Consider the following 288,358-nt stretch of genomic DNA (forward strand, 5'->3'; position numbering starts at 1 on the left):
CACAAGCTATTTGCCCCTGAGGTATTTTTACATGAAATCTTAAACTAAAAGTAGAAGTGTTGCTAGCTGGTTTTAAAAGAAATCGGTATAAACATATGTATCTTAATTGGGACCTTCCAGATTTTATGCTGAGCAAGAAATACTTCATACTCAGATTCAGCCAAAGGAATTTTTTTTTTTTTAATGGAGCAGTATGTAAATGGCAGCTCTGATTCCCTGACTTTGTTCAGTCAGTGCAATTACTCTCCAAGTCTCAGGATGGTCTCAATCCTTTTCGCCTCCAGAAATGTGTTAGACTTCACATGGCCCATTTTTCTGGACTAGCAATCTGCATTTTTTAACCTCTTTAGCTCTTGCCTATGAACTGCAAGAAAGAAGTGGGGAGGCAAAAGAGAAATAGTCCAGGGCTTAGGAACCTCTCAGACCCTTTCTGCCTTCCCCTCAGCAGCTCTACTGCTGGTTGATGTGTTGAGGGAGACAATGGCAGAGGAGCAGCTGTTAGGGAGGGAGAAGAGCTCTTGAGGTAGAGCAGAGGGGCTGAGTATTTTATTTGCCAGGGAACTCAAACAGGCTGTCAGCTGCCCTGACAGCCTGTCAGCTTCTCTTTCTCCTCTCCACCACAGAAGATGATAATTCCTGTACAAAGTGCCACAATGGCCCCTTCTTCAGTTCAGTTCTTTCTGGGAGTATTTATACTTTGTTTGAAGACTCTTAAAGGTTCCATTACTCTTCCAATTATGAAATGAAGAAGACAAGGGGCAAAGGACTTAAACCTTTTAAGCAATTACTTCCACATTGTGATATTATCCATAACTGAAATGAAAATTGAAGCCAGAGATTAAGATCCCAGCAATTGGTTTGATATGAAAAAGGGGAAAAAGCCTGTAAGATTTCATTGCTGCTTTTGTACTAATCCTTGCCAGAATGCACACCTCCCCAAAATCTGCAAGAATGAAAGGATTTAGACATGTTCGAATGGTTACAACAGCAAGTAGGTTTTTCACAGAAACTGGAAGTGCAATATAAACTGAAGAAGAGTAAGAACAATGACCCACTTTAGCTTAAATGCACAAATTATAGGAGTGAGAAATACAGACAGTGCTTAATATCAAAGCTTTCCTAATTTTTGACCGCTGCACTGGGCAAGTGTGGCTTTTGTCCTCTGCCACTCTGTCTCTCTTGGGCTGAGCTCATCCCCTGAGTTCAGTGGAGTTTGAATTCCCTTTGTGGGTTTCACACCCCTATTGGTATGCTTCCTCTCTTAGGTGGTTATTCTTCTCGATGTTATATACTCAAGGTAGTAAAGTAAGTCCAATACTTGATTCTTTGATGCAGAGGGTAGCAGTGAAAGAGCTAGCAATGTTGGTATTAAAAGAAATAAGAAGAAATAACGTCTAATTTTATTAATGGGATACATTCAAAATAATTAAAAGAAATGGTTTAGTTTCTGCAAAGTTAGATGGAATCTGCATTTGGCTTCTTTTCTTTGCAACCTCAAAGTACAGAAACCTTATTTCCAGTTATAGAAGTCCAGAGGGTGGGTCTCTGTAAGTCCCAGATGCTGCCCTGGAGAAACTTAGATTCGTAGAGGAGTCCTGCAGGCTCTGTGGTGTGCAACTATCACCTCTGTGCACAGTGGGGAGTATTGTTGGGGCCTGTGTTGAATATAAACAGGCTTGAGTGTGACAGAGGAGGAACAAGGGCAGTGAGGGTGAAAAATAGTGTCTCGGACACAATAAAATTGAAGGTGTTTGGAGAGCTGATCTTTGCCTTTACTGGGCAGAATGCACCTTCCTTCTCTGTAAAAGGCAACAGAGTTTCGGTGTGGCCAATGTCTGTGTGGGAGACCACCTGAAAAGTCCAGTAAATCACACTCACTCATCAAAGTGAGTTTCAGAATGAGTCAGCTTGCAAATCTGCATTTGCTGTTGATTTAACAGGAGGAGGATATTGTATCTAGAGAATTAATCTGTGTATTCTTAGTTGTCATGTTTGCGTGCATGTTTTATAAGAAGGGAGTTAAAACTGAAAGTAATCTCAGGAGACTCCCTTCAAAGGGGGTCAGGGAAGACAAAAATCTAGCTTTCCCTTTGCTGAGGAATATTCTACACCTTCAGAAGAGGGAATATAAATGTCTTAAAACAGCAGGGAAAGAGTTCAGCCAGTTCCTCAGAGTTATAAAATCCTTCATCACTCACTACTGTCCCACTTGATTTACAGTGACTAAGGTGGGCCAGCCACACTCAAGCACTACGATAGCCAAATACATAACAATAAAAAGCTAAAAAAGTCATAAAAGTTTTACACAGAGGATGTGACCAGCATAAACAGCTCACAACATGTGTCTAACTCACAGAATAGGTGTCTGGGGCTGAGTGATCAGCATCTGTGGAGCAAGAAAATAGCTATTGTTTAAAAAAAATAAATCATATGCTACACTACACAATCTAAATGCATAATAGTTCTGACCCTGGTGCCCCCCTCCGGTTTTGTGCTGGGTTCCAGCAGCAGAGAATTTTGCACCAAAAACTTTGGAGCGTTTCCATTTTGGCAAAAGATGCTGTTTGGGGGAGACAAGCTGCGTTGCTACAGTACTGGGATGTGGGAGAGACTGGCTTAAGTCTCTGCTCCTCTGCTTCACGACACGTTTTTTCTTGCAGGCTTCTCAAAGCTCATCAGAGCAGGGACTGGACTCGGCTCGTCTACACTGCAGGTCAGTACTGGGAGATGTTTTCTTCTGCTGTAGCAGAGAGGAAACCCAACAACATTAAATTGAAAATATCAATTTAAGCTTTGCTGAGTGAAGTGGTATGAGAATTGCCCTTTTGTGCACATTCCCACTGAAATATATCTCTAGCAAGCCTTCACCCCTTGGACACCCCTTGTTATGAAATAACTGTCAGTATGTTTGGGGAGCAGATAGACCTTTATGAGGGGATTAACATATAATGTTGGAGTAGTGGGGTTTACTTGGCTGAGCAAAGCCTGCTGGCTGGAGGATCTGCTGCTATTGTCTAGGCAGAAAATTTTGGTATAAGTGTTTTTGTGAGCAAGTGGACTTTGCCTAGGCATGTGGTCTGAGGTACTTGGCACCTTGCTGAGGACTGCAGTGATCAAGGAAATGCACCTGAGGCACAGCACTTCCTACATCTTTGTCTACAGTGCTGTGTTATTGCTGTCCTTGGTCTGGTTTGGGCTGAAAGGATCTCTCAGGTGTTTGCTGTATCCAGAGAGAGCCTGAAACAGAGAAGAAGCAGAAGTATACAATTTTAAGGGGTTTAGGTAAAGGCTCTGCACCTCTGGTGAAAGAGACAGAGTAGTTTAATAGTGATGAAGTCAGGAATGAAATATTTTAATGAGTAGAGCTCAAGTGTTTCAAAAAGGAGAGGATCTGGAAGTTGTCTGGTTTGATTTATTCCAATTGTATATGAGGTATAAAATATGCTATATTTGTCAGCATTTTCTTGTATCTACTGGCGACCCTATACAACGCCACACTATTGCTAGTTAGCTCTCATTAATTGAACTACAGCCTTAATGGACCTCCTCCATTGATGAGGATGCACATATAGCTGTTATACTGAGCTTCAGCAGCCCATTGACCTTTAAACTTGTTGGTCCTGGGTGTGATGTTCAGTTTAGTCGGGTCATGTGTGTGCATGGCCTTTCAGCAAGTTTTTGGGTTTCAGGATCTGTGGCTCCCTTCTGGGAAGCTATGGCTCTGTGTAGTTTCCTCAGATTTTGTACAATCTCATATTTATTCTTTTTGCAATCTCTGTATCTCTACTTTTGATCTTTCTTTTGGACTATCATTTGTCCTGGGGGGACTTCATGATGAATGGTGAAAGCAAGAAACATGGGTATTTTGCAAAGAAGCTTTCAAACCTCACGCATGCTGTATTCAGGGTCACAACTCTCAAGGGAAGCAGAAAATAGCAAGCACTGCTTTTCAAGCTTAGGTTCATTTTTCCTCCCATTGCTTGACTGTTTCCTGCAGAGAATCTGGGCTCCTTCTTTTCCTCCCTCTCCATCCTGATTTCTGATAGATTCTGCTCTTTCATGTAGTGGTTTCTCTTCCAACAGCTATTATAAGACTTTTTTTTTTTTTTTCCCTCGTCTCCCCTGGGGATTTATCATGCTTAGCCTGCACCTCTTCCTTTGGAGCTTTGCCGTTACTGAGTCAAGGGCCAGCAGATTCCTTGGGGTTGAAACAGAAGGACAACAGCTCTTGACAGCAGTGGTTGCTCTATCAAGACCTAATGACTGAGCCATCTACACCCATCATCTACCCTTGAATAAGTCCCAATGTGCACATTAACTCCTGTGCTTGTGCTGCATGCATGAGAGTAATATGACGGACAGAAGATCATTTAGTATCAGTGAGCTAGATGTCTTCCATAGCTGTAGCGGATTTTGTGAATATCTTTTTCATCCATGGACCGTCTGGTCATCTTATACGCAAATTTAATATCCCTGGCTACCATACTAGCTAAACAAAGATTAGGAATGTTTCCTGTTGGTGGGAACCCTGATGCTTCTGTCTCCATAGGATGGTTGTTTGGGAATATTTACAGGCTATAAAGCCAGGGAAGGTAACAAAGAAGGATGAATGCTAACTCAGTCTAGAGAGTATATCTCTGGGTGTGCAGATGCATACAACCATGGTGTTAAGTTTGGGCAAGTTTTTTCCAAGAAACAAGTGAACCAAAACCAATTCCTGTGATGTTTTCTGGAAAGCAGTACTGTACATTAATTCCCACCGTTGTTTAGAAATAAGGAATGGGTAAATCTGCACATTATAACAGATGCGGGTAAGGCATTGCTGCGGTCATGTACCAAAGTCATTACTGAGTCAAAATACCATCTCATTCCTTGGCTATATACCAGGCCTGCCAGCTGTGTCCATACATAAGGGCTGCCCAGAGTTTGGATCTGAGTTTGTAGCAGTGAGGCAGAAAAGGGTGCTTAAAAAAGGTGCCCGGCTTTAAACTGGGAGGACTTGATGAAGCTGAGTGGAAGCCAAACAGCATTGGAAATCGGAGTGGTTATTATTAGGGAACATTGTGAGAAAGTACTGTTTTTCAATACTTTTTTGATACTAATTTTAGTCAGAGGGAATAAAATATAGTGAAAAGGAACAGTCCTATAACAGCATAAAAACCAATGTAACAAGCCCAAGAAAATCTAATGATGCCAGGAAATACAGAGATGGATGACTGAACTGTTCAAGTACCTGGATGAGCCTAAGAAACTATTTTTTGCCCTTATACATTCCTGCATTTAATATTCATGCATCATAGTTAAACAGAAGAAAGAAGCAGAAATCTTATGAGTTTCTTTGAGATTTCCTATAGGTTTCACATAGAAAATTTTAAGAGGAGAACATTATTTTTGATAAAAGTAGAATTAATGTAAAGACCATGGAAGGTGGACATTCTTAAAATATCTGTTATTAAAATGATTTTTTTTCTATTCAGGAAAAGGCCTCTCTGGCTTTGCCTTGTAACTGAGGGAAGCACAGCCATCTGGGTTGTTTTTGTTTTGTTTGTCTGTTTTCACCAGTCTCTCATATGATATATTCTGAAAGCTGCCAAACCCTCTCAAATCTTGGGTGGCCTGCGCCTGAAACAATAAGCTGTCCAATTTCCCATACTGTTGAACTATGTAGCCACCAATATATTTTTTCTCCCGATTGAATTTGGACAAAGATTATAAAAGTCTTCTCTCCCTTGGAAAAAATGATTCAAAACGTCTTTTGCTAATCTTTCTGAGTATACAAAGCCCATGTCCATAAGCCAGAACTAGTACCACGTGACTCTTACAATCAATCATAACGAAGCTGGAAGATGAGTTGAAAAAGCAATTGAGAAATTGGTCACTGTACCAAAAATCTTAAGCTAAACATTTTTTTCTGGAAATTAGTACTTGCTTCTTCACATATCTTTTGTGATTTCAAAAAGAGGCTGTATTAGTAAATAATGAATGATTAATATTATTACAGAAGTTAAGATTTTTTTTTAATTTCAGTAACTTTTTTTTTTACGTATTTCTTAAATTTCATGGGAAAGTATTTCACAGGAATCAATTTTGTCATTTTGACTAAACATTATTGAAGAGATTTTGAAAGCAAGTGAAACACATTCTGGTATTTATTATTTAACTTTAAGAAGAAGTTCTTGGATGAATTTAGAAAGGATGTCATTGTCAAGCAAAGGTACTTCCAAAATTTCACATAATTGGAAATTTTCTTACTTCCAATTAAATAATGAACTCAAGTATATTCCTGAAATGGTGGAGTTTCCCATGAAACAGATGTCTGGGACTTTGACCAGCCCAGAGAAATGTTGGAATAGCATTTTGTCCTTTCATAGCATTGTGCAAGGATAATTTAATGCTCAGTGTGCCTCTTTGGTGTAGGTAGGGGCTGGAACAGCTCACCTCTGGTGAGAGGGAGAGTATGGCTTTTTTACTTGCATTTTCACTAGCTGGTATTTCACAACAGCTCTTCATGGTTTCAGACTGATGCTGAACACAACGAATGCCTGTGCGATTCTGCAGCTGAGTGCAGTGCAAACTGAGGAGTAAGCCCTGGTTATATGGGCTGAGGAGAATAAGCAAATCTTCTCACTGTGATTTTAAGAGTTCCTGACATATACCGGAGTTCAGGGTGACAATATTTTGAAAGATAGAGCTATACATTCCGCTGTGTATAGCTATCAAATATGGAGTATTTTGAGACTTGCTCTGAACCCTAAAAATGGCAACCAAATGCGTAAACATTTCTAATCCATGATTTCTTGAAAGTCTCTTTAAAATCTAAGGTGACCTTAAACCAATCAACTGATACTTTTTTGCTTGTGGTGTGATAGCGTGTTAAGTTCTGGAAAAAGTCAAAGGCATGTGATACTTCTAATGAATGCAAACAATAGCTATTAGTTAGGAATGCACGCACTCATTCTGATGCTGAGAAGCAGCTCTGTCTCATGATGCGTGGATGTTTATCTCAATGGTTATAATATCATATGTGGTAGATCCTGGCAAGGAGGTCCCTTTTCTTTACCCTAAAGCATTTAACAGCAATGAAAAGACTTTTGTAACAGAAAGCGTAATTCTTTCCATATTTGTGCTTAAAGTTCACTGATTATTTTTTGTTTATGGAAGTTTTCTTTGTGGCTGAAAATAATAAAGATATTAACCATAAGCTGCTGGTGACTGGTTTACGTCATCGGGGCCTCAACTTGCAGCACTGGGAATCGCTCTTAATAGCGTGTGAGACTGAGCATTAGCAATGAGAAGAATGCGGTAATGGTGCTAGCTTAGTAAAGGTAGCGCATGATAATCCAGTTTCATGGAAGAATAAGTTATTTTCTTTATGAGAACTTAATGCTCAGCCAAAAATTCTTAAAGATGCTTTTCAGTCTTTCATAAGAAAAAGAGTGTTTTTTCAAAACTGTGTTTTTTGAGCTTTGTAGGGGTCCTAAGACCTCTATTTTGGTGAGTGAAGCTGCACTGAGATACTATGAACATGTATATCACACGGGCATCCCTGTGCTGATCTTTCGTGGTAGAACAAAAAACAGTGCTACAGAGCATGCATGATGACAAAGAACATGCTTTATGCCTATAGAAGTCCTGTGACTTGCTTGCATTGCTATGTTCCTGTTGCTGTTGTTAAAGAAGATAAACAGTGCTTTCCTTACAGGAGTTATTCAGGGTATCTGGAAATAATCTTTGTCTACTGTTACTGCTGCAAAAAGACATAGGAGCATTGCAGTGTTCCCTGACATTATATGGCTTGTCAGAGGAAGTGGTATCTGATGAGATACCATGACCTACAAAAGAAGAATTCCAGAAACCTGGTAGGAACATTACGTTAGTATCACATTTCCATTCCTCCTTATGCAGAACTGGAGGAAGGTCACTATAAGCATTTAAAGAAGGGCTTGAAACATAAATTCAAAGGACTGAGTGGGAATTATTCTCCTAGCATAAGGTATTTTTAATCGATATCAATGCACTCCCATTATAGCTGATAGTGCTCACTTGCTGTGAATTAGTCTCAAAAGAACAATTAAGGGAAAAATTAGCTTGTTGTGATTTTCCTCTTTAAGAATAGGAAGAAAATATAGGACATTTGCACTGAGCGTGTGTATGTCAGTGTGTTGGGACTTGCCTAAAACTCCAGGAGTTCAGAGTGTGCCACAGAAGGTGAACCTGGGAAGAAAAGGGCCAAAGGGAAATTGAAGCCATTCAGGAGGTCAAATATTTTAATAAGTACTTGATGAATGCCGATTACAGAAGAGCCATAAGGTCACAAAGTAATTTTTCAGGTAAGCGTGACCCTTCCCTAGAGAATTAAACCTAGTACTTTCAATTTCACCATCTGACCAAGGGGCAGGCCAAAGTAGATTTGATACAAAGTGCTCAGAGCAAGCTACATTCTGCATCAACCCCAGTTTTAGGATAAACAGCGTCTGTATGACTTGCATAGCAAAACATAGAGATTTAATCTCTTGGAAGCAAAGTCATTTTGAAGCCCAGAGAAACTGGAAACTAGAGCTGTGAGAAACATATGAGCTGTTGCTCCTCTTTCCTGTGTACTTCTGTAGTTACCTCATCATGTGTTGTGCCAGTGACTTAGCTTATATAGACAAATAGCATAGCTGTCTGCAGTTCAAAGCCCCAGCTGCCCTCCGATAGCTTCACCCTGAGAAATTCTGTCATGCTACTATGTCGATAGAGATGATTGAGACATAGTGGGAAAATTAGGGGGATAAGAATTGTAAAATGAAATGTAATTTCAAAATATACAGCAGGGAAGCTTCTGTATGGGTCCTATCTTTTTAAATTTCATATTTAATTTTAATTTAAATGAAGCTGCTACAGGAAATTGCCTGTCAGAGGACATTACCCAGCACTCTAAAGAGGAAGTTGGGTGTGTCTAAATTTGGAGAAGAGCAACTGCTGTGCTGGATAGTTAGCAAAAAAGCCACAATCCCTCCATTCCACAGAAGGGGGCAGGGAAAGACGTTGCACTATTCCACTAAATGCTACCTCCTTGTCAGAAGCTCATGGTAAGTCTTGGACTTCCCAAGGATTTCATGTGTGGAGTCCTGCCTGTGCAAGAACATCTGTCTACCTGGGGGTCCCAGTGCACCAGTGCCCCCCACAGCTGTGTGCTGCGATGTAAACAGAGGGACTGCTTCATGGGAACCTGACTGAGATTATCAGGCAATGTTGCAACAGGAGTCATTATTTTTGTGAGCCCTTTCACAGCTTTGGGACGAGATGGCTTGGCACTGTGTGTTGCTAGGTGAGTGTTAGGGACTCCTATATCCAATTTTCAAATTTGATCCCTGGTACTACATAAGCCATATATCTAATGTTTCTTGATTTTTTTCCTCTTCTCTTCTGCCCCCAATTCTTTCATTTCTTTTGAGGCAGATGTTGCAGTTCCTCTTCCCTCCACTGGATAACCCAAGGGCAGGCAGAGGTTTTGGCTTAGCAAAATGCCTGGGACTGCTGTTGAAGCTGTCTGCTGTGCCTGCTCCTCTTTCCTATAGATTTCTTGTCAGCGGTGATGACAGAAAGTTGGCTTTCCCAAGGAAGTGGCAAAGGCTTGTTCAGTCCAGAGGGATTGTGTGGCTGGAAGATTGAGGGAGGGCTGTATTCTGGCTGACACGCGTAGCTCCTTCTACAGAACCGCTGTGTTACTTTGGCACAGCTACGGTCGGCTCTACTTGGCTTCTAATTATGGCTCTGCCGTTGCATTGCACAGGCTAACACGGTGTGATGTGGGGCACTAGAGATCTCACTTTAAACAAATTTGTTGGTTTTTATTTGTTCACTGGAGCTATTGCACATCTGTGCTCAGAGCATGGCACAAAGCCGCAACTGGTCACTTCTGAGCTGGGACAGTGCAGCGCTACCACTCTGTATGAAATAGCAACTGGAGTGTTAAAATGGGGGCTTGGTGCTCTTGTACACCCTAGTCATCACGCTTTCATCCTGCTTAGTTCTGGGCCTGCTGCAGTATCTGACCAGTCTTCTGCTATTTTGCCATACACTTTGCTATGTTTTCTCCATGTCCTATACAGTGCCAGAGCTTCTTCCTGCCTAATGCATGCAGCCCTGCCTTGCACTCTTTCAGCTAGCTTGCTCTGCTGCTTGGAGTGAAGCTGCTAGCTGGCAGCCTCATGTGAGCTGCCTGGCACAGCAAACCTTTCACTACGAGGTCTCTTGACTCTTGACTCTGGACTGAGAAGAACTTCTGGTCTCCGTGGCTCTGCCAGACACTGCCTGTGTGATGGTATTGCATGTCGCTGAGACCCAGATCCATGGTGGACTGAAGTGCTCAAATGAGAGGGAACTTATGAATTGCATAAATAAGAGCTGAATGTCTGCATACCTGCATGGACCTAAGCTGGATTTACATGGATCCCTTCTGTACCTTGGTTCCTATCTATAAAAAGGGAGCAATATTCCTTCCTTGCTATTGTTCTTGTTTCTACCAGCTTGCAACCGAAGCCTGCTACAGTAGAGAAGCAGAGGTCTTTGTTCAGTAAGCGCTGCCTACGGCTGCCTGAGGTGCCTTGCTCTCTACCCTGGCTTGCCATCCCTAGGCACGTGGCTGTGGAGAAGTAGCTGAAAGTGCTGAACTCTGTTATAGCATCCAGAGCTGCACAGGAGACATGGGAGAAGATCAGTAGCACTGTTTGCAAACATGGGCATGTGTAGAACTGAAATGAAGCTTGCACACTAACGTTGTTTTTCATTTGAGTCCAAGTTAATGACCGAGACCTAACCTTTGCTCATTGCCTGAACTAAACTGCTGAAGCTGAATAGTTTATTAGCATCAGAGCACAAAGGGCCTGGTTCTCACATTGCTGTAACAATGGGATACGTCAGAGAATATTGATTTTATTAGGCTGACACTTGGTTTACCCTAGTCTAGGCGAGAGGAGAACCAAGGCCAAGGAATATGCCTCACCCTCAAAAAGCCTGTACCAGCAGCTGTGCAATTTGTAGCTTGGTTGCAAAAGTAAATGATGGCACCATCTTTTCTGCCTGGAAAACAATACTCAAAATAAAGCCAATTTTACAAAGGAGGAGTGTATACAGTGCAATTGTTTTTGAGCAGATGCACTGATTTTTCTCAAATCAAGATAGTTTGAGAATGCTCACAATTTTTCTGAATGCTGCTAATTCAATTGCACATAATTTTTCATTTCTGCCAATGGAAAACAGGGGTGTTTGGGGAAAAAGATACACATCTGTTGTTCATAGTTTGTGTGAGAGAAGTGGGCATGCCCTTCAGGAAAGGAGGTGTCCCTGAGGGCAGAGTTCTCTTACCATATGTTATACTGCAGAAAAAGTGTATAAATGTCCTACTTCCCAAAGCAATCCAGAAAAGCTCTCTCTTTTTTTTTTTTTTTTTTCCCTTTCTACTCATACGTAAAGGTGCTGTGAAGTGTCTGTTCTTTGGGGGGCACTGTGTACTTGTAGCTAGGCTTATTTTCTTATTGGAAATGTGTAGATATTCAATTTTCTTTGGAACATGGTCTACTATGCTGCTTATTTTGTTTTTTAATAAGGTAAAGTCACCGAGTCCATGATTAATTCTTCTTACTGTGGGTAAAACATTGCTTTCCAGAAGGTTTGGGATGCCTTTTTTGTTTTAATTATTCTTTTTTAGTATAAAAATATGCTATGCTTGGCTAAACCAAGAGAAATAGAGTATGACACCGAGCACAAATGGGCAGATACACCACATCAAAATGGATGGGAATGAAACACAATTATATGCTTACTATTTTTTTTTTTTATCCCAGGGAGAAGGAGTGCTCTGGAAACTTTAGACTGATCCCTACTCTCAGGGTGCTGTGGGGGGGGGGGGGGAGGGGATCTGCTGGGATATGGGGGGGATCTGCTAACATCCATGATGTGAATAGCCCTTTGGAGGGATCTGTCTCTTCCAATGGATACAAAAGACCACTACAGAGACTGAGGCTGGCATCTGTATTAAGAAAGACACACATGCCTCTTTTATCTACATACACTACAGACCTTGCTACTGTGTCTGAACAGCACTAGATTTTATTTCTGGCTGACTGACGTTGTATTGCACATAGCCCTGCATTTGAAGAGACACTCATATTCCTCTGCTCTCTTTTGTGGTAGCTTTTACACCCACTTTGAATGCACTTATGGCTTTGAACTGCTATGGATTGTGCTGTTCCAGGCCAAAAGATATCGCCTGAATCAGCATGTGTAACATTTTCCCTAAAAAGTTACCTCTGCCTCTCTAACATAGAAGAAGCTTGTCTGTGCCCAGGAGGTAATCATAAGGATGACCAAATCCGCTCATGGTGTGTGGGCTTCTCCCTCACACACTTTGAAGCAGTCCCCCAGACAGACCTGCCAGCTGGGTGGCTTGCTCACAAATCTAAGCTTACTCACCTTCATGTCAGACACAGCTGTGAGCACTGCCATCTGGGCTCTATCCTCTGTATATAAGATTAGGCTGATTTCAGATGAGCTGTGGAAACAGCACAGCCACAACCTTGTTTTGAATTCATCTGCTGGGGCCAGGGGGACCCACACTATTCTCTATGTTATAAGGGGCTGTAAGAAAAAGGGCAAAGAGCCGAGCCCTGCTCTCCACCCTAGCCTAGAGTAAGAAAAGGGTTGTGAACTGGCCCAGGATGCACGGCACGTTTCCTGACCACTGCTCTCTTGTACCAGGGGAGGGAAAGAAAGCAAGGTCTGCTGGAGAGGGTGCCCCTGCCTATTGTACTGCGTTGACCAGGGCACAGACAGCGGCAACTGTCGTGTCCATCTCAACTGCTCCTAGTGCTGACCGAACCTGTAGGCCATTTGTGCCCTTCTGGGGGCCAGAGGAGCCTGCCTATTTGTGTCCATCTGTGCTAGGAAATAGGGTCAGTTACTCCTAGCACAGATCTCGTTACTGCCTTCCTCCTAAAGAGAGCCCTGGTCTCCCAACCTAAACACTGAGCATCTGGGATAGTTACAGCATGGAAGCTCCTTCCTAAGAATTTCTGTCTTTGTGCTGTGAGCATGAGATCAGTTTGATCCACTGTTATCTGTGGTGACCATCAAAACTAGATTTTAGGGATATGAGATAAGGCGCAAGCGGGCTGGGAACAGACTGAAGAATGGTCTTCTCCATGGCACGTTTGATGCTCCATTATGCATCTTGCTGTATTGTGGGAATGTGCAGGGGTGGGAATGTATTTCCTTTTCATTTCTGGAGTTTAAAAAGGAAGCTGAGGATACTGCCAGTGATAGGGGCGGTTTGAGTCTCATTGCTACTCAGTAATGGTCATGTGTGCCAAGTCAAATGAAAAAATAAAAATAAAAAATATCAGGAAACTCCAAACCAAAAAGTGACTTCATGTTGAAAAGCAAAAAATTATCCCTCCCCAAATACCCCAAACACACTTCCCAGGCAGGGAGCACATCTCTCTCCTCACGGCTGCTTTGGGAAGAGGGCACTCGGAGGACTGGAGCAGCAATAATCCAAGTGACCCCCTTGGCCACTGCTGTCTGCAGAGCCCTGAGGGACGTTGCAGCACCAAAGCACAAGTTCTTCAGCGTGGCTGCATGCAGCAACAAGACCTGCCTCCCAGGGGATGATTTATAGTGCACTTTCTAGACCACAGACTTACCTCAGCTTTGGACTGTAAATTTCATAGGAAAAATTGATAAACCTTAGCTACAGTCTCAACAGAGATTTCCAGGTATTTCTAACGTGGTTCTTCTGAGAGAGTGACCGCACACTTGGCCTCCAGGAATGCTCTGACAGCCTGGCGCACACAAATGCTTTGGCTCTTATCACAAGCAGTCCCACCCTTGCCCCAAGTTATCGAGCTCCAGAGCTTAGCAATGAGCATTGCATGGCCCTTACTTACGGTTATAAGGTATTGATATTAAAATTGTGTCTGTTTTGAGGCCTAATTTCTGCATGTACGATTTTTTTTTCCTGCGTCTTATATCTGCAATCATAAATCAGGAATTGGGTTATTCAGCCCCAAAAAGGTTTTCAGCCTTGTGCTATGACACAGAGCTTGATTGCCAGGATCAAAGCAGAGGGGATAGGAAGCTGCGGCTAGAGTGGCAGTCTTGGTGATGAGGGCAAGGACTGCCATGGTAGTTCCCCAATTTCCTTCTACTAGGGGCTTAAGCATATTATAGCTATGTATTGGCAGCAGGCATCTGCAGGTTGCTCCTGGTCATAGGATGCAAAGGGACATCCACTAGAAATTTAACTCAGCATTCTTGGTGGCTTGGGTTTTCAGAAATATCTCCAGGAGAACTATGGTATCTGTGTGAGTTCACTGACTTGGAAGTTTTAAGTCTCTCTAGGTGACATTCAGCTCATCAAGAAGGATGCAAACTTTACTTTCCGTGATATAACTTCCCCAAAGCAAAATTGGTCTTTTTGCAGAATTTTAATGGAAAAGTGACCTAGAATACAAAGTTTGGGATGCTTTGACAAGGGAGCATCAAAACTCATGCCAAGTCCCTTTCAAAACACATTTTGTAATGGCTTTCAGCCATACGTGGCTTTTCAGCCGTACACTTACTAACTCCCTATTGTAGTGGGCACGGAGACTGCAGTAAGTGATGGACTGCAGGAACGAGAACTTTGGGGTACTTCTAGCATTCAGTTTTCTGTCCTGCCCATCAGCATTCCCAATAGCTCTCTACTCTTTGGCCTGGATTTTTGAATGTGTTGCATTTTGAATACCTGGGAAACAGCAGGATCTAGTGTGGATTTGTTATTTCTTTCTAGACAATACCACTACCTCTTCTGATTTGGTCATTGATACATAAGCTAATAACTTCTGTAGTTAATAGCATGACAGAGACCAAAGATTTGGGTTGTTTAGTAAATAAACCAGTAAATCCTGCAAATTAAACTATATATGTTGTATATATTAGTGTTAATATTTAAAACCATCACAGTCACATCATGGGAGATATCTAGGATTCAACAGTTTCCAAAGTGTTTTTTTTTTTTTTTTTAAAGTGCTTTCTGAAAACATACAATTATTATTATTTATTTATTTTTTGCTTCATCTAATAAGGTTGTAAAATTTAAAATGGCACTAGAAAATTGGGATTGCTTGGTGTAATTCTGCATAGCTTTAGCTCTTTAAAGATATATTTTTTTCATGTTGTAAAGATTAGTTTACTGTCTGTGGACTAAATCTTTCTTGCATTACACATGTGACTAAATCCATGGGGCCCAGTGACCAGAAAAAAAGACCCAGAAAGGCATTAAAATAGTTTAGACCACTCAGCTGCAAAGTCATCTTATACATATTTTCCCCCAACTGGTTTTGTGTATATTATTGTCAAATATGAATCTGCAGAATATCCCTGGTCTGTAATCCTGATCCTGTCCTCTGGAGCAGTCAGCAGTTCTCTTTCAGCTTTACTTAGTGGCTGGTACATGTGTTAGGGTCTGTGCGCAGCAATAATTTTCATATTTCTTTTTGCACTCTCTTAATTTATGTAGCTCATTTGTTTCCAGGTTCAGACTATGTCTGTTCTTTCATTTCAAGCTGTCTGCATAATTTGGAAAGTTATCAATACTGTGTGATCCCTAAAGAAAAGAAAAGATAAAAAAGAATCTAAGCTTACTCTATCCATACTAGTGAAAGACAGTGAAAAGAATTGGCAGAATATGTAGAGGTATGGCTGTATTCTTGCAGTAAATGAACCTGTTTTAATGTATAGATAAATATAACTGTACGCCTAGAAAAGAAACCTCTTCATCTGACTGCCCTGACTTGCTAAGGGGCGCTGTCAAAGTTTTGAATCCCTTTTAAAGTTACTTTTCAGAACATGGATATTCTATATGTGACTTCTGACTTATGTTGCTCTATTTGAAATGGAAACAGGCTGCGGAGCCTGCCAACTCATCTTTCGTGTGCCTTTCCCACTGGTGTCGCTCTTTCTGCAGAATCAAGCTTGCACAGTGGAGCATTTCTGTGTTCCCCTTTACATGTGGTGCTCGTTATAAAAATACAATGAAGTTTGGCTGTAGTGAAATTATTTATTTGATTTTTTTTCTTCTGGTGCAAAAAGTAAATATGTTTACGGTGTCCCTTTACATTCAGTGTATTTCCTTTTTTAAGCTCTGTTTGTGTTCAACAAGACAGCCTCTTTCTCCAAGATTAACATTTCTTATGATTGTTCCTGACAGAGGATTTACTTTCAGAGGCCCTGCTAAGGATAACCAAAAAAGGGCATGTAGCAAGACAGTTTTGGCAGCTTGCAAGAATTTTCGGAGCTTTTTAGGTCTTGGTTTTCTGATGAGTGGCTTCCTGAGCATGCCTAGGGAATGACAGGCATCTCTGCAGGCAGGCTGAACCCACCTTGGCTTGTGCGTAGTCATTGGCTGCCTATTAGAATAAATTGAGGACAATGCATACTGCTGCCTGCCAATTGTAAACATAAGGGATATGTATTCACTTAGCATTGACTTTTGGGAGGGGCCAAGGAAAGGCTGCAGTTTTATTGAATAGGGCTGTGTGTGAGGCTGCTGGTGTGCCTTTCTTGCTGCGCTCCTGCTCAAGCAGCCAGTTATTCATTTCCTTCCTACTAGCTGAAAACTTTGCACCTCAGAGGTAAGGGCTTACGATACGTGTTTGTTTGGGAGCGAGCCGGTCTGACTGCATTTGCATCGTGTCTAGAGATTAAGCAGCATGCGAAATATAACGAGTCGTGGAAATGGTCCGACGGTGTCGGATGCTCTTTTTCCTCTCCCCGTTGCCCCCCCTTTCCTGCTGTCCTTGGAGGGCCGGGGTGGGCAGAGGGCTGCGAGCTTGCCCACCCCAGTGGACCCACCCGTACGTGGAGCTGTGGGGGCAAGGCTCTGGCTGCGGGGCAGGTTGGTGCCGGCTCCGTGTGCTGGTCCCACTGCGCATGGGGCAATAACCGGTCTGCCCTTCCTTTAACTTTTCTTTGTATATATATATACATATAAATATATAAAAGCATTGCAATAAAAAGATCTTTGGCGTGGTAATAGCTGAGTTGCTTTTTATTTTGCAACTTAATACCTGGGCTTTGGGGGCAGCACGGCTGCAAAGGCAGTCTCGTGGTGTAACTGATACAGATACAGCAAAGCTCTGGTTAATGTAACTGATCTGATGCTTGCTGCTGCAGATGTCTGCCATGGCAGCCTTTCATAGAAATTTTGTTGACAATAGACAGCATCCGTTTTTGTTTTCAGCCTTCAACATGCACAGCCGCGTATTGCCAGAAAGTTTCTTGTGAAGTTGTCTTTCCTGTTAAAAGGGGGAGAAAAAATGTGCTTGGGTGGGACCGGAGCTCTCAAAAGTATTGCTCTGCGCTCGTGTCAGTCAGAGCGCTGCTCCGGAGGGCCGGCGCGCAGGCTCTTGTTTCCAGCTCCTTTGACATGCTCAGACAGCTTGAAAGTGTTGTGCAAGGCTGGCTGCTGCTAGCACGATATTCTGTGTAGCGGGGAATTTCTTGGGGAAAGAGCTGGGAAAATGAAAGAAGGGATGAAGTTAGCTGCAGAGGGAGACTTGGGAGAGACACACGTTGACTGAACAAACAACCTCTGACCAGACCTGCAGTGCTAGAATTGATTATTCTCATATGTCATATTATGTGTTGTTTGGAAAAATGGGCAAGATAACTCTTTTAAAAGACTTCTTGTGGAATATTTATTTTCAGTGTGCAGTATTTATGCAATTTTGCCTAGCTGAAAGCTCTTTTCTTGCTAATAGGCATATAGCAGAACAATTTGTGAAAATAACCCATTCTCTCCTTGGCAGCAGCTCAAAGAAAATAAGGAGGCAGTATTTCTGTTGTGAAAACTGTGTATTTATTATAATTTGTCTATTTTAGATACCATACTGTGAGTGATTGTGCTTGTATGATTTGCCATCAAAGAACCCTGAGACCCTGCATGCATTCTTTCTCGGTCTCTTTAAACGTAGCACTAGGTTGCTATGCAAGGGTACACATCTGCAGACAAATTTCATACTTTTTCCTCCTGCCGTTGAGAGATGGGATGGGATCCTAAAACTACATACAACAAAACAGATGGACTGTTTTGACCTAAATTACAAAGGGGGTGATGTTTCAAGGAAGTAAGTAGTCCATTTGCTTAATTAAGTTGCCTTTAAGGTGAAGTGTTTCAAGATACTCAAAGAAGGTAACAGGTCTGCCTTTTTTGGGAGGCTTTCTTATAGGCTGGTATCCTTGCTGATAAAAAAAACAAACAAAAAACCCCACAACCAACAACTGCACGTTAACATATTATCTAAATCATGAACAGGAGAAAAAAATTGCAATAATTTGTATTTCCTGAAAACTCCTCTTTGTTGCAGCATGCAATGGCAAGGGGATCAAATCCACGGCCTTCATTCACAGGATTAGTCTTGGTGAAATCAATACCATCACTAACAGATGCAGGAGCTGATGCGAGGAGAGCCTTGTGTAGTCTGAATACACTATGACAATGAGCAATGTAAGTGTGTATTAGGAGAACAAGGGATTTTCTGCAATTGCTACTTCAGATGCCCACAGCAGTATTCTGACACAGAGCAGCCTGAGAACGGGGTAACTTCCCTTCTGCTTTTGTTTCTTGTGCAGCACTGATAGACAACGCAATAGTGTCACTGGAAAATAAGTAATTTGAAAGGTCAGAGGGCCTCTGATTTCCTCTGGCTACCAGTAGAGGGAAAATTAAAGTGTATTAAGATGGGAAGATGTCTTATTCCTTGAAGTCTCATTTGCAGGGCCATGCATGGCAGGGAGGCACAGTGGTCATCATCCATCCATACTGATGCAGGGTTAGGGATCTGCGCTGCCAATTCCAGGTGGTGAAACTAGAAAGGTATGGCAAAGCTCTTTTTGCTGGCTGCCTTCTGGGAGGTTGCTTCTGTCATATGAAGAGAGATGCTGTGAGGGTCTATGAAGAGCCTGGCTGCAAGTCCTCTGGGGTTCGCCCTTCCATGTGTGCAACCAGAGTGGCACAGCCTATGGGGCTGATCCCTGCAAAGCCAGGCACTGCAATGCAGGAGCAGGGTGGAGGGTCCTGGGTTTGATGTGTTTGAACAAAAACCAAAATCAAACTCTGGGCAAAATAACTCCCACCACAAATGATGAACATCTATTGTCTGATGTGACTGGTTTTCCTGACTTTGGGTTGCTTGCACAGGTGGGAGGGAGCAATACAACTCATATTCTTCTGGTAATGCTGACACTGGTTCAGCTTTTTGTGTCCAACTGGGGTGAGTGTTAATCTGTGTTGTCACAGGTAAAAAACCAAAGTAATAATAATAAACAAAACCAAAAACTCCTCCTTGCGCTCATGGAGGCTTGAAATGCCGCATGCCCTGGAGGGCTTTTGCTTCCCAAGGGGATCTGTTCCATTGCACAGAAGCGAGCCTCTGCTCCCTTCCTTCCTTCCTGCAGGACAAATAGGATTTGAATGCCCTGGAGCTGTCTAAAATACTCTGATTTCTCGGTAGCTGCTTACGTGAAACTGTTCCATTGGCCCTCGAGTTCTAATTTCTATCAGAGATCAGTGGACTTGGTAACTCCTATCCGCTAAGGGGACAGCTTGGTACATTGATCACTGCATGTGAACCAAGAGGGACAGGAAACCATATATGCATAAGAAAGAGAGGGCCAGACAGCAGCATTAGCTGTCCATCTGCAGGGCTTGCCTGGACTCTCCTGGGTGTCCAAGAAAGCACCAAAAAAGGTAACCAGCAGGACGTGAAGTGCAATCCTGCGAACCTTTCATTGCCTTTGAGGGGAGCATTATGGGGTGTTTGCGGGACTGGGCTCCAGGTGTACAAAGCCTGAGGCAGACAGGCCTGTGACTGTGAAGAGTGGGAGTCTATCTTCAAAGCAGGTTTTCATTCTTTAAAAATTGTCTCCTGTTAGTAACTACCCCTTGGCAGCTTGTAACAGGAAAACTGCTTCCTTACTCGAGTGTGCACCTTCAGAAATACTCAGGTGCAAAGGCCAGCTTGTTGCTTCAGTTCATAATTCCTGCATGGCCTAAAGCCTCAGGACCTGGTGAGAATGGATTTCGGGCACAGCTGTACTGGGAACAAGTCACCCGCATGCCAGTGCTTTCTGGCGCTGGTGCCTTCTGGGAAGCTGTAGCTGTTGCATGCCTCCAAATGGTTCGTCAAGGATTTTGCTGGAGCTGAAATTTGACTCAAAGGCATTTGAAGATCAGATTAGGTTTAACCTTTTGGGATGAAACACTGAGGTCATAGGACAGTTGAACTATGTAAGAATTTCTCTTTACTTTTCCTAAAGCTCTTGCACAGTTTAGCTAGCCCTGTGGGGAAGGACACTCTGTACATTATAATTTGGGATCCCTCCCACTCCCAGGGGAGCTTGCTCCTACTTTTCTTGAAATGGATTAGATTAACTAGACACATTAGGGCATGTAACACTGTCAATTAGCTGCTAGCCCTGGTATGTTAGCTGTATGGTTTACATCCAATTAGGAAACTGCTGCTTATGTGGTTTTTTTCCCCCTTTGGAACTGTGCTTAGTGCTGATAAATGGTGTGGGGCTGGCAGCTTGGCTGCCAAGCAGATACCAGCAATAGCAGTGCAGGCTCTACGACATCCCCTCCATCCAGGCATCACCAGTTGGCACCTCCTGATCAGAAAATCCTGCCTATAGGAGCGGTTATGGGGTTTGTGTTGAAGCCAGGGTAAAGTGCTCACAGGGTCTGTTCTTCTGACTCGTAGTAGCAAATAACTGAGGAAGTGGGGGGAAGAGAGAAAGGGAAAAGAAGGCCAGATCTTAAACTGCTGCAGTCATTTCTCCTTTGATTTTTTTTTCCTGTGGTCATAAATACCTGGTGAGTCATTTAATGGCTGTGTCTGTTTCTGTGTCTTCAAGTGCAGAATAATCCATGCCATTTTGTATTTAGCCCATGTGGCTACTGAGGCTTAATTCATTAGTGCTCCTAAAGAGTTTGTAATCTTGAAATGCCAAGTTTAAGCACTGGCCTTATTTTTGATTGATTTCTGTTTTGATTGATTGAGAAACCTTATTTTTGATTTATTTTCTGGCAAGAACGTACAACTTTTGGTTTGTTTGCACAGTTATATATTCCACTAGAATTTAACTGTTTTTCTAGATTGTGGATGTAAAAACCCAGAAGCGCAGCGAATGAGGTAGAAAACAGGGCAGGCTCAGCACGGTGACTGAGCTGAAACGCCTGGATGGGATTTCTCGGGTGCTCGCAGATTTAACTGCACTTGCTGCACCTAAGGGAGCATCCTGTGAAGCTGTTGTGTGGGTACCAAAACTGCAGGATGACAGCTTTTACCTCCAGCCCTGCCACAGTGTCACAAGAGTGGAAGAGAAACTACTGACCAAGCTGGTGAAGCTTATCTGCTTGTCTGGTTTCTTGCTGATGGGAACATTTCAAGTTGTAACTCCTGGGGCCAGGCCAGGCTGCAGTGGGGAAAATATTAGGGAAAGATTTCAGGCAATGGAAACATCATTACATGTTTTCCACACCCTCTTGTGTACAGAATACAAATAACGAGCATTTCCCTTGGGACTTGCTGTGGAGGGTGTGAAGCAAAGTGGAACCCACCCGTTTGCACATTTTCTGGTTTATGTCCTTAAATGGGAAAAAAAATCTTTGGAATTTAGCTCATAGAAGGGTTATAAATAGATTAGTGGAGATAAAGTTTTGCTGTAAATGCACTGGTTTTGGGTGTATTCAGAAGAGTAACTCTGTAGGCCAGCTGATAAGAAAAAGGCAGCTATTGCTAGCCACAGCAGGACGCCGTGCGGGCACCCTCCACACTTCTTCCTCCAAGTGCGCGGAGACCCAAGGGGCACAGCAATCTCTGGGTGCACTTCCAGAAGCTGAGTAACTCGGGATGAGGGAGAACTGTCATTGCAAGGCGCATGGTGTGTCGGAAGCTTGCTTCACCTCCCGCTGTGGGGCCAGGCGGCCACTGGCTGTGGTGCTGCTGCAGGGGCCAAACCCCGGGACTGGCGCAAGTCAGCTTCAAAGGGAGCTTTGCCCATGTGGAGGAGCCTGTGATCAGGCCCTTGTTTGTTTCTTATTTGCAGGGCTTTGATGTTCCCTTGTCTGTCTGTGACTGCCACAGGGCATGTTACTAGCCTTTTCCCACTTCATTCTTTTCTTTGACAGCGAGCTCTCTACTGGTGAAATGGTCCTCCTCCTGTCCCTGTTTTCTTCCTGAGCCACGGTGTTCACCCTGGTAAAATCTCTCTCTGATCCCAGAAGCTCAGGCAGGACCTCGTTTAATTCCTCACTGTTCCAGAAGACCTAGCAGTGCTTGTCTGATAGCCTGGGTCATCACCATCTAATACAAGCACTTGTGTCAAGAACAATTTTGCTTGGTCTTGTGGGATCAGCTGCAGATGGAGTAAAAGCTAAGGATTTTCTGTCTGCGTCTTCTTTTTGCACTAAAGTAATGACCTGGTGATAACCTGCTTTCTCTCAGCAGTTTCAAAAGCCAGGGGGAGAATTTGGCTTCATTCCTGTCTAGTTAAAGACTCATAGGTTTGGGAAAGAATTTCCTCGGGCTTGGATGCAAGCTGTGGAAATGGGAGCAAGCTGGGTTAGCTTGGAGACGTGGGGAAGTTTGGTCAGCTCCTGTTTACCTGCAGAGCTGATCCCCTCTGTTGCGGGTGCTGTAGGATGCCTCTGGCAGAGGTCAGCATCCTGCACGGAGGGCTGTGGTGCGCTGCACCTCTGCGGCCTGAGGGCAGGAGAGGGTTTGCTGCTTGGCAGGGCTTTGGGAACAGCACGGCCCTATATGCACAGCCACACCCTGCTATGGAAACAGGGGGCTTCATCATTCGGATGTCTGATAAGCCGCAGCTGTTACTTTGCCACTTCAAACAAAACTGGATTATAAAGACTGAAGTGCAGCATTTTAATTGCTGTAAATACGAATAAGAGTGTTTAGGCAATCCAGATGACAGAGCTAAGCATTTCTGCGGCTAATGTATATTACACTGACAAAAGCAGGCCTGCTGAAGATTTCCCTCCCACTACCGCCACTAACTTACCACACGAATTGAATCGTCTGAGGTCTGCTGTCACTGTGCTGGTGAAAATGAGGGAGAAGTTTTAACCTGGGCATTGGTTGGCCTGAATCTGACAGTGCTGTCAGCAGCTGTATGGTGAGGTAAACCATACAGTTAGTTTTAAATATATATATATATATATATGTACCGGGACTGATCTCAGTTATTGTAGTGTAAATCTGTTTGATTTCCTAGAGTTTCTCAGAATTCAGAGGGCTGCTTGGTATCAGAAACCAGCCCTTTTTGTTTTGCTTTCTATGCATCCCCTGAAGGCCGCTAGCAGCAGGAAATTAGGTCAGGATTGCAGTAACAAGCATTCATTGGGAATTGATATTTCATACAAGAGAGGGCACTGCAAAACCAGCAAGCCAGTAAAATTCCACTTCTCGTTTGCTCCCTGGTGATTAAAAGGCCTTTCCGTAAATGGGGAAGGCCAGAGCTTCATTCACTTCAGCCACAATAGTAAATGGCTTATTCACTGGACACAGTATGCAAGCAAATAGAAAGGGTTTGGGACAATAAAAGGGAAAAGCAGCAACTTTTGCTTGCAGTTTGTTTTCAGTTTTCTCCACTGTGGGTTATTAAAATGCTCTGTGACTATTTTTTTGTTCCTTTATTTAGATCTATGTAAATGGCAGTCAGTTTGTTTTGCTACTTAACCCTCACTCCATAAAACCAGACACACCAGCCTATTTCCTCTCCTTCCCCCTAAACAACCCAAACAAGAAAAAGACATTTCCTCTACCAGTATAAATAAATGTAGCTCCTCTGTCTTCAGCATATCTGTTGTTGGTTTATATGACTGCAGCCTGGGGTTAGCAGACAAAATTTTATTCTCACCCCAGGTATAAAACACTAACTTTAACAAAAGCAATGATTAAATGCTGGTATTTCCGAAACAGTAATGGGACCATGGGAGTGAAGCAAATAGGAAACGTGTGTGCATGAATAGGGATGAGTTTTGGGGGAGGGCAGGACCAGCGTGCTTTGGATGGGAAAGAGCACAGGGGAGCAAGGCTGTGCACACCCGTCAGGGATTTTCCTTCCACCGCATCAGTTCCTGCAGTGAAACCCTGTGCAGATGACATTAAGATGTGAAGTCATTACAACACAGTTGTGTTTACATTCTTGCTTTTCAGTTTATTTCTTTGGGGTTCGGTACTTTCTCTGCCATCAAAATCACAGGGAGAAAATCATCAGTCTATTTGCATTTTATTTCCTAAGGAGAAAAACAGTTAAGTGACTGCAGCAATGGAGCTATGTAGGGTTCCCTCCCTGCTGGACATTTTCCTGAGGCTTTTATTTGTCACGTGCCTTAGAAATATTATGTCATATTGGTAGGTTTAGAGGTTATAGATGGGGTCCTTTAAGCTGCTGTCATTTTGATGTAAGCCCAGAAGGGCTGATTGATTAGTCTGATCTCCCAGACCCCATGCATCATTACACATCATCCAGTTACTTGTTTTGTGGCCACTTAAGCTGATGTGGTTAAAATCATAATTGGCTCCTCGGATGATTTTAGTTGATCCCCGGACAGGTGGCTGGATTTGAATCCAGTCTTCCGCTCCTCCAAAAAGTTATCGTGCCTCCCAGGATGGACAACAGCCCTGTGACAGGCGTGTGGTTCAGCTTCTTGTTTTGACACACATCTGGACCTCTGCAATTTCCAACAGGAGTAACTGGTAATATGGATTTTTGTCAGTGTCAATAAAGCAGACCTTCTTGCAAGTGACCAGCTATTGGGTGATACTGGGTTTACCCCTGTAGTTTAGGTTAGGTATTGACTGGCAGCTTTCCAGTGGTTTGGCTTCTCATTGCCAGTGGCTTTTTGACACATCACTGCTTCTGTTTCCTAGTGTTAAGGAGAATTGACCTTTCTTTTTGGTGGTCCCTTATGACAGTTGCTGATACCTTCATTTACTGAGAAGAGTTTTTTTTTTTTATTATTCTTTTTGGTTTGGTTTGGTTTCATTTATTACTTTAATGGTGAAACCAGCACCCTCAGCTTCACCTGAAGGCACAAGATCTTTTGCATCAAAAAGCAGTAGGGTGTAAATTAGGCCCACTTTGAAATGGTGTTACTTTTCCTCTCTGGATGGCAGTACTTCTGAGGTGACATCATCTGACCACTGTCATGAAGCTGGGCTAAGACTGATGCCCATGGAGGAACTGTAATGTGACCAAGACAAGTGCTTTCAGGTTCTGACAGCCCACTAAAGTGACAGTGATGCATGTGGCTGCTTCTGTTTTCTGGCTATTGAAAGGATCAGGAAGAGCCAATTTGGAGACCAAAATAGCTAGATATTTAGCCTCCTCACTGTTTAAATCCTGGATGGAGAAAAATGTAGAAGCTTTGTATCTTCTCCTTAAATGCTGTCTGGAACCTTTGGAAAAAGCTCCTGAATAATAAGCAAATTGAGAGCAATAAGTATTCTTGCATGGTTGAAGAAACTTTTTGTTTCTTCTAGTTTTAGTATCCTCAGTCTTCCTGAGCCCAAATGTAAGATGCTTTGATTTCCTTTTTCCTCTTAGAAGAGTCCTCCTTAGATTCAGTATACAGAAAACCTAATATTAACAAGGGGGGAGGGAATAATGGTACTTTTATCTTCTGTATCAGATATCTGATAAAGATCAGTTTATCTTAGTAAGAAATGAAAGGAGTTTACTATCTGTGTAAGAAATATGTTTAGTTATAACGAACAGATTGAAGTGGTGGCAGACAGTGAATCTGACTTATATGACAAAATACAGCTATACAGTCCTGAAAGTCTGGAGACTGGCTTGATGAACTGGAAAAAACATTATAATCTGAACACTTTATTTCTGTCTCTCCTGTGACCCTTCAAAGCAATGGAAAGGCACTGATGGAAAGACTGTTGGCATTAGCAGGCATAGAAATGGTTTCATTGATTTTGGTTCAGTGCTTAAAGGTCGCTGAGGTTGAATTTAAATCTTTACGTTCGAGGTTTTTCCCCCATTTTAGAATTAAATACCAGAGGCTATAGGCATAGCCTGAAAACCTGGGAAAGACATATTAGATCATCTTGTCCCTTCCCTCTAGGCAGTGCAGGATGACTCCCTAAAGCATATTCACACGTGTTTTGTCCATAAACACCTCTGTTTATTAACAAAATACAATAAGCTGTAGTTTTTCAGTGAGGATTGGGATATTTTGCTGCACTTTCTAGTTTTTAGCAGGGGGAAATAGCTATCATTCTAAAATGTGTTTCTTGGCCTATGGATATTGCTTATGTGAATTCAAGCAAAAAAATGTCTAATGAATGGAAACTTGTAGAAGAGTTAACGGCAGCTGGTTTTATTATGGACCATGGCTCTGACATGATCTCACGCTAGTTTAATACAAGTGTTACCTCACTGACTTCAATGGAACAGTTTTTCATTTGCAAGGGAGTAAATGAGGCCCAAATCAGTCAGACACCTAGGGAGACTCTCTGGGAGAGGGTTTTAGTTTGGGGAATGTACTTTACGTACATATAAAATATATGGGCATATCTGGACATCTCAGTAAATGCATCAGGCCACCTGGGAGAAAAGGGCCAAATTCTGCTTTGAATAGCACCTGTGTAAATCCAAAAAGAAACTAATGGATCGTTTGCCAGGGAGAGCCAGAGAAGTATCTAATTTTTCTGAGTGCTGGGCCGAGTTTCCTTCTGAGTGTATTTCTGGTGTTTCCTCGATGAGATGGGTGGGACATATGGCAGAGTAAGACTGTTCTGCAGCTTCAGTATTTTTGCTTCTTAATTTCAACCATATCAAATTAAAAGAGAAGCTGTGTTGACTATTGTGAAGCAAGCTCAGACAAAAGCACCACATGTGCAGCTATTCTGCCTTGAAACTATCAAAGCAAGCAGGGACATAAGAACCATGTATTTTAGTCAAACCTCTCTTCTGAGTTGCACAATAATACGTCTTCCTTGCTCTGCCTTCAGCTTAGCTGAATCTTGCAAAACTCTAGGAAGGCTGTTGTGCGCTGTTGGAAGTGCAGCTCTGGGCTCAAAAAGGGAGAAGAGCTTCAAAACTTCCTAAAGTCCACCAGAGTTGTTACTTTACAAGCTGCAGCAGCAGTCTGCAACTGTGAGATGAGCTTTGCATTTACACCGTGTATGAGGAAACTGAGATGGAGAAGTGACAGGCATTGATTAAGAATAGAGAAAGGCCAGGGAAAGAGGCTGTGTGTTCATGGCTTCTTGCTGCTTGTGTCTTGGTGGTCCTGCTCCTTTCTCTCCAGCACAGCAGCACCTGAGTTACAGGCTTGTGTGGAACCAAGGTCTGCAGCCTCTTTGGTGCAAGCTTTGAAATGTGTTTTAGGGTTTGACTTTAACACAGCTCCCTGGATTTTAGTAGGATTTCCCAGCAGTATAAACACTGGTTTCGGATGCTTTTTGCTTTGCTCAGCCTTTGAAATGGTGAAGTTTACAGGTGTGCAACAGAAATATTCATTGTAATGTGGTTTGCAGTTTGACTTGGGGCACTCCTGCTGACGGGGGGAAAACACTTTAAGACTATGGAGTTATATAGTGTTAATTCATTTTTATTTTACTGAAGACCTCGAAGGAAAGCAGAATAATGATAACTAAGCTTGATCTATTGGCCAAAACTGAGAGGGAGAAAGCAGTAAAGTATGTGCAATGTTTTAAATGGTCCTATCCATCCGCTTGTTTAAAAGGGAACTCTTATGGAGAGTGGTTACAAGTTTTTTCTCAGTCTGTTACAGGGTTCTTGCTGTTCACTGTCTGAGCCAAAGCTAATTATATTGTCCACAAAAAAGCACAGCAGAAGCTAGCATCCCTGTGGTTTATACACAGGCTAATTATTCCCAGTGGTGATGCAGAAGCGTGCCCCCACGGAATTGGTCTCAGGGTGCCAGTTTATTTCCTGTATGATACCGTTGTGCCATGAGACAGAAGTGACTTCTAGCTGCAAGGCTCTGCCAGATTCATCATGGTAAGTGTAAAGTAGAGGCCCAGTTACTTAGAAGATTTCTGATGAGCTTTTTAGTCCTCTCTGGACCTTTCTCCTGAGCAAATTAGATGCTGTTAAGATAAATTTGTCTGGTAATAGCACATACAGGTTTTCTCCTGCTTGCTTTGTATGTTTCTGTCCTTGAAAAACCCAAAACAAACAGAATCACAGAATATCCTGAATTTGAAGGGATCCACAAGAATCATAGTCTAGCTCCTGGGTCTGCACAGGATCACTCAAAAATCAGACCATATTCTATCAGAGCATATGCTAAACGCCATATTCTATTGCTATTTCAATACTGTCTTTAGCTGAACAGAGCTTGCCAAGTCCAGCCTGACCTGTATACACAGAATAATACTGTGCACACTGTAGGTACCTTCAAGTAAAAATGGCCCAGGTTATGTGGAACATCAATGGTCAGAGGCACAGACCAGGACTTCTGACACCTACATCAAGATGCACAGGTCTAAACTATACTCTCATCTGAAGGCATACTCATAAGCCTACTATTTACCTACTTTTTTTTTTTTCTCTTAGCTCCTGGGACTATTTAATGGGACTGGCATATGACTGAAAAGGAAGAGAGAAGTAAATAGGCAAATTTTTCTGTGAAGCATGATTAGAATTTAAGAACACCTTAGACAAACTTTAGAGACATTAAAGTGAAAGAAAGAAAAAACAATAAAGCTCAAGGTATTGAATACAGGTTTATCTGCCGAACATTCTCCTGTGTGAAGGTTTTTATTGGCAAAAGACCTAGCTAGATGTGGTCTAGTGACTTGGATGTTATGAGGTGATGCCTTTTATTAGAAGCTGAATTCCCTCTTTGCTACTTAAATACAAGGTTAGTATGCAGTGTTATGGTATTCCGCCCAAAGTAGTCTGGCCACCCTTGATCAGTTTTGTTTTTGATCAGTAAAAATGCATGGCAAGAGATGTTGAACCACGTGGTATTTGCTGCTGCCAGGGATACTAAGATGGTCAACATCTGTGGAGTTCTATTACTACTACACTTTTTGTATTGGACTACTTTTACCATTTTTTTAACATAATATCATGGAGGTATTCTTAGAAAATGGGCAATAGTCTGAATGGACTGTGTGTATCTGTTGTGCTGGTTTCAGAAAGCAAAGGTGGTGTAAAGTCTTAAAACAGGACTTCAGCAAAGAAATAACTGTGGGAGGGGAGAGAGCAGAAGCTCTGACAGATGGTGTTACATCCATTTGTGCCATATCTAAAAGTGTCGCTTTAGCTGAAGTGGGTGTCAGGAACGAACAATTATGATTCCATGTTGAAACATGTCTGCAGCAGGGAAGGACAGTAGGGTACATGGAAGCAGCTGTGTTCCTCATACAGCATTGGTGCTGCTTGCTCTACTGGGAGTATAAACATATCTCTGAAATATCAGAAAGAAAAGCTTTATGTGCAACATGTGACTGCATTTATACAGGTGCAACTGGCCTCAGCTGAAGGGCTGTTTTGATGAGAGACGAAATGTCTCATTTATATCATTGATATAAATTACTTCTTGACATTTACATGAGTGGTAGAAAACAAACACACTCCACTTCTGTTGGCATTCTTGTTGTGTGCATAAAAGAAGACCTGTCCTCCTTACCCATATGCATTTTCTGTAAGGATATAATGCCCCTATTCAGTATTCATAAAGAAGGTAGCGGCTACCCAGCTTGGCTGCTTGATGAAGAGGCAGTTGCAGAATTCCACCCAGCTGAAATCACTGATTTTTGCGAATGGAAATTGTTTATACATTTTTCTTCATTAAAAAGAAATGCAATTAGTGGTTTACAATGTTTATGTGGATAGCATCAGCTGAATCTTGTTCCAATCCATTGCATGCTCTTTTAACATGACCTACAATACACATCATGCAAAAATCTGTCTGGGATGTCCAAAGTTAAGTGCAAATTCCCAATGCAAATATAAAGTTTTGCCAAGCCGAATTATGCTCCTTAGGTGGTATCAGGAAGGGCTTTGTTGGATTGTTTATTTTTTTCAGGGGGCAGGGATGGGAGAGACTATAAATAGAAATAAGATGCTATTTTGCAACTCTGAAGGATTCAGTCTTGAATTAGACTGTTATATTAAATCTAAAGACTGAAATTAAATCCCTGCCCAACATTCACTTTTTTGATTTAGTGATCTCTAGAAAGGGAACCAGCTGCACTCTCAACAAATTGTAAGGAGAAGGCAAGGGTGTCAAGACAAAACTTTGGGGTGTACAGCAGCACTAAGAGCATCAGGTCTCAAGCAGATCAGTTTGTACAACACCGAGTCCAACTGTTACACCAAATTGCTTGCTGTGTTACCCGATTGCTTTATTTTGTATGTGTTTTGTTTCATGTCAGCTTTAGTGATCAAATATTACTTCTGGTTTAATAATATCACAGCAGTATAAAGCTTCTGGACAATTTATTTAAATAGGTGTTATTGGGCAATTGTACTGTAGCGTTTTACTGCTGATTGCATTTGAAACCTTAGCAGTCTCAGGCAAGGTTTATCATGGCTGAAGCTTATTTCCCTCCAGTATCTCTGATACTACAGAATACATCTTTGGAAGTGACACAAAATAAGCAATTGTTTCCCCTATTCATCAAGATTAAAACAAGCTCTTGTGTTTAGTAGAGTATTAAAGTAAGAGTTTAATAGGAAAAAATAAAAAATAAAGGCAGTTCTGAAAATTCCCAGCAAATTGTTCAGGGGCAATGCATACAGTCAGTTAAATGCCTTCTTGGAGGTATTGCACATCAGAAGTGGTAGCTCCTGTCCTATTTATACTCAGAAACATGGTATTTCCAACAGCCTTTGGAAGAAACCATTCCAATATTGGGGTGTCCCGTGACACATGCACAATAAAATCTGAGTTGCCCCGATATGATGTTTTCAGGAACTTTCAAGTGTCAGAGTTTTGATTGTAAGTTACTCGCTCTCCCAGAGGAACAGTTGTTTGCTGGCTCTTGTGGACATTTTCATCAATGTCAGTTTAATTCTATTTCAGTATTTCTTCTACTGACATCTGATGCAGACTGACCAAAGAAACATGTGCCTGGCTTTGATTTTTACCCATTTGCATGTGCCCAGTTGCTTAGGGTGCCTGGTTTGTAGTTGTGCTCACCTCTGGTGACTGAGGGGAAGAGGACCTGAAATTTCACTTTAAATGCTTTTTAGCCATCAAGCAGTTCAGCAACTGCTGTATTACCGAAAGTACCAGATTTTGTTAGGAACCTCAGGTGTTGACTCAGAATAATGTTGCTGCTTCCACATAAAATTATGTATTGAAAAAAGCTTTCTTTAAAGGATCGTACAGATTTATACACTTAGGTAATTGCTATCTAATTATCATAGCCTTGTTAATGTGGTGAGGAAAGAGAGAAAAAAAATAAGGAACTTTAAGTTAGCAGGTCAGAATTATGGATCCCGTAGCACATGGTGACTACAGTATTATTTTTTTAAAGTGCGTATGGTTAGCAGCTTTAAGCACTAGATGCTGTCTTTGATTATAACAGTGCTGAACTTTATCTGCAAAATTGAAACCTCTGATTCTCTAGTACATCAGTAAGTGAAACCTAAGCACATGTAATCTGTAAAAATAAATGTAATTACTTTAGCAAATGTATTACAGCTGGCCAGGTTTAATGTTAAGATACCTGTTTCTTATAGCTGACTAGTGTCAGAAGACAGAGGTGATGGCTTGAGCTGTGCTATGCAGACAGAATGGAGGAGAAAATATTGCCTTGCATTCTTCTGAGTGTACATTAAAGTGAATTAAAGTGAGTTGTGGTTCTGGCCTTTGACATTTCTTCCCACTGTTTTCTTCTGTTTAAAGCATCTTCGTGAGGGAAGCTTTTTTTTTTTTTTTTTTTTTTTTTTTAATTTCAAAAGCTCTGGTAAAATTGTAGCTAAGTGGGCTGCTTCAAAATTGAACACTTGATAAAATCTTCAGGAACACCTAAGGCATCCAAAAGCCTTCACTGACCTACTTTAATGCAGCAGTGTTGCTAGTGCAGGAGCAGTGGGTAGGACTCTGCACTCCATTTCTGGTGCTTCTTTAGTTTTGCTGTATGATTTTAGCAGACTTTTTGGCCTTGTCGTGTTTACTTATCTTTGAAAGGCATATTTTGGATTTCCATAGTAGTACAGGGGTAACAGGCTGACTGCAGCAAATGAATTCAGTGTGGGTCAGTAATTCATATGGAGACAACAATAAGTTCATGATAGGCTGTGGGAGATCTTTGTCTGGTTGGACCGCTGGCACAAAGCATGGCTTACATGGGTGTAGCTGTCCATTATTCTGCAGCTTCACCCCAACAAATGTCAGTGTCATTTCCTATAGAGGGTAGGGCCTTACTTATCTGCTACAACAATAAGCAAAAGTATCCTTGTTCCCTGATCTTTGGAAATTTCAGCAGGTAGAGATCCTGTTTCTCACAGGAGTGTGGTGAATTGAGCAGTAATTAGTGTCTACAAAGTGGTTAGAGGTCCTTTAATGAAATGTGCCCTGGAAGTGGTAAGTGCATTGTGGTATTGTTGACTAAAGCAATGGGCACAAGAACCAGTGGCCAGAGAAAGCTATCATCAACTGCTAAGCTTTTTTGTTCCTGCTCTTTGATCCTGCAGGTTTCCAATTCTTCCTTTTCATCATACTTTTAAATCCCTCTTTGTGCATTGCTGAGCTGATGGGGGCCAACTGATTTGGGGTGACTAATCCAAACAATTGGAGTAAATTATTAGGTTTACAATTTCAGTCCTAACTTAGAGCACCATCTTCTTTTAGAAGTCAGGGAGGACTAACAACATTTTAGAAATTACTGCTTTGAGTAGCCAGTGTAGGTTACAGAACAAGACTCCTGATAAACTAACAAGTATTTTTAGCCCATCAATCAATTAAAGTACTTTCCTCCTCTTAGAAAAGCAACGCCAGATTTAGAACAGTCAAGGATTTTGGTATTACAAGTCAGCCCAGCTGAGGTGTAACTTCTACAGGAAGAATAGGCTAAGAGAGACTTCCTATGCATTTCAGACCATGGCAAGAAGCATCCGTAACCTTAGCATTTGTACTCCTGCGGATAGATGTGTAATTATCCCTCAGCATTGCACCAGGAGAAGCAAGCGTCTTTCCCGGTGTGCGGTCTGTACTGAGGATGGGTGCAAGGAGTTGCAGCCAGTTCATCTCCTATCCCTGTGGTACTTCTGTTCCCCGAGAAGGCTTTTGTGGTAGTAGCGCAAGCAATAACCGCCCTACGTGGTGCCCTAGCCTGTGTTGGGGCCATGCTGACTCCTGTGTCTCTGCTTCAGGGGTGTGTAAGTGGGGTGTGCAAGGGTTGAGACGTGGCTTGTCCCTCTTTTGGCTACAGAGGCAGCAGAGGGAGAGCAGCACGGGACCTTTCTTGAGACACTGCCTCATTCTTGTATTGACGTAACACGTGCTCTCTAAGAGGCATTTTCCTCCTGTGAAATGCTGCTCTGAGTCTTTTGTGGAGTTAATAGCAACTCTGTGGACTGCTTTTAATCCCTCTGCCTCTCTAGCAGTGTCTGGATAGAAAAGCTACAGTGGAGGCCCAAACTCTGTGGTGTTTTGTTTTGTATTGCCTTTTTTTTTTTTTTTAAAGAAGGAAAATGCAGTTTTTGAGTGATCTACAGACATTATGTAGGCAAAATTCCTGCTTTGAATGGTTCCCAGGGCACTCTGCATCATATATGGCCCCTAAGCCCAAGCAACTTGTAGCTGAGATTTGTTTATTTTTGCTTGCAAAAGAAAATTAATATATCACGATGGGCAATGCATGGCACATAAGTCAAACTACACAAACAACTGCAAATTTTTGTGTTCTTCTATCTGTCCGTGGGTAATATTTAGAAAACAAAGTCCTTTGAAAACCTTAAGGAATTTTGGCTGCCTTTCAGAAATGGTAGAGTTAAGTCAATAAAATGCTCAGTAGAGATTGTATGTCCCCAAACATATTTTATCTTGACATGTTATATACTATTGAGAGCTGCAGCCATGACTCGAAGCCAAGTTAGGAAAAGAACACTTCTGTTGCGGGGCTGCGTTTGATGGGAATCCGAGGAGGAAAAGGGAGAGAATAGCGTGTGCTCTGAGAATGCCAAATGCAGAAAGCTTCTCTGAGTTGGATTCCTGGGTTGTATAAATTGTTGTAACTGTTGCTGGCATCAGTAGGACTTTACTGATTTCCATCCTTTGGACATCTGGTGGCTTTTGTTTTTACACAAAAATAATTGTTCTGGATGCATAAAAGCATGGGTTTTAATAGTGGTTATACTGATGGGTAGTAGCTTGGAGTCTAAGTATTAAAGTTTCTAATCTGTATCATTTGCCTTTAAAAAAACATGGGCAAATGGGGTAATGACTAGCCTCTGAGACTTCTGCCTGAACCATACCCATATACTTTGTTTCTCTGTACTGATGTGGCTTTTGTTGAAGTCTGCTCATCAAAGAGCTTGCTTTTATGCAGAAGTATGACTGGGAGGAATAGGCTTTTTCTGAGTAGGAGTCGCTAGAATTGTGTGACATTAGAAAAGATATTTTATTACCCTTTCCATCCTTCCATTTGAAAGGAACACACAGAGGTAATTCTAACATGGGGGAGGATAAAAATCTGCCTCTGTGATACCTGTTGATTGAATCTCTATATATCCAGGCACACCATTACATGATTATAATAGCTCTGGGTGGAGGGGGAGAAAAAATTGTGTAGCAATGAATTACCTAATCTGTGTTTTCTTATATCCAGTCCACACCTTAGTAATGTGAAGGCCAGCTGCTCTTTCCCAATGAGACTGAATAAGAAAGGAATAGCTTGCCGGTGGGAATCGTGTCTGTTGATGGAAGGTGTTTACTGACCTCTTCTTTAGGAAGAGGGTATTCACTTTGCAGGCACTATAGGAAAACCGTATGCAAACAGCACATTTGGGCTACAACAGCTTACTGTTGAGGGTATGGAAGATAACTTTGAAGTGAATTTGGAGGCTGCCTTTGACCCACTTAATTAGCAGAGGATGGAATGGTTTGGGGATTGAAGTAGTGAAAGAATTCCAGGGAATTTAAATTCTCTCCTCAGCCATCCTATATGAGTATTGGCAAGACTTTTGAGAAGGCAATATAAAAAGTTTGATTTTAAGAGACTGTGCTTATAAAATCCTTTGGTGCTTTGGGAAATTCTTTAGTATTTTAGGTTGTTTAAGAAGACAGGGTGGACCACTGGTAGTTGGTGACTTATGTTTTTGATTGTCCCTTCAGAAACCTGACTTCTAAAAGGTCCTGAGCACTTTTAATGTATGGAGGGGCTACACTGTCAATATTTATCATGCAGCGTCTTAAATAGGAGTATGTCCATAAGCCACACAACAGTATGTACTCTCCCAAAGCCTTATAGGGTTATATGGAAAAGTTTGGATTCTAAAATGAGTCAAATGGTCTTTGCATATGTAGTAGACCCAATTAGTGTTTTTTCATAGAAATACCTTGAAAAGATATAATTTTGTGTTTCCACTGTAAAATAAAATAACTTTGACTGTTATACTTTTTTCTTTAAAAATAAATAAATTGGAGAGATTTTTTTTTTCTCCTTAGAATTTCTGTCCTTGAGGCAAAAAACAGTGGCTTGAATTTGGTAAGAGATGCAGCTGAAAATGCAGCTGGTTGGCTGTTTCATGGAGGCAACTGTTCAGAATTAAAACCTTTAAGGTCTGGCACTTCAGCTGGCATAAGAAAGCATTATATTTTGGTGGCTTTGTAGTGTAAGCCCAGGGCTCAGGAGAAATCCCTTTATTTTCACTTCTCTCACGTTTTCATTTGAAGTTGTCTTACAATTTATATATTTGGAGAATATGAGTCTCTTCGGAAATCCTGTCTGTTGCAAGTTTCTCAAAAAATGACAAATGATGAAATGTCAAAATGCATGTCTTTCTACCTCACCCTTCCCCACCATGACTGTGCATGTTCAGCTGACAGAAGGTTTCATCTATCCCTAGAAGCCTTCCTTTATCCACTTAGGTTCAGTCAGATAAATTACATTTGGTGAGAGGATGTGCATGTCTATGTGGAGAAGAATTTGCACATAAAATGAGGTTGACTGCTGTTAAATTATTTCTCCCCTATCCAAAAGCAGAAAGGAACATATGACTTTGAAATGTCTGAATCAAATACAATGTTTCTGCATTCATTACATTCAGTGTGCGTCCAAATAAAGTGCTGAGTTAATTATAGGGAGATTTTAATAGGATGCAAAGGCAATAACTTCCTTCACCATCCCTAAACTCAGCAAGTGCTGCTTCTTGTGGTGCATGCTTTGTATTATGCAGGCAGTGTCAGACAATTTGCTCGTCTTCCTTTTAAGCATGTCTATGCAATGGGGGCAAAACTGGACTCTGTTGAAGCCATTTGATTAGGGTTGAGGTATTTGTCTTAGCATATGAAGCATATTAAGACCTGCTGCTGTTTACACGATTGTATTGACTTCAGCTAAAGCAGGATCAATGCCTTACCATCCAGGAGTGCCAATTAACATAGCATGATCAGTAAAGGGGAAGCTATTCACTTTTTCATGGAGAGGTCCTAAATTTGAATTAAGAGCTCTCACTAGCCAAAGCTTTTATTGAATCTCCATTTTTCTTTTTTGGTGACTTGAGATTTTGAAAAATTTTTCATTGAATTGGGTAACTAAAAAACATTAACACATACCAGGAGCTTGTAATTACAGACTCTCTTTGAAATGCGTTCCTGACTTCCTCTTGGATGGCTCATTTTTAGAGACAGTTGCTGAATGAGACTGCATGATCTGAAGTTCTGGAGACTGTATGGCATGGAGCATGATGCAGAATTGTAAGGTCAGATCCAGCTGATGTCAGAGGAGTTACCAAATGCTGTTGCTGTCTGACGGCTCTGCTGTGACTTAAGCCATGCACAACAGTATATTCAAGTAATGTTGAGGAAATATTTTTCAATTGAGTTTTTAGGACATATTCTTCCCATACACCCTTTTATAGTCATGCTAATCACAAGTAGATTATAGCTCAGGATTTAGTTACATCTTTAGGGAAGTATAATGAAATCCGTAATGCTTAGCCTCTACTATAAATTCTTCTAAATAGAGGACTTCACCTTCAGGTCTGCCTGTCCAGCATTTTTCATAAGTACCAAATTCACTCAGCTTGTCATCCTGCAGTAACCTCTGAAGCATGTGTGTTCAATGAGGTTGTTTTCAATGTTGTGCTGAAAGAATGAAACCTGTGGTGCTATGAAACAGTGATATAAAGTCAGGCAGGCAGGTCCCACAGAGAGAAAAGAGTTTATATTAATGCATATACTTAAAGAGATGTGGCTATGGTTACATAGGATATGACTGGCTTCTGTTCTTTTGAAGCAACTTGCTGATTTTTGTTTTCACAGTATCATTTGGATTAATTCCTCTAAATGAAGAAACTTCTATTGTTGGACCAATTTTTGCCCTCTGCTAAAAGTGTCCAAATAGTGCATGAGGCTTTAATTCCTTCACTGTTACTCTTTTCCTTAAATCTTTAGGAATTATCCTATGGTGACTAGCAGGTTAAAGAAAATCCAAAGCAAAAAGGCTTAATTGAATGACTGATATAAGTTCAGTGCAGATTTTTAAATGTGAAAACTGCCACTGTTACCAGTTGAATGTAGTGCTGATAATTCTGTAAGTACCGCTAAAATCATGAACCAATTCAACTGAAGTGACAATTTGGGTGTGGAATCAGGGTTTTTCAGGAGCCACACCTCACCAAAAGCAGACATTCTTTTCTTGCTTTCACTGGTACAAATCCAGATGCGTGCTTTAAAATTAAGTTTACCCTGGATCCTTACTCACATAAGCAAAGATAGAATATTGGTTCAGATGGGGATGTTTAAATCACCAGCCTATACCTTAACTCCTCTTCTTTTCCTCCAGTTTGTCCTCCTTTTGAAATCCTGGCCACTCGAGAAAGTTTCTGAATGCTGTGGTCTCTTAAAACAATGTCTGCAAAGTTATTTTTAGACTGTTGATTTGTTGCCATTCTTCCTAGGGTTTTTAGTTTTTGATCCTTTCTACAAGGATTCTTGAGGTTGGCAAGCCCAAGGCAGTAATAAAATGAAGCAGTGAGACTTTCACTCGCTACTTGGTTGTCCAGTCAGAGGTTAGTCTCTGATTTTCCTCATGGCAGAACACATTACTGGTAAGGTGCCCTAGTGCTTGGTATCATTGTCACTCATGTTATTTCTTTAAAAATGCAATTTCATGGGAGCGTGGTTAGGAGGACTGCTGGATGAGCTGTGTTGAAATTGAATTAATTTTATTTCTGGAAGAAGATAGGCTAAACAGAAGCTTTTATCAGACTTCCCCCCTGCCCTGAAAGAGCCCAGCTGTTAGGAAGAAGGAAGGGCTGTGTGCAGACTCCATGCTCATGCAACTGTTGGCTTTTTCTAGGGAGATCTCAAGCCGGGCTGCTCGTTTATAACAACTACAACTGTTTATTTTTGCCAAGTAAAAAACTGTCAGGGTCTTGTCTAAGGAAATTGTGTTCCATTGGCACAAAGCATCATCAGGTGTCATGAGGTAGATCAGAAAAAAATAAATTTGCAAACATTTCCAGCCATTTAGCCCTTGACTGTTATTGTAAAAAGACTAAAAATACTCAAAATACACATTCTGTTAGATTTTCTTTCCAAATCTGAAAAAACAAATAGTCTATCTAAAACCTCTTTAATGGAAAATGATTCCCAAGGGAATGGAGACCTTCTGGTTCTTTTCCAGTAACTAAAAAGTTAGCACTGAAACAGGAAGTGCATATAAATATCTATTCAGCAAATATGCTACACATTTATATAGTTAAGAGTGTAGAGGTTAAGAGAGTACAGTTGGCACTGGGAATGCTCCAGGTTGTCCAGGTTTACAGTTTCATTATTGTCTTTGAAACCTTAGGGAAAAATATAAGTATTTATCAAATATTTGCATTTTTCCACCTACTTGCAAATTATTTGCTAGAATGATGCTTTAAAGATTTTCTTGGGCTTACTTAATGGTTCTGGAAGCTCTGTGCTCTGCCTTGTCCCATACCTACAAGTTTTTGGTTTTGCTTAGTCGTTACTTATCAATTTCCAAAATAATGCATTTGATAAATAAAGGAAAGAGTTTACACATTGGAACTAAGGACAGGAATGATGTCCTTACCCCGTGCCCTACTGAAAAAGGTTTGGAAGGTTTTTACAGACTGTGGGGAGAAGTAGGCCTTGGAAGCTTTGTACATTAAATCAATGGTGGGATATATTCCAAGGTCAACAAAATATACTGTGGATCTACTTCTGTAACCCGTAACTCCCATAAACACTCCTTTCTGATATGAAAAGTACCACAGCTCCATCGGGATTATTCAAGTGGAATGGGTTAGCAACGGAGGCCTGGCTCTTACTGACAGTAGTTCTGTTTGGTAACCTTAAAGCAGATGGTCCCTCTAGAATTCAGATGTGATTTTGGGAAACATGCATCAGACATACTAGTCTCTCTTGAACAGTATTTACGATAACACACCAGAACTGAAAACCTCAGGAAAAAGTGAAACAAGGAGCAAAAGTTAAGGAGAACTTCTACTGGGAGTTACTGCAGCTGCTGCTACTTATGATTCAGATAAAAGGCACAGATGATACAAAGATCAGGATGGTGGGGGGATAGTGAGCAGTGAAGATAAGGCAGCTGTACAGCACAATCTGTATCACTCAATAAAGGGAGTCTATTCAGATAAATTGCTGTCATGCAGCCAAAAGCAAAATCGTATATCCAGGAACAAGAAAAATAGAATGAGGAATTGTATCTTCTGTGTATGAACCATGTAGAAGACTAATAAAAATCAAAACTTGGTACCTCCTCAGGGAGAAATATTGGCTACTAAAAGGCTCTATGATTCTACCAGAGAAAATCCTATCTAATAGCTGGAACCTGAAGCCAGACAAGTAAATTAGACACACATTTTTACATTCAGGGTGATGAACTACTGCAAGAATAAAGTTTTGGTGATTCTTCATCTCTTGATGCTGTTAATAAAATGTGACATCCGCTTCATGTCACAGTGCCCTGCAGTTTCTTTCCTTCTTTCTCTCAGCTCATAAGTCCCCTCAGGTGTGCTACATAAAAACCGACTCAGGGGCTACATGTGCACTAGGCTCATGAGTCCTGCTAGACATGCTAGAATATTTCTGATCACACCTGAAGCTTGAGTCTGTTGTAAAAGGCACTGAACTTGTTTAATTAAAACCCTAATAGGAATATTTTCTTACAGTGATTCATAAACTGTGTGATAGTCTCTGTCTGGAAGAGTTCTTACAGAAAAATAGTCTAGAGATGTATGGAAAGACAAGAAACACAAGATAGAGCATAAGAAAATAATGAGTTCTTACATGAGGAACATGAAGCTGATACTGGCCTACTGAAAAGTGGCTTGGCGGTCCTATGCATTAGGGAACCGGAGGCTGGGAGTGACGAGCAAGGTATGCACTGGAGGCTTTTCTGAATGGGTGCTTTCATGGAAATTCTTAGGCTGGAATTCAGTGTCTATTTAACTGTCACATTAATGACTCACTAATATAATTTGGAGAAAGATAACATCAAATGAGAGATGTGCTGCTCTGCTGCATCTCCCAAAGAAGATCAAGCTGTTTTAATAACCACTAATGATATAAACTCTAATTACAAAATGTTTCAGGAGACACTAGGTACCTCAGTGACATAATAGAACAAGAAAATGTTATTTAATACCCACTTTAATCTACAGTTTATGCAGTGAGCTCTGTGCATTTCATATTAATTTTGCCTTTAGAGTTTTAGGAATAAAGTATTACAATCTAGCACTACATATTTGTCACTAGACATAATTAGTGGCTGCTGATTAACTGTTCTATAGCCACATGCAGGCATGACTTAAACCCTGTTCTTTTTAGTTGCTTCATGTATATGTTCTAACTTTTCTCTAGAAATCAGGGCAGATGTATTTTAGTATATTTTTCTAGTGACTTTAAACACCATCTTACCTGTCTTGAGATGTTGCCTCCTCAGCTAGTCACCTTGAGGCTCCTTTTATGGAATCTGAAGAGACCCTGTACTTCACATCCTAGTCATAGCTACTAGAGCTTTTCGTTTTTATCTATAGAGTCTGGAGAGGGAGGCATGCAAGAAATCTGTATTTGATCAGAGATGCCCCTCTTGAATATTGAGGCCTTGCTTTTGCTGAATTTCAAAGTCTTTGGCACTGTCCAAACAAACAGTTTCTGTAGAAACAAAACTACCTGATGTACTTTTAAAACTTGATCTTGGTGTTAATCTGTAGTGTGGTACAAAAGTCTGAGAAGGGTTGAAATTAGCCTTTTCAGCACGCGATGGTGCAGACATGGTTACACACTGAAAAAATTTAGGAGGAAATTGACAACAAATTATCATTTAAATTATGCTCAGGTCAGAGGAATTTAAGTGGTGTTTCCTCAGGCTGTTCTGTGTGCAGACTCAATGCCATGGCAGAAGGCATCCAACATTGGGAAGCCCTGACCTGTCCCTTGCAGCCCCTCTCCTTCCTGGGTAGAAGCTCCCCAGGGTGGAAGAGATAACTCCACGGTTACCTGTCCCTGAACTTCTGGCCATTTGTTTTGCAGCCGATGGGCTTGCAGCCTTGTTGGAGCTATGAATCAGTCTAAGGGAATTGCTGCATTGCTTTGTTTCCCTCTTTACAGAACTGGGTGAGGGGGCTTGGTTGGCTGAGGAGATTGTACGTTGACGAGAAGACTGGGATGGAGCATAGGGGACTGAAAGAGATGAAAAAAATGAGGAAGAAAAGCTTTAATTCTGTCAATGCAAGATGGATAGCCTGTGAAAGGATTAAAGAAGTGTATGTGACATGAAAAAAGGGCAGGGGAAGAAACACTTTTTGCAGTGGCATTTATAATCCCAGGTAATATGGAAAGTTGCAAAGAAAAGCAGCTACAAAGGTGAATCAGCAAAGTTTTTCTTTTTTCTTTTCAAGTTTACATTTATACTCCTGAGGACTAAGAGAACAGATATGTGAGAAATGCCAGTGGAAATTCATGAGAGAGTGTTGAATTTGAGAGCAAAGGTGAGAAAAGATGAAGATAGCATTGGATCCCCAAGTTTGGGACACAATAAGGTGGAGCTGTCAGGAGTGATAGAGAAGAGAGAAACAAGAAAGATGGGTGCAGTTTTTTAAAGAACCAGTCTGAAACAAAGCTGTGGCAGAGTAGGAAGGAGCAAACAGAAGATGAGCTGGTGGTTGGGATGATAGTTATGAAACTGAGATCAGAAATATCAGCTCTTGGCACTACTGGAGGTGACAAATTGTAACAGATTTTGAAGGCTGTCGTATTTGTTTGGATGTGATAATATTTAGTAGCCTTATAGCAGCAATTCTGTTAGCTGTGGCACACTTCCACTTGGTGGAAAACATATTTTTCATTTTTAGCATGAACATTTCACATATCTGATGGTAAAGAGTGGATTGAGTGTGTGTGTGTGTGTGGGGAACATAGTGTATTTTAATGGACCAAAAGCCAGTAATAATGAATGCATTCCAGTGGTGGAAAAAAAAAAAGCAGTATATTTAAATGAAGTTAGACGTGTTTTTTAAATGTAAATTTCCTGCCCTGTTCTCCAAAATAGGACAAAGTAACAGATGGTGGATCTGCCATCACTTGCAGCTTCAGAAGTAAGCTTTCATTAGTAGATGTTGGTTAGCTCAAAGGAGATGGACCCACACGTAAAGTAGAAATTTGTTATCTTGACCGTATCTTCAGAATTTCTGCTTCTGTTCTTTGTGCAAGAATTGGGTGAGGCTTGACTTCCTGATGGGACTCTGTGACATATTTTTAAATTACTCTCAATTGACTTAAAGCTATATTTTAAAACAAGTGCTTGTCTAGGCTTCTCCATTGCATCTTTCATCACTTTTTCCTGATGTCTCCCCATAAATGTCAAGCACTTCATCAGTTCTATGACTTCATGCACCTTCATGCAGGGCTGGTGACCTTGGGACGTTCCACAAGTCTCTGTACATCTCCTCAACACCAGCTGTGCTTTGGACCAGAATTGCTCCTAAGTCACGCAGACAGATGTCTGGGACTGATTTCAACAGGGCCCTTGTTGTTTGCCATCCCACTGCCTAAAGTGGCCTTGTTTGTTTTCTGTGCTGTGCTGTTGGACCTGGCAGTGCCAGTGTCTGGGGAACAAGGACGAACGGAATACCAGCACTCTGTGACTGTTATTTGGATAATGTTTCCAAAGATGTTTCTGGCAGCTGCAAATATGGTGTCATCTTGACATCTTTGCAAGACCTGTCATTTTGTAGAAGTTTAAAATGTGTTCAGTTCTCTGGCCTTCTTGCTGTAAGATGTGTGTTTAGGGTGAACTTTATCAAGATGATACATCTTGAGTTCTTTGTGTGTGTCCTCCTGCATGTGGTTTCAGGAGGCCATAGCAGAATGATTGGCAGGACTACCTGTGCAGCAAGCATGTGATAAGATGCATCCGATCAGCACTCCTTGGGTTTATGTGGTCACTATTAGTATTTCAAGCAAAGTTTTGTGTGCTCTTTTTGAATCTTCGGTAGCTGCGTGACTTTAACCAGTTACTACTCAGTTGCATTCAGTCAAATTCTTCTTTTCATGTATTGCCATGTACTTTTGTTGTCATCTTCCAGTTTATGTAATGTCTGCTTCTATGTATTATATTGTATTCTAGTATATGTTACAAACATAACATGTTATATACCTTTCCCAGCTTTGTAGGCTGGCAGAAAAACCATGATTCTGATTGATTTTGGTGGCTTGCTGGACTGGGTGTAATGAATGGAGATTGATTATGTAAGGTGGTCTTCCCTATGTATTGTCATCCAGGTTTGGCAGTGTAGTCTCAAGTTGAAGTGGTGGACAAATGTTTGCTAGACTTGGTGTGCCTGACACCAGTATCTTCTAATTTTAATGAACGTTTAATGCTAAGGGGTGAAATGCAGACAGCAATAAGTGTAAAAGGTGATTTCCTTCTACTGTGGTGGTTTTCAGTTCATGTAGGAACTGTACTTGATGCTGACTAGAATTAAACCTGGATTAAAACTTGGATACTAACTGCAGTCTGCACACATGGAAATAAAGAAATGAATTCTTTCTTGATAGCTGATTTTTGCAGAAATGCCTTTTGGTTGAAGTACTACATGCATTTTGCAAAGTTCACGTACCTCTGCAGTTTATTTTAAGAGACCTGAATTTATTTGGTGTAGATTTATTTCAATTATCTAATCAGAAGCAGACACATAACTTCTTAGACTGTCAAAGGTATTCAGGAATGTATGACAAACTTCAAAGGAATGCATAAGATCTTGCTACACATCTTACCATACACTTTTATAGAAAAGAGTTAATTAAATTTTCTTTCTGCCCAGAAATTATTTTTAGGCTAAAATTAAGTACATGGGGTTGTAAGGCTTTGGAGTGTTCTCTTTTTCTGCTTTAGCTTTGCAGCTGATTAAACAGCCAAATGCTTATCTGGATCAAAGAAGTAATAAGCAAAGGGGCATCCTTAGGCCAGTTATCAGTTGAAAACAATCTTAACTGTCATGTACCCAAGTTTCAAAGCACAAACTCAACTAAATGGATTGAGCAATGTGCAATACTGTTCACTGGTGATGAAGAAACTTCCAGGGGGAAGGAAGTGCTGTTTCCTAGTGCACATTTCTGCAGGCATGGATGTGCTGGGGAACTAAAAGACCTTACTGTCCTTGTGAGCCCTGCCTGGTGCGGCATGTGGACCCAGTCAGATGAGGCAGGAGTTTCCTTCTTACAGTACATCCTTCTTCCCTGCCTCCAAACTGGGACTGCAGCTTATTGGGTTAATTCCTGTCGAGACTTAATTTATGTTCGCTCACTGGGAGGGGAGGAAAAAAAGAGTGTTAGTTATCTGAATATACAGCATTCAAGTATGTTTTGCAGGGACAATATTTCAAGTTATTAGTCTCAGCAATTTAGATAAGAACATGTACTTTCCTATGAAAGACGAGGCACAGTGTCTTAATATTAATACATGACACAGAGTAACCTTATGTGATAAATGCCTAGATAGCTCGACAAAGGGTAAGTTAGAAATGCGTGGGAAGATATATGATGCCATTAGTAAAACATACAGATTTATGTGACATTAACTTCTCTAGGGCAGCAGAAGCAGAATTGTTCTACCAAAGCTGCATAAATGTTTTGCTTCCCCCCCAGATGCAACAACAAAGCACTGTGAGATCTGTGTAATCCAATGGATAAAGTGCTGCCTACAGTTCGACACACTACCTTTAAGTTTTCTTCTGAACCCTTTGGCATATGGCTAGGTTTCATATTTTTGAAAACTATGGCTGATGCCTGTGGTGGTAGTGACAGTTTGGGTGTGACTGAATAGAAAGGTTGGATGTTCTTCCCTGACATACAGTATATCAGTACCTGAGGGGAATGCCTATATACAGCCTGGGCAGAGTTAAGCAGAAAGGGTGACCCTGGAAGAACAGTTCTGGCCAACAGCAAGCACTAAGCATACAGGTATATGAAGTACACCTCTTCTTGTACACACACCAGGGAAATAGAGGCATTGTTGCTGTCTCCAGATTCAGAACCTGGGATCCCTCTTGCAGGAGGCACCTATTCATCTGCTGAAAGGGCCTTTGCCTTTCATTCGAAAGGTGAATTGTTTTTATCAGTGGCTAGCACATTTGGGAAATGGGCTGGGTCTCTCCTCAGGGTGATGGTACTCAGCTTGCAGGACAGTGGCTGCTCTGGGAAACTATAGACTTGTAGAGAGGGGCTTGCAATTGCACACAAGAAATCAGAGGTTCACAGATGTAAGCGTACAAAAGAAGGAAAGGCCTGTTAGCTAGACAGAGGCTAACCAGGGAGTGCAATTAGGGGCAAAAAGGCATGTGAATGATAAGGAGCTTGCTAGACAGCTTTGCAGCACATTTAATCTGTAATGGCTGCAGGATCAGAGGATGGTAGAGTGGCTGTCCTCTCTGGGAGAGCCCTTTGCTGTTTCACATTGACTACTGCTGCTGTGAATTATTCGTGTTCTTTTTGTCATGTCCAGTCAGGCTCTCTTTTGCATGCATATAAACTGAGGATTGGGTCAGCAGTGTTGCTGCTCATTCAGCCATGGGGCAATCCTGTACCTCCTGCCAAGAGGGAGGTTTTGTTGTCTCATATTCATTATTATGTAGAGAGATGTAGCTGCAATTATAATCCTCCCATCGCCCTGGAGTATGAAAATGTTTTCTTTTTCATTGGGAGTTCCTTGCTGGGCAGAGTGAACTCAGTTGAGCAACAACTTCATTTAAAAAGATATATTTTCTACAGTGCAGGGAAAGACTTCATGGTCTAGGAAGATACTTCCTACTTGCTTCAAGCTAGTGTGAAAGTTGAAGGTCAATCTGTATTGTCTTAAAAGCAGAAAAGTAAGAGAAGCTGTCAGGGTCGCTTGAATATGAAAAATTTGAGGAATAGCTCAGCTTCCAAGAGAAGAAAACATTTTCCTTGAACAGATAATCAGTGTCTAGTAAGCTGAGGCTTATTTATCTATTGAAATTACTCTTTTTTTTTTTCTTTGAATCAACTGTGAGTGTGCATGTATATTCATATAAACTGTTTTAGAGGTAAGGGTTTAGTTTTGATACAAAGTATTGGTAGGTGTTATGGAAGGTGTGTGGCATATCGAGGAATTTTTGTTGGAATAGTAAATGTCCCCAGAAATTTTAGAATCTGAAGTTAAAGCTGACAACATGCTCTCAGGAAGACTGTTAGTTTGCTGAAGGTTAAATGTGAATTAAAAAGCTGCTTATAATAAGAATTATCTTGTCATTCAAATTTTGAGTCTCTTTACATTTGGTAAAATGTCACTAATAATCCGTTACATGTAAAAATACTTTTGATATAAAAGGTCCCAAGGATCTTCGCAAATCTGAGTTTTGTGCCAAACCTCACTGAAAGTATTGTTCAGATTCCACAGAAGAGACTGAGGCATAGTAAGCCTGAGGATTTTATCATAATTTACACAGGAATTGGGAACGGGAACACCAGAAACATGATTCAAGGTTAGTAGACTAGTTACGTGTGAACATATGATGATCTTGACAGGCATTATTTTTTGTCAGCTGGAAAAAAACTAATATGTCTGCTGAATAAAGAAAGGGTATAGGGAAGCTGACAAGTATCAGAAATGCTGACTTTGTGCATTTCAGATGAATTTTTCATTTTTTATGAGGAAAGTTGACCAGAAACAGCTCCATGGTGCATAACCCGTTATTGGTTAGGGGTTTGTACGTTCCATTTTATTGTTCATGGCATATTTTTTTTAATCTTGTAGTCTAAAATGGAACAAGACCTCACTTTTATGATGTGTAAGCGTATATTTTACCTTTATTTTCATAACTTCCAATGTAAAGGATTCCTCCAAGGAGCTGTAGTTGGATTAATAGAGCTGGAGTCTGGGGCTCCGTGGAGCAGGGAAGTCCTTTACATCCATTCCATAGCATGGATGGTCCTGGCTGCTTTACAGAAACAAAGATGTAAGGGTGTTATTTGGCAGCACTGATCGTCGGTAGTCACAAGATGAAGGGTCTGATGAAAGGTCTTCAGGGAGTTTTCAAACATCATGAAATAGTTTGTCTATGAAACATCAAGGAATTTAGACTTTTTTAGATTTTATTCAAAACCAAGTTCTTTGTTTAAAAAAAAAAAACTTCAAAAATATGGTCGTAGTAATTGTTCACAATTCCTTTAAACTCAAGAAATTAAACTATTCCGGTGATTTCTAAGAAAAGTGAAAGTTAACTTGTAAGAAACTGATGCTGAGTTTCTGGCCCCGTTGAAGTTGATGATGAAGGTTCTCGCCTATCCAGTTGTCCATTCTCAGATTTGGCAGCCACACCGTTTTTGGCTGTTGACTGCTTTTAGCAATAATCTCCGGTTGTGATGCACCATTTTTTGGATGTCTAGTACCCTAGGCTACTAGATGTCTGTAAACCCAGTACAAACATTTAGTCTGTACATGCAGAGTGTTTCCATTGCACGTTCTAGTGTGCCTGATGCTTTAGATTGATTCCAATTGAACACAACGATAAGTGGTGCAGTAGAGTGTAATTCTAATATAGAAATATTTCAGACCTACTTATTTCAGCTTGTAGTTGTTGGCAGATTTAAGAACTCTGCACAGAAATTATGATGGTTTAATCAATTCACCATTCCTCTAAAGTAAAATGGAGCAGTTGAACAACAACAAAACACAAAAAATCTTGACCCTGCCAGAATGAGTGTGTGCATAATTGAAAGCTCCCAAACAGTCTTGCTAAATTCACATTTTATACTGTCACAGACAGTCATGCAATGTAAAACAATAGTCTGGCTCTTGTGATAGGTCAAAGTTCTGTTTGTGCTTTCATATTTCTCCTTACTTAATTTGGCAAATGGACACTCTTTCTGTCAAGGAAAAGAGGCCAAAACAAAGGGCATTTTTTTTCCCAAGTTATTTTTGAAATGCCTTGATTCTTGGATGTCCAATTAGGATATTTTAGACCTGGCTGTCATTACCCTGGAAATCAAATGCCATTGCAGTAACTTAACACAGGCAGCCAAAATCATTGAGATCTTTTGAAAAACTTCATTTAAACATACTTTTAGTTTGACTGCACAAACCAGCAAGGCACTAATTAAAAGCTTAACAGAAGATTCAGATGTTAACTCTTATGTATCAGTTTTAGCTAAAATGAAAGTGTGACCTTCAAAGAACTGAAGATGGGATCCACTGTGTTTTTCTTTCTGCTGTCCTCCATACAACTTTTTCTATATCAGAAGCCGGTTTCAGTGCTCAGGTTAGTTCCTCTTTTATGTCTATATACAATAAACCAACTTGTGAAGAGCTGTGTGCGATATTCAAGTGCAACAGGAGTTGAATTCTATGGGAGCTTGAGCTGTGGGATTTGGACCAATATGTCAGGCTGGGTTGTGTGCTTCCCCCAACTCAGTGACAATGAGAATTTCTCTGAGTGGAAGGACCTTATTTTGTGAAAATCTAGTTAGCATTGTCAGGACCCTATGTGCTGGAAATGCCTGTGAGGACAGGTCTGTCTGATGCTTCCAACATCACTGCAAGATGGAGTGTTGGTGACCCAAAAGAAACATTATTGTATTCAAAGGATGAGACTTTCAGCAACTCATTCAATCATTATTATTATTTTTAATGCTGGTCCTCAAATGTCAGCCTGGTCTTATTCATGATTTATCACAGATCTGACAACATAGACCCATCCTGCATTTTAAAGTAAAGGTTGTTCTTTTAATTTATTGTTCCATTGACATTCTTTTCAGTATTTCTGTAATGTTTTGCTTTCTTTTCCTGCCCTTAACATAGTAGTATTAAAGTGAACAACTATTTCCAACAGCAGTATTGGTGGGGATCTGAAAAAGCAATGATTTGAGATGCTATACCAAACTCTCTTTTAGTCCCAAATTGAGTGTTGTTACAGTGAATGTCTTTAGGTTTAGAAAAGTTCCTATCTGCTGAAGACAGTTTATCTCACTTTGGGCTTTGATAGGTCATCTTCCCCAGACTTGAGTTATCCACCTGCAAAGAATGGACAGGTAGTCTCAGTATCTTTTGGTCCTACGTAGCTGTAAGATGATACTTCCTTTCTAATTATTTTTTAAGCAATCTTTAAAAAGAGACCTTCATTCTATAAGGTAAAATAGCATAAAGATCTAGCTGTTAGGCATTGCTCTTCATGTGTTGATCTCAAAGTTCTTTACAAAGGAGCTTGGTATTGTTTTCCCATTTGTCAATCTGAGAAACCGAAGTACAAAAAGGAAAAATGACTTGAGCTTCAACACCAAAGTGGAGCTGATGCCAGCCAACTGCTTTGTCCACTCTGCCACGCTGAGCTTGGAAGGGCAACAATCTGACAGTCCAAGTAGTATCAAGCATGCTGATAAAACCATTGAAATATTATTCATCGTGGAGATGGATGGGATGTGAATATGGGAAAAATAGTTTTTACAGTAGTAAATGATAAATAGAGTTGTACTAAATGACAAATGTTTTGAAAAATCCAGTAAAGGGCAGAATTAGATTAACTTTTAAAAAGATTCAAGTAATAGCATAACTTGTGCTCTGTCACATGACATTTTAGCACACGCAAGTGAGCCAGACAACTATGTTATTTTAACCTACATTCAACATTCCTATCAGTAAATCTGCACAAAGGGCCCCATATCCATATCTTGTGCGGTTCTATCACAAAATCTCTTTTTTGCTACTGCCTGGAATTTCATTATGAACCATTATTGATGTAATACTAAACCTATGGAATCTTAAACATGTCTTAAAATCTGTGGAATAAAGTAGACTCCTACCAAATAATAATAAAAAAAAAAAGCAAAAAAAAGCAGTACCAACAGAAAACACTGCATCTTTTTCAGATGGTTCATTAATTTTTCCCAAACATGCTTTAACTACAGTGTCTCAAAACAAACTTGCTTCAGCAGATCTGTTTTCCGGTAAATGTTATTTTTCTTTTCTTCCCTCCCCTATTCCCAAGACACTATTTGCTGGTTCATCTAAGTCCAGAATATCTGTTATATGCTGCCCTCTTTTGCATGAACAGTGTCTGAGTTGCTTCTGGTTGCTCTAGGTGCCTGCCTTTAGATTTTCCCTGGAACTGTGGGATTCTGTGAGAGAGACTTTCTCATCTTTATACTCTGAGATCTTCCAATGTTTCATTTATATGTTATGTGAACTGTACCAGTCTGAAGAAAACAGTGAAATTTGTCTTTGAGAAGCACCTCAGTTCACAAAGGAGGGTATGATTTACACTGTAGCCACTGGTATGACTTAAATAACATTGAGCTATAAAAATTTGCATTTATGGGCAGTGATTGAGGTATGTGCTGGCTCTCTGTGAAATGTTTAGCTAATGCAGAATTGTGCTGCTTTCAGAAATAGGAGTAAAAATTAAAGGGGGTGCTTTAAAAGCAGCAGATCTTCAGCAGCCAAACAAGGAAAGAAGTGCCTACTTCTGGTTTGTAGTCTATAGAAAGGCATGTGCATGCATTTTCTGGAAGTGCTACAGAAGCTGTCCTGCTGGAGTTGGTGTTTAGCACAGAACCAAAGCTGGCCAAAGGTAGAAAAGCAGGATGTGGGGTACTGGCACAGGGGGTGTCACGGTCCTGCTGGCCATGAGGAGATGCTGCCCCATGGGCTTTCCTTGCACTGGGCACCGATGTGAAAAAGGATGGATTAGAGGGCAAGGGAGCATGTCCTGCATGCTCATGTATATGCTTGGCTGCTAGGATCGATCAGGAGCTATGCTTAGGAAAAATGACTCACTGCTGGCTGCCTCACCACAGTGCGTGGGAATGAGCTGAGGCCAGAGCGGTCTCAGCCAGAGAGTGTGAACGTCCATTAATACATGCTCGTCACTGCACTTGCTGTCATGGCTGCTTGTCTAGCTGTCCTCTTCTGCTCACTCTTGAGCAACAAGTTGTAAGGCTTTGCCATCAGTTTGCTGCCTTATCTTGGGATGTGCTTTTATTCCTAGATGCATGGCTTTTACAGCTTTGTTATGTGTTATACCTCCGTATTGCCGACGTCCTTCAGTCCCACCCAGCTCTCAGCCTGCAGGTGATGTCCTGATGCTATGCTGGGTGCCTGCTGTCAACACAGCATTTGCTAGCATTGAGTATCTGATGCTCAGTGCATTCCCCACTTGCAGGACTGTAATTGTCCTCCTGATGCCTGTTAGACGACCCCTGCTTTAGAAACCCAGTGTCTTTTTGAGCAAAGGCTAGATTTCAGCACTGTAGCAAAGTCTGTCTAGGCAAAAAGTTGTTTGGTGTGTATTTTATTCTAACAACAGCACAGACTGAAACTCTCGAGAATTAAGTTAAACAAATTAGGAGTGAAGTAAAAATTATGTATATTTAATAATGTAGATTGCCAATGGTCAGTTTAAATGTGCAGAGGGCACTGATTAAATCTGAAACTATGTACCAAGGTAGGAATACCTATAGAGACAGAAGTGATAGTATGGGTGAGGGGCTCAGCAAGGTGTGACTGGGTGCTAGAGCAGATGATGCTTTAAATTCCACTTTTCCTTTATAAGCCTGATGACAAACTTGTCAAAAACAGCTTTGCAGATTTAAACAACAAAACCAAACAAAACCTCCCTCCCACAAAACCCTGTCTCTTCAGAATTTTCTTTCCTTTGAGCTATAAATTCACTGCTGATACGGGCTTAGGAATTGGCTGGCTGCCAAATACAGTTGTCCCACAAAAATGTACAGAATCTCTATCTTTGTCTCCTACAAATAAAAACATGAAACAAAAATGTCAGGGGAAAAAATGTGTAAAATAGGACATGACCTTCTGTGGAGTGAGACTTAAAGATTCCTTCAAAAAAGCGATCCTTTTTTTTTTTTAAATGCAGATATTTGTTGATGATTGATACTATAATTGATAAAGGCAGTTGGGTTGGGGGGTGGTGGGCGTTCTAACAAAAATGTCTGATCAGAGATTATTACACAGGTTTCTACCTATACATGCAGTGTCAATGCACATATGGTATTTTGTAGATTGACAAGGAAACAACACAACACATACTGCTTTTTCGCCCATTACATAATTGGATATGGCATACTATTATCATTATTGTCCTGTTAACTCAAATTGTCAGAAATTCAGCTTAATTTATGAGCTATGAAAGGGACTAAGAGCTGTACTTCAGGCTAGGTTATGGCTAATTGTGCCTTTTCACATCAGTGATGAAAAATACAGGAGAAGAAAAAATGCTACTTTTCTTGAGGTAACAGGCAAACGTGCTTCAGGTCTCTTTAAATGCTGTTGGAGCAGAAATTAAAGGACTTATTTTAATAGGTAAGATAAAAGTGTTAAAGCAAATACATTGTTGTTGCAGGCAGAATTGCTGTTTTGCTATTTTAACGGTGCTCCTTCAAACAGTCATAATATAAATATTGTGAAAAATGACATCTTGAGGAGGATCTTCAAAAGCACATGAGAAAGTGCATAAGCTGCAGCATATTTCACCTTTCTGTCATCATCTGTTTCCAAGCTGGTGATATGAAAGAGTTGGGGATTTGCATCCAAGGATGACTACCCTATTGAGCATTTCAATTTGGTGTTGGAAGATATTTTTTTCATTTGCCTCATTTAAAATGTCTACAGCCTAGGTCCACTTGGGTTATCAGGTCTTTTGACCACAGAAGCTGGATAAAACCAGGCCAGGGAATTCTCAGGGAATGCCTGCAGCTGGAATTGCTTTAAAATAGAGTGATTTAGCACATATATTGCTTTCCTCTGAATCAATGCCATACCTGATGTGGTTTTGATGACTTGCTTGGCTGCTGTTCATGCTGCCTGCCTCTGTAGCCCTGGACAAGGGTTCCAAGGATATTCAGAAATTCAAGTTTGTTTTCTACATTCAAATGCTTATGCCATAATGGGGGAGTTGTCTTCAGCGTTTTGGCCAAACAAAAATTCAAATTTTTCCTTATCTGGGTTATGGAAAAGAAGACTAATCCCCTCCTAAGAGAGAGAAACTAGGTAGTTCTTGGTGCCATCGTTTTTGTTTGCTATTGCAGGATCTATCATTTAAGTTTTCCTTCCCATGTTTAAAACCACAGAACAGGCCCAGTAGGATTCCCCTGCTTAGAGAGACTCCAGTGCCTCAGCCTACTTTCCAATCAACACGTAGTATCTTAATCCTATTATGTACCAACGTGGGAAGGGGCCAGTCCCTAGGCCGCAGTATTTGTGAAATGGGATGTGTGTGAAGCCCTGCAGCTCTTCTTCTTAAGATCTCGGGCCTGATTTTGCATGTCCTGTACTCATGCAAGTTGGGTTGTGCTGATATAAAATAAGAATCAGTGTAACAGTAAATGAGATCTCATGTTCATTCATGTCACCCAAATGGCCTAAAAATCATTAAAATGTCATGCTCTAAGTTAATCTGAACAATTTACAGGCACCCTAGGGTTTTAAGGACTAGCTCAGAAGACTATTTATTTTTTTAATTATTATTTTATAGTGTACCATTTATTTATTTGTGAGGAAGGGAGACTATGCTGGAGAAGCCAGCTTGCATATCATAGTAGTCAAATAAAATTGAAATGGAATGAACTTCTCAAAAATATTAGACTGTGATAGATTGATGCTCTGTGATCTAAGCTGTAATGGCTTTATTTTCTGGAAAATGACCATTTCCTCCTTCCTAGGAAGAACGTAATTTAATCTTGGAAAAGAACAATGGAAAAACAAAGATATAGTTTGCTTATAAAAATATAAATGGTCTGCTTCTGTGTTTGGAATTAGCTATCTCTAACTGTAAAATTATGGAAGAAAGGTAGTACTCATCACATGAAGAGGAAGAGAAAGTTTATATTCTTCTGCTGTTTGGGTTTTGTACCCATTCCTCTATTTCTCCAGCCTGGTAATTTTAGTTTTGTTCATAGTTGGTCAGTATGTAAGTATGTATACTGGTGAGATGGACTATAGGAAAGACTGAAGAAATAGATAGGGAAATCCATTTGTCTCATAGTTTAGCCTTATTTAGGAAAGAAATGCAAGATAATTCTTTGAAGCCCTCTCAGCTTTTCAGTAGGTATGGCATCCAGAGATTGTGTAAATCTAATCAATTTTGTTCATCCTCCAGCAAACTAACTTGTTGATGATGTATCTTGCATTTAATATTTTAGAGGCTATATGGTATGAAGCAGTAAAAGTACATTTACAAGTGGTTAAACTGTTCTTCTGCTTCATATCCTGCCTAGTCATTGGTGGTCACTAATTTGCAAGGTCTTTCAGAGAGATGTTTCATTATTGTTGCTTTTTAGAAGAGAATTCACGTTTTGGTATCTTTGAGGGCATAAATACAGATGTTATGCACTGCAAATTCCATCGTAACTAGAAACTAAATTATGTAAAATATGTTAACTTTGTCACTGAGTTTTACTGAGGAATTCTTGAAGATGTGGCATAATGCAACTTTATTTTATATATATATATATATATTTGCTACTGCATTTTGGACTACAGAATAAAAACCGCCTATGGAAGAAAAATATATACGTGGTCAGGTATATGTATGTGCATGTATATTTTGGCTCTGCCTCAACAAATGTGTGCCTGACTTTAAGTAGGTGAGTAATCTTGTTTGGTTGGTTAGGAGCATGCTTAAGCACCTTGTGAATCTGCGCACTTGAGAATGAGGTGCTGACGTTAACATATCACAGGAAACAAGCCTAAATGAAAGCAATGGAAATTAGATGTTCTTCTGATTAAGACTAATGTCCACCTTTGGAGCTTTATCTCTGAAATATCTCAGCAACCAGGAAGTTCCAGAAGTTAATGCTGCTTAGCTCTGCTATATTGCACCTTCAGATTTCATTTTCCTCATCATATGTAAATGATAGTGCATTTTTGTATTTCATGGCTAGAGTGAACTATGTAAAGCAGGTAATGCAAAAGCTGAATTACTCTTGAAAGAACTGGATCACTTAGGGAAGTTGCATGACTCTTGAGAGCCATGTCAGTCCTTGGATTTTATAAATGACCAGAGTATTTTTGTATTTTATTGGTGCAAAGATGGCTCTAGATTTTTCTCCAGATTAGCAGATTCAACTGCTATTGCTTTTAATAGAAGCTTTACTGAAGCTGAGATAATCCAGAAACCTGGACCTCTGTGATGCTCAGAGAATCTGTATTCCTTTACCTAGCTATGCAGGATTTGGTGCACCTCTGAAAGCATGGGGTGCTTCAGCACTTACTGCAATGCTGTCTTAGGAAGGTCCAGAGTAGTTTATTGCAGGAACTGCTGCCTCAGCTGGACATGGCTGTTATTTTCTGTCTTGGCAGTTCTTGGACCAACAGAAGTGTTTCATTTTTTCTTGGTAAAACAATAAGGGTACAAGTTGTGTTCAGTCATGGTGGAGCACAGTACTGTATTTTTGAGATTTTGATTCCCCCATCCTTCCATCACATGCTATCTTAATAAAACCTCATTTGACAGGCAGTATAGGATTATAAGCAAAGCCCCCCAAGTCCTCTAAGATAAGTACAACCCCACAAACCCCCTGTTTATGGATTAAGAAGAACAGTGCAAAAATACGCACCATCACTGAAAGAAGCATCATATAATTTTCAAGGTGGTCTTGCAGAGCTTAGTCAAATCTCCTGCTCAAGCTGGTTAATCTAATACTCTTGAACACATATGCTGATTGTGTTGATTAAGTGGAGAAGAAAGGTAAACTCTGTATTTGTCTAATTAAAGGTTGCTTGTGAAGCCAGCTCATTTTTAAGATATCTTTCTTCACTAGAAAAATAAAGGTGCTTTGGACCTTAAGATACCAGCCTTTTGTCTTTTGGGTGTACAGACATTTGAAGTTTGTCTTTTTGCCACTATTATGGATGAAAGAGAACAGGAGCCCCTAGCGCCCCTGAGCAGTTTTCCAGCTGGTTTGCCTCATTCCACGTGGGATTTCCAAGTCTATTCCCCAAGCAACTCCCTCCAGTCCTCCTGCTGAGGCATCTCTCAGAGGCAATTTCCAGTCTTAACCGCACACAGCCCAAACTGTTATCATTTATCCTGGCTATTAATTGGAAGTGGTTGTTCTATTGCTTTAACAGTCACAAGGTGGCTAAGTACCTGTAAAGACAAACAAGCTGCCACTGAAAACTTTGTAAATGCACTGCAGTGGCTATGCGGAAAAAGCCAAACATTTTTGCATCTTTGACTGGAGGCAGCCAGCAATCAAGGAACCATGCTGATCTACAGCCAAAACAAACAGGGAATTCCCTCAGATATTTTTAATAAAATGAATCATGAGGGAATAATCAGGTTTGGATCCATATTAATCGCTGCAGTTCAGCTATTAAAATTCTCAGGTTTGATACTGATGCTTCCCAAGGTGTTCTCAGGGTTGCATTCCATTGCGATTGGGTTACAGTCATGGGAGCATGGATCAGGTGCATGGAGTAGCTTTCCCTGCAGGTGGAAGCCACTCATTTCCCTTAATTGGACTTCAGATATGCATAATGTGGAATTTGCCAGAACTACCCCTTCTCAGTTGGAATTTCCTTGTTCCACACGGAGGAGTTGCTGGAGAAAATTAAGGAGCTGCAAGCCAGTTTAGTCAGTGGTACAACAGTACCTAGCAACCACAGCAAGGATTAAGATCTGATTTTCTGCTTTCTAAATCAACCTTACTGTAAAACTCTTCTGTCTTTTGTGCACTCTTCATTCCCATCCATAAACACTTCTGTCTTTCCAGTGCCTGTGGTAATCCTTTGGTTACTCAAAGAATCCCTTGTGAGCTGAAGAGGCAGCATCTTCCAGGCTCAGGGACATCGTAACTGGTGAGATATACTATTAATGTTTATATTGTGTGTTTTTCTTTATTTAGAAAGGTATTTACTGTTCATTTGAGAATTATTATTGTGAGGAGCACTTTGGTTTTAGCTTAGTTTTCATCAAAACTCAAGGTCTGGTGTGGAAATAGACTGTTCTGGGCTCGTTAGTGTACTGCTTAATTTAACACACTGGGAAGATACTTTCTGCTAGTCCTTGGTTGAACTGAATGCCAGAAGCTGGGTATGTGGGAGTCTTCCACCTGACATTTCCTTTTGATGGTGTTTTGTATGTCAAGGATTGTAGGTATGTGCTTGATAATCTAGACCAGAGAAATTCTTCCACGCTGTGGCTCTTGTGGTCCCTGGACACTACGTGAATTTGGAGAGGAACATTTCTTCCTTTGGCAAGACTAACTCTCATTTGTCTTTGTCATTAAATATATGCATGACCATCTTTTTATGCTCACATCAGTTGTGTACACAGGTAATTATTTCAGCTCAGCAGCTATAATTGTCTTTCTCCTATTGAAAAATTATTAATATGGAGACTATTATGTCATTAAGGTAATATTGCTGAATATGTTAGTAAAGCCAATGACTACATTCTCTGTGTGTCCTGGTTTTAGTTTGATAGGTACATGTAAAATATTTCTGCTTGCCAGGTGGGAGGAGATTTGCCTTTCAAAAGATTGTTGCTTCAATGCTTGATAGGAGTCTTGCTAATAATAAATGTTCTCAGGCTATACTTGTTTTAAAATTGCAGTTTAGTGCAAATTGCTCCAAGTGAGGGAACTCCACTGTTCTGACTACACAGGTGGAAGTTATGTCATGTAGCAAATTTTATTACCACACTGATCCGAAAGGATGGGACATTTCTATAAAATAGTAATACAGTGCAGACTTACAGTAGTGATCACTAAGGAAAACAATTAAACAGGATTTAAAACTGAAGTGACGAAGCCAACTTTGATGAAGAATGGACTTGCTTTGAATGGCTGATCTGCCTTATGGTGGAGTTTGCTGAAGACCTCTCTGAAGTGTCAGGACCACTGTCAAGGGCTTGGACGAGGAGTATCACAGGCTTGATCTTGATTTTTTTTTTTTGTGAGCATCCTAAGAAGTCACAGTGCTGTACATGGCAGAGCTGATGGCTGTGTCTGCATTTGCTTCTAGTGAGTGAGGAGCAGACAAAGCCTTGCGTTCAAATCATATTGCCCGTCAGTGCCACTTAGTTTTCTAGTCAGCCTTTCGTGATAACTAGAGTTCACCACAGCCCTCTCCCACTGTCTCTCTTTGTCAGAGCCCTGACAGCACACTGAGTTTATGTGGTCAGCCGTAATGTGCCTGCTCTTCTGAGCTCTGGCTATTGCAGCCTGGGGTGGGAGATGAGGGCAAGGGGAGACAGAGCTAAAACCAGGAGAAACCTATTAATGATAGTTGGACAGTATTGGATCCCACACATATTTGATTTGCAGGTAGAAGCGTAGAGGCTTCAGTTCCAGGCCTCAGGAATAATTTATCCTTAAGCAGTGGAAAACAACGTATTACGCAGTCGGTGAGCTGCCCCAGTGAAGGCATATAAGCAGAATTATTTTTTGAGGTCGTTCACTATGCTGGCTAACAGAGAGCTGGTTAGTTCTGTAAGGATAATGTTTTGGGCAGATTCCCAGCCTCCAAATGCTTGTAGGCAGACTTGTCCGTATTTGTGGTATATTTGAGGTCTAGTGTTCCTCCTTTGGGCCGTATATTTTAAGAGGAAATGTTAATGGAAGGAAACATTGTTGCAGAGTAACAGTCTTCTCTGAAGCACTTTCCAAAGAAATGTTAAGGTCTTGTTTTTCAGGACAAAAGATGTGGATCCTTCTAACACTTATTTAGTTACAGATAATGATGGACAAGGCTCTAAGGATGGATTCCTGGGAGACTGCATCAAGGGTTATTATTCCCTAAGCTGAGCAAAGGTGATGGCTGTCTTTAAAACTGTTGCATCCTATTTGGCACAGAGTTATCATTAAGCAGATAGCAAATAATCGTATTTGATGTATTGTGAATTTTTCATTCCTTTGCTCAGGTGTCTCCTTTTTCTCTTCTTTCCAAAGAAGAACAAAGATGTCTTATTTCAGACAATAAATGGCAGTATGTCCCAAGGGAAATAATTATTCTAAGTGTTTTGATTCTGCAGCCACAGCAGCAATCATGTAGACTATATCCACGTTTGACCTATGCAGGTGGTAGGAGAAAGGACAACCTGGTGGAGAGAAGCGCTTAACTGGGGTGCAGGAGGCTCTGCTGTTGAACGACTGACTGGGTATGGGCAAATAACTGCCTTTATCCATTTCTCTCTTCTACTGTCTACAGATAGAAGGGAAGACTATTACTTTTCTTTGTGATCCACTGCTTGAAAAAAAAAAAGTTGCATTACTTACAACTGAGAATGAAATCTGGTAATATCAATGCTACAAAGGAGGTGATTGTTAGCTAGTTTAATTAACAGATTAACTTGCCTCCCATAGTGAAATTCAGCATCTTGCAGTCACAGGCCTTAGAGAGCTCAGCACACACTTTACGCATCACTGAAGAATTAAGGTGAAACTGAAGGGATGAATAAGCCTTGCATTGCCTCACTAAAGAGGCTGAAGGGCAGAGTCTTTGTAATGCCTTGACACTTCCAGTCAGTGTCTTAGAGGTGTGCTTACGGACTCATGGGTCTGCTTGGAACCACAGGGCAGTCCTGGTATATGAGGCATCTGCCTTATTCATACACATTGCCAGGGCAATGATAGATAAATGTGAAATTCAGAAAATTAGAAAATGCACAGCATTAATTCTTAGAGGAGTGCAGTCACTGATTTTCTTTCTAACTTTCTGTATTGGGGAAGAATGGTAATTAAACTGACTGAAAAATGTGTTTGATAGTAAATCCATTAGCTAAGATCTCAAATAGCACAAATAAGTTCTTTTTCAAACACGGATGTGGTTTCGTATAGACATTTTTCTATTACTTACTGTAGAGGAAAAGTCAAAATGAGCCTCTAATAGTTAATTGAATATCATTCCAAAATCTTGTAGTGTAGCATTTTTTCTGCCTATGTAAGACAGTTATCTAGCTTTTTACAAAGTTGTGGCTAACCTCTATAGGATGCTTTAAAGCTTAGGGAACCTAACAAATATCTCATTGTAAACTAGTCAAAACTAACAGTCATTTACTAATTTCAACATTTTTTCTTGAATTTTATTATTTTACATATTGTTTAATCTACATTTTTTTTAACTGAATGCTGTCCACACCTAGAAAAATATAACTAGTACCCCTTCCTTTCAAAAATAATAATAATAAAAAACCAAATCACAGGGATTGAATGACAGAGTTGCTGCTTCTCTGGTGTTTATTAGCACTATCATATACGCTAAAGTCATTCCAACCAAGGGCATGTGGCAGTACTGGAATTTGATGTACAATCACTTTTTGGGAACAGCCTGTGCCTTGTTAATATAATCCATAAAAGGCTTCCAAACTTCCTGAAACCAGTCCCCTCTGTTTCCAAGTCTGTGTATGATCTCATAGGAAATGATCTGGGAGAGGCTGTCTAACCCTTTTGCATAATCAAGGTGGCATTGTTCTTCTAATGCCTGAAGTGACTCGTTTTGCTGATATAAGCTCAGTGATCCATTTTCCCTTTGTCACCAAATCCCTGTTATCATTCTTCACAATGCTTTCAGAGGTGTTAGATTTGAGAGTGAGAGGACTGAAGTGTGGCTTAATGACATGATCAAAGTCAGTCTTTCATTTGTGTTGTCACCCTTTTTTGTCTCATCTATTAAAAAAAAATCCTAAACCTTGCTGCTAAATGAAATTTGACAAAGGGAAATGCAAGAAACACAAGTGGACAAGGTTTATTTTGTGGTGGGCTCAGATGGAAGCAAGTAAGCAATCTGCACCTTGCCAAGTTTCATAAACAGCAGCAGTAGCCAGAAAGAGTTCATATAGAATTGGCTGTTGGTAAAGCTCTAATGTGTACATTAGCTGTAAATATAGAAAGTGTATTCTTGCACTGGAGCAAGAATATGTAAACATCCTCTTTCTGGGATGTTTACATAAATACCAGAGTGCCTCATACAGTGCATGTTCTTTTATATCCTTGGGAAACCCAGGATTTCCTTAATATATCTAGCCCGAAAGGGAAGCACTCCAAGGAGCTTCTATCTCCAAAATCCTTGTACGGCAGCTAGCGTTAATCTCCGTTGGCAGGGGACAGAGAGTGAAAGTGTCTGTGTTTTGTTAACTGCGTAGAAGTACAATTATGGTCTAGTTCATGTGAATAGGTAGTAACTGCACCAAAGTGAAATTACAGTGAGGATAAGCAGAGGGCTCTGTGGCACTCTGCTTACTGCAGAGTTGTTAAGTTTGGCACTCGGCTCTGGGATCCAGTCAAACGTTTTCTTAACCATATTAGGTTATATGGAAATTGGCCAGCAGGCAATAGGCTTTTGATGTACTTATTGTTTGTGCACATATTTCATGGAGTAGAAAGCCACTGTTTTTCTTAAGGATTGCAGGTTTAATAAAGTAAGACAAATTGAACCCTTTAAAATTTGACATTAAATTTTGATAGCAAAAAAAAAAAAAGGGTGTTTCCTAAGACAAAGGAATCACAAGTTCACAAGTTGACATTATTATAAAAGAAATGTGTGGCTCCCTTGTGCTTTTCATCCATTGATCTTGACCTCAATAAAAGTCTAATAGTTAAATATTATGCAGTTATTCAGGTGAAAAACAGGAGTGCAGTGAACCTGACTGGCTAAGGCACAAGCATACCCATTCTTGCTGGCAGACTCGTTAAGGCAGGACAAACAAGTGGATGAGAGACTCTTTAAACTGTTACAAGGTGGTTTGCTCAGGTTTGGCAGACGGAAAATTTCCATCCTGATGGACTGTCAACAAGGTCCCCTTCTGCACTGTGTCCTGGAGAAAACGAGGAGAAGCAGAAAACACTAAATGCAGAGTTGTTTAGTTCTCTTATCATTGCAAATCATCCAAATAAATGCTGGAATAGGATCCAGCATTTATTTTTGTGATTTTTCTTCAGGATGGTTAGATGAGACAGGATCCACTGGTGAATGCCTTGCTGTGGGACACACTCATGGGCTGGTCCACTTGTGTCTGGGAGAATCCAATCAAAATTGAAGCTTATACCTGGGGCAGCACAAATGCAATGACCCAGACGTATCTGTAATGCCTCAGGGTTAAGGATGTCTGAAATCCCTCCAACTGGGGTTAGCGATTTTATTTGGGAAATTTCAAAACTTGTTTTCAACTAAAAATTTCAAAATAGATTTTTTTTTTTCAAGAGTTAGCTGTCAAGTTTTGTGTTCTTAAAAGACCAGAGTTTGAGAAGTGGGAGTGTTAGTTAAGGTATTATTAGGTCTACCTCGCAGTCTAGTAGATTTTGCTATTAAAATTATCTTTTGACGAATGTTTTCATGATTTTTAATTTAATACTACTGCATGTAGTTGTTCACTTTTGCTTCACTATAAAATCATTCTCTGCACTTGCTAATGCTCTTCTAATATGTGTAGACAGTTGTCACGTCTACTTCTCAGGATTTAGTTGGGCAATGCATCCTTAGCTCTTTTTAATTCTTTTCTGTAGGTCAGGCTTACCTAACGTTCTTTATGGCTCTCTTGTCATCTTCCTCTGGATTGTTATCATTCAGGAAATGAGTTCTCCACAGCTGAGTGAGGTATTCTAGGTGTGATCACCACAGAGCTGTTAGGGATATTACCTTTTTGCCCTGTGCAGTTGCCTTTATATTTCCTTTAATATTGCTTGAACTCGTTTTGCTACCACATCATGCTCCAATGTGATGTATACTCTTAAGAACCTGGAACAAACATGTCCAGCTTTAAACCCTTTGAGCTGTTTGCTTTCAAATTTTGATGACACCTTTCAAAGATGCAAAAAGGGCTGGAACGTGCCCTGAGTTTGTAGCTAAAGACAGGCCTATGTTGTCGGGATGCTGGAATCATCCTGTGAGTTCTGACCCTGCTTTCTGCTGATGGTGCGTGATCTTATCAGAGTCATTTAACCTCTTGGCCCCTGTGTCCATATATGTTGGAAGATAACATTATAGTAGCTGTATTTTGTAAGGCTGCTGTGAGGGTCAGCGTAAGTTGTACATGATCTGGAAAATATATAGAAGTGGAAAAGTAACATACATGGGTGAGAGGCTGCAGCAAACCACATTGTATGACCTGTAAGCTTATGTTGTCCAGGCTTGAGGAAACTGAGGAGCACTATCATTAAAAATTGTTTGTGTATAACCATTTTTCACCTTCTTTGCTAAACAAAGAGGGGAACTAAATCAAATGAAGTGGATGAACTTTGTCAAGTGTAGCCCCTGCAAAGTTCAATAGATGACCACTGAGAACACATCTTAACGTGTCCAAATTTGCTTTGTTTTGCCCAGCTGTTGATTTTTATTTTAAGAGACCTGAAGAAGCAAGCATGCAATCAGCTGAAAATCTGAAAATCTTGAAAAAAGAAGCAAGCCTGTCTTTTGTCTAGATGTGTTTGTATCAGTGCAGTATAAATGCAATATTATAAAAAAAAAAAAGAATAAAAATACAGCAGAGCTAGGAGTGGAGCATGGAGAGAATAAAACATTAGTTTTACATATACTTCGAACTCATGTAAATGGTGACACGTGACAAATGCTTCTTCTGAACCCAGGCTGGTAATCCACTTCCTGGCACAGCATATGGATTTACTAGATTAAAGAAAACTGTGTCAGACCCCGCTGCATGAAGCTGATGCAGCCAGAAGCAGATTTATCCAACTCTCCTCCGCCCATCGTCTCTGTGAAATACAAAGCTGGTGAAGTTTTAACTGCAGAAATATCCAGTTGATGTTAACTTGTGAGTAGTTGGTGTTATTGGTGGTATATACCTTGTGAAGAGCTCTTTGAGTGTTGTAACATACCTGCAAGCCAGGCTGATTCATGGGAAGTCTTTTTAATCAGGAGTGGTAATGTTTATGAGAGTTGGGAAATCTGCAGTAATGGTCCCTGAGGCGTAAAAATACATCAGTGATTTACAGTTTTACTAAGCCAAATTTATATTTGGAAGTAAATGTTGTGAGGTGGCTGATGGTAAATTTAATAGGGAAAAAGAGTTTTCTTAGGGATGCTTCAAGTGTATATAGCTGGTTATAATCTGGCAGTTCAAAAATTACAAAACCAGTAGTGTTGAAGTTACTGCCCAGGTGAAGGCTTTTGCTATAGACCACAGCTATAGTTTAGGAGTGAAAGGTGTATGAAAGTTTAGAAAAATGCAAGGAAGGTGTGCTAAGGTGCATCTGCTCTTGGGGGACGGAGGAGGTTACAGGTGACTATTCTGCATTGCCCACCACACATCAGATTAGGACAAAAAAGATGGAAATGCACCCCTGGAGCTGAATCCACTCAAAAGAAATAGGGAAGGGATGGAGTCAGAAACACTTTCATTCCCCTTTTCCAATGTTATATCTTGCACATAAAGGAGCTCTGGTTTAGGGCTGCAGTTCAATTCTTGCACAAAACACTTCTATTGGATTTTGGCCTAAGGTGAACTTCCCAAGAAAAGCTACTATCTAGAAGATATTCCAGCTAAAATCTTCTGAGGGCTATTTGAAAATGTTGGCATTGTTTCATCTGAACTGTGATCCAGCTTTAAATATAAGAGGAACATACAAGGTTCTGACTCAGATGTAAATGCCTTCTCTCTACACTGTCCAGCTTGCAAGTAAAGTGAACAAACAGAAAAACATCCTAATCAAGCAACCCCCTAAATGACCACTTATGAAAATAAAAAAGTTGTATAAAATTTGCGTTTGACTAGACTAATGACATAACCATAGATAGTTATGAGCAGAAGACAGTGTTTCCTCAGCAGGGACAGGAGATTGTGCCTGCATAACAACACAGAAAGTAGAGATGCACATTGCACTTGCTGAAAGTGTAGCCTGTATTTGGCTGGGTCTGAACAGCATTTGCAGAAATCCTTCCTGCCATAGTAGTGTTGTTGTCAGTCTCACAACTAGCTCAATTGTTTAGAAGAGATCTGGGTTTGGAGCCTGGTCACCACAAAGGTCTTCCAGTGCTGACTTAGTAAACCCCACGGTCGCCTAAGTATTAAGTTGAGCTACCCAGTTATAGGCAAAAGACAGTTTTGCTTTAAACTAAGAGGGTCTTGGACCCTTACATCCAGCTCTTTTTAATGTCAGGTGATTTATGCTAAGGGATTCACCTGTATGAAGTGAAAATGCCTGTGACAGCAGTAAGGTGAGGTGGATGGGCCCACACGGAATTCAGGTCTGTTCTAAGCCCGCACACAAGTCTAGATGAGCTGGCCACAGCATGGACCCAAACTTCAAAGGCTTCAATGAATTTCAAAATAAAACAGCAGGAGATTTTGGGGTTTTGTTTTGCTAGAGGTGAGCCAGCACTATGAAGCTGAGATCTGAGCATGTTCTGGATCCAACCTGCAATTCTATGTGTATGAAGGCAGCTATTTTGAAGCACTGATCGATTCTGGCTCACCTATGTTCTTCTTGGGACAGAACTGGGGTGTTGTTTTGGATGTTTTTTTTTTTCTGTAAACCTCCTTTCATATGCCTCACTCTGTTATGTAACAGAGTGGACTGAAGAGTTACTACTACTTTGTGTTTTGGGGAAAAGTCTTTCTACTGCTGCATTTTTTCCCCTTTATCTGTTCCAGAATTTTAGTTAATCAAATTCTTGGCAAGATGATTAAGTAGCTTGGATATAAAAGAAGATTTTGTTTTATGACTTAATAAAAAGTGTGGATGTGCCTGTGAAGTTAAGGGTAAGCAGATCTCATGCTCCAGAGTGGAAGCTGAATGCTGAGGGATTTGGAAAAGAATTCACCTGTCTTATCCTGCTTGTTATTGCACAATCTGATCATTGAATCATGGGTTTACCTTCTTCTGAATACCTCATAGCCACTGTTGGAGTCAGGATAGTGAAGTTGGTAGGACAGCAGCCACAATGGTTATCGCTGATGTTATTCTCATGATCCAAATAAAAATAACAGAGCAGAGCTCAATAATAAAAGGAATAGTATAAGTAAATTAAATATGCAGAGAATTTTCAGTGAAAATAGTAGTAGTTAGGGGGAGATTTTCATGGGCAGGAAATAGTCACTCAGTAAATGTCAAAGCTAGTAACTGGCCGTTGTATCTCTTTAAAGTCTCTCTGAATTTTCAGGTTAGGATATTTTTGCTTTAAGGAAAAGAAATGGAGTTAATGGACTTTAAAACTGTACTCTTGGCAAAAATAAATTAAAAAAAAAAAAGTCTGCATCTTGAGTTCATTATACTTCTATAGCTATTCCAATCTGGCATTAGGTTGGGGTTTTGTACATTGATTTGATTGTTATCTATGGTTAACATGGTGTCCATAGTCAGTATTTTGGGTTCTGGTTTTGTTACATGTCATTGATTTTTGATACCTTTTGGCTATGAGGACATACTGACTTGCCAGATGAATCTTTAGGAATCTTTCTCTGCAAGTGCTTCTGTGGATAAGGTAATAACTGTGCACTTCCTTTCCCTTCCTGTGGTCTTTTGATGAGCTCCAGCTTACTGCTGTTCTTGTTCAAGACACACGTATAGCACTTATACTGAAATTCTGGCAGGTGGTATTGCAAAATACAAATTCTAGGCTAGAGAAAATGTTGGTAAGTAATCCAGTCTATCCTATTAGCCCAAACGAGAGGTTCCTACTTAAATGATTTTTGAGTGGTGTACTCTGTTCTGAAAGTGTCCCATGCAGAGCTTTACGGTTTTCCTCAGTTGACCTGGAATGGTGTTTAATTATCCTTCTCCTCACATAGTTTCTCCTAGTGTCTTAAGTGACAGGGAAACTCCTAGTTTCAAGGTTTAGATTACCCATCTAATTTATGTTATGTTTTGTCCTTCCCTCAGTGGATATGAAGACTTTGTCATTCTCTTCTCCCTTAACATACATGAGGACACTTACCATGTCTTTTAGGCTCAGCACACCCAACCTTTCCAACCTCTCCATGGGGGCTGTGTCACCTAGACCTCTGATAACATTTGTTGTCCTCTTCTGGACCCTCTTCCAATTCCCCAGCTTTCCCAAAGCGATGTACTTGCAGATGGACTCAGGACTCTAGCTGGGAACTGATCAGTCAGTACGCGTTAAAAAGGGAGCATTATTTGTAATTGCTGTGTTTAGAGCCATATGACATTATTTCTCCAGTGAAATACGCTATCAGCCCTGTGTGTTGGGTTTTATTTATCTATTATAAGAACTGAGAACTACTGCCTCGTTTAGTAGTTCATTATCTAGTGTTTGTGAAACCAATTACTAAACTAATACGACTTTTGGAGAGATCTGGCCTGTACATTTAGAATTCTCTAAGCTGAACATTGCCTGTTTTTGCATGTTTTGACACTATTCGATAGTGCCTTTACTCACAGTTCCTATCTTTTATAGGATTTTTTAAAGCAATTAATAGCAAAATATATATCAATGAAGAATCTTGTTCTTCTTAATAAAATGACTTAGGTTGCAAATATATTCAGGCACATTATGACCAAGTGGCTTCATGGGAGATGTCAAACTGAAAAACAAAATAGGCTGAAATAGGGAGGCAAGCCCTAGAGCAATGAGGGAAATGCATATGAAATGCTTCAATGAGTTTTTGAAAGTCATTAGGAGAACAGCAATTAGAAAAACACTTCAGGAGAGCAGGATGGATCTGGAGCCAAGTTTCTTTAGCACCTATGGGTGTGCTTCATATTCATTTTTAATATCTGGTTTTATAAATCTTGAGAAGAACGTGGCAACGCTATGACAGAAGAGCAAACATGTTTTGTTGAAAGTGGAGCAAGTCCCGTGGAACGTAACATGTTATTAGAGTAGAAGCCACACTCCTTCCACAGAAGAGGAACAGCTTAAGGCAAGGTACTTGCTCCTCTAATCCTCTGTTACTTCACAACTGAAAGACCTTTGGAGTCTTTGAAGTGAATTTAACATAGCAGTGAGGGAATCATCCAGATCTCCTTACACTTGGACTCCTGCAAGCTTCCTAGACACTCAGATGAATGCTAATGGGGAGGACAACCTGTACCTCCCCCACCCAAGTATTAATTTAACATCGTGTACATTGGTAGCAAAGCAATTGTCAGTTCCTAACATCCACTTGTCACAGTTTGAATATGCTGAATTCAGTATAGCAACCTTGTAGTGAAAGGTTCATATACGTTCTTTCACCTTCATTTTGAGCCGACTTCTACTTTGTAAAGGAAAGAGGAAATGAAAAAGTGTGTCTGTTATAACTCTGCAGTAGAGCAAAATCTCTGGAAATGAAAGGCTAAATAAATACAGAACTGAACTTTGTATTGTAATGAAAGATAACGGTGAGAGTTCAAAAAATATCTCTTACTCTAATTAAGTCTCTAATCTTTTGAAGAATATGAGTTTTTTACATTATTTTCCCAGGTGTGAGTGTCCAGCCAGAGTATCCATGGTGAACTCTGTCATAGACAGGGAGCTCTGTGTGGATCAAGCTGAATGTGAATGTGGTCAATGTGCTGAGAATAAAAGACTTGCTAAAGGAATAAGCTTTCTTGCATTGGTGGCTGGCTAGCTACAGTATTCATCTTTACAAATATCAAAGTTCACCTCTTAGGGTAATAACTGATACCCTGCAGACTTTCAGTGTGCTAGGAATAGGAAGTAACTGCTGTTTCAAACTTTCCCATGCACCGAATGAGTAAAGACATATGTTTTTAAGCTTACCACCTTGTCTTTCTTTTTGAAAGTGTGCTGAAAGTTTTCTGTCTGACCCCAGAAATACCTTGTGCACATTACTGTGGTAGATACATAGACCATTTATGTAGTATGAGCTTTTACAAACTGTTAACTGACGTCCACAGAAACCTGAAATAGGCTTTCAAGTAGGTTTTGGGTCAAGATCTGAATTACAATAAACATATTGGAAACTGTCAGGTATGCAAAGGTGAACACTTGTTTTCCTCTTCACAGTGTAACAGAAGTGTAAACACATTTAATATTTGCTTAGTAATGTAATATCTTATTTATATAGACTTATGAAAAAAAATCAAGTGTTTTCCTTTTCCCTTCCCACCCTTTCCTCTGGGGCATTGTTAGTGTGTGTGCATATTTGATCTGATCCAAACCCAGGGAACTGAAACTTTTTTTTTCCACTGGCTGGATAAATTTTGATCATTTTCCCAAGTCTCAAACATGTCCGTCCTGTCATTTTTCTTTCCTCAGATATGTCTTTGAGTTCTTGTCTCTGTTACAAAGGCCATATTGGATATTCAAGAAACATTTAAACAGCACTGTGGATGTTGAAGTCCCCTTCTTACTATTAGGTCATGGTTCAGTGATAACATAAATTGTGCATTAGGGCTCCTAATAATTAGCAAGAAACATTGTAATTTAGACATGTAATGCAACTCTGGTATGAATTCTCTCTGCTAATTCATATCACTAGCAAGGAAACTGACAGGTTAACTATGCTGGCAGGATTTTTGGTGGATTAGATGTTGCCTATGTTTGCAAAGCTGTCACAGGGCTGGTATAAATGTGTAATGCTCTGTAAAAAAATAGGACAATAATGTGATCACAGATGGTTGGATTTGCAGTTTTTGGTGATGTGTATGCACAAACCTACTGACTGTGAAACCTCAACCTGTCTCAGGTAACTAGTCAACCACAGTTAAGAATTCAAACTACTAACTACTTTTTTTTTTTTTTTTTTTTAAATTGTAGTTGAATTAGTACACTTACAGGAAAGAGTATGTGAATGAAAGGAACAACTCAGTTACCATCTTTTATGAAGCCTGGTGTTATTTATGCCCTTCAAGCTCCGTAAACACCCATTAAAACCTCGGTGTATGTCATCAAATTTTTAATGCTGTTTTAATTATATAGCATCTGTCTACTCTTGAAATCTGGTTCAGATGACTAAAATACATGTGGAAAGAGGGAGAATAATTTTGGATATTTTATGAATGACAACAATGAGACCTTAGATATTAGTGTCCCTATTTTTTAGTTTGTGGTCTTGACGTTTCTAGGTATACCTGACAGACTAGGACATCACAGTGTTAACAGCAGTTATTGCTTTTATCATACTGGAGGTGTTGCCTGTGCTTGCAATAACAACAATGGTGGTAGGAAAAATAAAATGAGTTTTTTAATGGTATTTAGATAAAGTTGACCTTAGAGTTGAATGCCGTAGCTCCAGTGATGTGCCTTGGCCACAGGTCTTTCCTGTCTCTCTAAATAAAAATAAAGCGAAGCCAGCTAAAACACATTGCCAGTTAAAAAGACTCTTTGATGGGGTACAGCTTGGCAAATAGAGAGCTTGTTTGCATCTTAAGAGGACCAAGGTTATCTTGGACAAGTCATTTCCTCTCACTGTTTCAGACCTTTTCTCTCTCTCATGTGGAATGACTTGAATAGCTTGTGCTAATTCCCTGGGATCTGATCCTCTAACACCTTACTGAGGCTAAACGTGCAGCAGCTTGAAGCTGGTTTCAGCACTTTGTTATTGACCTCTTCGTTTCTAGGTGGATTGCACGGTGCTGGCTTGATTCATTCTGAAGCCTATGTCGCGGTGAGGCAACCTTTCAGTTAGTATGTTGGATGCTGCATATTCCATGGTTGATTTAGCTAGGTTCGTGCAGCTTTCCATACAACTTGCAGCTCTAGAAAGAAATTTATGGGTTTGAATGAGTAACCAGTTACACGGGGCAAATGGCACTGTCTCAGATTACTGTATGAAAGGAAGTTTGGGTTTACCACTAATTGCAGATAAAAATTAATATTTGCAAAGGAGACATGTATGATTTATTTGTAAGTGTTTTCTGTTTCCATAATGAAATTTCCTTTGGGTTTAAGTACAGTCATTTGGAGGAACAAGCGGAGGTCTGTGGCTCATTAGTTTCTGGTGGTTGTCAGAAACCATTAATCAATTGCCCCTTTTACCAACATAGGTCCTAATTCAGCAAAGCATTTAGGCACATGCTTAACTGTAAGCATGTGTTTCAGACCATTTTGCTAAATCAGGGCTTTAATGTGGCTCAAGCTTGCCACATTTCTTTTCAAGTCTAAGGTTACCCCGAAATGACAGCAATAGCTAATACATCAGCTAAGATGCCATGTACCTCCCTCACCTGTCTTTCTAGAAAGTGACAACCAAGGGGAAAAAATGGGTAAATTTTCGCTCTACCCCTTTTCTCCCATACCCATCAAATTTTACCTCGAACAGAGGCTTCTGTACTGAATAGTATGGCATATGAAATGGTAGCAAGCCAGGATCAGACTTGGTAGCCTGATAAGTCTAGGTAGGGTACAAGTACATCTTGAGAGCTGTCAGAAATTACAGCAGTCACTAGACCAGTATGACTTTTACATATCAGCAGGACGTTGGATGACTTGAAAGTATAGGGAGCCAGTCTTACAGTCCCTTCAGGATTTGGTTGTCTGGGCAGACGGTATGGTCCTTGTACACTTCCCCCCCCCCTCTTATGAAAGCCCAAACTCCCAGCAACGACAGCTGTGCATCACACAGACTGGTTCATTACTGATTTTGCAGTAGGGATGCTGCCTGTTGAATCATCAGCACCACTTTTTGATGGACGTGAGTTTCCTTTGGATTTCCTCCTCTGAAATGTTGGTGCCACTCAAACTTGTTTTTCTTGTGAATTCTGACATCATTTCAGCTTGAGGTAGTATGTGGGAAGGAAAATGACTTCAGATTCATGTTTCCATTTTCTTCCCTTTCTGTATTTGACAGCATCAAGAACACATGATGGAACACTGCATGCAAGCCTTTGCCACACACATTACACAGATGGAAATGTCAAATGAGCTTTGCCTTTCAGACTGAAACAAAGCTTTCATTGCTCATAATGGGCCCTTTTCTTGATTCTAACATGCAGCCACTAGTTTAGTGTGGAAAATTTTTGCATGCCTCCTTTGACTTTCTATCAGTATTTTCTCTAACTCTATCCTGAAGAAAAGAAACTGAAACACTCCACTATCTGCACTTGGTTAATAGTTTGGTACTACACTTGTGGGGAACTTGAGAACTGTTATTAATGAAAAACATCCCAAGACCTCAAAGATATATCATCTGTGCACATGAGAATGAGGGGGCAACAGGGGAAGAAGCACAGATGCAACCTTCCTCCACTGCTCCTACCCCAAACCCTTTCCCCAAATCACATAGCAGAGCTGGGCAGATAGGTCCTGTCTTGAGTCTCAGGTCAGCTTTCTTTTGGTGGTAACAGGGTATCTTTCAAAGGCCCAAGCTGTCTTCTGTAGCTTGAGTCATAATGGTGGCAGTGGCTCCTTAACATGCTTTTCCTCTGGGACCCTAAATAAAAATGTCAGCCTGCCAGTGGTGGAATTATTTTGATAAAGGACTCTTTTGCTCCTCTAGCATAAATTCCTGAGACAGGTAAAAACAAAGAATTTCTGTGATGGTTTCTTAATTTGGAATAAGTTCCTTTGATTTTGGTTTTGGAAAGTCAGAGCAATAAGTCAGAGCAATAAAATGGAATTTTTAAGATAGTTCACGTTTTTTCTTCATATCTTGGTCATGTTGTTGTTTTGAATTCCTAGTTGTTTTGTTCTTTTTTAACGTGCAAGAGGGGGCTTCACATATATCTCTGTTCTGTGGTTTGCTGAGCACCATGTATTGGGTGTATCACAGTTCTGTCAGGAGCTGAAGCTGGAGACTTTGGGCAAGACTGTGGGCAAAGGAAAAGTCAGTCATTACCACTCTGAAACAGTCATGTTGCTACTTAAAGACTGTTGCTTTAGAGGAAACGGCACCTCTGAGGAAAGGGATTATTGATAGTACACGGATTACTTATTTGTTAAGATGAACCATCCAGTCCTGCCAGGTCCTGAGCAACTATACGTGGCCCTGGAAACAGTGAATCCTTGGGCATCCATAGAAGTCACTCAGCAACAGCAGAGATTTGATCATGAGTAATTAAATAAATTCCCTGTATTTGTTTTTAGACCTTGAAGTTTAACAAAAAAGAAAAGGGAAAGCATGTTCAGGGAACAAAAGGAGAAATAGTGGGCTATGTGTGATTAATACAGCTTTAACTTTGCTGTCTATGATGACGGTATGCAGTGATGAAGGGGATGTGTTCTGTGATTTATTTTCTTCTACTTTAAAGTAGTGGAGCTCTAAAAATGACTAATGAATCTCCTTTCAAGGTTCATATCTATGACCTAATTCATATGCGCAGAAATCTTGTCTTTCCCCTTAACTACAGCAGAAAGTTGAGGGTTGCTCATCTAAAGAGTGTTAGAGGCCAAAGCAGAGACCCTGGACAAGATCCAGCACAAATAGCTGCATTCCAGTGAAAACAGGAATCAGATGTACAGGGCACATGATAGTCTAATTGGCCGATGCTATTTACCATATGTTAATTGCAAGTGTTATTGTAAGTTATGATGTTGATTATAGCAATAATTACAGCAGTTTCTTGTAAGACGCTGAGTTGTTAAAAAGTCTGGTAAAAGCAGTTGTTATTATCTGGGTACCACTGAAATTTGTTCTTTACAACAAAGCCTTTTTTAATGTGTATTGTTCATATCTTCAACTGTTGCAAATTGTAATATATAGGACTAGCTTACACTAGATAGGTGATTACCTAAGCAGCTGGCCTGTTTTACTTTTATATTATGAAAGATAGTATGTTTTGTATGTTTGCATACTGTATTTTGTGCAACATTTATTGCAAGATATATGTGTACAGTTATCACAGAACAATTGCAACTGGAAGGGAACTCTGGAGATTTTGTAGTCCAATGCCCCTGCTCAAAGCAGGGTGAGCTAAAGGAGGTTGCCCAGGCTTGTGTCGAGTTGGGTGCTGAATATCTCCAAAGATGAGGACTCTACAACCTCTTTGTTAAAATTCATACAGTTCTTTCTTGGCCCATTTCTTTCTCAAGGTCCTTCTGACAGCAGCACAGTCATCTGGTGTACCAGCCACTGCTTCCAGCTTTATATTGTCTGCAAACTTGCTGAGGGTGTGCTCAGTGCCATCAGCCAGCCCATTAAAACAGATGTTATGCAGTATGGGCCCCAGTGTTGACCTCCGGGGTACACCATTAGTGACCAGCTTCCAGCTGGACTTTGTGACCCTGGTCACTACCTTCTGGGCCTGGCAGTTTTTCCAGTTTTCAATCCACCTCTTTGTCAAAGAGATGTTATACCCTATGAGACACGCGTCAAAAGCCTTACTAAAACTGAGATAAATGACATTCACTGCTCTCCCAATCTCAAACAGACTGGAAAAAAAAGACTAATTTGTCCATGCATGGAAAGGTACATCATCTTTAAATGTAAGTGAATGTAACAAGAAGTAAAAATAAGGTTATCTAGACCAAGGATAAATTTTTTTGCAATCTGAAGGTGATAGAATTTTTCCAGAAGAATTTTCTAAGATACAAGGTACATGTATCCCAGTAAAACTTATGAGGCTTGGACACTGAACTGTCATTCTCCCTAGAAACCTGCACATTGGCCAAGCCAAGTCCCTGTCTATCATAACTTACTTTTGAGCTTGAGAGCAAGGCATGGGTGGCATACTTAATGAGCCTCTTCCAGAGTTCTATGATCAAGGCTTCTAAATTTAGTACTTTTTTTCCAAGTTTACTTTATAAGGGGCTGGTAAGTGATCACAAGAATTTACAGTGAAGTTACTGGTGTGAATGATGTATCTTACAGATACCAGTGGAAAATGACTGCTCATTAGGAATAATTAGCAACCCACTAACATGCTCATTTCTATTTAAGAATATATTCTAGCCCATTATAAACAATTATTACTAGAACCCTGATAATTCTTAGCAGCTTTGTTTATTAACGTTTAATATCAGTGTTATCTGTGTTTTGCTTTCTGTTACCCTACCTCCAGAAAGAAACTCTTCATATCAAGAGTTTGCATTTGCTCCAGTGAAGTAGAAGGGTTGCCCTGGTTTTAGTCACCTTTTAAATGTCTAGCTACTTGATGCAGCCATCTGTAGACATAAGCAGGCATCATTCTCTTAGTTGCAAGGAGCGAATAGTTCAATGCATAGAGCATTGTACCCTAAGTAGTGATGCCATGATGTTAATGGAGCTCAGGTTGCATCTTGTAGACAAATTTCACTTGGCAGCTGAAAATCAGTCTTTTGACTGTACAAAGCATGTAACAAGGACTGAGCCTCTTATCTTGTACTGTCTGTATGTTGTTGAGTTATCTTATAGTACAAGAAAGAGTAAGAAAATGATCAAAACAATGGGCTCATCCTTCAGACAAATCTGGCAGGTACACTGCTGTAGTTCCTTTCTAGTACAGAGAGGTCCCAGGATTTATCCTGCCGGGAGACCAGCTGCAGCTGTGGTCATGGTAGTAGTGTGGATCATTAAGACTGAGCGATGTGTCTGCTGTTCTCCACTGCTCACATTCTGGAAATGATCTCTTTGGAAGTAGTTGTGCTGGCCACTTTCACATGGAACACACAAAGATACCCCAAAGAGAACAGAGCCAATCATCTGATTGCACTAATGAACATGGTGGGGAGGGAGCAGCAAGCACAGGGACAGTCCTGTGACTTTTTTTTTAACATGGTCTTATTCTCAAAAATGTATGGAAAACCTTACTGTTGGTGCATGCTTGCGGACACAAGAGTTCTTGTCATGTGTCACCATGCTTCCCTTAAAACACAGTGCTGAGGTTTCCCTTTGCATTTACGTTGGAAAGAAGATGACATTCTGTCCATGTTCCACAATCAAGTAGTCACCCGGCACCATGCCATTATAACAAGCTTTTAAGATGTACCAGAAGACAAGAGAAAAAAGCTTTTCTCCTTTAAAAAAAATAAGAGGACAGTATTTCACACAATCTAGTGGACAGTGTGTATTGCTTTGAGAGATTGATTTTTTTCTCCATTCTCTCAAAGTGGAAGGAACTCAAAACAGGGGAAATTGCTGTGTTGAAGGAGAGGCTACTTTGATTTATGTCATCTTCAAAGTGTTCAGACTTCCAGTCACACTCTAAGCTCTCACACTGAAATAACTATGTCTACCCAGGGATTTGTAAGGGCTTAGCTGCATCTGTTCAGAATTGTACCTCTCATTGAAGTAGTGCAGTGTTCCCTTCCTAGCAGAGGTGGTTTGCATACCAGGCAAAGACTGCAGATGTAAGAGCAAACTTGAACTGGTTATACTTTCCATGATTGTTTTTTGTGTCTGTGTGCGTTTCTGCTCTAGCAAGAAAGCTTACTTAGATGGTGCAGTCCACAGTTACTTGGCTGTGGACATGGTACCAGGAAGATGAAGCAGAGGGTACCCAAAGAGAGCAAAAACCATCATGACTGCAAAGTATGACTAACCAGTCTGTGCATTAGGGCCGGTATTTGAAAATAGTGACAAATCAATCTCCAGGGAAATGTGCACCTCTGGGAATGGGACTAAGTCATTTTCATGAGTGTTTGTCCTAAAACTAGGAGAAGTTGGTTTGCAGCTGCTTGGTCTGCTCCCGAGTCTTAGGCCACAGATACCTCATGGAACAAGTGCAAATAATTGAGGAAGATTTGAGACTTCATGTCAGAGTGTAAATATACATACCATATACCACTTCTGGATGCATGCAGGGAATATCTTCCTCTTTAAAGGAAAGGAGGAAAATAAGGGGATACCTTTCAGCTTTGTGACCCGTTTTCAAAAACTACAGTGCAGCAAGAGCCTTTAAAACCATGGTACATATGCAGAAAAGTTCTATGATAAACAATTTCCAGCTTTCTCGCAGATGCTTGTCTGTAATTTTATTAGATCTGTCATGAAATGAGGATGTTGCACAGTTTGGGAGGCTGAGAAATCTCAATAGTGAATAGAGATTTTTAACCATGTATGATCCTCACAGATGTTTGGTCAAATTCCAAGTACAGGTGATCCTACTTGCAGTTCCAATAGGGAACTAATGATACTGCAGCTGCTTTTATATGCTTAGAACAAGACAATACTTGGGGCTTGTCTGAAGCTTCCACTCTTTTCTCCTTCCTTCTCTTCCCTCCTTATGGTTTAGATGTCTTTTATGGCTAGATAAAGAAACTCTTTACAGAGTGTGCTTTGCTTTTGGCTCAAACAAGAAAGTTGACAGCAACAGAATTGTTATTTCTAGCAGAGACAGCAGTTTATCATCTTGTATCACATTTGTCGCTGCCCTCTCTCCCTTTTCAGAGCATACCACTGAAATAATTTGACAGAAACCAGTTTTATGTTTCTAGGAAGTGAAGCATTTGTTTCTTTTTTTTCTTTTTTTCTTTTTTTTTTTTCTGTAAAGAAAACCAAATGAAACAAAAGCTGGTTCACTATTTAACACACTAGGAGGCCTCCATGTAAGGTCTTCATTCACAGGATGTCTGTGACTGTGTACAAGTTATTTATTCTTTCTTTGTTACAATCAGCCTATTGCAAAATGAGAATAGAAACTACTCTGTTCTTCATAAGGTTACTGTGAGATTGAAAGCTGTGAATCACTCAGTATTGCAATGAAAATAATATGGATACTGTAGAAACAAAATTTTTTACTTTGGTTGAATGTTGACTGAAAGTGATAAAAGAGATATTTGTGAGTCTGTGTTGCAAGAAACCACACAAAGTTAGCCAGGGGAAGACAGAATATATTACCTGAAGCCTTCCCTGTGTGGAATTTCAACCATGTTCCTCTCAAACTGGGATTCAGCTCTTTTGATTTCCTATAGACGTACAGAAGGCAGGTAACGCTGGGTGGTTTACTGCTAGAAGGATCAATAAAGCTGCTGCCCTACTCTGGCTCCCTGGATGGAAAATGCAGCCAAACATTAAGTGGGAGTTAAAATTGGTTCAGTCTGTCCCTAACTGGGCTGGCACAGCTGCCACTGCCATCTCTGGTACTCCATCAGCTTTGCAGATCAGTGAAAGACTTTGTTCTATGAGACTATTAATCCAACATCAACACTTAGAAAGACTCATAATTACTTGTTTGGTTGCCCCCCACCCCTTCCTCTCCAAATGCATCATAGAAAAAGATTACCACTCAGAAACAGAAGTGGGACCATATTACTAATTTTCAGTCTTGCTGTTAAATAATGAATTTGTAATATCACATAGAAGGATAATTTCTGCAGCACAGAACCAGCATGCTAGGCATTTCACTGCAATACCAAAGTCCACGGGAAAAAGTCATGGAGTACTGCCTGGAGGAATTATGTTGGCCATTCCAAATTCCAGCTAAGGAATCCCTAGATGGCAATTATTCAGGCGTTTTCTGCTCTCTGGTGGGTAAAAGTCAAAATCAGAAAAATATCTGAGATGATGAATAGCTTGGAGGAGAACAATCTAATTGTTTTGACGAAAGCTGTTTTGTCAATTAAACTCAGAGCTACAATACCAGCCATCTAACTTCTCAAACGTTCATTCTTTTTTTTTTTTTCCTTCTTTGATTATCTCTCTTTAATCTTCTGTTTTTGAAAAGATAGGTAGAATGAGCCCTGCTCTGTGAAATATTTGTTGTTATAAGGCTTTTTAGCAGTTCATCTATCTGACAGTAAATCAACACAGATTCCTTCTCTGTTGGTGTGTGGGCCTCTTTTATAGATGCAAAATCAAGCAGTGCAGATCATCTGCCTTTGTTGCCAGTAGTGGGGACAAGCAGAAATGAGAATGCTACAAATACAAAAGAATAATATGATAATATCTTCAATGTGACACTATGCAGCTTCAACCAGAGTCAGCCTTAAACTGGAGGAGCTGTAAGAGTTGCTTTGAGTTTCCAGTATGATGGCCCCAGCTCTAGTTTATTGTCAAACTTTTACATGCTATTCTGTTCTTAGGCTGGTCTCATTCCCTCTGTGCCAATTGTTCATAGAATCATAGAATATCCTGAGTTGGAAGGGACCCATAAGGATCATCGAGTCCAACTCCTGGCACCACACAGTTCTACCCAAAAATTCAGACCATATGACTAATACCACAGTCCAAACGCTTCTTAAACTCTGACAGGCTTGGTGCAGTGACTAATTCCCTGGGGAGCCTGTTCCAGTGCGTGACAACCCTCTCAGTGAAGAACCTCTTCCTGATATCCAGCCTGAACCTCCCCTGCCTCAGCTTGACACCATTCCCACGGGTCGTATCACTGGTCACTAAAGAGAATAGATTGGTGCCTGCCCCTCCGCTCCCCCTCGTGAGGAAGCTGTAGGCTGCGATGAGGTCTCCCCTCAGTCTCTTTTCCAGGCTGAACAGGCCAAGTGACCTCAACTGTTCCTCATACGTCTTCCCTTCTAGACCCTTCACCATCTTTGTAGCCCTCCTCTGGACACTCTCCAACAGTTTCACGTCCTTTTTGTACTGTGGTGCCCAGAACTGCATGCAGTACTCGAGGTGAGGCCACACCAGCACAGAGCAGAGTGGGACAATCACTTCCCTCGACCGACTAGCAATGCCGTGCCTGATACACCCCAGGGTACGGTTGGCCCTCCTGGCTGCCAGGGCACACTGCTGGCTCATATTCAGCTTGCTGGCTCATATTCTGTTCTTCCCATCTTTTTAATCTTTGATGCTTCTGTATCCCTGACAGTCTTCCTCTGCTTTTTACATCCTCTTTCCCCACAGCTTTAATTTTCCACATATATTACATTGTGTGTTTTGAGTGTTTTCCGCAAGTATAGGGTAGATTTCTCCGTATAGCTACTCATTCTGTCAGCTTTTTTCACTCAGCCGCCACTGGGAATGTTATCCTAGTCTGCATAGATATATGGTCTTATAGGTAAAGCACTGGGACTACAGACACCAAATTTCCTTTCTCTGACTTGTATCAAAACAAAAAAACCTCATCTGGTGGCAACTTCACATCAGTGTCATGATGCAACATTTATTCTGACAGCGTAGGCCTCTTCTGTTTGAGCTAGAGTATTCGCTCTTTCAGCTGGAAGAAGTCATAACTTGGCATCCTTCCAAGGGATGAAGTTAGGAGTTGCTTCATATATGAACTATTTGATTCCCATATTTCCAACTGGACTGGAAAAGGAAGATGGGGCATATTCAAACGGGAATAATATTCTTTGAACTGTGGTTTTGTTATATTATGTGGTAGGAGAAATTAGTGGAGTAGGGGGCTATCGTTTAATTTAGTATATTTCTACAGCATAAATATCAAGGAAATCGTGAGGCTGACAAGAAGGTTATGTTTTAAAATAAGAAATACATAAAACTTAAGCATCAGTCTTATTGAATTCTACTTAGTGAATGAATCATGGTGTCTATATGATACTCGACTGTTTATTGGTCTAATGTGACCCTTATAGAAAGACTGATTTGGGCAAATGGCATCAAGACTTAAGATTAATAAACTCCCTGAGTGTTGTTAACAATGAGAGCTGACAATAGACAACATCAACTAGTTTCCCATGAGAAACAAAGGAATATCAAAGGGCTATAAATAGCATTCCATTTTCTGTTTGCCAGATGAAGATGTGACATGTGGCTGGTTTTAAATGTTTTGCCCATTTTGGCACATGCTCACATTTTCAATAGTCTAGCTTCCTTGTCTGAGTTTTAAAAGACAGAGCAGTAGAGCCTCCCAGACACTTAAATCACATCAGAATCATTGAGTTGTTCTTCACTGATACAACTGCTCTTCTAGATTAAAGGCCAATGGCATTTCTGTGTAACTTTATTGCAAATCTTTCTTCCTGGACAGTTCTCTTACTTTTCATTTGTATTTTTGAGTTTCTCTTTGTCTCTTTGGTTCCTCTGTCCTATTCGGTATTTGTGTGATTTTACCCTCTGGCATTATACAAACAATAGAATGAGCCTCCCAAAGCTGCTTTTTTTTTTTATATATTTTTAAATTATTATTATTATTTTTAGATTGAGCTATTGTGGATCTTGAAGAAAAGCAAAAATGCTGTAAGAAGGAGAGCAGAATCCTCTTTAGTAGTCAGATGGAGGAAGTACCTATTTTGGTAGTCAAATAGTCAACCTATCTGTAAAAGGAAAAGTTTAAATGAGAAGTCTTTCATTCAGATCTCTCTGCTTTCATGTAACCCTTAGACTCAAGCTGCAAGTGACCATCTGAAAGACAAAACTGCCCCTCTGACCATGTTTAATTCAACTAAATTCTATTCTTACATGGAAATTCATGTAAAACTGAAGGAGGCTGAAGCACGGCATGTTTAGGTTCTGCCAGTGCTAAACTATTCTTCCCCTCCTCTCCCTCCCTTCTCTTATTTTCTAATGATGAATCCAATTTTGTGTTGCCATAAAAGAGAATTAATGTTCACAGAATTAGTTTAAGCTCTGTTTCTCTGTTTCAAAACTTAATTACCCAGAAAAAGTCATTCTCTGTTGTATACTGTTGGTCACTAAGCTGTTGAAATATTTACATTTGGTTAGGATGAGGAATAACATTTGAGTTCCAAGGGATTTTTAATGTTTCTTTTTTTTTTTTTTTTAATATGGTTTGGGTAACAATGACTTGAACTCTCACTAGTTGCAGCAACATTTCTTTGTGAGTCAATGTCCTTGAGTCAAAACATATTGCTTCGCCTAATGTGGTTTTCTTTTTCTCTTCCAAAAAATATGCAAAGCATAAAGAAAACTGTTTTGCAACCCAGTATCTTCTTTCTCCTATGCTTACTGTTGCATTGCAAATAATGTGCGTTATGCTAACCTCATCTTCTGTGGTGGACTCCACATTTTTTCTGGAGTCGATGGAAGATTCAGATACTTGGGGAATTTGAATGTGAGTCAGCAGATGACGACCAAAGCTGAATAATAAAAATAAAAATATTTCTATCTTAGTTTTCAGAAATTCACAATCTTTCTGGAAATGCATAAAGACCTTGTGAAGTAGAAAAGCAGAGACACATCTAGCCTAATCCTTTGGCTAGGGCTCTTTTCAAGACTGAAGGTTTAAATATAACTCTGTGCAGCTGGGATGGAGGCAGGGTCTTTCTCTTGTGAAAATGTGGGTGAATCGACAATTCTGTAGCACACTGTTTTTGTTCAGGCCTCTCTTAAGAGTCACTCAGCATGGAATAAGTAATTAAATATTCTATACTCTTCACCAATGGACTTTTTTAAAATGCAAACTAGAGTGACTCCAAATAAATGCAAGCAAGTCCTACTCAAGAACACCACTTAGGGTGGTGATTTGCTATGCATGATGGTACTTATCTGTGGTGCAGGAGGTAGATGCAAATATTTTTCCTTTACCTGAGTTCTATTTTTCTCACCAGCTAGCTGAATGACTAATCATTAGAATAATCTTTGATTCAGCAAGAACCTGATACCTTGGTTCAGTTGAATAACAGAATGGATGAGGTTGGGAGGAACCTCTGAGGGTCATCTGGTCCAACCCCCTGCTCAAGCAGGGCCACTCAGAGCAGATTGCCCAGGACCGTGTCCAGGTGCCTTTGGAATATTTTAAAAGAAGGAAACTCCACAACCCCTCTGGGCCACCTGTGCCAGTGCTCAGTCACCTGCACAGTAAAGTAGATATTGAAGAAGGATGTTTCTACAGAAAATTTCAGTGATCTGTTTGGGGGGTGGAATTGCCCCATCAACTCCTCTCCTACATAATGTTTTATCGGAACAATTGCAACTGGTTCTGGTTAGGTGTTTCATATGAATTATGGTCTAAAACAAAAACAAAATGAAAATAACTAGTAAAGCAGATGAGGATAAGTAGAAGTTGATTAGACAAAATAAGATTCTGAAGTGTGTTGTGGAAGCAGTGTGGTGAAATGGTTGTGGTAAGGCTGGTCTGTGGCTAAGACTTTGGTAGGAGAAAGCTGTTCTGAGGATAGGCATGAAGAAGGCACACAAGAAAGGTATAAGACAGATGAATGAACAGCAAAGAGGAGGCAGCGTAATGAGGTAGTCAACCTTTCAAAGTAGTTAACCTTTAAGTCCTTGGAATGTATGAAAAGCTCGAACAAAGTCTTTGGATCCTTCAGTTTTTCGCTGCTAATGGGCAAACTCCTGCCTGTGTAGTAAGGACTGCAGAGAAACAGTGTAAGATCTTTAGTGGCCAATTTTCTTCTGCTCTTAGACACAAGAAAATTCCATAAAAAATAGGACAAACTCCAGTCCAGGCATGAATAAGTAGTGTGTTAATATTTGATTGAAGAGAAGCAAGACTGACCTTGGAAGGATTAATGTGGGTCTGTTGAAACCTTCGTTAAAAGGGCTGCCCAAAGAGGGCCTCTATCAGTTGCATGCCTGCAGTCTCAGGCAGTGCAGTCATGTGTACTTGTGTAGCTAGCAAGGTCAGCAGTGAAGATGAAATAATTAACAAAGAATTAAAAATGATAGTCTCTGACTAGTTTTAATCAAGGACGCATTCATGTGAGAGAATGAGAATGCCTTAAAAATTAGGCGGCTCTTTGTGGTGATGCAGACTGACCTAAATTTTATGACCATGGGTTTTCTGCAAAATCTATAAATACTTTGGAAAAGAAGAGGGAGGGGAAGTAGAGGGACGGAGGTAAGGAGGGGGAATGAGAATGAAGTAAAACAAAATTCTTTTTTTTTTTAATGGAATGCTAACCAATCCCTTGGCAACAAAGCCCATGTTTATTTTTAATTAAAAAAATAACATAGCTGGGTTGACTTCAGTTTTCCCAGCTGCTATTCTTCCATCACAACGGCTCTCTGGCCTGTTTTCCCTTGCTGATTTCTTTCATCATTTGCACTTAGCTTATATGTGTTACATAGATTTTATGTAATATTTCCTACTATTGAAAGTAAAGTTAACAGTCTAAACAAGTAGCTGGGGCTCAGTCATCTAGATTCTCATCTACAGTACCTGAGCATGCCCTTCCTTTTGGAAAAGTAACAGGTGTGACCAGGATAGCCTTTTTTTATGTGCACATTCCATGCTGTTTTATATGGCTGCCAAGTGAGGAAAGATTTAAACTGTATATTGAATTTATGAGTTGTAGTTCATTAAAATAAATGGACTGGGTTTGGCAAGGTTCAGGTATCACTGAGCACTGAGGTAGTGTTTGAAGGCTGACGAGCAGCCTTAGTGGTTTTTCTTTAGGTGATCGATTGCAAACTGCTAGTTTTTGTGTTTGCGCATTAGGTGAAAAGGCAGAAAATAGACACGCATAACAGGCCTTTTCCAACAACTTAATTTCCTCGTCCTGTGGGGCAGAACAGGAAGAAGTTGGGGCGATTATGATCCATTCCTCCACATGTCATGACAGAGCTGATGACTTGTATAGCGAAGATGGTGTCCGCCCCTAAAAGTTGATTCTTGAGTGACTAAAATTTAAGATTTCTGTGGACATTTAGAGGTCCCTGAATATTCAGGAGTATCTGGCGCTTTCTGTGGGTGTTCATAAGCTAATTAAAGTTGAGTTGTTAATGCTGTAGCCTTAAAGGTTCATATACTAGTGCCAGCAGCAATGGGAGCTGACAGCATCAAACTTACAATTATTCCCAAAGAGAAATGTAGTTGCTGGGGAAAACAAAAACAAAAAACAACCAAAGAACAGTGGTTTGTTGGGTCACTGGAACCAGACAATGGAAGAAGATATAACTATATGTATTAATTGCCAAACAATGTTGCCACTGGGACTGTCTTTGCAATGCATGATTTGCATTCTTTCCATATACAATATAGCCATGAAAAAAAAAAGTTATTTGCACTGTTTATTCCTGAATAAGTGGCAGCATTTTGGTGTACTATATTTTTTCCTGTGGAAATTTAGCTCTGCTCATATTGCCTCAGTTAGAAGCCAGAAAGGCAAGCACAAATGAATATGGATGATCCTAATCTGAATAAATATTGCTACCCAAGCATTTTTAAGGCCCAAAAAGGATTTGAAAGAGATTGGAGATTTCTGGAATAAGCAGCATTTGCTAATTTCTAGCTTATTGTTTTGGCACGTAATACTTTACCCCTTCTAAAAAATGGTTTACTTTGGGTTAGTACTTAAATATTTAATAATAGTCAAATAAAATGCAGTGCTTGTGGTCAGCTGAATGGTTTGTCCTAAGCCCTTTATAACAGATTACAGCAGTAGTGAAATCATGTGTTTTGAGCTGACTCTTACTAGGAGAATGCTAGAAGATTATCTTAGGAGGAAGGTGCTATGAACTGGAAAACCGAAAGAAAAAGGTATTCGGTACAAACCTGAAATAAATCCTGAAGCACAGAAAGTGGAACCATATGTTCCCCTCCATGAAGTTTTGGAACGTTCATTCTTAGAGTTACATTTTGGCTCGTTATAGAAATGTTCCCCAAGGACTAACCTAGAAAACTTGAATCAAACCTTCTGCACCCCAGGGGAGGCAGTTCTCCAGAGACTTTCTGCTATCCCATCTCCAGTGAAAATCCCATGTGAAGGGAAGCTACGGAAGACATTCACATGAACCTTCCCTGCTGAGGGAATGCCTTCATTTGCACAAAGCTCTTTTCTAAACTGCTTTATTTTTACGCGAGCTGTGAGCTCTAGGATCCTCAAATAGTAACTTTTAGTACTGGCACTAATCCTGTCAATCACAGTTCTTCTCAGAACCACCATTAATTAAAATTCCCTGAAGAGGACACAATTTGTAGAATGTTCCCTGTAGCTCCCTCTCTCCTGACACTCATCCCAGCAGTGTGTTCATATTCAATAACTGAAAAAGATGTAGAAGAGGAGAAAACCAGAGCTTTCACAAGACAACCTTTTTGTTATTACAGACTTATTTTGGCTGCACTCCTCTGCTTTTTTGAGTAAATTCCTTCATATGTCATGTTGAATGATGCTAGCAGCTGTCGAAATATGCTTTAAATCAGTCAGTTTCCATTTGTGGACTGTTGCAAGTGACTGTTTTCTGAATTATTATGCAGTAATTTTTAATGGATTATTAATACTTGGATCAAAGCTGTAAGCTTTCTGTAACCCTTTTCTAAATGGGACAGTACACCCCACAATTCTTGCAGTTGTTAGAGCAGTTGACAGTAGGTACTTTGAAAGTTTTGCAGCAGCCATTTGACTGGATATCTCAGGAGATGTAGATTTGCAAGGAATTTGGGACTTTTTATCAGTAAATATTTTCCCTCAGCAGCATGTTCTGTTGCAGACACGCCTGCACCCACTGCCAGTGATGTAGGAGAGTATATGTTCAAACTCTAGATGATCAAAAGGGATCTTTGATCAAGCTTTGATTTTTAAATTTAAAAATGTTTGTCCTTCCAGATCACAAATTGAAAGGGGAAAACCCTTCCTGTATTGGCTTTTCCTTCCTGCTCATGTTGCTGTAGTGTTGGGGAGACAGGTTTGCATGAGAACAAATGGCTATTCTGGAACAGGCTTGGCCTGTTTTTGCTGCCACTGATGTCCATGGGACAGCAGACCCTGTGTGGAGCAAGCAAAGAGCACAACCCCTCTTTTTTCATGTGGGCAGTAAGTGCTGAACGAAGCAGGAAGAGATGAGGAGTCTGGTTTTCTGCTAATGTGAATGCCACTGCGGTGTGGTTAGCAAATGGTTTCTGCTTAGTAGCACGCACATGGCCAAAGAAGGAAGCAAGTGCTATATTTGTGTGGCTGGGCATGATGTTCAGCCCGCATCTGCTCATATGTACGCATACTTGGCTTATTTGTTAGCCTCTGCTTTCAAGAATAACAATGCAAAGAACTTCTGCAAATGCAAAGTCTACTTCCACTAGGCATGAGCTGTATCTTGTCCTGCCTTTTGGTTGTGTTTAACTTCAGGAAGCAGTTCTCTTGTATTTCCTGTCTCATACCAGGCTGTGTAGAATAGAAGTCTGTATTTGTGGCAGTCATTATGTCCAAAAGTTGCTCCCTTCACTGAGGCAGTGTCACTGTCTGTGTAGGAGGGATGATCACCACAGTCCTAGGGAGCTCTACTGCTGAGGTTAGTGCAAGGATAACTGGCATTTTAAGGTGGTTGACAAGAAATATGGCATTGCCTGAAACTCTAGGTCAGATGAGTTGCTGTTTAAAAGGATTTCAGCAGCTTAGATGAAGGGAAGAGACAAATCTCTCCTTCATAGGCTCTCTTCTAATGTGTACGCTGTCTGGCATGGTTTTAAAGAACAATCATGATTATAAGCTCTGATTCAAATTGTAATTGAGAACATTCGTTGAGCAGCTTAGCACATGGGATGCAGTGTGCTCAGGGTGCCCCAGAGCCCTATTTTGGCAAACCATTCTCTGTACCGCTATGCCCATGGTGTTGGGAGGGGATGGAAAGTGGTGTCCATGGGGCCTCCAAGAAGTTGAACTGCAAAAGGTGGTGGGTGGATGTTGGAGAAGGATTTCTTTCCTCCCTGCTCTTCAGATCTCCAATATATTCTGCAGCTGGGCTGGAAGAGGCATCGCTGACAGCATGATTTTCCTCTTCTCTGACTCTTTACCTCCAGACCCTGAACTCATCTGGACAATCAGGACCATCAGCCTTGTATATTATGCAGCCTGTGTGGTTCATGATCTGTAGTTCAACCAGAAAATGTGACAGTGGGAAACCTTTCCCTGCAGCTCACATTCTCCATGTGAACATGTACTTATTGATATTTTTCTGCATCACTGAAATCCTCTTCACATGAGGCCACAGAAAGACAAAACTATAATGGACTGAGTGCTTCATAACATTTGAAAAATAATGGTGGTATGTACACAAAGCTACATATTTAGAAGATGAAAATATTTCACTGAAAATATCTTAATAGTCATTCTTCAGCTGAAATTAAGATGACACTTGAACTCCAAAGCCTTTCTTTAATAATATATTAATGTAACAATGTTATATTAACTTCTCTGAGTATAGCTCTTGGATCACAAGTTTATAACGTGTAGTTTCATCCCTCCTGTACTTGGCTTCTAAACTCTTTGGGAGTAAGAACTACCCTTTTGTTCTGCTTTTTGTATAGCACCCACAGAGATGGAGCTCGGCAATACTACTGCAGTCACAGTTCTAAGACTGACAGAAAAATTGGGAACTTGGGGGTGGCTGCTGCCCTCTGGGAAGTATCGCTCAGATAGAACAAACTGTCCACATTCAGCAGAGCATGTATGTGTGTGTGTAGCCTGAAGGCAATGGGCTTTAACTATGGTTTTAAAATTCAGCTCTCACTTAAGTGTAGTACTGCAGGACAGTTATTAGCTGGTTTTTATTTATGTCAAATGCTCATGTTGTGTTCTGATAAACTGCTCAGAAATGATTAATTGAGCAGTTCACAGGAGACAACACAACTCCCCATTTTAGGTCATCCTGAAAAACAAATTCCTTTGGCACCTGTTCGGAGAGTAATGGGTGCATGTGAGGCTTCCCATGCCCCTCTTCTGTGGGCAACACTTATTTGCCAAATGCTCTAATGAAAAGCCTTCTTTGTGCACATAGCGCGTCTGAGGAAAAGTTGAAAAGTTTTATTAAGTGTTCCCTCTAATGTCTTTGTAAGTAAATAAACTATCTGGCAGTCCTAACGTAAAAATTAAAAGGAGAAGAGGAGATCTGGAAGAAATGGATAAGCAAAGAAATACCTCACCTACACCATTTATTTAAAGGGGGTTTGCACAAGAGCCAATACTGAAATCTATGGACAAAAATTCCTGCTGTAACTGGAACGAGATTTATATTTCACATCTACTCTCCATCTCTGTGAGGTAGAAGAGTGGGTTGACGACAAAAAAAAAAAAAAAGGTGGAACCAGATTCAGGGGTGCCCAGTGAAAGGACATGATGAAAAGGACACAAGATAAAATACAGAAAATTCTATTTAAACATAAGAGGTTTTTTAACCATAAATGATAAACACTGGAAGAGATTGCCCAGGGAGGCTGTGGGGTCTCCATCCTTGGAGATACTCAAAACCCAGCTGGACATGATCCTGGGCAACCTGCTTTGAGCAGAGAATTGGACTAGATGATCTCCAGAGATGCCTTGCAATCTGAACTGTTCTTTGATTCTGTGAAGTGAAATGATATTTTTAAAGATCCAGGGAATCCTTTTGCCTAATAGATTAGTAAGAACCCAATAAACTGGATTACCTCCTTTGTCCAAAGGAGTTTTAAAGTGTACTATCCAACTATTCTTTATGGTGCTTCCATTCTCTCCTGCTGATGTTATTTCACTTTCCTGAATGATTAAATATGTAACTGGGACTGAAACCCAGATGTGCTATTTCCAAAGCAGCTTCTTAACTATTTTGCTATTGGGTAATTTGCGATTGCTCCATTATATGTTGTGCAATGAGGAACACTTTCTATTTGCATTCCACACCTAACTGTGCATTAGGTGAGTGAACTTTCAGCTGGGAAGTGGCATAGCTGAGCCCAAGTGTCATTATGAAGGTTTAATTGCCTGTCCAAAGTGAGCTGTATCTTCATATAGCAAATAATTATGTCATGGGACACTGCTATGGGTTTTTGCTGAATGTTTGTAGCTACTGGAAATAATAATGGGAAAAAGCTGCCGTGGAGATCAGTAAATACACAGATTCCACCTCTGACTCTGGTATTCTGGAAGTTGCAAGTTGTTATAAGCTGGAAGAGTATTTGTGGGAAGCATCATTATATATGTTCCCTGCTTTTATGTTTTACCCTAAAGATCTGGTATTGGCCAGTTGCAAGAGGCAGGATACTGAGCAATTTGGACCTTTACTGTGTCACAGTTTCTCTTACACTCTTAACAGCAGCGCTGATAAGAAAGACTGGGAGGTACATTCAGGTGCTTGGGGAAGATGTAGACTAAAAGTCCTCCAAGGAGAGATGAGATTCAAATCCTATCATAACCCTTGCCATTGAGCTCTTGGATAAAATGGAGCACCTGCAGAATATATATTAGGTAATTGAGCTCTATAACTTCATTTCTGTTCATAGCTACCTGGTGAAATGAAACTGAATTTATGAACAGAGTAAGGCGGGGGGGGAATGAAACCATGCTTTTTTGTTTGGGTGTGCATATAGCTTTCATAAAGAAAAAAAAATACATTTAGATGTGTCAGGTCAACTTCTGAATGGCCTTGAATGTGGCTTAGTTTCTCCAGTTTGTCGAATCAAATTCACTCTTTTCTTAAATCACAAAAATACGTCTGACAAAAGCATTTTCAAGAACTTCAGATAAAAGCAGAATGATTTGATCAATGTTAAAGTTGCATTTAACTGACCTACATTAGCTGAGAATCTAGTACCTATATTAGCTGGGAATCAAGTTCCACTGTATTCTTGAATTTGCAATGCTGGGAGTGTGCTTAGGTCTGCAATGATACTAATGCTATTGCATGAATAAGAGCAGAACATGAACCTAGTGTTTATGGTTGGGGATATTCAAAGGATCGAAAAAATGATTAAAAAAAAAAATCTGCCAATTCCACCACAGAAGATTACAGCCCAAAATGGGTCCAGACCCTAGTGATGTTACTTGGATTGGAGGGCTTAGCTTTGTGAAGTCTGTTTTTCGACCTGGACCAGAAATTCCTTCATGCTTAAATTGTGTGGAATTTTCCTGTTTGTTAAAATGTTCTCAGCCCTTCGTAGTCAGCTCACAATGGAACTGTGGTGTGATAGAGGTTCTTTGGGACAGCACATAGTGAGAAAACATATTTCAGTCATTTTATTAACGTCACAAATTATGTTGATCTCAATTCAGAAAAATGTTGCTTTAGGACAGATCAAATGCAAAGAAAATAGCAGAAGAGGGCTTTATTGCTGTGGGAAAGGAAAAATCATATATGGATTGTCTCTTTCTCTCTCTCTCTTTTAACTCTTGAAGAGTTTGGAAGAAAGCAAACAGTTTGAAGTAGAAAAAGCCTGTTATAACCAGGACTCGACGGAATGCATACCTTTGTGACATTCAGACCACGTCTGATGAATGTCAAGTGGTGCACACTAAAAAACAGAAATGGGCAAAGTCAGCTTTTCTGGTTGGTGAAAAAGTTTGAATGAATTCAGTGACCTGGAAGGGCTTTTATGCTATACATGAGTCAGAGCTCTGTGGACTGATGTAGCCCAGACTTCTCTTGCTTGTAAGCAGGATTAACCAGCGAGATGACGATGATTTGAAGTTCTTGGTTGTTCATTTCAGCTCTTGATGTCCCTCTTACCTTGCTCTCTTCTTCTATGAGATATATGCATAGTAACAGTAAGAATTGGGGATTCGTATCTCTTTTGAATCTAATATTGAAACTTAAAATGGAATGAATGAAAATCTTGCTTTTGACCAGCCCCAAAGTTTTCAGTAATTATAGATCAGACAGGTGTCTATAAAACCCAGAGATCAGACCGTAAAACCATTTTTGAAATTGCTGAATAGATTACATCTCTCTCAATTACATCAAGTCCCTCAAAGTCAGTGAGTTTCCTGTGAATAACCAGAAAGTAATGCAAATTATGGTCTCACACTCTGATCCTAAATTACATTTAAAATCACTGAAGCCTATTTTTGGTATTTCCTCTGGCACTGGGATGTTCTGTATGAAGGTCCTTTGGTCTAAGGAGAATGGACCATGCATAGCTTCTGTGAAGAAGCTTTTATTTTTACTGCTGTGTGTGAGTATACTGCCAAATTGGTAGCTGAATGAAGAGTAAGTCTTCAGAGAAAAATCAGTCTGCTTCAATGAAGCCTGTTCTTACTATATTTCCTAGTATCCATTAGGAGTCTCTACTAGATCACCCACAAATTGTTGTACTGCCTTTGAATAAGAGTTTGAACTCTTAAGTTCTTGGAACTCTCTGAACTGATGTTTACAGAAGTGTGGCCATGCTGGGTCAGAGCAAAGGTCTCTCCAGGTTAGTATCCTCTCTCTGAGACATTGAGATAGTCACAGTAAAGCAAATGAAAGGAGGTGGGCATGGAATGGCTCTTCCTTTTATGTGCTCTCCAAGAGTGTGGCAACTTCTGCTTTGGGACTTTCTGATCTAGAGGTTGCATCCAGACTACTATATCTCATAGCTGATGAAACAATCTTTCATGATTTTTTAATTCTTTCTTGAACCATAGTTCTCGTATGACAATAAACAACATTTAGTGTTTAAAACCCATACAGTGCCTTTCTCATACAATCTCAATCATCTTTAAAATGGAAAAGTCTTACTCTACGTAGCCTCTTAGATGGGACCTTTTTTAGTTTTAGTGACTTTGAGAGCTTTAGGGAAATCAGTCTGATTTGTCGGTCTCTAGGCTACAGAGCTGTTGATAGTGGTTTTGTCAATCTTGCAAAATTTTTGTTTTGTTCTATTTTATTATTTTTGTTTTATACTAAAGTTGTTTTTTTTTTTTTCTAAAGACAAGTTCATCAAATGCATATGAAGAGTATTTTTTTTGTATGTGCAATTACTATGCTATTGCTAAACAGCCTTCTTTTATTTATCTACAGTGATCACCTCTTGTTTCTGCAGTCATCATTTTGAATTCATCAGCATCTGGTTTGTTACTGAAAGGTTCAGAATATTTCCTCTGATTACCTTCCTGTGAGTATGATTAAAGTATTTACCTCAGATTTCCTTGCCAGAGGAAATCCGATGGTATTTCTGCATTTTTTTTTTCTTCTGTAAAAGTTTTTCTATATTACTCCCCCCCTACTCCCTCCCCCCTCCTTGTGCTTGCCTGCTGTTTTGGGGGCTGATTCTAAACAGTGGGCAGGGCTGCAGTCAGACCCTTGACTTTTATTCCTTTGGAGCCATTGTCACCAAAATCTTTCTTCTAAATAGATACTAGATTTAAAGGATTTCATTTTAAATTTTATCTTCAAATCAAAATCTTTGAATTTGATCATAAGTACTTTGTGGACATTTGGCTGTTCTTCTAGTAGCTATTTTTATTTCTTCATTGGATTTCAGCAAGTTTTCTGCTTGCTATGAGAGTCTTAAATCATATTTACTTGTGTCTTCTGTTCTTTTTAGAGCAAGTGTGGGCTCTGGGGGGGGTCTGCGAGAGTCCAAGTAATCATGTTTGCTGACTATTTCCAACACGTGTGACTTAGACTTTTTTTTTTTTTCTTAAATGTTCTTTCACTGTCAGAGCCAACAAAAAAAGTGAGGGCTCACAAACCTTTTAAAGTAAGTGTTTACAATGTACATAAACTTCGCCCCCTCAATATATGGAAATTCCAGACTGGAGACATACAGAAGACTGGCTCTAAGTTTAAGCGATGCCTATGACAGCAGTCTGGTGGGGTCACAAATATTGCTCCAGGGTCAAGGCAACTCCCTTAGGTACCTTCATCTTCAGTTAATTCAGGGTACACTTTGCTTCTTATTCTCACTGATGGCTGAACATGCTTTCCACGTGCCTGGCCCTCCTATGTACCTCTGCTCCATTCTTCCTCTTTTTGGCAAGAGCGGTGTGGAGGAGGAGAGGGACATGGCTACAGACTGAACACTGGTTGCATTTCCTTTCATCTCCAGCAGCCTCCCTGCCATCAGGAATGCTGGGTCTGGACCCATTTTAGCTGTTTTTGTCGTCGTCCTTGGGGAAGTAAATTTAACTTTATGTACACTTCAGAGAAGGTTTGTGCAAGTGCTGGATGGACTGGTGATTGTTGCAGGCTGTTCTCTGCTGATTGCTGTTTTGGAGTTCTGCATTACTTTTAGCCTTAGAGGAGACATTTAACACTGAAGCCAGAAATTCTGATATTCCAAAATGAGGAATTTTCTGATTCAGAACCAGACTAAACATTCTAAAATTTCCCATGAAATGCCTCTTCCAGTGAGATCACTGAATTTACGTTCCTGCATGCTTCCTTCGGTGGTGCCTTCATAAGGTACCTAAATTCCTTAAAAATTTGACCCAAGGAGAGGGAAGCCATTTTTCCCCAAAATCAATGAGATCAGCAATGCAAGTGTTCTCTACCCCATTGCTTAGAATAGGATATGCAAAGAGCAGTGACTGCCCTCCAGAGTTTTTCTGAAAGCTCAGCAGCTGGAGCTGTACTTGTAGACACATCTGAACATGCACATTGTCATGTTGAAACAATCCACTTCAGTTGCTTGAAACTCAGACTTGTTCTTCAGTGAGTTTCTGACCTGATGCCATATTTTGATGCACAAGTTGTCTGAAAATGCACTGTCTTTCGGTGACTCATTCATCTGCTCCAAGTGGAGGATACAAGGAGAGCCTCATTTGTCTCATGCTGAAATCCTATCGTACTTGCACAGAACTTGTCAAAGTGGTTGAATTTTGTCATGAAGAAAAAGCAAAATCTGATGATAACTTCCACATTTAATCTTCTCCTCCAAAATGTAAATCTGGGCAAATGGGAGGATGGTCTGTATGGGAGATGAATTAAATACCATAAAGAATGCCAGTAGTTGCCTTTGGAAAAATCATTAAAGCAAATGATGTGGACCAATACAGCCATTTGGAGAGGAAAAGACAAGTGTTATCACCGTAAAGTACTGGAAACAAGACACATCTCTTTATCTGAGTATAAAATGCATTAATACAGTTCAGTATTAATGCGACAGTTCTGTAACTCTTCCGTTTATTCTTGAGTACAGCTATATCTGACTTTGGAAAAAAAAAAATGATGTGCTTGTATAAATTTCTTTCAAAAAGAAGTGATACTACATAAGGTTAAGGTTCAAAGTCACTGGCTAGTGATGACTAGTTTTTATCTCCTTTGGAAATGTACATTTTGTTAAGGCAAGATACTTTCCATTAGGAAACATTGTATAAGAAAGGGTTTGGTTATCTTTTCTCTTCAATATTCAGGACTGAAGGCATTTCTGTATAATCTCCAAAGCCTAATTTTTCTGTGGCTTGATTGTGGTGAGTTACACCAAGATGAATGTAGGGTCTTCTTTCTCTCATCTATCATCTGCTGTTTGGAAATGGAGTTGCAGCACCAAACCTTGTCTGAGTTTCCCCATAGTTTCTTGAACTTCAGGCAAACTCTGCTTGTAGCTGGGGCATTTTTTGGTATGATGAGAACCTGCTAGTTTTTGTGTAGCACTGCATTCTTGAAAAGCCATAAAAGCCTACTGTTTGGAGTTTTGTTTAGTTTAATACCAGGGGATCAAGCCTGGAAAGTAATAGTGTCTTTCTTCCTGATGCAATCCACAGTCCCAGGAAAATGTGATGACTGCCTTTCAGTGGCTGCTGAGCCCTGTTTGTGTATATCATTTTCTAGGAAAGTCTTATCTCTTGAAAGAAATTTGCAGCTGAAACAAAACCAGAGCATCATTTAGATGTATAAAGTTATGCTTCATTTGAGGGTGAACCAAAACAAGTAAACCTGCTGTGACTCATCCAAAATTTTGGATGAAGAACATTTTGTATTTTCCAGGAATTACACCACCTAGGAATTGTAAAACTGACGCACTGAGTAGTGGAAGAGAAATCTGCTTCTAATAAATTGTGCCTTGCCAGACAGAGGTTTAAGAACAGAAGAAGAAAAAATCTGAACAAGCACAAGGATCATAGGTAGGGGCAGATTCACTGCTGTGCTCGGAGTGAAGGGAGTGGAGTTGATTATCTGCATCTTCCCAGTAGGTAGGGAGCAGATATAGCTTGCTGGAGAGGATGTGGTAGGAGCATGCTGCGCTTTGGCTCTGTTAGCTGGCAAGGAGTCCTTCAGAAAGCAGTGCCAAGCACAGCTTAGGCACAGCAGAAGCTGTATCTTACTGTCTTCTGTGCTATATTAACCTTCTAAGGCAGGAAATGCATGCACTGAGGGAAAGATAGGCTGGGAGCTGGGATTCTTCACTCTTCATTGACAACTGCTCTTTCTTAGCTCAGTTGCAATAAGCTCTTCTGCCACTTAAAAACTACATTACTGATACTGCTGCTTTGAACTTCCTGGGGATATTGTTCACTTGGAGTACTTAGATCTCTCAGATACCCAGGGCCAATTGTTCGGAATCCCAATAATCATACCACTGCACAGCATTGTCAAAACAATCAAAAAACCCACTCCAAAACAGTACTTCCCTGTTCTCAGGATGTTGTGAGATCTTTCTTGTATACATTTTGATGATGGTTTTGGATCATGGGAGGAAAGAGGCTTGGTCAAATACTTTTAGGTCATTGGGAAGCAGGAAGTATCTGAAGTCTCGAAGGGATATCTTGTCTGAAGCTAATGTTCTAGACTCAGGTGCTGTAGAGGGTAGCCTCAGAAGTGTACCAGCGCTGTCAGATATTTATCTGAACTGAGCTTGAACTCTCCAATGTCTGGAAGTTCCCCTATGTCTGTTTTCCAAGAAGAGCCTGATCTTTGCAGCTCTTTCTCACATGAGTGCTGTGGGTTTGGAGCTGTTAAGCCTTTGGACTGACTCTCACTTCCACTAAAGTCCCTTTACACAGTACAGGCATTCAGGGATCTTAAAATGAGACTAGATGACATGTAATAGCATAAATGAGAAACAGGTTCCTTTAAAAAAAAAGAAAAGAAAGAAAAGTAAAATTGGCCTTCCCTGGATTGAGTGCTGACCTTGAAAAAGCCCTTAAAGTCTCTGCAGGCAGGCTGAAATATTTTTAGGAGAACAGATACCCTAAACTGCAAAAGATTACCTGAGGCAAGTGATTTTATTTTTACTTTTTTATTTTTTGAGAAAATTCTTTTCCACTACACTTGGTACCCACATGTCTGTCTTACAGCTCTATTTATTTGTCACAGACCTTCAGAAATGTTGGTGTAACTTTCTCACTCATCTTCAGGAATTTTAACTTGCTAATTTCAAACATTTTTGTATATTCCTGTTATGTGATACATTAAGGATTCCATTTGTATTTTGAATTTTGGGGATTTTTATGTGGGGCAATGTTTAAATATGTTTTGAGAAGGGAGAAGGCAAGAAAAGCTGTCATCCATCAACTGGTATTAAGTCCAACTTTGAAAGTTTGATACAAACTGAATCTGACTGTTAGCACAGACGTGATACAAATTAGCTGTGACTTTATGATACCAGCTGTTTCTCTGACAGGGTAAAAGGGCACATAACTAGAATAGCATCTTTTGTTGAAAGCAGTGTTTCCCTTTGTTAAATGTGGGAGCCTCAGGCAAAAAATTGTAGTCCGTAGTTATGTGACATGTGCAATCTGCAACATGTTTGTGGAGCTCGGGGGGCTTTTTCCTGATGTTTTTCAAAGGCAGGGTTATCATAAGTGTTCTATTTTTGCTAGTTTTATCACTTAAAGACAAATCTCTGTCATGTTTTTTCCTTGTGTTAAAACGGAGGATAATCCAAGTGCTATTTTCTTTACAAGCACAAAGAAAACATTGAACAGGAGAACCCAAGAAAAGTCTGCAAAAAAAGAAATCACAAATCTCAAAGTAAGATTTAGTTTCATTAATCATTTGTTATTGATTGATTCCCATCAGCTATTTTTTCCTTACCGGGATTTTCATTTTTTGTTTTTAATTCCATAGAAACTAAGCCTACATACAAAAGTCTTTAACAAACTAACAGTCAACAGCTAATTATTTGTTAGCATTAACTGAGTATAGCTTACTGAGGCAGTGAATTAGTTGTGACACAGATGCAGGGACACCAGAGTCAGCTTCATGCAGTCATGTCTTGGTCTGATCTCACTTCTTCCCTACTGCATCCAGCGCCTGTGCAGGGTGGGTGCCAGGAGCCTTTAGGATGGAAACACAGAGCTGATGCACCTGAAGAGCTTCGTGTGGAAGCAGCCGGGGGCTTTCCTTGTTACCAGAGCTCATAGAGTTACTCATAAATTGAAATGGCTCTGAATGAGGACATCTGAGTGACTTTACATCACTGTACATTTGTGTCCCTACTGTGTATCTGTATGACCTTAGCATATCCTCTGACTACCTCAGGCAACATTAAATTGGCTGTAGCGTGTATCTAAACTGAAACAATGTGATTTATTAAGCGATTGAATTGATCTAACTTCTGCCACTTTAAAAAGAGTCAGTAAAACGTTGGTAAGATTTCAAAATTTACTGTTACAGATAACAGACATACTCTATTTGAATCAATCAGGGTTAATCAGGGGTAAGAAGGGAGGTATGATCAGTATACTAGTGTCTAACTAGAAGTACTAAGAACAACAATATTTAGGCTAGAACTATGAGGAAGCAAAATTTAGCAGAATATCTTATGAAGTTTCTTGGGCTAATGGTTACCAGTGCTGGTATTAAACTGAAAAAGTATCTGCAAAGCACAGTGCTGGTTATAGGCACAGTCAAACTAAAAACAGGCAGGAGATGCTGAAGAACATACTTATTGCTAATGCACTGTAACAATCTACAGGAAAAAAGATCGCATGGAAAGCTTGAACCAGTAGCAGTGTAGCAAATGAATGATGTGCTATCAAAAATATGATAGCCGCAGAAGCCATCATCTGCTGAATTTTATATCTATGATGTCAGATCCATCATAGCACCTCTTACAATATCATATGCAGAACATCTCTTATTAATTTCAATCAGAGAAGGGATGCTAGCCTTCAAATCCCAGGATTTAAATTAACCTTTTTATTCTCTGCAAGTACATGTAATGAGAATGGCATTTTTGCCTCATTTTGTATTCTAAACTGCTGAGTTCTACTGTTCTGAACTTCAAAAAAGTTGCCATATTCTACTATAAGACAGTCACATTCAGTGATGAATGATGTTGGATCCTTTTTGGGTATTTGGGAGAGAACAGACAATATCTTGTCCTTGGCTGTGCCAGCTGCCTCGTGTCCTCTGAGGGCAGAGGAATTTCAAGAACTAGAGGACTGGGACCACTGGAAAGCACTCTGCATTTACTTGGTAGATAGGAAGGTATTCCTCATGTCAATTTGTAGTTTATCAGAAGGAAAGTCCCTCTAAGTGTCCATTGTTTTGTAGAAGCTAATCGTGCAAAGAGTCACTATATTTCATGCTCTTAGTCCTCCTGGTGGCTCACTGCAACCCCCATATACCTTTTTCTCATCTTCGTTAACTCATAAGGGTCAGAAACTGTTTACTTGTCATGGTTATTTGGTACCATGCTCTGTGACTTGTCTCTTTGGAAGCCTCTGCAGGCAAAAACTCTGTTCTGTGTCAGTAAAAATGGCAAAATTCAGTCCTTGAAGATGAGTAAATGCTAAGGACTTGCTTCTTCCACACACAGGTGAATTAAACATTAGGTTAATCTTTGTATTGTTGTGTTGATAATACAGGTTCTTTTATTTTTTCCTCTTTTCCTTTCCCTTTCCTTTCTACTTTTCTTTAGTTCTACCAAGACCAAAGCAAAGACTTCCTACCCTTCTCATTTAAAAACAAAACAAAAAAACAGAGGAATAAAAACATTGCCACAAAACCAATGAAGGATAGGATGCATATCAAAATATTGAGGCTCCCTCTTAAAACAGAGCTCACGTTGATGGAGGAAACTGTGTCGATTAGCAACAATCTTTTTCAAAGTATGAAAGCAGGCTCCAGAACCAACCAGCTCTAAACTTGTTTCACTTTTAACACCTGGCTTGAGGATGCCAGGATCCCTTTACTTAAATGACTTAATTTTCAAGCAGTATGAATCATACGGCAACTGCACAAGCTCTTGTTAGGCTGTATTGTACATATGTTTGTTCTTTAGGCGGTAAGAAGAGAATCCAGAACTGGAGGTGATTTGAGTTACATCTACTTCGGGGGATTTTTTTTTTAACATTCCTTCTAACAAATGCAGTTTAAATGGGTTTGTTTATATGGCGTGGAATTGGAAAGGCCCAAACTAACCAGGCTTTACACAATGTGGCCTTCTTCCAAATTAATCTAAAATATTTTAATCCCTCTGGAGTTCCTTTATCCTCTGCATCTGTGCTATAGTGGAGACACATTTTTAACATTTCTTTGAGGAAAATTACCTTTCTTTCCCTCCAACTGTATTCAGCAAGGTCAATGGAGCACTGTTATATGCTATTTAAACATCTGAGATTCATCATATAGCTGCACACCAGAAAGAATCATCATAAAAGGTCTAATGAATCCCGACTGCTAGCCAAGCAAGGGAGTCCCCTTACGGATACTGGGTATTAGAAACAAAGAACACATACAAAATACCGTTTTTTACGCTTTAGCTTTATGCAATTAAGAATTAAGCTGCCCCTAAAGAAGAGGGCAAGGGCAATTCGTGACCCCCAAAACAATTTCAGTAAATCGAACTGAGCCAAATTCTGAAGTCAGTGCATGGACTAAGATCATTGCCAGGTAGGAAGGTGACCACTCACCCTGTGGGACCAGACAGGGCCTGAGCAGGAGCCTAGGCGGGCTTCTTGCTCCTGGGGGAGGAGATGCTCTGAGTCACAGGCAAGCTCCAAACCTGACTATCTCAGCTTCTGGCTGTGTGCCGATACTTGGTTTTATGGCCTTTTGGTTTTCTAGTTCAGTAGCAAGTTTACAGGACTGAACTCATTTCACAACACAGGAACTGAAATACTGAGAGAAAACTTTATTATTTTTTCTTTCCCTGATCTTTCAAAGGTCTTCTCTGAAATATTGTTATAAGGGGTGTTTTTATTTGAAATACCATTATATAACTTGCACTGCTACAGATTACGCTAGAGCTGGTTTAATACCACGGTTTATTCTAGACTTGTTCTTCCCATGAATACTGCTAGGTCATGAAGTACAGATAGTTTTAACAAAGTTCAAATAAGCATTTGAACCTCCGAAGGAAAACGATATGTTGAAGACCTCAGTTCTGTGAATTTACAGGGTTTTACCACAGATTTTTTTCTCACCACCAAAGTCCTGTGGGGCCTGCAGAGAAACTGGAACTTCTCTGCCACCCTGCTCCAGGCTTTGTCCTTAACCTGAGTGTGCTCTGCTTTTCCCAGCTACAGCACACATCGTAGTGCTGGTCTCCTGCCCAAAGGGCTGCAGGGTGTGGGTTGTGGGACGACACTCCAGGATAATGATCCATTAAGGTTAGTCACCTCAGGGTGTCCCTGCTTTTGAATGAAGAACTATACCTACCCCAAACACACTGTTCCTATCTTTTCATATAGTCAGAGGTATTTTGGGCCCATTGCAAGCCATATAGTAATGGAATAAATTCCAAGTGCAGCAGGAGACCACATTGGAGGAAAAACTCTTTAAGTGCCAAGGGCATTTCTTTTACTTTTCTTACTGGGACTGGAAAATATTCCCTAAATAATACATCTGGATGTAGAGGAGTAGAGAGGGAAAAGATGAAAAACAATCCTTTAAATTCAGTAGGAGCCTATTTTAATAGCTTGTTTAATCTGCCAGCTGGCACAGTGTTGACTTATTGCTACACATACTTTAAGGAGACCTATGTAGTTCTTGGAACCAAGTTCATATTAAGTTGTAGAAACTTAAATATTAATAAATTGTAAATTGGCGGGAATGCTTTTTGGTACTTAATAGAAATCAAGAAACTGCTTAGTCATCTCCAAAGTTATTTCTGTCTCTCTCTCTTTTTTTTTTTTTTTTTTTTAAGTGCAAATGCCAAAATAATACGGACTTAAAGCAGTAGCATAGATAGTAAAAGCTCAGATCTGCCCTCTCTGGAGCATGCGTACATCCTTCAGACTTTGTAGCCATATGTATTCCCTATGCAACACTTTGGGCAAAGTTTTTCTAATGTTCATTGTGACACCATTTGGTTTGAAAGAAGTACATTATAAGCTTATGCCGAGGAGTCTTGGCCAGGAGAAGAACTGGTGCCATCTCTGTGTGGATTTTCATTTACAGTGTGTTGCAAGTAATATCATTTAACAGCTGCTTTAGAATATATTATGCTTGTCTTTTATGAGACTGTAAATGTCCATGCATTTGTTTTTTTACCTTATTTTGTGTGAAGGCATATGGGTGCCTGAAGTGCAGTGTCAGCTATGTAACTAGTATATTTACTCTTTGTTCCTAAAAAGTTAGGGTACATCAAGAAGCATGTCCCATGTTTTCAATTGCTTTCAGCATTAGAAAAGCAAAGGAGAAAGGATTTAACTGCTGACCAACCTGTCTTATGTTTAGTGAATCCTTTAGCAATATCTGAAGTGACACTCGTCAGTATTTACAAATTGTAAAGTTTGATTTGGTCCAGATAAGCACTGAAAAATCTGGCCAGTTTGCTCATGTTTATTTATGAATTTCAGATCTGGATTTATTTCCTTTGTTCACCTTAAGGATACAAGATATTTTCAGGATTTCTGTGTGGGGTATGAATTGTAAAAATCCTCTATGTTTTCAAAGATCATGATATGGGATTTAGATTGATCCTTTTCTGTATTCCTTTTCCACATTGTATTTCTTTTCTCAGACCTCTTTTCTTCTCCTTACCTTGTGTTCTGTTGACTTCATAATGCCTTTTCTGTATCTTGAGTAGGGACGGTATCCTTGCAGATCGCCACCCTGCTGTATCATCAGATCTTGTGAGTTGTGAAGCAGCCACTGTGAGGAGGCCTCCGTACACGTGTGTCAATCATAAGTGCAATTGTGTTTCTGGTTGCATCATTTTGAAGGTGGCGTACAACTTTAAGGCAGAATTCAGCTGATTTTTTTCTAGCAAGTCCATCGATAAAGATGAGGCTATTGTGTTGTGAAAAATAATTTGCTTAGTAAACAAACATAGTATGCTTTCCCTATTTGTAGAGCATTTGCAAACAGACTGGAAGTTGTCCTTCCTCCGCTTTCAGCCTTGTGTTTTTGGTTTTGGCTAACACTTTGTATACATACAACCTGGCTTTGTCTCTCGACTGTGAAAAGTGTGCTTCATGTGCTTTCAGTGCTTAGAAATTAGACTGTGACTGGCCTCGTGTACTCTGTCTCTCATTCTGAGCTGGATGGACCTAACAAGGCAAGGAGAGAGGTTGGAGGAGCCCCCATGGGGTTTTGGATTCCTAGGGTAAATATCTTAGGGAAAAGGTAGTAGATAATGCACAATACAGAGATTTTTTTCATTTATTTTTTGAAGGAAAATTAAACAGTTTCATTTCTGGACCACACAGACATTGTCTGAGGCACAGTTCCTAAAAAAAAATTAAACAACTGTAAAGTTTATTGTCTTGGTACAGGGCTCAAGTGTAACTTTCCTTTGTCACATTCATACAAAGTGTGTATGCCTGTGTGCTCTCAGCATTGAGTGTACAGAGTACTGTCAGGGCCTCACCTGTCTTGTTTATTTGAGGCTCTGTTGAAAGTTTTGCTGTTTCCCTGAGAAGGGAAAGTTGCACACAACATTACTGGTGTATCAATGTATTGCTGTCACCATGCTTGCTGGCAACAAGCATTTGTGCTTGAATGTCTAGATAGTCAGATTATTGTCAAGATTACTTCACAGCTTCTTCGTGCAAGTCTTATGAGGGTAACTGGAAATATCCTAATCTTGCTGCGTCAGGTTTTATGCTGGCTCACGCACAGTATGTGTGTATCATCTTGCTTGTCAGTTTTCTGTTGTAACAAAGCCTCACTGCTGTCCCGTCTTCTGCTTGCTGTTGTTGGTGTGTCAGTATTTCCATGCTTTCAGCTAAACCCAGCATGAAGATGGGCCAATGATGTAAATTTCAAATATGGCAAATGGTTTGCTGCACTTCTATTTTGTGGCACCCTGTTTGACTTCTCCTGTCAAAAGACTTTGCAGTTTTGTTGCCCTACCTCACCTCTTTAAAGCTGTCACTGACCTCATGCCTCGATTCTTAACTAAAAAGACACAGAAATGCTGCTTATTAGAGATAATTTAGTATAGCCACTTGGAACAATTGGGGTTTCATTTGTTAAGATTACTTTGAAAATTTGAGCTGGAAAAGCCCAACAGAAAGTTCAGCACCTGGTTTCATTCCTGGTGGAATTCCACAGATTTCCATGATGCTCTGCCACGGAGTAGCATGGGCTTTAGGCTAAAATGTGTCTATTGTGGTGATATGCATTGTGTCTTTGCAAAGTAAATGTACAGGAACTGGGAGGGAAGATGTATTAACTAAAGTTCCAGAGCAACAGACAGGACCTTCGGTATTTATCTTTCATTTCTCCTGAGGAACTGTTTAGGTTTGAAATGCTTAGTATCTCTTAAGGGATGAGTACTAAGATCAGCAAACCAAGGAACTTTAGGGGTATTTTTCTTTCTTTCTTTCTTTCTTTCTCTCTCTCTCTCTCTCTCTTTCTCTCTCTCTCTCTCTCTCTTTCTCTCTCTCTCTCTCTCTTTCTCTCTTTCTCTCTCTCTCTCTCTCTCTCTTTCTCTCTCTCTCTCTCTCTCTCTTTCTCTCTCTCTCTCTCTCTTTCTCTCTCTTTTCTTTTCTTTTCTTTTCTTTTCTTTTCTTTTCTTTTCTTTTCTTTTCTTTTCTTTTCTTTTCTTAAAACTGTAGGGATAACAACTAAAACTTGGTATTGCTGCTTATTGCTTGTTCAGTAGAGCAAGAAACAGAAAGCCCTCAACTCTCATTAGAGTTTATGATGCACAGCACTAGGCAGAGCTGGATCCTAGGGCTGCATGTTTTAACAGGAAAAGAAAAAATAGTCGAAAATACAAATATGAAGCCACAGTAAGCTGGCTGCATTGTATCTTCATATTATTTTCTATTACTTTTTTATGACTGACTATGTAGCTTAATATATCATGATTTTGTATTTTAAAGTGTGTTCCAGAAAACATGTGGAGTTTGCAGTCTGGCTGAGCGAATGTTGCTGTTGGAACTTTACCTTAGATTTAGTTGGACATTTTATTATTTTTAATGGTATTACTTTAGCTTTTTAATTCAAGACCTGAGAGATGCAAAGGAAGAGTATGAACAGTGTACTAAAATGTTCATGAAACCTATTTGGACACAGATAAGTTCACATAATGTATTGTTGAAATACTGCATGTGGGCATGAAGGTCAACAGCGGTGGCACGAGGGTAGAATAGAAGAAAAACACAAATGAGAGGGATGAGAGCAGAGTGGGAGAAGTGAGAAGTCAGGGAGGCAGAGGCTGATACTTCCCATTGCTACGGGTTGCTGGCACTGATCAGCTCTGTGCCTGAGAGGGTGAAACTCTTGCAAAGGCAAGTATGGAAAGCTGCACTGCTACTGCTGGCTTCCATGCCAGTTCTAGCACAGGAGAAATGCTCCTGCAGTTGGACAGAGCAGCATTTTCCCTGCCTGATGCCTGCCCAGCTTTTAGTGCAGACCTTGTGCCAGGGCTGGGACGGCTGCTTCGTGCACAAGGCACGACACCCTGCCTTGCATCACATCTGCCTGCATCACTGGGCCATTAGCACTGCTGGGCAAGAGCCCCCAGCATGCTTTCTGCTCCTGTGGCTTGTCCTGCCTCTGTTTTTTTTTTCTTCTCTAGTAGAAATCGATGGGAAAATTAGCTTTGCTTGTACAGGCCAAGAGGAAATGCGTTCTCCATCATTAATATGGTCTTGGCCATCTGAGCTGGACCTAACCTGTTTCTTGGTGATGTTTGTCAGTTGTTTCCTGTTATGAAAAACCAAACAGCTCCTGGCTGGAAAGCGTTGGCTTGGGCATTGTTTTTCCACTCTCAGAGATTTTAGTGGGATGTGAAACTGGCCACCAGCCAGGGAATTGCCACAAGTTTCAACAGTCAGGCCACAGATTTGCGGCAAAGCCTGCAGGAGAAGTTAATGCATGATGTGGGCATTCTTGTGATTGCATTAACATGATGAAACTGAATTTCTTTCCTGGTAAAAGTAGTTAAAAGATAAGGGTAACCAGTGAATACCCTATGAACCTGCTTCCCAGTGTTCAAGTGCAGTGAATGTAAGTCAGATCTTTTTTTGGGTCTAAGCACAAACTGCTTTGTAGACGTAAAATCCCTCTAATATCAGTGTTTTGTACTTCTGGGTTGGGTCTCATTGTAATTACCTAGGACATATACTCATTAAACAGTAGTAAAAGCCGATGCAATTTTCAGCTGCCCTATATATCTGCGGAAGAGGCCTCAGTGATGACAATATGAGTAAAAATATTCTTTCTCTTAAATAAGCATTGCTAGAATAAAAGAAATTATGCCTTTACATTTGTGTGCATAAGTGTATGAGAGGACGAAGTTGCCTATATTGGCACAATCTGAGAGCACACCAGTTTCTGACATGCAAGGTAAGCTCTCTTATCCTTTGTATCATACATTACAGATGAACTCGGCCTGCTAGGGTGGAATCCAGTCCTGATTGAGGTCTTTGGGAAGTCTGCCAAGGACAGGACCAGGATTTCAACTCTAGTCTGTATATGAATAATATTTCAGTATCTTCTGATCTTTGGGGACAGCATATTTGAAATATTTCGGAGGACACTTGAAGCGGGGAGTCAAGGGTCAATCCTTCTAACATGAGAACCAGTGGTTGTGCCAGCAGCTCCCAGCTAAGTGTTGTTTCTTCCTTTGTCTGCTAATGGGAAATGATAGACAAATGTCTCTGAGGATCAGGGGTGGGACCTGTATATGCAAATCCAAATGTCAACAGAAAGCTCTGCCTGGCCCTTATGTCAATGTGCAGTAGGAGAAAGATGAGGAAGGAAGCGAAAGGAGTGGAAAAGGCATACTGACACTCAGCCTGCCTGAGGGAATAAAGACAAATGGGAACTTTCCATTGCAACTGGCTGGCTCTGAGATAAGTCTTGCTGCTGCATGCATTTTAGTATATTGCAGTGTTAGCAATAGCAAGCTGGGTGTTTGCTAGCACCTCCAGGATGGCGTAGTGCTCCTTTCCCACTGCTGAATTACATCATGAATATGAGAGATGGGCCAAAACAGATACCTACATCTTCAAAGGCTGTCACAAAAGTTACCCAAGCAGATATATTTAAAGGCCTGGGCCTTTCAGGTGCAGTTCCAAGTAGTGAACTCTGGCACAGACAATGTCCTATGAAAGGCTGCATGTCAGTGCTTTCTTGTGATTCATAGGGGGTTGGAACTAGATGATCTTTAAGGTCCCTTCCAACCCAAGTCGTTCTGTGGTTCTAGGGCCTAGCACCATTGAACAGATGCGTGATGCTCACTGTGGTAACATATAACATGGTGGGTGATACCTGTCAGCACCCATTTGAATCAAGGGCCTAGACCATGATGTGGTCCTGTGGGCTGTCAGTGGTCTGCAGAACACCAGATGGGAATCCATATTCTATGTAATCATCATTTAGCTCAGGGTGCCACAGAAATTTAAATAACATGTCAATCAGGCTTAAAAATGCCCCACCCATATACATAAGCTTTGTTGTATTTTGCATTTTACTCCTGCACAAGCTGAGATGAAGAGAAATTTACCTTATGCCACAAGCAAAGACTTTAACAAACTTGGTTGTGGGTTTTTTTTTTTTTTGGTCTTTGTTTTGAGGGGGCAGGGTGGGAGAGGTTGAGTTCCTTTATTCTAGGTTGTTCACTGGCTCCTTCTCATAGATTCAGTGGTTTGGATAAGCCCATGTAGATAGAAGTGAAGCAGTCTGAGAATAGAAACTGGGACTTGGAAAAACCTCCAAAATTTGTATTTTTTTCTGATGCTAAGTGTGAACTGCATGTACTTGATTGGTTTGCCATTGATGAATTTTCCTTGGAAGGCCAAAGAAGCATGGTCCAATGAAACAAAACACAGGCTAGACTGGGACAAAGCTGTGAGTTCACATGACCTATTTTTTATTTTGCCTCGAGTCCCAAATGAGGTGTTTGCTTTAGGAAGGCTTAAAGCTGCTTGACAGGAGCACATCTGTGTGTAAATACATGTATTTAGGAAGGAATTCTTTCCTATGAGGGTGGTGAGGCACTGGCACAGGTTACCTAGAGAGAAGCTGTGGATGCCCCATCCCTGGAGGTGTTAAAGGCCAGGCTGGATGGGGCTTTGGGAAACCTGGTCTGGTGGGAGGTGCCCCTGTTCACGGCAAGGGGGTTGGACTAGATGATCTTTAATGTTCCTTCCAAGCCAAACCATTGTATGATATGATAGTATATATCTTCTGTATATGTAAATAAGTGCAAGAGTTCATTATCTGCAGTCAACTTGAATACTTGGCCAAATTTACAGTAGCAATTGGAGATGTGGTTTTATATGAAGAAAAAAAAACACACAAAAAAAAGAATTTATGGAGAAAAGAAAAGCCTCTTTAAATGTTGGCTTTGCTGTTGGTAATATACAATTGCCAACCATATCCAATGTCAAAGTTTAAAGGAAGAGCATGCATGAGGTCTGACAAAGGAAAAATCAATCCATTGAATTCCACCTTTTGACTTCAATGGAGTTGTGCTTGTTTCTGAAAGATCTGAGTGTCACTGAATGCTCCTAATACAAAATTAAGAGGGAAGTGGGGAAAATCATTTCCAAATGCTTTCTGATAGATTTTCACAGAAAACAGATTTATTTGTTTTGACTGAAGATAGATTAAGGAACTCTAATTCTCCCAGATATTGCAGGAGAATGTTTGTCTTACCTGTGTTTCATGGATGCCAGATTAAACAAGTTACACTTGGACAATGAGTGTTGCTCTTTGAGTTGCTCTCAGCTACAAAAGGGGCAACAAAGTAGTTCTGTTATCATATTTGGGGTAGGGAAGGCACAAAAAAAGAAGGAAATGGTTCTCATAGAGATACAGTGGATGTTGTGGCATGAAGCTAGCTGAAGCAAAATACTCTTTGTGCTTCTCACTGACCATTCTTTTACTGACATTTAAAAGGTCCACGCCTCCAAGCCAGGGATTTGGGACAGCTGACGTGGAGACAGATGGGAAAATGAGATATTCAACTTAATGGGGTACAACTCACAAAGCTGCTTGCCGTCTCAGTTTATGTTGAGATTTAATGAGACACTTGATTCTTTTTGTAGGAATACCGAAAAGAAAGAGGGTGATGACAAAGTAACTGGGTTTTGTGTTACCACCTAATCCTGCAGTGAGGACAGGTTGGAAGTCAGAGGCCCAGCTGCATGTATGCAGAGAAACTGTGTAGTTGGGCTGGAAGCCCTGCCTTTCTTACCCATCTGTAGGAAAGGCTCAGAAAGAATTTCCCTTTATCTTTGGGTGTGTCTTTTTTCATGTTACAGATGCATCTAGTGCCTGTGACTGAAACCAGGGCCTGGTTGTGCTTTAGCATTCTGCAAATCCACAGCGAGAAGAATTTGCAGTTGGCGGATATGATATAGACTCATGGGCACAAAATTGGCTAAAGCTCGGTCTCTAAGGCCATAAAGTAAATCAGAGGTAGAACTGAGCAGGAGTATCCACAGTTGCTGGGTTCACTCTGGATGCTGGGCAGTGAGCCATGCTATCTCATTGCCCACCCTGTTCTATACCTGTGTTATTTCAGTTCTCCTAGAAATCCCAAAGCCATCTCTCTTTGCACCATTCCTGCCTCTGACTGCTCAGGATGCAAGAGAAAGAGACAAGGAACTGGTAATGGTTTCTTTTATGAAGAAACTGGGAATCATCCTTTTTATTAATCTAGCCCTTTTCTTTGCTTCCTTTGGGCTCTAAAATTTCTACTAGCTCCTGCGGAACTGCAGTCCCACAGCCATGCTGGTCTGTGCTGGTATCTCGCTCACTTCAGCATGAGAGGCTTGTTGGGCTGCAGAAGGAAGAGGGATGCATGTGGTGTACAGTTCCACACAGATGATGTGTGTGGCTGTAGATGAGAAAGGAAAATTAGCAGAAAATCTCTCCTGTTACAAAGAAACCTAAGGCCAAATCTCTTTGGTCCCCTCCAGCCAATGAAACTGTATTCTGCCCTGATTTTTTAATGAATAATTTGCCAACCTCCTGGGAGGGGAGTCTGTCAAGAGCTCCGGTCCATGCTCTCTTGAATGGGCAGCAATCACAGTTTGCCATCTGCTTAGATGCCTGTGTGAAGGTTGCTCTGGGCATTCACAGCGCCAGACCAGTGAGCGATCCTGCTGTGAGGAAAGGGACATGACTTTCAGGCTGTTTGCGCTTGAAGGCCACCAAGAGGAAATCTGCAGTTGTTTCTCTGCACTGGGAGGGACACAAGATGGCATGTGCTTGCACAATGCTGTCACCAGACGCAGCCGGCTTACAGCCCGGTGCAATACACAGCCATGCTATATTAGGGAATGTGCTCTGGCTTGATGTTTCTTGGCTCTGCTAGGTGAAAGCTGGTACACAGGCTTGGCATTAACTAGGTTGAATGCTCATTCTCTGTAATGGAAAGGCGACTGGCAGGTCTGGAAAGAAAGGCAGCTCCCTTGGCTAAAGACCTGAGTAGCAGTCTGCATTTTCACTTCCTTTTTATCAGTCTAGCTCATCTATTTTTAAGGCCCACTGGGTGCTGGGTTGTCTCTGTAATCAGTGCTGGGGAGAGGGTGAAGACAGAATTTAACCTGAGCCAGAGCAGGAGGTTATTTAGCTCTCCACAGTGGAATGAAATAGCTGTGTGGTTATGTGTGTATTTCCACTTAGCCAATTTAATCTTTGCCATTGAAGAGTATATTCCTGTTGGTTAGTGTTAAAGTATCGTGTCATATATTTACAATTACTGTGCATTCCTCTGATTTTCCACCTTGCTGAAAGCTGCAAGAAGACAAAATTGTAAACTCTTTCATGGGATGAGGCATAAAAGGGAGACGGATTTGCATGCGTGTGTTTTGTACCAGAAGGGATTAAGTGTGTCTGTCCTTGAAGGAAGCACTCTTTTGCAAGACAATGAAAAACTCAACAAATTTTAGCAATAAACCCTTGTCAACTGAAGATCAAAGGCACTATGTGAAATGCAGAGATAAAAAGGACAGAGGCTCTGGCACTGCTTTTGAAATAAAGAATGTTTACATGGGGAGATGGTATTATTTGCAGGGCACATACTTTACTATAATTCTGACGCAAGTAATGCGGTGATGCTGGTAGATGTTGTACGTTGGCTCTTTTGCTCATCTGGCCATTTTAGTCTTAGCATCTCTTCAGAAACACCACAGGGTTCATCAAACATCTTGTGACCTAAAGCTTCAGCCTCAGAATCAAAAGGGAGGGACCCTAAGAAGACCCCTGTATGTGAGGCTACAGAAAATCCAAGGTCCTGAGCAAGAATTACCTTTAGTGGCTTCTGAGAGGTATATATATATATAAAGGCAAGATCAAAGATTTTTGTAATATTTTCCTTAAGTTCCTCCTCTGAGCCTAGTGGTGTGAAACTCATGAGAGTTCACTTCAGATTCTTTCAGTAATATTACAGTTGTGCTAAGTTTGAAATAGTGCTGAGAGTTTTGTTTTGATGTAGGAGCAACATAATGACAGTTTTTGTTGTGCACCTTTTCACAAAACCAGTAGCCACTATTCCCTCAGTTTGTATATGTATGTGGATATCAAGGGAAGGGAACTGGTGAAACAGTTTCAGATGTCTCCTTCTATTTGCTAAAAAAAAAAAGAAAAAAAGAAGTGTTCATTAAAAGTTGTTGACTTATGGTTGAATCTGGTTAAAAACTTGCCCGCTAACAAATCAGAAAAAAATAAAGGTGATACGAAAACATTTTCCATCATAATTCTAAAACCAAAATTTTTACATTTATAATAAAAATGAAGTACTTTTTTGAGGTTGAGTGTAACATTACATGTGATCTGAAACTGTTTTCTTAGGGACATTTTCCTCTTGTGAGACAAATGAAACTCTGTTGGTCTGACGTTAAATAATTAAAAATGTTTAACAGAAAAAAAAAAGGATACAAAGAATAAAAAAAAATAATTTATTTACACACCTTTGATCAGGAAATGTGGGTTCTGTGTGCTGATTACCTCTCTAGATTTGGGAAGGTCAGAGACACAGAGACATTTTCACATTTGTCTCTGAAGGCAGGCCCTGGAGCCATGTGGAATGTTATGCTTTGACCCGGGATGTTTTCACTCATTACCAATTTTTATTTTTTAAAAAAAAAAAAAAAAAGGAACATCAAAATGTGCACACTCCCAAAAATAGTTTGTAGGAAATACTTCAAATAATTGGTACCTTCATCTATAAGCAAAGTGATTTTTGAATCTTCTGAGGCTAGAACACTTTGGGAAACTGCGAATTTAAGAAACTTTTCTGTGGAAACAGGAAGCATTTTTAGAGAGATTAATTTTGATGAAGTTATTGTCTGGTAGTTTACAGAGGCTGAAAGATAACTTGTTTTGTGGAAGGCAGTAAGCAGCACTGAATGGTTGACTTCTTTAAGTGGACTGTCTGTCTGATAACTCATCGTCTTGCGCTTCACTAATTAAAGGTTGTAGTGTTGACCTGACCTTAGTTTCCTGAGTACCCTTCTCATTTTTGAGGTGATTTGGCTTGGAAGTTGTCTGAATGCCACCAAGTGTCCCTCTGTCCATGGAGAGGAGGCAGCACACTCTAACAAACCCGAGACGTACTCCCAAGAGATTCACTGATGTGAACTGCACTGAACAACACGAAAGCACCCAGAAGATGGAGGAAGGTTGTCGCACCATGGAATATTGCCTGGCTGCAGCACAATCTCACCCGCACCCTGGGAAGAGATGATGGGAGGAAGAATAGTAGTAGTTCTGGGTTGTTGTGCGTCCTCCACAGTTTTCCTTGTGAGGAAGAGACCCTGAGCTTTTGAAGATGAGAGATGGTGCTGAGGCACGTGGGAAGGGAAGGGCTGAAGGTGTTGGCTGGGACTTTTGCAAAGGGAATGGAGAGGGAACTGGGTACATGGTGTCTGGACTTTTGGGGAGGGAAGGAGCGTAGCCCTGTAAGGAGAGGTGGAGAAAGGGGTGTACCTCGCTGGGTTAGAAGGGATGAAGGTGCACATAAATCAGATGCCAAAGCATGTCTATTTGGGCAGGGAGAGAGAAAAAGGGTTTGAGAATCTCATTTTCTAGCACACAAGGTGTCAGCCTAGCAGTCAGCTCTCTGCTTTAAGGCCCTGTTGGTGACTGCCCTCCCCAGAGCAAGTGGTGCTGCCTGGTGCAGCTCAGCTCCTGCAGGCACCGCCACCAGCCCTCTGTGCACACAAACAAGGCGCTGCTTCAGACTTGCTCTCTGGTGTGTATTGCTCCTCCTTTTATCCTGGTCTTTCAGCCGGGGGGAGCCACATCATTCCCACAACTTATGGCCCCTTTAGCAAGGGAACTGGGACAGAACTTAGCTGCACGTGTAGGCTGAGATGAAAACCCTTCTCAGGAGAAAACGGCAGATTTGGTGTGCTGTGCTTTTCAAGGGGTACACAGTGGTAAGGGTAAGCAAATAAAAGATTTGAACAAAGGTCTTCTTGCAACTTGCTTTTTATATATATTGTCTATTGTGCATTAAAAAAAAGAAAAAGTGGAGCAGCAATGGTAAATTCACTATCAGATTTGCAAAATTAACATTCCCTTTTAACCTCTGCAAAATAACCTCAGCCAGCAAAACATGCAAAAAGTCATAACAACAACAAAATTTTAAATCCCCCAATCCAGAAACAAATGAGAAAGAAAAACACCCTCGGGAAAAGTAAACTAATAAAATAATCTTCGCAAAACCTCTGTCCTCAGCAGTGTTTTCATCTGAAAAAGGGGGCAGAAAAAGCCACAGATTCCCTTAAGTCATGAGAGGCTTTGCTATTGCCAGTGATTTTATGGGGAGGGCGCTTGGACGCTGCACCGGTGGGCAGGGATATAAAGCCGCAAAACAGATCCGTATCTGCAAACAGAGTGCTTCAAATAATTCCCAAACGCACCTTGGCTTTGTCTCCCTTTGCACTGCAAGCGGTTACGGAGACCCCTTTGAGTGCTGGTCTGCATCTGCACGCTCGCTTCCTTTGCAGCCGGTCTTGTACTGCCGGGCTGGAAAATGGTGGGGGGGGGCGTGGGGGGGTGGAAATCCTCCGAGTGCAGCGCGGAGGCTAGGATTGCAGAGGAAGCTGAGGCCTCCAGCCCTGCCACAGGAAGCAATCTTAGAGCAGGCCTTAAATGCCAGATTCCAGGCAGAGTTTAACTAACCACTGACAGCTCTGTAAACAAAGCAGGGACAAAAAGAGAACAGCTTTCCCTTTTCTGGTAGTCATTTTTGGTTTGGGGGCTGCAGGGGAATTCTGTAATACTCGGCTTGATGGGATATAAACCAAGGCTGAAAAGGCTTTGTATATGAAGAACTGTAAAGGGGAAAATATTTCATGGACTAAATCATAAAGAAGAAGGTAGGGCACGGGGAAAACGCATGGATTAAACTGCAAAAAATATTGCTACTTTTGGTTCTTTGAGAACGATTTATACATAGCTTGGCTCCTCCTGGGTAGTATTTAAAAGCTCTGACTTTTTTTTCTTCTTTTTGCTTTTTCTTTTCTTTTTTCCTCATTTTTTTCTCTTTTTCTCTTTTTTCTTTTTTTTTCTTTCCTTTTTTCTTTTGTTTTTGTTTTTCCTTCTCTTCTCTTCTCTTCTCTTCTCTTCTCTTCTCTTCTCTTCTCTTCTCTTCTCTTCTCTTCTCTCTCTTCTCTTCTCTTCTCTTCTCTTCCTCCTTTCTCCTTTTTTGAAGGGGGGATGGGGACAGACGGACGGGGACAAGCTTTTGCAAAACTTTTCATTATCTGTGCTGTTAGAGAAAACAAGAAATCTCTTGTGCAGCATTTTTACTGCTTCCAGTAAAAACTGGAAGCTTAAAGTTAAAATCCTGCTGAATTGTTGCTTTTGTTTGTAGGAAAAGACCTGTGACGTTACAAATAGCTAGTCTGCGGCTAGCAGATGTATACAGTCCTTACTTAAAGCATGTTGATTTAATTTTAACTAGGAAACTAAACTCAGGCATGGGCTATGTTTATCCTACAAGGCATTTCATTAATCTTGTTTATCTCAACAATACTGAGGAAGTTACATTTTTTGATAGAAAAAGAAAATTGTTACAGTGAAGTTAAGAAAGCAAAACAAAACTAAATGGACTCAGTTGGTTAAATGCATTCATTGCGTTTTCTCTGTCATCTGAGTGGTCATCTCCCTTTTAGGTTTGGATCCTTCCAGAGCTCTGAACACTTGAACACCCACCATGGATGACTTTGAACGCCGCAGAGAACTCAGGAGGCAAAAGCGTGAGGAAATGCGCCTTGAAGCAGAGAGGTGAGGTAGTACGTACGGAAAATGGTGCTGGTGGCTTGACTTTTATTAGCAGGGGCTTTGAGGATTTCTGTCTTAAATTCCAAAGTATGCTGCAGCTAACCAAAGAGTTCTTGCTAAAAATGTATGCTGAATGGCTTTAGTTAATGTCATGGGAGAAGTTGGAAGTCAGTGGTGTCTGGTGCCTAAATCCCTTAGGCTGTTATAAATGCCCTGGTTTCCAGTTATTTTGTTGTATGGATGAATGTAAACAGTGAAGGTGAACTATGGCAATATGAAATTATTGATAGGAAAACTCATGCTCAAATGCTGTGTGAGTGTTTGCTGTACAGAAGGGATTTTTTTGTGTTTCTAGACACAGCTAAAATTATAGGATCTCAATTGAAAGATAAAATACCCTTGGTATATGTGGTATAGCATATCTGTGATTTGTGTGCCACTACTGTGCAATTGGTATTATCTCTGTAGTGCCTATCATTATTTATTTACAGCCACTTCACATGGACAATAAGGGCAGCATTTGCTACTGGTTATTACAGATTTACTTTGGTGCAAATGAGAACAGAACATGACATAGGTACAATAATGTCCATTTATCAGATAAGCGTGAAGATATTCAGAAAAACATTTCTTTAACCCCATTTCATATTTGTACAGTTCCATTTGCTTTAATGGAATTTCCTATTTTTTACACTGGAATAAGTAGGGAGAAAGGCTCTACTTTTGTAGTTTCTTTCTTGATATAAAGATTTGATGTAGTTTATTAACACCACAGTGATTTTTTAAAAAAAAAAAGAACAAAAACAGCGCTACAGAGCTTGGTTTTAAGCATATTTTGGTCTTATTTTTGTGTTTAGTTTTGAATATGGACTTCATTTTTGTTTCTGTTTTTTTCCCATGCACTAACAAAACTGTGGTGTTTCAGGTTTTGCATGCTGTAGAGAAAATACCTTTTTTTTTTTTTTTCCCAAGTGGTTTTAAATGGAAATCAGCAGTCAGCAGAATGCAATGCCAAATATATTTTGTATGTCTGTTCTGAGCTTTTTAATAAAGCCTTGCTTACATAGCAGGGCTCTATGATGGACACTGATGGTGCACTCCCAGGTAGAGAAGATGTAACAGCCACCTTCTTTTGAAAGGAAGTGTTGTTGCCTTGGAGAACTGGGCTCGTGAGCTCTTGTCAGGCTATAAGCTGAATTCGTGAGCTCTGGAAAGCAGCAGTGCTGCCTGCAGATAAATAAACTCACACAAAGCGTGGTGTCCAAAGAGAAATGGGGCAGTAACCTCCCTTTGCAAAACTCAGCATCGCCTGGTCAGCGACCACTCCCAAAAGGCAGAGGGGCAAATGTGCCGTGGCACTAAGAGACCTTCTTATCCCATAAAGTTCCTCTCTAGGCCTGTGGTGATGTATTTTGGTTGGACAGCATGGGAGGAATTGCAGAGCCTGTGCCAGCACAAACCTGGTCTGCTGGGTAACCAGAGATCTGCTACATCTAGCAGTATCTGGCTTGCACTTCCTATCACAGTGTTCATTTAGGCAGAAATGAGATGAAATGAAGGAAGGTTTGTGCTGTAGCCGTTGATGTGGGCACAAATGCTGGGCGCGTACACCAGCTGGAAAGAAGTCTGCTGTTTATCTGAGGAGTCAGAAACACTCAGATGTATCGCATGCTGGAGGTCTGGACTGAGGCCCATTACACTCAATGTACATTCACTCCATATGCATCCATTTTAGCAGATTTTTAACAGGGCTATATAACGAGAACACATGGTATTTATATACTTCTAGTATACTTCTACTTAAAAAACAACAACACACTTTGAAAGGAAAGGCTGAGAGTTTAAGGTTTATTGCTAATACATGTACTCAGATGCCTGCAGAGAATTCTGGGGTGTGTAGTCTGAGAGTTATTTTCTACCATGGAAAAGTGCCACTTGAACTTCTCTGTGATGCTGTTCAAACTCTTAGACAAGCGTGCTGAGATTGTGGAGTAATCTGGACACCAGTGATGTGGTGGGACCAGCTTGTGGATGCAATGACAGCTGCAGGAGTTTGGGGGTAATGGGGTCTGCCCTCGCTGTCCTAGAAACAGAAATACAGTACTTCCAGTCACTGTGTAACACACAGGTTGGGCTGTCCCTGTTCATGCACAGAGAAAACAGAGCTCTAGGGAGACAAAAGCTGCAACCAGCAGTGCAGTGGTAGCCTTTGAAGGAGCTGTCCCCGGGGAGCCCTGAGGGTTGATGGCTCTGCCTCGCTGCGTGATCGGGAAGTCAAGTGCTTGAGCAAGAGAGTGATGGCCTCTGAGGTGGGAAACAGCCCCAGCCCACCCATGCATCCTTTTGGGAAGTGTTTTTGCGATGCCTAAGGCAGCTCTGCCTTTTTTTTTTTTTTTTTTTTTTGTGGTAACCTTTGTGGAGGGGATGAAATTGATGCAAGCCTGGCTGGAGGAGAAGGGCTTGGGCCTGTTTCCCCATTTTCTGCTCAGTTGCTGCAGAAGCACTCTGCCCTTTCCCACACATTTGAAGACTCTTAGCAATAAATTGCTGTATGCTAAATCTTGCTGCTCTCCCTCTGCTGCTGCCAACTTCAAGCATTCAAGTATCATGAGTCAGACCCCTTGAAAGTCACAAGACTGCTTTAAAAATCTTGAGATCTTAAAAATAATTTAGTCTGGCCTTTTATTTTGGGTTTGCCGTAGCAATAAGAGAGCCTGATAATAACAGAGCCTGATTCTCAAGTTTGGATGTGACTCTTGGAGCTGGGGCTTCACGAAACCCACCCCAGCAGGGGCAAGGCCAGGGAGGAGCTGAGCATTGGTTCTGCCTGCATAGCAAATCGAGCCAAGGACAGCAGGATTTAGTCAGTTATTAGCAAATGGATGTGTAAAACTGGATTATTTTTGGTGAAATCACATCTTAGGGATTTGGACATCACTTTCACTTTAAAAAATATGTCTACAACAATTTTGTGTAAATGTCTTTTCTCCTACTTTAAACCACAGCAATCTACTTGCCAGACCTCCCTAGGTCTGAAGGCTTTCAGGTGTTTGATCAGGTGAACAGTGAGTTCCTGGAGAGCAGCATGGGGGCTGAAGGTACACCGTTTGCTCTGAGCATTGGTACCTGCTGCACAGGGCATTTCCCTGCACGTCCCCTCAGTGTATGGCTGTACGTAGCCTTTCCACGAGGAAGCTGCGATCGTCAGCATTTCTGCAGGGAGATGGACAGACGGGTGGTTATGTGTAGGCTGTAGCGTATTTCCTAGGTCTCCCAGAAACTGTTTAGGCTTCTTGGAGTCAAACAGTAAACCCAGAAGTGAAAACAGCCATATCCAACAGCACTATTTGTAACTCGGCCAGCCGCAGTGACGCATTTTGCCATTTCCTGGGTTAAAGGCACATGGAGAGTTTATCTTCTCAGCCTGACATCCACGCCCAAGAGAGATCAAGGGGTGAGGATGGCTTATAGCATGCATGGACTCATGGGCTCATGCTTGTGAGGGGGTGACTTGACACTGTTTTGTCTTCCCCAGAGGCTGCGTGAGGCCTAGTCAGGGTCCATGTACCATCAGCACCCCAGGTGTCCACCATGCTAGAGCCACTGACACCCATCCATTGACATCTGATTTCTGGAGATGCTTAGGGCAAGTCCAGTCCATGAGGGCTGATGGTAGGCTTTGTTGTTGCTGTTGCTCCCCATTGGAAAGCTGGTGAAAACAATGCTTTGTTGTGGTGTGTAGCCCTGGCACTCTGGGTTGAGTGCTTAGGAGTGATCCTGAGGAAGCTGCCTTTTTCTTTTAAAGATCAGCAGAGTGGTTCACCCTTGGCACATGCTTTGGCTAGTAGTTCATACCATAGCAGCTCAGTTATAAATGGCTACCAACTCAGAAAGCTAGTGTTTCATCAGCATTTCACACTCTTACCATTTCAAGGTATCCTACATGTTCTGGATTCTCCCCCACAGGCCTGCCATACCCACCCAGAAACTTTTTCCAGCTGGAATTTTTTGGATTTTATATTTGCCTGGGATCTCTGGAGGCCTATCAGCTGGTTTGGAGTAGCTACACACACCTGTCTAGGGGGCATGTGTCCAACAGTGGGCACAGGTCTTGCCCACAGGGTGTCAGGTTTATGGCATGTACTCGGGCTGGCAGGGCCCCAGCAGCTCTTGTACCTCCTGGATGAACAAGACTTTCCAGACACAGACTGGAAAGCCCAGGACAAAGCATGTCAGTGTTAACTGTTCCAGTCTGCTAGCATTTTACTTGTGGGTTGTACTACACAGGTGCAAGGGCAGGGGAAATCAGACCCTGCCAGCTGTTTGGGTGACGGGGTGTGCTACATCTCTGGAACTGCTGTGGGGGGGAGCTGAGGCTTCATCCTGCTCCTTGGTGGCTGAGGGAGACCTGTGCATGGGCCTGAGCTGGCTGAAGCTTACCATTGCTTTCAGTGGGCTTTGAATTAACCCCTACCTGAGATATTCTAGCCAGATGACTTATGAGACAGTCTCAGTGGCAGCCTTGAAGGAGCTGGATGAACACTTCGCCCTCCCAGCCAAAGGGTACATACCATGCTGGAATATCAGGGCTGTCACAGAAATGGTTTGCATTTGATGAGAAAAATCACATCTGTATCTAAAGCACAATGGGCTGATTTCTTTCAACAAATACTACTTGCTGCTTTGTGTTTCTTCCTGTGCAATAAAAGATGTTCTCTGGCCATTGGTCTTTGTCATTTGGATGATGTTGTAGCTGACACTGGAAGAATTCAGCCTAGGATTGGGTGGAGTGTGCATGTGTGTGTGCACACCCACAGTGAAGCATTGATATGAAACACTTCTTGAAGTGGCAGAAGACCTCCCTCCATGACTTCAGCAAGATTGAGAGCAAAAATTGGCCCCTTTAACTCTTTAAAGAATAGCTCTAAGGTTAACCTCCTTAGCACATAAGCCGTGGTTTTACAATTGTCTGACTTGCCAGTGCCCCAGCAATGTATTTTCACCTTTCTGTGGTGTCAGGGCTCTTTTAAAAATTATACTAGCAAGCCAATCCAGTTTGCTTCATTTCTATACCATCACTGCTGCAGACTTTGGGGAGGTGTCAGAGTCAGTGCCAGACATTGAATCTGAATCACAATTTTGCTCTGCATAATGTTCATCCCCAAGGGGTTGCAGGTCATTTCACAGGGAAGGCGAGATATGGGTCATCCTGTTGTAGAAATACAGTAGAGAGAAATGGTTATCTAGCAGCAAGTCATGAGTCATTAAAAAGGCTCTCTAAAACCACCCCATTACTTTGTGGGCTGTGTAGGATCTCCTGACAAAAGCTATAGCTGTCCTGACTAGAGGACTCATCTCCTTGCAGACCAATAATTAAACATATACTAAAAGGGACAGACTCAAGTGTCTTCTACATTTATACTGTAAATAATAGCATTTTAGCATTAATTACTAAAGGCAGTAGTTAAGGTTTTTTTTTTTTTGTTTGTTTGTTTTTTAATATTTAACAGTTAAATCACAAACTCTCTCCAGCTTATCATTTGAACGGTTTCATGAGGTAGTGTGGTTCAAGTTTGTAGTCATAGGTTAGGAAATGTTTGTAAAAATAACCTAGCTTTCAGACTGGGGATGGAGGCAGCCTGCAGCAGGCTGAAAACCTTCCTGGGGTGTTCAATGCAACTTCAGTTAAAAGAGGGCACATGGTGGTTAATACCAAAACATATATTGGCACAACTGAAAGAGAAGTCAACTGAATTTAACTCCAGACATGTGAAGGTATGTACAGAACCATGAAGGCATCTAACATGCCTTTTACTTGTGTGAGTGCTCATGCTGAGAATCGTGTAGCTCAGGTAAGCATACCGATGGCTGATTCTACAAGTTAAGAATGTGAAGCCTGCAGGATCAGACAGACTATGTCCTTGCCGAACTTAATGAGAAGTGTGTTGCTCATCTGGACAGGTAAAAAAGGAGATATTTGCTACCATGCTGTCTTCATATGGCTGCAGAGCAAGGAAGGGTCATCCTTGTCAGCCACAAAGTGGCCAATTTCTATTCTCCTGTCCAAGAGAGCTTAGGTGAGGATAAGTGTGTATTAATATTAGATCAACATCAAATGACCACAAACAGCTTTTCAAACTGTTTTTTATTCCTGAAATTACCTCTGAGATAGAGTGTACATCATTGACAAATGGTAAACAGTGTTAAAATGTTAAAAATAAACAGACAGTTCCTTTTTATTTATCACCTACTTTTTAAAACACTAGGAGTTGCCCATGACTTGTTCCTGAATGTCTGGTTCCATTTTTATTAACAGCTTTCAGAGATTGCGCTTCAGTTCAGGCTTGTGTAACTGAATGACGATTATGATCTTAATACCTTGTAATTCGTTGTAAGTTTTCAAGGAGTGTGTGTTTAAGCATATGAAAGCTGACTTCATATGCTTAACAAAGAGTTTCCCAATGTTCATGACTTATTTCAGAATAATACTTTCAAAAATGTCATCCTCTGTCCTCCTGAGTACTGTGCTCTTGTCTAGTCCAGTCCTCTTTTGGTACTAAAACACAAGATACAGAGGCTTTCTCTCTCTTTGTTCTCTTTATATATCCTGAAGTTTCAAGTTCAAGGGTATCTGCTTGTCTTTCCATGAAATGCCTTCTGGAAAATGTGAGACATGACATCTTCTGCCCAGGAATTAAACATTAAAAATAATAATAATTTAAAAAATGATTAGAAGTGCATGAGGGTTGAGAACAAATTGAGGCAAAGTACTCCAGCTGTTAATCTGTTTTCTGAGCTACTTTGAATTTCAGGACTGGTGGGAAATATTTGGATTGTCTAGGTGAGTTTGACCCCGCACGTTACATTGATCACTATTCTTAGAGTTTGTTCTTAACCCAGGCAAAAAAACATGATTCAGTGCCTCCTTAAAGACTGCCATACCGCTATCATTCTCAACTGAGGGTGGATACTAGACAAATCTGTGCTATTCTAGCATTTCAGATGCCCTGGAGGTAGTAACCAAACATAGGCGAACATGAGTAGTGTCCTACAGCTTTTTTTTTTTTTTTTAACAGTTATTGTGCATTTTGAAGATAATATTTTCTTTAAATGTCCTGATGGAGAAATGTTTTATAAAAGAAGCTTTGTTCTTCCAAATAGCCAGACATGCAAAATATAAATTTTACTGAGCTAACCGCACTGTAGTTCCTAGCAGACAACAAAACAGGCTTCTTAGTATTTCAGATATTTATCTCACATGTATGTTAAGATTATTCTGTAATTTCTGTACTACACTTACCATACCAGCTAGGCTTTTAGGAGAGTCCAAATCTAGCACCCAGACAGCTGGCAAAATGCCATGTCTTTCACCTCTTTCAGCAAAGTGGAAGGTTTGCTTTGGAAGCACCAAGGAGTGTTAGAAATTCCTGGGTGAAAAGCCCCTCTCCCCAGCATATAGCCAGCTAACCCACCTACCCCAAAGGGAAGTCTACCTTTCTGTTTCCTGCTGTATTTTTATTAACTTTAATTAGACTGAAGCCTTTGATGAACTGGATCTTATTTAAATCTTATTTAAATGGCTACTAAATACAGACATTGAGGTGCAGCTTTTGCTGCTTGTAATTGAAAATTTTAGCGTGCATATTTAAAAGTGTACCATTTGAGGTGCAGGACCTTAAGGTATTGTATCATGGTTTTAAGAATTACTGATGCATAGGCACTGCACAAAGAAAAACATGAAAGTGAAAGAATGGGGCCTGTGTAGTACAAGCATGTCAGTGGCTGTCCTGTCACATTTACGTGAAAAATAACATCTCTTTAATATCTTATGTGCAAATTGGCAGTATGCAGTCAATTAAGCTAGGATAGCCTCCAGCATTCTTGTGGCTGCCCATCTGCCATTGTATCTTCAAACAGTGTAAATTGTATCTACCTTCAGAATTGGCTCATACCAAAATACTCAAAATGCAAAAAGCCACATTAACTCAACATTGGCCAAAGGTTTGTGAAGGCACAGAGCCTTTGAACTTCCTGTACCAGCCACAGCTGAGCCGGGTGGTGCCTTTGACTACAAGTATCTATGTCCTTTGGAGGCAGGCATGGCACCTCAGGTCCCCTGGCATCATTTTCTGTCCTTTGGCAAGGAACGCATCAGCCCTTCATGTAGGTTACACTCTGTGAAAGCTCAGTTAACTCAGTATGGCAGGGACAAAGACCACTGTCCTAAGACAATCCAGAATAAAGAAGGTTGGATTCTTGGTCCTTGGGTCTACTTTTATCAGATGCTTTCTTAGGTGGGTCAGTCCCCCATCTTCGTTGATCTAGACAGACAGTTCTAGTAGGCAAATGAACCTGCAAGAACCATTGATTGTTCTATGGTTCATTGATGGTTCATGCTTGTTAGATTCCTAGGTCACTCTCCCTTCATAAATAAAAACAATTGATCTGTATTTCTTTCTAGACAGTAAGCATTAGAGCTCTCAGCTGCATGGTCACTTCCCACATGCTGATGGCCACAACTAGCACAAGAGGCAGAGCTGATTTATTTCATTGTATTAAGACATGCCAGGCCATAGGATTGTGCATACATCATTGCACAAATGTATATGCTTATAAACAAGTTGGCTGAAAATCCTGCACCAACCCTTCTTCTCTTGATTGAAAAAAAAGGCCTTATTACTACTAATAATCCGCAACAATTTTTGTTTAAAGAAAAGCAAAAAGAGTACTGTGTTGTTTCCATAACAAAAGAAGATGACAGTTCAATATCCTTGTATCTCAAAAAGTATTTTCAGGGAAATACATTGTGCACTGATGTATTCACCCGTAATAATATGTCCTATAGCCTGCATGTGCTTCTTGCAAGCAGCTCATGGCATACACTGTGGTGGTGCAGCCTGCCCATTGATGGGCCACATTGGGCCCTGAAGCTTTTCACGTGGAGGGTTATGAAGTGCTGCTCTGATGGCTGGTTACTTTTCCCAGCCCCTGCCATGCAGGCTGGTGCAGCTCTCCCTGCTGCTGCCAAAGAGGGAAGGTGGGAGCAAAGTGAGCGGAGATGTCCCACGCTGCCTCCCTGCTGCAGCACCTGCACCCTGGCCCCAGAGGCTGAGCACCACCTGTGGGTGCTGGGGCTGGGGATGACTGGGGCTGGGAGTCCTGAGCCCAGGTGCCAAGGTGCATGTGGTGACATGACATTGCATCTACAAGAGGTGTGGAGTACAGGCTGCTGTAGAAAGGAGAACACCAGAGTTAATTTGCTCCTTTGCTCTAAGCAGAAGAGAGCAACTGAAAATCATTCTCTAAGACTTAAAATTTCCGGACTTGGATGCAAATGATCTCTTAGCTGTTACATTGCAATGTCTTCTTTTTAGTGAATAAGGATGTCATTACACTTGTTGCTTTATTGTTTCACTATTGTTCAGGAGATACTGGGCTCAGAAAGATAAAAGTTAGGCACAAAAGAAATTGTAGTTACTACCCGACTATGAGACTCTTTCAAGAGTGACATGAAAATGAGTTTAGCCAGTGGGTTTCTAGGAGCATCTGCTTCTCAGTGTAAGTTTGCATTTTTATTTATGTCTTTATGATCTAATATCTGAAATTAAACCAGGTAATTAGAAGATTAGATTTCCCCTTAAAAATCTGAGGCCAATTTGTTTGTAGGGATAATAGATTAAATGAAGTCAAATGCTAACCAGTTTTACACACGAATAAGCACAGTGTGTAAACACTATTAAATTGCTGGCAGCCTGGATGAAGTTACCTTTTTACAGTTCAGTTCAAAGAACTATAGAGGAAAAATGTAATTTGCAAATGAAACTCCAAACTGATTTCAACTTGCAGAAGCATCTCATTTGGTCAATTAGATCCTGCATTTTTGGCTTTGTGCTGTCAAACAAAGCTTTAATTACTGAGGATAAATGTTTATTGGCAGCTTTATTTCTCTCATGATAACTTACTTATTAGCTTGCACTCAACAAAGATATTCCTTCTTACCATCAGATTGTCCTTGTGTGATCAAGGTCTTTCATGAGACATCAGGTGGATGTGCTTCTTCGACAACTTAATTCATCACCACATAGCTCAAGAAATATTCCTGCCCAGAAATAAGGTTGGAGGGAGGGCAACTGCTCCTTAAAAAAGAAGTCCAGTGACAGCGCAGTCCCTATGGATGCTGGCATGCAGCATGACCAGAGGGCTGGTTGATAGAAGTGATACAGCTACAGATGAGAAAGACCAGTAGCTGTGTCAGTCTTGTGGTTGGGTCCTTCTCTTCCTGGGGAGCAGTGAGGGTGATGGGAAGTGGAAAAGTAAGCAGGATGCTTTTCTTGTCGTTTATTGGGAAGTATAAACCAATGGGTAATGTATTTGGCAGTTAAAGGTCAGTCTCATCTTGGTTGACATTAAGAAAATATAAATAGATGTTGTTTTTCTCTCCTTTATGTCAAAGCCTGTTGGTTGGACTACATAAACTTGCATATTAATAGCCTTGTTGGATAGGACTTTGTTAGATAGTCTGTTGAAAAATGGCCAGCAAGTTTGACATAGAAAATCGAAGGAAGGCTGTCACTCAACATCTAGTTGGGTCTGTCTTTTTGTTTAAAAGAAACAAACAAACAAAAAGCTGTCTTTATCCTATTCTTTTACCTGACATTTGCTGAAAACATGCTTCAGTTTTCTTTAAGGTAGCTCTTAACCTGTTTTCAAGGGAGACAAAATCTAAAAGCCAACACTAAGAACTGCTCTAGGAAGAGGTTATCTTCTAGGCAGACCATATTCTTCTTGTGCTGGGGCCATAAGAACAGTGTTGAAAAATTGGTACTGAAAAGAAGGGCTTCTTCAGTGATTTTAAGTGAATCCTTCATACTAGTACTTTCTTCTTCCACCAGCATGAGACAGCATCTTGTCTACTGGCGTTTAAACTGGTTCACTCAAACAAGTGCTTCCTTCTTTGTTAGCTCTCTTTGTATGACACAAACCTGATGCAAATCGTGGTAAAATTTGAAGTCAATTGAATGCACACAGTGGAAAGTAACCAAATTACTGTGGCTGAAGCTACCACTTGTCAGCTGAGCCTCTTGAAATGGAGGTATCTTACTGTGAAACAGTGAGGAAGGGTAAGCCTATTTATGTTTAGACTGCGAGGTTTGCATAGATTTAATTCACTTGAGGTAAATGTCTGCAACTTCTATGTACACACAAGGCTTTTGTGACTGAGGTAAGGTGCATTGGTGTTGGACTGCCTGATAAGGAACTTGTGTTGATCTTCAGTGCTGGCATTTTCCATGCAAATCTGTCTTCTCTTACAGCTGCTTGTGTCTGCTGTTAATGTGGATCTGCAGAGAGATGGGAGGCACAGGTCATGGACAGGGAATCTCAGAGGTTGACCTTGCCATACCTTCGTGTTACCATGTTGTTTGAGGTCAGGTGTAGATCATGGGAAGGCTGGTATTAGATAGGTGAATCAGGTGTCATGCACATCCACTGACTGCTGCTGACCACGTGTCAAGAAAAAGGGAGCTCTGAGACATTCAGCAAGCCACTGTGGAGTCAGCAAGTGGCTACAGCTATTCCTGGTCTTGGCAGCAGGCATCCTGCAATAGCTTGGAGTGTTACTGCTAGCTGTTTCAGAGGGGTATCCTGCAAAGATGTAGACAGACTAGAAAGAAAAATCTGAGCAATTTCACTTTTAAAGTGAGAAAAGCACTGCAGGAGTATCTAAGAACATATACACCTGCTTGTTCACAAGACATATAGCTTCTTACCACAAAAGGTTTTCCTACGCGTAATAGCTAAATTCTTAGAAATATATATATATATATATATATTTTTTAATGGAAGAAGGAATGGTTTTCTTGAGCAAAATCTTGACTTCAGTTAGTAGATAGTGCAAGGTGGTTTCATTTATAAAATTGCCAGCTGTCTAGTGATGAGGAGAAAATCAGATGCTCTATTTATCAATCTTGGGTATTTCTGAAAGGCGTTATTATAACACACTGGTGAGAATGATACAGGGATGAAGCTAGCCCCAGAGCAGAATGGCTTCTTAATATAAAGGATAAGCGTTTTTCCATCTATATTTTTTGAACAGAGAAAGGAAGGAGGTGGTATAAACGGCTTTCAGTGAAATGGAACTTTGGTGGAAAAACAAAACAAACCTCATAAACCAGGCCACTGTCCAGTGGCCTTTATGCAAATTCAAAAATGTTTTCAGCAAAAACTAGCTATCAGATTTTCACAAAAAGTCTTACACTTGTGAAGTCAACAACCACAAAACACTGTCTTGACCCTTCCCACTTATTGCTTATCCTCTTGTGAGAAGACCATAGCACAAGACTTGAGAGGAAATCCCTTCCGATCATCTGTATGTCAATACTGTTTGTCCTTATGGCTCCGCATGAGATGATTTGTATGGCACATCATGCAGTCCCTTGAGATGTAGTTCTCAACACCCAGTCTAGTTTTCTCTGCAGAAAAAAAAAAGACTGGACTGGAAGGAAAAAAGTTGTGAGCATTTTTACAGGTAAAATGGCTGAACAGGTATTTTCAGAAGGGTATGGAGTCCCCAGGAACAGCATTGCTTCCTGCACCTGCTAAGCTGAACAGGACTTGCTGCGTTTCAAGTTCATTGTCAGCCCATACAAAATGAGAAGCTTTTTTAGGCACTGTTACTCAGAACATTCCCGAGATTCTCCAGCTGGCTATTATTGCACTGTCTTAATAAGGCAGCGCAATAGCCACAGAGGACAAGGAGATGGCTTTTCTAAACACTGGCTACACATGGATTCCTTTTATGGTCCAGCTTGTGCAGTGGGGTATTCCACTGAAGGTCAGCGACATGGATAACAAAGTGCTTCCCACTGCAGCTTGCTTTCTGAGTGCGGGCATCATGTGTCTGGTGCCACATGTACAGCCCGCTCCAAGGAAGAGAAAGAAATAGCTGGGTAGGGAAATGTAGAAAGAGGGCAAAAAGAGCATGGGGCGCTGTGCTCACCGTGGCTGCAGGATGTAAATGTGAATGCCACGTGTAGAATGCATGCGTTTATGCTGGGCTGATATTCTGTTAAAAAACAAACAAACAAACAAACAAACAAAAAAAACCCTGAGAAACTTCTCAGTAGGGTTTCAGGGTTCAGGTCATCCCGTAGCAATACCGAGGGCAAATTTTCATGTCATGCCCATGAATTCGGCTTTTCATTCTTGCAAAAAAATGGGATAGCGTGCTAATGACCTTTTCAAACCAGTGAGTTATGATGGCTGGAGGGGTTGTCTGTACTGGAATGTCACTAGATGAATTTGTTTAAGCAAAAGGGTTTTTTAAAGTTTTTCCCCCCCTCTCTCTCTATACAAGCTAGTGAGTGTTTACCTTCATTAGCATGTAATCATCCTCTTACACTGGAGGGCTGAATAAGTTCCTTCAGGGCTATCGTCTTATTTCTTACCAAAATATTTCAGGGAATGAGTGAGTCATTTCAATAGTTCTAATGAGAATGAATATATTGCTCATTAATTTAATATGAGAAAAACCCCACTAAGTAATGAAAATCTCATCATGTTTTGTTAGGCCTGAATGTATGTACAGGATATACATAAATTGAATGAAGAAAATATATCTTCAAGGCACATCAGAAATGTTTAGGCATATTCAATAGGTCCATAATCTAATTTTTCTTTTACTGATTATTGTCAGATGGACTAATACAGTACCTAATAAACCATGAAGACAATGAAAGACTTTAATTGTGTCACCAGCTCTGACACTGAGAAAGAAGAAGCACTTGAAGGTGTTGTTTTGGTGACTCACATCTCAAAAGTCTAACTTTCTTCATCTGTTTCACTGTTGTTTCACTGGCTCCATCCATATTTCACCTATTGTGTGCACATCATATTTACAATAAGATCCGGATGTACTGACTTTGATATCATTATAGGTCATGCATGTTTGTGGTTATGCTGGCTTTGGAGGGAACGTGACTTCTCAGCCCGTTGGCTGTATGGTTTTGCTGGATGCAATATTACCTTGCTTTGAGGACATAACGGCATAAATGCACAGCATTGGAGCAAAGATCACTAGACATGCAGTTTGGTTAACAAAATCTTTTAAACCCTTGTCAATGCCTGCCGATAACAGAATTCTGAAAGAGAAACAATTAAAGAATATGCTTTAAGGCAGGAAAGAGCTAGGAGGAAAGGGTTGGCCCTCACTTAAACTCAGAGGACCCATTTAGTAGGCTGCGTAATACCTTCATAGCTGTTCCATGTTATGTGTCATTCAATATTTTAAAACTGGCTATCATTCTTTTCAGTCTGAATCCTGTTTTCAGTGGCTGTGTGTGCTTAGCAATTAGTCTGGATTTAAGGAGTTGGTATAACTGAGAGCAGAGATCATTTGTCCTGTCCTTATTATACTGCTGGAAGAAAATATTGGTAAGATGTCTTGGTGACTAGGAATGACTTTTCCGTCACCAACCCATCTTCCGTTATTTATTGGTTGTTCTTTCCTCTTGGGGAAGAACTTGGGCTGTACCCTGTCATCAGTTTCTAAGCCAAATTCTTTATGGAAGTCAATAGGGAGTCCTGCGCAAAGGGAAATGACATAATGTTGCCCTTTAGTCCTACCTACCGAGAAGCAGACTTGGGAAACATGCACATTTTCCTAATTACCAAGCACTGAATTTACAGCATGTGTTCATTTTCTATCGACATCCGGCAGCTACCCAACATATTGTAAATTGGGCCATTTGTATTCAAGACAATTGTTTTTAATAAAAATATTCTGAATGTTGTCTTTATTTGGATTACGTATGGTAAATATTGAGGTCTTCACTGCTCTGAGGTACAGAATATGCCATTTTTATGAGAGACATTGACTGTTTGCTAAAATGTCTTCTTGTCCTACTGGAGTACATAAATAGTTAGTAGGCTGCCACCTTTTGCCCCAGCAGTAACTGCATTTTACTAGAGATATGCATCTCTGTAATTTGCAATGCACTTTTCATATGAAAGATGCTTCTGTGAATGTAAACTATTATCATCTGAGCTGTCAGCTTTTACAGGAGATGAGTTGCAGGCTGTGTACTTGATGGCCTACTTTTACGGTGTCTTCAAGTTGCTCCTCTGCAGGGCAGGATAAACAGAGTTGCAGAACGGCTTTAAAATGAAGACTTTTAAAATAGGATAATCTGTTTGCTAGTTAGAATTCAGACTCTTTAAACCTGAAGTGCTTAAGTAGATGAAGGAAGTCTGTAAGCGTAAGGTATAAACACGGAGAAAGTTGGCCAGAGGGCACTGCTTCAAAGGTTGCTAGAGGTGATTCCTTTTGTTGGAAAGAGTAAAGAAAGACATTATATTTTCATTATATTTTTTTTTTACTCCTTCCCTTTAGCACTGGACTGCCTCTGTTATGGTATACGTTGTTTGTACACCCCTCCTAAGAAGAGCAACTGAGATCGTGTCTTTTTTTTTTTTAATGCTAAATATGTATATATCTCTTTTTCACCCAGGTAACATGGTAGTGCTGTTCCTTTAGCTTTGCTGATAGGGAACTGAAAGAGACTCATTGGCACAGCCAAAAACCTAGCAGATGGGATGGATGAATCCTCTCTTCTTGCCTGTTTACTTATTAGATTTTTCTTCAAGCTGCAGAATTTGGAGAATGATGTTGAAATCACCAGTCCCAGAGTTTTCACCACCGTCATTTTGGTACTGGCCATTTTAGAAGGGATAGTCATGAAAAATCATCTTTCATGGCAGGCAGTGAGACTCCACCTCCACAAGTGTTGAGGTCTTCAGATTGCAGGTTGGCCTGCCTCTGTTGTTTACATTTAAGAAAAACTCCTTGTACATTTTGTTGCACAAAAAATTGGATGTGAAGCCTTCATTCATCTCTGCCACTCACTCACTGTTGACTCTTGGAGATGTTTCAGTGCATGTGCTGGTGATTTCTCAGGCAAGGGAGGATGACCAGGCTGACAGCCTGATAATGCTGGACTTGGTCACTGTTGGGTGCCTGGCACTGAGGTGGCATCAGCTGCTTTGCACAGCCTGCAGGGAGTTTGCGGGGCTGCCATGTTCTTAATCTGCTAAATACTTACAGAAGCTGGAGAGGAGCAACAGCACCTCGCTGTAGCCCTTTTCCACTGGATTTTGTGGATTTCCACCTGGTATAGCTTTTGTTTAAGGGTAGACTGAAGTGTCTTTCAGGTGCCTGTGCAAGCTTTAGAGGCACAGCTTGAATGGTCAGTAGACAGGGCACTTTAACACATTGCTGAGTGTCTGTGTGAGAGAAGGACGTGGAAGACATCTGGAGACTTGTTCTGGCCAAAACTAACAAACATGATGCTTATTTTTGGGGAAAGCAATCAGAAAATAGGGCAGGAATCATACCAGACCCTTTGACTGAAAGTACTTTTCTGCCATTCGTGAACTGGTTTCACCATCTGGGATAGCAGCTATGGCCACATCAGATTATTATTTTTTCCCTGTTTTTTCTTACTCTTTTTTTTTTTTTTTTTCGTTAAACCAGAGCCATGTCCCTGTTTCTTGTAAATGTGCCTTTGTCATCACGGGTTTAGGCTGTCATAACACATTTTACCTCAAGCTCCATCTTTAATCACTTAGTGGCAGACCTGGGAATAGAAGCCACATCTTAGCCACAGGACCGCATCGTCTCACTGAGGCAGAGAACAGCTGCAAGCTTTCTTACAGAGCAGCCTGGTCTGCAGTTTGCCTGCAAGCTGTATTTCGGGCATCCGTAAACTGGGTCAAACACAACCTCACCTTTTAATAAAGAGCAATGCAAGTCTCAAAAGATACAGGACTGCTTGTGATCTTGTTTATGCAGAGGAAGGGAACGTGTACATTTAGTGAGCATTGCGAACAGATAATAGATTAAGACTTTCAGGAAAAAAATAAGTCACTTATGTAATTCAACTCTCTTTGCTAGACTTCCTCCTTCCTAGCCGCACTCCCCATTATTTATCAATTAAATATGCTAGGAATAGTGAGCTGCTGGCCACAGAGTTGGGGAGGGGGTGAAATAATGGTTATTATCCCGTTCCAAAAGCCATAATGCTGGATACCAGAAAGAATGAGAGTCAGATGTAGATGATGCTGTTGAGTTGCCATTGGTAGAACAGAATGTACTGTACTATCCAGCCATGGTCGCTGCTTTGTCTAAAACCATATACTATGACTGAAATGTGGATGTCAGTCTGTAGCACGTGTGTGGTTTATAGGCTTCTCGTTATGTCGCTAAACTGTGTGCAATAGATTAAACTGCCATTAAAATTCCATGTCTCAAAACAGTTTATTTTGCTGTGCTAACTCTCCTCTGCTTCCACAGAGAGTTATATGCAAGTGAAGACTCTTATCATTCAGGCAGAGGTTCCTGTTTGTTATTCCTTCTGTGGACAAAATTCTTACTGGTTTACCCTTAAAAAAAAAGGGGGGGGGGGGCGGGGGCGGATTTTGGTGTCTGGGAGCTAGCAAAGAGTACTGAAAACTGGAAAAGCTATTCCAAACCCTTTTTTACAAATGGAATTGGTGAGGAGGGAAGGAGGGAAAGTTCTACATTTCCTGCAAGGCAACAATGAGCAGCCCTAGTTTTCTCCAGATGGAGAAAACTCTCTGAAGTGGTAAATTGTTCCATGAAGAAATAAGGGTAGAGGCCTTGCATACTGATACTGAGCTGCGAACAGCATGTCCTGAGAGAGCTGGGGAACAGGGCAAATTGCTCTCTGTTTCATGGGGGGGGAGACAGGGTCGATGTTATCGCCGTGAAACATGTGCTGCTGCAACATGAATCACTTTGCTGCTTGGGTTCTCCCTGTGTTAGTTAAGTCATCCTTAGCAACCCCTCTTTGTGCTATGCTTCAAACCAGTGGTGTTTCAGTACTATCTGGAGTCACAGATTAGAAACCAGCACCAAAGTTTTGAACTGAATATGAACTCAAAATTAATTTGAGCTGTTATTCTTTTCTTGAAATGAAACTCAGTCCAAAACATTACTTTAAAAGTCTCCCTTTAATTCAAATATTAACTTGAATTGAAGGAGCCTGACCCAAGCCAAACAAAACCTGAGCTTACAAATATACATCTCTCGAAACTATACCACAAAGTCCTTTACGTATAGACAGTGAAAAGAAAGGCCTCTGGTCCGAAATTCTTGTAGTCTAATGGGGTCTAATACCATGGGGTATCTCTGCAAAGTCTCCCATGGATTTCAACAGTATATTCCCAAATAAATTGCTTTTTAAAATTTGCTTTGCCTCATTGGAAGCTGAAGGCAACGAAGACAGTAGTATTATATGTGGGCGACTACTGGGAGCGATTAGCCCCTCTTTCTTTCAAGCTCTGCATGTCATCCCTATCTGTCCTTTCCTCTCTGTTCCCCTTCTGTTCTGAATGTGAAATGCCTCAAAGCTGAGGTCGAAGCTTGTCATATGAGCCAAAAACTGCTTACTTGCATAGATGTCTTCAGAAGATGTGTGGGGCTTTGGGTTCCAGTTTCTTTTAAATTTAAACAAGTTCTGCATATTTCTTAGTCCCTCCAAAAGACCAAAAAAAAAAAAAAAAAAAAGAAGACTTGGAGAGGGAATAAGCTTTTAAAGATTCTCCTGTCTGATGGGTTCCTGGCAAACCCTCCTCATGTCACTCTGTCCTGTGTGGTTTCCCAGGTGCAGGATTGTGCTTGTGGCACCTGGTTGGTGTGGGGGCCGCAGCACGGTCTCCTCCTGGCTTGTCCCAGGTACAAACTGCACCGGGCTTGTGCTGTGCAGGAGCCCTGGGCACCCACGGAGGTGCTGAGCAACTTGCATGCTCGTTATTTCAGCCCAGCACCTCGCCTTGCTGGCTTTCATGACAATGCGTATTTGGCTTGTGATAAATACCAAGGTTTTTTCCCTTCCCTCCCTCTAGTATTTAATGGTCAATTGTCAGCATCCAGGAAAGCTGTGTTTAGACTGCATTGGAAACAGGTACCAATACGGCTAGCTGACGCAAGAGTAGTATATTTTCCATTTTAATAGTTCTTTAAACAAGTCCCGCATTCGTATACAGCTCCTTTGTTGGAATAAAAATCTTTGTCATAGGCTACCAGACAGCTATAAATAGCCGTGGTGAGTATTTATGCTGAGGATAATCTCAAGAGAAGGTATTTTTAACTTTGCATGTTGTTTAGAATAGGAAATTCTTTTAATGCCCACATTTTCCATTCCTGGTGCCATTAGCTTTTCCCCACCCCCTCTTATGCTGTGTGCATTGCTCTTTCTTTCTCCCTCTCTTTTCCTTTAAGGTTCAAGGTTATAGCCAACCTGCTCCAGAGGCAGACTTGAGTTTATTATTTTTTTTTAAAGAAAATGCTAACTTTGGCCTTTTGCGACTATGTGGGAATTCAGTTCATTTCATGGGGCTATCAGAATGTAAACGAGATATCTCACTAGGCTGTCACCGCAAATTGGGTAATGAATGAGCACTTTATTTCTCTAGCACATGGAACTAATGCGCTTGTTAGAATAACAGTGGCCAATCTATTTTATACTCCCACAGAAAGTATTCCACTTTTTTTGGCAAGTTTGTGGGAGCTGCTACTTGTACCAATACTCAAGCTAATGCTAGGCAAAAAAAAAAAAAAAAAAAAAAAAAAAAAGAAGTATCAGGCTGAACGATGCTTGTAATTTAAAAATATGGTTCTCAGGAAAGCCCAATCCTACACGGGTCAATAAATAATTGTAACCTACAAAATAGTCAAATGTTGTGTTAACTTGAGAGAAAGTACTGTGTGGACTGTGGGACAAATTCAAAGCAGTTATAACCTGACACACAGCCTTTGAGAGAAGTTCACAGCTGACATGTGAACAGTTATGTAGCCCAGTTAGACTTTTTTTTTTATTATTTAAAAAAAAAAAAAGAAGATTTTTTTTCATCTTAAAAGAGACCGAAGCATGCAGAGCCTCACAGTTAATGGAAGTTGGGTAGCTTTGCAGACGAAACAAAGATGATCAGTACGAACTTTTAGCTAATTATTTGATGTCTATAGTTAGGTGAGATTTGTACTGTTCAGATAGTTGGATTTTTACATGTTTTTCAATAACTTGAGAAAGAGACAAGCACCTTGTGAGATTTTTTTGAAATCTCTTATCATCTGTAATGGAACTCTGCAGAAGTCAATCTGTGCATGCTCTTGAAAATGTCACCAATGCTCCCTGCTACTGCCACCTGCTGCGGGGCCCCCTTTTAGCCCCTGTGAGAGTGATGGTACTTTTGGAGGTGAAAGGTGAGTGTTTCAAGGCTCATTTCCTCTGTAGAGGTGATAAGGATAGGATTTGTGGCCTGTGAGCTACCTGCCCTGTTTTACAAAGAGTGCTGTTGACTTCATGGAAGTTGTGTTTTTGACAACCCATATTCCTGTTAGATTTGGCTACTATATTTGTATTCCTCACATAAATATGTAGGCAGATGTGTACACATACCCTGCAGTTTTGAAACACTGCCACCCCTGACGCAAGGGGTGGCAACCAGACAGCCCTCTTGCCATGCTGACGGTGACAGGGAGAAGAAACTGGGAGGATGGGAAAGCTCAAGGAAACCCTTTCTGGTGCAGACTGCACCTTGACTTGAAAGGCTTGCCAAGTGAGCAGGGTGACATTCACAAAGATCAGGGTTTAATTTCCCATCCGTAATGTTGTTTGTCAGAAGACCACAGGTTATTAAACATTACTGCTACACAAAGTTTGACCTTCAAGACTACTGTAAACATTAGGGAAACATGCAGGCTGCTTGGAGACTGGAGAGAGGCTGGATGCTCAGGTATGCCTTGCTGGAGAAACTGCTTGTGGTATCCTTCAAGTAGACAGGCAAAAATGCTGGGGTCTTCTGCCCAAAGGCAGCTGATGACCTACCACAGGCAGATTTTTGTGGCCTTGGAAGGTCTTTGCTGAAAACCATCCACAGTTCACCTGGGAGAGAGTCTGGGGAGTAGAGCCAGTGAGTACACAGTAAGCAGAGCTATCTTCTGGGGACTGGGTGGGCAAAACCCAGGGGGAACAGCAGCAACCAGCTGGATGCAGGGCTCAGTTTCATTTCTCACCCAGGGTCAGTACTGGCCATGCCCTTCCAGCAAATGAGGTCAGAAACATTTGGATATCAGCAAGGAGAGGGCTGGTGGATCCCAGCCACATTGACTTCTGTATTCCCAAGTCAGAGGTGGCAGGGAACATCATGAATGGAGGCTTTCTGCATGTGCCATAGCCTTAACAGAGAGGCAGCTTTGCTGAGTTAGCTTGCAAGGATGCCAGGTGTAATGCGTCTACTAACAATGGCTGGAGACCACCAAGTTTCTCACATTCTCAGTTTATGGGATTTAGTCAAATGATTACTTTCGCAGTTACCTTGCCTTTCTTATCTGATGAAACCATAGCTGTATTATATTTTAACATTTTTCTCCTTTCTCTGTTGTCTAGAATGTGATGAGATCAAATTTCCCCCTTCTGTCATGAACATTAGTAGCTTAATTTTTTTATATGAAATTTTCTCAACAATAAAATCTCTCCCAGGCTGCAGTGACATAATATTCAAGGTCACAGTAATCACAACAGAATCCGTCTCACTCATTGTGCTCATGGAAATGAAAATACCCCAGCAGGATTGTTTTGCAGGATTTTGCTACTGCACGCATAATTCATGAGACTTGATCCATAGAAGATGACATCATTTTTAGACCCATTGTATTGAGCTGTTCGTATCTTAGATTTTTTAGTTGTGAGATAGAACTAAAAGGCATATGGGTCATTGTCTCAGACCATAAGGCAAGGAACAACATTGTAACTGCTGAATTTCTTCAATATTCCTATACTGCACATATTCCTAGGGGCTTTTAATCAATTTAATTATTATTTTTTAATTATTTTTAATCATTAATTAGTGAAATTTAAAAAATATCAACAGAGGTATAGGCCAAAGGGTCTTCCGAGATATTTTGTGCTTTCAGTTCTTGTGTTCCCTCTATTTCCTCCCCAGTCTTCTCAGCACCACAGTCCTACAACCATAGTTTGCAGTCCTTCTACCAGAAATTTCTCATGTCGGAGGAAAAGCTTTAATGCCTTTGACTGTGGGCGAAGGAATGGCAATGTAGGGGAAACCCATCAAACTGACTTGTTGCCTGGCCAGCTGTAAAATGTGTGGTGCTTTCTTCAGATTTTCTATATCTGGCATTCTTTCTCCTCTATCCTTGCCTTTGAAAGTTGTGAGCTTGTGACTGTTTACAGAGAAACATAGAATCACAGAATGGTTTGGGTTGGAAGGGACCTTAAAGATCATCTAACTCCAACCCCCCTGCCATGGGCAGGGATGCCACCCACTAGATCAAGTTGGCCAAGGCCCCATCCAGCCTGGCCTTGAACACCTCCAGGGATGGGGCATCCACTATTTCTCTCGGCAGCCTGTTTTAGTGCCTCACTACCTTTACAGTGAAGAATTTCCTCCTAATGTCTATTTTAGTGTAGTTTCACTGAAAGACAAACCTATTGCTAAAGGGGATTCCTGTCCTCCTCTGAACTAGAAAACACAACTTGGTCTTCAGTATTGAAAAGTACATTGTAAACAAAGAGCCATATCCACTTGCTTGCTGTTTATGGACTACCCTTCGTGAAGTGGATGCAGGACATGACTGAGTGGGGACACTGTCATCAGTGAAGCTGCATAAAGATTAAATTTGTCTTGATCTTTATGAGGGACATTCTTGCGTAACTTCTTGCTAAAGGTGACTTGAGCAGCCACGTAGAAGCTCACAAAATATAGCCACTACTTGATCAAACCTTCTGTTCTGAGTTTTCAGGAGCAAATAGGGCTAGCAATGGTCGATTTAACGTGTGGGGTAAGAATCTGTATTGCAGATATTCTCCTGTGCCCAATCTGTATGGGGAAGGAGAAGTATTTTATGTTGTCTCTTTAGGATGAACTGTAGGAGCTTGAGTGCTTGTCACTGCAATCCTTTGCATTTTCACTGCCAACATGGCAGTGATCCCTTCATCACAGTCTAGAAGTCTGCTACAAGTCTTCCACTGCTGCTGCTAATTCAGACTGAGTCTTTTACTCTTGTTAAAATACCAGCACTTTAGTAGCACAAGTAGCCATGTGCATCTTCAGACTGCAGTGTGCTGTGAAATGGCAGCCTCATCACCATGCTTTCCTTGGGTAAGGATACCTTCAACATTTCTGTGGAGGCTTCCAGCCGACCTGTGTGGGCTACAGTACTTGGACATGTATACACTCATTGCTGTGAGAAGGATTTAGGAGTGGTGGGAGTGGATTGTAGAGCTTCACTATGCTGGGGCCTGAGTGGGTTTGAAGTGTCCCCTTGCATTTCTGCAGGAAATCTACAGAAGTTCAGAGTCAAACTTAGCCTGTTTTGGTCAAAATTGGCACTGTTCAATTACTCTAATGGAAGTATAGGGGGCTTACGATTTCTGGCACCGCATGGGTGTGCTAAAAGAGTCACGGGGAGGCTTCTTCTCTATAATACAGCAAGCTGATTGTGTGCTATGAGATGGGTGGAAATTGATAGGGTAGAAACACTGGCAGGACAAAAGAAACTTTGCTGACTGGTCTGTGTTGAAGGGATGCCTGGTTATGCCATCCTAGTAGGAGATAGAAAGCTTCTTAAAACTCTGGGTTAAATTCCAAAAACACAGTCTTGGTGACTATATTTGTTTGTTCGTAATGTCCTGTGTAATTTGATGGTAATTTTAAAATTAGTTTTACAGTGTTAGACATCAGTGAAAATGCTTGTGTTTATCTTCCGTTTGAAACATCTGGGTAGCTTGTAACTTCAAAATTAAATGTAGGATCTTGTAAATATGGACAAAGGTAAAGGCACATTAGAATATCACAGTAACAGACTCAAGACTGTGCCAACAGTGGTTAATTTTGAAGGAAGCATTAATTTCCTTTTCCTGTTTTTCAAGATTTTTTTTTTATGTGTAGGAGAAATGCTTCTGCTGCTTAAACATTTTTAAAATAATGGCTTTAAAGGGCACTACTGAGAGCTTGAATCCAAATGTTTTGCTAGTACTTAAAGAATCTTTGTTTAACTCTTGCTTCCTTTTTTTTCCTTTTTTTTTTTTTTTTCCATGCTGTAATGTGGCTTGAGCCAAGATCAGTATAGGACAGAAATGGGCAAAAAACAAGGATGAAATAATATCTGCCTGTCTATCATAACCTGTTCTATTTGTCTGGCTAGTACTTTAGCCAAAAATGAGAGCCAAAACAACAAGGGGAAAGCAGACTGGTCTCTGTTCTTCCTTGTGCATTGTAAACTAAATGTGTGGTTGTTATAGATGATCTTTCTGGAGCAGATACAAGAAGGAGAATGAATGCAACCACCAATTTGAGATGCCAGGTTTGAGTGCACTTCTTAGAATATTTTTTCTGGGTACATTTATCATCCAGCTGCAAGGGAAACAGAAACACCAGGTGATATTTGCCTGAGAGTGGCATTTGGAGGTCATAATCATGTGCTGGGAATAGGGACAGCGTCAAGTTGCCTGGATAAAAAATATAAGGGTCTAAAGTGGTGCTAAAGTAGACCCAGAGATGAGAGCTGAGGTACCTGATTACTGCAAGGGGACTAGACACCACTGGGTATGGAATATAAGCCAAATCTGAGTTACCTTCTTCACTCTTGTTCTTCATCAATAACACCTGCTTAAAACAGACTGAGAGAAATTGAATCACGTGGTGGAATAAAAGGAAGTTAAACAATTAGTTAAATCCATTGAGTGCTCTTTCAGGCTGCCTGGTTATTTGGAAGGTAGTAAACTTTATCACCCAAAACAGAACAATGTGATTCACTTGGGTTTGCTCTCAGCTGTGCTGTTGCTGGTGGCATTTGAACTGATGTCTTTGTGGGCTATGAGGCCGTTCATCTGCTTTCTTCTGCTGCAGCTGGCAGCATTGCTCATTCTGGCACAAATGCAAAGAGCAGGGAAACCCAGATAGTTGCTTTTTTTGGGTCTTTGAGTAGTGGGTAGTGGACTCTAAGCACGAGATAGGGACTGATTAGGACAAAATGTGGGTGGGTGGGTGGGAAGGTATGACATTTTAATGTCATAAATTTCTTTGAGTAGTAAATAGTCTAAATAAATACAGTGTGCTAAGTTGTGAGATGTATCAGTTGTTATCTTTTTACCTGCACTAGGTATGTTCTTGTTTAAGGGGGCAGTTGTCAGATAGAGAAGTGCACACAAAAAAACAGGGCATGGCACCTGACTGGCAGCCTACCCAGTCCTCCATCCCTAAAAGATGGGACCAAAGGAGTGTTTTTTGTTTTTTTTTTTTTTTTTAATGCAGAGTTCCTAGTTTCCTTATCAAAAGATAAATTGTATTGCTAAAGATTTTGTTAGGCTTTCCTCATTTCATTTGAAGATCTGTCTGACACTGTTTGGAGTGCATTATTTTCTGATCCCACTGTTTACAGGAAGAAAAGCCATTGATTCGGGGTATCTTCTGTGAAAGAACTGCCTTATGTGACACTGCCACAGAGAATGTTTAGAGAAAATGTCTCTGGCAGTGAATTTCCCTTTTTACCGATTCTTTCTAGTCCATCATGTTGCATACATCTGGGTTAGTATTATACAAGGGCTAGTATTATAAATGTGAATCATGTATATGTACGTGAAATGAGCTTGTTATACCTCTAGCCAGCCACACTGCAGAATTATTTCTGATCTACCTGATAGCTGCACATGCAAATTGCACTTGAGCTTAGCGTGTTTCACCTCCGGATAAATGCTACCCTTCTTTATTCCATATTAGAAGGCTCAATATTGCTAGCATGTTCTTGTTTTGGTTGTTTGGTAGGACAGGGACTGATTATTATTATTTTTTTAATGTTTTTTTTTAAAGCTATCAAATTTTTGCCTGTAGAATTTTTTGGGCTTTTATAAGGCTCTAACTCCTACTTTTGAAATAGTCCTTCACTTCTAAGTGAGGTAAGTACTTCTGGAGAATTTTACATAAGTAATTATCGTATTATATATTAAAGATAATAGGAGAGAAAGCTGGAAGTAACTTGTTGGAAGCGGTGTAGGTAGTGCATGGTGTAGGTTGGAAGTAAACCACAATGTTCTCTCTAGGCCTTTCAGCTGCTGTTTACTTTTTTAATAATGTTTTCCTTTCATTCTGAAATTTTGGCACATCATACGGGTGGGGACCACAATAATTACTACTTAATTTAGCAGGTTTAGGTTGTAAACTGTAGCTTATAAGAGAATGGGAGAGAAGAAGTAGTCTGTTGGCCCTCTTTTCACTGAGACAGGGAACTCCTGAGGAACATAGGAATAGACCACTGCTTGTTTGATGTTGAGCGTGTGGCTGGGATGCCACTTGGTCTTTACATAGACCATGCAAGATTGGGCAAGGCTCTGTACGCCCACTCCTTTAACTGTGCTTTTAAGGAAGGATCGTGAAGCATCTGGCCCTCAGCTAGAAAGTCAGAACTCAGGAAATGCCTTTGCATGTAGCATTTGCCAACTGTGGTTTCTGGTATGTTGGTGGGTGGGTTCTGAATATGGCCATCTTGATAAGAAAATGCCTAAAGCCAGACCCTGTTCATCAAAGGACCGTTTTCTTTATCTCTCATTTCAATTAAACGTAGAGTTTCTAAAAACAAAAATGCACCGTACTCCTCTCAGAACCACATTGAACCTCTTAAACCTTTTTCACGTGCATCAGGAGTAGCCAGGTCACAGTTAAGGATCAAGCTTATCTTCCCAGATGAATCAATTTCCCTTGACTTTCTCTAAAGAATTTTGTATCCCCTGAAATTTTGTGTGTCACATCTTACCTTAGATGATTTTTTATTTTTTTTTCCTGGGAAGATTTTAGAGGAACGTATAACATAAAAAGCTATAAAGTTTCAAGAAGTGTCCCTATTTTGATTTTGTAAATCGTAAAAATGTAAACATAAAAATATTATCCAGTCTGGGGTTTATTATGATTCATATTTTTCCTCCTAAGGAAGAATGGAGAAAGAAAACATCACATAATTTGATTGGGTTATTTGAGAAGTATATTGTCTAGGTTTTGTTTTCTGAGAATTACACTTTCAAGAATGTATTTGGTATTCAAATAAAAGGGTGGGGACAAAACTGGGTTTTGGAAAGGGATTGTGTTTAAGAAGAATGCATGTTTAAATAATACTGATAGGAATAAAGTACAAGTGAAGGATCACACCTTATTTCTTTTTCATAGTTTCTTGTACTCTTTCCCAAAATGTCTGCTATTTACTATTCTTTGGATTCAGGTCTGGCCCAGGCCAGTTGGTTTTGTATAAGATTCCTGGTGTTACAGTCATTCATCCTATCAAGCGATGCAGGAGTCTTTGCCTGCGGTGGCATTTGCGAGAGGCAGGACCCACTGTTGGTCCCTTCCCCATTGCCGAGGGGTGGCAGTTCCGCCAGGGCTTGCTCAAGGCCTTTGGGGCTTTGGTGCAATGCAAGAAGTCCATGCAGCCAGAAATATTTCTCCCAGCTGCACACTTCCCATTTGCCTTGGTTGCATAAATGCCGCGCTTCCACCGTGAGGGGTCAAGGTGCTGCTTTCCTGCCCCACGGCTGCAGACACTGCTGCCAGGTCCTCCTTGCATGTGAAGAAGAGTGGCTGGGTTGTGTGGTGGGGTGCGTGGGTGAGGAGGAAGGGAGCTGGGTGTCCTGTGGACAGCATCCCCTGGTGCTGCCATTGCAGTCACACCGTTGCCCTTGGGTAGCTGCCCAAACTGGGACAGAGCCAGACAGGGCAAAGAAGGAGCCCACCCTCCTGTTATGAATCCCATGCCATTGTAACACTAGACATGAACCCATTAAGCACCCATCCAAGATCTGTTTGGCTTTGATTATGTAGTGTACTTTGCACAAGTATCAGTGTCCTTGGTGGTTTTAATGAGCATATCAGAAGTATGTATCTTGGCTCCCCTTCCCCTTTCTAAACACGTTGGGAAAGCCCAAAGTTCCTTGATTGGTTTCAGGGCTCTCTGGAAGCTTTAGAAGCCCTTGCTGAGATAGCATCTGGCTTATCAAAGCCTGAAACAGTTTTTTTCCAAGAGCTTCAACATTAAAAAAGAGCTAAGTTTTATCGCAGAACATCTTATCAATAGTTGGTTAGCTTACTTGTTGGCAGACTGCGATGAATTCAGTTTTATGCTTCCATTCTGCTTTTAGGCTCTAGCTTGGCATTTGGAGTTGGTGGGATTTTCTGCTTTCTACAGAGCCAAATGTTGAAGTCCTTGCTTGGTTTTAAGAGCAGAATTTCACAGCAGTTTCAGTGCAAATGAATGAATGCTGATGAAAAAAGCTGCAAACTTTTTTTTTCCTATGAAAAAAAGATAGTTCTCAAGTATTAGAGGTGTTTGAAACTCTGCCAAGTTTCTGAAAATACTTCCAATTTATCTTCCATGCTCTCCTGAAATGTTTATTGGAAACATGATTTTAATAGTTTTCAAGAGTTACGGTGAGTTAAAATTTTAGTGAGATCTTGGTAACTATCTCTATAAGAACCCTGAACTGTTAGAAGCTTGTTTCAAGATTGTTGGAAACAAACACAGTGCTGTCAATTTGGATTTTTTTTTTTTTATTAACATGTTTATTTGGCACATTGGCACCAGCTCAGGTGTGTTTAAACCTGTTTTTTTGGTCCCTTTGTAAGTGCAAAGATGGTGCTCTAAGAACAGGTTTGTCTCCAGTTGTCTGCAGTTTGTAGTGACAGAAAATACTTTCAGAATGTAAGTTGTTTAGACTGGAAGAGTAAGTTCCTGCTATAATGACTTATTTTAGGAAGAAGTTTGTAATACTCCGTATGCATTAATCTCTACAGAACTTTTAAATCCCATAAGAGTCCATGGAAAAGGAGCTCCTGGAATCCTTCCCATCCCATAAACTTTATTCATAAAATGTGATGTTCTGAGACCTTCTCTCAGTGCACAGAACATTGTTGTGAAACTATAGCCACAGCTCTAGAAATAAGGTTTCAGCTTTTTGCAGATCTGGAGGAAGGTTTGCCATTTGAAAATAATCATGTTTTTCCTTTGTAGCCAGTGGCCAATGTTTCTTTATGCAAGTTGTACTGCTGAATTTGTGCTACTACTAACTCTTTTGATAGCTTTGTTATTTAAATCTCCTTGAATACAAGTCTGTCAGTTGTTTGGGGGAAAAAGTCAAATTTCTATTTTGCCACTACTTGGCATTTCTTCCATCTTACTATGAGGAATTGAATGGGACAGGGAGAGTATGGGTTAGTGGCAGATTGAGCAGGCTATAAGACCATCCCATACAGTGAGAACTGACAGGGGCTTCCTTTAAATTCTGTAATGGAAAAGGGGGAATTTTTTGCATTGTCTAGTGAAGGGGTGTTAGAGATGCAGGCCCTTTCTTCACCATCTTATAGCTTGCACAAAAACGTCTTTGGCTAGAGGAATTTTGGGGAAGGTGTCTTTTCATACCCGAACCAAGTCCCAAAGAACACTGTGCAGTGGTGCAGTGAGAGATCCAGGAGAAATGTATAGGGGTGCTGGTCCCTGTGAGAGTGATCCAATAAGTGGGTTTCAAAGATTGCATGGAAGGAATACTTTGGTATTTGTCAGTTTCCCTCACAAGATCTGTAACAGCTGTATTTTGGTAATAATGCATATATTTACAGTATGCAAAAGTTACAGGTGTTGACAAACACAGATATGAACACTTATATTTGCTCTTCCTGCTGTCAGATCTATGAGGCTTTTCTCACGCCGTTACTGAGCTGGCTGATAAACCTCTTGGGTTGCTCATCTAGGCATGTGGTTAAGGTCCTTGTGCAAGCTTGCGTGTAATGGCTGCAGAAGAGGAGAGGTGGGGAATGAATGTCAACGTGTCCCAGCCTGGGTGTCTCTGATGTTACCCTCATCGTATGACCCATCTCTTTGAGCACTGTTAAGATGATGAATAGATTTTGAGGGAGGAGATATGACCGTGCTGTGGCAGAGAAATGTACCAAGGCCGCAGTCCTGGAGCTGAGGGATTTTTGCCTGTCACCCATGCAGTGGGTGCTTCGACCCTCAGTTACTGGCCACCAGGCTGAAGGGGATGCTTTCCTAACTCTGTGAACAATGGTGAGGAATTAAGACAAACTCAAAACTGTCTTCAAGCAGTGCTGCACAGATATTTGTTTACAAATGCATTTCTTCATGGATACCTTAACTTATAAGATGTTTAAAAATGAAAACCAAAACAGACGTAGAAAAATAAGTAAACAACCCATGTAGAGCATGAGGGATTGCAGCAGCCCCTCTTCTTCCTTCTCATGGGCCTGCTTCCTGAGTGGCTCACCGGTTTTTGATCTTAGAGGGAAGCCAAGGCTTCATATGCTTGCTGGAGGCTCCAGTGCGCTCAGCAGATCAGAGCTGAGTGGCTTTCCTCATGTTCTGTAACTGTCTGGTGATCTACTCAGATGCTAAAGCATTTAGATCCATGATCCAGGGCTTCCCATCCGTAGTGTTGACTGGCACTGACATGCTGGCTGCTGCTGAGGAGGAGCGGAGCTGGGGTTGTTTGTAATGTGCTTGCACTTGTCTCCACCCAGGCCATCTGGGTAATGTGGATGAGATCTGGAGCTTGTGCTGAGGACCCAAGCACTTCAGGCTGTCCTCTTGCAGACAGCTTTGAGGCATGGGTCGAGCCCTTTGACATGGGTTTACAGGTGTACTGTGCAGGCTGATGGAAATCATGGTCTTGAGAGTTTGCTGAGGTCCGGCCCATCCTGACAGTAAGGTGCCACGCAAGACCTTAAGAGAAGAGGAGATATATATGCTGTGCCGTAAAGAGTTGTTCCCATGCAGTTGTCACTAAATGAGGATAAATTTCAGGTACTGCAATGCAGAAACACGTATTGGCACATAGGTAAATAGAGAAATAACAAAGAAAAAGTACACTTGGTCTTCTGTTATACTGGACTAATTTAAGTCCCTAGATCATTATGTCCTGATGCACATACTGTGATGCAAATACTGAACATTTATGATGATTTCATTTTAACTCCTTGATACCATACTATGTGTATTACCCCGCAGTAAATTACCTTTTTTAATATACTGGGGTGCAGATGGTGATTCCTGCATGTGGCAGAGCCCCAGCTGCCTGCCTGCAGGGGCAGAGAGGAATTTTGCCGCTTAGGGAGAATTTTACTCAGTGGACCAGGTGCAGTGTGGTTTGCCTTTTTTTTTCTTTTTCCCATCGCTTTCCTCTAAAACATTAGGCATGAACCATGGCTGGAGGCAAGAATCCAGCCTTGATGGAGTGCTGTCCTGATCTGATATGACAGGCCTTGTGGAAGTGTTCAGCCTTGACCCTTTGTTGCTTTCAAGAGGGAAATCCCATTAGATAACAACTGTACTGATGAGACTGGAAGCATATGTTTAAATTTCCTAAGACCTGAAGAAAGTAAAGAATGAAACTAATTTTCTGAAGGAAGTAAGGGAAAAAAAAGTTGGAAATATATTTTGTTTCTTGAATAGTCTTACAAAGTGTTATACTTCTAACACTGTTTAATTTCCTATTCAGTTCCTCCCTGGAAGAAGTTGGAAAGGCTTGCTGCATTGGGAGAATACTTTTCATGGGTTGCTAGGTCATCTTGGAAAGTGAAAATGGATTGGGACAGGAGAGCTAATGAGGTTTATCAGACAGCAGAAGTTGGGAGTGAGTCTAAAAGTCAGCATAGAGGTTAGCATGCTGAAGAAAGCTCTGCTGTGAACCACAGCAGTGTAGGGATAACAGAGATAGTTTAGTTCACTCCTTGCCAGTATGCTAAAGTGGATTTGAATGAAATTGAATGTGTAACTAGCCCCTAATTTCCAAAGCATTTTTGTGTGGGTTTAGCAATCTGATTCCTGTCAAACCCAATGACTGTCATATTGACGCAAATACCAGGCAATATTTAGAAAATTTGGGAAAGGTATTTTGCCAAGCAAGGGAAAAAAAAAACCCTCTCTTTTAACATGCATTCCTATAGAAGTCAGAAATACAGAAGAAGGGGAAAAAACATACTGACGTATTGACCATTCTAACAAAAATCATACTGTACTGGTCTTTTTTTGGAATGTTTTTTTGAAGTTTTCCACTGGCTGGAGGCTTTTGAACAAAAGAAAAGAAAAGACACATCTTCTGTCTTCAATTAAATTTCTTAATGATTAACAGAGCAATGCAGTATGTGTGGTGCGTTTTAATTAAATCAGAGGAGACATGATTTGGACAAGATTTTAGTTTCACTTTGAAAGTTATTAAATAAACTGACACTGTTTGCTCTCTGAAGGTTCCTGGGAGCATCCGGTTAGTCGGTAATCCCCGTGCAGCTAGTGAAACAGAGGCCATTCCAAAACACCTAAGGGCCATTACCAGATATTAAAAATGAGCAGGCCGTTCAGCCAGGGATTTAACTGATCATTAACCTGCATGAAGCACAGTCCTTGTCTGAGGCTCCAACTTCATATTTTTAAGCTAAGTTCAGAGATGACAAAGGCCCAAACTGAATATTTCAAGTCTCAGTTTTTCATTTTGAATACCTCTGATCTGTTCAAGTGGCATAAGTTGTTGAACAGTCACTGGCTTTGGTGGATAGCTTTGCCAGCAGAGTTTATCGGGTTGTTTTTGATGCTGAGATCTCGACCAGGGCTTGGATGTTGTTCACCAGTAAAAGTCAGAATAAGAAGATAGGAGCTCTTGGTACAGGACTGTCTCCATAAATTGGCCCAGCAGGAAATGCTCTTCTTTTTCCAGAGCTATGTGTGCTTGTGCGCCTGTGCATGCATTCATATAAACTATTCCAGCAGAGAAGCATCAAACCCAAAGCCTGGACTCAGACCACAGCTTCAGATTTAAGTGAGACAGTGGATGCTCTCGCTGCTGTGTGGTGGCACACAAGGGTGAACAGGTCCCAGTGCCTCACATCTCCCAAGTTTACTGTTGTATGTTGGGGTGCCTGTCAAGCTTGAGTGTCCACTCATGCCCAATCAGCAGAAGAGTCAAGGCTATAAACTCCTTTGGCTAGCCATGTATCTATTCTCTAAGTTTGTATCACGCCTACTGTGTTGTGGGTCTTTCTGGATTTTGTGGCTAAGTTTGAAGTTAATAATAATGTTTAGAGCATGCCTGTAAATAAATAGGTGAATAATTTCAAATACAATCTGTTTTTGAAGGTGTTGAAATTAACTGTTGCCAGAAACAATTGGGGTGGGGAGATCTTGCATCTACATTATTGGCAGCTTATTTGGCTTTCTGTTTTGTGGATTCTGCAAGACTTATACTACGTGGCTGCAAGCAGGAGTCCTACAAGTCCAATCGTAACTTTCTGCTATTTGAGTACCATACTTCTCACCACTAAAGCTGAAATTTCTTAATAGCAGTCATGGCTCCAAGAAAGCTAAAGATGAGGTATAAATGAGAGACAGCAAACTTTAAAATTTGCCAGCCAAAATAATAGATTACTTTTTATTGCTGTAAGAATTGGTATACGTCCCTGGTATGTGTAAAATACAATGGTATAGGTGTGGAAGTGAGTGGGAAACAGTGGCCTTTCCCTGTACTACTGGAGGCTGGAGAGAAATATGCTCCTCTGGAGGGTGGCTCAGAGCTGGAGTGGACCAGAGTCTGTCCGTCGCTAGTGACAGTGCTGGAGAGTCGGGAGAGGATGTAAAGAAAACCTTTGTGAATGCTTCCCTCATACAGTTTTCTCCATTTCAGTTGTTCAATGACAAGACAATGACTATATCCTAGCTCTTATATGGAGACTATTGTTTGGATCTTAGTGTTTATTTGAAAGCAGTGAAAATGTGACATAAAACAAAAGCTATGCTTTATTGGAAATAGTCTATCACCCCCATGAAATATTATGCTTCTTTATTTCTGGATTGTGCATTGCCCCATAAGTAGCTGATAGAGAATGCAAACACCAGCAGGTATGTTTTTCTAATCAAGGTTCAATTTACAGTGGAAGTTCTCCTTGGAATATCATTTTAGCACTTGCCTTGGAGTTTGTTTTGTTTACTGTTGCAGCCATACACGCAGATGGTAACTTTTCCATGTGAGAAGCAGGATAATATTAATATCTCAGGAACTGAGGGCAGACAGAGAAAATGAAATTCTCTTCTCTGTAGATGACCAAACTCCTGTCTGTGCTATTCAAGGCCATCCTGTTCCAGGAAAGCAGGCATCCGATGGGATTGAGTGCTACATGGGCTCTATATAGGTCTTCAGTACCCAAAAGTACGTTATTGTGAGTGTTTAAAATTTCAGAGGCTTCAGGCTCTCACATTTTGATGGTACAAGTTTGTTCCCAATCCTGCAGAACTTGGCTATGCAAGAAGTTCTGTCGTCTGCTAAGTCATTAGCTCCATGATAATGTGTCCATGTGAGCATGCAAACTCTGTTTACATGTGCTTCCATGATTTGCATATGTCCAAAACCAAGACTAAATATTCCGATCTGAGAATATATTTTAATATATTTATCCACTTACGTGTTAGGGTAAGTATTACTTACAGGTTTCACTGAACACATTCAAATTTCTGGCATTGCTGCTGTTTATAGGCATCTAGGTAGAAATAACTATGAGTTACATTGTAAAAAAAAATAAGGAGAGGAATAGATGTCATAGCTGTAGGATGGCTTCTTAATACTGAACTCTGTAAGAGTGCAAAAGTCTTACTACTGGGAAGTGCAGAATCTCCATTACTTGAGGTATTTAAAACTGAACTGGAAGTGCAAGAGACAGTTCAGCATTATTTGATGATGAAATGCATAGCCTTATTTTTATGAGTACTCAAGAGATTTACTCCAAGACCTTATGTATGGGTTGCCAGACTCTACCTACTGCATATGATTTAATACACTAAGTGTTGCTCATCTGTGAAATGAAGTCCCTGCTCACATGCCAGTGTCCTAAAGTGAAATCTCATAGGAGCATGAATAAACAGATCCTTTCTGCCCTGTGAGATGCATACATTCAGTTCCCTGCAGTGAACTGTATTGGGGCATTTCAGAACAGACCTTAAAAAAACCAACAGTTTGTCTACTCCGTGAGAACATGAAAGACACTGTGGCATCTTTCATTTTCCCAGGGAGGGAACAGTTAAAAATATTCTTCAAACAAGGAGCAGATGTTAATGTCATTAGAATGGATTTTCATAAAAAACAGAGTTCTGTTTCTCTTGCAAAATGCCAGTAGCTTTGCAAAGTTCTCTACAAGCCTGCCTACTTATTTCAGACCAGTGGCACACAGGAGAGGAGGTGCAGGATGAACTATTTATTGTCTATGAAACAAATCAGGTATATTGCTGTAAGTTATTTGCCTGCCTATTTAAAAACTGCCTCGACTTGGGAAAGGACTAAATGAATTGCTGAAGAGTTAGGGAAGTATTTGAGGAGTAGAACAAGAACAGTGAGTGAGCAGTGCAGCAACAGACAGAATCCACTGTTGATAAACGGATGCAGAGAGGAATGGACTATGTATGGGAAGGCATGGTCTGGGCTGTGCATATGCCTCTGTCAGGTTCTAAATCCACAATAGTCTCAGAAGAATAAGAATTCAAGGGTTATTGTGATCAGCTCACTGAAAACTCTGCTTTGCATGCAGGAATGGTTAAAGTAAAAATAACAAACAAAATGTTAAGTGGCTCTCTGGATGACCTCTGGACATTCCTATTGTTAGTATGAGGAGATGTTGGAACCTCCCAACAATAATTTCCTTTTGGAAAGCTCTCACGTCTCCTTCCTCCTCCTCATTTTGCTGTTTTAAATGTTGAGAAGCTATGAAAGGCCCTGCAGCTCCTTTCATTGTTGTAATAGATGAGCCTAGACTCTTACAGGGCCATTTGACTTGAATTCGTTGGTGTGAATGACTACTCTCAAGTGCCCTAGTTTTGTTAGTGTTTGTTTATTTTTTTCTGTTACTTTGCTTAGGAGTCTTGTCCTAGAGCGACTAATCATCTCAGAAACATCAGAACATACAAGGAAAACAGGTTGTGAGACATGCATGCCCTGTCACCATCATTTTTCATCCTTTAGATGCCCAAGTGAATTTCAAAATGATCTGGAGGAAGGTAATTTGCCTCTTATTGCTCCATATGCAACATATTCACCTCAGGGCCACAAAAGAGATTGTGTTTTTCTGTCAGTTCAGTTACTGAAGAAAGTAAACAACAACAAATGTTTGGCTTTGAAATAATGGGATTATGAAGTGCAAGGATCTATAACTGACTCAGCTCCTCCTCTCCCTTCTTTGTAAAGGGGTTCAAAAGCATGGCAAAAATATTGGTTCAATGTTAGCCTCTTTCAGGAGAACCAGTTCTGCATTGCTATAAATTTACGGAGCTGCTGGATACGCGCCAACTGAATGTGAATACTTAGCATTGCATGTGTTGGCCTTGGTGATTGCGCCTTTGTATTACAAACTGAATTGCAAAATGTCCCTAGAAGAGCTACAGCTCTTCTTAAAACAGTGATGCTCCTCAGCTGAACGGCCCTTATGGCTTAAGCAATGTGCACAACTCTGAAAACGGCTGAAGGTGAAGTCTCTTGGGCACTCACCAGTGGAACAGTATGTGTAACACTAATACGGGTTAGCCCAGGTCCTCTTGGCACTGTGCTCATTGCCTTTGTGCAGTGGATTAGCAGGACTGTGTCCAGAATTGCATGTCGGGTCTTGAAGCTTTACAAGTGTGATAAGTAATGCTTATTGCAATTTCTGGCTGGAAAAAAATAATAACAGTAGTGCTGTCAAATTAAAAACCAATATGTGGAATGGCAACAGGCAGAGCTTTTCATGCAGTTGTTGAGAAGGACACCTTTTGTAGATGAGTGTGACAGCCAGTTGGGCACAGAGACTGTTTGGGAGTGGAGTTTTGCTCGCCTTATTTATCTTCAGTTCTTCATTTGCAGGCAAAGATGACCCAAGCTGAGGATACACTTGCATGGTCAGCATTGATGATTGCTTAAGAATTGAGTGGACAAAAGGCATATGCTCTTAGTAGTGCTATAGAGATGAAAACTATAGGCAAGAAGATGGAATTTGGTATTAGAAGTCTTGCCCCAAATCAAAAATAGTTAGACGATGTAAATCGTTAACACAGTGGTTATTATCTAGACTGTAAGTGCTCCTCCAGACTTTTTATAATTCAAAACATTATTTGGAAAAGCAAAGAAAAAAATTATGATTCTTCTGACTGTCCTTTAAGGGGGTAGTTTAAAACAATTGTGGGTCTTACTACAAGTGCGAGAGGCTTCTCCTATGCCTAATGAGCCAACAAGTAAGTCAGATTTGCCATGTAGAGCCAGAATGTGCACGGTGGTTGGGGCACTGGGATATTTTAAAAAATCTCGAGCTCTTCACAGAATCACTGAATGGCTGAGGTTGGAAGAAACCTCAGGAGGCCATCTGGTCCAACCTTCCGCTCAAGCACAGACCCCTAGAGCAGGTTTCTCAGGACCATGTCCAGGAGGCTTTGAACATCTCCAAGAAGGGAGTACTTTTTGAAGGAGTACTGTGAGTTTTTAGAAGATAATAATTTTGCTGTTATTTTTATCCCATGTGGAGGCAGTTTTGTTTGTGAGCCCTGCAGTAACCTAAATATTCCAGAATGGATTGCAAAGGACTTAGAACTCACTCAACTGGAAAAAAATAAAAATAAATAAAAATCTGTTTGTGACACAGTAGTAAATACAGACATGTATTAAAAATCTGTAGGGCTGCATTGGAGCCCGGTTTATAGTTTCATAAACATCAACTCTTGGATCTGGCATCTGATTAAAATGTATATTTTGGCAGAACAGTGGCACAATCTCTGTTTAACTAATGCTGTTCCAGAGGAAAGAATTCTACTTCTGTAATTTGCCAATCATGGAAATGCCTTTTCCAGGAGTCTTCTAAGGAGACTCCCTTCTCACTGGCATTTTTGGAGGACTCTTCACATTCACACTGCGTTATGTACCCTCTTTCACTTGAGGACAAAGTAAAAGAAATGGAGATGGACTGCCTGCTGCACTCTCATCTCACTTGCAAGTCTCTCTGCCACCACAGAAGTGGAATTCATATTTTTCTTCATTTGTAGTCAGCAGTGTTGGCCTTTTCTTGTTTCACCCCAGACTTCCCCTACATTTTATATGGTAAAAGATGGATAAAGTGGATTTTTATTTTTTTGATTTTTTTTGACATGTAATCTAAAACAAAGGTCTTCAAATAGTACATATGAAGATATAGCAATTTCTTGGGTTATTGTTTCTGTGTGAAAACCTAAGCCTGTACCTTCTTGCATGAGAATCCTTCACCAATCTGTAAAGCACAAAACTGTTCCCTTTTCACAAAAATAATCACCTGGAAACCGTAAAGGGATTTTTTCAGGAGGAAATAAATAAATAAATGACTGCAGTATTTGAGCAGAACATAAAATGAGTATCAGTGTCCTATGCCAAGTGCAGCCATAGGTTTCTTGCAAACTCTGAGAAGAAAATTGTCCGAATGATTCCTCCCTGGACATCCAGCATCCTTCATGGCTTCAGACAGAATGGATTGACTCGGTCAGTGCTCACTCCAAAGTAAGAGTGCCACCTACTGAACCCACTCGCTCCTTCCCACAGAAGGGTGAGTTTGCTGTAGAGATTTCCCTTTGGAGTACTAATCCATCCACACCCACCCCTGTAATTTATGAGGTTTAACAAGATCGCAGCCTGGGGTGGAATGGCTGCAGGACTGCACAGTAAGCTGTTTCAGTTTACTCACATATGCAGGCGCAGAGGGGCATGAGAGCCAAGCATGTGAAATCGTGGTAAGTGATGCTGCCTCCATTTAAATTACGTTGTTTGCATTTCTATTTCCTGCCTCAGTCACTGGATTAGATGGAAGAACGTTGAGGAGAGTCTGTTAGGTTGGGTTTAGCTCCAGCCCTGTTTTTAATCCCATTGCTAAACACAAGGTGGTTTTATCCTAACTGCCGTTGAGCTTGCAGCTCCTTCCCACCTCCCTGGATCTGTCCCTGTTCAGCAATCACCCTCTTGTCTTTTGAGCTACCTGATCCAGCTTGACCTTTCACAAATTCGACTGGATGCAAGTGCCTACAATATGTTCAGGCAATGATTTATGATGAAAAGGGAGGACTGTGTCCTGGACCATTGTTTTATATTTAGGTCCTCTACCCCCATCATCTCTCGGCAGGCTGGAATGTGACTTCCCTACAAGCAAATACTTGTGAAGGCAGCTCTGCACAGTGTTCAGGCTGCTCGGTGCTTGGACAGGCTTGCTGCAATAAAAGCACTTTTTGTGAAAGCTGAATGGGAAGCAAGCATTTGTCGATCAACTTGTACAACTGAGAAATCTACAGGATTTTCCGCAGTTGGAGGTCCAGCCATAGCAAAGAGCATCTATTAGAGAGAATACAGTAAAAAAACCTAATAATCATATGATCAGGGAGCAAAGGGGGGTGAAGGGAGGGGAGGAGGATACCAGATAGATAATGAGTTTCACAATAGGCAAATAGAGTGTGTCATTACAGGAGCTAAGGACCGACCAAATAGTTAACCTGTGGGGTGGAAAGAGCATCCAATGAGTCTCGCATGCCTGAAAGGATAATGGCATTTTTATTATCTCATTCCACGCCCTGATCATCTGTCCATTTGCTCCCTGGAGCTGGCAGCAGTTTGCACTGATTCATACGCTGCAGACATGATCAGCAGATCATACTGCAGGCAGAACTTGTCAAGTCTTTCCAAGTGAGTTGTCTATTTATTTTGATATCTGTATGGATTTAGCCATTTGGTGTTGTGTAGCAAGGGCTGGATGGTGTTGATGGGAAAGGGGGACAGAATGGTCTAAAAAGTTGGGAAGTTGGTTGAAGGGGGCAGTAAGCCTTGGATGCAGACTGGGTTCTTTTGCTCCTCTTTTTGCTATATTGTGCTATGTAGAATATTGTCTAAAGGAATAGTATTTGCATATATGTATCTTTTTTTTTATCGAAATTGCAGAATTTATTCAGTGCTTTATTCAGTGGCAGAATAATACGTTGGAAGGGTTGGTTGCTAATCAGACGTCTGTTAATGGGAAGTTTACAGAAGTTTCATAGTTTGTGTGAAAACTTTCACATAACTCAGCTTGCTTAATTCACTGTGTAAATAAAGTCCTCATGGCGCATTCAGCTCTGAATGTCGGAGGGAAGCAAGAGAAGAAAATCAATTAGCCTGTGCAAAATTGCTGGAGAAATTATCTGGTTTATTTGGGTCCTGTTTTGTTGTTTTGTTTGTCTGCTTTATATGTTGATGAGTGGGAAACAGGGCACTACTATGTTTCTAAAATACTGTGAAGTGATTTATGCCAGGGTTTTTTTTTAAAATCTGGGAGAGATTTTCAAAAGAGACTGGGATTTCTGGGTGCTGGTTTTTGGAGTTTCCAGCGTCAAATCCTATGCTCTTGTACGGAGGGAGGGAGCTCAGAGATTTCTGAAACTCAACCCCTCCAAGAAGTCCCTTCCAGGAATCTGAAATCCTTCATCATGATTTCAGATATTGGGCAATAAATACTAATTTAACTAAGAGCACGTCAAATAAACTTGTTTTGTGTTGGTCCGTGGTGAAACATGGCCACAAGCCATGGCTGCCAGCCCTCCCATATTGCTGTATGGGAATGGGGAGCTGCCCAGGCAGGGAACCAGCTTCACCGCAACCGTTGCAAGGGGAAAGCAAGGGAGTGGAAGGGAGAAGCTGCTGAGATTTAGGCATTTTGGTGCTGATATAGCTGGTGGGAACCTGGACTCTTGGCACCTAGTGTGGGGAGCTGCCCCGGAGTGCCGTAACTGAGGCTGGAGGCTCCGAGGTGACCTTCAGACCCTACTCACTGGCTTGCACTGGGGCCAATTTAGCTAGATTGGACAGGGTCTGACTGTTTTGTTTACAAAACCAGAAATCTTTGGATATCCTTGCTGAGAGAGGTTATTCTACGCTCTTCCCCCGGGTAAGAGTGGGAACCAGCAACTTGCTGGCTTTGTGCCTTGTGCCTCTCTGAAGCATTGGGCGAGTGCTGGGAGGAATGCCCTAGTGTGCGTCTGCATTAGCACCCACGGTTACATTATGTGAAGTGAAGCCACTGAAGTCAGTGAAATTATGTCCGAATGAAGGCAATTCAATTCTTTTTCTCTTAAAACATGATTACCTACCGTACTCCTGGTTTTCTGTGTCTTGGGTGATTTGTATCCTTGTAGCAGCTTCTAAGCAAGGGCAGACACACCTTGACAACCAGACATGGATTTTCTTTTGTCAAGGCTTCCAGTAGCATATCTGGAGGACAGCAAAGCTCTCTTGGGGCAAGGACTTTCAAGAGAAATGAAATGTGTGGCCAAAATTTGGAAACTGATTTATTCCCTTTTAACAAACACGTACATGACCTCAGGCCAAAAGCGGGGAAGACACCTTTAGCATTACCCACAAAGGCTTCTTCAAAGCATTGCTCAGTGAAATGCATGATGAAATACTGCCCTTCCCAGGCTGAGGCATAACGTAATCATTCCAAGTGCTCATGCCTTCTCAGGAGATTGCAATGGAAAAGAAAAAGGAGTATTAAAATCCATATAAGTGAACTCTCTGGAGACTTTCCAGGGAAAGGCTGGAAGTTGTTACTGCACTGCTTTGAATGAGGTACAATAAGAATTCTAACTTCTTGCAAATGTCCTCTAATGGCCTCTTTATATGATAGTTTCAGCTGCAGCATTTAAAGATACTTTCTATGCTCTTGGTGTACTTGTAGAAAATCCTGTAATTGCTAAATCGTTGAATATAATCCTGTTAGCATTCGATATGCTGGAAATTAAAAGCAGAAGCTCTCATCATAGCCAAGAAATCATTCTGGTTGGCCTGAAAATATAAAGACTGCTAAGTAAATGTATAAGGATTGAATTGGCTCACTTTGCTGGACACTCAGATAAGTGTTTACTGTGCAAGTTTCTAAGGAATGCAGAAATGTTCTTTGCCAACAGGTAGAATGTTTTATTCCAGTAAATTATAACTTTTGTTCATACTTCACAGATTGTTTGTTGGAGGTCGGGATGTTGGAAATTCACAGTGTTTTCTGATTGGTTCCTTATAGTCTTGTATATCTTTTCTGTTTCTTGGATGGATGTTCAAGACAGATAATCGACTATATTTTTTTTTATTAGAAGAGAAGGGTGGAAGAAGACACCTTACATCTCCAGAACAGCAGAAATGATGGCGGCATTGTGTCATCTGGTTAATTCCGCTCTGAAAATAAGTGTTGTTCATTTTCACTTGAAGCCATCTTTTTACTTCTTACTGATCTTCTCTGTTGGACATGCTTTTCATTCCTGTTCCCCAGTGGGCAATAGCCTGAATCCTTAATTTGCAAAAGCCTTTTTAGATTACCGAGGAAAAATAAGATGGACATAATGTAACTAGACACCAGATATGCGAAGATGTTAGCTTGCAGCAAGCCTATTTGTGTCCATTTTAAAAACTCTGAACAGCAGTCAGTCTCTGAAAGTGGCTCATCCCCTTACACTGTCCTGGCCATTTTTGAGCTGTACAGCTTATATCCAAGTTGCACATCAATGCCTTATGCTTAGGGACGAAGCCCAAAACACTTGGGATGATAGGTGAGTGCTTTTGATGCAAATATATTTATCTCTGTGTGGACCATATTTATGTCAAACACTCTGGTAATAATGTTTCTTGTGCACAGAGCATTCTTGATGTATTAGTTGTCACTGCCAAAGTGCACTACATGGGGTTTGTGTCTGGTTTACACATCATCAAGGACATGGGCTATTGGAGACTGAATAGACTTCAAGGTTTTTATGCTGGATTTAGGAACTTTCCTCATAGTGGGTCAGAAGAAATTTTTGATGAGCTGAAACATTTCTGAGCGAAATTATCCTTTTTGGTGGAAATATTATGGCAGAGAAAGGATAGGTCTGTAAGGAAACATCTCTGAGATTTCTGAGGTGCCTCTTTTCCTCCAACACAAGCAAGGCACTGAGGGGCGAGGGCACAAAGCTGGATTAATCTGTGTGGAGTTTTGGGCACCCACCTGAGTTTAAAGTCATGATTCTGTAAAAGCCAAATTTCTAAAATTAGTTCTCAAAAACCCCAAGCTCAGTTCTCTACCCTGTTTAAGCCAGGACACTGGTGAGAGGTATCAGACTCAACCTGGTGCTGCTCTCTGGGAATCCAAAAGCCTGAGGTGAGCTCAGAGAACTATTTTTCATTAACAGAAAATTTAGTAAAAACAAGAAAAATTAAGAGAGTTCGGGGCAGAGCAGAACTGTTTGGGAATTCATCAAATTCTGAGACTAGCTTTGTCTAAATGAAAACAAGTTGTTTTGTTTTTAATTAAGTTTTGGACACTTTTTCTAAATAAATTATTGAGTTTCCTCTTTGCATTTTTTTTTTTGAAAACATTCTGATCTTTTGTTTCCAAACAGAATTGACCTAAATTTAAAAGAAAAAATAAGTTAAAAGAAAAAGAATAGGTGAAAGATATGCCGCCTTCTTTCAGGCTGAATTAAAATAAAGCAATCCTGAGCATTTTCCATACCACTTCACTTTGACAAGTTTTTTTTTTTTTTTTCCTGCTTCAGCAAAACTAGAAAATTCCTTGTTAGTGCAGATCTTTAACCCAGATAGGTCCTCCACAGCCAACGTGTTGGCATAGGTGTGGCTGTGTGGGATGGGGGGCGGCAGAAATTCATCTGTCTGCTTCATACCCCTGCCTTTCCTTCCCTGCCAAACCTGCAATCCCAGGCCTCCCCCTCCACCCTTTTCCACATTTGGAATAAAACAAGAAGGTCCAGAAGGATCGGGAAGAAATTCTCTGGTGATGATTTCATGACCTCTGTGCTCTTCTGTCCAATTTGAGTAGTGCAATGTAGATGCAGTAAACTGGATACTTGAAATCCATAATCCATACATTTAAAAATCCAACCAAGTGAAATAATTCCATCAGTTATTTGAATAACTGAAATGCTCAGACTTAACTTTGTAACTTTTCACTGCTTTTGATTTTATTTTGTTAAAGAAAACACACAGAGAAAACTTTCTTTACCATAGTTTAATGTACTAACAGTTGTTTTGAGCCTTATAAGCACTGAAGTGTATAAAAAAGTCTCTCTGACCTCAGTTAGGCTGCTTACATGTATAAGTAGCTGTGAGGCCAAGATTATAATTACATATCTGTATAATGTTAGCCTTCATGCATTCATCCATTCCAATTTCAATTCTATATTTTATAAAATCTATGATCAAATTTTGGAGCCCAAACTAAGCTGATGTCGTCCCTTTTAGTTTAGGACTCAGCCCTTTTATTCTCCTCCTGTGTTTTATTTTTATTAGTTGCTTTCTTTTTGTGCTGATGTGCAGCACATATTGTTAAAGCCACTTATTAGAGCCAGAATTTTACAGCATGGAGACTGTCCTAATAAGGGAAAAAACCTAGCCCTTTATTGGTGAGGTAAGAGAAATCAGGCAGTGGATAATTTTTTTGCTGATTGAGAAGGATAAGGTGCGGTTTGGCAGGTATCGCATTGGTTTGGCATTTGCTGACATGGTTCCTCTTTTCTGCAGTTCAAATCCTTTGCAGAGCAGACAGTCAGGGAGGGCTTCCCCCCTCCCCTCTTCCTTCTCTTTTTCACAAGTGTTCAGCAGTGCCGTAAAATCTCCCTGTGACACAAAAACTGGATGTGGTAATGAGAAGTTTTTGCAAGCCTAACAGTGCGATATTGTAATCACCTTTTAGGGAACAGCAGACACACTGAAACACAGATTTCCATGGGGGGGGTGGTTGTATATCTAAAGTATTTAAACAGTTTGTGAAGTTGACAAAAAAAATCACACTTTAGTCCAAGGTATTATGATCCAATTTGTCTATCCTCAAACATCCATCACTGAAGGAAAATATAAATTGCAAGAGTTAGTTGACACTTTAAAGCACTCAGCTGTTTTTCTTTCAAACTGCTTTGAAGGTTTACATTGAATTCCAGGAATGAGTAACGCATCCGAGGCTTAAATACAGGCTCCAGCACAGATCTGAACTCAGTAGAGCTCCTCCGGTTTTAAGCTGAGTTTTGATGAGCAAAGTTGCAAGCGAGGACAGAAGTTGGTATCTAAATTCTTTTCTTCCTTAGTCTCTGTTTGTTTCTTGGTAAATGAAATGTCAAGCCAAGTGTCAGCTCTGCTAAAATTCAGTCAGTGCTGCACCAGGAGACCACAAGTGATGTAAAGTGGCTGCCCCCTTCCTACCCAGTGCCCCTTGCATGGCTCCTTGACTGTAAGAGGAAAAACAGTTTACCTAGTCACTAATTTCCCAGTTTTCTGTCACTCATTTCTTTTCTTCAGAGTATTATAAGTTTGATTATGTCCCTTGTGAAGCATTTTTCCTCTTTTTTTTTTTTCCCCCAACATAATAATTTGAGAGTACATATCCTGTTATTGTTGAAGTTAGTTCACTGTAGGCAAAGGATGTGGAAGATAAACTCGGATGATAATAAAGCAGAAAAGAAAAACAAACATGTTAGCAGTAGGGATTGGATGAACAAGATCACTTTAAACAGTATGCACAGATGCACTGTTAGAAGTAGGCTACTCCCAAAAGGTTGCTGTGCAACCATTTCATTTTTGGGTATATACATATGTCTGTCTGGTTTTTTTTTTTGTTTTTTTTTTTTGTCTGATACCTATTTGTATTCAGACCCTTCTTCCTCAAAGTTGGAATCTCTATTTAATATCAGGGAATTGGCTGATTTTGTTGTCATCTTTGTTTTTAATTTCCATCCACTACTTTTTCATATACATTGACTAAACAACACTGAGAACTATTCGGATTCTCATGAGCAACAAGCAACTCCAGCAAAACGTGGCATGCTGGCCTGTAGGGATTAACTCCATATAAGCAGTTTTTATTCTGAACTCTGAGTCTTTTTCAGATCACTTTCACTCTGCTTTATGCTTCTGTTAAGGAGACATGGTGCTAGTGTGGGACCTCCATGTAAAAGTTACCGTATTACGCAACAACAACAACAACAAAGATGCTTCTTGTTCCAGACAGTTAAAAACCTTATTAAGAAAACATCTCCTAACTGGTCTGCTATGCATTTCAGAAAAAGTGAAAGTCAATCCTGCAAAAGTATTCTATATGCACTTGTTTTGCTTCCCCAGATACTCTAAGAATCGTGGAGGCCTGTCCTAGAGGTGTGTCCCTGAGACCAACACACTTGTCACTGCAGGATGTGAGATCTTGGCTTCTATTTGATTTGTCATAGCCAAATTGCCTGCAGATTTTTAACCATAAAAATATATTACATGTTTCTGAACAAGAGATTTTTGGTTTGCCAAATTCCATCTGCAATACGTTTGGCGCTGGAGTTGCTTCAGTGTAATTACAGAAGTACCTTCTAGCATCACAAATGTTGGCATGTTGGCGTCTTGGCACCATCCTTACTACACTTTTTTTTTTTTCTTTCTTATTTTTTAATTAGAGGAGCTTGTAACTGAGCAGTAGGGTTGTGGGAAGGATGAGCCTCACAAGGTTTAACTCTGTAGGTTTAAGCATCCCCAAAGCCCATCCCCATCACTGCATATTGAAATGTCCATGTCAGACCCTTTGTAGTCTCTGTTCACTTTCATTCAGGTATTGCCTGGCTTGCCAGGTTGTGGGAGCTACAGTTGCCTCTCCTATGCCGTGTGCTTCCTTTCCTTTTCTCTTTTGTTCTTCCCTTCAAGCACTCTTGCTACCATGTTACCTGATGTTTTGCAAAACATGAATGAAATGCATCCTGAACTTACTGTATGCTCTCGCATATAACTTTCTTCAAAATTAGACTCCTGTTTGTAACTTAGTCTCAAATAATAGCTTCACATATTTTGTGTAGCACCTGTATTTCTTCTGTGAAGCAGCAGATTTTTAGTTTTGTACTTCCACCCTGATGAGGGAAATCACTGGGATGGATTCTGGGTGTGTACGATGGCATTGTGCATCTTGGCCTTAGTCATCTGCCTGCTCCTGGAACAAGAGCGGTTAGACACATCATGTAAGCAGTCTTCTTTTTCAGCATATGAAAAAGCCCCAAAGCCTCAGTAACAGAGGTAACATCTGCTTCAAAAGGTAGCTGAACTTTTCCTTTAGTTGGAAAGATTAAGGCTGAGGAATAACTTTCTTGTAGTTTCTCTATTACATTTACCATAAAGCAATGTAGTTTAGAAGTTATCTGCAAATGTAACTCCTCCTCAAGACTTGTCAGTATGCTGAAAAGCTCACTTTACACCTTTGCAGCACTATCTCGGTTTGGTACTCCTGCAAGTCCCTATCTGTATGGCCATGAAAGCTTCCCACTGACAGCATGTGCGTTAGCGGTAATCTGCAGCCCATCCAGTTGAGGACAAGTATTTCTGTCGTGCATATCTGAGAGTTTCATTTGATCCTTTGTCATTTGAAGATAGCTATGGGGTTAATTCCTTGCTTAATTTCCTGGATTCTTCTCTCTTTCAAGCTCACCTAACACCCTAAGGAGTGATCAGGTGGGAGACAAAGTCTGGCTTTGATACATCCCATTTTGTCCTGTGCTTGTAGCCCCCTGAATGAGAAGGGTGAACGCTATGAATATGTGAAGTACTTGTTTCTGTTACATTCTGTGAGCACTAGTTGTTCCCTGTCCTATTCTGCCCCTGAAAATATTACCAACATGTTTTTTCACACTGAAAAGGATGTTATGTTCTTTACCAGATTATAACAAGCAGAGATTTTTCTGTTTAGTGCCTAGCTTTTGATCCTTTCCAGCACTTGCCAAGAGGCATGACAAATTGAGTGCATGCCTGTATCCTGAAAAGAATAGAATAGAATAGTTCAGTTGGAAGGGACCTTCAAAGATTTTCTAAATCCACCTGCCTGACCTCTTCAGGGCTGACCAAAAATTAAAGCATATTCATGAGGGCATTATCCAAATACTTCTTGAACACTGAGGGGCTTGGCTCATCAACCACCCCTGCAGGAAGCCTGTCCCAGCGTTTGACCCCCTCCCGGTGAAGCCACATTCCCAATGCCCCGCCTGACCCTCCCCTGGCAGCTCTGTGCCGTTCCTGCGCGCCCTGTGCTCAGTCCCAGGGAGCAGAGACCGGCACCTCCCTCTGCACCTCCTCTCCTTGGGGAGCTGCAGGGAGCAGCGAGGTCGCCTCCTGGCCTCTCTTCTCCAGACATGGGACAACGCAGTGTCCTCGCAGGACGTGCCTTCCAGCCCTTTCGCCACCTTTGGTGCCCTCCCCCAGATGCATTCAGGTACCATAGCATCCTGTTGTATTGTGGAGCCCAGAACTGTACACAGTATTGAAGGCGAAGCCACACCAATACTAAATATAGCTGGAGAGCCACCTCTTCTGACCAGCTGGCTGTGCTGTGTCAATGCACTTTGCCCTCTTGGCTGCCAGGGTACGCTGCTGGCTCCTGTTCAGCCTGTTGCTGACCAGCACCCCCAGGTCCCCTTCTGCTGAGCTGCTCCCAGCCACTTGTCTCCCCACCTGTACCTGTGTCCAGCATTCCTCTGTCCCAGGTGCAGCACCTGGCATTTTTCCATTTTTGGCATATCAGCCTTTAGGCTGATAGTGTTGCAAGGGTAGGCAGTAGGGAGGGTCAGGCTTGGGAGAATTTAAGGCAGGGCTCACAGGTGTGGAGGAAGAAGATGGAGACACCCATTAAAATGCCATTAGGTGAGAAGTGACACAGTCTGCTTGGAATGTGAGAAGAAATTGGAGAAGGAACTGGAAAAGCTTCTAGGGAGCTGAAATGGAGGAGAAAACCATTTGGGAGTTTTCTCTGCAAAGTAGGAAAGTAGGTAGTGGGGCCTGCCCTGGAGCTTCCTAAATCTGTGGTAATTTTGTGGTAGTATTCTGAGAAAACTTTGGGCAAGGGTCCAGAAAAACTGTTGGTGTACACTTATAGCTGTGCACTGACACTGGCAATCACTCTCATATTGGGCTGGCAGAAGCATCCATAAGTACATCCAAGATCACCTCACTGGCAGACAGTCGTAGTGTCTGAATCAAGTTTTATGCCTCTGTTAGACTGCTTGGTCTTATAATACATTCTTGGTGTAGGTAACGCACATCATGACAGCCTCTGAATCCCCCAAATGGATGACATTTTTAATGAACACTCCTGTAGTCAGATGGGAGCTGAAGCACAAGGGAGTTTAAGCATCTCATGCACAAGGTTGTAGTGGAGAGAAGGCAAATGAAGCCTTCTAAATCCCACATTAAGCATCTTAGGTACTGACATTTTAGCTTCAGTTAAAAGTAAGCTTAACTTATTTTTCCTGTTTGGAGGATCGCTGAACTCCAGATACTTTTGTTACCTCATAGCAGCTAAAATGGATCCTTTTCAGACAGATGATTACTGTATCCTTATTTATTCAGTAGTCTTTGTCAACTGAGTTGTGGTAAGAGGTTGGCCAACACTCTTTGAGAGCAGGAATTCAATTTCTCTCATGCTTTTCCTAATTCTGTTGCCAAATATTCTCTAATTTGCATTGCTACATCCTCATTTGTCAAATGTCATATTTTCACAAAAGCGTATTAGGCATATACTTGCTATCCAGTGCGTTTTTTTTTTTTTTTTTTTTGCTCCTCCCAGTGCCTTTCTGGATGCTTTACTGAAATTCAATGAGAAATTGAATTGCATCTCACTTACAGTTGCCTTGGTGTGCATATGTGAATAGTTACTGTGGATTGCTGGGAAGAGGATACTTGGACAAACCATGGCATGTCTGGATCAAGTCTAAAGCCAGTTTTCTGGTATTGTTATTCCTAATGATCCATATGTTGTGCGAATGCCTTTCTGATATGAGTCCCAGTGGCTTCCTAAAACACTCCTCTATCTCGCAGTGCAGGTGAGATGATAGGAAATGTTTTGTCTTTGAATCAAGAGGTAGTCCTGTACGGGCCACTGTTGGTGGGTCTGGCTTATGTTCTGGTCAGTCCCATCTATCCCGTGGCACTGAAGAAAATGCAGCGAGAGCCACTATGCACAGAAGCCTTCCCATGCAATGTCTTTGAGAGTTTCTGCATGCCTAAAATCTCCAGGCTGTAGAGCAGGTGTTTTCTCACTCATCCACCTTTTGGGAGTCCTATCTCACCAAGCTGCCTCTTCTTGCACCTGTTGAAGCATGGGAAGCAGAAGGGTTTGGCAGTGAACCCAATGGTAGGGTGAGGAGCTGTACCCCATTTTCCATATTTTCAGGCACTGAAGTGAATGTCGGTTCACAACCTAGTGCTTCAAAGAAGTGCCAGGCTGTGTTGGGGCATGCTGACCCGTGTGTGCAGCCTGAGGCTGTTTTGCAGTGACATGGCCGCAAGTTTCCCCTGGGTAAAGTAGCTTTCCACCCTTCCTTTCCTGTTTCCCAACGGGCACAACTCCTTAAAAAATGTAAACTACTGATTTGGAAGTACCTGGTAACTGAAGGCATTACACAGAGGAGGGGCAGGCCATCACTTGCTCAGAGAGAGCTCAGGGGAGGACGCCTCTTTGTTCTGTATGCCAGCAAAAAACGTCCCAGGATAATCAGTTCTGCCAGTGGCTTTCACACACTTTTGGGTGCAGTGATGGAAGTCGGCATGGCGCAGCTGTCAGAGATGGGCCTGGGAGGAAGGAGTCGGCATACCTGCATCAAGTGCCTTTGGAAGCTGCTGGAAAAGCTCCTGGTAACTTCTACAGGATTTGGACCATGCCTGAAGTAGCGCAGCCAAAGCGAGAATCTTATCTGCTGCATGGTTTAGGCTGAAACAAGTACATTCCTTTATGTCCCTGTTTTTCCATTCCATAAACTACCATTATAGTAATAATAATACCTGGCATGCAGAAGCCAAAAGGGGTTGTGAGGTTTAATTAACATTTGTGAAGCACATTGAGATCTTTTGGTGGAAAGAACTTAGTGAGTGCCAAGTGTTAATAATGACAGTGAGGGGAAAATAGCCATCAGTCTGTGTTCACTCCAAGAATGTAATGGTTTATCCCAGAAGCCTTGGCTTAAACATTTTTGTTTGTGTTTAATGATGATTTTTTTCAATTATTCTTTCCTCAAAAATGTCAGTTCAGTCTTTAAGAAGCCCATGCTTCTTGGTGATGAAATCTTAGCTTCTCTTGTCCCCTCACCTTCAGAATTGGGCTCTCTTTCACCTCCACTCACAGTCTGTTCCATCTCTCTCTCTTTCCATGGCAGCCCTTTGCCATCCTCTACCTGGGCTGCCCACCTTCTCTTAATTTCCTTCTCCTCTTAGGAGACTTGTCTCGTCTTGTCTCCACTTTGCTCCTTCACTTTTGCTGTCCTGGACTTCCCTGCCATTTCTTTTAGTTATATAATGAAATGCAGGTAAAAGAAAGTGCATGTTGCATGACATCTGAGCAATGGTTTTTGGGCCAGTGCTTTGATTGTGGGGTGCTGGGGCAAGGAAAATCATAATACAAAATCATGCCGTGCTCTCTGGTGAGGGCACGATCCTTGCTATCTGGGAGCAACCCAGTGCCCATAGGCCCAGGCCAGGTTGGAGCTGCACCCAGGTGCCAGTGGCGGAGGAGCATGAAGGTTGTTGTCTGTTGGACAGGCTGGGACAAGGACTGAAAGCCAGGGTTTGTGTGACAAACATGAAGCAGTGAAGGGGCTGCAGAGGATGGCTGGTTGGCAGTGGAAGAGCTGCCAGAGACCTAACAGGACCTGATCGATAACTTGCTCTGAATGTGTAGCTGGCAGTGCCACTCATCTCCCCCGGCTCATGCAGAGCTCCTCTGCTTGGGGCTGTTTCAGCATAAAGCATTTTGCAATAGCTATTACAGACCAGCTCCGCATGTGGAACTGCTGTTCCATAATAATAATAATAATAAAGCATATCATAATAGTTGCTGTGATTTGGAAACATGCTATATATCGTGGAAAAAGCCCCTTATACTGGCACAGTATGTCTGTGGTGTAGTTTCTGTGAGTTAGGTGCATTCTTGTGCCTTGAAGAGCTGTATGTGTCCCATTGGAAGCTTACAGACCATGGGCACTTTCAGGGCAAGCAAATTGTTATTTTCTTTAGTTTCCTAGTTTTTATCTGAGTGTTTCCTGTGAATAACTCATGCTGTAGCTAATTTGTTAGTGAATATTTGAAATGGAAGATGTTTTTGTTGGACTCTAGAGTTCCATGAATTTTATTTAATTTTTTTACCCTTTTTGAAGCACCATGGTGGCTTGATTCATATTTCTAGGGTGATTGATCAGTGCTCATGAATTCAGAGTCAGCTTTCTGCAGGCTTTCTCCAATATTTTACACTGAGTTGTTTGCTAGTTTCTTATAAGTAAATTCTCCTGGAAAAAGGATCGCAGTGGAGCAATGTAAGGGGAAACAGGCAGATCTAAGGGAAAGCTAATTGAAAAGATAAAGCCAGAGTATTTTGTAGTGTTTATGAGGGTATAGTTGCAATGGCTGCATGTCAAATTTCCAGCTGTTTAAATTGCGCAGTGCTGTTATATGATGTCTGCAAATCATTGTGATGTTAGTGTGCTGTTCAAAGTGCCGTACGTGACCTTGCATATGTGTACAGGCCTGTTTTATGGAAGGGTTTTTTACCTTTCATGAAGGTGAAAGACACATCAGGATTACCTTTCAGAGAGATGCATGGAATGTATCTGCCCCTAATCCTGTTAGCAAATGACAGGATCTGCACTCATAATTCCTCCACTGTCTCACTGAAAATGTTTCCTAATCACCTTGACTGTTGACAGTAGGTTTCTTAAACACCTGAGAAAGAGACAGATACTTGTCCATGTTAAAAGTGAACAGTCATGAATTTCCCTTGAAACCAAATCCGCACCTGCACAGCATCCACGGGTTTTGTGTGTGGGGAATTGGTACTAGAAAACTTTGAGACATCTGAGTTTCATTTTTTTTTTTCCTGTTCACCATATGGTGTAGCAATGAATGTATTTGTAATGCTGTATCCCCCCTGAAGTGGTTTATTTCAGTTAGCACAAGGCTTTGCAGCCCGTTCTGTTTTGGTGCGTGTTCTTTTCTTGCATTTCGACTACCTTCCTGTTTGCAGCATTTATTTCAATATTTAGTCTGCTGCGGTATGTTAAGGCTGTGTCCTACTCTTGCATATTTTGTGTCAGGAAGAGTGGATGAACAAAAAGATTATTCTGTGATTATATGAATGATTATCTGGTAAAATTATTTTTCCAGGCTCCCTATGTGCAAATATATGCCTTGTACATTGTTTGTGGAGCACTGAGTTTGCTGCACTTCTGAAAGTTACAGCAGACATCTTCAGGGACCTGTCTGGTTCTGAGCAATAGTTAGTTACAATCTTGAATCCCCTGGGAAATATAGAGGAGTTTTGATGCTTCACAGAGCCTGGGCTAATGCTAACACCCTTACTTTTGACGAATCGAGCAATAAAAATAGCGGTGTCTGACCATTTGTAGTCATTTCAGATTACACAACATTTCAGGCAAGGACAAAGGAGTAACCAGGTGATGTGAAGACCAGGTAGTTGTGACTATCCTACAGTGTCCATTTTGCCAGTCATGGTGGAATTTGGCTTTCCAGGCCCTGGCGCAACAGAGGCTGGAGAGATGAGTGAATGGCCCCGTGCTGGATGTTCTTGGCAGAGCTGCTCACCCAGTCAGTCCTGGTGCCTGGTCATCTCAGAAGATCAAAAATGTGTTTCTTCTCAACTTTCATGTCTTGTTTTGGCAGGATGAAGGGTGAATGCTGGCAGTTGATTGTGAGTAGGTTGTGCATCATGATGGAGGGTTAGTGTGTGACTGAGATTGGATGGGATGTTTATGAATCCCGTGGTTCTCTATGTTGACTTTTTCAGTGTTTGTCCTTGTATGGTGTTCAACCTGGAGCTAGTACAGGTTGAAATTAAAGAAGCTTTCTATGTCCGAGACCTATCTCTGTGGTCCTGTACTTCCCTTTAAAATGCAGTGCTCTTAAAATGCAGCTACCCTATTAGTTTTTGTGGAGGGAATGAAATGCAAGTGTTGATTTAAGAGGCTCTCAGTTTCCTAGTGTGCTGCATTAAACAAGCCTTCAAAGTAGGAAACCAGGGTGAAAAATAGAGGAACAGATGAAACTGAAAGGCAAGGGACTGGGTTTCCAGGTCAGTGATATGCGTATAACTCACAATCATTCAGTTTCTGCTTTCCTGAAATCATAGCTTCTTTCCTGTTTGGTAATTTGGGAGGATGCAGCATACTGGTTTGGAATTCAGAAATAACACCAGAAGTTTTGTTGTTGTTGTTGTTGTTGTTGTTGTCTGTTTGTTTGTTTGTTTCTGGTTTTAGTTTAAACTTTGTTTATGTTACAAAACATTATCTGCTGCAGTTACAGGGATAAGCAATAGGCTATGCACTGTGCGGAGAACAATGAAAGTGAATTCTCTTTCCAGCCTTCCTCCTTGCCTTTGTCTCTATATTGAAACTTAGTGAAAATATCCCCTTGTTACTGTTGCTACTGGAGCTACACTAGGGTGGAGGCAGCAAGTATTCTGAGCATCATCTTCTGTAAACTGGATTTTAACTCACCTAGCCAAGGTGGTGCTTACAGGGCTTTCTGGAAGATGTGCTTCATGCCATTGCTACCCTCAGAATTCAACCGTTAGGAAGAAACACTAGAATACTGTAAAAAGCCTGACACAAGAAATGCTGCAGTTGCTATTGCACCCAAATCCCAAGTCTAAGAAACCCAACGGCTAAATTCAACTAGAAGATACTTACATCAGTCTAACAAATAAGCTGAATCTATTGCATTTTAACCCCTCTTTATCCTCTAGCTTACCCCATCGAAGTATATCCTTTGGGTGCAGAATTTCTCCCTGTGCTGTATTTCTTTTCCTTGCCTTCTTTTGGAGATCTCTGATAGACATTACAGATGATACCACGAATTTTGAAAGGATTCAAATGATTCTTGGAGAAGACACAGAACTTTGTAGTTTGAGCATGACACATTGGAGGCATCAGTTTGTCTAAACGTGACATAAGAAAATGTTGGTTTCACTCCTCAAACCTCTTACATATTTTCTAGAAAGACCATAATTCTCAATATGTAGGGGATCTTTTTAAAGTTACAAATCTTGATGTCTTTCTTCACTTTTAATTCCTTCTGTCTTGAGTAAACCTCTCAATCACATCAGTTAGGGTTTTGTATGCAATGAAATATAAAAGAGGAGGAGTTGGATCTGAACTGTGTATACATTCAGTAAGCTAGCAATTTGAGGTATAAAAGTGACTTGAAAGCCTTATTGAGTACAGGGGCCCAAAACCACAAGAAAGAAAATTTATGTTTTGGCTTTGTAGCAATTGTGGATTGTATATTCTGGGGTGAGTCCTGTAAGTCCTTACTTATGCCTCAGCTAGGCAAAATGCCCATTATCCTCAACAGTCAGATGCCTGACATTACTGGGTAAGGATGTGGCATAAATAATTTTGAATTTTATATGCAATAAAGCACTAGAAACTGGAGGTGGTGGCAGCAAGCAGAAAGCAATTTGCTATAGAGTCAACAAATACCACACCATCCACAGTGGTATGAACAGCAACTGTGTTTTTCTCCTTTTTTTTTTTTTTAAATCTGAAAAAGTAAACTTGTTTTGTACACTTCTTTGTGTGTTTGTCATCTACCAGGAGACAGGTTTCTGGGTGAGTTCCACTAAACTTCAAGAAAAGCAGTAAAAAAGCAATAGTTATCAGCTAGAAGGACCTTGGCCAATTACTATTTTCTACTCATCTGCTTATTTATTTATATTTCTTTTCATGTGAAAATTCTGAATTAAAACAGATTAAATATACTGGACTGCTTACTGACTGGTCAATGTCAAATCTATCATGGATGAAGTATAACTGCAAAGTATTACAGACTTCACATATTGAGAGAATTACATGCTTTTCCCTGGGACATTTCCAGCAAGCGCTTTTATCTAAATATAATATATGTTGGAGGCAAATTTGACATTGTCTCAGTAGCTGAAGGTTTTTACCCTTCATGTTAACAGCCCTGCATGCAATTTATGCTGAGGTACTCACAGGCAATTTACCAGAGTTATTTGGATGCGGTCGGAGAATCTGCTTGCATTTCATATTATGAAACAGATCATCAGTTTTCAGCCATGAGGAAAAAAAAAAAGGCGAGTGCATGAGTCATTCTGCCTTTGTGCAGAACCATGCAGTGATGGCTCAAAGCTACAAGGCCCAAAGGCCCAGGTTTTAGGGCTTGAATCTAAAACCAAAGCAGCAGTCTTATCACAAACAGAAGGCTGCAAGAAATGAGGCAGGGCAAAGAAAATCCTGGGCTGCTACTGAACTGGAATGTACATTTTCAGCAGAACCCGGTAGTTTGTGAAGCCAGAATCTGTGCTAAAGGCTTCAATGTTATCTTCAGCAATGAAATAATTTCCCTATCTACTTTTGGCATGAATTACTTGGTAAAACACAAGTATTTTTCTAATCAATATGGAGTCATTTTCACTGGTTGTTGTTGGCTTGCATATCACTGTTTATGCTTTTTTCTTCTATGGGGGTTGCTTTCTAGTTAGTTTTTTAAGAATCAGGCTGTTAAAGGGAGCAGTGCACCTACTCTTTCCTTACCTGTGAACAAAACTAAATGTCAAAAACATCAGGATGAAAGAAACTGCAAAGAAGAGTATATGGAAACTGGACCTCTCAGGAGACCATTTCTTTCCCATATTTAGCTCTTTTGTCATGCAAACAAAATAACAATCTCACAGTCAGATCATTAACCAACATAAATGATCTGAAGATTTTGCACAGATCAAGAAAAATTGTATTTGTCGAAATACACATTGTTCTATGTTTTACATATTTTAGATCAAGGTTTAAAGTAAGAGAAGGGAGGCTTCTAAAGGTATGATAGGAAATTAAGGATGCCAGATTCAGCAGAAAGAACATCCTTCTCCTAACCCACAGAACAGGTGGTTACCCAGCAGAAAATAGTAATAATAATGATAATCTTTTGGAGCTATGAAAAATAAGAAGGGATACTAGAAGGCCTTAGTATGAAAAGGGTGTAAATGAGAAGGGACTACATTGAAAGGTGTATCAATCTGTTTTTCACAAAGAACCATGTGGATATGTTTTCTGGATAATTTGCCAAGTCAGTAGTATTGGCTGTGTAGTTCTGGAAAATGTGTGGGTGAAAAGTGTAAAAGTATTTGTGAGACAGAGATGAATTGTGAACTGAATGAGAAGTCACATACTTTCTGTAAATGGAACTCTTTAAGTCCAGCAGGAGCCACAGTATCATCTAGTCTGACTTTCCATACGTAACAGATAATGGAAATTTACCAAGTTGTGTCTTTAGTGAGCCCAAGAATTGGTATTTTACTGTAGTGTAATGTCCAAAAAGGCATTCATTTTAAGATGGATATTCCATCATTTCTTGTATATTTAATCAACCTCACTGTTAAAAACATATGCTTCATTTCCCGTTTTAATTTGTCTGGGTTTAATTTCCAGCCATTGGTTAATTTTATCCATTTGTCTCTTCTACATTCAATGTGAAAAAAATGGTGCATGTCAAATCAAGAAATATGTGAAAAATATGGGTGTTAATAACAGCATTCATGCACAGCATTGGACTGAGAACTGTGGTGGCATGTCTGCATGTCTCCATCATAATCCCCTGTTTTCACTCACTACATCTTTTTGAAACATGAGCATTTTGGACTGAAATTCTGCTTGTTCCATCATAAAAATGAATCTTCTTGAGCAGGTCTGAGCAGAATACTGGCAGCTGTCCTTGAATTATAGAGGAATGATTAGAAGAAATAGTTTTCTTGACAATTCTGCCCTCCCCAACACCCCTCCCCCCCCTCCCCCCCCATGCACCACATTTTTAGATGCGACTTGAATGAAATACAGCTGGCATTTGACATGCAAAGCTTGACAGAGATGTAATGCTCTGAAAGCATGTGCATTTGTTGTATTTTGGAGGTGAAGATTGATTGCTTTTTTATTTTCACATTTTGAGGTGTGCCTACCATAACACAAATTAAGTGAACAATAAAAAAAAAATGAAAACATGCAATCATAAATAAAACTTGACCAAATATTGATAGTGACTCAACGAGCACTCTTCAGTGGGTTTTATAATGGAGCCCATCCTTTCCCTCTCACCCCACCCATCCTTTTAGGAATAGAATGAGTAAACAGATAGGCTTTCTAAGAGTGCAGAAGGCAAACAAATGCAGCTTGTATAGACTGAGTCTGGCAGTGAAATTTGTCATCAAGGACATTTTACTGATGTACTCCCTCTGCCATCAATTAGGAGATATGCAAGTACGAAGATGTCACTTCAACTTCTGTGGTGTTAGGTAATGAAGGGTGAAGTTATAAAGTCAGGTTGCAAGTGGAGGTGCAGTAGTTTCATTTGGGATGAATTATCTTACTTCTTGGGCAGAGAAAATCAATCTGTAGTATACGTACAGTGAAACCCATAAAGGCTTCCAAGTAACAAAGGTATGCGGGAAAGAGCTTGCTGAATAGGTATGGTTGCCTCTAACTGAGGGATGTGTTGGCAGCCAGTTCCATGAACGCAAGATGTTTTTTGCACTTAGGAGAGGGAGGACAGATCAGCATCTGAGTGAATCATGGGGGAAAGAAGAGACAGACCTGAACTATTTGAGTTAAAAATCTACACCCAGAGGCTTTTGTTCTATTTGGAATTTCTCCCCCCATATTTCTGACACACCTAAGGTAGAGTCAGAGCTCAGATCCAGAGCTCTTCTTTCTCCCTGCCTCATCTCGAATGGAGTAGTCTGATCCAGCTTAAATTAGTGTTTTTTTGTTTTTATTCTTTTTTATTATTATTATTATTATTTTTAAATTATTATTATTTATTTATTTTACACCATTATGAAAAATGAAAAAGATTCATCAGGTTTAACTTATGACTCATTGAGGGCAGGTAGTGTTACAATGTGTTAAGTTTTTCTTCTGTCAGTATACATGTTGTTTAGAATAGGGACCAGATCTTCCCCTATCTTTATAAAATGCCTACTATAGCAAGCTCTTGGGCTTGATCAGGAAATTTCAATGCTGTCATAATTCAGACAACAACAATAATGTAGTACTACTGGCAAGAAATTCTAAAACCAAAGTGCCTCAGATAATGTTGTTGCACATAGATGTGTTGCCCAGTCTCCTGTACTTGAGTTGTGCTGCATGTGAAGTACAATAGATTTGGCACTACTGCTTTACCAGAATGGCTTATGAATAACGCCTGCAGGTTACACTGCCTCTTCTCATGTCAGAAACGTAGAGGGGTAAAAGGAGATGCAGCCAACACTGCTATTTTTTCTTTTCCATTTAAATGTCATTTAAATCAAGTTATCATTGGTAACAAGGTGTAGTCATCTTCATCTGAATATTTAATAAGAGGTGTCACGTATCAGAAGGCTTGGCATACCTCTTTGAGATCATGCTGCTCTCTCATTGCCTGAGATAGCTGGAACAGCTCACTGTAGAGAGAAGCTAGTCTGCAAAGGCTTTGAACAGTTATGAAGAAGGTGACAAATGGAAGCAAGGTTAGTTTAATTTAGTTGTGGGGTGTGCATGCATGCTAGGCAACAAAGCTGTTCTACAAGGGTGGAGAAACACCACAAGCCAGCATGGATCAGTGGATTTACATCTGCCTGATGCACAGTGCTGTAGTCTCAGCTTCATACTTTCTTACTTGCTTATTCGTGGTCTAAAGAATGCCAAAAGATGCAGACAGGTGGAGGAAGAGCTCCAAGATTGATTTTGCTTGTGATGTGAAGTTATCGAGAGCTGTAACAGTAGGAGAGGGAGCCTCAGTCTTATTTTGATCTAGAATGTATGGTGAAGGGTACAAGAATTTATATGACTGCCTGTGTCTTGTTTTACTTTCTATGTGAAATTAGCTTGACACCCTAAGCAGCAGAGGAGGAGAAGGCTACTTAGATAATTAAGGAAAAGAGAGTGATGTGCCAGCTGAGTTTGGATGAATGACCTCAGTGTGTGAGGACTGAGAGAACAGTGAGAAGAACACCATCATCAGAAGAGTGTGCTTTTCATGGGCAGAAATGGCAGTTGTCTAGCTTGCACCATCTTTCCTGTGACTGACTTTCTCATGCAAAGTCTGTGGCAGTTAAGGTGACTATGCCGAATCTCTTCATAAATGCTCGTGTTATCAGTTTGCTCCCAGCATGCTCGTTAGCCTGTTAATTGACATACCCATCCTCAGCCTGCACTTTCAGCTTGTTTTACTGTCAGTCTGTGGTGGCTCCTCAGGTCCACTCTAGCAAAGCTTGCATTTCTGAGGCAAGCAAAACAGCCCACAGATGTATAGTCTGGGAAGTGGTTTTAACATAATTTTAGTGAAAATATGATACAGATCTATAAAACGTTGCTACTAGTTGTTGATATCACTGTTTCCAGGTTACTGAAGATGCTTCATGCATCGATGCTGGTGAACAGAATTGAATGCTTAAGGTCATCCTCATGGGTGGAGTTTACATCTGGCGTACTTGCTTGCTGTAGGGAAATACTGCGATATGCCATGAGGCAGTGTATGTACTTAAAAGGATATTGAGAGGGATTGCCAGCTTTCTTAACAGATGATCTATGTGATGTGTCCAAAGACAGGAAATACGTATCTGCTTTCATGTGACTTATTTAATGGGTACCATTTGGTGGGAATTTTTTGCTTAGAGTGTCTTTTCTTTCCTTTTTTAGTTTTCTGAGGAACTGGTGGTTTCAAAAAGGCATTTTAAAGAGGTCTTTAAAAGCGGTTGTTCTCCTCGCTGTCTAGGAGGGTTCTGTGTGGGAGCAGAGAGTAGGATAAACTACTTCGTCCTGTTGTGGTCTTACTGCAAAGACAGCGCCTGAGCTATAGACACTGGGAATTGACTCAGCCATGGCCATTATCCAGCTGCCACAGGCTAGGAGCAAAGGTCCTATGCCCTTATATTTGCAGTTCAGACCTAAAAAGATGATAGGCTTCTTGCAGCCAGAACGTGTTGCTAACGAATGGTCCTTCTGTGGTCACTTTGCCAATGCAGTTTTATCAAGTCTTTTTCCTCTGAAAATTAAAGACCTCATTGGTTTATTATTATATTGTATGTGCTTTCTGTTCTAGACCTTAATGAAATGTTGACCCCCCTTTAAATTGCGTACAAATGACAGAAAGCATTTTTCCTTGTCTTCCCAGCTTCATCTCTTTTAATTCTTCTCCTCCCTTTCTTCCCATCCCCACTACTGTGATCCTTCATAGCCATGCTGCTCATGGTTTTCACCTTCTTTAAGAGGAGCTCTTTTGTACAAAGAGAGAATTTACAAGCTCTTGAAGTGCAGCATGAAAATAACAAATGAAATCCTTCAGTGTGCTAAGGCCAAGAAAAGTTGCACAGGATGAAGATGCTGTTCAAGGTCTGGCAAGTGGCTTGGCCATGTTGGGGTTTTAACTTCCATTTTTAATGTTTAAAGCAAAAATAGGTTAATTGAATCTCTGCTGAATTTATACTTCTCTCAGCAAAGGAAAAGTGGTACCAGAACAAGGCAATTGGAGAAGCTTGGACCTAAAGGGTCCGATTCATGACTAAATCAAAATGTTTTCATTTACTTTTAATGCTAAAGTATTATTTGAATCATAGGCTTTAGCTGTGCTTGTTTTGACTCTGTGCAGCTATTTTTTCTGTATGTGCATTGCTGTACAGCTAGCTTAAACAGATGACTACAAAAGAAAGGGCGATTTCTTAACCATCACTTATCTCAGACCACTACTGGCAACAAAGTGAATGAATGCTCTGATTGGGTCTGGCACATTAGCTTCCTATTTTGCTTTTCTTATACAAAAAGATAACAGGAATGCAGGCCTTTTGCTTTATCTCACACAGTAATAATGCACCTCAGCAAAGATTTGAATGGGCCTCAGGATTATTAGGATTGTAATGTCTTGCTTTCTTTTTCAAGTAGGAAGAAACTAATTGTAATCATCTGTTGGGTTAGATGAACACAATGGGTTCTCAGCTGTAGACTTTCATCACAGTGGAGATCTTGTATGATTTGGCCTGGCAGGGCTCTGGGCTCACAAAAGTTTTGTAGGTGTCAGATGTTTGGCACTCAGAACCAAACACTGAAAGCCATCGTCATACTTGCATTTCTCCGCTTTCCAGTCTTTCGGATCTAGAATGCTGTCAACATTTAAAGCGAGTTATATTTAGAGGGGGCTAATGAAAAGCTGCTTAGCTAAGTCCAATTTCAGTTATGTGGGCTTGAGCAATAGTCTGGTCAAGTGCTGTTTCTGGCAGGATCCTGATGCAGTCCAGCAGGATATCTGCTTAACTTCTGAGCTGGGGTTTCATGGTCTTGGTATTTTCTAGGAGCAAACTGACAATGTGGTATTGCTGCTGCCTTCGCTACTACCATTTTGTAATTTTCATTTTTGGAAAAGAAAACAGGACCAAATTTTGAAATGATGCATCTCAACTTGACAGCTTATTTTCTAAACACCACATGGAGCAGCCACTGCAGTCATGCTTACTGTGCTGCGGTCAGCTGCTTTTTATCATTTTCAGTTATACTGTCCTCCATGCGACAGCCTCTTTATTTCCTTCTCCTTAATGCTCTGTGGCAGGCTGTCCTACCAGAGAAATGATGATGATGATGAAGAAGCCGCCAGAGAACGTCGCCGACGGGCTCGACAGGAGAGGCTGCGGCAAAAGGAAGAAGAAGATCTATCAGGGGATGTAACAGAGAAATCAGAAGTTAATGCTCAGAACAGGTAAATGTTTGATGTTTACTGATGAGTCAGCTGTACTTTTTGTTTGGAGGAGGGATGTATTTTGAAAGGGTCAGCCATGCTACTTCAATTTTAAGCACCAGGTTTGGCCATCTTTGCTCTGAGGAGGACCTAACGCTGTGAGGAGTGCCACTGGCTGTGTCAACACAGTGGGGAGGGAGCATCACTGAGGCTAGGTTTGAGGCCATACTCATCACCCATTCCCAGAGTGTCCTCAGGCTGTCTATGGGGTAACACAATCACAGCTTAGTGAGGGAAACCCCTCCAGTGCATCAGGCTGCCCCACAAACCTCCTCATAGTACATCTTTTGTCTTAACACTAGATGGACAGACAAGAAAGTGTATGGTCCTACTTATAGGCGCCATGCTCTCACCGGCAAAAAAGGCATATGGTAGGCACCCGGGCCTTAAGCTGTGGCAGAAATATGCCTGTAAGATTCTGTGTGTAAGCACTAAATACCAGCCCTCATCTGGCACTGTCAGGGTCATGCAGCTGTAAACAACAGAAAAGCTGGTGGGGTGAGGCATCACTTCTCACGACCTGAGAGGGCAGTGCTGTCCTTCCAGTCTGTCCATTTTCACATATTCATGTCCATTTTTATATATCTGTATTTCATGTTTTCAAATATTCCATTTTCTGTTCAGTTTCACATAACCACAAATAATATATCCATATTTCCAGTAGCCATAACACCGTTGATAGAAGAGACCAGAAATACCATTTGTGATAGCAAACTAACAGATACTGAGCTCAAGTAGCATTCTATTAAATACAAGGAGAATTGATATAGATAAGTAAATGGCAACATTTCTGACTGCAGGTTAGCTCTTTCTGGTATAAAACAAACAAACAAAACAAAAATACAGTGAGAAAGAGGGAGCAAAACTGCATGTAGGAAAATTAAACATCTGAATTTTGAAGGAGTCAAAAAAATCTCCAGAGACTGAGAGTGAGATCCAGTCCTGATACCTATAGATGTTGAACAGCATGTCTTAAATTAGGAGCTATGCTCACTCCGTTTTCTATCAGATTCATGTCTCTGTATAGGCAATCACAACCACTCTGCACCCTAAGTTGCCAGGTTATCCCCTTATGGACTGTGTTTTCAGATTTTGTTGCCAAACAGGGGTAGCCACTTTCTTGTTGCTGGAGAAGGTCACTGAAGTCAGAAGGTATCTTGCTTGTGCAGCATCTTCAAAAATTTTGTCTGGGTATAAGACAAAGATTTCTCAAGTATTCCCTCGGCCAAGCTGAAGAGGGCCTTAAAGCTAGCTGAGGTCTTTCAAATATTCTGCTGCAGGGTGCAGAGTGGGAGGATGAATTTTTCAGAGCTGTTTGTATTTCAGCTGTTCCAAGCATCAGGGCCCAGTCCAGTGCTTACTGAGGTCAGTAAAACTCCTGGGGACTTCAGCGGCTCTTGGAGCTCGCCTGGAAGGGAACCTTTCCAGGCTCTGACATTGTGAAACACCACATTCCTATACATGTAGAAATGCCAAAATTAATCCCCGGAACCATTTGGCTAAATTTTGAATTATGCAACCTGTTGTGTTTTCAAACCATGGAATAATGTTACAGCAAGCTTTTTTATTTTTTTATTTTTTTTAAGAAACAACTAAGCATACGTTGTTAGAAAGCTTTTTTAATGAGAAGTTGTCACTTTTATGTAGTGTGGCAGAAGATGAAACCAAACGTACAACCACAAGGGGAACAGATGATGAAGCTGCATTGTTGGAGAGACTGGCAAGACGTGAGGAGAGACGCCAAAAACGTCTACAGGAAGCCCTGGAACGTCAAAAGGAATTTGACCCAACGATCACAGATGGGAGTTTGTCAGTGCCCAGCAGGAGAGAAGTAAACAATGTGGAAGAAAATGAGACCACAGGGAAAGAGGAAAAGGTTGAAACACGCCAAGGACGCTATGAGACTGAGGAAACGGAAACGGTTACCAAGTCATACCAAAGGAACAACTGGAGGCAAGATGGGGAAGAAGATGAAAAAAAAGAAGAAAAAGACAAGGAGGAAGCACAGGAGGACAAACCAAAGGAGGTACCCATAGAGGAAAATCAGGTAGATGTGGCAAAATCCACAGATAAAGAAGAGGTAGTAGAAACAAAAACTCTAGCTGTAAATGCAGAGGAACACCAAGCAGAGAATGATACAAATGCCGTGCAGGAAGGGGAGGAGAGTATAACTGATGCTGTAGATAAAGAGAAGGAAAAGGCTGAAGAAGAAAGGGAAAAACTTGAGGCAGAAGAAAGGGAGAGGTTAAAAGCAGAAGAAGAAAAGAAGGCAGCTGAAGAAAAACAGAAAGCAGAGGAGGAAAAGAGAGCAGCTGAGGAAAGAGAGAGGGCTAAGGCAGAAGAGGAGAAGAAAGCAGCTGAGGAAAGAGAGAGGGCTAAGGCAGAAGAGGAAAGGAAAGCAGCTGAGGAAAGAGAGAGGGCTAAGGCAGAAGAGGAAAGGAAAGCAGCTGAGGAAAGAGAGAGGGCTAAGGCAGAAGAGGAGAGGAAAGCAGCTGAGGAAAGAGAGAGGGCTAAGGCAGAAGCGGAGAGGAAAGCAGCTGAGGAAAGAGAGAGGGCTAAGGCAGAAGCGGAGAGGAAAGCAGCTGAGGAAAGAGAGAGGGCTAAGGCAGAAGAGGAAAAGAGGGCAGCTGAAGAAAAGGCTAAGATAGAAGCAGAAAAATTAAAGGAAAAGCAAAAAATGGAAGAAAAGAAAACAGAAGATAAGCAGGTAAAAGAGAAGAAAGTACAAGAGGAAAAACCTCAAGCAGCTTTCCTAAAAAAACAGGTACAGTAAACATTTTGCACCAAAATAAGACACCTGTTGTTTGTGAGAAATGTAATGCAAGAACAAAAAGATTGAATTGGAATTTCCTCACAGATCTGTTCCTGCATTTATACAACTAATACCCATGCTGTCTCTTTTTTAAACTAAATTTCCTTATTTCTGCTTATCAATAACGAATTACACAACATGCCTGTCCTCACTCCGTTGTTCAGAGCACACCTTGCATGTTCAGAGCTCTGCATGGTTTTTTTTGCTGCCTTTTTTCTCAGCTGCTATAAGCTGGCCTGCTGCAGTAACACATGAAGTTGAGGCAAACACAACTTGACACAAAATATTATGAACACCTGGTAAACTGTGTGAGGAACCACGTGTGTTAAATGCAATCACAATAAGGGGTTCTGTGCTGGGACATGTGAGCATGATGCTGCACAAGGGAGAAAGCCCAGATGGGGGAATGGAAGTATGTGGAGAGGGTGGAGGAAGCACGGCTGCACATGGAGGTGTGGGCACAGCAGCATATGAAAGACGTGGCTGCACACAGGTTTGGTACATGAACACAGTGTGGAGAAACAAAAGTGCAAACAGATGCTCATAGAATGGTGTTTCCATATCTTTCTTACAAAAAATATTAAAAACCCACAAACAAAGGAGGAAGACAAAGAGGCTAAAGTGGAAGCTAAAAAGGAAAAGTTACCAGAGAAGCTTCAACCTACCTCCAAAAAAGATCAGGTAACTTACAAACCACTGATTTAGATGTTGTAAGGAAACTTAAGATAAGAAAATAAGTTAGGGACCTATAACTGAAAGTTGTTTGTTCAGCAAAGTACTTAAGCATGTGCCTTACTTCAAGAACATGGGTAATCCTGATGAAATAAATAGGGATGAAGCTATTTATGGTGCTTAACATTAAGTATATGCTTAAGTATTTTGTTCTTTTAGGGCCTTACAACCAAGACCTGTTTGTCTTAGAACAAATACTTCAGTTAAACTCAGGTCAGGCAATAAAACAAGGATGGTTTGCACCTTAGGGATGAATTTTTCAACTAATCATCCTTCCCTGGTTTCCTTCCACTTTACTGTGAACTTTTTCCCTATGACTGAGACCTACTTTTACCATAACAATAACAATAATCTAAGCCCTTTGGCCACCTGAATGCCTTAACTAATGATTTTCCCCCAAACTTCAATGTCCCATGATATAAACTGTGCATACCCAAGATTCTTCTTTTGTTTTAAAGAGAAGTTCTACAAAATTTACTGCATTGCATTTCCACTGTAAACACAGGAGCTGGTGCCATGGTGTTTTACTGTATGGTAAGTAAATAAGATTCGGGAACCATTTACTCTTCAGGTTACAGCTGGCAAACAGGGAGCCAAGCTCCATTTTATGCAGCACCTGAGCTTTTGGGTCAATACAGCAGGTATAAGAATAGCCCCTGATCCTGGTCAGGCATTGGGACTAGTCAGCTTCTTGCAGGTTTGCACCCATTTAGGTTCATCCATCTCCATGTGGCTTAAAGGGAGCCACAGCACAGAGATTTAGTAACAGGCAGCTTGTTGTCTCTGCAGCTGCTTGGGAGCACTGAGGGCTACAGAGGGTATGGTCCAGTGTCCTTAGCTGTAGGAAGGCAGCTTGATTAATTCAGAACATGCTGCAGGAGCTTAGCTTACCCTCAGAGAGAGGTGAGGGCAAATCATGTAACAAGGCTTTATGTCCAGTTACCTGAGTTGATTGTCCATATTTTCAGTAAGGTACAGGAAAAAGCAAGTAAAGTGATGAAGATGGTTAAAAGAAAGGTTTCAAAATCAACAGGGAGAGAGACTGGCAATACTAAAATAACTTAGTCTAGAAAGGGAAAGAGTTAAATGAAACCTGGGAGATATGTTAAAATAATGCTTTAGAAAAACGAAATAGTCACTGTACCTGGTCACCCTGATTGTGAAACCAGAGGAAGGAACTGTGCAGAAAATAAGGGATGGATTATATTAAAAGCTGTTCGTATGATGGAATCAGCTTGTAATATTCACTGTTGCACACAATCTTTGACTATTACAAGTAAATGTAAAAAGTGGGCTGTAAATGTTTGACCACAAATATTGATTGGGAGGGCTTGACACACAGTCATCCTGCTTACGTTTGTGTGGAGCTCAGTCAGCACTCAGTGGTGCTTCTGTCATCCTTTTCAGCCATACCTACAAGGCTGGATTCTTCCAGGAAACTGGAAAGACTTTTGAAAGTAACTTGTAATTTTAGTACATTTTTGGATGCTCAAGGTGAGACAATTTGAGAGAGTACTACTTTTGGTGCAATGCTGAATATGCATCTGCTGAAAGGTAAAACTTTTGCATGTGTATCGATCAGGCTCCTATCTCCACTTCTTCCCCCCATGCAAGGATGTATAAATTCAGTGAGGCTATTTCAGACACATATATGGAGTTAAGAGGATAGCATTATGTAGTGAACAAGGTCCTGAAGGAACACTTAACCAGATTTTGCTTCTGTAATTGTGCAACACAAGCACATATCCTTTTTTAATGTGACCAAAATCTGGTCCTCAAAGCTCAGGTTTTGATCAAATTAGCAAACAAAATCTGTCTCCTTCTCTGAACTGTCCCACAATTTTGGGTTCTCAAAACTGGCCTGGAAAGTTCATAAGAACAAGCTTTCTCATGATGTGAGACTTCTGGTATTTCCTGCTTCCAGTTTGGCTAGACGTACCGCAATGGTTGCTTTTCTCATGGTATTTGGGTATAGTCGTTGGCTCTAAATGGATGCCCTAGACCCAGATGCCCACAGCTTTTAAGTCACTAAGAAACAGCCCAAGCAAGGAATAAGATTTGCTAAATGGCCCCAACCTCAGCAACTGATTCATTGTTTTCTGAGAGTGTTCAAGTCCTAGATTTAGAAAACTTGACTCTCGAATATTAATATAAAAGCCTAACAGGAAAGAAGTAGTATGGAGAAAGATTAAAATATAAATAAATTATTTTTTAAATTAGCTAAACATGTTTTTGGTCAGGTTCTGTTTGGACTTGAGGGTCAAGTTTAGATGTAGACGTTTAGATGTAGAGCTTAGCGATATGGTTTAGTGGAGTACTTAGTGTTAGGTCGGAGGTTGGACTCGATGATCTTGAGGTCTCTTCCAACCTAGAAATCTGTGTCTGTGTCTGTGTCTGTGTCTGTCAAGATTTGAGAGTGCAAGCTGTGTTCAGTTCAGGTAATACCACCCATCCACTCCAATCGTAATCAGAGTAGTGCTTTTCACTAAATTCAGTGGAAGCTGAATTCATCTGTAATTCAGGGAAGCACTGAGACAAGGGAAAATAATTTTTCTGTTGCCTTCCTCTGGAATGGGACATAATGGATTCCATTTCTTTGCTAATCAGTCACAGTTTTGGCATTAAAATTAGTAGGAAAATTATTGGACATGAAAGCTGTAAAATGTTTGTGTTATATCTTGTTTTATTATATTTTTGAATAAAGAAGCCAAGCTGCATTAACAGTTTTCTCAAATGCACACATATTACCATAAATCCTACTGCCTTCTGAAATGCTGTTTCCTAACCTATTAATTTTAAACTATATTGTTTTAATATTAGTTTTCTCAGCAATTTCAATTAAGATGTAAGAGATATGACCTTCCCCAGTGGACTTCAATACATCAGGCAGCTGGAAGATTGGCTTTTTAATGAGACTTAGAAAGGTCTTGATGAAAATCTTGGCAAAGGAAATCCTATGCTCTCAAAATCCCAACACAGACATCCTGGCATTTGAAATCGTACAACAATCAACATCGCAGGTCTCCGTATCACCCTGTCTGGGACTGAAGGTTTAGGAGATTGCCAACAGGCAGCAGAGCATTTTTCTTTCTTTCTTTCTTTCTTTCTTTTTTTTTTTTTTTTTTTTTTTCTGTGAACATGTCACTAGCTAGAATCTTGCCCAGATTTGGGAGCACCCAAAAGACATTACTGTCCAGCGGCATTCATTAAACTCAGTGAATAGCACTGGTTGTCTCAGTGCAGCTCCTAGAAAACAGAAAGTCATTCCTTGAGGCAGCTAGCAATAATGGCATTGTTTGCTAGCAGTCACAGCATCACGGCCAAAGAATGCACGGCCATGGAAACTGAACTCCCCTCTTGTCCATCAGGGCAGTGCTGCCAGGTCATAGCTAGTGTCCATTGGCAGGAGCACATGGGGGATGTCTGTGCTGCTGCTGCCTGCTCTTGGGACGGAGCAAGTGTCTCTGTGCATTGTGTCCAGCATTGCTCCCCGGTGTCAAACTTACTTGAGTAGTATAACCACCCAGCACTGACTGGTGGTGTGTGCCACCTCTGCATTGCCTGCTGTTGGCTTTTATTTCTAGGTGCAGTTTGGAATGCTATAAAATCTGTTGTGCTGCAGACAGGGCTGTTATGGTTATGGAAATTATTTTATTTTTTTAAGATAGCAAATGGGAAGGCAATAAGCTTCCAAGTAACAGAAGATTAATTTTTTTTTTCTTGCTTGCCCACTTCCTCCAATATGATATAGCTGGGAAAAAAAGGTTTTTTGGGGATTTTTTTTTTCCTCTGCTGCTGATGAAAGTTTATTTAGGCTGCTAGTCCAATTCGTTTTCTTAGTGGGAATAATTCTGCTTGAGGACAAAGTACTTAAATCAGTCCATATCCTCCACTTCTTATCAGCATCCAGCCATGACTCAGGATGCTGGGATCAGTCTGTCTCTAGTATTGGTAAATACTTCAAGCCCATGACTACAGAGGGATACTGGAGAGTGAAATCCATGCTCTAAATATACTTAATTGCTCTTAAAAATTATGTGGCAAAACGTTTTAAGGACGGGGGGAATTTTTGCTCTAGTGTTTCCAGAGAGAACATCTGCTTCTTCATAGGATTAGATATTCATTACTAGTGTCTGATAACACTATCAATAACTAGCCCCTGGTAGGACTATGCTTTTTATCAGAGTAACTTTTATTCTGATGTAAAGATTGCTTTGTATCTGTGTCATTATTCTTGTAGTATTGAATTATCCACCTGCTGTGACACTGGAAATGCTAGGTCTGGTCTGGTAGCACTCCCTTGCTGTGCTGCAGAATGGTCTGCCTACATCCAAATAGCACAAACTTACCTTATCCAGCTTGGCAATTGGTGAAGGTTATGAACTATTCTGTTGCTTCAATGCTCTAAACCTTGTACCAAGAATGTAACAACAAGCCTAGTCCCAGAGGGTTTGCAGCCTAGGATCTTCATAGGCAACAGGTGAATGATGCTGCAGTGGAAGGGAGGAGGATTGGGGTGCCTGAGGAAGGTGCAGTTGTAGAAAGAAGTGATGTGGTAGCAAAGTCCCATGGCTGCAACAAACTTTCACAAAAGACTGATGATTTTAGATGTTTTCATCTTGAATTCAGGTCAGGCAGGCAGGGTGATGGATGATGACATTTTTGAGCTTTGCAGACTACTTCTTTCATAAAGCACATAAACATTTTGAAGACAGTTACTTAGTTAATCACTAAGATTAGTAAATCACTTGGTTAATACCAAGCAATTTGTGTTCCTTGACTGTTATTTATAATGACTCACTGTGACTTTTCTCCCTCCCCCTCTATGATTTACGGTATCTCTGAGCAGGTAAAAGACAAGGATAAAGAAAAAGCACCCAAGGAGGAAATGAAAAGTGTCTGGGATCGTAAAAAAGGAGTTCCTGAACAAAAGGCACAGAATGGAGAACGTGAACTCACTTCCCCCAAACTTAAATCTACTGAGAATGCTTTTGGGTAAGTTCCAAGTGAGCATGGGGCTTGTTTATGCTAGAGCAGAGCAGGGGGCCTTCTCAGGGGTCTCTCTTTAATGGCCTTGTGGCAGCTGAGGAGAAGACTTAAATGGCATCATCAGTGGAAGCTCTGGTGTTCACTATGTGGTTAGGTTTGAATTAAGGCTGTTGGCCTGTTTTCTAATGGACTACCATCCCTTTGTTACAGCGACAAAACAAGGTACGGAAAGCAGATGTAAATAGTACCTTGCGCCCTCTGTAGAGATGAGCAGCTATTTTTCTCTGCTGGAGTTTTCCTTCCTTGAGGGACTTTCAATTAGAATTTCATTCTAATAGCTGCACAGAGGCCAGTAATGACCACATTCCAGATTTTGTAGTCTCTAATATTTTTAATCAGATCTCAACCTGAAATAACTCATTTTCCAATTACACATCTGCTTTTAATCAGACTGCATATCAGTATGCAGCACAATTCAATGGGTAACTCTTGAGAACTTCTCTCTTGATTTCAAGGCAAACCTTGAACTTAGTGGCTTCTCTACAAAAGTGATTTTTCAGTTAGATGAAAACCTCTCCTAGCCTATATATATATATATATATATATATATATATATATTTGTCTTTTTAAAAGTTGCATTAAGTTAGATTTTTTTTTTCTTTTCAAGGAAACACTGGCCTTATGGCTGTATTGGGAAATTCAGTGAAGATAACAAATTGCTGAGGAAGTTTATTAAAAAGGGATTCTACCTGCTAAAAGGAAGGGAATAAATGAAACAGAGCACAAATTCTTCCTTCTAGCAGAGGAACATGAGTTGGTTAGAAATCATTTTTTTTTCCTTCTGCACATCTCTTCCTCTTTTACATTGGCACAGGCAAAGAAAAGGTTAAACTCTCCAGGCATGTTTAGAAATCCATGTAGGTCAGATGGATTTTGCTGTTATATCTCAGCATTCCCCTAGTGATTCTTCCGGGAAAACCAAACTTTCTCAAAATAAAATGCAGTTCATAAGGCCCTGGAGACACCCTGACCTAAGGTTAAAAGACAGAGGGAGTCAGGCAGCATGGAGATGGGATAGCAGGAAATGGGCCTTGCTCAGAACTGTCCTGCATCATGACTTGGGTCACATCATCAGTAACAAGAGAACGGTTTTCTAAAAGTATTTTTGTTGTGTTTTCATTTGTTTCACTTCCTGTGGGAGACAGGCCTTAGTGGCAACATGTAGATCTGTGTTTCCATTCCCTTTTTCCTTCTTCTGTTTTTCTTCCACTCTTTCCCAAGTGTGTGAAGAAGGGTGTTTAACCTAAGGCTTTCTTTGGAACTATCTTCTTGTTTTTACATGAACACATCAGATACTCGTTAGGAAGCATGTAACTTGGCTAACTTTCAATGGTGAGGACTGAGAATAAAATAGGGCAGTGGAAGCTAAAGAAAAATCTTATCTTGTTTTTCCAAGTCAGTCAGAAAATTACAGAAAAAAAAAAACACCAAAATATTCTACAGCTTCCCTTTCCCATCTCCCCTCCCACCTACCTTTCTCCCCATTCTTATACAGGACTGGAAAAGTCCTAAATATGAAGTAACACGTTTTTCACATTGTTCTGACATTTTTGGCTCCCACAAACCACTACTTTTCCTTTTCCTCTTTGTCTGAAAACTTGCAACCAATTTCATTTCTTAGCACCGAAGAGGTACTTATGAAACTATTCCTCCACCCAACATCTCAATACTAATTCCTCGATTTTGACAATAGGGAATGGAGATTCCCAGAATCTGTTGAAAACAGAGGAGTTTGGGAGGTGGAGGAAAATACAGAGAATTACTGCCAGCTTATTGTTTCCTATTTCAGATTATGCAGAGCCAGTAGGGAAAGTCCTGTGTGCTGCAGGAGAATAAAATAAGGTAGAAACTTAAATGATCTTCATTGTAAGGAGTACGAAACAGTCACCTGAGGTCTCCAAACAAAAATATTAAGACTAGATTCTACTTTTGGCTTTTATGAGTTGAAGGTTGAGAGTACTTGTTGATTTCCTTGAGGCCATCTGCACTGAAGTCAGTATAAAGAGTAACCTTTCTCGTGTACTGATATAAAACAGAGCAGTTATTTATTAAGAGAATCAGAGTAACTGGAGTAACTGGTATGTTCTTAGCTCTCTTAATTTTGAGTGCTGAGCATTTGCCCTTGCCAGTGATATCATTATGTCTATCAAAGGCGACCTCTTCCACCATTTTGTAGATCTGGCTGGGCTGACAACACTGACTTCAGAGGGCAAGAGCAATAAATAAATGAATGAATGAGTGAATGAGGTTCCTGGGATGTTTGTTACAGAGGTTGCAAGCCTGCAATGAAGCAGGAAAGCCTTAGAAAAGACAGATTTCTTCTGGGCTGCACAGGGTAGATGAATTGGATCTTTAGAAAAACTTGGTGCCCTATAAGGGTTCCTGGGTTGTTCTGGGTTCTTGTCACCTCTGTGAACTAAATCAGAGGTATTTCAGGGTGGACAGCCAAAAGTTTACCTCAAACCTCAAGTTTTGATCCTTGCTTTGTTTTTGAATAGTCCAAATGAAATTTCAAATAAAGTTTCCAATGTTTTCTCACAATGTTTTAGTTAGTTGTATATATGTTTTGTATTAAAAAAGCACAAGAGTTCCTTTCTTTAATTAGGTGTCACTATCTGATGCAAGCCTCTATCAGTGACCCCTCACAACAACATGACTTTTATGGTGGAGGGTAACCTTCTGGTTCTACTTTCCTGGGTTAAGTAATTGCACTGCAAAAACACATTCAGGAATAGGACCCAGAGAAAAAAAAAAATAAGGATTGTGATCAGGTGATATTTGGGAAATATATGCTATGTACCTAAAACTCTAGATTAGAAAAACAAGTGTGAGTGTCTTAAGGATACATAAATTCACAGATATCTGGGAGTTTTTTTTTCTTTTTCTTTTTTTCATTAGCTTTACTTTTTGATGTTATATATAGAAAAGACTTCCTAAAACCAAGTAAACACATTGCAAAATAAATGTCAGGTCTTACTACTTTGGTGTTGAACTTTCACAGATGAATTACAACAGGTGAGATGCAAGTCACAGGGTCAGTTTGGTTGTGCTGGCATTGTTTTTTAATAATACAATTCAAAAATCATGCATTCTACCCTTCTGCAGCTGAGTTTCATCGCAGTCAGTAAGACCATGTGGGGGCAGAGTAATCTGTGTTAGTAGATCCTATTGCAATATTGAAACCACAGATAATGCAGCTCTGATCCGACAACTCGTTTTATATGGTTAACCCTATGTAGATGACGGATCCATCTGAATGAGGAGTACATTTACAGGACTGGGTGTGATTCACCAGACTGCAAATTTATATCATATTTGTTATTCATGTTGTCGTCTCTAATCTCATCATCTCTAACATTTATTGTTTTTGTTGGAACACACGATTTATACCGTCTCATGGCATTAAATTCTGCAACACACTGGTTCAATTAATTAAGTCATTAATATCCAGCTTTTTTAAATGTCAACAGAACAGAGCAGAAAGTTCTTTAAAAAATGTCAGTAAGTACATTCCTTTTCTGTCCCTTGTCAATAGCACACTGATACCTCTGTCGTACCTATCTCCTTGTCAGCAGTAATACTAAACATGCTCAGGGAGCAGACATTTGACTAAACACTGTTGTGGTAATTGTTTAACTAGGTGATACTATCTGACTCTGTTGAAAGTATGCACTTCACCTATACAAATACTTTTTTTTTTCCCTTGTATTCTTTCTGTCTGTCTCTCATATTAGAGTTGATTGGAAAACTTCTGTTTTTCTTCTGTGGAAGCTTACTGTTAATAAATAATTTCCAGTTCCTTAATTAAAGTCATACCTTCCCTGGAAACTGTCAGCAAAAGATCTGATGAACCTTTCTAATCATATAAGCTTGCTGAGTCCAAGTGATAGGTGCTTTAGGTAGGGACCTTTTTATTTTTTTAAAACACTGTTGAAGCTGTAGGAGTCTCACCACTCTCTTGTTTCCTTCTGTCTTCCTCAAGTCAAGTAACTGGTTCTGTTCCCAAAGATACTTGTCTTTTTCTAAAGGGATTATATAAAATATTTGCCTTTGAAAGCAAAGGGTTATGCATATTTTCTAACACAGAATATAGCGGAGTATTTTTGCTCTTTTTTTTAATATGTATATTTGTCTCACTTAAAACCAAAAGAGAGGAATTAGTTATGGGTTTCCATTGCTTTGTTTTCTGTATTAAGTACAATATGCTTTTTGGAAGTGCTTCTTCTGCACACAAAATGCAGAGCAGAGATGTGAAACTTCGGTGGTTTACTGTATACCATGGAGATGCTGATAAGATATGTCTTGCTAAAGTTACGTGAGATATTAAACATTTCAAGCTCATTAGCTGAGTTGTGATAAAACTGGAGGTGGCCTGCATTCTCAGCTAGGGTGGTCCAGTCCCTGCTTCCCAAGTATACGAGACTGCTTCCTCACTGGCAGTGGATGGGAGAGGTGTTCCTCCAAGTATCCCAGTTTACCTAGCTCCCGACAAAAATGCTTTGGGTTTGTTGTAGTTTACAAGGAGCAAAAGATCTTGTGAGGCAGTATCCTCATGTTGCTGGTGAATGTGGGGCAGCGGGGTGGCTCTGGCTAGGAAGGGAAAACCTGTGGTGCATTACCTTGCCTTTCTTTTATTTCCCAGCCGCTCCAACTTGAAGGGAATTGCGAATGCAGAGGAAGCGAAGGCAGGGTCCCAGGTAGAGGCTGGAAAGCGGCTAGATGATCTGCGCCGTCGCCAGGGTGAGAATGAGAAAGAGGACTTCGAGAAGCTGAAGGAGAAACAGCAGGAGGCAGCTGTGGAGCTGGAGGAACTGAAGAAAAGGCGGGAGGAGCGCCGGAAAATCCTGGAGGAAGAGGAGCAGAAGAAGAAGCAGGAAGAGGCTGAGAGAAAAGCCAGAGAGGAGGTAAGTGTAAAGTAAGAAGTATTGATCTCTGGTTTTAATCCCTTACTGTTACTACTTTACTTCAATCGGCCATGGATTAGATGGTAACTCTTTACAGCAGTGTCTGTACAGACACCTCTTGGCAAAGAAGTCATTGGGGCTGGATGAGAATGTGTTTGCATTTAACAAAAGGGCAGAATAAGGCCATAGGAGACTTGTACATAGGTGAGGATGGAGTGTACAACAAGGAAGGCAAGACGTGCAGGCTAAAGTGGGTTTCTCCTTCTTGGATGTGATATTGTTGGAGGTCTGTGTGGGGATTTGCTGCAATGACTTTTATTCAGGTTGTGCCCTTTTTCTGGGAGTTCTATTTGGATTGTGTGCTCTTCTGGTTGTGGCTGTTTCTTATCATGTGCCAGGACATGGTCTGTTGCAGTGATTTCAGATATGGTACCAACATTAAAATTACCCCATTTACCCTTCAGATTTAACTGCAAGTATGCCATGTTTGGTATCAAATGACCACACCACAGAGATATTATTGTGAGAACCTGAGGTAAAACATGCAGGGCACCAAGAAAAACTGCAGTTCTTGTCTCTTTGAGAAAAGACAGAGCTCTAGTAATGTCTTCACGAGCCAGGAGGTCATCTACAGCAGTTGTAAATTTCTTATCTTGTTGGGTATGTGAGATTCTGGGGGCAGTGTTATAGCCACAGACTTCTTAATTTATTTGCAGTCCTTTTGATGTGGCACAACTTGAATTACAAAGTGCATGGCAAAAATTTGTCTGCTGTAGATGAGCTGGAATGCTGATGTTATATATAGTTATGATGGGCAAGATCTCATTAGGAAGATATTCTTGTCTATTCAAATATCAAGTACCCAAGTACATCTGTTTGCTTGTGCTTCCTCTGCCAAGGGACTCTATAAATAGATTTTCAAATCTCTGGTGCATCATTTAGGAATCTCACATGTTTGGAAAACAAATGGTGGAAGAATAAAAATAGTGTTAGCAGATGAATGCCGATTGCTTTAATATGCTAAGCTCTTTACAGTACAATTCAATAGATGCTGAGATTGCCCAGTGACTTGCTGTATAAGAACAGACCTTGCTAACCAGCACTCACAGTGGTTGTCCTTGGAGGGCTTCTGGTTTGACTTGTAGCTTATGAAGTTAAAACTCAAGTTGTGTCTCTGGAGGGAAAATTATAAGCACTTCCTCTTCACTTTTTGGGCATCTATTGAATTTTCCATGTGAAGTATTAACCTTGGCACAAGTGTCAGAGCAGATGGAGAAAAGTACAATACAAAGGTGATACATGAGGGTACAGAGAAACTGAATCTGGGAAACAAAATGAGACCATGGGAGTTTCTGTTTCTTACATCTGTTTAGACAAACTAGAGTCTGTGCAACCTGTTTGATTGACGGGTTCTCTTGTAAACCTGTTTGCATTAATACGCAGACTCAGAGCACATTTAAGTGTTCTTCCAAAATGTTTTTAAATGTGTGTACAACTACAAAAAAATGACATTAGGCTTCTGAAATCCAGTTCTTAATGAAACAGCATTTTTATGAATGAGCTTTATACTCTCTTTAAGCAACACTACATGGCAATAAGGCTCCTCCCTGTGAGGAGACACTAAAGTAATGGAATAGCTGTCTTCCTCACTTATTTAATAATATGATGAATTGACATCAGTATGTTACTAGCTTTCATATAAGTCCCCGAACTATTTTGGCTAGCATAAAAACCTTTTTTTTAGAAAGTGCGCTAAATTTTTGCAGGACTACAAAGCCCTGTAATGGTGATGTAGTTTCTGTAAGGAGAAATAACCTTTATTATTTGTTTAGGAGGAAAAGAGGAGGATGAAGGAAGAAATTGAAAGGAGAAGGGCTGAAGCTGCTGAGAAACGTCAAAAGATGCCGGAAGATGGTGTGTCTGAAGAAAAGAAACCATTTAAATGCTTCAGTCCTAAAGGTTCATCTCTCAAGGTAACCTCCCCACTAACTTCCATAAAGTATAGAAGAAGTAAAGGGGGTTGCAGTTCAAACCAATTGCCAAACACCAAAGCATTGTAGAAATACTTGATATCAGGCCTGGGCCAATGTTCTGAAATAGACCTTTGCCTAAAACCTTCAGCTGAACGACTTCGTTCATTTGGATGACTGAACATTAGAGACCCTTTCTAAAGTAGTCTAGCGTGGTAGTTACCTGTTGTTGGTCAAGAATGTCCAAAAAGATTCAAAAGGAAGGATACTTAGAGTTGCCATACTGTGCTGATTTTCAATGTTAATTTATTATAGGACTGCTTTGTGAACTGGAGCAGAAAAGATCATGAATAGAACATTCTCTTCTTTCACAATTTCACTCTCTTCTTCCACAATTACCTTCTTCCTTGCCAAATTACTTTGTCTTTAAGTATATTCAGCCTAATCATCATTAATTGAAACTGTCCCATATAGTAGTTCTAGCTTATGTCTAAACCCTCCAAAACAACATCTAGAAACACTGGGCTAGATTTTTTCTTACATGATATTAAAAACAACAACATTAACAACAACAAAACCCCTTCTCTTGCTGCAGGAATTTCTAAATGGTCTTCTGTGGCCTATATTATTTCCGATGTCAGATAAATCAATTAAATGACCTTTCGGCATGGAAGAGAAATCCTGGCCTCTCTGAAATTATTGGGAATTTTGTTCTGATATTTAGTCTAGTCAATTCCTCAGCTCAAGCTAAAACTACAGATCTGTTAATCATATTCACCTATCCTTTCCTTTTTTTCCTTTTGAGGCATTGGTCAGGTAAGAATCCAAAATGTCTGTCAAAAAAGACCACTTAGTGGGCACTAGCAAGAAAAAGAACCAGGCAGGACATTGTCAGGTAGGAGTTTATGTTGGGTTGTGAAGGGGATCTCCATAGGATTAAGAAGTGTGTGTCATGGGTGACAAGCTGCATTTGTTCAGAATGACATTTCTGCGCACACAGCTTGCTCTTTCAGCTTCAACCCTATACTGCTTTGGGTCCTATTCCAGGTAATACAGTGGCCAAATGCTTTTGGCTAGACTTGGCTTTGACTCCTCACACACATCTGAACCTGAAATTTGAGGACAGAATACATACAGCTGTAAACAAAGATTGCCAAGTTGCTTCCCAACTCCCATCTGTTAGATAAACCTGCCATTTTGGTTGCAAAACATTATGTCAAGAACGGATAGTATAATTGTACAGCTTCTTCATAGTCCTCCTGAGAGGGCTTCTTTTTCTTCCTTCTGTCTGTTGAGATGCCTTTTATGACATACACTTGGAGCTTTAGTTCACAGATGACTCATAAGAAAGGAAATTATACTTGAGTATGCATAATAGCAAGATATAGATCATAATTTTGGGGAGAGTGGGACAAAACAGTGGATTTGGCAGGAGATTAATAGGTTTCAGAGAGCTTTTGGACTGATGCTACTAAGTGTATTTTTAGACGAAAGCTGGCATTTTCCAAATGTTGTTAAGCATTTGAGGTCTGATTTTTTTATGATGATAATTGCTGCTGGTTTTATGACTTGTTAAGTAGAAGTTTTTTTTTGTTGTTGTTACAAAAACTAATCTATGCAACTCTGTACATATTTTTTCCGCTTTCTCTCAGTCTCTCTCTCTGAGAAATTGGTGATACTGTAGATATTTCAGTCTGGTGTCTGTGGGTGGCTAGAGCATACATATAATACTGTCAAAACTTCATGCCCTAAAATGTTTCTTGGCCTTCTGTGGTCAGTAGCTGAGGAGGGAATAATCTAGTTTTAAAAAACTGATGTCAATTCCAGTGTTTAGAAGACAATATCTATTGTCACCTTTTGTTTGGACAGAATTGTCATGTTGGCCTAGCCTGTTTGGTATACAGTTCTCTCACTAGGCTATTATATAGTGACCAAGTTATCTTTTGACTGGTAAAGCATCTGGCACATATTTTCTCCCTTGATGAATGTATCATCTAGTTAGATATGTCATGAATCATGTGAGAAATATACTCAGTTGTCAATGGGCAGTTGGAATTGATGATGAAAAAGGGAGGCTCAGTATTAAAAGACTGTATGATGCATGTGCACATTGTCTTCTAAATCACAATCTGGCAAAGCATCTTTTTCTCCTTCCTTGTTTTTCTGATGTGATAAGCTTTAGGGAAGAAAAAGAAGTTCCTGGGAGTGATTTAGATGAAGAGAGCAGGGCATGTTTTTTACCAGGGGGACCACAACAACAAAGGAAAGAAGGGAAATAAACTGAAAATAGTGTCACATATTATCATCTTATGGACACTGCATTTATCCATCAGGCAGAGTATGGACGAGCATGATGTGCAGACTCAGAATTTAGAAACCAAGATGTACAACTCATCTCCATGTATTACTTAGCTCATGGATGCACTGATGTAAATACATATATGTATATAAACAGACATAATATATACATGTATATTTAAAAAGAAGTACTGTGGTTATTTAGTTTGGCCTGTAATAGATCATAGGCTACAAGGTGTTGGACAACAACTGTTGTTTTAGCTGTTAAATAAAGTATTTCCCCCAAACCTGAGACACTGTTTCACCAGAACCACAGAGGGCACCATGGTGGTTTGCTGTTGTGGTCAAAATGGGAATCTGAGATGTGGGACAGAAGAGAGCTCCACTGGCTCCAGAAGCAAGGAAACTGAATTTGAAGAGAATGAAATAAGAAAGAAGAGCTAGTGTTGACTGACATGGTACATCCAGGACTTTTTGCCAATTAATTTTAGGGGAGTTACAAGTGGCACTGGAAAGCCTGCAGCCTGTGCAACATGGAGTCCTTCCAGAGAGAGCACAAGGGCTGGGTCCTTTCAGAGGGGACAGTAAGGAGGAAGGATACAAAGCTGATAAAGGCTAGATTCATACCCAGATCAAGGACAAAGCAGTTTGAATTTCTTAGGGCTGGTGGAGTCCCCATGGGCTGTAGCTGCAGTACCAAACCTCTGTCCTGCCTCTGCTCACTCTCTTGTTGCTGTTTGTTTGTTTATTTATTTATTTATTTTAAAAAAGGAAAGACTCTCTGGAACAGCCTTCGCTGCTCTCCCATCCCATTCTACCTCGTGCTCTCCCTAGTTTAGTTCACACAAATGGTACTACAGTAAAAGAATGAGATTTTCTGCCCAGTCTTTATTGGTTTTGCCTTTTAGCCAGTTTCATTACTCATATTTTATTTGGGAAGGAGTGATCTTGACATCTTGAGCAACTGTTCCTAAATTTCATCAGGAGTAAACAGGGTATTTTGGTACTGATTCTCCTCTGTTGGTGGGGGTGAGCTCCCCCACTACAGAAATGCAAAAGCAGTTAGGTACTACAGGCGGAAAGGGGCAGGATATCTCCTGCTTTTGCTGCAGACATCTCCAGGGAAGCATGGGCTGATGTGGCAACCAGCTCTCCCCACAAGGTGATGCTGACAGCTAAGACTGAAGCAGGACTTTTCAGGGCTTGAGATTTTTATTTTTACTTTTTCCTTAAAGACCTGTCTGTTCCTATCTCGTTATTGCTCAATACTGGAGAACTGGAGCACTGACTGGAAAGAATTATACTACACACAATCAGTGCTTTCTAGGAGATGAGCTGCTCTTGTGGCAGATGGAAAACAAAGGACTAAGGACAGGATTTGTAATGCTTTTTTTTCCCTTTTTTGCTGCTGTTAGCAGCACCCTAGTCTGCCAGGTAAACTGGCATAAATTGGCTTACTCTGCACAGATGCTGCTGACAGCAGGAAAAGGCCTAACTCTGCTTGCTTAATGAAGCAAAAGAGCATGGGAGGCTCAGAAGAAGGCACTTTACTCCTAGGGACTACCACTCAGAATGGATTTCCACCAGCTTCTTCCACCTGTCAGGCATGAGGTGAAATTATAATAAAGGGATTTCTGTCTTTTTATATATTTCCTCTTCCCTCTCTCCCTTGGCCCATTTTTCTGAAAATAATTTTCATTACGTCAGTTTAGAACACTTTTTGTTGTTAATATCTAATACACAATTTAAAATTCCTAAGAATCATTTAAAAACTGTGCATGAAACAAGTGTTACTGGAAATATTTAGATGGTGCTTGTTTTCCAAGTTATTGACTCGAACTGTGTATTAACTCATTCCTTTTTCATTCAGTTTCTGTTCTTGGAAGATGTACAGATGGAAGGAAGTGCACTTATGACTCCCACACTTTAAATGGATTTTTAATAAGCAACCATTTTTTTGCACAATCAGCAAACCAAAAATGTCTATATAATACTGCATATGGATAAATGCATATATATATCTATATATATATATATTTGTGTAGCATCTTGCTTAATTTATTCCTTGTCACCTATGTGTGCTATCCCTGTCGAGTAAGGCTGCAATCAGTTGTGAGACTCTGCTTGTTTTTTATTTATGCCCACTGCCACTGATGGCTACTGCCATGAATCAGGCAGAGCACCTCTCAGCATTGTGCGCGACGGAGACCCTGGTGCATGTTACTGCCTTGTAGGGATGCAGTTAAAAGGCTGGATGCTCTTGTTGAGCTGACACAGAGCTATCAGCCTTAACTCCTGTAGGCAGGAGCCAGCTCTCTGAGGCAGAAGGAGAAGGGTTTAATTTCATCTAACGTTACCAGCAGAAGGACAGGTGTCCATCTCAGGATTTTGTTGTGCAGTGTAACTTCTTCAGTAGCTGAGAGAGTGAGGAGAGGGCAAGAGTCAGCCTTGATGGACAAGCAAGCCCACACTCCCTAGAGTGAGGTGAGCTCCTCTGTTTCTCCGCTGACTGTGGAGGGAATTAAAATGAGTAGTTTGGACTAAATGCTTAACTTACAAGCAACTGAGGTTAGGTGGGAGAGGTACAGCCTGGAATCCTATGTTTCTTCTCTCTGGTCATAGTTTAATTAGCCACTGGCAGGTTGACTCGATGGAGTACATGTGTGTTTTATGTCAGAGGCTTTGGAGAGTATTCCATGCTGACAAAATATAATCCCAAGATATTTAACAAGATTCTCTTAAAGAGAATATAGCAAAATAAGTTCTTTTTATTTCTTGATTTCTAGCTGAGGAAATAACCTTGCTTTTTTCTGATAACCACCTTGCTTTCTGTTTGTCTTACAGATCTATTTTGTAATATTGTTTACTGTATGTGCCAAACATTTTGAACTATTTGCATGGACTTTGTGTGGTGTGCAGTGGATAGATAAATAATCTTTAAATGTTGCTGTGCAGTCTAAATGTATTTGACCTATATGTTGAATACATTTGTGTGTACAGGTGTGTTTGCTCTAAGTGTATGCAATGTATTCTCTTTGCTGAATGCACAGTTTTGAGGCAGATGCTCTATAAAACAAATCCTTATATGTGCAGAAAATGCGTTATCCATCCCCCTGAGGCACGTGCTTCCATGGGAAGCAGACCATGTTCAGCTCTGAGGGCTGCTTCCTAATTGCTCTTCTGTTTAACTTACTTTCTGGTTTGTTTCCCCACCCTCCTATTCTGAACAATCCCCAGCTTATTCCTGACACCACAGCAAGTGCTCAAAGCATTGCCGTTTCCAGAGAGTAAGGAATAACTCCACATCCTTTTACTTCAGCCCCAAGAACTCACATCCCCCTTTTCCCCTGGCCTGTCCCCCAGTGCCTGTGCCAGCTGGGTTTTTGTGCTGTATAGCAATGCCTCTCCTTTCTGAATGTAGGAAGACTATGGAGTCTAGTGGTTAGCTTCTTTTAAACAGCTTTTAAGATGTGTCCCTTTTGTACGAGTTCAAGTGGAACCTGTGTTAATCTGAACTAGAAGATGCTGTTAAGTGAGTTATAGCATAGTTACCTTGAGCCCTGGCTCTTTGGGATGTTCCTTATTGTTTATCCTCACTGCCAGCCAGGGTTTCACTGATATAGTTGGGGGAATTGCCCCTCCAAGCAGAGAACAGGAGAAACCAACAGCTCTTGTTGATATAATGCATCTTTTTGAGTACTGCTGGTTACCATCCAGAAATCAGTGCGGTGGGAAACTCTTCTATATATAGAACTATACTGTAGTTGAGGAGAGGTGATGTGTTCTGCGTTAGCATCGTAGATTTGTTTAGTCACTTTTAATCAAATAACTTGCTTGTTTTGTGGCAACGCTAAGTATATTTCCTTCTGGCAAAACTAAGGTGCAAACTGTTGAGGATGGAAAAGGAAGAGAGAGCCGTAGATATGCACTCTGCTGCTGTGTTGTTCAGTTCCTGCCTGGTGTATTGCTGCCATCTTGTGAGAGTGAATTGAAACAGTTGGTACATATCCAAGCAAAGCCCATCTTTCTACTTAGGACTTCATTTAAATCTTTTATTGGCAACTAAAACTGTTAATGTAAATTGCTCTGTAAACTGTATATATTTGCTAGAGCTTTAGAGGTTCTTTTAAGCTGGATGTGACACTAACTGGAGGTCTTATTTGGCAAATTCTGCACTGAAGTGAACTGCCTGAGTTTTTGCTCATATGTTCTGGAGAAATAAAACAAACATACATGCTCTTTGATGGAGTTGGTGTGCAATTAAAAATTCTCATACAACCTTAATGCTAAAGGGCATGAAGGAGGACCATTTAAAGGAATAGCTGTCATTGCCTTAGCTTGAAGGCATGAACGCTGCAGCAGTCACTATTAAAGGGACTTGAAAATGGGCAACCCATACTGAGACTGGGGAATCCCCAGGAATCCAGCCAGGCTGATTAATAGTCATTTCTGTACCCTGGAGCTGCTTCTGTATTTTTAACACTTAAGTGACGCTACAGAGCCTGAGACAAGAAGTGGAACAACGTAATGTGGAAGACATGTTAGGAAGTTGATTGTTTATAGTATTCCTGACACAGAATACTCCCCTATCATGAAATGCTTAAAAAATTTATTCGTATATAGTCTTTATTATAGTATTCATATATATAATATATCTAATATATCTATTATAGTATTTATATATATAATATATCTAATATATATTTATATATATAATATATCTATAGTATTTATTTGTATATAATAAATATATTCGTATATATTTATTCGGATGTAGCCTTTTTTTTTTTCTTTTTTTTCTTTTTTTTTCCAAATTTTCAAGAGATTTGGCATAAGTCTTATTATACCTTCATGATTCTTTTTACCTTCATGATTCTTTTTCCCTGGAAGCATTACAGTATTTTCCTATATGCAGAGCAGAAAACAGTGATGAAATGTAAGATACCACTTTTTATAATAACAGCTGGTATATATTGGCTCAACAATGACCCTGCTGAACATTAGCAGAGTACAGTCTGATGTTTTTTTTCGGAGCTCAGATGATGTTGTTGGTGTCTTGAAAAAACATGGGGAAGGGTACATGGCTGAGCTCCAAACTTGGCCTAGTCTGATGTCTCAGCTCAGAAAAAACTTTATTAAATTTGCTGTCTCCCTGTAGAGGTATATACTTGCTTTTGTGTGGGAGATAAGGGGAAATTTGACAGAGATTTTGTGAATATCAACCTCTTTAATAAGATAAAATTATTCCCTTTTCTCCTTTCTGTATTGCTGATTTATTGTTACAAATATTAACACCGAAGAAATAAGCAGGATACAACCATTAATGCAGAAAATTATATCCACCCTTCTGCATATGTTGAATGACAGTTTCCTAAGTACAAAACTTATGCATGTGTTTGCAGTGATTTCTGTTGGAATCCATCTCTTTCAAACTGACCTTTTGACATTTAAAATGATATTTAGCCTGGCCTTATACAGGCTGCATGTGTATTACTTTTAACCTTACAGGTCTTGTCTCTTTCTCTTCTAGATAGAGGAACGGGCAGAATTTTTGAACAAATCCGCTCAGAAGAGGTAAAACAATAAAACAGATTGTAGATTCAATGGAAACATCTGTGTTTAACTGGAGGCAATATTAATTTCTTTCTCTCTCTCCTTTTTTTTTTTTTTTATTTTCTACTCCCTAAAGTGGTATGAAACCCACCCAAACGACAGCAGTTGTCTCAAAGATTGACAGTAGACTTGAGCAATACACTAGTGCAGTTGTGGTAAGTTAATTCCAGGTCACAGTGACGTTAGTTACTAATGGCTTTGGGGTTTTAATAATCACCTTTTATTTCCCTGTTTAAAAATGTCAATGTTTTGATTTTTTTCCACAAGCTGTTTCTAATGAGACTCCAAAAGCAAAATGCTTGAGGCATGCCTATAACCAACCTACATATATATATAACTCTAAACGTAATCTCAGATTCATGTCTTCCCTTTTGTGCTACAAAATACACTGTCTGCTTTATAAGCCTGGAGTAGCTCTTGAAGGATTCAGTCAGCATGTGGCACTCAGTGGCAGTTGCATCCTCTCTCTCAGCTGAGAGCTGATAATCACCCTGAGCTGGTTTGCTCAGGGTAAATTAACAGCTTATTTCTGAGAGCAAAGAACTGGGCCTGTGTTGATGACCGCCACTTCAGAATGAAAATCCTGGACAAAGAAAGACACTTTAGTGAATTAGGGAGTTAAGAAATGACAAAGGAAAAAGAGGGAAAAAAAACAGAATTCAACCATAGGTGTTTTTGACAACCGTCAAATATATATGCTTTGAAGCCAGAATTGAGAGCTTTTTCTTTTCATAGTTCAAGAAAAAGTAGTTTTTTGTTTTCTCATTTTTAAACTATTTTTATAAGTCAGTGAGTACAGACAATGTGAAAGCCACTGGTTAATATAGTAGACATGGATTTGCAAGTGTAATGGCAATAAAATAGTATTAAAAGTGATATTATCTCCATAGCTCATACAGGTTCCTACTCCCTTCAAATCTGTGTTACATAAAACATACAAGAGTTTTGGAAAGAAAGAATAGAGTGAGTTTAGCCTAGTGTTTTTGGTAACCGTACAAGGGACGTACTGACAAAACCAAAAAACAATAAAACAAAACAAAAAAGCCCCCTTCCTTAAAAACAAACAAACAAAAAAAAACAAACAGCTAATTCCAAATATATTGCAATTGCTGAAATTTGCCTCTAGAATCCCAAGCTGTGAGGTTAACTTGTCTTGGGCAGATGGAGTAAGTCTGATGCTGGTTGACAGAGCAGCCTTTCTCTCCTGCCTCTGGATAAGGATTTCCATAGCTATGTCCATGAAAGAGACTTGCTTACAGGATTCAAGTGTTGTGACTTGAAGGAGGACAAAAAAAAGCCTTGGAGCAGTTGTGTGCAGAGCTGTGGTTTTCCAAGAGCTCTAGAAATGTAACAAATACAAAAATCTAAGCAGTTTCCATAGCCTGTCGTATCAAGGGTGCCTGACCAACTGCAAATCAAGAAGGGGAGAGTCTCAATGTCATCTCTTGAGCACATCCATCTGTGCATGATCATTACTAGAACTTAGAGCTACTGCATTCCTCAGCACTTCCCCAGAGCCAAACCACCCTGCAAGTCCAGCTTTTAATGCCAACCACCAACTGGCCTCAATTCTTCTGCAGGGCACAAAGGCTGCAAAACCAGCTAAGCCAGCAGCCTCTGACCTTCCTGTTCCAGCTGAGGGTGTCCGTAATATCAAGAGCATGTGGGAGAAAGGGAATGTTTTTTCATCACCTTCTGGGGGGACAGGAGCATCGAATAAGGTATGTATTTAATTTCACATGGTGATTATAAAGAATTATGGACGTTATCTTGCAGTTCACTTTCTTATGAGTAAGCCTGGCTGCTTTCCTTGACATCACTGCTGAAGAATATCACAAAGGGTCCTGAAATCCTCAGAAACCCACAAAATGGCATGGCTGCAGTACTCAGTGTAATGGAAGAATTTAGTGACACACTGTGCTAACTTATGAGACATTCCAGAGTCACATCAGATATCTTAGACAAATATATCTGGCTAATTCAAGCTGGGTACAAAGAAATTCTTTGTGTTGGGAAAGATTCTTTTTAGGGGCAGAGTGGGATTAAACAGACAAGCTACTGATCTATTATAGATCATGGATAGAAGCATTTGTAAGACGTTTATCTATTCTACATAAATTCTTAAAGCCACATTTCCTTTCTGTAAATTGATGTGATCTGAGGAGGATTTATCATAGCTGAAAAAGCAAGCCATAGATTGAAGAAGGATACTTACAGATAGGCAAGAAATTTCAATAATTTGTTCTAAGTTTTTAAAGATTTATTTTAATGATAGAAATTTTAGGCCAGCTGACTCTTCTATTATGTGTTGTTGTTTTTTTTTTGTTTTGTTTTGTTTTGTTTTTAAAGTAGTTTAACAAAATGAAATTCTAGGCTTACTGGTACCCCTTCTTCTTTTAGGCTAAAGATTTTTTCTGCTTGGAGTTTGGGGTTATGACAGAAACACCAGGTTTGTGTCTAAGGTTTATTTGTGGGTTAGCACAAAAATTAAAATGATTCTGTCAGACCACATTTATCATTACTGAAAACTAGAGGGTAGCAGTGTAATTCATAGGGACAATATCTTCTGAGTAGACAGGATAACTCTTAGCTAGGCATAACCTCAGTGAGGACTTCTGTATTAAACTCAGATTTGGCTTTGTTTTTAAATCCAAACCATGAAAAAATATGGCAAAAGCTATTCTGAAAGTCTTCTCATCAGATTTTATTATTTTGTAGGAAACTGCTGGACTGAAAGTTGGTGTCTCCAGTCGTATCAACGAATGGTTAACCAAGACCCCAGAGAGTAACAAATCACCTGCTCCAAAACCTTCTGTAAGTAAACCTGCAACAATCTGGTTGGTTGGTGGGTTGTCTGCTGGGACAGAGGTGGGGATGGTGCTTCCTTAGCCAACTGATGGTCTTTAGAGGAACCTTACTGCCCATCCTTTCTTGGAAGCTCTCAGAGGCCCTCTGCTAATTCTTGGTTAGGCGCAGGAACAGGTAATTGTTTTCTGGGGAAGGCTAGGGGTGAGGAACTGAGGCTGTAAGTTTCCAAACTGGAGAATGTTAAGGCACCACTCATGGTGTTAATGATTCACCTTTTCTAGGATTGTATTAAAGAACTGCTTTCCTCTCATGCTTGAGTAATTTGTTTCTGCCAGTTCACTTGCCCTTTATAAAAGGTGTAGCTTAGCATACACTTTGTTAATTCATGTGCCTAGTTATCTCAAAGAGAAGCTTGAAATTTGCAATGTTGTCCCTCAAGTCAATATTTACTGGTGACTACATGGAGATTGTGTCCTCATAGAAATAAATATAAAAAGAAAACAAGTAATTGTGGTAGCTCTAGTTAATTACAAGTGCTGAAAACTAGCACAGCATCTGCCTCCAGATTTTCTATTTCTTCTAAGTTGCATCTTTTAGATAGTGTAAAACTAACCTCTTATTTTCCCCTCAGCCAACTGTTTCTATCTATGTCTTCATTTCCCTCTTTCTCAATAGATTGTTCTTTCTTCTTTCAATATTTCTCCTTGAAGGAACCTGCCCTCCTCCTATTCTTTGCGGGTCTGTTTTCTAAGTTGGTCAGGTAAACCTGTTCATATTTGACTCTGAAGAATCATATACATCTGTAATGTGTGTTTTTTTACTTTTTTTTTTTTTTTTAATCAGGCAAAATCAAAGGGAAAGCAAGATTTTCTTACTTACCAAATAACTCCTTACCCTCATCCTGTTCCTACATAATAAAGAATAATACATAGTTTTCCAGATCAGGCATTCAGTCTACTGCAATTTTGCTATGTGCTTAACTCACTTTTTGAAGGACAGAAGAGGCTTAAAGTCTTAATGATATCTTTGACTAATCTATTCTATAATATCACTGTTGGGTGCAAACACCTCTTGCAGAAATTAGACTTCTGTACCTCAGTGGGCATTTTTCTATCCCAAGTTATAAATTCTTGTGTGCAGAAAGCTACGTATCTATGCATGGCAAGAGCAAGATTCTGGAAACCATGCAGGACTTTCTGAAAGGGATGGTATTTATGTCCTAAATTGTTTTAAGAGTCTTTTGCTTAGCATCCACAGGGACAGATATCAATCCATCTGTCCTTAAAAAGGTGCATTACTACTAGCCTAGCATACATCTTCTGGATTTGTAGTCCTGCTTTTCCGCAAAGAGAAGTTTGAAATTTGTATATGGAGACTTTAAGCAAAATTCAATACACTCCTTTGCAGAGAATATTATTATTACTATTAATATTTTTTGACTTTACCGTACCTGGTTGTTTTTTCCCTGTCAGGTTAGTGATTGGTCCATGTTAAGGTTTTAAAAGGTACAATGGAAATTCAAATAGATATGACCGACTACAGTGTTAAATCCTGAAAACTTTATTGAAGAGTGTAGAGGAGGATCTGCTGTATTAAATTCTGACACTTTTTTGTTTGTTTGTTTTTGTTGTTTTTAATTAAATATTTTGATTCTTATCTAACATACCTGAGACAAGCTACCTTTGAATTCCTCCCTAACAGAAATACTATTTCTGAATTCTCTTTTTCCTCAAAAAAAGGAACTTTTCATTGTATTATCTAAGATGAATGTAATAAATTATAGCCAGTCTGTGTAAAACCAAATAGATGCAGCAGGACTGGATTTTGTGTTAAAGCATGTGTATGCGTGGAATGATTCTGTGATGTGTCATTCTGAATAGCTTTATAATTGATAGACAATGTAATATTTACAACTGGTAGATGCTCCTCAAATTTTCTTATGAGGAAGTCACATTCTAACTTTTCCTCCACCAAGTTAAAATCTGAACTAAAGTTGTTTTTGTTCTCTGACATTAACTTAAAAATACAGGATTTAAGACCAGGAGATGTGTCCGGCAAACGTAATCTCTGGGAGAAGCAGTCAGTTGACAAGCCAGCTGCATCTTCTTCTAAGGTAACACATCAGTGCATTCTTAAAAGATAGTATCTGTGTGAAGCTTTTTGCGGAGGGAAGGCACTGTTTGCCTTCATATGGACAGTCATTTGGAATTAGGTCTCTGCATATCTTGTGTTGCTAATATGCCTTTTCATCTGTAAAAGAAAGTGCAACGAGGCACCAAACACCATGGATAGCATGTAACTTTTATTATTCCTATTTGGAAGAAGTTGTGTGTGGAATGCTGTCCTTTGCATGAAGATGACTTTTTTTTTCCCCATATTCAACTTTAATAATGGATTCTTACTTTTTCAAACAGGTAACAGCAGCGGGGAAAAAATCAGAGACTAATGGTAAGTAATTCTAATAATTCACCTGCATATTAAAAAGAAACTTTGGCACATTTTTGTACACACATCACAATTCTCAGTTTTTAAAACTCTACAGCTGTTAATGTTGATGCACAAAACCTTCTCTCTTTTGCCTTTCACTTTTCCCAAGCTCCCTTGCAATATCGCCAAAACATGACTGCTATTTTGAGAAATAAGCCTGAATCATCTGGCTAGGAGAACTGAGGATGCGCCTTCCAGAAATGTTTGCAAATCATGGTTAGAATGACATTTGTAGCGTTTGCTATAGTTGGAGAGCATGATTAAATTGTGTCAGGTCTGAGGGATGGGTTGGTCATTTAACTAATTACAGCACAAACCAGGCATCTGGGAAAGGCTTTTTTAAAGGCTGCAGAGCAAATGGATATGCTTTTCATGAGTGGAGAGGGGAAAACCAAAAAGCCAAAGCTACTGGGGTAGCATTATTTGAGCAGAAATGAAAGACTTCAGTACTGCTGAGAACAAGCATCTCATTTTAAATACCGCCACTGGGTAATGGTGAAGCCTTGTGAAAATTCAGCAGCATTGGTTTTGGAAAATTCACCTGGCTGTTTGTGAGTCCCCTGTGCTCTTGATTACCCAGAGTGGACTGGAGTTCAAAAGCTCTCAGCATCATCATTGCTTTTGCTGAAGCTATGCATTGTTCTTCTCAAGGCAAAGAGTCTTACTACTGTTGTTTTGAAATCACTAGTTTGGGAAACACAACTTAGTTATAAGTCAAGAAGTCAGCAAATTTGCCCCCAGCTTGCGTGTGCTTCTTTAATTTTTGTTTTAATCTAAAACTTACCAAATAAAACCAATTAGAGGAAATACGTGCCTAAGGACCAGTGGGGAAAAATGGAAATTTACTGATCAATTTAATAGCTTTAAGATGTCCTGCAACATCCATTGATTTTTATTTTTTTTCCCACTAGGAATGACAGGTTCAAATGTAGAAAACCTGTTTTTTTACAGATTAATATTTGTACACATTTTTTTTTATGCAAATCGAGTGCTGTGGTATGCTTGTGGACTTTTTGGGGGAACAGTTTAGAGTCACACAAGATGGAATTGACTTCCTCCTCCTCCTTCTCTCCTTTTTCAAACTGAAGTGTTGGGAGAGGGGTGTTCAGGCTTGCTCAGTGTTAGCACAGCTCCGCTCCCATGGCAGGCGTTAGCAGCTCTGCCATCATCACCCGCAGGAGCAGCCCCTGCTGAGTGGTTGAGACACTGCCAAGCCTCTTCTCTGAGGCTGAGTGAGATGAGGGCTTCAGCAGAGGGCTTGCAGGAGAAGGCAGATGGATTTCAGTCTTACTGTGGACGTGGAGTGCATGTGCGCCGCCCTGTAGCATTTTGCATGGTAGCCACCCACCCATGGCTTGGGAGAGGGGAGGCAGGGAGAGTGCTGCGTGCAGCATCCACTGCCTTTAACGCGGTAAGCTCCTGAGTTGCTTCCCAGGGCTGCTGGAGGTGAGGAAGGTTTCATAGTGAAATCTGGAGGCCACCTCTGATCGAGCCCAATTCTCAAGCGCAGCAACATCCAGCTTGTGCCCTACCTTCTTACATGCTGCCTGCTAACCTAGAGTCATGCCCTCTCTATTTTAGAGGTATATTTAGGTTATTTTAAGCCATCTTTAATCTTTCTTTCTCTCAGCAGGTTTGAGACAACTTGAGAAAGAACCGTAGAAGGCTACTAAAGACGCTGGACCAATCAGTTGGGGAAAAAAAAAGAAAAGAAAAGAAAAAGTGCTAAATTGTTCTTTTTATATTTATGTTTATTTACCAAAATGTCTTTTTGCATTATCCCAGTTAAAACCATGTATATTAGCACTGTATTTAATAATCAGTCTAGACATTCATCATAATAGTACTGCCTTTGCACAAGAGCCTTTATTCCTAAAGAAACCCATGCTGTGAAATATATAGACTCCTACTGATAGTCATAACTAACTATATATCTGAACAGTGATTTCAACTGGCATAAGAGGTCAACCAAAAATGCATTTAAAATGGAGTTGCTTAAGAAAGGTGTGCAGTAAACCTATAAAAACAATAGTTACTTTTGGAATACAGAAGTCTTTCTTTCTGCACTTTAGACTAAGGCATGGAAGAAATATCTTTAGTTGACAATGTAATATTTTCTGTAAGTTGCCCATGTCATGAGAAATACTGCATCAATAACTTGTTTTAATTTTTTTTTGTTTTATACTTTTTTTTAAGTTTCAATTTTTCCATTCTAGTTTAAGTTAATACCTAAATTTGGATGATTATGTTAGCTGACAGCGGTACTGATATTTCTTTTTGTTGTTAGTGACTAGTAATTGATTGCAATTTAGAATATATACACACATAGCTTTACAAAGTTTAGCCTAAAGGCACTACTAACGGTAGAATGCTTTAATACGTGCTAGAGTATTATATTTAGTAATAAACATACATAATTAACCAATATCACAGCTTAAAAAAGATAAAGACAAAATCACACACTTTTCTATAGTAAGATTTCTTAATTGCCATTAGAGGTATGGCGAGATAAGTATTAAAAAATTTAAATGTCAATTGCCCAGTAATGGGTAATTAAAAAGAAAGTTATAGTTTTTAAAAGAGGAAAAGGTAATGGTATAGAGGGTCAAAAATAGGTCACTTGTATAAAACATTGTAGTTTAATTTATATAAAACTACCATAATTAAAAAATAAAATAAAACTAAACACAGTTGGAGCTTGTTTCAAATGACTGTACGCTAAATCTTGCCATTCATCAGTGCTGTACACTAGGTCCACCCAAAATGAAGTAAACCTCTATCTTTGTACTGCTTCTTCTTAACTCTCTCTCCCGAATATCTTATTTACAGATGTTTTGATTTGTATATAGTAAACACATGGCTATAAGACATCAGCTTGATTTGAATTTACATGCCATAGAGTTTAGCATTTACATCCTACAGTGTATGGGTGGCATAAACTGAGCAACTGAAGTAGCCCCCGAGTGTGTTGTTAACAGCTTCGTCGTGCATCAAAACTACCAGGCTCTCCCTTTCCACCGCTTCCATCTCTTACAGCATCTGACTTCTTCCTAGAGAGAAGAAAGTTATATTTTAACCCAAAGATGAGCTCCCCTGCTTGGCCAAAACATCTTGTTTACATATAGAGATGCACATAGTTGTCTGTAAGGGGTGAAACTGTGCCTGATATTGTCTATGCATTGTCATGTTTTTTGTTTGGGGTTTTGTAAACACTCTTCTGAGTCTTTCAAATACATTTGATAGTTGCAATAAAAATGATTCATTCAAACAATGTATTCTGAAACTGCATCCACAATAAATGGAATATTTCCATCAGCAGCCCCCTGTTTGTTAATGACTAGGAATGAACAAGTTGTTGTGACTAGGATAGGAATCACGCTAAGGCTGTGTGAAATAAGGAGTTACTGCCACGAAGCTTGAAGGCTGTCTTTCTTGATGCACTATCCTACACCAGATAGCTAAACCCTAAAATCAGCAGCTTTAACCTATGGATTCTCAAGAAAAAAAAAATATATATATATATATATATAAAAATCTTAATTGTCATGCTTGTCAGTACAGGACAGGAGCTGGGCATCATCTGGATGTCAGCACGCCCAGCAAAGTTGGTTCTAACCTAGTGTCATGATTGTCTGCTCTCCTGCTTTGCAAAACTTTTTCGGTAAGAGCCATTAATGTTGTTTCTTCTGCTTACCTTGGTGAGAGGCAGCTCAGTGGGGAAGTGCTTCCAAGCTTGGGTGGTCACAAGGACCAAGCCTGGGGAGCTGCTGGCATCCCATTGTCCTCCTACCCCCTTCTTTTCTGCTGTAAGGCAGCACAGCCCATACTGCCCTGCTCTACTCAGGTCACCGTCCTTTGAAAGAGGCCTCCCAGGCTGCTGCCAGCTCTGCAGGGAGCAACGGGAAGGCTGCAGCAAGCAGCTTTCTCAGCTGTTGGGGAAGAAACAGTTGGATGCTTTCTAACTTAATCTGGAAAGAGCTTGTATGCTTAAAAGTGTACTTGCTCTCCTTCCTCATACTGACCATATTGATATGTTTCTCTCCAAGTTTTAGTGAGTGAGTTTAGTTTAGTGAGTTTTTCTTGTTGCTGTGAATGTTTCTTCTGCTCCTGGTTATTATCGTTTTATAAGACCATGAAAGTGTGCTGGGTACAATTGGTTTTACTTTTAGGCAATACTGACGTGGGTCATTGCAGGATTGTCCCCCTGTACTGGTGGCTCCTCCTGGTGGCATTTGCTACAGACTCTGACCCAGCAGCACCAGGCATTTTGATGCCACTAAAGAGGTGACAAATTGTCAGACAATATGAGGTTGGTGCTTTAGTTTCTGATCATGATTAAGCCAAATCTTGTCTGGATATGTTATTTCCTGAATGCTGCCAGCAGAGTTGCAAAAAAAAAAAAACAAATTTTTTGTTTGCGATTTCCAGAACAACTTGTCCTGCTTTTCTAGATAGCCCCTATGTTCAGCTGGATGCATTTTCTTTTAGGTTATCACTGCATATGTTGCTGTCTTCACTTTTTCACTTCTCATTGTACAAGAAATCACTTTCTAGTTGTTCAGAGGGAGGGCAGTTTTACTCTTTAGCTTCTAGGTGGGCTTTATGCATGTTTGATGCATAAGCCCCAAATTAGTTTCTTTCCCAGTGTTGTCCTTGTACAGAAAGCATAGGAGCCCATTCCTACCTGTATGAAAATTCAAAAACCAAACTTCAGGCATGTTTTTAAATAATTAGTCACATCAAACAATGTAAGCATTACAGTGACAAAGTTTTGTTGTTATTCAAACTTTATTTTTTGTTTTCTTGCTATTCATATAAAATTTTAAAGCATTAATGATTCACACCATAAAAATCACAACTATGCAAAAAGCAAAGTAATTAAAGACAGTGTTCTCCAACAGCCACTCATAAGCCAGTAAGACTTACTGCACTGAAAACAACATTAAAAAAATCTAGTTACTTACAAGATTTTTTTTTTATTATTTGTTAAACATGTCTTTAATTAGGGAAGACAAGGAAAAACAGAAATGAGACATTGTCTTTTTTTTTTAAACTATTAATCAAGAACAGATTTCTGCTAACCCTCTCAACAAAAGACCCATCCCCACTGATGCATTCTTTCACCAGCTAGTGGTCTCCTCCTAAAAAAGGAGGACAAGTAACCGCTTTTAATGATCGTCAAGTACAAAAGAAGAAATCAGGACTCAGATACAGAGGACATCTTCTAATCTGGAAGGAGATACACAGAGGTCTCGCAGAAACCACTGGTGTTAATATTCTGCTTTGAATGGGTAGTCCTTATGATTGACAGCCCTGCAAAGAGAAATAACTTGTTTTTATAGGTGTCGTAGCAAGCATCTTCAGCAGCATTTCCCTAGTGCAGTGGCCCTCCCATCATGCCAACATACTCAAGTTTTGCAGCTGACAGCTGTCATTAATTTGAACAAATGCTTGTGAACAAGCACATGCAACACCAAGATGCTGAAGGGAAGGCCCTGAATGACTGCCTCCTGATGTCAGTTCCAGGACATGTCTCATTACCCGGGGTCCAAGGTTTAAGATGATAGCTCTCTCTAGTTTTGGTCAGGTATGCTTTCAAGATACAGGGGGTGAAAATACAGACATAGATAGGCCTAGTGGATAATAAGGATAATGAGGAACATACTGGGCTACTGGAACTGCCCTCCAGTTCCTGTTAAAGCTGAGGATGACACCCATCTCTTTCTTAGACAGCTCAAAGTCAAACACCTAGCAGAAGAGGAAAAAAAAAAAAAAGGAAAAAAAAGGCTCTTTTTAGTTAGGTTCATAAGTAGTGAGACGCTAAGTGTGCTTCCAGCATGTATTATGACTCAAGGTAAGAACACACTGCATCCACACTAGTGGTAGTTCTTATTTCTCAGCCAGATGTCAATTTACCAATTAGTCCTTTTCTCTCTGAGGTGCTGTTCATAGCAGTGTCTCAGTTGCAGGTACTTGAATGCAAACACCACTTCTGTTTGTGTTGTAATGCACCGACAGAGAACATAGGTGCTAAGGGCTGATTACTCAATGTGTAAGGACTTCCTGGATACCAACTGCAAATTATTGTCTCGCAGCTGATGTCATCTAAGAATTGTTGCTAGTGATTAAGAGAAATGACTCCAAATTATAGTGGCATGAACTGAAAGTAACAGAACAACATCTAAGATGCCATGTCTTCAAAGCAAGCATCCAGCTGACTCTCCCTGCCAAGGGAAACCACAGCCTCGAAATGAGACAAACTGCTAATGAGTCTGGTGTTTGCAGTTTGTTCCTTTATGCCCCAAAGCGGGGTTCACTAAGCATCTCCCAGAGGGGAAACCCCAAACTGGGATTCCACTTCCAGCGTTGTAGATCTTCAACCACCCTGGTGTAAAACATTTCTCTATCGGCAATAACAAGATGCTTTTCCCCACAGAAACAGTTGTGGCGGGTAGTACTGAGCCCTGATCTGTACATCTCTGTGCTCCCTTTCCAATGACTCTTGGGTGCTGCCTGGAAACATAGAGGGGATAAGGGTGTAGATGCCTATGTCATGTAAATAGGTGGCAGCAGTCCCAGTGGAAACTTCACCTTTATGTTTTCCTTAATGCGCTGCACTTTGTCAGACTTGGGAATGACAGCCATGTTCCTTTGGACGTTAAACCGGATCAGGACCTAAATAAGGACAAGGAGGATTATGAACATAGGGGTGCGAAAAAATCTTCAAATGCATTTTGTACATTTTCTCTCTCTTTTTTTTTTTTTCATTCACAAGCCCATTCCTCTTTCTACAACCACATTCACTCTTTGGAAAACTACAAGACTGCACAGAGGAGTTTTGATGTTCCAGCATTCACTGGCAGTCTACTGAAAAACTATCAGTTGTTTCTACATATTGGCTTCTCAATGATTTTTTTATTTTGTTTTCATTTGGGGGGGGGGGGGGGCAGGGGGAGGAACGATGATGCTTCTGGCTTGTATTACATGGGTGCTCAGACCAAATGAGCACAATTGTTTGGGGCTCATAGGTAAGTACCTCACCTGAGTTAAGCTTTCTGAAGTCTTTAAATGGAAAAAAAAAAAAAAAAGGAGATTTCTGAAGTTTTTCCCCTCAGAGGACTGTTGAGTACATTGTTTGCCTGCTCTGCTCATCTTAAAATATGGCTATGGTTTACTGCCTGTGAACATGTGGATTTGTTTGAAATGCAATTCCTGTCCACTATGGGCAAGATCTCTTTCGTGGATCTAGCAAACCATAGAGAAAAACATTTCATCTTGACAATCGAGCAGCTTTCAAAGACTCTGTGAAGATGAGCAAACAGCAAGCAATCAAATAGCTCTGCAATCAAATAGCTCTGCAAATTACTTCTGCTTCTCTGAAGAGTAACTTAGCTGGAGAAAGGAATAATGTATTGGTTTGATGATTTGTAAGTAAATCTCAGAGAAAAGGGATTCTCAGAGAGTGAGCACTTCTTCCTGGGAGCAGAAGAAATCTCCCTAGGAAGGGGGACACTTGAGGTAAGCTCATACCCATACCGATCAGCTCCTTCAAGCTCAATACTCAAGATGAATTACCAGGTGTTTTCTAAGAGACATGAATGCTGTTAAGAACAGGGGCAGTATGAAGAGTCAAGTGCAGTTCAACCCCATTGCACTGTATCCTTAGAGAAGGCAGCATCCGCAAAGACTGGTCATCAACTCCTAAAAATGTCTGAGGAGGAGAAAGAGTTTGCTCTGACATCCCCACTTACCTGGGCAGGGGTTTTATTATATCTAGCTGCAATCTCTTTAATCTTAGGATCCTCCAGCAGCAGGGGTTCCCCTGGCTTGGCCCTAATGAAAGCAAAAGCCAGGTATTAGCTACCATATTGATGGTAGAAAGATATTAGCTTTCCTGCAGGAAGAAAGAAAGTCTGCAACAAAGCAAAAACATTTCTCTCATTGTAGCTGCATTATTTACATACTCTGCCACAAAGATTCAAGTTGCAAATTCAGTCATCTTTGTAGAGAAAGGCTGCTGTGCTTTCTTACCATGGCCGGTTTGGAGAACCCAGGGGACTGTATGCTGTCACAGCGATCCCTTTGGATTGGCAGTACTTGATCAGCTTCTCCTGGGTCAGGTACGGATGGCATTCAATCTGCAAACACAGAAACCTGGTGGTTGGCATGGAGGCAGACTGCATCGGGCTCCAGAGTACAAGATTTGAATTCCTCTTGGGTCACAGACAATGTGAAGAAAAGGTTCCCGGGATCATGATTAAAATCTATCTTTTAAAAATGTTATTATCATTATTAATGTCACAGCAATATCTAGAAGCTTAACACTGATAATAAGTCTCCCTCATGCCACAAACTACACAAACATGGTGAGCAATAGATAGAAAGACTGAAAGTACAGGATCTGTGGCAACAACTGGGGAGATCAGTCTTCCTGGACTAGTCAAGAGAGCATGACTGCATCCTTCAGAGGGGCTGCTCAGAATACCCAGAGTCTGGTTTCTTCTCCGAGGCACCCAACCTCAGGGAATCTCCCTGATTCCCAGAGAAGGTGAGGGAGATGAGCTTCCCCATCTTAGCTCTTCTGGACATCCTCCCCATCCCTCCCCTGAGGAGATGATATGTGAATAGACAAAGAAGCCTGGGTCCTGGTTGCTGCTTTGCTGCAGGCTCCCTGACCTTCAGAAAAAGTTGCTTCAATCTGTGCTTTGGCTGCTGAAATCCCTACTCAAATACACAGTCAGGATCTTGCTTCTTCTTCCTTACAGAAGAGGCATGATATAAAGTTTAATAATATTTTACATGTGTATAAATTTTCCCATCTTCCTCAGTGTGAAGCCAGTGCTTTAAACATAATGCATTTGTGAAGTGCTGCTATTTTTTTTTTTTCCAGGGAAAAGACTTTTGAATTTCATGTTAAGTTACTTCATTTAAGTTATTTAAATACAGCAAGATGACATAAAAATGAATGCAGTATGCAAAGTAGCATGCCCTTCTTTCAAAAGCACCACGTGTTATTACAGCTGGGAAACACCGCTGAGGGTTTAGTCACCCTGGGTATTGGACTGTAACAGCAGCATGACAATGACCTAGTTTAAGGTCTCTATCAGATCAGGGCTATAGTAAATCCCTAACCTTGACTGCGTGCTACAGCTATATAATCGCTGTTTCTAGTTTAGAACTGTTTCAGGCAGAAGGGCTGTGCAAAATGAGAAGAGTTACAGTTGCAGGTGAAGAATCAAAAGGAAAGAGTCAGAGTCTGTTTTCCCAGAAATGACCTGAGCCAGGCTGAACAAGTCTTTTACATACAACCAAACACATGCACACAAATAGAAGATGCTGATAATTACACCGCTGCCTCAATTATGACAGTTACAAAACTGCCCCAAGACATTATAAAGCTACCAAGTTTCAAGCCACAGCACTCAGAATGTCTTGCAAGCAGATCTTTGGACAAGATTTCCTTAACTGGATGGCAATGGGAACCTGCATGGGGATGCTGCTCAATTTACCCTAAGTACAGCCACACGTCTGTGTCTGTCTACGCTGCGTAATATGGCTCCATGCACATATCCAGCTGTTTCAAAGTGCTATAGCTTTGTTACCAGGCACAGCGACATTAAGTCCATGTACAGAAGTTTATTCAGACCTGAGCTAGGTTAGGCAACTACTGCCATGACAGCGTGTGGCATAGGCATATCCATGGAGAAGCAAACTGGAGTCACAGCCTGAAGCTCTTTAAAGTGTTGAAGTTGGTGCAGCATTTAATGTGGGGGTACTTGGGTCTGTCCCCACCAGAACACCCTAGCCCTAAATAAAATCCTCCCAAGTCCTACTTCACCCTTCTGCCAAGTGTGGCCTCTGCACATGCCAGCAGCCCCAAAGCCCAGCAGTGCAGCAGCACAGGCAGCATAGTGCCTCTGTTGGACCCAGTATGGGGATTTCCCTGGATGTTCCCAAGGTGGCAGAGAGAAGCATTCAACACCCCCAGCCAAGTGCAAAGAAGATGCCTATAAAAGAAAGTCTGAAGGTGCTGGTGCCCCTGCTGTCCTGTGTTTAATTCATTAATGAGCAGTGAGAACTTTTTTTTTTTTTAAATGTTTGCTTCAATCCTCCTTGTTCTACTGAAGTTTGGTAAAGTGGTTTCTTTTGTGTTGAAAATTAAATAAATCCAGTGAATGTGTTAGAGCATTTCTGTACATCCCCAGGCCTGTGCAGTAGCTTTCAGTGGGGATTTTTCTGGTTATCCCAGAGCTGGAAGAAGTGGGCATGAGGCAGCTTGGGCTGTGACATCCAGGTCCAAGTGGTACTTGGGACCGTGTAAGGGGAAGTGTAGCAGAGGTCCTATATAAGATATATCACTGTTTTCTGATGTCTAAGAATCTTCCATTCTCATCTGTTTCATATTACTGTGATATGAATAAGCCAAACTGTTATTTTTTTTGTACGGTATTATTCTCAAATCTCCACAGCATTATACACACACAAGTCTACAAAAAAAAAAAAAGCTTTCTGTTAAGATCCTTTTCAGCTATAAACTATTAGCTCTGATACAGTAGCGAAGCCCTGCATATTGCCGCCCACACTGACTTGGAGGAGCCTTCAGAGAGACCTAGTGTTTTGTGAGATCTTTCCATGGCACTAAAACTATTTAAAAGGTCATGGCAAAAGTCAGCTTTAACAGCTGAAGTGTAGCTCAAATAAGTTTAGGAATATTCCACGATTAGCTGACATCAGTGGAAATAAAAGTCTTACCTGGCTTGTACTTTAGACCTGGCTTGTTCAAGATTCTTTCAATCTGCTCATGGTTAAAGTTGGAAACTCCAATGGATTTTACCATGCCACAGTCCACCAGCTCTTCCATGGCCTAATGAATGAGGACAACAAATGCATATTTATGAGGTGGTATTAACTGTCATGAACAGTATTTTATTTCATTAAAGCTAGTGACAAACCAATAAACATCCCACAGTAGATTAAATGACAGTATGTTTGATTTTAAAAGTATATATCTTTGCACCTTGTATTATCTGTGTACTTTATGTCCCATTGCAGATGGGAAAGTAGCATAAAAAGGGTAGGCCAACCCTTTTGTAACAGGATGCAAATCTTTTGCTTAGGCTTTTCTGGGAGTCATTTTACTAGAGCTGAAAAAGCAAGGGAGATCCTTGTCCTAAGCCAGCACACTGCCTGAGTTGGCAGAACGCAGTAGGGAAAGATGTTAGCCTAAACCCAGTTATCTCAGCATACTTTCTTGTGACTGTAATTGCTACTGTAGAGAAAACTATGTATTCGCAGAGCTGCAGCATCACAGTGGTGCAGGTAGCAGGAGCAGACCCTGAGTCCCCTCAGTCCACAAGGAAAGGAGGATTGAAGGATGGCCGGAGATGCTGATGCCCAGTGCTGAAAAGTGTGAGAATTCCTTATCTGTATGAAACTCCCAGTAAATTAACAGTCACGCCTGCATTAATCCATGCTTCAGTTCTATCATTGTGCATATTCAAGTATTGTTTTAGGCACAGCACCCACAACGCTCATGGGTTTGTCCTCTTTATTCATAGAGCAGACATACCCCTTTTGCTCCTGAAAACAAGAGGAAGCAGCAGCTCTTTCTGGTCATGAAATGTAATTTTGTGCAACTACTCTCTGAGCCCAAACCCATCCCTTAATTTCATTGTGCATGCACATTTCTAGTGCTGACACATGCAAAAAAGACCAAACATTAACATACCTCCCATGTGTCCAGAAAATCTGTATCACTGGGGATTGCCATACCCTTGTCATCTGTAGGCATCAGATCTTCACCAGCCTGTTATTTCAAGGCAGAAATCACAGGGACGTAAAAGTTGCATTTCCTACTGTATACTAGGATTTCTGACTGGGAATTACAGATAGTAAGTTAGTACTTTGTTTAAATACATCACATAACTAAAAATTATTCATGTTCCTCAGTACTCTCTTGGACAAGGGCCATACTTCTACAAATCAATCATTGCATACAAAGAGATGGGGATTGGTAGTAAATATTTGAGTAATTTAGGCAGGTCTGGAGAGAAGGGAACAGACACTCCCATACTTTTATTCTAGAGTTTTTGTTTATTTTACAGTGGTGCAGGCTGGTGGGGGGGGGAGGGTGGGGAAGAAGCAAGTTCCTTCTGTGCTGTGTTTCATTTCTCACAGTTGGTTACTCCAGATCAAGCCCACATCTCCAAAAGATGATATGATCACACCAGTCTGGCCCAGCACAAGGCCATGATCCCAAACTCCATCATCCATTGGTTACACTTTCCCTGAAGACCCAGGGGGTTCATTAGCAATGCTCATAACCACAGCTATCTCAATCTAACATGCATGGAAAGCCAGACACACACCCTAAAACATACTACTGCTTAGTTACTGACCAAATGCTGGCTTCTGCCAGGTTCAGGGAGGAGCCAAAGCAACCACAGCATATCCTAGATGTGTAATGAAGATGGGCGCAGCATAGATGAGAGAACATATCATTTTTCTACCCAGGTAAGGAGTAAAGGGGAATGTAAAGAAGAAGTACCTTAAATCCCATAGGGAAATGTATCAGGTAGAGGTCGAGGTAGTCCAGTTGCAGTGCAGCAAGGCTCCGTTTGCACCCTTCCTTTACCATGGACTTCTCATGAAATGTGTTCCACAACTGTGGGAAGAAACCAAGCTCAGCTGTGACTCTGCAGCTCCCATTGTCCAGACCAGAGACAAGGATGCTAATATTTCAATGGTTAATGTAGGACAAATATACCACAGATAAAGGAATTAGTAGTGAAGGTGGAAAAGCAGTATTCTTATTCATGAAAAGAGATTCTCTGAACCAAATGTAAATCTCTGCCAGGTATACAGCAATATTTTTACTGTTACAGATTATTTATGTATATATTTTCTTTTTTAAAAAAAAAAGACTAAATTTCAAGTCTTGAGCACCCCATAACTACCCTCTTTCTGTCCTTTTTATCTGACTACTTGGCCACTGTGAGGACCGTTCTGAATTTTACTTCATTATTTTTGAAATGAAAATTCAAATGCTTAGGTAGAGGAACTCGCAAGTATTATTCAAATTAAAAACTATTCTTTAAGTAAAAATAAGTGTATGTGAAAGAGCTTTGTTCTGCTCAATATTTTCTGTAAAACCACAAGTTATAAGTTTTTTAGTTGACATGTTCTCACTTTTTGGTAACAAGCACTGCTGAGACAAGTGGATAAGATGAGGGAATGGAGTACATACACAGAAAATACTTGAGACTTAATTCCCATAGTTTAATTTCTATTCTCTTTCAGGATTACTTTTTCTACATGACACCATTTTCAATGTCTTGCACATCAGTAAGTAGCACAGCATCTTTGAATTCAGACATCTGATTTGTCTGTTCTTCCCGATCCTTCTAGGGTGCACACATATGAACCTTCAGTAAATGCAATGAAATTATTAGTTTAGCAACAACCATACTATATTTTCAAAGTTTTCAACAGTTCCTAGTAAGGTTCAGTCCAAACTGCAAACAAAGAATAGAATTTATAGTCTGCAACAAGGTAATCATGAAAGGAGTATCAGAGAAGGGAATAGGTCCTTATGGTACTTTAGGGATGAAACAAGGGTTTCTCTGCAAGAAAAGCCAAATGCACCAACATTCCTGCATCCTCATACCTTAGTGACAATGAAGAGATCTTCCCGCTTCACAGCTCCCTCCTTGATCTTCTGCTGGACTGCATTCCCTATTTCATGTTCATTCTGGTAGAAATAGGCACAGTCGAGGTGCCGGTAGCCTGCATCAATAGCATGCTTCACCACCTCTTCTACCTTTCCTGGAGAAGCCTGAAAGCAGACAACCAAACTATGAACTCTTCCACCGCCTTCTGCCAGTACTCGCTGCTGTGACAGCTCCACCAAGTCTCCCCTTCCAGCAGCTGCATTTAAATCAAAATTTAACTTATCATTTTTGTAGGGAAAGGACTGCAGTCCTCGGACTGGAGCAGAAAGTAGTTAGTTTCTGCGGGATGTTTTGACACTATCCTTTCTAGCAGAGTAACACGCAGTATCACTTCCCACTTGCATTACCCAAGCAGTTTTGCCACTTTACCTTCCCTGAACCCTTCCCAAGGAAGCAGGTTGGTGGCACAGGGCTCCCATCAAGTGGCCCCCATCTCACGGGGGTGAGCTGCAAGTGCCAGGGGGTGAGGAAGCCTTTTGCAATCTACTTTATTCTTTTGCTCCCCCTTTTATTTTCCCCTCTTCCTCCTGTTATACTTGTTGCCTTCTTCCTTTGCTCCCTCCCTTCCAGCTGCCCGGTTATACAAGCGCTGCAAGCAGACACCGAGACCAACCCACGGACACTTTCCACTGCAGCCCCCCGCATCCTGATTTTTTTCCCACAGGAACCATGGCCCCCGCCCCGGTACCTGCCAGGTGCCCAGCCCCAGGATGGGCATCTTCATCTGGTTGCTCAGCTCCACGCAGGGGCTTGCCATAGTGTCGGTGGCGGACTCCTCAGGCTGCCCGCAGGCATTTTAACGCTGTCCTGGCCCGGCCTCTGCCTCCGCCTCCCTCCCCGCCTCCCCGGGCTCTCGCAGGGCGCTGTCAAGGCTTTGGTTGGCTGCTGAGGATCTTTTAATTTACTTGTTCAGTTTACATTGAGCAAGCCAGACGAAAAAAGGCTGATTTAACAATGAACTCAGCACTTAGCATGCTGTCTCCAGAAGGCCTTCGTGTAGGGATGAAATGTTTTCAGAGCGCTGACAACTGAAGGCTGTGGGAAGCTCTGTGCCACCAGTGTGCCTCACAAATCAAGGGGCAGGGGGCTGGGAGGGCTGGGCTGTGCAGCTGGCAGCCAGATCCAGGCAGGATTTACTTCACGCGAGGAAGCTGAGGGGCTTCAGGTTGGGAAGCTGAGGTGAAATCCAGGCCACCAAACATGCGGGAGGGTTGCCCAGGGGCAAGAAGAGTGGTTCAGGTTGGGCCTCGCTTGTATGGTGCCAGCTTTATGTTTCCTGTGCTGTGTTTGTCACGGCGGTACCTGACTGCCTTTCAACAGGTGCCACCAGTGCTGACCGCTTCCAAGAATAATGCAGTTTATTTATGTACAATAATACGGGTTCGGAGACCTGATGTTAAGCACCAAAGCATTGGTCCAAATTTGCAGTGGGTTTTATCTCCCTAGGTCTACAGGAGGCCCCTGCCTCTTGTACTGTAAGGGCTTTCGGCACCTAATTTAACCATAATGTTATCTCATTTCTCAAAACAGACTTTCTGATCACCTTTGAAACTGCATGCATTTTTTCTGTGTCTTCTAAACACTCCCAGCCACAATTCTACACTATGGATTGAATTTCTCCCACTTTCCCATGTGTTTCTACTCAGAGCATATTAACACTGTTGGAGTACTGTGTCCAGTTCTGGGCTCCCCAGTACAAAAAAGACAGGGATCTCCTGGAAAGAGTCCAGCAGAGGGCCACAAAGATGATACGGGGCCTGAAGCATCTTCTCTATGAAGAAAGGCTGAGAGACCTGGGTCTGTTCAGCCTGGAGAAAAGAAGACTGAGAGGGAATCTTATCAATGTTTATAAATACCTGAAGTGTGGGAGACAGAGGGCTTTGGCCAACCTCTTTTCAGTGGTTTGTGGGGACAGGACAAGGGGTAATGGCCACAAAATGGAGCACAGGAAGTTCTGCACCAACATGCGAAAGAACTTCTTCATGGTGAGGGTGACGGAGCACTGGAACAGGCTGCCCAGGGAGGTTGTGGAGTCTCCTTCTCTGGAGATATTCAAGGCCCATCTGGACAGCCTGCTCTAAGGAACCTGCTTTGGCAGGGGGGTTGGACCCAATGATCTTTCGAGGTCCCTTCCAACCCCTACAATTCTATGATTCTATGATTCTATGACACTATTAAACAGACCAATGTCTCTTTGGTGTATGTTCTTTTAAGTTTTTATTTTTTGTATTTTAATACTCCCAGTTCAAGCAATGACAAAACTGGATGTGGATGCAGACACCAGACACATATTTTAATCAGAAAAGGGATCATCTCCTGGGGTGATTAAAAAGGCAACACATCTCAGACATGGAGCATGAGATGTGCACAGGCAATGCTGATGGTCCACTGCCACTTGCCTGGCACCCTCCTTGCTCCATGTCCATGTGGGTGTCAGTGGTGCTCTGCATCCATTCCTGGCCAGTGGCACACGTTGCAGCAGGAGAGGGCTGGCTAATTGTGATGGTGGGGTCCCTTCCCCTTTAATGATCTATTAAGATGTTGTACCCTTGTGGGGGGGAGGATGCAAGGGGGTGAGGAATGTGACAGAAAAGAGAGAGCAAGACTTACACAAACAAATCTGCAGAGATTTTATAAATTCAATAATGTTACATCTATTTTAAGGACAGCAAGAGCCACACTACTCTTCTGCACTGACCTCTGATGACAATGACAAACTTTTACACCCAGTCTATGATAAATACCTATTGCTTAAATTGTTATTAAAGACTCTTGGGTGCTACAGCACTAAAATCATGTAAAGAATAGGTTGGAAAGTGTTGAGATTGAGCTACAGCTTATCTTTAACTACATCAACTCTTGTTCTGAAAGGCATAAATGGCCCTTTCTTTCTTTCTTTCTTTCTTTCTTTCTTTCTTTCTTTCTTTCTTTCTTTCTTTCTTTTTCTTTCTTTTTCTTTCTTTCTTCCTTTTTTTTAAACAAGATGTCTAGCCACAGTCTTTAACACTTTTTCTCTCCCTAAACCTATCTTCTATGACCTGAGGTTTCCAGATTGACAATTTTAAAATAATGTTCTTCTGCAAAACTAAGTGGTGGCTGGTTTTGATCAATTCAAAATTATTTGCAATTTGGATGTTTCACTTCAGGTTCAAGCCAGCCCTCTCTGTGAAAAGATGTCCTAAGCTTTTATGCACTTAGCCAGTCTGACATAAGTGTATAACGATCAGCTGAAAAAGATGATGTCCAGATTTTCCTCAAGTATTATCTGTCAGACTAAACTCTGCTTTCTCTTTGATCAAATTTTTAGCTACATGATATATGTGTATGTATTTTGCTCTGAAACGGTGACTGATTGGAATTATACTGTAGCAAATCACAAACCTTCAATTTGTGTGGCTCTCATCGCTTCTCAAGGAGACCTTTTTGCATTTTAATCCACTTTAGAGGTTGACCTCCGTGTTACAAACCCACCTCAGCACAGTGGAGCGTGGGGTCCCTGTTTTGATGAGGGCTTGCTGACTCACTGCATATTCTTATGTCAGGCTGGCCATTTCCTAAGCACCCTGCCCATCAGTTCTTAGTCACAAGCCCAACCACACCAACAGCCAGATCTTCCTCAGAGAGCTTGAATGGAGAGGGAAGCCATGGAAATCCTCACTTTTTAATATAGAATCACATTCCCAAAAGCATCAGAAACAGTTTGTACAGAAAGAAGTGAATTAAATTTGCTGTGTAATGTGACTACTGAGGAAAGGAGGAGAAACAAGGAATTAAGAGCTGCTGGCATTGCAGGCACTCAAAACAGAAGGGATCCAGCGTGTGAACCTGCTTGAAATAAACCTGTGTGCATTGAGAGGGGCTGAATGGGTGAGCTTTTCGTGGATGTCTCATGGCCGTAAGCCCCATTTCACCCCATGGGACACCCACAGACTGTGGGACAAAGTTCAGTTTCCTGCTCTCCTTAGCTAATGCATACGTGTTTGTGCCCTTTTTTCTTACGATAAGACTGTGCCCATGAACGTGGATACAACAAGATACGGGTACATGAGTAATTCTCTCTCTACCTCCTGCTTATTTAACATTTGGGCCAGTTGTATGCTGGCCAAGAACGGCCCCGTTGCTACCACCACAGGGAGCCTGGGGAGAGCAGCTGCGGACACGGGTGTCCTCTTTCCTTCTGCTGCTCCCCAGCCGTGACTCCTGCCTGGGAGGTGTAATAGGTGCTGGGCTCTTCCCCAGCTGAGGGCTTCCCAAGAGCAGCTGAGCACCAGGAGGTGTTTTGGGGCACTGAGAGGTGCTCTGGAGAGCAGGGCATGCAGTGGCATTGCCGCGGGAGAGAAGCAAGGTGGGGCCTGCACCTGGCCAGGCCTTCATGGTTTTGGAGTGAACTTCCTGGGGTCTAGAGCAGGGCAGGGAGAGATTTTGGCAGCTCAGGAGGCCGCAGCACGTGTCTGGCTGGCAAGATCTGCTGAAAGCACAGTTACACGTCCAGCCTTCTCTGCTTGGGCGTTTCTGTTCTGTTTAACCTGATTGCTTTATCTGTTTGGACAAAGATAACTCCCGTATTTACAGCATTGTAAAACCTACCTTTATGGGAGTCAAAAAGACTGCTAATTATTTATTCTTTTTTTTTTTTTTTTTTTCTTTTTTCCACTGGACGCTGTATAGGTGAAGATTGAGGCCTTCCCACTTCAATGTTTAGCTGAGTCATGGTGGCTTAGCTCCTTGCAGAGCGTGGCAGCTCTCCCGGAGCACTCTGCCATGCAATCCTGTGAATCAGCATGTGCAGATGCAGGAAGTGACTCACTGGAATCCTTGCGAAGTGTGGCCATGGCTTTCAAGGCACTGCTGCCTCCTCACTGGATGTTCACTGGTATTTGATTTTGAGTTGTCCTTCCTGAAGAGAGACATTCAGGGCTGCACTTTCTTAAAATACAGAACTTAGCGGTCCAGCTCTCATCATTGTGATGGATCAATTGCAACCATAATGAAATGACAAATATGAAATAATGAATAGTAGGAAGGTAATCATCATCATTTATATTTTCAGAAACCTGATGTTTTCAGTGAGTCTAAAAACCTTCTGGGCATCCTGGCAGAACTCTGTGGATGCAGACTGAGGCACAGCCACAGAATCACCAAATGGCTGAGGTTGGAAGGGGCCTTTGGAGGCCATCTGGTCTGACCCTCTGCCCAAGCACGGACACCTACAACCACTTGTGCAGGACCACATCCGGACAGCTTTTGAGTATCTCCAAAGAGGAGACTCCACAGCTTCTCTGGGCAACCTGTGCATGTGTTCCATCAGCCACAAAGTGAAGGAGTGCTTCCTGATGTTCAGATAGAGCCTCCTGTGTTCCAGTTTGTGCCCATTGCTTCTTGTGCTGGCACTGGGCACCACTGAGAAAAGCCTGGCTCTGTCTTTGCACCCTCCCTTCAGCTGTTTCTACATACGGGTGCAGGAATATGTTTCTACATATGGGTGCTGGCCCACAGGAACTGTAAACTTGGCTGCAGTTTCCAAAGCACAGCTCTCACCTTGCTGTGCCTTCACCTGCAGCTGGTTTTGAGTCCGTTCTCCCGCAGAACAGCTGCTGTAGCCATGTGCAGCTGCTGTTCAGCTGTGAATTCAGCAGGTGCATGCTTTGTGCTCGTTTAAAGATGATGAGCACCTTTTGCTATGCTGACAATAAGCTGTCTGCTGTAAATCTCCTCTCCTGGGGGGGAGGCCAAGGGAAATGCTGAGGGTTCAGCCATGGCTGAGCTGAAGAAAGAGAAAGGTGTGGTTGTGAGTGGGTGCGGACCTCTCACTGTGTATCAAGTCACACTCCACTGCCTGTGAATGCTCTCTAGGACAGGAGTGTGGTGCTGAAACTTGTCAGGACACCTATTTATTTTTTTCTTTCAGGAAGAAATGGTTACTGGGAGATCTGCCAGTTTTCCTGGGTTTGTAGCAAAGCAAGGGGAGACTTAAGGACACCCGGCTTTTCTGCTGGTTTGGTGGGTTCTGAGAAACCTGGCTCTGTGGTGGGTTTTGAGCCTACTGCATGGGCTCCCAGGCTGAGACATTGGGTTTCCAGGCTCCCTGGCTCTGTGTTTTTTTGTTTGAGCTTTTTTTGTTTGTTTGTTTTTAGCTCAAATGCTTTTTCTACATGTTTTGACAGACAAAGTAGCATAAGTGTATCATGCTACTGTGCAGCTTGAAGTCTCTGGGCTCCTGCTTAGTTTTGCTTTTGGGTGACACCCACTTTTCAACTATTTTAGCCATCCCTTCTGATAAATGGGTGGCAGGAATGAAATCTTCCCCTATCTTTTGGGATCTGAAGCAAAGCCTTTTCATGCATGTGAAAGGCCAAGTGCTGATCAGGTCTAGAGATCTGTAGAAGTAGTCAAGGCTGTCAGTGCTTTTTTTTTTTTTTTTTTTTTTTTAATTGTCTCATTCGCCTGTACAATCTCTTGACTATTTTTGGTGCCCATTTAATGTGGGCTTATGTTATGGCTGTGAAAGAAGCAGTACTGCATAGCAGGAGCCTGTTACAGATAGCCTTGTGTTTCGTTTCAGCTGAAGGGATCCAATTTGTGCATGGTGAGGCTGCTCCATGGCAGTGGGAGATGAGGCATGGGTAGTAGTGGTGGTAACTTGAATTGCCTCACAGGTACCTTCCTGATCTGAATGCCAGCACTCGTGTAGACTTTGCCTGCAGCAAGCACATGCCAAGGTATTCTGGGAATAGGAGGAGGTTGGACCATTTGTTTCAGATCTACAGGGTAAATAAACTGCAGGACCTTCTCTCTGGGAGGGTGTTCATAGCACAGGCTGTACCTAAGGGTTTGCTTGGGAGAAAGAAGGCTGCTAGGAGATACCTGGGTCCCAGGCCCCAAAACAGAAAAGATCCAGCAGATGGATTTGTTTGCAACAACCTTTTGTTCATTGAGAGAGGTTGAGATGGTGAACCTGACATCAACTTTTCACTGCTGTGAACTTTTCACCCCCATAGGGCACCCACACTTGTGGGTCAAATTTTAATGTTCTCCTGTCCTGAACTAGTGCATTTTATCATACATGTTTGTGCATTTCCTTCTTAAGATAAGTCCTTTCCCACAGATATGGATACTGTAAGATACAAGTACCTAAGTAATTTTCTACCTCCTTCTTGTTTAATATTTTGACCAGGTGTGTCCTGGCCAAGAGTGGCCTCAGTATTAAACAACAAGCCTGTGGAGAAGCAGCTGTAGTCTTGGAGAGCATACATTCCCTTCTGCTGCTCCTCAGCCATGCCTCCTGTTTGAGAGGTGTAATAGGTGCTGAGCAGAAGTTCCCTGTGCTTGTTGGGGGCATGCTGTGAGCAGCTGCTCAGTGCAACCTAGGATGAGTTTTGGGGTGTCTGGAGAATATCTAGAAAGTATTAACTAGTGAGCAGGTCTTTCTATCTTCTCTCTACGTAAGATAATGTCTCCTCTTTTGGTGTTTGTCCAGAGGGAGGTGGAGAAAGTCAGCCCTTGATGATGATGGATATAGGATTTTATTTTATTGGGTGGTTTAGGGTATCTCTTTTGTTGCTTTAAGAAGAGTCTGAGTAGAGTGGAGGCAGATGGAGGTGGCTGTCCCTGATGTTGATTTGGTGGCTGCCCAGGAGGGGCAGGCTAAAATGGGCTGCAGGGTGAAAGTAACCCGGAAAGCTACTGAGCTGGCAGGGAGCAGCTCACACTTGTTTATACAGTCTTTATACTTCTGTTTTATTTAATTGCCTTATCTCTATAGAAAAAGATAAATATTGTTGTAAACACCCTAACAAAACCTGTTTTTATGGAAGTCTAAAAGCCTTCCAGGCTTTTTTTTTCAATGCTCATTATGGGTGAAAGTCGAGGAGCATCCGCCCCAGCGCTGTAGCTGAGTCACGGCCCCATCATGCCCTGGCAGGTCCCCAGGGGCACCCATTTGCAGCATGTGGGTGCAGGAGGGGGCTTGCCTGCAGGAATGCTAAATGTGGCAGTGGTTTCCAAAGCGTGGGTCTTGCCTTGCTGCACCTTCACCTGCAGCTGGTTTCTAGGTGGCCTTCCTGTAGAATGCTTGTGGCAGTCAGCAAAGCCAAATGATGACTTGTTTATTGCTATAAATTGTCACTCTTATTTTTTTTTATTTTATTATTATTATATAATACGATTAGTTTATTATTATATGCTGTTTTGTATTATTATACACTCTGACACTCCTAGTCTTTGGTGTATTTTTGAATTGCTGTATTTTTTCAGCCTTTCTTTAAAAGCAAAAGTAAACAACCCCCCAAAAGTTATAGCAGGAAATGTCTGCTTTTACTGAGACAGAACTACTTCTAAGGGTCTTATTTCCACCATGTCATGCTTATGGATCTGGCAACGTCAGGGTGAAGCAGCTCATTAGCAGTGATGAAATCTGGGTATGTGAGCCAGATGTTTTGATTATTGCCTTCTTGAGTGCAGTGGACTAAACACAAATTTTACAGTATGTCATTGATTTTTTTCAGTACTTAACAACATTTCCTACTTGAAGAAGCTGCCTTTGGTTTAACAGGTAACTTTCAGTTACTGGTGAGACATCAGTTTCACCAACACTGAAATGCAAATTTTCACCAAATCTTGAAGACTGGGGTTAGAAATTCATTGGACTTGAATCACTGAGATCCACTGAATCTAAAGCCAAATGAGTATTTCACGTTTCTCCAGAAATGTTTGCTTTAACCATGTAATGGAAGAGCCTTGCATTAAATCATTTGAAGGCTTTCTTCAGTTCAACAGTTGCATAGTGTGACTGCTGTGTATTCCTTCCTGTTAGGGCACCTCATCTCTTTCTTTCCCCCTGTAAATTTTGGAGCTCTGTTATTGCAGTTCATTTCAGAAAAAAAAAAGCTGAGACAGCATCTTTGATCTGGATAAGTACCATGACAGCTCTGATTGCTTAAGCTAAGCAGTACAAAGGGAATGGAGCACCTGGTCATGGAAGAGAGTTCTGGAAAGTTACCATCTGTGAGGAAACGAGCTTGTGTGGCAGTGATCTAGATCTTTGCACTCTGAAGCATTGATAGTGATTGTCAGATGTGTCAGCTCAGCTTAACACAGTTATTTCTTATTGCTCTCTACAGCTACCTGAGAGAAAGTTGTGGGGAGCTGTGGGTCAGCCTCTTCTCGCAAATAACTAGTGATAGGACTAGAGGGAATGGCCTCAAGTTGCGCCAGGGGAGGTTCATGTTGGAAATGAGGAGAAATTTCTTCTCAGAAAGAGCAGTCAGGCATTGGAACAGGTTGCCCAGGGAGATGGTGGCGTCACCGTCCCTGGGAGTGTTCAAGGAAAGGTTGGATGTGGTGCTTAGGGACATGGTTTAGTGGGTGACATTGGTGGTAGGGGGATGGTTGGACCAGATGACCTTGGAGGTCTTTTCCAACTTTAATGAACCCATTGCTGGGTGGATCTAAAAAAGTTGTCTGAGAAGATATTTACATTTAGAAACCGGAAATCTTTTTTTTTTTTTTTTTAATGGCTTAGATAATACCTAATTGCCTTCATTGTTACTACATGGAATTGACAGTCTTTTATTTAAAGGCATTATTAAAATAGAAACACTTGTTTCAAGAGGAATACTTAAAATGACAAGTTAACCGTGTTTATGTAAACAGTTGTTTACTTTTATTATGCTATTTCACACTTTATCTAAATTTCGCCTTTCTTTTAGGTCAACAGACATGTTTTTACATCAGACTTTTCTAGAATCATAAACATGGTTGGTATTTATAGGTAAAGAGGAACAGTACTCTGACTCTTTGCAGGTCAGCTTTCAACCGCAATTTTGCAGCCTAGTTTGGCAAGAGAAGAGGCAATTCAGGATAGGTATTATGACAATTTTATTTTCTTTTTTTCAAGAAATCAAACTATCAGTAGAGCTGGACTGTGCTACCAATGACATCATGCAGAACACACCTTTTAACCAGCTTTAGGAAGAACAGCCAACTTCATCATTCTTTAAGGAAAGAGGAAAAATGGTATTTTTTCCACTAAGGAGATTATTTTACTTGTTTATTTTGGGTGTCTTTATGCTTCTTTTCTATGTTAGAAGTATTAGAAAGTGTGAAGAACTCACTAGTATTATGAATGAATGAAGCTAACAGGCCCTACCTTCCTCTTTATTGCTGGCAAGAGGTCCTGCCACTGTTCCCTCAATTTAGGCTTATTTTATTCTTGATCCTAAAGGTAGTTCTGTAGCTGGAGATGTGGTCAGACCTTCCTAATATATTTATGTTGCTCCTATAGCATTTTAGGATTACCTGGATGTCAACCATGAACTTAAAAATAATAATAATAATAATAATAAAATCTTATATTCCTAGGTCTTTTGATTGTGAAAACTTAAATTGCAATGTTTACATCTACTCCATATTATCTTCTAAGTATTCTGTACCTCAAAACCACGAATAATTAATTCTTCCTTAGCCTGATAATTCATAAAAGCTAATAATGATGCTTTAAAAGAATGACATTATAACCAATCTTTAGTTAAGTGGGAAGAAAGTGGAAGTATAACTGGTGGTGAAACTAGGGGGAGGCTTAGGAGAAATGCAGAAAAAGAGATGGAGATAAAGGAGAGAGGTAGAGAAAGTATGGTGGTCGTAGTCTTAAACAAATGTTTTTTCATAGGAGTCCTTTAAAAATAAATTACTAAAAGCACAGTTTCTCTTAAAACTCACCATACTTTATCATAGATCTTTTGCTGACATTTTTTTCTTATTGACGTCAATGGAGGTTTCAAAATCAATTGAAAGCAGCTGTCTATTTTAAATACACATTGAAGTCATCAGCAGAAGTGATATACAGTCTTTCCCTGGAATACGCTTGATACTAGTCCAACATGTCTTTTCATCACAAATTTTTATCATCAGTCACTGACTTTGTTTATAGTTGCTGCAGTATAACATGTAGTAGGGCAGATGTATCAGATAAGGGTGCTTTGTCATATATAACTGGTATTACCAAATCCATCAAACTCACTTTCAATCTAAATAGCATATTATTTGTTTTGCTCTTTTGTCAGCCACAGTCAAGATTTTTCTCTTTTAACGTTTTAAAGGATAGCTCTCTTTGAGAAAATAAAGTTCAAAACCCGCTGACTTAATTTCTTATATCAATTTATATTGATGTTTGTGCTAGTGTATTAGGTTGAATGGTTTTTTACTCAGTGAATTTTCATTGCATGATTACACTGATACATTTGCTTAGTTTCCCATCTTGATCCCTTTTTTAGAATATGTATGTATTTATGTGGTATGGTGTTTTTTTGTTTGTTTGTTTTTTTCTTTAGCTTAAAATCCTTTTGAAATTACACTAGGAAAAGGTGTGCCTTTCCTGAAATCATCTTATCTCTACAAGAAATTGTACGATTACTGCTATTTTTTCAGTATTACAATGCATGGTCAAAAATGTTTCATGCCAAGTACTAAGAATTTAAATTAATACCTGAAGAAGAAAGCCTTTCTAACAGTATATACTGAGGTACAAAGGATTACATTTAGGTAAGGGTAAATACTCTGTAGGTTTTGGTTACATAACCCTTGTTGTCGTATATCATAGAATCATTTAGGTTGGAAAAGACCTCTAAGATCATCTAGTCCAACATTTAACCTAGCACTGCCAAGTCCACTGTTAAACCATGTCACTAACCACTACCTCTACGCATTTTTTGAAGACCTCCAGGTATTCCCAAGTAGTGAATTTAAGAAGTTTATCAGAAGAAGGCTTGTGGTCACTGCTGCGTTGCCCAGAAAAAGTAAGTGCCCTGAACTCAGCTAGTGGGACAGTGCTCTCTACTCAGTTGAAGAATAAGGGGATCCTCAAATATTTTTTTGAAATACATATCTTATATGGCTTGATTCTTGATGGAGCGCATTCAGGATGGTCTGACAGGGGGAAAACAGTCTTTCATCCATAAATACAGCACTCATAAATACTGCAATCAAAAAAGTAACAAAATTTCTGTTGCAGGAACTCGAAATTATGCATACAGCTATTGAATTTTATTATAGGATGGGTATATCTGCAGTGTCTTTATATCTCTCTGGACCTGCAGATGGTGCAAAATCTCCACGTAACATAGCTTGTAAGACACTGTATTCTCCTTTTGTGTTTTGCTGCTCTGATAACTTATAGGAACAATTCATCAGCAGCAAGCTCCTGGCTAGAAAGTTAGTGGTAGAAAAACGAGATAAAAGCATTTATTATTATAAGTGAGGCTCTTGCCATTTCATTTGTAGTAATTTGTAAGTAATTTTTCAAAATCCAAGTCCAGTCTCTGAGCCTATTCTCTGCAGCCTAGTGCCTGTCTATTCTGTCCCTTTGTATCTCATCTCATTCTATAATAATATAATTTCTTCTGCATCTTTTTTTTTTCTTTCTCCCCAGCTTTTATAAATAAATAAATAAATATATATATATATATATATAAAAAACAAAGTTTTCTTCTTTTGGCTCCATTCCAAACCTGAAGGGGTTGCTTTACAATATGTTTAGACATACAGCAAACTTGCATATTGGTAAAATTTATGTGATGAAACTCTGTAGACAGGGTTATGCACTTATATTTTGGTCTCTGCGTCTGGTTAAGGAGATAATTTTGTTTTAAGCAAGTCACATTAGTTTTCTGGCTGTGAAGGAGAAAAAATTCTTCAGTGATCAGCTTGTATGTCATCTTTGGGTTGATGAAAAAAGTTCAATATGAATGTCAAGAGGCAAAACGGATATTGTTGTGCTAAGGCCCAGTTTGTTATGTTCATTGTGGCTGTGGTTGATGGTGATGAGCAGTAGGAAGACCTCTTAGAGGCTAGTCCTGATCTTACGTGGGTGGGGGAAGGAAGCTGAGCTGGTGCACTCAAGGGTTAGAGTTGCACAAACTGATTTTAATAGGAAAATGCTGGGAGGTGGGGACAGATTATTTTATTTTTATTGTTTTATGCAGTGGGGTTGGTTAACAGTTGTTTGTCTCTGTTTGGCATGTGTCCTGTGGAGAGGTGTTTTAGAGCTTTACTGAATAAGGATGAACGTGCACTTGATGGTGTGTTTCAGTTCCTGTTGTAAGGCCTAAGAAAATTTGTTGCATGCAAAGGATTATTTACCTGTCTGAGACCAAACAAGATTGTTTCCTTAAAAACTACGAGTTGGTGTGAGAACAGCAAACCAGCAGAAAAATTTCATCCTGTCTCTGATATTTTTATATTGTAGAAGTCTCAAAACTAGTTACTTATCATAGTATAATTTATATTTGAAAGTTTTTAATCACTTTGAATTATTGTGTAGATGCACTTTGTAAAGATGATATTGTTAGGATATCACAATAGCTGCAGCAACATCATAATGTTCTTTGTATCCAAAACCCACCAGATTTTTATCTGTGTGAAGGTACACAGTCTCTGATATAAATTGGTAGGGAAGAGAAGCACTGCTCTTCACAAACAAAAAATGAAGGATTTGAGGCCAATCATGTACCCATCTGCAGCTTTCTTATAGACCAGTGATATCTGAATAACTTAGAGAAAGATCTCTGAGTAGCTGCCTACTCTCTAAACAGTATGGTGGCTTTCTCTTGTGATCAGAAAGCTGGAGTTATGTAGGGGCTCCTGCTTATAGTGATGTGAAATTACTCAGAGACATGCCATGCAAGGCAGTGTCATGGAGGAAATGGTAATGATGAAGCATAAGGTGGCAGCGGTCTTAGGATCAGGGAATTATTCTGCAGGCTTCCTCATTCCATGTGTGTAGACAAAGGGGAGTACACAAGAGAGCCCGTATAGAATCTAGGACAAAGCTATAAAAGACAAAGACGGAGAATAAAACAGCTCCTTTTAGATTTATTGATGTGCTGGGCTGAGGCTGTAGCAGAATCAGCTCCCTGTACAGGAAGCCCGACTGTTTCTGCTCTGCCTGGCAGCAAGGGCTCATCCGAAAGGACGGCGGGGCTGAAGCCTGAGCAGGGACAGTTCACAGCAGTGCCTGTAGTGGGAGCTGGCACCTGGGCTGGATGAAGCCTGAGGAGGTTATTTAAAGGGAAGCCTGGTTTGGGGGGCAGGTTGAATGTGTGATCGCTTCAGCAGTGTGTTAACTTATACTTCATTAAGCTCAGAGTGGTAAGAAGGAAGCCATAGGCATCATCTTCTTCCACAGGGAACTTTTCTCTGTATCTAGAAAATTTATTGCTTAAAAAATGTTATGATATTTTCCTTCATTATTAAGTGACATTCTTAGAAATCTCGTTGAAGTGTTAATTTTATTTTCCCATGTATCCTAGTACATAAAAAGTGATGAAGGGTATTGCTGGAAAAAAACAAAAACACACACATGATAATTTTTATCCTTTTTGCTGATGCTTTTGATTCTTTCATTTCTGCGCTAAAAACTTATTTTAATAAGCACACTGAGAGAGAGTCATATAAATTTGGCAGCCTGACATCCATCAAAAGTGGAATTACTAACAAGGATAAATAAGAATTTTTAAATAAAAATAGATGTTTTTCAGAAGATGAAGAAAGTCAGAGGAAAATAAAGGACTTAATTTTCAATCCATTCCAAGCATACTGCCTCCAAGGGACTTAATTCTGTAAGCAACAAAGCTCTTATTACCAGAAATGATGTGTAAAACCTGCAAGGTTTTGGGTACTTTGAGTGGTGATCCTGCAACGGATTTGCCATATGAAACAATGGCTGATTTTTCAAATTTACTTGTGTCTATGGAGGAGAATAGACAGGGAAGGGCCCTTCGAAGGCAACCTGATGGTAAGACAGGTGCTGCTGCCTCTGGAACTCTGGCATTATTAATGGCAGCTGCAAGCACAGATGTGCAGCAGCATGGGCTGTTAAACTCATTTTTAAAACCCTATCGCCTACAAAGGGAGTATTTACAGGGCCTCTTAGGTACAAGATTTTTAACAGATTTCTTGCCTGCATGGTTTATAGCGATGCAGAGTAGCCCCTAATCTCTGAGGTTCATTTCCAGAGCTGGATGGAGGGTGGTGCCTCTGGGACTCAGTCTGTTAGGTGCAAAGCAAAAGACATGGGCAGTTTTGAATGCTGTATTTCTCTGATAACCAGCATTGTTAAGAACTCTCTGACTGTAGTGTTTTCCCTCTTCCGTATGCTACTCAGCACTGCATATGGGCTCTGTTTAAGCAGGTAATGTCACTTGCAAGGTGATAGAATCCAGTGACAGGTGATTTCCTTCCCGGATGCAACAGCTGTCTGAAAAACTGGTGGCTCCTGAAAGAGAAGACAGTTTCATCCTAAGGAATGGCTGGTTTAGGAAAACAGTCTGGATCTGCTTATGGCAAAAAGAGCCTGTGCAATATGCCATGACCACTAGGTAAACTTACGGAATTAAATGCCTGAGAGAGTGCATTTTTAAAATAGCATTTCCCTGAATGAGAAGTGAAAGAAGCTCTGATATTTTATAAATTAGGCAAAGCGAGGCTAGATTCCAGCCCGGACCCTGTCTTCTATAAAATCAGCATATGGACAGAGTGACAGAAGGAAAATTTTTCCTTTCAAGTGAAAATCCAATGGCGTTTATTTCTATTAGCAAACATGAGACAGTGTTTTCAACATTAAGAAGCAAGTACTCTACTCTCCTATCAGGAAGTTGTTTTCCATGTGGTCACTTATTCTCGCCACAGTTTATTTTACTATAACAATTTAATATTTATTAGGGCAAGAGACATTATATCAGTTACTTGACCTTTTATCAAGGAAGTTGTGATGCTTTTTGAAGATTTCTTGGTGCATATACACTTTCTACGTTAGAGAGTGGAATAGGGGATCATCATTTCCAGGCTTTGATGCACACGCTCTGGAGGGCAGGCACACACAGTGGCCTTTTTCTTGTCAAGCATAAAGGTCAATGGAGAGCTAAGGGAGACAGATTAGCTTCTCCTGATCCATAGCTCTGAGTTTTGATGTACCTCAAGTGTAACTAAAGAGAGAGTGCAGAGGTACGTTTTGGCATCCCCAATTTCCTACTATGGATCTGGATCTTATTTCCTTCTTTCTGTCTGTCCTTGAGCAGTTTTATTTTGCTGCTTTGCTATCTCCTCATGGTTTCACAACGAAAAAGGAGATCAACTGGGATATTTTAGAAACGAAGAAGTCCAATTCAAAGCAGGATTGCTTCTTCCTTTTGGTGTAGCTGCTGTGATTAGCTTCTGTCTTTCAAATGGCAGTAATAATTCACCATATTTCTAGGAGCCTTCAATTTCCTTATCTTTTAATATTAAAGAAACAGAAGTCTGCTACATCTCTCCCCCCCCCCCCCCCCCCCCCCCATTTTTTTCTCTAAGCAGTTTTTACTGTTGATGAAAGAAATTACTTTGAAAGCTCTGGACACCTGAAATCCTTTCATCAACTTCAGATTAGATGCATCAAGCCATTCTCAGTGTAAGCTTCCTGTTCATGCTGGGATAAAATCTCTACAACGAACCGACTAACCAGAGGTAAAAGTATTGCCCAGCCTTGTTTTGTTTGGGAACTCAATACACTTGGCATAAAAATAGAGCTATTTTGTGGATCCTTTTATGCTGTTTTTGTGATAATCGCTCAGTCATTGTCTTTCTGAAGTTCTTTGCAAACAGAGATGAGAGCTTTAGTCAAATTCTAATTAAAGTAGGCATTGTCTTGAATCAAAATATACTGGTTCTTTCTAAAGAAAAGAACTGAATGTAGAGAAGGTCCAAACTCCTTATTAATCTCTAGAGATGGACAGGAAGACAAAGAAAGGAAGAATTTCTCTTCTCTAGACGCAAAATGATGGTCTGGCTATGTTTTCAGTTGAAAGAGTAAATCTTTATAAAGAGAAGCTGAATTCCTTGTAAGGTGTCTCTTATGCACAACAAGCCTATGAATTTTAATAATATCAGGATATGCAAATCTTTGCCAAATGAAAAAAAGGACTTAAGTGGGGTTTCTCATCAGAGCTACAATAATATTTTTCAAAACTTTCATTTTTGTTTAACTTGAGAATCCAGATGTTCCCTGACATGCTTCTTGAAAATCAGATTTGCAGGTACCTGAAGCTGAAATACAACTGCTCCTAAACACCTGCACTGTATTATTATCTGGCTTATTTGAGACTGAGTTATAGTTCTGTGGGCCTGGATGGAGGCATATGGAATTCGGGGCAAACGTTTCCACTGAGTTGTGTATGCTTTGGATCAGGCACGGGCATTTCACTCACTCACCGACTGTGGTATCTAAGACGCATATTACATGGCTCAAACCATCCCAGTTCTGTGGTAGTCTGTTCCTTCTTAATGCACAAAACCATATTGCTGCTGAGTTACATCATGGTACCTATGTTGTTGCACATAATGTGCCAAACCCACCTAGTGCAATTTGAACTGTCTTCTAGGAAAACTTTGGAAGGAATAGCGTTAAAGATTTCATTAGGCATCAGTACCTTTTCTCTACATGAACATTTGCTTCAAAAAAGCACTTTAAATTTTATCATCTCAGGTCTCTGCTAATTTAGAGACTTCTGGCTGGCCTTCCTTGGTATAGTCTATGGTCACTGATACAATTTGGCTTTAAAAGGAAGAAATAAAACCTCTGATGTATTGGGTGAGGTATTTTCATTGAAGATTGTGGGAACAATACCATCATTACAAAGCACAGCGAGTCTAGCTGAAGTACTACATACAGATTAAGTCATCGGTGATTAGAAAAGTGGAATCAAGTTGAAGCAGGTATGGGGAAGGACAGTTTGTATTATTACAGGAGATTACGAGAGCCCGTCTTTTTTGAAACAAGCCAAAGCAAGTCAAAAAAATAAAAATAAAAAAAATGTCAGGGAGGGAGAAAGAGCTACTCCTTCAAAGTTTATCAGAGGACAGCTTTCAAACAAAGTACACTCTTGGGTTTTTTTTTTCAACAGCTAGTTCAAAATGGGAGCAACCCAAAGGCTAGTAGGTGTCAGTCCAGTTGTAATGATCAGCTGGACTAAGGCATACATGTAAATGTACCAACCATTAGCTGTTTGACAAATTTGGCAGAGAGGAAGTAAAGTGGATTAGAGCAGAGAGAAAAAAAAACCCTTTGGTGGTGTATTTGCTAATGAAAAAAATAACTTCAGAATGTCTGGGTGGTAAAATCTTAATGCAGCTCAGACGCTAGCTTTCATTTCAGTCAAGGAATCAATAGAAACTCCCTTCTTCTTTATAGATTTTATCCTAACTAAATAGCTTACATAAAAACAGTACAGGTTTTAATTTTCACAGAAGTTTTACACTGAGTTAGCTTTTATCTCTTCGTAAAGATAAACTCTTTGTAGTGCCTTTAAATAAGAGCAAGGGATATGTTACAGTTGTTTCTAACATTCACACACATTTCCTTTTTTTCCAGCATAAGTAACTACCAGTACCAACTGAGAATTTTTCTAAGAATCAGTGAGAAAATTATAGCTATTGAAGGAAATTCCCATTACTCATGCTTGTATTTTGTGTCCTCCCTGCATAACAAAGTTTGTAGCTGTCAAAGATTGAACATTACACAGAATTAAATTCATTACATCTTAAAAGTATATTTTTGTTATTAAAAGGGTAATCATTTCTATCCCTTTCACTTCAGGAATTCCAAAGGAAAAGATTGTGTGAAAGTGATGTCATTTCCTTGGTCACTTTATGTGTACCTCAGGGGAGGCAAAAAACACAACAACAACAACAACAACAAAAACATAGATGGTATAAACATAGGACATCTACTATTTTTATCTCCTCAGTGTCTTGCTAATCTCCCTGACACTCAGTGTACCTGAATGGGAGAGCTGTTTTATGTTTGAGAACGGTCAGGACTGAGATTATTTTGGCTCTACAGAGCTACTACCTTAGGATGGCACTTCAGGAGCTCTGTGATAGCTTTTTGTATATGATCTTGCCTTGGTAGTGAAGCTAGTAACTTCATCAACACTAGCATCCTCATCAAACTTCAATTTTGATATTAACATCTCATACCAATTCAAAAAAAAATAATTGTCTTCTAAGCCTCCTTACTGCTGAAATTCCAATAACTGAGAAACATTGCTGCTTTATGCTCCAGTAAGCTGAAGGAAGATTACAGTGTTCTTCATGTTTTATCAGAGCATTACAAATGTTATTTTGCTGAATTCTTGTGAAGAAGCTTGTCTGTCTTTTCCATAAATAATTAGTTTCCCCAAATGCTGGATGCAGTTTCATTAAAGCTTTGTTATACTGCTTCTTTTATTTCACACTGAGTTTGTGTGGTATTCATTTCTTGTATGCTGATTTGCAAACAAAATGGATTGTTAATTTGACTTGTACAAGCAAATGGGAAACTGAGCTGATATAAAATACTTGACTGCTTCCAAGTGTTTTATTGTACTGGCTAGAAAACATACATACAGTAAGGTATGTTAATCAGAGACTAGTGTGTTGTTGTGGAAACGGAGCCCCTTTTCAAGTGATTCTGAAGTGCTGACCACATCATCAAAATGATGCTTATTATTCTGCTGTTGTAACTTACCTGTAGTGTACATTATTACATTTTCCATTTCATTGACTTTCCATGGTTAGGTGACTCATAGTCACATGAAAATATACAAAGAAAGACTTCGGATTTTTAATTTATGGACACTTTTGAAACTGTCTTTTTCTTATCTTTCCTTCCTATTGTTCTGGTGGTCTTACTGGTTTTAAAATTCTTGCCATGTCACTATAAATCACAAATCTTCTCTCTTGGCTAATCTATATGTTCTTTGATCCAACAGCATACAGAATAGTTTTGTAATGTTTATATAGTCTGCCTTACAATGGTCAACTTCAGGATGATTCCTCTAATGGGACATCTGTCCCTTGAAAATCATGCCAGTTGTCTCCAGCACTCCTGTAAAAACTCATAATATGTGCCAGCATGTGATTATCATTATTTTATTTTTTAATCTGGTCCAATTTTTTTTCAAGCTGCAGTCAGCCACACAGAGTAGAAAAATCTGTGCATTTTTATTTCTGATTATGACAATGTCAGTTGTATCACCCATCATGACTACTGGCTGTTTGCAGAAGTCATGACTGTTGGTGTGGGAGGTGGGTAAGGAAGATGACATAGCAAATGATTCTCAGCTAGCTAAAGTCAGTAAAACTTTCTTGACCTCTTGGTCTGTGGTACTACAGCTCTGTTTGTAGCTGCTTCCATTCAAAGCATTTTCCTTTCATGCTGGGGAGTTCCCTAAACCTGTTCAAAGGGGTTGGGTCTGACTCTAAGTGATCTTTGTGATCAGAGTCCTTCATTGATCTTTCACTAGGAATATGAACCTTTTCCTTGCCACTCAAAATAGGCTATTTTCAACCTGTCAGCACCCTTTTTTTTCCTCTTGATTCTTTCTTCTGCTTAATGCTCTTAATTACAGACTGTTGGGAAGATTATGCAGCAAAGTAACATGGTATGATCTGTTTTCTGTGCTGCTGTGTAGCAGCAATCCATGGGAGGTGCTGTCTGTAATTGTTAGGGAATTGCATCAAGCACTGGGTGAACTATTAGAACAGTTTGCTAATGTCTAGGAGCAGAATGTTTCTCTGTTGTCTTCATCATTTCATATAAATACCAGACTCAAATCGGAAGACCCTTGTGCAGGTTATTACCTGCAGATGGTGGCCAGCCTCACAGCTGTGTGTGGCTTCTTACTTTGCTTTACTTTCCATGGGATGTATGACTTTGACATAGAGAGAAGCTGTTTTGAAAGCTCCCCCAGATATGACCGAAAAAGGAGGTCTTTCAGCCAAAGGACCATTCTGTGTAGAGGATTTCACAAGAGGGCATCTGAACCTGTGGGGAAGAGCTTTTCAGTCATCGGAATTGGTCTCTCCTTCACCTCCACTCACAGTCTGCTCCATCAGCCGTATTGCTCTCTTACGACAGCAGCCCTTCACCATCCTCTCCCCCTGGCTGCCCACCTTCTCCCAGTTTCCTTCTCCTGTTAGTCATGCTTGTCTCCTTTGTGGTCCCATCTGCTTTGCTCCTTCACCTTTGCTGCCCTGCACTCATTCGCTGCTTCTTTTAGCAATATAATGAAATGCAGATAAAAGAAAGTGTATGTTGCATGGCATCAAACCAATGCTTTGATCATGGAGTCTCTCTTCTGTTCCTACCCACAGTGGAAATCTGTCTGTGTCATAAGCTGTTCCACTGGTTTAATTAAAAGCAGCAGTGCCAGAACTGGATACCCCAGTTGCTTTTTTCTTTCTCTCTGTCTCTCTTTCTCTCTGTCTCTCTTTGCCTGTTGCTATTGTTTTCTCCCTTCCAGTTATAAACTCCTAAGGGCAGGGGCTCTGGCATACATAATTTGAAAAATAACAGCAGGGAGATGACCATATGACAAACCTGGGCATTACAGAGCAGGTTCTTGCATGGTGGACTCGAGCTGTGTGGAGAAGCAGCCCTCTGTTGTCCTCCTGCTCAAAGCGGCCAGTGACTTTTCCTCTTTCCTGGTGTGTTATTATTTTCCTCTGTCCCTGTGGTTCTGAAAGCACCTGAGAAATCGGTCACTTTCTAGATTGAATTTACTTGAGATGCTGAATGTTTTCCAAAGATTAATTACTGGCCCGAGTCTCCAGTGGGCATCACTTTCCATTCATTTGGTTGCTGTGGCTCTGAAGATCGAAATTGCCTCAACATATACATCAATTATGATCCCAGTTGTGAGTCACCAGAGCTGACTTGGCTTGTATCATGGGTGTTTTTTTCATGCAGCAGAATTTAAAACTGTGGTCTTTTCTAACAGTGGAGCTCAGGTAAACTCCTACACTAGAAGTGCACAGGGGTTTCTCTGCTGTACCACAGAGTAAATTTTGAATTTCTGAAATATGAGGGAATACATCACTTGCTCCTTTGCAGTCACCTTAGGATAAACCAAGTGGTGAGGGGGATGGTCAACTGAGGTATTTACATCAGGGTGTTATGGGCACAAAAAAGACTTAATGCCTCTGAGCAGGCCCACCTGAGGCCTTTTTCATGCTCCTGTGCATTTAAGCATGGAGATGGGGCTGCTCAGGGTCAGCTAGACTTGCAAGCATAGTCAGGACCCTGTAAGTTTAGATAAGTACCTTTTCATTTTACTGTCCCCTAATCATTTTCTAAAACTGCTGTACCTTTTCCACACTGTGTGCTAAACTTACTATGTTTAAAAAAAAAAAGTATATATACTTTTTTTTTTTTTTTTCCATTTGCGTATGTTGTATATGTATGTTATGTTTTCTGGATCTCCTAGGTGCTGAGCCTTTGAAGCTATTAGCGCAAAAATCCCAGACAACCTTTTTCAACTTACATCAGATAGATAGTAGATCAGTCTTTTAATTCGTGTACAGCTGAGAGAAGATAGAATAGGTAGGTAGATGCTTTTCCAGTTAATGCTGTTCTCCTTTCACTGTTCCTAAAGCAAAGAGCTGAGTATATCTTTTGTTACGTACAACTTTTTCAATAGACTTATGAGAACACAGGTTAACATGAAAAGAATATTTAATATTAACACTTGAGAACTATCATCAGCAAATTTTTCTGCATCCAACCTGTTTTTTAGAAAGATCAATAAGTTATAGTTTTGCATCCACAAATAGTTTTTTCTTCACATTTCACATACAGATTATTTTGGCTACTTAGTATGGTGCCCTAATAAAGGTATGCTTTCTTCTAGCCACAACTTTTTTATTTTGATGCTTTTCATTTTCTTTGCAATTTTATCTATTGGAATTTGAAGTGTATTTGGACTTTGAATTTTGGACTTCGAATTGCATCAAGCAGTTAGGAAATTGAGACCTCTTCTTTGTTTTGTCTTCCATCTTCTTGCTAAGTATTTTGAAGAGGGCATCTCTTTCCCAGTTTCAATTTAAAATGACATAAGGGATAAAAAAGAGAGAATTAAGTCTGATTTTGACAAACAGGTCAGGCTGGAGAAGGAGAGTCTGGTAAAAACTGGTCTGTATTCCCAGTGTAGTTTTAGCTATTTTGGTTATCTGTCAGTAATGGAAAGAGAGGAAGCAGAGAAGATGTGTTGCATGTAATGTGTTTGAGCCTTAGAAATGAAGGTCTCTAATTTTGTCAATGCCTTAATCAGGCCATAGCAGTGATACCTCATCTTTAGCTTTTAGCTAGCTACAGAGTTATGTGTCTCTGTTATACCTGAATCAGTGTGTACTGTTTTTGTCATGGCTGTGTGTTAAATGAGTGACCACAGTAGTGGTTGTCCAAGTTGCTTTGCTGCTTGAACCCATTTTCATCATTGCTTTTCTCATGTGTTATCAACTCTGCTCCTCCAAGTGCTCCTGCAGCTTGAGAAAATGGCAGGCAGTAAAACTACCTGTCTTGTCTGACACTGCTAGGAAAAAAACATGACAGCTAGAGTTTACTTTGTGTGTGTGTGTGTCTCCGTTACATCTCCTGTGAGTTACTTTTTCAGTTTTGTACATTTTGCTGGCCCTCCTAAATCTGTAAGCATGTATGTTGTGATATTTATAGCAGTGTTAACTGTGATTTAGCTATAAAAAAAGAATCAGTCCTTTTCCAGATAAATAATTGGTCTGCTCTTTATTATTTTTTTTATTTTTAAGGCATCTGAAAGCATCTGCAATTAAATTCCAAGTGTTAATTTCATCAGACTTGGAACCCCCTACAGCTTTTATTACAAATATTTGTTGAGTAAAACTATTTCCACTGTTAATAGAGGTGGATAGGGGCTGAAGCAGTTGTGCCACAATTTAAAAGATAGAGAAAATAACAATTTTTTATTTCTTACTGTTGTTGCTTTCATTAAAGCAATCTGCTCCCACTGGAATGTCTAAGTCATTTTAATACTTGCAAAAGGAATATTTCTTTATTACAATGTAAATCACCTCTGAGCACATCTTTGATTACAAACACAACTAAGATGCTTATAAACAAAACTCAATGCAAGTTGAATCTTGTAGTGTTACGTTTTGTGTGGGAGACTCAGAAACAGTGGGCCAAACTTTATTCCCAACTTTGCCTGTGGTTTGAAGCCAGAACTGCTCCTTGTGCTGCAGATAACTGTGCCCAGGCTACCTGGGCTGATAGCAGGACATAAAGGTCTGAGACCTCGAGGTCTGAGAATCTACTTTGAGATACTGGACCATAAAGGCAGGTTTGGAGAATGAGAGGGCTGGTAAATCTGCCATGTTTGCACACCAGCTCACGTTCCTGCTTCCACAGGCTTGGTGTTTTATAAAGCCTTCAATGGGCTTGATGTTCAAGCACTGCAGACTTGCAGAAATTGCAAGCAGGCACTCAGATCCCAAGGTTTCTCTGCCTCATTGGCTAGTTCTGTTCATTTTTGTTAACTGATACTCCTAATTTATCAGATCTTCCCTTTTGAAACAGAAAACTTTTTTTTTTTAACCACAATTAATCTATTTTATTTACCTTTTACTTAAAATTTTGAATAGCTAGCTCCAAAATTATTTTTGTGATAATCCTTCCAAAACATTCTCATTACTTACTGCAAGTAAAGGCATCAAACACTATCACCTCCTGTAGGCTATGGTTTTTGATGGGGGGAATTAAAACTTGCCAGCCATTGCAGAGTGGAGTACCTGGGTCCTAGCACCCAGATGGTGGCAACTGGACCTGCTGTCCATCAAGGTCTTGTCTGCTATCTTCCTGTAATGGAGCCATAAATTCAAGTGCTGCTGCAGTAAGGAGAGCAACGAGCTGGGATCTGCATATCTGCTCCCCTGTGTTTGTATGTATTCTCCAACAGATATAATTAAAAACCTAATTGCAGAGATTCAAGAGGGAAAAGACATATTAGATAATATTGTTCATTGCCTTGGAGCCACAAGAAGATTGTTTCTTGTAAAATTGCTTACTGACTTCAGGGGAAGTTGAGGTCTATAAGCAACATGCAGGCTCAGGCTTTTATTGAAGAGCTGCAAGGCTTGTATATACATCTTTATTAAAGTCTTTATTTAAAAAAAAAAGGCATTTCTATGCCCACTTTCTCTTGCAGATTTCACTAGTGTTACCTTATTTCTCTGAGATAAAAGCAGGTTTATTAGTTTTGTGTGCTCAAAGGGAAGCAAGAAACAACAACAACAATAATAATAATAAAAAAGAAATTAGAAATGAGGCAATACATGACCTTATTAACTCAGTAGAAGCCTTCAAGTGGCTTGGAGTTTCACCCAAAGCCTCATTCTTTTTTTTTCCCCAGCTTATTTCACTGTGATGCAGTAGCTATAAAAAGGGACTTTGTTCATATTATTTATAATTTTAAAGAGATGCAGTAGCTATAAAAAGGGACTTTGTTCATATTATTTATAATTTTAAAGAGGTGATGTGTACTCAGTGTCCCAGATTTCAGGGTAAATGATTCCTCCCAGTCATGACCAACATGGAGTCCCAAGCTCTTCTAACAGTTGTAGTCATCTAGGAACAATAGACACGGTCTGCTTTCTGAAAAATCATTCAGCTAAGTTCACTAAATGATGATTTTTCTCTTGTTATTAAGCTAAAAATCTTTCTTTTGTTAGCCACAGTATAAGCTGCAATCATAACCATATATTGTGCTGTTTTAGCAATGAATGTTGTGCAGGTTATCCTAGATTTTGCCGATGTGGAGCTGTGCTGAGTCTGTGGTATTCTGTCATACCAGGCTGAAAAATACATTCAAAATGCTGAGTCCTGGCAGTCCCAGGTGGTCTTTCCAGATGCTGCTTCCACATCTGCCCACTCTGGGGTAGTAGAGATTTACTAACTACCACACCACCTTAGACTGCAGCATCAGAATGGTGCTGAGATCTCTATATGGCCATAGTTGTCAATCTCTGGCCTAAACAGTGCAGTACTTCTCTTTTCTCTGGGTGGAATTGCAACAACTTACTTCCATCTCATTACTAGATGAAGCCAGAAATCTAAAAGAAAGTTTGTCTCTCCAGGAGTATTATTGTGGCTGGGATCCTCAGCACAAGACCAGTTTTCAGGTTAAGTAGTGGTATTGTGGTCAAATGCTGCCTCGGTCACAGTGAGACTGCCTCCGAAACTAGCAGGAGAAAGACCTGGTACTCCTCTCCTTTCTGACTACAGGTGGATGCAATGTCATATGGTCTCTCTCTAGCTCCTTCGTACAGCAGGACCAAAGGAGACCTGTGGATCCTCTATGTAGTTGGACTTGATTTCAAGTTGAGGGAGAGGCTTTGACTGCCAGTGGAGAGAGTTCATGTGAATCAGCAGCCTCTACCTCATATTAAGAAGCTTCCTTCTGTAATCATTGCAGTTTGGTATGAAAGTTAAAATAACCACTGCTGCTGTGAGGGACAGCAAAGGGCAACACCAGAAATGGTTTGGTGCTTGCGAACACTTAATCTGTTATGTGTCAAAGGTGAGTTAAGTCTCAGAAATCAAGTTTATTAACTGAGCATGCTTAACTTATTAACTGGATCAGTTCCTGCAACCTGAAAGACCAAAAATATCACAATGAAGCAAGGTTTCATGACCTCTATAATTTGTTGCCATTGCATGAAATTAATAACCCTGGTATATGTACAGCTTTAGAATTAGCAAGAATTTTGTTCCTTAATCTTTTCAGTATCTTGAATTTCTTAATTATTTAGAGTGTCTTGATGATTTAAATCAATTTCCAGGTTGTGTACAAAAGTAGGGATTAAAAATTGCAGCTATTTAGAATAACTTTAGCCTAAGCAAAGTCTCTTTGTGACAGTCTATATTGCAATGGCCAAGTGAGTGTATTATAAAGTCACCCAAAACTTCTTGAAAGCAGTGCCAGTATCCATTGGAATTTTTCAGCTTACTTCAGTAGTCTTGGTGAAAAGTAGCTTGAAAAAGTTATTTCTCTATTCTGAAAACTAGTACAATAGCTAATACGTTACTTAGCTTGTAGGTCTTTCACTTGTAAATATTTTGAAGAAAATTCTCCTCTCTGTGATGACTGTGGTATGTTGAGTTGTATCAGTTGGCAGTCTGGGCTGTAAGGTTCCTGGGTACTTGCATAAGAGATGTCTTCACAGATGATGGTGATGACAAAGCAGAACTCCCAGATATCACAATACCAACAGGACCAAATTAGAAATGTTCTGCCATATCTTAGTGACACTAAAAGCATTAGAACTAACACTTATTTGTTTCAAGACAGGAAAAACTCTGACACTTTCTAACGAGTCTTACTGGTTTCAAAATTTCTTCTGTTCTAATGGGCACGCTTGAAGAATAAAAACTGATATTTGCCTTGTATGGGTTATAGTAAGTTTCTATATTGAGGTTGGCTTAGGACAGACACTAACTAAAGTTAGTGACAAGTTCCGAGAAGCAAGATATTTTCAAGTGAACTCAACAGTGGTGTGTAGGATTAGACAGATGTGTAAGTTTTCAGATCTGTTGTCAACCTTTTCTTCTCTATGAAATACAATGCTGCAAGGAACATAATGACAATGGCTGCATACTGCTACGTCAACCAAGAAAAGATTGGATTGAGTCTGCTGTAGTGATGGAAACCACAATGCTGCCCTCTGAGGATGCTCTGGGAAGTCCTTGAGGCTGCAGTCTCCTCTCAGTGTGTTTGCTACTGGTTCTTGTTACACTTCTGTCAGGTGGTAAATCTCAGTTGTAAACTCTGTTCATGCCAGCTGGTGCTTCAGACTGTACATCCCAAAGCAGGTCCAAGTCTAGCATTACTGCTTACAGCTTAACTATGCTCTTAAAGCTTAACATGAAAGCAGATGGACCACAAATAATTCAGACTAGGTTTTATTTCTGAAATGCTGTCTTTTGGACCGCCCCAGTAAATAAACAATATTATGAAGAGAATTAATTTTAGGTCCAAGTAGCTTAAATAATTGAAGAAATTCTACTAGAAGGAGATCAGAGTAGAGCCTTTTGGGAAATTGCCTTAAAAATAATCTGTGAACCATGTAGTAGCATGTCTTCTAGGTACTCTAAGGTGCCAAAATCCTGCCAATGCAACAACCCACTTCTGCCCCTTGTATGGCGCACAGCTGGTAGGAAGGGTTGTCTGGGGCATTGCTGAATGCACAGCTCAGCCAGATTACGTGACCCACATCAAGAGCTGAGACACTTTTCTTAACTAATCACAGAACAGCCTATTACATACCATACCTAAGAGAAAGGGCTTGAGTCTTTAAGTGCTACTATAGCACTGTTACCAATAATAATAAAAGGAAGTCTTTTATAAGTAATGAGTGTATGAGAGCAAGATTGTAAAGTGAAAATCAGTAGGCAAACCCAACTACAACTGACTGCCAGATGCAAACTATAATTTACGGTCTCCAGGATTTGTTTTCACATTTAACAGCTTACGTTGACATTTAGGTAAATATATACACACAAACATGTACAAATATACATATATTCATTTAGAACTACAGGGGTACTTTCATTATGTAACGTTGCCAAGATATTCATGTGCTAGTAACCAAATTCTAAAACTCTGGCTACTGCAAAACTACTGAGGAAAACAAAGTCTGTGAGAATTGTGAGGAACTGGGACCTTTCTTCTGAGTCATGTCTAAGACAAAACCTGCAGATGTGGTGAGATTAGTGTTGTATATGATCTAAGATTTTCAGATCTAGGTTTTGTTGCTGTTATTCTGCATTTAAATGAAAAATCAGAAATAAAAAAAAAATAATAATATGATTTTTGGAAAGCCAGAGAGATCTCTGAAGTACCAGGTTTACAGAGGAGTCACTGGGCTTGTTGCATGCCTGCCATGCTAGCTAATCAATGTTTTTTCACTTTCACTAAGGTGTTACACTGAAGATCTGCTGAAGTGGAGGCTTAAGCAGGCCAAGGAGGTGGGAACCTCGCAACCTATGAGATGTGCAGCCAGGGAGCCAAAGATTCTAAAAGTAAGTATGTTTTTGCCTTAAGCTATAAGCCATTTTCTGTTATGCAGGTCTGGCAGGGTTAAGATAAAGCTTGAATACTTTCATTCCTCTGTGCCCTCTGAAAATGAAGAAATAATTGGATGGAACTAGATTTGAATCCATTACCCTTAGAAGAGCACAAGGATTTGTGCATGTGTTTGTTTTACAGTGAGTTCATACCACCAGTCAGCTTTCTTCCTGACCATGAATTCTTTCAGAAGAATGTATATTGCAGAATTTATTCTGAGCCTCAAGATGCTGACTGTGAATAGACCATAACATTTCAGAGCTGGCACTGAGGCATGCTGCTTCTACCACTTTCTATTTATAGATCTTCAGATTTTCCATAGTATCAGTGGTAAATATTTTACTGCACAATATTCCAATGAAACATCCTCATCAGTTCCTCCAAAGGCAGAAGGTATTACTTTTATCTCTGTGAAATCTGTTGCTTTATTTAGGAAAATAGTTATCTATTTCTCAATAGGCTGCATAAGCCACTTTAAATTTTTGAGGGTTGAATATGTGGGCCTTTACATTTTGATGGCTTTTCAAATGTTGAGGGGAGAAAAAGTTCAACAAACAGTATCCACTTGCAGATCAGATAGTATTGATGTACCATAGACACAACCCATTTGAATTTAAGAGTACAGGTGGTCAAAGATATGAATGGCTTTTTTTTTTTTTTTTTTTTTTTTTTTTTAGTGTGTACTCAAGGAAGAGACACTATTCAATTCCTAATGCATTGAAGTTTTGATTTTGGTTAAAGCCACTAAGTACTGATATGTTATGGCTACTTTCATGCATTCACACCCACTACAGCCTAACTTTGAAAAATATTCTTACAAGTATCAATTAACTGACAGGCATAGTCATTTGCAAGACCCCAAACAGGCAGAACTGAGAATAAAGTGTAGGATGTAAGGCAGGCAGAACATGAGGGGAAAAAATATAAATTTTTTACTAATTTTTTTACTAGCCCTGTCCCCCCACTGAGAATAAAGTAACATGGACGAGGATCTTCACTTCCAAAATGCTTGACGTGAAGTAAATTAAGGCACTGGAAACTGCAAGATGAACACTTGCGTTATTGATGATCAGCTACTCTTACACCTTGCAGAGTGCTGGCCATAGTGTTTCACAGGACAGTTCCTGCACTGAGTGAGAACTGATTTCAAAAGACAAGCAATGTTGATTTGATAGATAAGCTTGTAGCAATAGTGACTGTCAGCTACTCTCAGTGATCCCATGGCACTGGTATCCTTCTCTAGTCTAATGCTATATCTATACTCGCCCCTATAGGTAATACCTAACCTAGAGGTGATCTAGGATTGTGGTTTCCAGACATGGTCAGTCTACAATACCATGGAGCTTGGTGTGAAATCTTGACACCCTGTCAGGAAGCAGGGTAAAGGCTGCAGAAAAACTTTGCAAGTACTGTCAATTGTCACAAGCACCTGGATCTCAATGACCTGTTAAAGTTTGTCACTGACCATAGGCCTCCTGTTAGTAGACTTGGCAGCTACATTTTAAAGACATATTAAGGCAAATATTCCATAGCACTATTGTAATTGGCTTAGCAGCAAAATTGGCTAAGCAAGAGCAGATAACAACAAGGTCATATTTGTGATCAAATTTCTATGCTACCAGCCCAAAATGTAAATAAAAATGATTATAAAAAAAGGTCCTCTTTGTCAAAGGGTGGCCAAAGATTAGCTTTCCAGCTCACATAATTTGGTCTAAAGCTACAGGCAGCTGGTTTCATTTGGGAGTCACACGATACAGTTTTTCTGCAGCCTTTTCCCTGCCACAAATTCAGGCGAGCTTTGCATGAAACAGAAATAATACTTGCACTGTGCTTTTGAGGAGATTGTGGGCCAAGCCAAGAGAGCTGGAGTGGAGCAGGAGAGCCAAAGGATAGCACAAAGCAATAATGAAAGCAACATGGGATATCATCTGGCCAGAGAAAGATGAGAACGGTGGTGGGATTTAACAGTTCATTTTGAAATACCCCTTGCAAGGAAAGGAATGTGTTCAGGGATTAGGACAGGGTCCTAGGAATTAGGAAAATTGGGTTTTATTTCTGACCTTGTCACATCATATCTGTGTGATCTTCTCTCTGTGCCTCAGTTTCCCAGCCCACATAAGCATTCACTTTGTAGCTGTTCTGTGGCTTCCTCCATTGAGGCATTAGCCTCTTCTGGGAACACAGCTGAAAAGCTGAATGAAAGGATGTAATTATTTTTAATTGACTGTTAAATGTTTTGAATTTGAGGTTAAAAACTAAAAAGATAAGTAGAGTGAGAGTTCTGAAACAGCCATTGAATAAATGAGAAGAAACTTCTCTGAATTTCAAATATATTCATATTTCATTGGGTCCTTTCTGAGCATGTCTAGTTCAAACATCTCTGACAAGCACTCTGTAAAGTTTGATTTCTGCTAGCAAGCGTGCCAGGAATGGATTCTGTCAGATCCACTGAACACAGATAATGTGGCGTCTGAAGCGATTGCTGCTGTTACTGCTGTCTTCACCTCAGCACTCTGCCAGTTTTAGGGCCTCTCATGGGACTGAAGCCTGTCCTTTAGGTCTGAAGTGGGGAGGAAGAGAGGAGGGAAAGAAGAGGGGAAACGACTGAAAGATTTTGTGCAGTGGTGTAGCAAAGAGACTCCTGGTTTGGATAACAAAAGTCTCTTTATGAAAGAGATTTCAAGGTAGGTAAGAAAGAAATGATGAATGGCATCTGGCGAAGAAGCCATTAAGGCCTGACAGTATATGCAAAGGTGTTCCCTAGAGGAAAATGTGTGTACTTCCAGCAACAGAGGATAGTGTCATGCTTTTGAAATGAACCTGAGAGATATTTAGGAGACAGGGTAAAGAATGAAGTTCAAAATAATTTATTCTATGAAGAAAATCCGATTCTATAAACATTATTCTGGCTACTCTGTGTGGTGGCATGCTCACACTGTGTTCCACTACTGAAGGCCATCCTTGGATTTCTTTTCCAGAGTGAATTTCACCTTAAAAGCCCTAGACCCTGAAGACGTTAAGGAAAGCTGATGGAAAGAAGGACTATTTTTGGTTACTGAGATGAAATGTTAAGAAATATTAGGAAAGGTCTTAGATTAGATTGTTTGCAAAGAACTGAAGAACAAATGAAGTAGTTTTGTAGAATCATTGAGTGGTTTGGGTTGGAAAGGACCTTAAAGATCATCTAGCCCAATCCCTGCCTTGGGCAGGGACACCTCCCACTAGACTAGGTTGCCTGAAGGTCCTGGCCTTGAACACCTCCAGGGCATCCACAACTTCTATGGGCAACCTGCTCCTGTGCCTCACCATCTTCATAAAGAATTTCTTCCTAATATCTAATTTAAATCCTCCCTCTTTTAAATTAAAACTGTTACTCCTTGTCCTATCACTACATGTCCATGTAAAAAGTCTCTATCTTTCTTATAATCACCCATTAAGTATTGAAAGGCTGCTGTAAGGTCTCCCCGGAGCCTTCCCTTCTCCAGGCAGAACAACCCCAGCTCCCTCAGCCTGTCTCCACAGGAGAGGTGCTCCAGCCTCATGTCCTCCTCTGGGCTGTCTCCATAGGAGAGGTGCTGATCATCCTCATGGCCTCCCCTGGGCCCACTCCCACAGGTCCATGTCCTTCTGGTGCTGGGGGCCCCAGAGCTGAACGCAGGGCTCCAGGTGGGGCCTCACAGAGCAGAGCAGAGGGGCAGAATCCCCTCCCTCGCCCTGCTGGCCTCGCTGCTTTGATGCAGCCCAGGGTACGGTTGGCTTTCTGGGCTGCAGCCACTCATTGACAGCTTACGGTGAGCTTTTCATCCACCAGTACCCCCAAGTCCTTCTCCACATGGCTGCTCTCTGTCCACTAATCACCCAGCTTGTATTTGTGCTTGGGATTGCCTCAGCTTAGGTGCAGGCCTTGTTGAACTTCACAAGGTTTGCTTATGTTGTAGCTCTCAAGCCTGTTCAGGTTCCCTTCTTCCCTCTGTATTTCTTCACCTTCAAAAAGCTTACTTTTGTCATCCCAAAGTGTCAGATATACAAAGGCACTGCTGTGTGGGTTGTTTTTTTTTTTTTTTTTTCTTTCCCACCCTTTCTGTGTGAGAGACAGGGAGCCACAACTTGCAACACATTTTTATTTATTTATTTATTTTTGTTCATAGCCATATTTCAGCTTGTGAACAGCTGGGTGAGGGAAATGTCCCATTCACACAACCACCACTAGAGGCCACCACAAACCTCAATAAAGAACTGAAAGGCCTCTAATTTATAGCAGAGTGCAAATTTACAAAAAGAAACCAGAAGTAATGCCATAACCTGTGTCCCACGTGAGCATATGTTTTATGTCTTCCGTAATGAAAGAAAATGTTGCTGAGCCTATATCAAGCTTGTGTATCCATTAGGTTTTTAATCTTTTTCTAAAGGAAAATATTCACTGTGAAGATGGATTAGGTATGAGAAATATTTTTTTCATCATCATAGTGATCTTTACAAGAGTAACACACACAATCTCTGCTTTATGGAAGGGAAATATTAGGTCCAGAACGGTTAAGAGAGTTGCACAGAATATTAGGTATTGTTATTAATTCTTTCTGTAAAAGAATAACCTGCTCTGGACCATAGATTCTTTATAGCATTTTTGTTCACTAGGCTCAAATATCAGATGTTATAATGAAGAAAATGGACCACACTCTTAAAATTCAGTATTTATTTAATACAGTGAACAGCCTTGCACTGAAGTGTTGTCTCTTCTAGACCTGACTGCTGACACCACTGTGAATAAACCATGTTTACTTCATTTCCCAATATTCCATGCACTTGCAAACCACAGGACCTTGTAACACCGCAGCTGTATGATCAGAAAGGCTTCTATAGCATCTTCCATGGCTGAATGCAGGAATTTGACTCAGCCAGAATAAAAAGCATAATTAACCAAAATCTAAACTGGAAATGTAACTTAAGGAGATGCCCATTTCATCTTTTCCCTCCATTTAGGAACGTGTCCAATGTAACATTTTGCTGCCTCTTGGTTAAGAGGAAATGGAGTATTTTCAAGTTTGTGATAAATTATTTCATATAAAGTTAGCTTTTCTCCTTAGAAAGCCTTCCATCTATCACTTTGACCAATAAATATTGGCAGTGGCTACCTGAGGTTGTCATGTCAGCCTTCCACTTTGCCTTGCAGTGTATCCTAGGACACACTACCCAGTAGAGCACCAGACTTGTACGACATACAGAAGATGTGTCCACCTAAGATGTGAGATCAACAGCTTGTTAGATGGGCACTGTTTTTTACTTAAAAGTTAGTAACAATAGTGATCTGATTAGGCGATGCATGTTTCTGATGTTAGTAATCATCATTTCTATTTCCCTCTCATTCTCCGTGATGTTTGATGTTTCTGATGGGACATTTTGGATGTACATGTCCTTGGCCTGCAATTAAGATGACAAAGTCATGTAGAAGAGATCATTTAGGAGGTACTTGTATAATCGGAGAGGGCGTGATGGGATAGGAAATACCAAAAGGAGGCAATGACAGGTGTACCAATGGTAAAACAATAGTACCTGACAGCAAAATGGTTAGCTAGCAGAGAATTGTTGACTTCAGCATATTTGCACTATGTTGTCCACCCTTATATTTGCTATTGTTATTGAATCTTTCACCTAGTCCTTCAAGGCGGAAAGACCGTTCTCTAAGCAGAACAACGTCTTCTTGCTGTTGGGAAGAGGAGCTGCTGCAAATTGGCCATACCACTAGTTGAATAAAAATCTGTGAAGTAGATGGCATGACATGGGGAAGGACTGTGGTTTGCATCAGGTAGTATTATATGCAAAGAGGATTGTACCGATGAAAAACTTCCCTTCTGTCAGACTTGTCTGAAGCGAAAAATCTGGCATTTGACAACTGGGTATTTTAGAGCTAAGGGTAAGATTAGGTGGAGATGTATTAGAAATTCATACAATACCTTTTTGAAAGTTAATAATGAGGAGGGGACCACTATCAGCACTACAGATGTTTTCTTCTTTTCATGATGTAAGCAATAGGAAGTTTGGAGGTGGATGTTCCTTACTAATTTTGTCTGCCTAAATTTCTCACGTTTTTCTGTTATACCTCGTTATTGTAAAAAGTCATATATGAAAAACCAACTGACACATTTTGTGTCTAACCTGTCCATCTTTGGAGAGAAAAGAGAATTGTACCTCTTCCCATGGCATATAGCAATGGAGATCTCATAGGTTCATTATGATGTGTGTGTTTTTTTTGTTTTGGTGTTGGTGGTTTGTTTTTTTGTTTGTTTTATTATTATTATTACATATGGGACATTATCAGGTCCTCTGGACTCATGGTAAATCCTCAACTCTGTCTCTATTTTTGTATGCTAAATAATAGCCAACTTTGTCTGTGCTTCTAGCTTTCTCCTTTGAGCCTTTGTTTATTTTTTAGAAAGGTTTTGCTGGGACTGTAGCAGATTCCTTTTGTCAAAATAAGGATATATTTGCCTTGCAAATAAATACTCAAATCCTGATCAAATATGGTTTTAGAAAGTGCTCAAGTGCTACATATCATGGAGATACACTTTGCATATTGTAACTGGCTTGTGGCCCCTCTGCATTCCCCCTGAAGAGGAACACTGTCAGCTGTAGCATCTACCTAGGGCTGCTGCTCACAGCTCCTTGACCTTCATAAATCATGTCAATAACATAAAGCCAGCAGGATTCTTCTGAGCCCTCAGAAGGGCTGGAAAATCTGACAAGGTAATTCAGCTTTTTTTCTTCTTCTGCTACATCTCCCTCTGTAACTTGTTAGCCGCTCTCCTTAGATATTCAGTTGCTCTGTTGCTGTGTGCAGCCACTCAAAACAGGTCAAAACCAGAAGTAATGTTTTCAAATGTGCTTTGGGGAAAGGCCTTTTAAAGGTAGTTATTCGCCAGCTCCTGGTGAATTTGGTGGGAATTAGGTACCTAAAGACCCAACATGGGGCATAAAAGCCTTTTTCAAGAATGACCTGTGCACATAAGCACCTTAGGTACACTGATTCTCTGTAAATGTTAGGCTCTCTAGGCCTGCATTCATCTTGCCTATCTTTAGGTACGTAATTGATGCACTTCAGTTAGGAGCATAATTGTCCTAAGTCTCCCCTGCAGTAAGTAGAGAGAAAAAAGTTGTTCACACCAGTAAGATCTCAATTGCTGTCAGCAGGTGCCTCATTATCTTCTAGGATACTCAGGGTAACTCTAGTTAAGTGCCTAAAATTAGTTAATAGGGAGCTGGGACTACCTGTCTGTAAATCATTTTTAAGATGGCAACAGAGAAGTTTTTGAAAGGTACCTTGTTAACTTAAAAAATGCTTTACAGTAGTGGTTAGAATGACTTTTAAACCAATGATGAGGCAGATGATACTCTTCTTGCAGCAGATACGCAGCTTTTCAGTACAAAACTAAAACAATATGAAGGCTGGTTTTCGTTGTAGGTGTTCACTGATGCCAAATTTTGACCATGGTACTTCAGGAAGGATAAACTCCACACCATGAAGCTGTAGTGCTGTAAGGTATTCTTTACACCATTGTTCATGTTGCCATTCTTTGCTTCGCTGTTGGGTGTTACATCCCCGTGAAGAGTGCTGCTATCTATGTATTTTTAACCATTTATTTCTGTTAAAGCCTTCCAAGATGTTGCAGAATTTGTACTGGAAAAGATGAGATTTCTGAACAGTCAGTGAAACATCAGGCCATATCACAGTGTTCCAGGTGGATTATTTATGTATTGTTTGGAAAAACATTAGTTGGAATCTTCCATGAACTGTGCAAAAATACTTTCCTATGGAATCCAAAGGGTATAAAGTAAGATGCTCTTTTGGGTTAAAGGTTCTTTTCTTTCTCTTTCCAGTTTTCAGTGTGCACCAAAATGTCTTTACTATTATTAGACCCTTTTGCAGACACAAATACAGAACCTCATTGGCAGTGACTCCTAGATTAAAAGGTTTATCTCAAGAAACAGTCTGGCTGGTGCTAAAGAACGGATGGTAGATGGCAGAAATAAAAACAGTCAAATGAATAATGTGGTTTCTTTCTTGATTTTCTTTTCTGCATATGATCTGCTTTCACACGAAGTCATTATTGTACAGCCATTTATTGAGCCTCCAGTACTAATTTTCTTAATAAATCCTGGCACTTGGTCTGCGTTACTGACAAACATATGTTCTAGTGGGCTGAGGCTCATTAGCCGTAGCTCTTTCTCACCCACTGCTGTTACAGATTTTAAATACTGCTCTTAGATACATTGGAACTATTCTTGCTCTGAGTTACTGGTATGGGAATGTAAAGACATTTGAAACAGTCCCTCACAGGCTTGTTTTCAATTCTAAGAACAGTGTGAACAAATTAGCTGCAAGATCATGAGGAACCATAAACCTAAAGGACAAAGTGGCTTAAATTAACAGGGCCGTCGTATTGGCCCAAAGTGAAGAGAAGAACATAAGCCTCTGAACTGCTTCCTAGCAGAGCTTTTGCATGATCACAGATTAGAGTTCTGGAACATGTTTGTTTTACCAGTGGTATTTTAAGCCAAGTTAAAGCCACACACTTATTCCTACTCTTTAAGTAAGGCAAGGTGGATTTAGTGCAGTAGCAGTGGATTCATCCCTGGGATGATCTCTGTGCCATCTGCAGTTACAGTGGGGGCAAGGTCTCTTCTGGAGAGCAAGTAGAAAAGAGGCAAATAAAGCTTTCTTCCTTTGGGCCACAGACCTTGCGGACCATTAAAATTCTTTCTTAAGTTAAAATGTGGCTCCAGGCTCCAAGAGATTGCATTACATAGGACTCAGTAGTGTGGTAAGATCAGATGTGCTTGATGAGATTCTGTTATGTTACATGGAGCAGTGCATGGGTGCAAGAATTTGCAGGTAAAAATGTCCTGCAGCACTGTGCACCTGGGCTTTTAAAAAGGACTTTTTATGTATGTGCAGCAGTATTCAGTTCCTTATGTCAAAAAACAAAACAAAACACAACCAACCAACCAAACAGAAAACCTATCATGAGACAGGATAGGCTGAATTTCTCACCTGTATAACATTTCTAGAAGCCACAAGAATTATTCTAGCGTAACCCTACAGAAGAAAAAAAGCCATCTCTCCCACATAGTAAAATTTACTAGTTCGAAAACAACCTGCACTTACAAATACTGATGCACAAAATACTGTGCAGGACCAAGTTAGTTTTGTGCAGAGCAGAGTTAGAATTGTGAATGCTGCACATTGCTGACTGTGAGACAGTGATGAACTAATTAAAGGTTAAGTTGTGGGGCCCTTAATCAGTGCATTAAAGCATGTAGGAGTGTTGCCTGACAACAGCAGGAAATCTAAGGGAAGTATTCTTCCCCCTCCTGTCAGTGGGCTCTGGAGCTGTGAGTAAGGAGAAAGGCAGGGGGCCTTGGTCTTCTCAGCCCAGGTCCTTGTTCAACTTTCTTGTTCTGAACTTATGATTTTCTTCATACTGATAACTCAAGATTTGTATTTTTGTAGTGTTTTTTTTTTTTTTTAATGGAAAGAAGAAAAACTAAATGTAATTTCCCAATTCCAGTATTTATGACACTTTCTTGGGTGGGAGGAGGGGAGCTTGATTTTCAAATGGGTCTCTGAGGATACAAATAGAACAATGCTGCTTCTCTTGATTTCTATGACCCTGTGTGATTTCTCTGGCCCTTGTTTCTCAGAGCAGCAGAGTCTTTAGCATCCTGCTTACTTTTAGGCTATGAGGTATCCATTTCCTTGTTTATAGTTTTCTGTATGGTATGGATTTCTGTCTCTTTGGCATCGCGTATTTGAGGGATGAGACTTGTTTTGGTGGACCCTGTTTGCTCACCCGGGGTAAGGTTTCCATGTACATGATCTGCCAGCTTCTCTTAGAATTTTAAAAGTAGGAATTATTTGGGATTGTCTCTCTCTCTCTTTTTTTTTTTCTTTTTTTTTTTTTTCCCGTTATATTGCCCTTCTGGCCTCTGGCTGCTTTCAGCATTTGACTCTAATTTTGTCTTATTGGCTAATACTGTGTTGTACTACATTCATTTATATGACCGCGACCAGTTCCTCTGGTTCTATGCCCAACTTCTACAGGATGTCCCTTTCATTTATAATGTTGATTTCCTCAAAACATTTAGAGCAGCTGAATGCTAAAAATAAATAAATAAATTGCTCTCCTACCTAAAACAAACATGAGGCTAACTAGATAAAATTAACATTTTTCTAAGTCATGATGATCTATTTTGGGCCTTTAGTCCTTTAAACTTTTGTTGGTGGTGTGTCCTTGTACTTCCCCCTCAAAAAGAGATAGGCCAAAGTTTCTTTAAAAATTGCAAAGGTTGCCAACATATTCAGACACTCAAAACTTTTATCAGCCAAGTTAATGGAAATATTACAATGTCATGCAAATGTGAATTAGTTGGCAGAACATCTTGTTGCAGACAGGGAAAAAAAACCCTGCATAGTGAGTGGCATATTTATACTTTTCCAGGGCCTGCTTATTGGTTAAAATGGAACACATGTAGCTGTACTTTGTAAAATAATGAAGTCAAGGATATAAAATAACCAGGGTTCTCTGATTTTCAAACACTTTTTCAGATCAACAAGTTGAAAAGGCTTTTTCAGGATTCTCTTGTGGCTTTATGCATGAAGGATGAAGTCATTCAAAGAACAGGGCATAAAGATACCACCTGATATGTGAATCACTATAATGCGCTCTATGCTAAGAAAATAAGACCAGTACAGAAACAGTCTTGAATGAGGTTTAACATTCATTGTTCCCTATAAAATTGATTGACAATTCTTTTCCAACTGTGTAATTTTTAAAAGAAATACAGGAATTGTTCAGTCCAACCTCATTTATATTTTGAAATAAAGCTTTGTGTGCTTTTATTCATCATGGCAAGCATAGAAAAAATACCAGCACTTATCTGATCCTGGCTTTACATAATGCAGCATCAGTCAACAAAGTTTTACCTGTATTCCTCCTGTAGGTTACTGGGTCACATACTGAAAGTCGTTACCATTTCATGGCTGTTTGGCATCTTGTTTTAAAAGAAGTTGGAGAACTCAGCTTAGCTTCTGACAGGCCAGCAGAGCTGTACCAGAGATGTGTAGGCTGTTTGGGACAAAATAGGAACAAATTCAAAAAAACTGAGCTAAACCCCAGCTTTAGGCTGCAGTCCAGCAATGAGTTCCATTGATGTTTCCATGGAGCTCTTTGCAGGATAAGCCACAGTTGTTTTTTAAAAAATATTCTCATGGGGCCACAATGTTTCCTGTCTTGCTGAGAACATGGGAGGAAGAACAGTCATTTTGTGTTATCTTGACACATCTTCTACGCATTTCAGTGGAGCACAGAATAGATGCAAGAGCAAAAGGCAGATTGAAATACATTGATTCTTTCACTTATTTATTTTAAACCCAAATGAAGTTTGAACTTGCAGTAAGATTCGAATAAAGGATTGAAGCAAGGGTTGAGAGATTTCTTTGGGGGGAAGATTGCCTTGTCTCTTTTTGTATCGTTTTTTTCCCCAGGAATTATAGATGAAAGATATCCCCAGATAGAAGTGTCTGGATCAGCATAACCCTAGGTGATGGATCCTGCTGCACGAACCTAGTTCTTGATTTTGTACGTTTACTTTAGCTCTACAGCTCTCAATCAGAATCTCAGATCTGAACATCCCCAGCTGTGGGAGCTCCCTCATACATTCCTAATTCGCTTTTTCAGCTGACACAGCTATCATGACAAAAAGGAGGGGAGAGACATCTTGAAAATGGAGTTTTTCCTTATGCTAACTCAACCTGAAACACATAGCAAAACACTTCCAGAACTCTGCTGCCCTTCCTCTCAGGAAGGCTGGCAAAGCATTAAATAAATTTGGAAGGTTCATACAAATAGTCTTTGCTCTTTTCACAAAGCTCATGAACAGCTTTTGAGTGGGGAATGATGCTGCACCAGATCTTGAGAGGAGGGGTGTTATTTTAAGCCAGTTATAGCTCAGTTTCTGCAGTTGACAGGTATGCTTACTGGCTGGGGTGGGAGCTGGCTCCTGACCCTGAAAAGGAAAACAAAGGTCCTACATACACTGACTTTTTATGCTAATGATACCACTCAATTACCGCACAGGTTGGCAGGACACAATGGTGCAGCTCTTCCTCCTTGCTTTCAGACATCCTCACCATGCATCTTGCCTGCTTGTACAGACTCTTCCTGCAGGCAAAGGAGCCTGAGTACACCTGTCCCCAACACCGTCCCACAGCAACTCATCCCACCTAATTATAGAGGACTGGACCCTGCCCTGCAGATAAAGCCCGGTGCGAGTTTGTCCCTTAATAGTCTTTTCCTTCCTGGTCTTTAAATGGGGTTGAAGCAACTAAGATCTACGTGGCTGTAGTCTGGTGAAATGAATTCTCTTCATCTGTGTGCATCTCACTTAGCAAAGAGATAAATCATACAAAAAGTGTGCTGGAATATTGCCTTTTTATCAGAAACGTACCTGCAGGAACTAGTTTGCAATATTGTTGTTTGGTTCAAAATGATGTCTCAGCTTTCAAGGATTTTTTTTTTTTTAATTTTTTTTTTTAAGTTCTTCCATGCTCTGATTTTCTGACTGCATCATGGCTTGTCCAGTTGTCCATGAAGCTTCTTTCCCCGCATCCCTCACATTGTTCATAATTTCAGGTACTCTTTAGGCATTCATAATTCAGATTAGCACTCAGTCATGATATTAATGTTTAAGAGTACTTTCTTGCTCCCACCAACTTAGACCTTTAATTCAGTGTTTGATTTACTCTGATTTCCTTTCTTCCAAGAAACTCTGTTTCCCATCTTACTTTCTCTGCAAAAGATTTAAACTTAATCCACAGTCTGAACATCCTTGAATGCCTGCCTGTAACTCAAAATCTGAATCTAGGGCTGCTTTTTATTTCAAAGGCACTGAGCAGACCAAATGAGCTACTTATGACTTGCATTTGGTTAGTGCCATGTACACACACAGAAGCATCTGCATCTGTGCCTTTCTGTGTTTTGGTCTGCACTGTGTGTCTTCTTGTGCAGAGTTACAGGTGTTACTAGATTCTTCTTTGGGGTCTGCAGAAATATGTGCCGATGAAGAAGTGCTCAGCTGTGGAAAGTTAAAATGCAGATCTCACCTGAAGCATGAAGGTTTGTGTGCTTTAGGTTTAACCAAACAGCCAAAAACATAACAAGGGATACATTAGTGTTGTGTAACTGCCTTGTATAAACAAAAGTTTTTCTCGAAGATGGGAAATTTTAGTACTACACAGAACTGTTTGTGTTGGGAATGATAAAATAATAATAAAAAAGCAACTGTTGAAGATGATATTGTATCTGTATATTTTACATTTGATATTTTACGATATATGCAGGTGTCTCTGGGAAATATCTGTCTTTATCCCCCTTTGTTCACAAATTAAAATAAATTAGAAAATTTAGCTTTCTTCCTTGTCTTTTTAGCTTATTGTACAAATGTCCTGTGGAATTCTAAAGGGCAAAGAAAGTACCGTTGTAATTTATTTAAAAACACATGTATATTATGTCCTTCCTCCCTCCCCCCCAAGTGATTTAAAGGAAGAGAGATGGTTATCTTTTTCACCCCCAAATTCAAAGGGCATTCAGTGTTTGCCTGAGGCTCTACGTTTCAGACAGGGAAAGGTAAAGAGTAGAGAGAAAATAAGAACTTTTCCTAATACTGGATGTAGGAGAGATACAGAGATGTCACAGGTTTTGTGATGATGTGGTGAGGTCTGTCTGTTAGTATTTTAATGAAAAATGCAGTTTTATGGAAGCTTCTCTTGTGCTGGGAATTTTGAGAAGCAGCCTGCCTGTTAGATACATTATGGATGGCTGAAGAGCAGATGTATGAGATTTTGCAGTTCTAATGTGGCCAGAGCAGCTCTGGTTTGACTCTGCTCTTATGCTATAAATTGAGGGAGAGGAGTCTTCATCTGCAGAAATTCTTAGCCTGTCCCTGTTTACTCAGCTTGTCTGTGGCATTTGGCACTGTAATAAGCACAAGAGCCTGTCTGTCTCTCTTCTGACATATTGTGATGCTAGGAAATAAATCCTGGGTATCGCTGAGCTTCACCTCTATTCATCAGCTCCCCTTGTGTGGGTGGGAGGGTTAGGAGCAGCTATAAGCCCTATAGTACAAGTTATGTTCCTTGTTGTTGGAGGAAGCTCCCTCTGGGTTTCTCTAAGCAGTTTGAAAGAAGCAGAAGGTGCTACTTAGGCTACCATTGCTCTCCCTTTCTTCTACAGCTGAGACACAGCCACAAGTTCTTCATTTTAATTTTTTTCCACTTGTAAAATACTGTTAATAAAACAATGTCACAGCAGCCAGAGGAGGACAGAATGGAATAGATAATTCTTGTCATTTTATTTTGGTCTTTTGATATCTAATGGTTTTCTTCAGTTTGCAGTAGTTGCAAGTAATTAAATGAAAGAAAGCCAGATCCGCGTAGCAACAGAGACTGAGAAAATGAACAAAGTTAATGTTAAGGCTGGATATCTGCACAGTAAACTAAAGGTTCCAGGATATACTATTCATCTTTCTTCTGTTCATCTATGATTTCTGGTTTGTCTGCCTTATTTTTTGACCATCACTTAAGATATTTTGTGGTTGTTATCAGCCATGTTGATAAGCTGAGTTACCTGGAGATTTCTTTCATCTCCTTGCCTCATGATTCAAGTCCCCCTGTGCTATTTTTGGAAGATGTTCTGAGTTTCAAAATGCCCAAGAGATTATGCCTGTTTCGGGGCTGGCAAGAGATGGGGTTCAATTTTGTTATTTTTGATAAAGTGGGGAGGAGACAGTGGAAAAAGTAAGGGTGTAATATTGGTCCGGAAGGGTGTAATATTGGTCCATGTATTGCCATACTGCATTAAGAAAGGAAATACATGAGCCTTAGAACAGGGCTTTCACATGGCTAAAAGTATGGAAGAGCATCTTGCAAGATTTTAGGCTTTCTCCATCATTAACAATTACAGTTGTTGTCATATTTACAGCCATGATACAAAGCCAAAGGTTCCTTAACTGATAGGAAAATTTCCTCTTTCTCTAAAGTATTGTTCTTCCACCAATTCCAAATATAATTACTGATATATTATTATTATTATTATTATTATTGTATCTTACGTTTGTTAAAAAAATACTAAAAATATAATTACTGATAATATTCTAAATTCAGATGGTTTGGCTTCTGGGACAAATCCATCTTGTTTCAAACCATATTTAGAAGCTGAAAGAACCGTTGTCAGGGACCCTCCTATCTCACGCTGCTATGGGACTCTGGAAACAGCTCCATGGTGAGGTGATGTCCTCTTGGAAAACTCTGGTGCACTTGGAACAAATCCTCAGACCTTAGGCCACTTGGCAAGGACACTGTAGTTTCCACCCAAGTAGTGCAGGCTGTGGGAAAAGACAACTTCTGCTTGGCCAGAACAAATCCCTTGCATCCAGAAGGCAGAAGATGAAGAGCAAAAACGGACAGTCACAGACAGGAGTAACATATAAGACTTTGCGTCAGTTGTCTCACCTTGACTTATGTTCTGTAACAGGGCATATTATTCTTGATGGTACTCCAGATCAGTTAAAATGAGGATTTTGCAACAGTTTCAGCTAAACTTAAAACTGGAACACTTTCACATAGCTAACATAAAAAAATGCACTGTGTGATTCATATTATTTTTCTTTTGTATTATGCTATTTATGTTGTTCCCACATTTCCTCGTACTTAAAATACTTTGAAATAACTGCCAGCACATAATTACACAGTTCTGTTTGTCAAGAAGTGTAGTTGTGAGTTTGGCATTTAGGATTTTGGAAGCTGGGATACTACCAGAGAAAGTTTGGATTGCAAAAATGCTGAATAATAAAAAAAGAATATTCATCTTTAAATAATCTCAGTAGACTTCGGAATTCCTCAGCACTGAGGTAAATTAGGCAAGAGACTTCTTTGGTTTGCATATGCTTCATTTTTATGCTGGTACCTATAAATACTAGAAACCTAACTTTTCAATGAAATCTTGGGACCTGAAGCCACTTTGACAAGGGGCGCAGACCAGCGCAGTGCAGTTCTGGTGGCAGGGGCTGGCGGTTGAAAGAAGGGTGAGCAGAGATCAAGTGTTGCCATTTGGTAATGCTGTGAGCTGCACATACCTGTGTCAGTGGCTCTGGCTCTGTGGCTGACCCTGCCTACAGATGGTCACCTCGGATTTTACTCAAAAATGTACTTTTTCCCTGAGCTTGCAAAGTGTCCTGCTTGTGTTCAAATTGGATTTTGTTTTCACTTTCCCATTGTTTGCACAAGCGCCTCGCAAGACCCCAGAATGAGACTAATGGACTGGAAGGTGACAATTTCCTTCATGAAACGTGGTGGGCTTCTGTCTTACAGTGGCTTTGCTTGCCTCCCTGCCCTGTCCACCATTAGGGAGAAAAGCAGCTGAGCTCACATTGCTGGAGTGAAATGATCTGGTTGGCTTTGCTGCTCAGGGTATCAGAGGGCAGTGCCATAGAAAATGGAGGTCCATGCATGTCTCCTGCTATTCCACATCCCTGGGAACAGCTGTTCATGTATAGCAGCAACTACAGGATGTGTGTGTGTGGGGGGGTGCGTGCTTCTGAAGTACTAGAAATCCCCTGACTATGTTAAAAAAAGAACCATTCAGACAAGGCCAGGGTGGAGGAACTGAGGGAGTAACAAATGGACTGACAGTGATGGCATCTGGAAACTGCATCAGTGAATGAAAGATGCGCTTAACAGAATTAAAGCAGCAGCCATGGTATGTAGTTTTACGATGCCTACGAGTAGTATAACCTGCTTTTGGCATAAACTCTCTGTAATCACTATTCCAATGCTTTATCTCTCAGCAAGCATTTATAATGAAGCAGATGTGAAAATTAGGTTTCAGATGCAGTAACCTGGTTTATAAATCTGCCTGGTGTATTGAAGTACATCTCATGTATTTCTAAGGATTCAAATGTAATAATGCGTGTCTTGTGCAAAAGAAAACCAAACAACCTCCTTTCCAACCCCCCTCCACTGCTGTCAACCCTCCATATATTTTTCAGTTATGGATTGCTGTTTACCTCTGCCTTAGCTGTGCAATGAAATCAATCCTATGCTTCAGTCTGTCCAGCCTTTTGTTAATTACTTAGTACTACAAATATTTTCATGACAAATTTCAAACATTTCCTCTTAATGGGAATAATCTTGTAAAGGCTGCCTAATGCATGGACAAATTATATTATACTTTTTATATTTAAAAACTCCTGAAATATCATGATCTAAAAAAATCCATGAGGCTACAATATTTTAAAAAAATACACTTATGCAGTGTATATATATTGCTTATACAGTGATATACTGTAATACGGCATACGTCATATTACCTGTTAGAAAGTGTTTTATGTGTTGCTATTTTATACATCATACAGCTTATGCTATACTATTTGTAATGTATTGTTCTATATTAATATTACAAAAATACATCATATCTCATGTGTTTAATCTGATGTGAGGAGAGTAAGTGGTGCAGCTTGTCCTGCTGATGGCTGGGCAGGTGTTTTGCAATAGTCCCAGTAGCTGCAGCTACAGCAGCAAAGTATTCTTTCTTTTTATTTTCTGCTGAAAGTAAAACTGATGCCTAGCATCCTCAGCATGCTCAGCATGCAACACAAAGTCAGGCTCTGTCTTTGTAGTTGGGCTGAACCCTATTACCCTAATCACATCAACCGTGAGGCTGGCACTGTGGTTTCCCATTTTATGGCTGAGAAACATGAAGAAGAAAAATAGCAATGAGGTAGCCAGGCTAGCAATGGGTGAGGTCTTGAAGTTCTTGTCTCCAACCCAGTGTTCAGTATCTTCACACTATGACATGTCACAGGAAAGCATCCTTTGTGCTCTATAATGTTTGAGGGGGTAAGAGGGTGGGGGAGGGCTCTGGTGGGGATATATTTATAAGTACAGGAAAGGCAGCTGGACTTTTTTAACTTAAAAAAAAAAAGTAAATTTTCTTAGTGCAATGACAAAACTCCTCTTTTGTCCCAAGTGATGGATATTCTTGATGCCAGCAAAGCGTCCTTTCCTGATTGCAATCTGTATATGTTCAGGATCTTGGTAGGGAGGTTGGAGATGAGGGAAAGCATTAGAGTCTACACCTGCAGTGTGGTAAAAAAGAAGACTTTTGTAGACTTTGAGATAGTCTGATTTCTCTGAATGCCCCCCCCGCCAGAAAAGGGGTAAGAATAGATATTTCTGGAAGACTCCCAGAAAGTTAGCAGAGGTTTTCACTCAGTGTCATATATTGTTTGGGGTATGCTTATTTCTAATGGATTTTGATGGTTGTCTTATTCCTAAAAAATGAACTCCATACGTAAATATCACTAACTACAGAGGAAATACAGGGGAAAAAAGTGCATACATGATGATGGAGATTTAAAGGAGAAAAGGTAATACTAGAGTAGTTACAGTTTTATTTATTTATTTATTTATTTATTTTCCCCATGGAAAAAAAGCAGTAGACAAATAAGATAAGATTTCATTTTGATACTACCACAACTATCTTTATCTGATGTTCTGTCTTTATTACTTTCAGTTAAGCTGTTCCACACATGTGCGTATTTATCATGTAAATGTCATTATATTTTCTTTCCACAACACCCTGCATTAGCTTCTGGTCCAACCATCACTTTTAGGTGCAACATCTCTGAAATCCTGAACTTCTCAACTGTAAAGAGTTTCATTGGAATCAACCCGTTCCAGTTTGATGTTTCCCATAATCCAAACCCTCAGCTGCTTGTGGCTGATTATAGTTTTTACAAGCTGTTGCAGTTTTCTTCTGTATTTTCCACGTGGGTTAAACTTAAGGTAAAGTAGTTACTTAATTGCCTGATGTTTATGTGAGACAGAATAAAACATAACGATGGGCCACCACCCATCTGAGGTTACTTCAGAACTGAGTCCCCTTAAATTCTGGGAAAGCTTGGGCTCAGATGTGTGCTGAGAAGTTTGACATGTCTCTAGATGAATGTTATCCCATTGCTCTTCTTTCTAGCCTGGACACTTCTTGAAAAGGCATTGCTGCACAGAAAGACATTTGCAGATGTTTTATTTAATCTTTGCTCATTTTATGATTTGTACTTGGTGTTAGTAGCTCTATAACAACTTGTTTAAAGAGAATTCAAATTTATTATTGTGTTTTTGCAGAAATGACAGCACATGGCTCAAAAGTATCTCAGTTTACCACTGTTTTAAATATTTCACTATTGGGACACAAGCGCTGAAGGAGGGGAAATACTGGTTTGTTAGAAGCATAACTCAGTCCTTTTCTAATATGCTCAAGTATGTAAGGCCATTAAACATTTTCTCTTTTTCACAACGAGATTACATCAGTTTTGTTTTTTGGAATCTACTGATTCTACTTCCTTCTATTTATCCTTACCTCATCTTTATTCATTTTTTTCCCTTTTGCCACTGGCATTAAAGTGATTTTTATTTTTAATCAATTAATATCTCCTTCCACTCATTAGACAGTGCTGTGTAACAGGTCCTACTGACTAGTGGCTCTTTCATTGTCACTATGAGGAAGACCTGTGCTGTGATTTACTCTTTTTATAGCTGTTGTGGATCAACATTATTTCATAACCCCAGAGAGATTCTGAGCAGTTCAGAGAAATTATGAAGAAAGGACTTTATTTTGCTTCCAGTCTGTGGCACTGTGCATGTGAAATTATTCTTCGTCCACTCTAATTTTAAGGAACTAGATTCAACCTTTAGCACCTATTCTTATGGTGACATCATTGTTCATCACATTCTCCCCTCTTTTAACTTTAAAATTCTCTCCCACTTTGAACCTTTATTTTGTTTTTCAGTTCTTTTTGTACTGACCTTGTGTTTTGCCAGATCTGCCTTGAATTACTTTGGTATTATATTAGGAAAGGTATTTATCCTGAATGAATACTCTTAGCTCTCTCACCTCTGTGAAGATGTGGCAATGTCCATCTCTGACAATCTGTTCCTAGATTTTATTTTTTTTTACTTTATTTTTACCATTACGTACCTTGAATATAAATATACAGTTACTGTTATTTTCTCTGAACTCTCTTCATTTGGCTTATTCCTGCTTAGGAACTGAGGTTTTTGGAACTGAACACTTTACACCGAGTGGCTAAAACAAAGTCACGTTTCAAAAAAATTTTGCAACAAAGTCTATGGAGGCATATCCTTGCATGTGCCTGTAGTCCTGCAGTTTGTAAAATTCCCCAAAGAGCAGCCCACTTGGCTGGAGCTTACTGGAAAAAGGGAACCACCGTGAAAAATGCCCCATGCCTCCTCACTCTATACCTTATTGCCAAAGCAGCAAACACTGAAACTGCATTGACAGTTTTGCTGTCTCACTTTGCAAGTTCATGGAATATATAAGCTAGCTTCTGTGTGTTGTCATCTTTTTGTATGTTAGGTAAATTTTCTCAGATTGATCGCTATCTTATCTTCTGATGTTCTGTTTCCTCTAGGTTTCTCTTGCGTGCTGGAGATGTCTGAGCACCATAAGTTCTTGATTCTGGTGGTCCCAGGAAAGTGGCAATCCTTCGTTAAGAAAGTAAGATCTAGCATGTGGGTTGAGAAATCCTGGAAGCGGGAACTCTTGGAGGACTGTGCTGCAGGAAGCTTTTATCTGTGTTTTTGTTTGTTTGTTTTTAATATTCTTCTACATGATGACAGTCAATTTGCTTAGGCTTGCTAATTGAGACTTGAAGAAAGTACAAATGGGTGAGTGATAGCCATTCTGTAAAGATGTTTCTTCAGGCCTTTTTTAATAAAGCTGAATTTTTGTCGTACTGCTTTAATGTGTTGTTCTGGGGATGCAGATACAAAAAACATCTGGCCACTGTTGCAAAGGATCAAGCCAGAGCTCTGCATGACAGACACTGAGACAAAGAGGCATGAGAAGTTAACACCAAAGAGATCTTACATAATCTGTCTTGTCTTATTCTGTAAGTCTAAATACAATGTCCCAAGGAAAATACAGAGAAGAAAAATCCAAAATCCCTGACACTGGGGACATGCCAAAATAAAACAAAACAAAAAAAACACCAAAATAAAACAAAACAAAACACATTTCTTCTGTTCACCTATCTCACTATTTTAAAAATGTACTCAAGCATATTCACCTTATTTATATTGCAAAAACTTTATCTTCTGTATTCAGCTTTCCTTTATATCCTGCCTAGAAAAAGTTGTCAGAGAGACTCCAGAGATGGATTCTTTGAGTCATGGGGCTGAAGCTAATGGAAGCCTCCCACTCATGTCAACAAATTAGTTCACTTCCCAAGTGAGCAGCCTGAGAGTGTTGCAGATTTACAGTTTCGTGAAGTACCTCACAGTAGAACAAATGCGGCTTTATAGCTGCAGTTGGAACTGGAGGGAAAACCACAAAAGATTAATTTTACCTGTAAGCTTTTATATTATCATTTATTTGAAATTCACCTCTCAAATCTATAAGCAGTGCTGATAGTTTATTTATTAAGGAATCTGATAGGGTGAATTGTTTAAATGATTTGTGATGTATGAAGAAAAGCATGTTAATAATAAGATGAGGAACTCCATATGGGGAATTGTGTACTAAATACCATCAGAAAAAGATGGAATCAGATGAGGGAACCAAGAATCAAAATGAGCATCACTGGGGTTATATAACCCTGGTTTTTTCTGTCCTTTGACTAAGGGCTTTGAGCAGTTGTAAAATTACAGTTGCCTTTGGGTCCTTAAGTCCCAGACTACCTCTGGATCCTGGACTCCCCACAGTGATACTCGTCTCCACTTCGGAAACCTTGTGCTGGGTTCTGGTGCATTGGGAGGTCAAGGGGTGCAATGGATTCTCCTGGAGATGGGCTATGCAGAAATACTGAAGGAGCAGAGATAAGCTGACCCACCTCTTAACGGTGTGTCATAGTTGAAATGTTATTAGAGGAAGTCTTCAAAGAATGAATGTTTATACATTGCTATATGCAGCTTTGAACTTTTTTTTTTTTTTTTTTAAGATAGACATTATAGTCATGTCTTCATACTGTTTTCATTAAATTCATTCTAGCTTTGAAATGGGGTCAATTTCTGGAAATTACACTATTTCTGTCTTTTTTATTATCATTATTTATTTATTTAAACATGTAGATTAGTATAGCTTGAAATGAAATATCACAATGCTTGAAACTCATAATTCACTTGGAATGGAGCACTATGCCTTGGCAAGATCACTTTATATAAACTCCTAAAAGTATTGATAGCTGAAGCTCTCCAACAGACAGAAAAAGGAAAACACATCTTTTTTTTAAATGTAAACTTAACCGAAACAAAGTTTCTTCAATAACCTCAGGTGAATTAATAACAGTGAGATCTTTCCTTGTATCCTTTCAATGTTGTTATGTAAAATGTTTTAAAATGTAAGAAAAAAAAAAGATATTCCAACTAATAAAACTATAATGATTGTTTAAGAAAATTTCTTAACCAACTAATTTGCTTCCCTTGAAAGATGAGAAAGATGCTGTAAAAAATATTCCTCTCCCCGCCCCTGGGAGAAAAATTGTGTGCAAATATATTTTCCCAAGGGGAAAATTCTGACCAAAATAATGTTTATTTACAGCTAACATTCTCCCAGAAGAAAAAAAAAATCATTGTAGGCTTGATGCATTTATTCTCATACTCATTGGGAGGCTTTGCTCACAGTATCTTCAAATCTTCATCTACTGGTTAAGCCTTATTCAACCACAGGTAGGTATTACCTGAAATGTAAAAACAGTCTGATACGGAGTAGAATGCACAATATCAAAGAAGTGGAGAAAATAAGTTCCTCAGCATATTCTCATGAAGATCTGAGTGTTTTTCATTCTTACCTAATTGTTGACTGCTAGTATTGAATTTCTGGGGGAGTAACTTTTTTTTTTTCTTTTTTTTAACCACTTCCTCAAATTATTTCATTTTCAAAATATATAATAGTTGACTTGCAGAGCCAACTATGCACATTGAACCACAAAACATTATGATGCCTTGAATGGGTCACACTGATTAGGATGTGGATGCCATTTAATTTTTCAGGGCATATGGAATGTGCCTACTGTGCGGATACCAAAACTAGGAAAGATGACCTTGCCTTGAGACTGTGCTTCCACACAGTTCTAAAATACTTATTAAAACTGCTTTATAAATAAAACATTAGAGCTTTTGACATTTAAAGGCTTCAAGACATGCCATATGCCTTACTGCAGGGCATTTACGTGAGTCATTTGCTGACCCTGCTGTTTCTTCTTAAGGTATAAACTTTTACAAAAGAAAATAAAAAGAACATGGTAATGAGTGGTAATTAGACCCAGCAATAGGTAGTGAATGCTGATTCTCATGCTTATAACAATATGCCTTGTTAGCACAATACCACTTGATTTGTACAAGGAGGTGAAATTCAAACTCTTCTATAAATTGAATGAGACTTAAAACTGTTGCTTGTCCCAGAAAACATGTATTACTCCTGATCTGTATTCTAACCCATCTTGCTTTCTACGGGAGAAAAGAGCAGTTAGTTATTTCAAACAGAAGAATATCTCCTCTCACTCTTCATCATCTACATTACAACAAGAGGATCACCATTACCTCTGGGATGAAAAAAATACAGGAAAGAAAATTTAAAGTAATCCCAAACCTAAGATAGTAAGAAGGAGACAGGTTAGAAATCAATTCATTTTAAAGCATTTAGTACATTTTATTTGCTTATCTTTTTTTTTTTTCTCCCCCATTTATTGTGTATCAGAGCTGTTTTTATTCCCTCCTGGGGTGAATGTTGCAGCCATTAGTATCCCATCTCTATTGACTCTGTGCTCCCACCACTTTAATGGCACTTGCCTGCTTTGCAGTTGCCTTCAAACTTATGGGTGCCTGTATTTCCAGTGTTACTCTCATCTGCAAAACTGATCGCACGTGAATTATACCTAGAAAACACATGCTCGTGCTTACTGCTGATTGAGGCTTGGGATTTGGTTAATTAACATAAGCTTCCCTGGAAATGCTGGAAGAGACTTATGAAGAGCTACAAATAACAGGAAGCATCACAGCTTGAATATTGACCAGGACTGTTTAGAAGTACTATTTTCTTAAACAGAGGGTGACGAATGTCAGAGGGGGAAACAATTTGTAAATTGGAAGTTGCCAAATGCGTAAACAGAGCAGACGGTGTAGCAGAAGCTCTGCTTTTGCTTTAGCCAAAAAAAAAATAAAGGCAAAAATTTAAAAGAAATACTAACACATCTCCAAGAATTAGTGCTATGAGGCATGTTTTAAATTTGATTATTATTAATTTCAGATCTGATGGCAAACTTTGTCCCTTTTGGTATTTCTTGTTGGATATTTCACCCTTGTAACAGCTATGTCACTCAGCCTTCACCGAATGATATAATAATTGCACACAGTACATTTGTTGCTGACATTTATTAAAATCTGGGTTAAAAAGGCCAGTTCTCTGTCTGCCATAAAGATCGTGACTAAATAGTTTATCAATAACATTTTTTCAAATGGTTAGACATACCAATCATTTCCTACACTACAACAAGAACACTACAACAAGAAACTTCTGTTGTATAATATCTGTGCAATATTCTGTTGTATAATATCAAAACCACTTTTTTTTTTTTTCATAAAACAAAACCTGTAATTTAATCTTAATCTTAAAATGCAGGGTAGAAGCCTGCATTCTTCAGAACTTTTTTTTTTTTTTTTTTTTTCCGGAAGCACAGGAAAAAATACTTTTTTGCTATCACTATGAAATTATTTAAACCCATCAGTTTTTAATTCAATAACCATGTGATCTCGTGATAGCACAGACCTCAGGGGATTGAAGGGTTAATGTTAGCTTTAGGTGAGAGCTAGCCAAAACAGCAGCACTTGGATTGAAGTCCAGATTTTCCCAAAGCTCCAAAAGACTCAAATCCAAGTTTTTGTTTCTCCTGGGAGAGGATCAGTCTCTAGGTCCTCCTTCCTTTTCCTCCACCTATCTGCCCTTCATGCACTTGCTGGATTTACAGTAAACTTTTTAAAGTGGGCGGGGGGGGGGTGGGGGGGTGGGGGGATAAAGATAAAGGACTTAATCCCCCCATTCCATAGGCTATTAGAAGCACTGTGGTTTGACAGGTCAACATTGACTGATGGAAATTGCTTGAGACATGTTGGATGTACAGCAGTAAATCAGCCACCAGACTCAGGGAAGCTCAGTGGTAGTTTTGTCTATTATAGTAATAGTTTTGCAGTAGTATGAACAGGCTTCTTTCTCATGGCAGGGGACATAGGAGCTGGTTCCCTAAAGGGAACATTCCTTTTCCAGCACATTATATGGTAAAAAGCCCACTATTTCCTTTTTCTTTTTTTACTTTTAACACGCAGAGAACTAGAATGCCTGTGATGCTGGAATCCACGGTTAATCCCATGGAAGCAAGCTCCAGCCTCAGCAAACAATAGAGCTTTTTTACTTCCTTGACAATTCTCATATTCTCACTTTCTGTGAGTAAAAAAAATCTACCATCATGGAAATCATTGAAATGTTCAAGAGCCAGTGCCAATAATCTGGTGTCTTCACTCATTTCCGTCATTTTCCATCATTCTCCTCTGCTATTAGGTTTGAAGTTTTCTAAGCCTTGCCTTATTTCTAATTCTCTCATTGAAGACAATATAGTTCTGTAATGCCTGCCTTAACGTCTTCCTCAAGAAAACTGAAAAGGTATCACAGAGATTGTCACCATAGATTTGAATCACTAAAAATAATCTAGGAAATGTTAAATATTACTGGGTGATAAGAGCAGGAAATGGGAAAAAAAAATTACCTACAGAATACCTTTGCATTTTTTAGCTAGGGACCTTCCTATTGGCTTAGGTTTTTTCTTGGCAGATGTTGCATCTTGCAGAGTCTCTTGCTAGAAATGTTCCAGTTGATCTTCACAGGGGTTATAGCTGAGGACACCTGGCCCTTCTTCTCAGGAAAGGGCAACCTGTGCTAAACTTGTGTTGTAAGTACACAGCTGATGTGACACAGAATCACAGAACAGTTGAGGTTGGAAGGGACCTCTGGAGGTCATCTTATCCAATCTGCCTACTCAAGCAGTGTCACCTAAGGCAGATGAGCTGCAGAATAGCTTGGCTGCTTGTTAAGATAAGAAAATCTGAGAAGGAAAGCAACAGGAATCAGGAAAGGATAGTGTTTCTTCTGCACTTGCTTCATTGTGTCTCCTGCTTAGGGTCAGAGGGAACGCACGAGCACTTAGAGGTTAAAGAAGCTCAAGCAGTAATAGGAGAGTAATTGTGTGTGGACAGACCGGTTATGGAAGGCTGAAAAATTTTTCAGAGATAAGGGCAGAGTGGCCTGTCATGTGGCCTGAGTCATTTGCTAGAAACAGGTATGGGAGCCCTTGAATTGGTATTGAGTGAGCCCTATGGCTCTTGTGAGTTTTGTTGTGTGCTGCTGTTCTTTAAGGTACAGGGAGAAGATGTTTCAACGGATTTTTATTTAGCTTCCCTACATGAGCTTTTTCTCAGCCTACATTTTAATGCTTGACAGCTGAGCTTTTACCAGTTTTCAGAGCCATTAATCAGAGCAGTGTTTTGGGAAGACTTTGCAATGTATATTTGAGAATTTGTATGGCACTGGTTTAAATTAAAAGCTAATGCTTACTTTTGAGGCTGCTTTTGGCCTCTTTCCTTAAAGCATGGAGCCATGTATTATTGTTCTAAGAACCCATAATTAGTAGCAAATGTTTGCAAAATGCTAAAGGTTGTTGCTAGGGTGCTCCTTCAGGCTGGGATGTGTGAGGGATGGTTAAACCTAATTTAGATCTATTTCAAAAACTGTTTTCTTAAGCTGCAAGCATAGATCATTTTTATGCAGTGCAGTACATTCTGACTTTTCGAATGGGCAACAGGAATAAAGGCATTCCTTCAGGAATAGGTATGACTTCATGTGAGCAGAAATTAAGTTCCCATTCTCTGAAGTAATTTGCCAGTGAATCAGACATGAGATAGGAAACAGGACTTCAGAATTGGGAGTCTGGTGGTTGTTGTTGTTGTAGTTGTTTGGCTATAGATGTGTTGACTCATTTGCCCAGAACCACTCAATTTCAAAGGTACATTGTCAACTTTCAGTTTAAATAAGAACCTGAGGCACATATTTATCCGTTCTGAAGGTAAATGATAAGTTTTCTAAACTGATAGTAAAATGTTTGAGAAATATTAAAAAAAATAATCCAAAAATATGTATATAGCTTATATGAACCTTGAATGTTCCAAGTGATAATATGATGATTGCTTTTCATTATGTTCAAATTCTGAAAGAACCATATAAAGGTGCTTGATTTGTGCCAAAAGATCTCTGAGTGTATTTTATTGTACAATACGCTAGGTGTTAACACACAGTAGCTCTTCTGGTGGAGATGATTGCCAGCCAAATAAGCTGACCACCTGCAGACAGGAAAGGCTGTCCCCGCTCTTTTTCAGGTGACTGTCCCATGGGGTAGGGTGTTGTTAGAATCAGGCTGTGACATTCAGGTCTTGCTTCCAGTTGTGTTATGGATGCCCTGTGTGAGGTTGGTTAAGCCAGTTGTTACCTCTTTGTGGTTCATTTCCCAGCCTTCTCCCTCAATGTTTGATTCCATCTCCCTGCCACTGCACACCCCTTTTTGCATGGTGCCTCTGCTTCTCAGCTAGGTTTCCTGAGGAGCACTTGTGCCCACCCTGGGCCCCTGAAGACACCACAAGGCCAGTTGCATCCTGTCCCTGCCCTGAGCCACCTCGATGGGGCTTCACCTGCTGCCCATGCCCACTGGGAGATGGGCTCCACTGTGGCTCCGGCCTGGGAACCCAGGTCTGGCCTAAGTTACATCACATGTGGAGCTTTTCAGCCATATTCTCCAACCCCCTTTTTGGCTCTATATCTCCATGAAATGGCTTCAGTGAGAGGGCCATCTGGGGTTGCTCTCTCTCAGGGAGGAAGCAAAGGAGTACAGCTTCTCCTGTGGCACCATGAAGCCCTTGATAGCTCTGACTAACTTCACCTGGCACCTCCTCTGCTCATGAGCCTGGCCTGGGCAGTACTATGGGCATGCCACTGCCCCCGTCTCCTGATGTAGGTGTTGATTTCAGCTTTGGGGACATTGTGTGGTCACAGATGTGTGGCCCCAATGGATGCCTGCCTGCTCAGCCAGGGGCATCATCATGTTGGGCAAGCTGTGGCCTGGGCAGCGACAGTGGTGTCAGAGGACCCATGGTGGAGCTTTGGAGGTAGGGAACAGAGATGGGAATGGGGAGAGCTAGAGGAAGGTGGCATGAACTGCTGCAGAAGCAGGACCTGGGGCAGGTGCTACTGGTGATGGTCCTGTTCCTAAATAAGGGTTCCTAAATGTGGGCCAGATGAGCACTCAGATTGGCTTTGGAGGTGTGGGTTTCTCTTCTCTGGCTCTAATAGTTTCAGAGTGGAGATAGATATAGGCACATGTCACAATTATCATGGGTCTGTTGCCTTTTTCATTAGAGAGATGTGGGAAAACGAGTAAAATAACAGTGTCTCAGAGGCCAGTAAAAAGAGTGACATTCAGCAAATGGTGTGCTTTCTTAAACATTCCCCTCTTTGGTCTTTCACCTGCATTTTGTTGTGAGTAAATAGGTGGGCATGCAAGAGTGAAGTTGCAGCAGCTCAGATTTTCTGGTTTGCATTCCCTCTGTATCACTGTTCCTTGGTGCGGGTTTACATGCGCAACACTTGCCGTCTGCTCTGGACTGCATCCAGCTCCCAGGGTGCCCTCACAGGATGGCAGTCTCTGGATTATGAAATGGCATAGACTCTTTTGTGCTTGTTTAGTTACACTTTAATCTTGGGCAGCCAGATGCACATGGAAGTGTCTGTGCACAGTTGGTGGGGGGCTGTAATGCTTCTCATAAGACTTTACTGGGCTAATACAATAGAATTACTTCAAAATCATTCTCCAGCTACTTGGATAGTTGAACTGAAAAAACAGCAACAACCTTGCTGGTGTACAGTCCCTTCTTGAATCCTGCTTTGTTCATTGCCATTTCATTATGGATAATCATTTGAACTGAGAGGAGCAGTGAAAGAATAGCATTTACAAAGAGTACTAAGAATGGTCTGTGTCAGAGGTAGGACCTCTCTTGTCTGCTCCTCTCCTCTTCATCTTTGCTGCTAATAAAAGATTATTCTCTCACTTTCAGCAAGAGTTTGTCAATTGTTTAGTGTTACTCTGTTTTTACTGTTGAAAGTAATATTAGGATCTCACTATACAGAAACCACTTTATGCTGCAATTCACTGCAAGATGTGCATTCTTTCTTTTACCTAACCCCATTAAAAGGCTAATCTTACTTTTCCCAATATTTCCTCTTTCACTTTTAATTATGAATGACTTCTCTCTGTCTTCTCAGAAGACAGACCCAAATGTGGCTTCCACAGAATATAAGGGACAGGACAAACAAGTAAATATATCCAGTAGGGGATGAAGCTCAGCCCCAGCACTCTGGTTTGCATCAGCAATTACTAACATGCAAGTCAGAGGCAGAATGTTTTAAATGTTCCTTCTGAAATGAGTCCCAAGTGGATGAAAGATTACTATTTAATTTTACTTTCCACTCAGTGGGAAGCAGGCATTAGATAATATAAACTAGCTCACTTACCTCTGAAGATTTGACAATTTGCACTAGCAGATGATCTGCCTAACCCTATGCAGTATCTGTAGTGCCAGGAGGAGCATGTTTCTGTCCTCCTGGTCTTTTCTAATGACTTTTATCAAGCAGGATGGACATGTGGACACTTGTGTTTGGCTACTGCTCTGGAAATGCCAAGGTATCCTCTAGTGGCCTAAGAAAATGCCATTCCACATCATCTTTTCCTTTTCCCAGGTGCAGCAATTTTATACGATTTTTTTTTTTTTTTGCTTTGCCTATCTGGACAACTATCTGGGAATGAATGGTCTGCCCTCCATCAGCTCTGTCTGTCACTTTGTTTCCTATAAATAAACTGCAAGCGCTCATATATCAAATCTGTGCTTGTTTGGATAAAGGAAGGAGCAAAGGCCACGACTGATAGGCCTGTCAGTAATGCTAAACCAATTCTGATTGCAAATGAGTTTAAATGCAAGAAAACTGGGATAAAGAAGCTGCTCACTTTGGAAATGCAATGTGCAACTCAGATTACAAACAATTTTCCCCTTCAGCTCATGATGAGGTTCTAGGCTTCCAGTGAAGATTTTGTACTTCTGAAAAAATTCCAACACACTTCCATCACTGAATATTATTTGATTGTATCAATCTAGGTAATATTTTGAATATTTTAGTTTGAATAAAATCGCCTTGGATTGGCAGAGTTATCCATGCCAACATCTCTGGTGGCCAGGCCACTTTAATCATTTCTAAGTTTGGAATGCTGTGCCCTGGGGCTGCAACACACCATGCTTCCACCAAGGGTTGCCTGCTGTGCCATGTATTGCTGCAGGCATGGGCAAAGAGGTGAATGGGACTGTTGCAGCTACACTTCACTCCATAAATGTTTGTTGTTTTTTTTCCCACTTGCATTTCTTTCTAAATTCAGTCTAACACTGACATCACCGAGTGCCTGGAGTTCAGTCATGTTTATTGTGAGCCTGTCATAATCTGCCTCTGTTCATTGGTGGTTCTGCATCATTATGAGAGGTAACCAAATCGGAGGAGATTATCTGTTCAGAGGGCCTGGTGTTAGCTATTTAAGATGCCAGAGTTTAGGGTTTCTTTTTGTGTGTGTTTCTTTGATTTGTTTTGTTTTACCACCTTGCTTCTAATTCTCTCAGCTCCAAACAAAAGCTGTAGCATTTTGTCTTAAAGCCTATGAACAAAGCTTCACAACCCATCTACATTTGGAAGTAGATTTATCCGTAAGGTAATGAGTCAAGGCAGTACTATTATATGCATTTTTTTAGTGGAGCAAAAAGAAATAGGGCAACAGGATTTTCCCAGGGTACATAAACTTGTGATATGACCTGTTTGCAAGTAAAATGGACAGACTTATCACTGATTGCTTTGTTGCTTCTTGTTTGTTTGTTTGTTTTTTTTCCTGAAGAAACACTCAAGTTAAAACTAAAATTTGTTCCAGCATTTGTTGTTGGCAGTTTTTGTTTGTTTTTATTTACCTCATGTCTTCCCTACCTCCCTTTTAACTCCAACACCTTTTACATTAATGAAGGATCAAGGACAGCCAGTTGGATTTAGGAACCCTCACTAAACAAATGTTAACTATGAAAATGCTGATTTTCAAGTGAATTCACCTGAAGGACATACTGCTGCTAATCAAAGAGTCTTTAAGTGTTACTTAGACTCTTGCTTATCTCTAGGCCTTGAAGTCCATGAACAGACCCCAATTGCCTTCCCTTAATTCTGAGGCCAGAAGATGCCTTGTTTTTGTTGCCTCTTTGAACTCTCAATATAATGTTAGTCAGTAGTACAGCTATGTAAACTCTGAGACAGTAGTTAGAAACAAAACAAAAACAGCAGACCGATGAGAGTTTTGGAATCAATTTAAGCTGTATTTTTAAACTGTGTTTTGTGAAGTAGTTTTTAGGCATGTGAGTATCTGATGTAGTTGTGATGCTTGAAAGCTGCAGTTAGAAGAAAGCCTGGTAGTCTTTAAAAGCTGGTCTTTTCTAGATTTGTTTTCTTTTGCTTGTGGAAAGAGCTTGGCTTTTAGCTCAGCGTAGGTGAGTGTGGGTGGTTTTTTTTTTGTTTGTTTGTTTTTGAAAAATGTTATCTTCTGTATGTGACTTGGCTTCTTTATTTATCTTGAACTTGTGAAAACATGTTTTAATGACAACGGGAAATGGAGCAGGTGTAAGAGCCTACCACTTGAGGAGCAGTACTGCAAACTAAAAATGATGAAGGCATTTTTGTTTCCTTAAAATTATACTCTAAATGTGCATTTGACGAAAAGAGGTTATGTGGCTTGTGTCTGACTGGGTGGTCCTGTGCCTGTACAGTCAAGGCTGCAGTGTGTAATTTAGACTTCTCTTCTTGCCTCTGTTTCATCTATACCCTAAGATGAAACTTTCTAGACAAGAGACGCACATGGCATTCTCTGAGAATGTGGGACAGAAGCAATGGGTGAGTGCTTTTGCTTACTTATGCATCACTTACAGTGTGTACAGACTGACCAGTAGTCATCTTGTTGATGGTATGTCCTTCTCTAAATAGGAAAACACTACTATATTTTTCTTGTTATATGTAGTTAAATTAATATCTTAAAATAATCCTGCAGAGTGCTGTTGAGTATCTAGTCTCACCAGTCACATGGGACATGGTATATGTAAAATATACTAAGATATAACTGTCCATAAAAACAGTACTAGTATTTTGATGGTTGTTGTCTGTCCTTTTTTTTTTTGTTGTTGAACAGGCTAGAGTATAAAACTTTATCTTTAATAAACAAAGCTTATGCTATGGCTGCTGCTACTTACACATCTTTAGAGAGTCGGTTGTAAAGTCCTCCTGTGAAGTAGCAGAGAAGGTCTCTTCATCCCCAGTTTCAAATAGATTTGATCTTCAGGATCAGTATAGTGTGCAGGGACTCTTCTAAACTTGTATGTGCAACTTCTGTTTGGCAGCTTCAGCACTTATTCTGGCACCCTGCTGCTTTTCAGAATGAGTTGTCCATAATGATAATTGCTGCAAGCTTTTGGTTTGGGTAATGGTTTAGTGGCCTGTTCTCAATGTCTTTCAGAGAACTGTTGGGGAATTTCCATAACTTAATGGCTAATGCTTCTTGTCTGACTTACCCTAGCCAGCTTATAGGGCTTAGGATGCCCCTTCTTTTGGATATAGAGCAATGTGACTTGAAAGATGATATTCTTAGAAACAACTTAGGATGACATTAGAAGTCTCTTGATGAGGATTGCAAGCTCATATCTGGTGTCTGTCTGCTACCTGATGACAGAAGGCTTCCCCGCTATGAACACAGCATCAGCAGGCAAATATTTCCACGAAAAGAGCATGCTGGTACTGGCAGATAAGATATTAAGAAGATTTCTTGGCAACCTCTAGGAATCTCTGGTAGGAGATCCAATGGGAACCTCCTTGGACTTGCAAAGTATCAAAAGTTTGTGTGTTAGGAAGGCAGCAGACTGTCTTGAGTAAGAAAACTGTTTTGATTGATACTCATCATAGTAAGCAGTGTAGCTGGCAGAGAATGATTGAAGTCTGATTATGACATGAATTAGGTAGCCTACTTGGAAGCCAGGTGAAAATGTGTAGCTGAGATGCAGAGATGTTTTAATGTTTTGTGGAAACTCCCCTGAACAGATGTTAAGCTCTAAGAAGAAAGATGGAAACTTAAGAAAATGCCAGTGTGCAATTCAAGGATGTAGATTTATAGTTGCTGTTGCCCATCTGTGACTTGGTCAGTATTAAAATTTGTCTACAATGTAGATATAAACTGAATCTGATTAATATGGTGATAGATTGTCTATCCCTTTCTGAGCATATTTGGTTGCTGTTGTTACTATGGTGATTGAGTACAGTTTAGATTTCATTAAGCAAACAGGAGAACCTGCCAGTTCTTCAGCAAAGGCCTGATAAGATAATTTCCTTCACTTCCTTGACAGTAGTGATGCAAGTCAGGTACTGAAAATGGACAAGTTGTCTCTTAAAACTCTGCTTTCTGGTAGTGACCATGGTTCAGTTTGTATGCTAGCCTGGTTTTTAATGTTTGTGGTCTGATATCTGAGCATGTAGATTCTATCCCTCTTGAGGGCGGGGGGGGGAATCTACCTCTGTGTTGTGAGGTGAGATGCTATTTAAAATTTATAGGTTAACTGCAACTACTAATCTTGTCTGGGGAATCTAACTGGTGCTCTAAGACACTGTTTTGGAGCTGCACTCCTGGTTGCTTTTTCCATGCTGTAAAAATGTTGGGCTGGCCCTGTAACATTTTCAGTTTGACACAGAGGTGTCTTTATGGAGGGAAATATAATATTACCATTTCTCTTTTTGTAATAAGTATAGGTCTAAGGATAGTACAGAAACCCATTTGTGTGTGATTTTAAGTAATCACATCTGTACAAGTGTATGAGACGGAAGCTGGCTTGCCTGTGAAAGACAATTACTGTCATAAGGCTGAAGCAGTGATATAAGTGTTATAAATCTGGCTCCAGTAACATATTTGGATAATGATAGGTAGATAATACTGTACACAAGAAGAAGAGCAGTAGGTTCTGCATCTTTGGTTCCCTCTCAATTGACAGTGTACTTAGCAGTATTTTCTAGTTCAGGTGAGACAGGCCAAACAGTATATGCAAGAGTGTATCTTATTCATAGGATATGCCACCTGGAGCATCAAACTGCCTTTCATGGTATTTTTGCCTTGATTCTGAATCCTGAGTTTCTTTTGGAGTGTGTGAGTTAGTGGTCAAAATTAAAAATGTCTCAGCAGTGAAACAATGTCCCCCTCTTTCCTGCAACATATCTTTCGGGAAGAAAGATTGCTACTGCAGCTCTTCAACCCCAAGCCTTGATCAAAACAGTAGTGCCTGTCAACTTGCTACATTAAGTGTTGTTTTGGGGGGCCGCAGATATGGCAAGAAGCGGTGGAGACTAATTTAGCTCTTGTACAGTGACAGCTTGCCTCACAGCTTCAAAGTAGCAATTGGAAATTGGAAGATGCCCAAGACAAGGTTAGTCAAAGGTGGCAGAAATATTACAGAAGTCTCTTAAAGGCAAGACAAACAAAGGTCTCTCCCAGACGCAGCAATGGAGGTTTAATGTCTCCATGACACTTCGAGTAGGAGGAAGAGCTATATGAGAATTAAAACTAAGACATTTGACAAGTATCAATAATACGTAATTGTGGATTTTGTTGCTGTGTACCTTTCTGGAGTGTCAGGCAAGTTCTACTGTCTCCAAATTTCAGATTAAATTTTGAGTACCTTTTGCCCTGAAGTAACCTTCATTAGCAAACAGATTCTTTGCTAATAGTACACACAACTTCATTAAGCTTTGTTCAGCCTCTGCTTCAAGGGTCTTGGTAGTTGGGATCTGCTCCTTCTGTAACTATCACTAACTGGCAGACGACATACCATTATAGGAGGCCAAGTTTGAAATAGACTAATCTAGAATTAGAACTGGAATGGCTTTCCATTTCTCAGCAGATATTGCCTTATTGCTTGCAGTGTCTTGGTCTAGTATCCAGAATTCAAGGCCTTTATTGGGAATGCATGGAGGATATTTCCTTGCCCTATCCATTGCCCATTCCTTTCAAGGCTTCCCTGGTGCTATCCCAATTTAAAGTCAAATGAAGCTGATGAGGATCTAAGAAGACATTGCATTGATGTGTGTGACCCATAGTACTTGCAACTTGAATTATATATTAAAGCATTCCTTCTGCTGTGTACAGATTATGCAGCTGTACAGAGTAAGGAAAAGAAGGGTGAAGTTGGTTCCTAACAGAGCAGGCTCAGATCTTGCTCTGTCCTCTAAGGATAACTCTATTGAACTCCAATTCAGAGTGACTGATGCCAAATAGTGCACTTAAAAATATATACATATATATTGCTGTTGTAAATGAAGCTGTAGTCACAAACAGCTCTTAAAGGGGCTCATATAATGTAGGTAGCAATGTTAGTCAAATGTTCCTCTTGATTTGCCATTTGAATTTAAAACAGAGAAATGATTGCTGGAGCAATCAATTCTAGCTCTGCCATGGCTTCTGTAAGAGGCAGTTGGGTATTACACTTCATGCATTTTAATCATGAAACAAGAACTACTCCTAGATCAGATGCTAATAATCTCTTTTAAGGTTGAATACTGCTATTGAAAATGTTGGTATACACAGATGATGGATTCAAATCTGTCTTCTGGTAAACATTTCCACTTAGACACCAATGCTTGCATCTTGACACGATATCTATGCCAATGAGTCTATCAGATGGTGGAAACCAGTAGCATCAAGCCCCTAAACTATTAGTTAACATATTAGTAGCACTAAATCCCTAAACTCCTTCAAGTTACTCAAGGTATTTTCTCCTGGAACTCTTCGGGAGTGAGTGCAAGACTTAAATAGTAAATTATTAAACTAAAAAGTGCTTTGCCATTTACCATTTAGCAGATTCTTTTTAAATCCTTTCTCTTTGCCTTCACATGGGGGTGCCTCTCACTGGCACTTGTGTTTTAGACCCCTTCTGTTAGGAGACCTGGAAGGGCAAAGGCAGGACTAATATGCTGTCATGTCCTGGAACCTCTTCCGCTATCTGAAGACGACAAGCATCTCTCCAAGCCTCTCTCTGCTGAAGAGTGAAAATTCTGCTGGGCGTAAGGAAAGTTGCTGTGCTTAGATTGGACCTAATGTACCCTTTGACTATTTTACTCTTCTAGGTGTCTAGTTGCATTAGCCTACACGCTGACATGTTGGACTGTGCTGTCACAAACTGCATGCTTGCAAGAGACAGCATCCAGATTACTGCATTAAAGCTATTGTTAATCCTATTCCCTTGTGGCAATTTACAAACAAAGAAAATTAATTCTTTCTGCCTTCACTGTTGTAATTAGTTGTCTCTTTGCTGGCCTACATTATCAATTTTTTCACGGGCTAGCTTGGAAAAACATTTGTAAATAACTGTATGACCAAGCCTGCACTGTATCTAGCATCACGTGAGGATAGTGTTATTGTAGAAATTGATACTGAAACTTCCTTACTGCTGAATTTGTGATAGAAAGTTTATCCTATGTCCGTGTTGCTTTCCTTGACACAGTGAATCACATAAAAACATAATTTACAACCTATAAAGAAGGTTGTCTACTAGTGTTGCTGCTGCTATTAAGTTCAAAAACCGTGATGAGAGGTACTGAGATACAATTGAGGTTGCTGCCTTTGCTCTAAGGAAAGGCATCAGGATGTAATCTGGAGCAGGGTTTTACCAAGAAGGAATGTTTTCCTAGATGAAGATGTGTGTTTTTGGAAAGAACTTCTTGTATGTCATAAGAAACTAGTTCTCTGGGACTTGCATGGAAATTCATTAAGCATTCAACTGTACCGGAGATTTCTGTATATTGAAAGAAACTTTCCCAGAACCATCTGTGTTGGACCTCACAGAAATCCCGATTTGCATTAACCTTGGAAAAAGCAGAGCTTTGTATACCCCATAGCACACCTAAAACATGTCTGAGGAAAAACATGTAAAACTTGCCTGTTCATCTCTGCTATTTCACAGTGGTATATGCCGCTACAGAAACACTTAGTGTCCCCGGATTCTGCCTGTGCTCTCACAGGAATGTACCCAAAGTGCTCTTGCAGTAAGTGTGAAGCTAAGCAACCATTTTTCAGCAGAAAGAACTCTCATGAGAAATCTTTAAAGGGCAAAACCACTTACTGACAAAGAGTAAATGTTCTGTACAAAGCAATTGCTTTCTCTATTCCTAGACCTGTAGGCCTCTTACCGCAAAAATATCCAAAGATGAGCCTAGAAGCTAAAATTAATGATGCTACTAGATGCCAGTAATATAGACTCAGTAGGCTTATGGTGCATTAGAATCTGTGGCCAGCAGGAGATGCATGCAGGAGATGTCTTTCTAACCAGTCTTTATTCTCCTGAGGGTGAAGTTACCTTGTAAGATTTCTTTCTTCCTCACCCTCATCACCTCACCTTATTCCACAGGGATGCCAAATATCATGGCTCACAAAAATGATCTTAGTTATCTTTCTAGCTGAACTCAGAGCAATGCATTTCTGCGCTTGCATTTAGCTTTGAAAGCTGCTGCTTTCAGAAAAGAAAAGTTGTATACCTTTTCCAATCATATGGTTTGTTCAGTAAGTTATTACTTTAAGCTACAAATATTGTGCTGCCTATGGTCTTGACCAAACTTGTTTCTTAAGCTCAGCCATTTTCCTTGGATAGCACAAGTAACAATTCCTCCAGTGTTTCGGTTGCCATTCTAAGCCCAAACTAAATGACTTAGTTATGCAGTCTCTCTTTACATTAAGTAGAACTCTGTGGTTACTTCAGGTGGCCTCTAATTTTTTTTTCCTCATGAATCTTCATAGATATTTTTGTTTCCATTAAATACAGGCATTGACTTCTGCCCATTTTTAGACAAGGAGCCCTTTGGTTAAGAAATATCAGCAGGTTTGGAGCCTCTGGGGATGAGGAGATGGAAGGTCAAAAGCACCTAGATTGTGTAGAGCTAGTTTTAAGGTTAAGTAGGTTTAGACTTAGACATTGTGCTCTAGTGTGTATTACTGCCCTGCTACACCTAGTTCATATGATTCAAAGTCATTATTCAGAGGTGCCTGAATTGTGACAGATCACTGTTGCGTGTAAGTCATGGAAAGTCATTTATCTGGGAAATTACTCAGCACTGCTCATTTGGTGTCTCGTCTTTGTGAGACAGCAGGATAAACTTCAAATTAGCATGTATTACTCTATATGCAGTAACGTATACTCTGCATGTAGGCCATACAGTGGACTTCAGTGGAATTCAGATGAATGGGGGAGTGCTGTGAACCAGTTTATCAGATTTACA

The 288,358-nt window shown here is 40.4% G+C and overlaps 2 protein-coding genes across 37 annotated transcripts; one reads left to right on the top strand and one right to left on the bottom strand.

The window, feature by feature from the left end:
* The first annotated feature begins 16,223 nt into the window (after positions 1–16,223).
* CALD1 (caldesmon 1) lies at positions 16,224–210,415 on the top strand. 36 transcript variants are annotated; one of them, XM_035550742.2, is made up of 17 exons: positions 16,363–16,658; positions 57,497–57,581; positions 93,019–93,112; positions 95,929–96,065; positions 115,428–115,539; positions 178,239–178,385; positions 180,072–180,450; positions 186,818–186,963; positions 191,660–191,921; positions 193,754–193,894; positions 201,720–201,763; positions 201,879–201,957; positions 203,383–203,523; positions 204,521–204,616; positions 206,640–206,723; positions 207,025–207,058; positions 208,728–210,415. In XM_035550742.2, exons 5-17 carry the CDS (start codon positions 115,469–115,471, stop codon positions 208,757–208,759), a joined length of 1,656 nt encoding a protein of 551 aa, XP_035406635.1. In that variant the 5' UTR covers positions 16,363–16,658; positions 57,497–57,581; positions 93,019–93,112; positions 95,929–96,065; positions 115,428–115,468; the 3' UTR covers positions 208,760–210,415. The 36 variants fall into 36 exon arrangements, with proteins under 36 accessions (XP_035406610.1, XP_035406639.1, XP_035406614.1 ...); XM_050710833.1 differs by lacking the exon at positions 95,929–96,065 and adding an exon at positions 97,848–97,914 and having other exon boundaries at positions 180,072–180,471; XM_050710857.1 differs by lacking the exon at positions 95,929–96,065 and adding an exon at positions 97,848–97,914 and having other exon boundaries at positions 180,072–180,471; positions 208,731–210,415.
* Positions 210,416–210,582: 167 nt separating this feature from the next.
* LOC118250084 (aldo-keto reductase family 1 member B10-like) lies at positions 210,583–221,605 on the bottom strand. Its single transcript, XM_035550755.2, has 10 exons — positions 221,516–221,605; positions 220,764–220,931; positions 219,645–219,761; positions 218,826–218,903; positions 217,827–217,961; positions 215,129–215,235; positions 214,849–214,930; positions 213,689–213,772; positions 212,763–212,845; positions 210,583–212,410 (listed from the first exon to the last, which is right to left on the bottom strand). The coding sequence occupies exons 1-10, from the start codon at positions 221,582–221,584 to the stop codon at positions 212,368–212,370; spliced, it is 966 nt and encodes a 321-aa protein (XP_035406648.1). The 5' UTR covers positions 221,585–221,605; the 3' UTR covers positions 210,583–212,367.
* Positions 221,606–288,358: the final 66,753 nt, after the last annotated feature.

Source organism: Cygnus atratus, chromosome 1, assembly GCF_013377495.2.
Source record: "Cygnus atratus isolate AKBS03 ecotype Queensland, Australia chromosome 1, CAtr_DNAZoo_HiC_assembly, whole genome shotgun sequence".
Classification (NCBI taxonomy): domain Eukaryota; kingdom Metazoa; phylum Chordata; class Aves; order Anseriformes; family Anatidae; genus Cygnus; species Cygnus atratus.

What these genes read in the sequence shown, in the direction of transcription:
- CALD1 (XM_035550717.2), top strand. Translation starts at nt 115,469, where the DNA reads ATGGATGACTTTGAACGCCGCAGAGAACTCAGGAGGCAAAAGCGTGAG. An exon ending in TCTACTGAGAATGCTTTTGG is followed by an intron (nt 186,964 to 191,659) that starts GTAAGTTCCAAG and finishes TTTATTTCCCAG; the next exon opens with CCGCTCCAACTTGAAGGGAA. An exon ending in AATACACTAGTGCAGTTGTG is followed by an intron (nt 201,958 to 203,382) that starts GTAAGTTAATTC and finishes ATTCTTCTGCAG; the next exon opens with GGCACAAAGGCTGCAAAACC.
- LOC118250084 (XM_035550755.2), bottom strand. Translation starts at nt 221,584, where the DNA reads ATGGCAAGCCCCTGCGTGGAGCTGAGCAACCAGATGAAGATGCCCATC. An exon ending in ATCTCTTCATTGTCACTAAG is followed by an intron (nt 219,762 to 220,763) that starts GTATGAGGATGC and finishes TTCTTCCCACAG; the next exon opens with TTGTGGAACACATTTCATGA. An exon ending in GGTTCTCCAAACCGGCCATG is followed by an intron (nt 214,931 to 215,128) that starts GTAAGAAAGCAC and finishes TGCTTTCATTAG; the next exon opens with GGCCAAGCCAGGGGAACCCC.